The sequence below is a fragment of the Spea bombifrons genome, chromosome 1, assembly GCF_027358695.1.
Source record: "Spea bombifrons isolate aSpeBom1 chromosome 1, aSpeBom1.2.pri, whole genome shotgun sequence".
Taxonomy (NCBI): Eukaryota; Metazoa; Chordata; class Amphibia; order Anura; family Pelobatidae; genus Spea; species Spea bombifrons.
Genome location: NC_071087.1, coordinates 129,541,285 through 129,829,642, shown reverse-complemented (window position 1 = coordinate 129,829,642; position 288,358 = coordinate 129,541,285). Strand labels below are relative to the sequence as shown.

The 288,358-nt window shown below is 38.6% G+C and overlaps 3 protein-coding genes across 3 annotated transcripts in view; all 3 read left to right on the top strand.

Moving 5' to 3' along the window:
• ADAMTS19 (ADAM metallopeptidase with thrombospondin type 1 motif 19) overlaps positions 1 to 41,118 on the top strand; it is an 82,247-nt gene extending 41,129 nt beyond the window's left edge. The window contains exons 8-23 of the mRNA XM_053473656.1: positions 1,071 to 1,176; positions 3,676 to 3,816; positions 6,004 to 6,154; positions 10,751 to 10,852; positions 12,284 to 12,414; positions 12,508 to 12,680; positions 17,378 to 17,505; positions 19,607 to 19,727; positions 22,327 to 22,407; positions 23,988 to 24,145; positions 25,425 to 25,581; positions 27,648 to 27,783; positions 28,812 to 29,016; positions 29,704 to 29,856; positions 36,834 to 37,011; positions 40,907 to 41,118. Of these exons, the coding sequence (XP_053329631.1) occupies positions 1,071 to 1,176; positions 3,676 to 3,816; positions 6,004 to 6,154; positions 10,751 to 10,852; positions 12,284 to 12,414; positions 12,508 to 12,680; positions 17,378 to 17,505; positions 19,607 to 19,727; positions 22,327 to 22,407; positions 23,988 to 24,145; positions 25,425 to 25,581; positions 27,648 to 27,783; positions 28,812 to 29,016; positions 29,704 to 29,856; positions 36,834 to 37,011; positions 40,907 to 41,058 (2,273 nt within the window). The 3' untranslated portion in view covers positions 41,059 to 41,118. The remainder of the gene's footprint in view (positions 1 to 1,070; positions 1,177 to 3,675; positions 3,817 to 6,003; positions 6,155 to 10,750; positions 10,853 to 12,283; positions 12,415 to 12,507; positions 12,681 to 17,377; positions 17,506 to 19,606; positions 19,728 to 22,326; positions 22,408 to 23,987; positions 24,146 to 25,424; positions 25,582 to 27,647; positions 27,784 to 28,811; positions 29,017 to 29,703; positions 29,857 to 36,833; positions 37,012 to 40,906) is intronic.
• A 6,851-nt stretch (positions 41,119 to 47,969) lies between these two features.
• On the top strand, positions 47,970 to 53,819 carry MINAR2 (membrane integral NOTCH2 associated receptor 2). The gene is made up of 3 exons (XM_053454232.1): positions 47,970 to 48,095; positions 51,308 to 51,550; positions 53,394 to 53,819. The coding sequence occupies exons 1-3, from the start codon at positions 47,970 to 47,972 to the stop codon at positions 53,571 to 53,573; spliced, it is 549 nt and encodes a 182-aa protein (XP_053310207.1). The 3' UTR covers positions 53,574 to 53,819.
• Positions 53,820 to 91,243: 37,424 nt separating this feature from the next.
• Positions 91,244 to 241,786, top strand: CHSY3 (chondroitin sulfate synthase 3). Its single transcript, XM_053473644.1, has 3 exons — positions 91,244 to 92,507; positions 104,123 to 104,406; positions 239,773 to 241,786. The coding sequence occupies exons 1-3, from the start codon at positions 91,841 to 91,843 to the stop codon at positions 241,333 to 241,335; spliced, it is 2,514 nt and encodes an 837-aa protein (XP_053329619.1). The 5' UTR covers positions 91,244 to 91,840; the 3' UTR covers positions 241,336 to 241,786.
• Positions 241,787 to 288,358: the final 46,572 nt, after the last annotated feature.

The following is a 288,358-nucleotide window of genomic DNA, read 5'->3' as shown; positions in this document are numbered from 1 at the left end:
TAAACAACATTACAAACTAGTGTTGGAAAATAACAAATAATCATTACAAAGTAGGCTAAGACCCTCAGAGGCATCTGGCAGCTGGAGAGATGTTTTTTATTCTTTTAAGGCTATAATAAAAGCATCTTTAGAAAAGCTTTTGGTGAGCAAATGCCCAAATGGAGATGAAATACTGCAACACAACCTGACACCATACCACACATCATGAAACATTCAAAACATTTAACAAGAAATTAATTTATACGTATGCTTCAATGCCCGGTTTAAACCCTATATAACCCTGTGGGCTACATCCAAGACAAAACTAGGTAAAATGAACTGGTCATTGAGTGAAAGTTAATAAATGTAATTACTTTAATCTGTCCCAATTAATTTGCGCACCACTGAATGCAAAATGTTTCTTTTGCATTACAAATTGAATTTACTGTTTTGACCTGGGTCTATAAAAGCAGTTAAAAACTTGTTGTTTCTTGGATAGGACAACAGAGATTTTCCATGGTTACAATCAAATCTGCTTTATCTCTGTTTACAAAAACACAGAACTTTGTGCTATTGTGAGAAAAATATTTATTCTACAAAATTACTTACACACTAAAAACTTACAAATTATGACTTCAGTAATTTTGACATCATCTTTCCATTCTGGAGGTATTCGTAAATACAATGATTGCGCACTAGACCTCTTTCAAGTGTTACTTTAAACATTGTTTTTGGTTGCTATGACTTTTTATAAGAATCCTACCATCTAGAATGTACAAGAACCAAACTAAAAACCAAAATATTTTAGGCTATTAGCCAGTGGTGCTGTCTTAGTATTTTTTTATCTTGACACCACAAGATATCAGACTGTGTTAGTGATGCATGTATAAGCTCTCTGAGCGACATGATTTCTGAAAAGTCCCACTTTTCTAGGTTTTTTTTCCATAGTACTAATGTTTAAACCTATTCACCATTTTATACTCTTTTTATGCCTTTTAGCTTGCCCAGGCCACCTCTGTTAGCCATTGCTTACCAATGAACTCTATTTAAAATGTATTGTTAATGCTAATTAAATAAAATATGTATTACAGGTATAGCATATCTGAATGGAATGTGCAGCGAAAAAAGGAAATGCATAATCGCAGAAGACAATGGACTGAATCTTGCATTTACTATTGCGCATGAGATGGGTCACAAGTATGTTTTTTAACTTTTTATAAAAATCTGTTTAGTCTCTATTTAGTCTCACAGAGAACTGTTTTGTTGTGTATTGATTCCAATGTACATAACTCTTACTCATGGGAAATTCCATAATCCCAGAGATTAGCAGTTGCATCTCATCTAGCAAGAGATCTAGCCACCAGTTTCTCCTGCAAGAAGGGCTGTGTTGGTCTTTAAAAACTCACCACTTCTGGTTCACCGTCAAACTATTGAACCAATTTACACCTTTTGTGACTCTACCCCTTAGGTGGAAACCTGACAGGTTGGCATTTTTGTGAGCCAAATGGCCACATCTTTTATATGTACCTTATTGGTGAGAATAATATGCCACTGCTTGGCTATTATGATGGTGTTAAACAGGAAATTGTTTTATTAAAAGAAACAAAAAACAATATTGTTTTCCTCTCATCGTTGACTTGGTTTCCCTTCGTTTATTTGTAGCGGGATTCTGTTTTTTAGAACAGTCCAAATTATTAACTTTGTTTAAACAATATAAGGTGATAACTAAAAGGAATTTTAGAATCAGCAAGAACTGCACTGAAAGCACTTTTGGCAGACCGATAGTAGACAGAATGTGAAGAGTTCATCTTTACAAATCCATTTCAATTGGCACCAGTTTTCTGCAAAATGATCACAAACTCATTTGGCAGCCCTATTCCTAGAAAGGTTTTTATAAGATAAAAATATTTTTAGTTGACTTGACAACCATGTGCAGAGCTGGGGAAGAGTATTCTTGCCCAGGGCTATTTTTCAAACTGAGTTTAATAAGACTGTTAAAATTTGTTATGACATAATGTAAGTAATATAGTTTTGTTAAGGTTTTCCTTTGTTATCTTTCACTGATTAAGGTGTGTTAATGTAATGATTCTAAAATGCGCATCTTTTCTTTTAGCTTCTAGAAACACGTTCAATATATTTCTTAATTTCTTAAATAAGGATCAGCTTGCTTAGAGTTATATCAGTTATGGGTGGCTTAAGGCTTTATTGAGTACTATAGAGATTCATCAGGTTCTATATATGTAAAAAAAATAATTGATGTAAAAAGAAACTGTAACCCTCATTGCCTTTGGCCCTCGTTTATTATAACTACCTGTAGTTTGTTCTTGTATAGTATAGATTTTAATATTTTGTTAAATGTAGAGGATTTTTTATATCTGTGGCAACGTGACAGACTGAAGATATTAATTTCTTGTACTATATTTCTCTCAGTTCTCACTAACCATCAGGGGTGTAACTAGAAACAACAGGGCTCAGGTGCAGAAATTGTCCTGGGGCCCCCCAAGTTCACAAAAATAACATGTCCCACAGCGCTCCCTTTGCCCCCAAACAGCTTATCAGTGCCATCCAAAAACTCTGCATGTGCCATCACTGCCCTGAAACAGCATGTATGTGCCATCATTGCCCCCCAAACAGCTGGTGTCTGCACTCTTTGCCCCATGCACTTTGGCACACATAAAGTATGTTAACACACTTACACAAATTTACACAAGCTAACACACATACACATCCTTACACGTACACTTACTCATACTCACTAACAGTCATTCTAACACTCATGCACCCTCTCACGCCACGTATGCATGCTAAAAACTTAACCATACACTTTACACTTACACATACATTATCACACATTATCACACATACATACATACACACCTATGCTCATAGCCTCACACACATCTATGCTTGTACATACAAATGCTTTCATATACACTTATACATAGACATTCATGCTCACATACAATTATACATAGACATTCATGCTCACATGCATTTAATAGAAAAATACACTCATATATAGGGAGACAAGCAGACAACAAGCAATAGCTTAGATAAAAGTAATCAATCCAAAAATAGGTACACTCACAAACTGACATATGACAGCAAGCTCATCTCAAAATTCCTAAATCATTTTCTGGTATTTAGAAAGCCTGAGGTTTCTTCTTCTGAGTTCATGGACTGAACAGGGGTTTTAATGTTCTAAGGCTCCTTAGAACTTTAAAATTGGCAACACTCCAGTGCCCGCCTCAATATACCGGACAAGCACATTAACGCTGGCTTTGGTGAAGTGATTTGGAATCCCTGTTAGCATTAACAAACTGCAGCCTCTCTAGTGGATGAATGGACACAAATTTCCACAGAAACACTGCAAAATCTTATGGAAAGTCTTACCAGAAGAGTGGAAGCTGTTATAGCTGCAAAGGGGGGACAACTACTAATGTCTATGTATTTATAATGCAATGGCATGAAAGTCCCTTTTGGTGTAATTGTCAGGTATCCCAATATTTTTGTCCATATAGTGTAAATATACACACACACCCAACAAATTATATTGAAATTCCCTGGAAAATTAGCGCAAAATCAATAGTTTGTTGTAAGTATGGATACAGAGTTACTTTATGTAGAAACAGGAAATAATACATCATACTGAAGATTTTTAAGGGTTTTCTTTTTCTTTAACATGTCTAAAATCAGCATGGGTATCAATCATGACAATGACCACCCTTCCTGCGCAGATGGCCTCCACATTATGTCAGGAGAATGGATCAAGGGACAAAACCTTGGTGATGTTTCATGGTCCAGATGTAGCCGGGAAGACCTTGAAAGGTTCCTCAGGTAATTTTCAGTACTTTATTATTGTATTCAATGAGGCGTTTGATCAGTCAATCTTGCAATGAATGGGAATTATCACAGACACACACGTAAGGAGAAATGTAATTGGTAGTATATGTCACATCAACAGCTGCAATATCCATTGTATATGTTATGTAAGCTTATATATTGCTTTAGTCATGCATCTACACGTCCTTCAGATGTTATTAAATTGTTAATTTATTGCCCTCCACAATTTGAAGCAGATGGACGATTTATGAATCATCAGAACAACCGTTGTTTACATAAGGTCTGTGTTACATCAGTTTGTTAACCACGTATTCTACCAATGATCTGTTCAAAATGACCAAGAATGTTTATTTTTAAAATGGTTTCATTGTGATATTCTTCATGTGATTTAGCTGTGAAACTATTTGGGTTTGAAAAATAATGTTGCATATGGATATAAGAGTTTATATTTGAAAATATTATTCCCACAGTACCTTTCCATTTAGTGAGCTAATTGTGTCAAGCAAAGTCTTATATTAACCGGTCAATTGATGTAGATGAAATTCAGTAAGATAATTGCTATCATTGGTTTTGTAGAAATATCCAGAAATATAACAGTAGTTATATCTTTTTTTTATGAATACCATTGTCAAGCAGTTCTTTTGTAATTGAATTACTTGTGAAATAGAGAAAACCTTAAATAACAGCTTTATTGACCTATCAATTTCGTAGGCATCCTACCTCTGTCCATGAAATTGATGGGTCAATAATGCTGCCACAGTATTATTTGTTCCATCATAATTGATCTGCCCACTGTAAAATAATACTATTCTAAATTGTTTTTGTATGTCTGGGTAAAAAAAATTCTCAAATATATTCTGACGCCATTCCAGCAAATCCTTTTGCATTTAGCCTCTTATATACTGTATCACAAGATGTTTTTTTCTGTTCACTGTGAGGTCATGTTTGCTTCATATATAAAAACAATATATACATTTTTTACAAAATTTCCCGATTTCGGCAGTTCATACGAATATTCGAAAATGAGGCCACCCCCCCAAAAACAAAATAAAACAAAGCAAAAAGCTACAAATTTTCAGCTGAAGATCACAGGCTCTTTCACACTTTCTCACACTCTCCGAATGTCTCCCTACCTTCTCTGCGCATCTGCGCGGACATAACATTCCTCCAAAATGGCAGAGCTTCTGGTAGGTAGCGTCCTCTCCCGCCAGGTTATGTCTGCAGAGATACGGACAAAGATAGAAGAGGATAGATAGATAGATAGATAGATAGATAGATAGATAGATAGATAGATAGATAGATAGATAGAAGAGGGAAGATAGAAGAGCGAAGATAGAAGAGGGAAGATAGAAGAGGGAAGATGAAAGAGGGAAGATGAAAGAGGGAAGATGAGAGGATAGAAGGGAGAAGATAGATGGACAAGAAGATAAAGAAGCAGAAGCAAAAGTGGTCAGCAGAGAACGTAGGGAAACATTTGGAGAGCTTGAGAGAGTGTGTGAGTGAAAGGGCCCAGGGATTTTAGATGAAAATGTGGAGCTTTTTGCTTTGTTTGTGTCTGCTTTGGGGGGTCTGGCCTTGTTTTCGTGGCTTTGTTCGCCACAATTCTGTACATTCTGAATGCACAATTCTAATAAGCGTGGATTAACATTAGTCCAGCATGTGTCTGGTGTACCATAATGCAGTTAATACTAAGTTTATATTCACATTGTTAATTAATTATTCATGTTAACTTTAGTTACTTAACATTTACCCTCAAACCTTACAAAGGGAATAACTAATTGACAATGTGTTTTCTCAAAACAGGTTATTCTCATGGAATTAAATTTTTCTACTATAAAATCACAGTTCTTTTGGCTTCCCTCCATGCGATACTGTAAACAGTTAGTAAGAGAATATGATGTGATTTCCCAGAGCCTCTACATATAGTTTTCATGCATTTTCATTATGTATCATTAGAAATCCCAAAAATATTCTTACATTAGTGTCAAAAATGGTATAGTTTTTTTTGTTGCACTCAATAGCACATAGAGCAGGAGTTTTTCCCCCAAGAGTAAAACCTAAATAAAATTGTTATAGCCCTCTGTCCTCTTTTAGCTTTAGTGTAAAATAAATATTTATGGCTGTTTAGTCATAACCACCTCTCCTTTCCTCCCCGCTTTCAAACTGTGTTTTTGTTGCCAGGTCAAAAGCCAGTAACTGTTTGCTGCAAACAAATCCACAAAGTTTAAGCTCGGTGATTATTCCCTCCAAGATGCCAGGCATGACATACACAGCAGATGAACAATGTCAGATTCTGTTTGGACCAACAGCTTCATTTTGTCATGAGATGCAGGTACGGTACACATAATAAAATTTATAAACAGAACTGTTCTATAAAAAAAACATATGCTAATAATTATCATAAGGGATAGTAAATCCACAGCGAAAATCATCTTGTATTTTACCATATTTATGTCATGGTGGTTCCCAGGGCCAGCTCCGGATGGATGCCAGAGGTGCATTGCACCTAGCCTCCCAAAATCAGAGCCCCTTCTTTGCTACAACAGCTAAGACAACTGCACTTCTGGGTTGTCTCAGTGTCATACTCTTCTTTTTCAAGTATGTAGAGTGGAGGCCCACCAGCAAAACTCAGATGAAGCACTCACAACTAGCCAATTGATCACGCAACAGTTTTAGAGAGAATATTGCCAGTGGGCTTGCCCTTAATGTCCTAGAGGAGCTGCATATTTTCCAACTGTCCTAATTTAAGTGGGACAATCCTGATTTTTATTGGCCAGTTAGAGAGATATGAAGACCCCGATCCGGTCACCAAGCTGTGAAATTAATTGACAATAACAACTCCCGCATGGCCTCTCTGAGGCTGGCATATGATGCTCTACTTCAATGTGGCACATAAATGTTGTAAGGCATGAAGCTGATTAGATATGATGGCATGGAAAAGGTGAAGGGTGAACGCATGATAAGGGTGAGCTGAACATGCTAGAGGTGTTTGCGAGAGAGAGTATATGTTTGTATGCTTGTGTATATATGAATTAAAACAGTCATGTTTGTGTACAAAGGAGAATACATTTTCAGCTTAAGCTAAGATTTTGTCCTATATTTTCTGAAAATGTTGAAATTTTGATATAATTGTCCATGGAGCTAATTTCATAGGGTTAACTTGGTTTTGTCTAGTAATAAAAATAACCCTCGATGTAATGCTAAAACTGGATAGAATGGGAAACACTGTAAGCACCAGGGTTCTTTACCTTGCAACCACTTCCCCTAGGCAATGGCGTCTCCAGCTTTTATATTTAGGGGGGCACATGGGGGGACAGGGACCAAAGTAGGGGGGGGGCAATTATAAAACGCTACATTATTTTTCATTCTTTAATATTAGCCCCTGCTGCCAATATATACTAATATTAGCCCCTGCTGCCGATATATAAAATATTAGACCCTGCTGCCAATATATATAAATATTGGACCCTGTTGCCAATATATTTTATATTGAAAAAAATTGGACCCTAGGAAAGCATGTCCTTGGGCCTTGCTCCATACTCCCTGGCATGCAATCACTCCCTCCACTGCCGCACCAAAAACAATATTTGCCACACTGGCTGAAGAGTCGGTGCAGTCTTCCCTCTTTCTGGCCCTACCGTGACATTGAGAGCCCCCCCCCATAATCATCCCCAGAGTCCCTTTTTCCCTACATTCACTAAACCATACCTCTCTTTTACTCAATCCCTGTTGTGCAGATATAGATCAAAAAAACAACACATGTAAACAGCACGTGCATGTATAGGTCAACTGAATAACATAAAAACCCTGTAATTGCAGGTATACAATAATAATGTATGGAAACATAGCATAGCAGGTATAGATCAACAGAACACACAAACCCAGCACTGCATGTATAGATCAATTGGAATTCACATAAAAACTTAGCATTAACGGGATAGATAACAACTCCTAAATTAGAGGCATAGATCACAAGCCAGCCCTGGCATCCACACTGCCCAAATAGAACCTGACCAGCACCCAACTTACACGCATAGGATGTGCCATCTTTATCCTGAAACAGCCCCGCATGAGTCAACTTGGTCCCCAAACAGCCCAGCGTACGACATCTTTGTCCCATAAACACACTACCTGTTCCATCTTTGTCCCATAAACATCCTGCCTGTGCCATCTTGGTCCCCAAGGCTTAAACACCCTGATTGTACCATCTTTGATACACACAAACGCTTTTACAGTCACTCAGTAATTCACACTTTCATTCACACAATAATTTATTCTCATTCTTTCACACAAATCATTTACACATTCATTAATATTGCTGAAAATGTATTCCTGAGCGACCGCCTCGCGCCCCTCTCCCTCCTCCCTCGTGGCTGGGGGGCACACGGGGGGCACAGCATGATGTAAAGGGGGGCATGCCCCACCCGCTGACGCCACTGCCCCAGGACTCTAGCAATACGTTTCCACTAATGGAATCACCAACCATGATGATATGAAGTAAAGCAACACAGAATCATTAATGAATATAAATGCTCAACAATGGATAACACAGGTTCATAGGCATTAAGACACACCAAAGTACAGATGGGCACCACAGATTAGCCTATTTAGAGTTTGTATATGAAAGACAACAGCAGACACACACTCAGTCACACTCAACAAAAACAGAACTGACCAAAAAGGCTTTGCTTGCCTCCGTAGTATGTAACATTTAAAAGTACTGGGGAAAAAATGGCTGGGGGGTGGAAGCATCTCTGCAGCATAAAAGTGCTTATTAAATAAAGCCTTTAAAGTCACATTTAACCTTTTAACCGGGAATTAGTTATATATTAGTAATAGAAATTCTATGCAGTAAGTGAAGCACTCCACTTACAACAAAACATGTAGCTTTTCTCATCAGACAGAGGAAAAAACCTCAAGCAGACAACTGATAGTCATTATAAAATTATAAAGTATTACTTGGCGTCAGTTCCATCAAGCATGACATTACTTCATAACCAATTAATTTCTACATAGTGGACCAATTAATTTAAACCGTTCAATTTAATTTCTGTACCTGACATTTTTGTAACTGCCTGGATCAGTTTAAATGAACAATTTTAAGGCCTAACTATTCAATAAATATTTTTTTGGCTTTAACATCAAAATATTATACTGATAATGTTTTGGGCCTGTATTTATAAATACATATAGGAAGCGTTCTTCATTTAATGCTTTTACAAGAAATATGTCTATATTTGCTATATATGAGCATTAATTTAGACGGTGTCTTCCACAAGTTTTAACTGTGGTTGTTGCTTCTGCACTGATCCATTGGGCTTTACGTATAAAGAGTGATATGCCCATTATAATTAATAAATAATTTCAATCTTGAAATCTCTTTGCTTTTCTGTATCAGATTGAATAGCTGTGGCATATTGGCAATGGCACATTACACCTTATGTTCTTTCCTTAATGGGTGAGACAACCTCATTAGCCAGTACACTGCAAGGTTTTGGGGGTTCTTAAGAGTTTCACTAACTCCAGTTGCCCAGTTATCAGATATCGATATATGTTAGATCCATTCTTCACGTTTACTTTAAAAGGAATGTTAAGTAACTGTTAGAAAAGGAGATGTTTTTCACAGTGGTATAATAGCTTATGTAGAACCATTGATGGGTCTACTGCTCTCGTATGACGGTTGCAAATGTTCAAGAAAAAAAGGCTTAAAGTCAAATCCCTGAAGAAATGGACTTTCAGCTGTCAAACCTTGAGCCTTCAGAGACAGTACATTCACATTTGTACAACTCTGTTAGAGAAATTTTCTTAGTGTTTAGAGTAAAAAAAGTCTAAAATGTGTGCAATTCTGCTATGCACCCCTTTATAATATGACATGTGATTTCAAACAGATTCAAAAAATATATATTATGCTCAAGTGTTATTAAGTTTCATGTAGACAGCACTGAACTCGGAGGTTACACACCAAATCAACTCAAGGGGTTCTGGGGAGTATCATAGACTCAAGGTCAAGACACATTAGTAAAGTTATTCCTATATTTGAATCTCCACCAAGTCTAAACAAAATGTTTTCTTAATTCTATGCTGATGACAGGGCTCTGGCGTGCTTTAAAGAACAGCACTTTTATAAGCAATGAGGGACATGCATCAAACTATCACGCTTTCTGTGAGCTGAGCAGCTGGAACCGATAAAAAAAAAGCCTCCATATCAAGAAATATAGATGTGAACATTTTTCCAGCGCTGTTAATACACAAGATCAAGATTCATGATTTCCTCTTAAAGAAAGCTTTATAGTTTCATTTTTAAATGAGTTCAAAACCTTGTCAAATCTAAATATTTTAGGAGAGTCCTATAGAATTATCATATACGAGAAAATAGATATCCATGTAAGATTCTAGACATGAAGAGTAGGTGTTTGTGGCGAATGTACAACTGAAGTATGTGACCATAATAATAATTATTATTATTATTATGAGTATAATCTTTTATTGATATAGTGCCAACAGTTTACGCAGCGCTTAATACAATACATATATTCAAGGGGTATGACAAGACGAGAATTGACAGACTAAGACAAACTGATATATTAGGTGGAGAGAGCCCTGCCCGCAAGCTTACAATCTTGAGGGAATGGGGTGAATGAAAAATGCCACATAATGTGAACTGTATATAAGTGTGTCATTTATTTTTAATGTAGCAATTACTAATGCATACTTTTAATGATCTCATAGATAGATTTGTGCAAATCCATTTCATTATAATACCTGGATGTGTGAAAACATATAGATAAACTCAAAAAGGGACAGAAACATTGACAAATGAATAGAAGCTAATATATAAATATAACATACATACATGTAACTATCACTATGTCTTGCGTGTAATATGTTCCTTATATAATATGCCTGCCATTTTTAATATATTTTTTAGCATGTCATTTGTACAGGACTGTGGTGTAAGTTGGAAGGTGAAAAAGAATGTAGAACAAAACTGGATCCACCAATGGATGGCACAGAATGTGGCGTGGAAAAGGTATGTAAATCATACAATTTCCAGAAAAAGAAATGTAACAAAAATATAATTGGTGTAATTTCTACAGGTCTGGTGTTGTATTTTATTATTGTGAAAGCATATAAAAGTTACACAGTTGAACCCATAAAGTAGCTTTGGAATTAGCAGCAGCACATGTGTATAAATCAAATGAATGGATCAGATGTCTACAGAATAGTAGTGGCAACACAATATAATATAATCGCCCAAACCTCAAAAAGTGGTAATGTTTTCAATACTATTAAATGCCCCATAACGTGCATATTAGGTCAGAAATTGACCATTAGTGGTTATTTTATTACAAACTATATGCTTTTACTACAGAACCTCTTTACAGGGAAAATGTTCTCAGTACCTATTCATGATGGCTTTCAAAGAACGATAATTTATTTTGAAAGTTTTTTTAAAGATCTTTTTTAAGTTATTGTTACTATTTAGTTCTCCTAGTCCCTACCAGTACTTCTGGTAATATTTTATTATTTTTGTCATTTGAGTAGCATAATTGAAAACTTGTATATTTTACAAAGTGTAAAGTGATACACTACTGTAATCCAATGCTTTCTATTGATTTTTGTGAGTTGTTTTATGCTTCCTGAAGCATTCAACTTTACTTAATGTATTTAATTGCATCAATTAATTATAAACCGATGCAATAAAGTCACCTTTAATGAGACTCATGCTTATTGTCAATCAGCAGCTTTAAAAGTACATGTTGCTAACGCTTAATTTGTATAATGCAAAAGTAATCATTCTATTCTATTAATACCGTCTGGTGAGTTTTCTCACATGGAATACATAAGACAGAGCACTTTTCTATTAAAATAAATATTTTTTTCTTTCAAAGTATAGTCTGTTTTTTTTTATAACACAATGTAGCTTTTACACCATGCCGGCAGTTTCCGATATTGTGAACATATTGGGAAAAGAGGCCACAGTTAAGCAAATTAAATTTAAAACTGGGACAAAAACTACAGTGTTTGTGGTTTATTAACTGTTTGCAGTAGAGAACTCACTGTCTTCATTCTGTATTATGAAGGGTCATTGCTGGCAAATTTATTCAATGAAATGCGAGCGTTAGGGTCATTCATACTGTCAAATTGTCAACATATACATATTGTCAAATTTTGTTAAAAATTGTACAAATCGAAATATACACGTCTAGTATATATCATTCTGGAAGTAAGTTACCGCATATCTCATTTCCAAAAAAAACAAACATTTTAGAAACATGGCTTACTTTACCTTGTGGGACAGTGATAATTCCAGGACCATATAATTAGGGCTATAATAACTACTGTAATCGATGTATGGATTGGGAGGAAACTTCAAGAAATATGTCAAAAAGGCCTGGAGAATGAGTATTATGTCTGCCATTTTATATTATTGTTATTAATATAGCTCATTTTATTATAGTGGTGTAGAGTTGGAGAATGCACAAACCTGTCATCTTCTGCCGAACAGTTATCTGGAGAGTGGAGCAGCTGGAGTTCTTGTAGCAGGACCTGCGGCACAGGAGTTAGCAGCAGACAACGTAAATGCCTTGGGTAAAGCTTGATTATATATATATTTTTTAAAGAAGGTGTGCACATTTTGTTTAAAACATGCATTTTTCAGCCTTCTGTTGTGTTTTCATCCAGGCAAGGTCAGGAAGGAAGACATTGCAATGATCCTCAAATGCAGTACAGAATCTGTGAGAATGCCAAGTGCCCACCAGGAATGCCGGACTTCAGAGATTGGCAGTGTCAGGCTTTCAGCTTCCGATCTTCATATCATAAGCACAAGCACCGATGGCATTCTGTCATTAATGAAGGTACGGCTAATAAAGCCCACTAATGCTGTTGCAGTATGTTGATGAAACCACTGGAACTAGTACTGGTGACACTAGTACTCGCGTTATTTTTCCTAACACGGTAGTACATTGTTATTATTAAAAATAGTTAACATTTTTTTTTAAAAACATATAGCATCCTTATAGGTTAGTTGTGACAATGGTCACATTTTGGTGTGTCCTCTGCTGAGAAGATAATGTATCCCAGCATGCAACTGTCCCTCCTCCCCTAATTGGCTGCTCATTAAGCAACTTTTGATGTCCAGTGTGCCTGATGGCCAGTTCAGGTCTACTGGATACTGACAAATGTTAGAATAGACAAGCAGCTGATGATATGAAGATCACTAGTATGTGTAGTATACTCACTGTCACCCTTCTAAAGAATAAGATGGGTTTTTTAAATTATGGGGATAATGTAAAAGAATCCTTCAAAATAAGGTAGATACGTTATTCTTAAAAAAAGATTTATTTTTTATAGCTTATCTTCTAAATTGTTAGTACTCGATTTTTATCTTAACACATTTCATCTGAAAAACTAAGAAGGGAAAAGTTCATAATAATTGTGCGCGTTAGCTATTAGCATCGCATTGTGTATATGTTTAGTCTTGCACTGATATTTCAGAGAGGAAGAGTAAAGTACTGTTAAGTATTAGGGATTTGACTTCCAGATTTTACATGTCATATTAAACACCGTCAATAAAACTCACAGTGCTGCTTGTTATAAAACACGCACAGATTTCCAAAAATTCATTTTTCCATATTGCCATACTAAAATATGGAAAAATCCTTACTTCTGCATCCTGGTAAAATAACTTAAACACATGGGAGAAAATATGCTTTAATGGGATTCAGTAGTTGCACACGACTATCCTGAGATGGTGGAAGGTGTTTACAACTTCAATTTAGGGGCATTTACTGTGCAATACCCGTTTATTCAGGCCGTTATAGTGAAGGTGGTGGATTTCAGGCACTTTTTATGCTACCATAAGTTTATGTTCCCATGTTGGAGCATTGATAAAGAGTGGCAGGTATGCAGCTGCCAGAAAAGATGAATTTTAAAAGGAATTTTAAAAACACAGAGACACAGAGATTGTAGATTGTAGACTCTAGATTGTAAACTTGTTTGAGAAGGACCTTCCTTACCTCTTGCTGGTGTAAGTCAAATTATTATGTTATATACTAAACTTGTGCATTCGGAGTTGTACGAATTGCTAATTTAAAGTATTTTGGTAAATTTGGCAAATCGTACAAAGCCTCCCACGAAGCCAAGGAAACAAAGCAAAAAGCTCATAATTTCTGTCCAAAATGTAAGGGTCCACATTCACTCACACTCTCTCTAAATGTTTCTCTACCTTCCCAGCCAACCACTTCCGTCAACTACTTCTGCTTTCTCATCTTCTTCATCTTCTATCTATCTTCATCTTTTCTTTTCCCTTCTCTATTCTATCTTCAATCCTTAATCTGCTATCTTCTTTCTTCTTCTGTATCTCTGTGGACATAACCTGGCGGCAACTTCTGTCAAAATGGCGGCACTGCGGTGACGTCCTCCAATTGTGAAAGAGGATGTCACCACAAGCGCTGTCGTATTGCCATCAGTCCAGTAGCAGCAGTCACATAGATGAACATCAGTGTTGAGCTAGCATACATGCAATTGGCTGCCCCAAACTACAAGCACTGTATTTTCTCAACTGTGTTGTAGGTTTTAGTCTTAAATTAGAGGATGTTTTACTTTAGTGAGAGGGTGATAGGGAAGTGGAACAGCCTCCCATCAGATGTGTAGAGGCTAATAAAGTAAGTGAAATAAAACATACATCGGATAGGGCATATGGCTACCCTGAACCTAAAATGACACCACAGGCGGATTAAGTTTTCTTACATTAGTAAAAATGTGCCGACTAGATGGGCAAAATGACTCTAATATGCTGTCAAATTATATAATTGTGTGTATAGCCAGGGCAAGCCTTGAATGTTCTCTTAGTTTGCACTACGTATGCATGTAGAGTTGCAGCACAACTCTGTACTAGTGCTGACAGTTCGAACAGTTCACTAGTGAACCATGCCATTTCATAGGAATGTGATTGCATAGCTAACATTCTGTGTAGCCTTTATTCTATTATATTCTGTATAATATTTCACAAATTATCTTAAATATTTTACCTTCCCAACTTTCACTAGCACATGCTCATCAAGGCTCATTTGTGTCTGGATGACTTTAACATTTTGACGTGTCTTTAAATGATCTGTATATGTTCAAATATGACCATTTCAGCCATCTGAGCTGGAAAGGTTGCTGGAAAGTGCTAAACATCTTTAACAAGGAAGTAATATTGCGAGACAGAATGTGTTTGTACATGCCAGACAAATGTGTCCATTCATGCTGGGATTCCGTATCAGTAAAACATTTAAATGCTTTAAACCTAATACTTATATTGGCATCAGTCTATTCAGTACATTAAACTCATAGGTTTTATATTTAGATGAATAAAACATAGATACACTTTGCTTATGGTTCCCTTTAAACAGAAAGGTAGATACAATTTTCTAGAATTTTATTTCATATTTAATAACTACATATTCCGTGCCTGTCTTTAACTAGTCTTGCTCTTGTACTCTAGTCTGTGACGTATTCAGTCTTAGGCCGGTAGGTTTAATGGGGCAGCAGTCCCATTGCTCTATTGCTGGATGGGCCAGTTACAAGGCCCATTTACCCGCCATTTACCCATTGACACTCAACTCGGCACAGCCTCCAATCACTGCATTTAAAAGGAGCTGAGCCCTAAGCTAAGATGACAGGGACAGGGAACTATCCCAACAGTGAGGAGGTGCAGGTAGGTAAAGTCTGGTGCCGAGTGTTGTAGCCAAAGCACGGATGGATCCAAATACCTATATAAGAAACCTGCAGACTGCAGTCACTGATGGGTAATACAGGATGACAAGGGTTCATTCAGAATGGATGGTCAGCCACAGCTGGGTTCTGTATACTAAATGGGCAGTCATGCAAGCAAGTTGTTGGTACACAGAGCATGTAGTCAGACAAGCCAGATATGATACACAGATAGGGCAAACCAGGAACAAAATCACTGGGCAGAAGAGTAGTCAGGCAAGCCAAAGGTCAATAACAGCAAACCCTGATCTCTAACTCAGCAATGGCAATAGCAAGACAACACTGGGGTATCTGTGCTGACCAGCTACGTTTTTTTTAAACCCAGAGCCTCCAGCTGCGCATCACCAGGATAATCACATGTGGGACATGTGGATGATCGGGACCGCAAAGCATACCGGGACCGGGTAAGCAGACGCTGCTCAGGTCCCGGCAGTGTCCCAGGCTGGACGTACTATTACATCCAAAGTGTCATCTTGATAAAAGGATAACAGAAAGCATCCAGTTCAAGTTAAAATATTGCACTTGTTAATTTAGACTATACAGCTATAGGTTCAATTGCAAGCACACCATATGAAAAAACTGCAGGTGGTGGCCCAAAATCTTAAAATCAAAGGAGCATAGATATGAGAAGCCACTCTTGTCCCTGCCAAATTAATCCTGCTAGAGGAACCTTTACGCTGCATAGTTTAGTTATTGAAGCGCCTTTTACAAAATCCGACAGGTTTAACTGCACATTATAAAGGACTAACCACTCTTTACCAGTGGAAGCTCTCTAGGGTTGCCCCTTCATACTGCAAAATCAAGCTGTGCCGACCATTAGAACGCAAGTCCGTGATTCACCACTAAGTTTCCTGAAGCCTACACCAGAATAATATATACTGTGAAGGATGTGAACGTAAGTGTACAACCGCCGTAAGAGCCGTCAGCTTAGCTTCAGGGTGCAACGTTACGAGTTCAATTAATCAAACATACTGTACTACCACATGCTAAACAATACAGTAAAGCTGAAAAATGTGACTGCAAACGTTGAATCCATGTATATTGTAAAAGTCATTATAAAACTTTAACAGCCAAACTAACTACAAAGTCAGAAGCACTTTAGCTGTATTTAATTACCAGTGCTATGGTGTTCTGGTCTTAACAGCGCACAAATGTCTTGTAATCAGCATGTTGCAGCGTTTCCCTACAAAACTTTAAATGTTATTCCTGGATTTAAGTATCTTTTAGAATCAAAAATTTGCTCTAGACAGACTTTTAAGATACGAGCTCTACAACATTTTGTGGGGTAAATTGTATAACTTCTGGAATCTCATCTTGGTGGGCTGGTCAGAATTAGGGAATACAATGAAATCTATTATGTTCTCCAGCTAGAGTGCATATAAAAGCTTTGGAAAGTATTATTAAATATAACAAGAACTTATGCAATGTATCATTTCTATAACTAATGCACATATTCATTGGCATATGTTTGTGTTGGAGACACTTTATTCCCCGAGTCAATGCAGAAGTATACCAGCTAGTTGCTTACTTTTTCCATTCTGTTTCTTAAAGTTTTAGATTTCCAGATTTAGCATTTCAGATATTGTGGTTTTATACATTAGAAGAAGTTAAATATCCCCCTCCTTGGGCTTTTATGTAGATAAAAAACACTCTCAGGATCAGGTGCCAGGGCGTTTTGCCTCAGAAATGAGCTTTTTGCAATGCAGAATACAAGATTACAAAAGATTATATTATGCAGAATTCAACATTTTCTGCCACTATTCCGGTAATGTTTATTTGCTTTATTTCCATATAGAAAAGCTTTGTGCCCTTTTCTGTTCTGCACTTGGAAAAGATCATCCCATTCTTGTGGCAGAAAAAGTACTGGATGGAACGTCTTGTGGTCAAAATGGCTTGGATATTTGTGCAAATGGACAATGCCAGGTACAGTAACAAAGATGAAATATATTTAAGAAAACTATATTCAAATAGATAAAAAATATGTAAACTTAGCATCCTGTGCGCAACTAAATAATGAAAACAACAAAAAGGAAAAAACTACGGAGTCCTAAAGGCCGATCCAATGCTGATAAGCGTTTGATAATGTTCACATAAGGTAGAACAGACCACAGCAGAACAAAAAAAAACAGCTTGTCGAGTAAGTGAACATTATTATCGCTTATCTCGTTGATTGGTGCAGGCGTAGTCCTACTGCAGGAAATTGACGGACCCAATGTTAATTGCTGCCGTCTGCCTATAAGTCGAGACCACCGGGAACTCTACAACGTTGATTTTACACTCGCCTAAACAATATTAGGCAAATGAGGACATTACCAATGCACACACACGACACCCATATAATTCCTTCTAGAAAATCACAAGATCACAGGGCCCTCATAAACCCACAATTCCTTCTAGGAACTGTGTATAAAAGCACCCTATGGCCAGTGGAAGCTCCCTGGCAGTGTCCTTAACTTTTGTATCTGTATGTGTAACTATGCATTTGTTAAGCACTTGTACAAACATTTTAATTGTAGAGTACTGAACAATATCTTGATACTTAACGGATTAATTATAATAATAATAATAAAGAAGATTATTATCAAGACTGATCACACCACAATAACAATCCAGTTTCCTTTCAGGGAGTCATCATATTCCACAGTGCTGTAAAATGGGGAAACAGGGCATACAAAAGACAATCAAAAAGTGAGGAGGCCCGGCTCAAAGTTAGCAACTGAAAGACTGTATTTTCCTGCAGCTTAATTTGAACTTCACTTGTGGATCACAGCATGCACTAAATCAGGGGCCCCCAACCTACTCCTACACTCAGACACACACAGTAGCATACTTACACACACTAACATACTTACACCGCCACACTAACACACACACTAACATATTTACACACACACATACAAAACATGCTTACACACACTAAACACACACATGGCCTCCATTATGCCAAAACCGATCGAACTGATGTCCCGTACTTACCCCTACTGCAGCTTCGGCAGCAGATCTGCAGTGTGCGGATGCCGGCGGTATACACACAAACAGTTTGATATGGCTAAATAAAACACGCAGACATTTATGCATTCCTCAACCCTAGATCCTTTACTATTTACAAAAAAATGTGCTAATAAATAAATACAGAGTGCCGATTCCTGAGTCCACAGACTTGCATGAATGTTCCAGAGGCCCAGCTGGAAAATGTTATTTAAGCAGTATTACGTCAGATTCTGATTGCAATTAGGATAATAATAGCACATTACACTATAGCGAAGGCCTGGAAGTATGCTTGACATTCTCCCCAAAGTGAGATAATTGATTCCGTTAACCAAGCCATTAGCCCAACGTGGATTTGCTGATTAACTAAAATCCAGCAGTAAGGATGTCTGTTAACCATTTAAGTAGTAGATGTCATATTGGCCCTCGAAAGGTTAAGCTATTTATTAATATAATTGTGATAGCTAACTTATAAGATGTCGTTCACAGATCTGCGTTATTTTACTTCCTGACTATAGTTTGGCCAATGTCATTGTATAGCTACCCCGTGAATAAATTACTGTATGAGTCTATTCACTAAAGCTGGAGTTTGGCAGCATGTTTGCGGAGACGTTGCAGTTTAAACTCATGAACCTCACTGTGTACGATGATCAACCCAAACCAGTTTCTTCTGCAAAAATACATTGAACTGATGTTCAATTCGTGAGATAACTTTCAAGACATCTAGCCGATTTAAACCTGCATCACACAATGAGAAGCAATCCCTTCTTGAAGAGCAACCTCTTTGGTGCGTTGGCCCTTCAAGATGCATACTGAGTTAAAACTACAACTCTCCCTAAAAAGTGAGGGTGGGGAGAAGAATTACAGCATAGTGCTGCCACCTGTTGGGGCCTTGGGGTTATGTTCCAACAGGATTACAGGCACCCCTCCTAATACCACCTAGAATTCTGCTGACATCCTTTTATATTTGAAATCAATATGTTTTATTGAGACTATAAAAATATATGCTTTGCCTTTTCATTTTCTTATTAAACAGAAAGTTGGTTGTGATGGAATCTTGGGGTCATTGTCAAGAGAAGATCATTGTGGTGTTTGCAATGGCAACGGAAAGTCGTGTAAAGTAATTAAGGGTGACTTCAATCATACTAGAGGCGCAGGTAAATTATTTATTTTCGAGTTGTTAACCCCTTCAGTCCCAAGAGTTTTCAGAATGTTGCTGTGTGTTGTTAGAGTATATCTATATAAAGTGTTAGGATCAGTGTGTGTATTTTATATATAATACACACACTGACTCTAACATTATATATATATATATATATATATATATATATATATATATATATATATATATATATATATATACACCGGTATGTGTTAGAGTCCGAAAAAATTATAATTGACATACAAAGTTGGAAAATTGCCATTGTAGATTAACACTGGAAGGATAGATGTTTTGGATGAAAAGGATTTAAAGGCTATAGATCAGGCTACTGTATGCAGACTGCTGTGCATATGTATATATACTGATCAGCCATAACATTATGACCACTGACAGTACTATAGTTTGTATAATGTGAAAAAAACATATTCAGTATGAAATTAAACATTTTCAAATTTATTTAACCCCATTGGGACCAAGGCTGTTTTAACACTTTTGCGGTTCTCGTGTTTAGATGTAATTTTCTCCTCATCCATTTAGTGTACCCACACAAGTTATAGATTACCTCAAGGTATTTCAAATGCTGGTATTTTAACCCTTTCCATGCACTAATTTTACTACCACCCTTTGTCAAACTTTGTGGTAGAAATGTATTTTGTTTTTTAACCCCCAAATTGTGCTTCAGGTATGGATTTACAGCTCCTGGTATACGTCACTTTCAAACAAGACCCCAATATGGGAAGTTCGTTTTTTCCCCACATTTTGGTCAGTCTGTGCCTATGTCCTATCTTTGAGCCTGGCCACTCCAATTTACCCCATCAAACCATTCATTTTTTTTTTAAATTGGGTATTTCAAATGCTTTTACTTTAACTCTTTCCATGTAAAGATTTTTGGGAAGATACAGAGCCAATTTTAGCACTTGCTCATAATAATAAACTTTATTATTTTATTATTTTTGGACTTTTTTTTTTACATTTGCTGGAACAGGATGGTTCCTCTGATGAAAATTATTTTTAAATGTTACCACTTTTTAAGCTTTTTTTTCCCCCATATATTTTTTTAAAATTATTTTCTAAATATTTTACTAATCACATTGTGATTAGAAAGCTGGGCCCCATTGGCTTGCATGGTTGAATGCAGTACCTGTATTCAACCTGCAAGTGGAGCCAGAGTTCTCAAGAGGGTCTGGAGACCCTCTAGCGAACTTTTCCCATTTTTTTTTCTTTCCCCATCATATTTTATTATTTTTTTATAGGAAATGAGATAATATGATCAAAAAATATCTGAAGAAAGCACTTCTTGTCCTGAAAATCGATCTAAACACGAGCACCGCAAAAAGTGTTAAAACAGCCTTGGTCCCAAAGGGTACAAAAAGTAAAAAACAGCCTGGTCCTTAAGGGGTTAATTAAGCTCATCATACCACACTAATTAAAGACTGGAAGAGATAGAGATAGCGGTGCATTCCAACTAAAAATACGCACCTTTCTCTTGATTAGAAGCAAATTATGCTGAATAATTGTAAATGAGTTATTAACAATATCCAGAATTATTTTGTAAACAAGAAAAAAAGACAGGAATTGTCATAAAGACTTGATTTATTTGCAACCAGTGAATCTGATAAAGTAAATTTAGTTAACTGGTGAGTCTAAAACTGGCGATGGGTATGTTGTCACTAGACGTGTTCAAACAGGCCAAAAACGAGTCGGACAGATTTTTTGGTTTGTTTTTGGCCCATTTGTTTTCAGACAACAAAGTCCATTTCTACCCGTTCTTTTGGATGAAAATTAGGGCCTACTTTAAATTTGGAAACCAAATTGGTTGTCCGATGGCCACATTTACATAGGCGTACCGCAACTCTGCTTCTCACATCTTCTTGTTCTGCATCTACTTGTTTTCATTTCTCCTCTCTTCTATCTTATATTGGGTTTTCTCTCTTCATTCTTCATCTGCATCTCTGCGCCAAACTTCCACCAAAAAGGTGGAGCTTCCGTAGACGTCCTCTGCTCCAATCGAGGGAGAGGGTGTCACCGGATGTCCCTGCATTTTGGTGGAAGTTTGCCAGCAGGTCATGTCCACTGAGATGCGGACAAAGAAAGAAGAGAGAAGAAACAAGCGATAAAAGAGATAAAAGAGTAGAGAAGATGAAGAACAAGAAGATGCAAGACACAGAAGCAGAGCTGCCAGACACGGAAGCAGAGCTGCCAGACACGGAAGCAGAGCTGCAGACATGAAAGCAGAAGTGTACGGCAGAGAAGGTAGGGAGACATTCAAAGAGTGTGAGAGTGAAAGAGCCTGTGGATTTCAGACAAAAATTCAAAGCTTTTGCTTTGTTTATGTCGATTTAGGTTTGTTTATGTCCATTTATAGGTTTTCTGTGATTTTTGTTCCATAAAATGAAAACTAAATTATATATGGTTCAAAGAAGGTAAAGGCCAATATATTTGTCTTTGCTTTGATTAAAAAAGGAATGGGTTTTTGGAGTGTATCAGAAAAGAAATAAAAACCTAACTAGTCATCTCTATATGAATTCATTAATACAGGATACAAAAATGTATACAGCGTTATTTATTGTGCTCTTCATCATTTATTGATTCAGGTTATGTAGAGGCACTGGTAATACCCGCTGGGGCAAGAAGAATCAAAGTTGTTGAAGAAATGCCGGCTCACAGTTATCTTGGTAAACTGATTTTATTAAACTTCTTTTTATTTAAATCTCTACCACCAACAAAACAGCAGCATTATAACAACGGATGTCATTATGAACGTCTGCTATGTGGTAGAAATATAATATGTGGTAACATTTTGATTCAGTTTCACAAAATGAAATTTGAGGACAGCTCACAACAAGCTTAACCCCTTAAGGGCGCAGGCATTTTATTTTCTCTATTTTCTCCTGAGGACTCAATGATTTTCAGTGTTTTTTCTATGTCTTTGTTCAACTGTAATTTCCCACTATTTCATTTATTGCACCCACACAAGCCATATACTGTTTTTTTTTCCAGTAGAACAAGGGCTTTTTTCTAAAACTCAACATTACTAAACACTGGCATAGCTACAGAGGTCGCATCGGTCGCAGCTGCGACGGGGCCCGTGCTTCTAGAAGGCCCGGTGCAACCTCTGTGACCCCTTCTTCCTGTCTCTTCGTACCGGTTGAAAATTGTTTAGAAAGGGCCCTTCCAACCTGGACCACACCGATCCAGGTCAGAAGGTCCCTTTTTAAACTATTTTTAACTGGCACTGGGAGAGAGGAGCGTATCGGGGGTCATGTGACCCCGCATTGAAACCCAAGGCTGCTCACATAGTGTGCGAGCAGCCAGAAAGCAAGCGGCAGGAGCGGTGAGAGGGAGGTGGGATGTATGTACATGTGTTTGTGTGTGTATATATATATATATATATATATATATATATATATATATATATATATGTGTAAACAAGAATGTGTACTTGTGTGTGTGTGAGAGTATGGATGTGTACTTGTGTTTGAGCATGGATGTGTATGTCAGGACCCGAGGCCAGCAGGTCGGGTAGGAGCCCAATTGCAGGGGATATCTGAGGCTCTGTCTGTACTCCGAGATGCATATTGATAGACAGGTAAGTACAGGTAAGAGAGAACAGTCTCACACCAGGCTGGTATACAAGAATAGATTGTATTGATGAAAACTGGCTGATCAGGAACAAGACTGATATATACAGTAGAATAAAGCATAAACAGGAGCACATGGCTTGGAAGGAAGGTAAGTCTGGGACTTGTTTCATTAGACAGGAATGTTGGCAAGTAGTACATAGCTCCTTGTGTAGACTGTTCCATTCATATCAGGGAAATTTGCAAAAATGTCGAGCACAACATAACATTAGATATACCACAGAACACAGGGATGGAAAAGCTTTGCACATGCTCCTTTAAATTGACCTAGAGTAGCTGTAACCCATTGCACTTCAAGACACTTCTTTGTTGTCTGGGGGCTCCAGTCCTCTAATAGCAGGGCACAACCTCCTACATTCCCTGTAACTGGGCACACAATCCCATGTAACATGGAAGGAAAGAATAGGAACATCGATCAGCCAATCAGAGCACACCCTGTGACCTAAAGTTCCCCCACTCTTCCTTCTATGGGTGCAGATGGACACTGGGAGAGGAGCCGGCTCTGAGTCGGATTAATCAAGAAACATAAATCCTCTGCTGGTGACCAACGATTTGAATGATACCCCCAGGATCTCTTTTGTGAGTTGGGTATTAATCAATACTTTTCTTTACAGCACTTAGAGACACCGGAAAACAATCTATAAATGATGATTGGAAGATCGAGGACCCTGGAACATTCCACATGGCAGGAACTACTGTGCACTACATACGGAGAGGTCTGTGGGAAAAGATTTCTGTGAAAGGACCAACAACATCTCCTCTACATTTATTGGTAAGATGTAATAACATTACTAATAATCGAAATATTTGTATAACGTGTAGGAGGTGTATAATTCTTGAATTAAAACCGACATTTGGTCCAACTTACATGTAAAAAAAATAATTTATTCTAGATAAAGGATAAAACCATAGACTTTGAGGCACAATCGCTGGAAAATATTTCACAAACTAAATTAAATGTCCTTTTTGAAACAAAACATCTTGTTTGCCATTCACAGTTATCTTTAGTCCATGTGCAATGTTTAAAACCTTTAGAAACCAAAAAGGTGAGCAAGGCCTTGCATGGCTAGTCTGCTACTTGCAGTGGAATACAAAGTGCCATTTAATCACAAATACTGAGGTATTAAATGTAATAGAAATATATACATAAAAAGGGCACCTAAGAGCTGAAACCATTTTCCGAGAACAGCCTCCACCAATCTCATTTGTGGATATAGGTCATTTTCCGTATGGGATGGGTCGTATTGCAATATGGATATGAAAAATAGTGTCACACCAAACAAAAACCACAAGTGCACTTCAAACAACATGTGGCATGCATCATGAAGGTGTTTGAGGCCTCTTGTCATCCATATCCTTCCATAATATTCTGAAATTCCAACTTCTAGAAGTTGTATACCCTACATTTGGGGAATGTGATACACGTAGAACTTTCCATCAAGAGAAAGAAACATCTCAGGTTTCAACGTTCTTGAAGATGTTATTTAATAACATGTATAAGGAGTGTTTCATTTCAGTACAAATGCCATAATTTGCTTAAAGCACCAGGAGAACGAACTATACATATGTTTGAAATCAGACATTCAGAATGGGATTTTCAAACGGAGTCATATGCAGGAAACCAAGTTTTATAACGTATGTACACTCCTAACAAAGCGAAGAAACGCTGAATTGCAATGAAGTAACCAAACTATGGGTAAAGGTAGAGAGTTTTAAATGACTCCTTTTAATACCGACCTGTGAACTCTCAGCTAGGGTGATAAGTATTGTTAAGTATTGTTAGGAGTTTTCCTAGAAATGACAGAGATTTACATGAGTCAAGTTGTGCTATGAATTAATAAACCTAGACTGAATCCCAATAAAATGCATGCACACACAATAGCCAAAAAAAAAGGAAAAAGGAGGGTTCATCTGAAATTGTCAGCATAGTTTCCATACATCTTAATACTGCATGTTGGAGGTTGTGCCAATATTCCATTTCCTTTCCTGGTCTAAAGTCTCCTTTTTTCCTATGGATTTGGGCTTAGATCCTGTTCCTGTGTATTTTGCAGGTGCTGCTATTTCATGACCGGAATTACGGGCTCCATTATGAATATACAATCCCACTCGATCCTGTTACAGACAACCGTAGTAATGTTAAAGTGAATGAACCTTTGTACATGTGGACACATTCTGGTTGGGAAGACTGTGACGCTGTATGTGGAGGAGGTAAATCCTTAAATTTATTTACACGTGGTCATATTGATTAAAAGAGAATAAAAGAATAACAAAAGATTGAGAAATGTGTATTACATCACATTTTATTTATAGAGCACAAAAAAATGATATAACATTATTACAAAACTGAAGCAAAAACAACATTAAAATAGACAATATACAATACAGATGATAACATTATCATATTTATAACTACAGGTACATAATACAGCAGTTTTGTCTACTAGGGCTGGATTGGGGATGCAGAGGCCACCCTGGCACTTTAAGGCCAGCCGCTGCCTAGTGACGTACGTGTGCCCGCTTGCTGGATATGTGCACCCATTAGTTGTGTTTTTATGCTCAACAGCATGCGACTTATTCAGCCAGTGACCACACACTACAGCAGGGGTGTCCAAGTTTTTTCTACAGTGGGCCACTTCAACAGAATTGTATACGTGCGCGGGCCTGCACTCATTCTGGACCAAAACATTCACTTAGCCAAAACCGAAAATGACCCCCACCTTTAAAAATAATAATAAAAACTCACATTTTTAATAAAGGTAGGTAACACACCACAATTGGACAAAAAAAATTAGCAATATGACTTGGCATTATAATAGTGTGATTGCTAACAGCAATCACAGTCCCATCATGCCTAGGTTCCAGCACTTACATATCCAACCAGTAAATGCTAACAATCACACTCCTATCATGCCAAGTCAGCCAGTACATGCTGGTACAGGGTGGCTGTAAGTGATGTGCAGACCCCATATTGCTGGCAGCATCAATCCACAAGGGGGGCAGCTAGCTAGGTTTCAGCGTGTACTGGCTGGCTTGGCATGATAGGAGTGTGATTGCTAAGAGCAAATGCAGTCCCATCATGCCTAGGTTCCAGCACTTACACATCCAACCAGTAAATGCTGGAACATAGGCATGATGGCACTGTCATTGCTGTTAGCAATCACACTCCTATCATGCCAAGTCAGCCAGGACATGCTGGCACAGGGTGGCTGTAAGAGATGTGCAGACCCCATACTGCTGGCAGCATCAGTACATAAGGGGGGCAGCTAGCTAGGTTTCAGCATGTACTGGCTGACTTGGCATGATAGGAGTGTGATTGCTAACAGCAATCACAGTCCCATTATGCCTAGGTTCCAGCACTTACACATCCATGCTATCACACACACTCATTCATTCATATACTCATTCATTCATTCACAGATTCATTCCCTCAATCACGCATACTTATTCAAACACCCTCCCCACCCCCTTACCTGCACTGCAGCTCCTCGATGCCGCTCACAGTCTTCAGCAGGGGGCGCTGCCTCCCTCTGCGTTCTCTCGTACTGCACAGAGGAAGCAGGACTGGAGCAGAGTCATGTGATGTCACGTGAACTCTGCTGGTAAGTAGCAGGGCTCTTGTTGTAGCAGGGCTCCAGGTACGGCCCGCGTAAGATCGGTTGCCCTGGCTGCCGATTTTACGCGGGCCGCACCTCGAGGTCTCGCGGGCCGCATTTGGCCCGCGGGCCACATGTTGGATGCCCCTGCACTACAGCATTCAGTCTGCTGCAGCACTGTTGACCAGTGGCCCACCTAGCGTGTGCCTGCCTAGTGTGCCAGATGGGCTTCCTAGAAAGAGACAGAATTTGACGGCAGTTAACCATTCACTCCATTTTTCTTGATGTAAGACTCAGTCTTTAATCAGTCCCCAATCTTGACTTAGATTCAGGATAGCTTTATGCCCATCCCATGCATGTTTAAATTCCCTCATTGTATTAGCCTCTGCTACTTCTGATGGGAGCCTGTTCCATTTACCTATTACCCTAAAGTTGCGTGCCATGGACCATATACACATACACACACTTGGGGTTTTGTTGTATAGAAACATTTTTCTGTGAATCTATGCAGCACAACAATTTAAATAAATAAAAACTAGTATTGTAGGTTAGAAAGGTTTATTAATGTTTAATTTTTATTATTGCCATGTAGAATAAAAAATTATGTCTCTGGGCCACTTTTTTTTGCATTGTTTGTTAATGTGCATGTCTCATTACATTCATTATCTATTTCCTAATTAGGAGAAAGGAAAACAACAGTGTCTTGTACAAAAATTCTGAATAAAAATTTAACTATAGTGGACAATAAACATTGTAAGGACCTGACAAGGCCGGAACCACAGATCAGAAAATGCAATGAACAGCCTTGTCAAACAAGGTAAAAATATGTTCCCAGTACAGATTCCTTAATTTAATGGCCTGTGTTACATTTCTATGCTAGCATAAAAACATTTGTGTGGCAGTAATTTTTTGTAAGTAATGTTTTGTAAGCAGGGAACCTCCACCAAAAAATCCCAAATTATGACAAAATTATAAAAATCATTCTGTCTTGTGTTGGAAGCCGAGTGTCATTGAGGATTAATTAAAAAACTAAAATAAATACAAATATGCATATTATTTGGGGATTTGGGGACCATTGCCAGAATTTGGATACAATATGTTATGCAGCTTTTACAATCAAGTAGTACTTTATCGCCGGAGGGACCAGGGCTCCAGTGATTTTGGTGTAGGATGCAGGTGTTCCATTGAGTTCCCACTGTAAAACGAAAGAGAAGCCACCTCCCTCCAGATGTTCTTCAGTAGTATGCTTCATTGATGGGAAGGATGTGTTTTTTTCAGGGCCCTGCTTAATGTACTTTGGCAGAGCCGGACACAAGTAAAATGTCCATTTTTTCCCCGCTGCACTTTTATTTATGATTCCTAATGGTTTCAGTGTAGATATATATTAATTGAGAGTTATTCATATCCTACAAGGAGCCACTTGGGATGTTCTGTGCAACAGAAACACAAATTAACCACAAAGAAAAAAAAATCAACATATTTCTGGCAAGGGTGATTGTGTTTTCAAGCTCAGTAAAACAAAATTGGCCCAAATCCAAAAAAAATGTAGAAAGTAGAATGTAGAAAGCAATTTCTCTTTGTGGAAACAAGATTACTTTGATGACCATTTGACTTCCCAGCATTGTGGACATTTGCATTTCACTGGCAGTTTTTTTCATTGAAAATGTGAGCTTTCTAGTGTAATTTTGAAGAAAGCATTTTTTCCCTTTTTGCCCAGGCAAGTTTGCACTAATTAAGTAACAACACTCCTTCAGCATACAAAGTTTATTTTTTAGCACCTATCCTATTTACTTAATTAGATATATTTGTTAAATGCTTAACATGTGGTGTAATTGGCTTCTCTAGATGGATGATGACAGAGTGGACACCATGTTCTAAAACATGCGGCAAAGGAACTCAGACTAGACAGACAGCATGTACACAACAGCTGAGAAACGGGACACTGATAACGGCTCGTGAACGAGACTGCCCTGGATATAAACCTGCTTCTTTCCAGCGTTGTGAGGGCCAGGACTGTATGACAGTGTGGGAGGCCGGAGTGTGGTCTGAGGTGTAGTAACACACATGTGCATGAGATGTAGTTTAAATACAATTAATGCATTGTCTTTCATTATATGTATATTGTGTATTCCAAATTATATTAACCACAGTGATCAGAACTCTTATAAGTTGGTGTGGGAGGCCGGAGTGTGGTCTCAGTTGTAGTGACACGCGCATGATGTAGATTAAATGCAATGAATGTATTGTCATTAATTATAAATAGTTTATGATGTATCTCTTGGTATTGATGTATTGTACATACTGGATGTACATGGTTGGTTTTTGGACACCTCCTGCACTGACAAGTCATTGGTGGAATGATTCCCACTGTTCCTTTGGTTAAGTTGCTCTATAATATACCTGATGGACATGAGGTAGATGAGGTCATGAGCCATCCTGGCCACCATCTTCCCTGCTAAGGGCTGGGTTATGACATCATATCCCGGCACTCAAAGTTTTAAATGTGTGGGAGGGAAACGTCTTAACTAGATACATTTTTTGTTTACAAAGAATGTTTAAGCTATCACAGAACCTAATATAGTTAATATTAAGTTAATTATTGTATTTATTTTTTTAATTAGTGTAAATAATATAGAAAAAGCTATACAAGTGGCATCTAAAAAATTGTTTACAGATGCTGGCATTTTTATAACCAAGTACAGTCAGCAATTCTCAGTAATATTATTGGCCTTTTCAGTGCTCCTTGAAATGCGGAAAGGGTGTACGTCATCGTACTGTGAGGTGCACAAATCCTCGCAAGAAGTGTCTTTTGTCTACAAGACCCAAAGAAATGGAAGACTGTGAAGATTATTCTAAATGCTACATATGGAGGACAGGAGACTGGTCTAAGGTACACCTGTAAAAATGTAATCTAACAAACCTGACTCTATGAACCAAGAGGTTTGAACCATGTATTTATTTTACCATAGGAATAACACAGATTTTAAACCCACAGTATTCAAGAAGACATAGACCTAGTGTCAGGGAATGACAGAAAAATAGTAGGCATAGAATAAGTATAAAAAATACAAGATATGGATGATATATAGATATACAGCATGTATATCTATATATAAAAACAACAATTATATGCATAATTTAAGTCATGAAATGTGTATATCAATTAAAGGCTCACAAAGAACATGCCGATTTGGTGAGCTTGATATCACTGGGTATGAGGGCTGAAAGATGGAGCACAGTCAAGTATAATATCAAGAGTTCCACCGTGTTCTGTTGGGTAGCTTGAGGGATTTTAAATAGTGATGGAGATATTAGACATTGTGGACAGAGATGGGGTAATCACCAAACGCTCAGTTTTGGAGATGCTTAGCTTAAGGTAGAAGAATGCCTTCCGGAATACGATTTTAGAGAGACAATGAGGTGAGTTGGAAAAGAAGCAAGAAGTCAGCAGAGGAAAGGTAAATTAGTGTCTGGTCAGTATAGAGGTTATACTGTAATATAAAAGAAGAGATTAGTTGTCTTAGTAAAGGCCCCAGAATTATGGTTTTCATAATAACTGTTATTGGCATCATCCAGCTGCAACCATTAGCAAGTCAATGTAATATAGTCTCTCTATTGCTCGTCTTTTTTCAATTTAGAAAAATTTTGAATTTTGAAGGTCATGCAAAAATAAAAGTGTTTATTTTTTTGCATGATTCCTAAAACCAATTAAAATATAAAAAAAAATGTGGGATCTTGGGAAAAATATTGTTGGAATATAATATGTACCATTCATCTAGCTGTATCTAGATCAGGTACATTACTAGGTTTCAAAAAGACCAGGTGCTAGACTGTGCATTGCATAGGATAATGTAGTATGACAAAGCCCATTAATTACGGGGACTTTGCCCCAGAAATCAGGCCTGACATCGTTTGTTATAACCGCTTAATGTCAACTGAAAGAGGAAACAGAGGACAGCTCCAGCAGCCGCATCACTCTCTCTAGCTCCCCAGCGACCCTCTTAGTGATCAAGTTGCATCCATCACAGCTTTGTCGCAGCTTTTCCCCCCAGCACTGACCTGGCTATAAAGAATACCTGCATTTAGAATACACATACATGTGTCTAGGCCTACTATATAGCCTGTAGAGTTGAGGAAGCATCTCTACATTACGTCACCTTACAAAGACAGCAAGCCGGTAACAAGACCTGCAGCACTGCGATTGATATTTTTGGGCACACTGCACATGTCGGCTTCTGGCCCCAATATGTTTTGTTCAGAACAGGGGCAAACCCTGCATTTTAAAGTATATTTTAAAAACACATTAGTCTTAAATAAGCTAAATAGTTTCTACTATCATTGTGGCCCATGGCATTATGCAATGGGCTGGGACCAACTGAGAGAGCACCTGTATAGTTTGTATAATGTGAAAACACATCTTCAGTATAAAATATAAATAAATAAGGAGTTTGAGGAAGGGAGACGTGTGAGCTGCATGGATTATCAGAGAGAGTGAATGTGTGTATGATTATTTGTATAAGTGTATATTGGCGGTGTGTATATGTAAGTGTAAGGTTTCAGTTGTGTGTGCATGTATGCTTAAGTGCATGGTGTTAGAGTAGCAATGTGTATATACAGTGTATAAGTGTATGGTGTTAGAGGGGATATGTGTATGTATGCGTAAGTGTTTAATGTAAGTGTGTGGTGTTCGAGTGTCTGTGTATGTTGTAAGATTGTATATGCATGTACGTGTAAAGTGTTAGTGGGTATGTGTATATGTATATGTATGTATGTTTATGGTGCACCATAATCATCACCCTATATCATTGCCCCCAAATTGCCTGCCTGCTCCATCTTTGCTAAACAGCTGGTCAGTCCCCCAAAACAGCCTGCATGTGCCGTCTTTGCCCCTAACAACCTGCTTAATACTTACACATCCATGCTCCCACACAAAAACGCCTACACAAGTACACATACACATTTATGTTAACACACACAAAAACAACTACATAAATTCTCATTCTAACTCATTCTTACCCTCCCATTCACTAGGTCACTCCCTCTCGCACTCACTTACCTCACTGGCAGCTTTCTCTCTGGTGCTTGCACACTGTGCAATCAGTCTCTCTTTTACCACGGGGTCACGTCTGCATACACCGCAGTAGGAGTCATTTTATGTTAAATCTAAATAAAAAAAAAAATCTCCTGCAGCCGGGGCCGGAGCCACACTTATAGATAGATAGCCTGCCTCAAGACAGGCCCCAGAGGATGAAGCCAGGTATCCTGGTAGGCCAGTCTGGCCCTGCCTGCCACATTCCAATTACCGTATTTGCTCGATTATAAGACGAGGTTTTTTTCAGAGCAAATGCTCTGAAAAATACCCCTCGTCTTATAATCGGGGTCGTCTTCTAATCAGACCTCAAATAGAGGTCTGATTAGGAGACTAAGATCCAGATCCCCCGCACCGCTGCAGGGGACCTGGATCCTCCTATCGTCGCCCCCCCCCCCCCCCGCACGCACGCACGCACGCACGCACTTACCGGTGCTTCCGGAGGTGAAGTTGGCAGCGGGGGTTTGTATGCGTCCGTCGCAAATACCTTCCCCGACTGTCAGAGATCAGAGTTCCAGAGTTCCTGATCGCTGACAGCCGGGGAAGGTATTTGCGACGGACGCATACAAACCCCCGCTGCCAACTCCACCTCCTCCCGGCTGCCGCGGAATGAGACGTCAACCCGCTGCCCCGGCAATACAGCAGGAAATTGGAAGCACCGGTAAGTAAGTAAGTGTGTGTGTGTGTGTGTGTGTGTGTGTGTAGGGCATTTCTGGAATGCCTTACACCCCTATATGCCACTCTGGCACTTAGGGGGTTAAAAGGCATATTATGGGGCAGAGTGGCATATAGGGAGGTATAAGGCATTTCAGGAGGCAGAGTGGCGTTAAGGGGGCATTTAATAGAGCACTCTGCCTCCTGAAATGCCTTATACCTCCCTATATGCCACTCTGCCCCATAATATGCCTTTTAACCCCCTAAATGCCAGAGTGGCATATAGGGGTATAAGGCATTTCTGGAGGCAGAGTGCTCTATATAATGCCTTTTAACTCCCTTAATGCCACTCTGCCTCCTGGAATGCCTTATACCTCCCTATATGCCACTCTGCCCCATAATATGCATTTTAACCCCCTAAATGCCAGAATGGGATATAGGGGTATAAGGCATTTCTGGAGGCAGAGTGGCACATAGGGGGTCAAAAGGCATACCATGGGGCACAGTGGCATATAGAGGGTTAAAAGGCATATCATGGGCCACAGTGCCATATTGGTGTGGCAAGCCTGGGGGCAGATGTGCGTAACTGGGGGCAGGTTGGAAAATACAAGGAAATAAAAACAAAAAAAATATTTTTCTCAATCATAGCTTTTATTAAAAAAAATAGTTTACATGAATTAACATTTACTGGTAAAACTTTTTTCCTTTAGGGTCGTCTTATATTCAGGCTTTTTCTTTTTTTCCTAAGTTAATATTCAGATTTTGGGGGGTCGTCTTATAATCAGGGTCGTCTTATAATCGAGCAAATACGGTATTTTCATGTAACCCCAGAAACACTAAACCTAAACTGAACTTCTTTCCGTTGTTAAAAGAAGCAGAGAAAATGCTTTAGGTGTAGAAGAATGCCTATGTGTCTGCCTCCGTTCCTGCTGCTCATGTTCTACACACTCGGAGGAGTGAAAAAACACAAGAGAATGCAAAAATCATCAGGACATCTCGTAGTGTTTATAGTTATCCGTGTACATCTGACTTCCCTGAAATGACTGCGTAAAACCAAGCACAGCCAAAAAGAAACAGAGGAATGCTGCATTTGCTTTCTCCGTTAGAAATCAAAAATTATTTTAAAAGGTTATATAAATTTATGTTTTATGGAGCATTTTAGAATGACTATACCATAATATGTAATTTCAATTGATTTTCAACACCGTGTATTCTGCTGGAAATCCTATTTTTTGTCATTATTACAACAAAGGCTATTGTGGTAAATATTCATATTGCCAGTAAGACAAATGGAAAATAGTAAACAGAGTATTTGTTCCATGGATTAATGAGAAGCCCCTAATTGAATTGTTGTGCGCTGAATCCCTCCCACATTATAAAAAAAAAAAAGTTAATCAGTCGCAATAAATGTTTTCATAGTTTGAAAACTATTTAATATTCACTATTTTCCTAATTTGCCTCTTAATTAAGGAATTCTACTTTTCCCTCCTGTCCATCTGGAGTTAGCTCTGACACTTTGCTCTGTTACTGGCCTTAAAAATTTCACTACTTCCAATATGTATGTTTGGCAGCGAACAAAATGAATAAATATGAGTAATATCTCCATATGCCAAGTGTAGGATTGGTTTGTTAAAAAACACAGAAATGTCCTTTTGCATTTTATATACAAACTGTAAAAGCAGGTCATTATTAACACATTTTCTCTGTCTGTGCATTTGTTGAAATGTAGAATTACTCAGTTGGCAAGGGAGTTTTATATGCTGTACGCTAAAATTAATGTTGTTTTTGTCAGTAACATGCAACTTGACTTAATGCCTAAGTTATTTTATAGTACCTCACACACATGTTCCAAAGTAAATCTGTGCTGGTTAATTTAATATTAGAGCCATTTGTGAGGTGTTATTGATTAGGTAAGATGCATTCTTCACACCGGTCACTCTGTAGCCGTATTTAACTTTTTAAATCAGTTAAGAAACAGACATTACAAATCAGGGAGTATTTTGTACATTCATCTGTGACTACCAACGCCTACATTTGAGGGTTCATTATTCTTATTCTATAATGGTGATTATTTACAAAAGCCATGTACAGTATATGTATTATGTGTATACAGTGGGAGCAGTGGTATCAACTTCCTGTTCTTGGGATTTATATGATTATTCTTCTCCAGTGGTTTAAGTTATTCATTACTAGAATTGTTCATATGAATTTTAATGATTTTTGTCAGTTCGGATAAATCTCCGAAAGAGGAGGGACGCCCAACTAAACTAATGAAAACAAAGCAAATTTTTAGTTTGAAACCTCTCTGAAGGTCTCCCTACCTTCTCTGCCAGCCCCTTCCCTGTCTCTTTGCTGCACAGCTCCGCTTCTTCTCTTGCCTTTTCTTGTACTTCTTTCTGTTTTTTCTTCATGTGCTGCTCCAAAAAGGCCTCCCAGTGAACTTCTGCAAAAAGGCAGGGCATCCAGGCATACCTTCTCAACCAGATTGAGGAATGCACCAAACACCTCTAGTGGCAATGGTTTAAATTGTATGAAAGAATTAATAAGACAATTATAGTAATGATACTTAATGGAAAGCCATGTTCACCACCACTGATCACACAATGCAGCAGACTTTCACAAAAGTGCAGAGCCTCCACGTAAAACCTCTCCACCCTTTTGCAGAAGTAACTGGGAGGCCAGAATATTCTGTATTCTGTCTTCTTTCTTTTTCCACTTCTCCCTGCTATCTATCTCCCTCTCTCTCTCTCTGTTAACCTGGCCTCTGGTCTCGTTCTCCTCGAGTCCAACTGCATTTTTGTGGCCTCCTGGAGTACTTCCTCAAAAGGGCAGAGCCACGATGCACCTCTGCGTGGACAGCCTCGCCCTATTACTCCAATCAGTGGAAAGGATGTGCGTAAAGGCTCCCCACTTTTTCAGAAGCATTCTGGGAGCTCTGGATAACGCAGGAGACATCGACAAGAAGCACACTAAGAAAGAAGAATACCAACAATTTTAATTTCCGAATAGAAAAAGCCCTCTGCTTTTCATATGACCTGATCAGACAACTAAATCAGTTGACCGAAATTGAATGGACCAAAAATGAAACAAAAAATCTGCCTGAATCATCTTTGGCCTGTTTGCACAAGTCAAGTCCATAGTGCAAATAAAGTATTTTCTATTTAAGCACCTACTGTTAGGATACTATGTACCCCAAGTAAAACTTGCCTATCCAATTCAATAGAATAATGCAGTTTATGTCTAGACTGGCACATTATCGTACCGGTACCGTCCTTGCGGTTTTAATACTGATTTGCTACTTTCTACTGGAAGTAGAGCTGGACTGCGCAGCCAGTTTCAGTCATGAGGGAACCTCCATATTGGAGCTTGGCAGGAGAATACAGGAGATACTGAGTCATTGGGGAAGCTATATAGTTAACTTTAAAAGTAAACAATATTTTCAATCTACATTACAGCATGTAATAAAAAGATAATAAATCTAGACATTGTAACAGCTGATGCATCTTACTAGATCTTTTTCAAGGAGATGGCTGTGCTTTTATGTATGTGTAGGTTGTCATCTTGGTTTCATACTAACATAAACAGAGAATTCCCCTTATGCAATATTTTGGTAAATATGTAAGTGAGTTGTTTCCTAACAAGAACAAGATAAGATTCTAATTTATTGATGTCACTAAACTGAGGGCAATTGAGGATACTTGGTAAAGCACAGTCTATGCTTTTGTAAGGGGTTTTTGACACCTAGTATAAAAGAATGACCATTTAGAAAATGTCTAAAGAAACAGTGTGTCCCATCTTTTTAGATAATGAAGAAGTAAACACTAGGTTTACTGTACATGCATACATAAACTATTTTAAATATCGATCAGTCTGGTGAATGCTGTGGGTTACAAAGTAATAAAAAAAAAATAATTTAGTCCATATGTATTTTCATGGAACCTTTGGAAAATAGATTTTTATAGCATTTTGGATAGAAGTTGACTAAAATGATTTGGCAGTCTATTTAAGACTGTCTGGTGTTTTATGCAAACCTAACTCTTAACATGTATAGTGCATTAAATCTAATTTATTTATAGTACTCCGCATCTCAGGTATCAAATAAAATGTTTTTTTATTGCACTTAGTGTTCGGTGACTTGTGGAAAAGGAATGCAATCAAGAGTAATTCAATGCATGCACAAGATTACTGGAAGACATGGAAATGAATGCTTTTCATCTGAGAAACCAGCAGCATATCGACCATGTCATCTGCAGGCTTGCAATGAGAAAATAAATGTTAATACAATTACTTCACCTCGACTTGGTAAGCACACAAGAAAATTACCTGATAAATACTTGGAATGTTTCTTTTTTTACTGTATCTTAGTATCCTTAGTTTGTATGTCTAGACGGCGAAGAACGTTTATGAAGTGATTTGTAACTTTTGGACAGCAGCGCGTAATCTAAGATTATTCGGCAAGCATTCATGCCATGCAAATATTTTTCCTGTGGGTACAGACTTGGAGCTTTCAGTGCTGGGAGTTGAATGCTTAATGAGCGTTCTTTCTTGGGCCTTTATCTCCGAATTAAGCTAAGCAATAATCCATCCTTATGCATATTGGGTAGATAGACGATTGTCTTAATAGAAACATAGAATTTCACAGCAGATAAGAACCATTTGGCCCATCTAGTCTGCCTTTTTTCCTCTTGTAAAGGCTCAAACCGTAATCAATCCTTAATCTCATCTAAGATTCAGGATATATTTAAATGTTTACATTTCCTTGCTGTATTAACAATTACCATTTTGTTCTTCCACATATCTACTAACTTCTAAACAAAGTAAACCTTTCTTACATTGCGTTTAAGGCTTTGACTGTCTAGTTTTAGATTATGACGTCTTGTTTTAACATTTGAAATGTATATATTATGTTATCCACAACAGTGGCTATAACAGCAATACAACACCATACCTACTAGCCGAACTCCCCATAAACTGTGAATTAAGTATAAGCACATAGTAATGCCACCCTAAATTGTGAATTAAGAGTAAGGCATGACAATCTCATCCTAGAGGGTGAATTAAGAAGTAAAGATGTAATATTTCACTTAAACTGTGGATTAAGTAAGTGTGTAATAATGTCAGCCTAAACTGTGAACTGAGTCTATAAGTGTAATAATATCTCACAAAACTTGGAGTTAAGTTTAAAGGTATGAATTTAATAATGTCATCAGTGACTGATTCCTCAAAAAGGAATTTGGATGTTCACACAGGAGCCTGTTGTTAGCATATATGTTCATATAAATATGTCTCTGGCTATATATCAAGGATGGGTAATACTTTTTTCACAACAGCTTTATGATTGGTGCAGTATCATAGAATGTGACAGCAGATGTCCATTTAGGCTGCACATTTTGTTTCTGATGTAAAGACTCAAACCCCAATCAGTCCTTGGTCCCATAGTCAGGATAGCTTTATGTCTATGCCCTGCATGTTTAGTTTCCCTCACTGTACCTCTAATAATGGGAATCTGTTCCACTTATCTACTACCCCCTCTTTTTTCCAAACTATAGATAGTAATATCACTTAGTCTTCCCTGATATTTTTTATCTTGCAAACCATTTACCATTTAGTTGCACCCCTAAACCCTCTCCAGTATGTCAATATCCTTCTGGAGATGGCATATGCAGAACTCTACACAATATTCTAGGTGAGGTCTCACTAGAGATCAGTAAAGTGACAAAGCCATGTCTTGCTACTGATGCTTCTCACTATACAACCTATCACCCTGCTTGCTTTTCAGATGCTTTATTGCATTCCCTACTTACCATTAACTCCTCAGAAATAATTACTCCCAAGTCCCTCTCTTCTGTTGTCACTGACAGAACAGTGTGCCCAAGTGCATTATTTTACATTTATCAACATTGAACTGCAGCTGCCATACTATTTTTCTTATTTACTTCAATCATTTGCCATTTGGCTTCTTCCGCCAGGAATTTCTACTGTGTTGCAGACCATTGTATCATCTGTAAACAAATACATACCTTTTATTATTACATTTATTATTACATTTATTATTATTACTTTTTGTAATATTGCTAATAAATATATTAAAAAATCTGGGTTCCAATACTGAGGTACCCCACTGGTAATAATGCCTTCCTCTCAATATACACAATTAACTACAACTTTCTCTCTCCTGTAGTCCAAACATTGCCTTATCCACACAACTTTTTTTTAACATCCAGAGTCAAACACTGCCAAAAAATGCCAAAAAATGGCTTACTGAAAACTTGATCCTCCCTGGTCTATTATTTTAGTTACCCAGTCAAAAAAAAAAAACATGCCGTTTCTGATCTTGCAAACCATTTAAATCAAACCAAACTAGTTAAATCCATCTGTAACTACAATGTAACACCTTTTGCAACTGGACCTGGACCATGGTTTCCATTAATTCCCAACTACTGACATAGGAGTTGCTAGTCTGTAGGTGGCCCATTATCTCCCCTGCTACCATTTTTGTCAAGTGGTACTACAATTGCCAACTTGCTGTCTTTTGGAACCACTCCTGTCAATAGCGACTGGTTAAATAAGTCTGCCAAGACACTCTGAAGCTCTTTTAATAACTTTAGGCGTATCCATTTGAGGAATTGTTTTTACTTTGAAGAGTTTAAGTAGAACCTTTTCCTCTGTAGACACGCATGCTTCACATGTTTCCTTGTTTCTTCTTTGTATATGAGGTGTTTTCACCTTTTTAAAAACGGAACAGTTTCACACCTCTTTAAAAAAGGCACAGAAGTATTTATTTAGGACGTTGGCTAGATCTTTATCTCCTCCTTCAATATTTGTGCCACATCTGTGGAGTACCACAGTGGTTCCCTTTGTTCTTACTAACATATTTAATGCAATGTTCTGCTTCCTTTAGCAGAACATCTCTTAAATAATTCCATTTCTCCTGGACTCCCTCTAAAGATATCAAGACCATCAAAGGCTCAACTACAAATCTCTCCATTTTAGAAAACAAATATGGTGGACGCAACCTGCTGCAGATATTTACCTAGGTTACTGAAAACATCTGTTATCACACTGACCTCCTTAGATAACAAATCATTAGTCCTTAAATGCGCTATTACACCATCTCTCCATCCTATTTTGTTTCATTAACAGTGTTTAAAATGTGTCTTTCATCTCTGTGAGCTTCAGCTCCAGGAAGACACAAGAACTGAGGCTGCATTCTGAAAGGGCAGTAACCAAATTATGAAAATGCACAAACTGTGGGACGTGCTTATTCATCCAGAAACATCCTTATTTTATCTGCTGTTTCTAGATAAAGTCTCTGAGGCAGTGACACCTGCTGATTTTCTATCTAAATGTAAATTGTAAATTGTAAATTTCAGTCTTCAGTTTATGAATCTCCTTGTGTAAAACAAACATTGGACTACAACAAACCTGCCATTTTCTAACGATACTGTATTTTTCAGTAGTTTCTTACTAGATCCTTGCCAGATTACAACCAGAATATCTTAAAAAAAATACACTTTGAAAATGCTGCAGAATCTCACAAATATTATTTTACCAATGACAGAGAAGAGGGAGAGATATCAGTATAACTGGATACAAAAATAGATGTCCACAATATCGCCAAACACACTTAGAAAATGCTAGTGTATTTAGCTGCTAGTCTTCACATATTCCACAGTTTGATTGTTTGATAGATGTGAAAGACGACCGAATAAAATCATATGGTCTTTGTTAACATCCTTGGACTTTAAAATGTGGAGCAGAGTAAACATGTGACATGACTTAAGTTCAGCCTGTTTTTAAAGTTACGGGACCTTGGAGCAGGTAGAGCTATGCTACAGCGCCCATAAGGAGGTGATTATTACCATTATGCTTAAATGTATAGAGGCTTGGGTAACCCTGTTTGTATGTTTTCACATGATAGATGTGAACTTATTTGAGATCCATTGCAAATGATTTGCAAAACAGGCAAGTACAATTGGCTGCATCCACACTCTTGGCCTCTAGTTGCGCTCATCTGCTGTAGTTTGACAGCATAGAAGATTCCAGTTGACCATCAGTGACTTTGTTGAACATCTTGTCAGTAAGACCTGGCAGTTGGACCGAACTCTTCTCTTACTTGTTGTTATTATTGTACCATAACTAATTCACATTGTTACCAAGTCTATGCAATAATCTGTGTTTTATTTTTATTTTTCAGCTGCTCTAACCTTCAAATGTCTTCAAGACCAGTGGCCAGTATATTGCAAAGTTATACGTGAGAAAAATCTCTGCCAGGACATGAGATGGTACCAACGGTGCTGTGAAACATGCAGGGACTTTTATGCTCAAAAAATGCAACTCAGGAGTTGACCTTTGTTAGTTTAAGTCTAAAAGATGTACCTATATAAAAAACACACACACAAACACAAATTTTATCACACTTGCATCAACCAAAATATTTTTTCAGATTACATATAATTTAATCAATTTAATTTATTTTTGCATTTCTGCACCACAGTTGCTTTTTTCTGTAGTCACACAGTCATAAGCGTCTTTCTGCCTTCATTGGGCAGACTGGATGGACGATATGCTCCTTATCTGCCAACAAATTCTATTTGCCATGCTATGTCTTGGAGTTACACATGAGGGATTTGTTGAAACATCATAGATGTTGCCAGCACCTTGGCTTTCCTTCCCCGTTCTCCCTTGTAGCATTCAGCATAATGATTTATGAATTGAGATATTGAATCGTATGACTGTTCACGTCTGAACTTCCTGCTGGTGGCAATTTTTAAGTACTCTAAGAATAAAAGCAGGTGATTATTCTCAATTTTAAATGAGTCATAGGGAAGCAAGGAATACTATGGTCTAGGCCCAAACCCAGCCATTTTGCCAGCCAGAATGTCTGACATGCCTTATAAACTGATCTGTATCTATTTATTTAGCACAAAACTTCTTAAGGCTGGTAGGGTTAAGATGTCTGTATTTAAAAAAAGAAGGAATGAAATGACCAATGACCCTTTACAATTTAGTAGAAAGAGACGCATCATGACTGTATATTCAATTGATAAACATAGCTAAGCTGGTATAGTTTGTAGTAGTCACCACAAAATGTATTATCTCAAAAACTATTTCAAAAGCTTAATGTAGAGATGTTCACTATATATATGTATATTTAAACAGAGGCATTATATGAAGCAGATTTTTTAGCTCATGGGTCAATTCAATCCTTTAGTAATTGTGACTGGCCCCTAAATTCAACGTTAGACTCAGTCTTTTCCAACGTGAAAAGTTCCCTAAGAGAATGTAGACATTTCATTTCAAATGTCATTTCCAAATATCTCTGATGAGGATAAATAGTGAACTATGTGTAATGGCTATGACATATCACAAAGTATCACATAAAACTGACAAAAGTCAATTTTTCTTATAGGTTTAAGAATCTCCTTCATGGATTGATGTCTATAGATTCCTGTTTGTTTTTCATAAAAAAAAGTCTGCCCAGCACTATCACTAAAGAAATGATTGGTACCAAAGAGCTTACGCATGCTGTAACACATGCAGGTACAGCATAAATCTGCACTGAGTACTGTAGGCTTTGAGAACTATGAGAGCAGAAAGTGCTGCTCTTAAAGGTGCTAAACCAGAAACAAAACAATGAATTCTGGAAATAACTTTGAAGCTGAAAACAATGTCATAACAATAATGAATGAAATATATTTTACTTTGTGCTGTAGAATCAATGCGGTGTCTTCACACTTTTCACTCCTTAGTGTGTCTTGTGTTTTGTGTCTCACCATTAACTTTTTAATGTTTTAATCCTCACCTGTTCAAAGTGAACACCTAAAAGGGATCAATCTGTATAAAAAGCAGTATGGCCTGTGCTAAACATGGTATGGGCTTGGATGCAGTTCCAACAATGCATGTGGCCTTCTTTGATCTAGGGGAATGATCAGAAGAGTAGGGTAATCATGAGGTCAAGCACCATTATAAATTTCCTTAAAATAAAGGTTCACTGATGCCTTAGAAGCAGATAGTAACTATGCAATTCACAGTAAAGGCATGCTTTAATGCATTAGCCAGATTAAAAATTACTGAAATGGACAGATTTGTAATGAACCTGTATTCAAAGTTGAGGGTTGTTTGCTTTTTTTGGCATGAAATGTATTGTTGTTTTTGTTTGTTTGTATTAACACCTACTGCAACACATCTAGTGATTGCTGTGTTTGTCGAGTGAGGCACTGCAGACATAGGAACAGTGGTACACTGACCATGTGAGTGTTGTGACCCATAAGTGGTTAATATTGATGACCCAATGTGTCAATGCTCCCACACACTTTCACGACCATATTTCATACCATCCCTAACCCTTAGCCTGGTAAATACATAAGCATATAATATAAATATGTCCTTATCAGGGCCGGCCCAAGACAAAATGCTGCCTGGGGAAGAAGTTTAAAATGCCACCTCCCCCCCCATTATCTACCCTTCCTCTCCCTCCGTCCCTGCCGCCCCCCCCCATTATCTACCCTTCTTCTCCCTCCCTATTATCTACCTTACCCCCCCCCTTGTACTTACCTTTCAGCAGTCTTGCGGCTTGTAATGTTGAGCGCCGGAAATCACGTCATCTTCTGGCGCTCAGCATTAAAAGCCAGCACCGAGATCGAACACGGAGACTAGCCACAGAGGAGAGAGAGAGGGGCGCCGAGCGGGTACTGACAATTTGGTAAGTGAAAACCACTCGTCGCCCCTCTCTCTTCCGCTTTAAAAAATGAAAAAAGGGCTTCAGAAGTGCCGCCTGGACCAGTTGCCCCATTCGGCTCCATTGTCGGGTCGGCCCTGGTCCTTATTATAAACTCATTACATTGGATTAAAGTAGCTCCTCCTCTTTGATATCCAATAAATTGCAGGTTGATAAATCCATTCCGGTATATCACTTGTTCCAAAATTGTTTGTAAATTGGATGGATTGTTTTTATTATGAATAGAAAAGGCATGGGGGGGGGGCAAAAACTGGCATCCTCTAATGCTTAGTAAAAAAAAAAATAAAAAAAAAACCCACACAGAGGCAAAAGTGAGGTTAACAAGGCCAATGTGTTTATTAAAACACAAACATTTTTCTTTATAAAAATTATTACCATACATCTAGAATAACCTCTAGATGATGGAAAAGCATATGGTAATAGCAGAAAACCAAATGCTGAAAAGTACATAAAACCTAGTACAAGATCGTTTAACATTTGGTAAAACATTGGAACATGGATCCTCCCTCTGGGAGCCCTGCGCAGGACGCAAAATCCTTTCCTCCAGGTATTCTCACACGACACCACAGTGTCATACCAGGTATGCCGGCCATTACTAGTTGTTGCAAATGTTCAGCACAAGCAAAATTTGGAACAAGCCAGACCAAACTCTAGCTTGCAGAGCCCATGCAAGAGCCAAGCCAACTTGTTCTAAGCAAACACAGGTCCTTGTGTGTATCAGGAGTAGGATCTTCAGGACCTGCTGGTTCTTGAGGTTTAGCTGGGTCACCATGACTTGTCTTAGTGGCATGTGGTTACATTGACTTACAAAGGACAACAGACAACAGCACAATATCATTAATCATATCTTAAACCCCATGATACAGTTACAAGTTTTGGGTAGTGTGAGTTCTAACAAAGACCAGGACATGCCTAAAATATTACATAAGCCTATGCTCCTGCCCAAAACGGTTTGGGTTTTTTTGTGCTTAGAAATGTTTTCACCTTTGAACAACTGCTTATAACAGTTGCTGGAACTAATGACAGCCTCAGATTCCTAACCTCAGAAATTAAACATAAAAATAGTTTGAAAACTGATAAAATATGCTGCATGACTTAACAGATTTCCGTCACTACAGTATTACTAATGATAGCATTTAATGAAAAATGATCCTAGCGGTTCTCATGAAGTACTATAAATCCTTGTTCAAAAGACATAAATGGCGTCTTCTGAGAGATATTAATGAGACATGTTCAATGGTTGAACAACACAGATAATAGGACCACAATATTCAAAAACCCTTTCTTCCTTTTTTGATAGTTTTCTAAAGAATACACAATGTTTCAAACACAGATATTGCTTCCTTCCAGCCACCCCAAGAGTCTTATTGACTGATGATTGAGTGTTTTTAATAATGCTTTGCATACATAAATACGTGCATACACATTAGGTTTATTCACTAAACCGGGAGATTACAGGTGGATAATTTTTTCCTGCATAACGCTTAATGTTACAGTTTGGTTTAAATGTAATTTTGCATAATATTGGGCCATCTCAGCTAACTGGCTTGCGGAATACATTAGCTGTAGTCGGCCTGTTACCTACAAACTCCCAGTTTAGTCAATACATCCTTCTGGTCACTCATTTGTATAAGGGGACATGGGAAGCAAGATCTGTGCCGTGAAAGGCACACATTGTATTGTTCTCTTCGCAGTAGACACTAGGGGTTCAATAATACTCTCCATCCAGATTAACAGAGAAATGGGCAGTTGGGTGGGATGAAACACTAGCCTGGAAATATTCACACATTAAGCTGTCTTTGCTTTTGGCTACACAGGATTTCAACAATGTGGCTCTTTTCTGTGAATATTATTTGTTTCTTGCCAACTGCTTAATACTCAGGACAGTAAGGAATATTGCACACAACAACTTGAATACCAAATCAATAAGCACTGTATATGTTTACACTGAATCACTGTTGCACTGTTAACTAATTAAATTCAAAGGAGAACATGCCTAGGGTGCTATTTCACTGGACTTCAGCCTGTCCCAATAGATAAACATGCCATCCGCTTTGTTTGCAACTGGTGGTGGTAACCATCTACAGCACACAATTGCAGCTTTTTCTGTTTTTCTTGCCATTGTTACTTTTCTGTTTTGTGTGTTTTAAATAAAAGGTCTATGTAAACATGAAAAAATAGGTGAAATATTTGGGAGTATTAAAGATTCAATTTTATGAAAAGATATTGTTGAAATGTATGTACCTGATTTTCAATAAAAAATAGCTTATTTGAATGATTTGTCTTTGTTTAACGTATGTGTCCTATTGCGTAGCCTCATAACTCAAAACTTAGTTTTTGTTTAATATTTTGTGAAATAGTGTCATGGTTGGGTCAGTGGAGTGTAGCGCAGGAATAACAAAAAGAAAAGCCACAAACTATCCTGGCAGTGGTTTAATGAAGCAAATAACACCAAGGTAGGACAGGTAACGTAGAAAGCAGAGTCCAGGTGGTAGCCGAGGAAGAGTAACACAAAGTCCAGGGACTGTAGCTTTAATTGGACAACTGGTAGGAGTACACAAGGTAAACCACACAGCATGCAACAAGCAAGCACTAAAGGTATGGTGTTTGGGGCTTTTATAGGGGATACAGGAACTACTCCTTCTACTTCCCTAGACTCCTTCCCCTACTGTATGACCATATGGGAAGTGGGGATGGTTCTTCCCACTTTCCTCACTCCCCCTCCCTGCGTTGACCAATAGCACCGCGTAACTGTCCGCAAGACACACCCCCTTCTGGTAGCTGGACGCGCACTCAATATTCGTGAGGTGCGTCTAACTCCAGGCCGGGGATGCGGCCTGCAACGGATCGGAGGGGACGGTGCAATGTGAGGGGTAGCTGGAGGATTCCCTTGGACGGTAGGAGTTGGGCCAGGAGCCTGACAAATAGGCTATTCTGCATGCCATGATCAGATTATTCTCCTGCTGGTAAAAACACTGAAAAACACCAATGTGAACTTGAAATTCACATTAGTGACATCTCCTGGAAATGAGATATTATAAACTGCTTATCTCATCAGTATGACATCTTCTACAGGTTTCCTGCAAACAGAAAAGCAGAAAAGCACCGTGGTAGGCATAAGCATCCATTGTCTACATCTGATTGATCGGAGGTCATACTGTGAAAACTACATTAAGTATTAAGAAACACTCGGTGAATATTCGCACATGGAGTTTTTACTGCAGATGGCAAGCAAGGAAACAACACTATAACATCCTATAGTAAATTTTGTAAACAAGCCTTATGCAGCCCAGTCCTGTCCAATACTAGAGGGGATCTGGTAATGGCTGAAAAAATACTAACTCTTTGCTCCCCATGGTTAGCCGTCTGCTGCCCACTGATCCATCTAATGAAGACCCACCCAGACCTCATATTATCACAAAGCATCCAGATGTTTAGTATTTGGTTTGTATTCTCCAGCTGTTCTGAAGACCCTTAGCTTTTCTTTTCACATAGGCCTTTTTCAGGTTGCACCTAGTCCAGTTTTTTTTACAAGCAAAACCCTTTCACCTTGTTGATAGCTGATCTTAATAATATCTGAAACATCAATGAACAACAAACATTGAAACAGTTAAGAAAACAGGGTGAAAGGGTGGTATATAAACCAAACATAATAGAAAAAAATGTCCCCAATTCTTTACAGTCTAAATGAAACAACTAAGGTACACAAGAAAGAAAAATGAATCTACGGAATTAAGCCTTGTGTATTTTTTAAACACCTTATACATTTTAAAATAATCCTGACAATCATGAAAAAATCTTGTTAACCATAAAGTTTTATCATTTTAACGGGTGAATTTTGGGCACTCATCTACAGTAACATCCTTATGAATTTCATATCTTGGTTATAAAATGTAATGGAATAATATTATAAAATATAAAGAAATGAGAAATGTGTTTTTATCCAAATTAACTTTTTATTTAAGTTATATAAAAATGACAACTAAAAATAAGACCCCTCTAGATTATAGGCATCACCCTTTAATTATTTAATTGATTTAGGTGGTGGTACCAACCCTTTGACAACCACACTGACTTTGTTACTGAATAAAAATACTGTCACCTTTACATATCCAACTCTGGCATTGCTGATTAAGAGCGTTATACAGAGTATCTATACATAGCTGGCGTACTGTATATGGACCTGTAGTGAATTATTAAATGTTAAAATGCTAAGAAGAGTTAAAAACGTATTCTATTAATTATTAGAAGGTTTCATTCATTTCAGTACTATAATACTGAACGCTATAATAGCTATAATTAGCTATAATGGCACCAAAGCCTTCTAACTGGGAACATTGGCAGCTTGAAGGTTTGCATTTTAAACCTCTTCTTAAAAGGATGCAATGTAAGCCAGTGAGCTACAGTTTCATACACCTGTGAGATCATTGTCTCCTCCATGAATAATGTAAAGTGTGCACAGTCACAACCTTGAGAACTGTGAGGCTAGTTTTTTATATATATATAATGACCTAGAATCATGGATCTTTCTGTGTTACCAAATAACAACCATCCAGACAAATTTCTCCGTTTAGATGTAAGAAGTTTAGTTGCTAATTCTGGCCTTCTGCATGGCAGGCAATGGCACAACAAGATATATTTTCAGGTAAGAGCTGACTTCATACTAAACAACGTCTATTCTGTTGATTTTAACGTTATTAGTAATGTTACATTTGCTTATGTGTTTTTAAAGAATGGAGATTTTTATTTCTTATTCAAACAAGAACATTGTTTACAAACATTTTTATGTTGCATGGTTTCTTTCAAACAGCAAAGTAGTAGAGTGTTAATACTAATAATAATATGGAATTATTGATCTGTATGCAGAATGCTTGCATTTGCGTAAACTATACACTTCCTTCACTTTTACAGTTACTTTTACAAAAACTTGGGACCTGCACTCTTTTCTTTTTTCTCTTTGCATAAACTGGATTTGTTGCACACACACAATATATATATTTTCTTTTCTTTTCAATATATATATTACTTTTCTTGTTATTTCCTTTCAAAGTACATTCCACGGTGTGTGTATAAAATACTGTTTTCAAATTCAAGTATACATATTACTTTTAATTTGGTGAATGAAATCATTCCAGGGGTAAGAAGCATCAAGTCTTATAGTGGGCACTCTAACAAATGCTACATGGCCACCTAATTGCCAAGGAGTTAGCTGGGTTAGGGCCTCGCTCAGCCAATACTATCATGTGGCTGACTTACTCACCCGCACACATTTCTTTATTGTCATTGAAGTGCTCCCTCATTTTTGCCATTCACCATGCTTTAATTCAGCCTTAACTATTTTTTATATGCCTTTCCATTTATTTAATACTCCAAATGCCCAGATATCCAGCGAATACAGACCTTAGCAGGAGCAATAATCTAAAGTGGATGAGTGAGCTGTGGTCTCCTTTACCAACACACATGTACAGGCCCGGACTGGGACAAAAAATAGGCCCGGGCATTTAAGCCTGAGCAGCCCATATTTATTTATTTATTTATTGTTAAAGCCCACCCTTCATGTACCATCTTTGCATTTAATCATTCACACAAATCATTGACACATTCATTAATGCAGTCTCACAAATCATTCAAGCAATTCATCCTCACATGAATTCATTAATTGTCATACGCATTCACACAATTCATCCACACATTTATTCATTCATTCTCATACGCATTCACACTACCCCCTCTCATGATCTTATCTGCCCCTTCTCACTATGTTCCCCCTTTTCACTATGTAACCCCCTTCCCCACTTCTCAATATGTACCGCCTCTATCTATCCCCTCTCCCCCTTTCTCACTATCTAACCCCCCTCTGCCCCTTCTCACTGCACCCCCTCCCTCACCCTACTTACCTTGTTGCCGGAGCAAGCAGCAACTGCGACCGCGCCTGTGCCAGGGCAGGATTGACTTAGGGGCTGATGGAGCTGCAGCTCCAGGCCCCCACCTTAAAATAGGTCCAGTCAGGACTGGACTGACTGGTCCTATATGGCCGCATTAACGCAGATCCCCTTAAGCCCGCCGCAACTACCCCCTCCTAACTATCTACCCTCTCCCTCTTTGAAGTTCACTTACCTTTCAGGAGTCCTGTGGTGGGGGTGCAAGGCCTCTGCCTCCCAGCTCTGCCACTGTATGGAACAGTATAGAGTGATGGGAGTTATGATGTACTTTTAGAGCATAATTAGATCATGAAAAAGACATTGGAAATGGTACAGCATAACACCCATCACTCTCACACACTTACCAATCCACACGTATACCAATCCACATTTACCAATCCACATATATATATCAATCCTCACACATATACCAATCCACACATATATACCAATCCACACATATATATCAATCCTCACACATATACCAATCCACACATATATACCAATCCACACGTATACCAATCCACACATATATACCAATCCACACGTATACACCAATCCACACATATACACCAATCCACACATATATACACCAATCCACACGTATATACACCAATCCACACGTATATACACCAATCCACACGTATATACACCAATCCACACATATATACACCAATCCACACATATATACACCAATCCACACATATATACACCAATCCACACATATATACACCAATCCACACACATATATACACCAATCCACACATATATATCAATCCTCACATATATACCAATCCACACATATATACCAATCCACTCTCACTGAATGTTTTCCTACCTTTCCTCTTTTCTCCTTACAGCTCCTTTTCCTCCTCTTCGCTCCTCTTCTTCAGTTCTTCTCTCTTCTTCCGGTTCAGAGGGCACGGACAGCGGTGGGCGCGGCTTCAGTGTTGTGCGCCGGGATCTGACGACAAACCCCGGCGCACAGCAGCTGTTGCCGCGCGGATCACAAGGGAGCGGTATCGGAGGTCTTTAACAGAGCTCCGGCTCCCTTGAGGGATTTTAAGCCGGGTTGAACCCGGCTTAAAATCACTCAAGGGAACCGGAGGTCTGTTAAAGACCTCCGATACCGCTCCCTTGCGAGCCTGCTCCTCCAGCGGCGGACATTACGGTCCGTCTCTGGAGGGGTGCCGGGTGCCGCAAGTTGGCACCCCCTGATGAGCGGCACCCGGTGCGGACCGCCCCCCATCGCGCCCCCTGGAGTGTGGCGCCCTGCTCTAAGAGGCCGGGAAACCCCCACCAGGGCCGGCCTTAGGGGTCTGCGGCCGCACAGGGTTTAAATTAAAACATCGGGGTTTTTTTTTTCAACTTTATTTAACACCCGCCATGTTAAATAAAGTAAAAAAAAAACTTTATTTAACATGGAGGATGTTAAATAAAGTTTAAAAAAACCCCCCGATGTTTTAATTTAAACCCTGTGCGGCCGCAGACCCGTAAGGCCGGCCTTGGTGGGGACTTCCCGGCCCCTTAGAGTGGCGGACCCGGTCGCAGTTGCGGCGGGCTTAAGGGGCAGGTGCCCCTTATGCCCTGCGTTAATGCGGCCGTAGGTAGGGTAGGGGCCTGGAGCTGCAGCTCCATCAGCCCCTAAGTCAATGCGGCCCTGCCGTGGCCCGGCCCACCGGGCAAATGCCCGGTGTGCCCGATGGCCAGTCCGGGCCTGCACATGTATATTGAGGAGAGAGGATATTCAATGGATATAAAAAACAATCCTAGATGAAGGGCACTATGGTTAATAGTGTAACAACTCAGCAGTTGTAATAAAATAAACCTAATAATGTGTGAGTTGTAACATTCTTGTGTCATACTGCAGAGTAAAGGTTATGATGGCACATGATTTTACATATCCAAACACAACCTTTTTTTATTATTCTAACAGAATGGCCAAAATAGCGCTGAGCCTATACAGCCAATGCCAAAAGCGGACAGTCCGGTGCTAGTTGACAAAGAACTGCGGGGACACATAACTCCAGAAATCCTAAGGTCTACAATTAAAAGCAACCCATTGTTCCAGGATACAGGATGGGAAGTAAAACCTGAGACAAGGAAGAAGGGGCCAGCATGGACCATCAAGGATTATGACAATCAATCTCCCACTCTAAAACTGTCTATGTACCTCAAGGTACTGGTCTTCTGTTTGCAATATAAATTTATGCTTGCACAAAATGTTAAGTAACAACAATGCACAATATTGAAGCATGTAAATGTGCAGTCAGTTAAGAGTATAATTGAGATACAAAACAAACCCAAATAATGTAATTATTAAGAGTTAAAGGTACTTACGAGCGACTCTATTGGTCACCGACAGGAAGCTCCTCTGCCATCAACCAATGAAGTGCAGTTGCACTTCATTCGTTGATGGCAGACGAACCCCCTGCTGGCGGCCAATAGAGTTGCTTGTACAGACTTTTAACTCGTGACGTGGACCTTAGCCTGGGGAGACCATTGGTCTCCCCGCTCCAAGAGTTAAAGGTCCTTACGAGCGACTTTTTTGGTCGCTGGCAGGGAGCTCATCTGGCAGACCAGCACCCTTCCGGCTACCAATAGAGTCGCTCGTACAGACCTTTACATCATATGCACCGAGATGCGTTTGGCCAAATGCATCTCCTGTGGGGCATTTAGCTGGGGGTGGGGAAAGGGGTATGTCCACTTATTATACGCATTAAAGTACATATGATGGCTGAAGTTCCCCCTTAAGAGATGTTCTGCTAAAAGGCAGGGCAGCAGAACATTCCATTTGGTAAAAAAAATTGAATTTACTGTGGTACTCTGCAGATGTGGTACAGATCTTGAAAGAGAAGATAGTGTTTACAAACTATACGAAGACTCAGAATGAGGAAGATGATATAAAGCTAAGCTTAAGGAGGCAAAATTAATTTAAGACAAAAACTTTTTCAGATATAAAAGGGGAAGGAAAAAGTATGGAAAAATGAATAATTAATGGCAAATGAAGGGACTTGTATAAAATAGGATAACAATCTAGCTGACTGCCTAAATAAATACTTTTGTTCAGTTGTTAAAGAGGAAGGTGAGGGGAAGGGACCTTCAGTTAAGAAGGAGAAACAGGAAAACATGTAAAGCAAAAGTTCTAGTGGAACTCTCCAAAATAAAAACAGACAAATCCATGAGACCCAATAAGATACGTCCTAAACAAAAACAGAATTTTCAGTTGACTTAAATTTCATTCTGTCAAGCGCTCTCTCTCTCTCTCTCTCAATGTTCTCCACACCTTCTCTGTCTCCTTTTCCACAGCACCACTTCTTGTTCTCCACTTCTCCTTCATGTTCTGCATGTTTTCATTCTTCTCTGGTGATCTGCTTCTCCTGGTCTACTACATTACCGTGGCCTCCTGGAGAATTTCTGCATCAGGGTCTCAGCATGCTCCACGAGGACAACCTCTCCCTCAAAAGGAGGAATCAGGGGAGAGGTTGTCCGCATGGTGCACACTGAGGCCTCGTCATGATGTGGAAGTGATCCATGAGGCTCGGGTATTGCAGCTGATCACCAGGACATAAAGGAGAAGAGAGGCTGTGGAAACATGGAGGGAAGGTAGAGAAAGACTGTGAGAAACAGCATGACAGAGAGTGAGAGTCGGTGATGGAGAGTCGAACAAAAAAAGCCATCCTAAGTTTGTTCAAAGGGCAGGAAACAAGAATCGTTATCTGAAAACAAATGGTTCAAAAACAAAACAAAAAATGTGTCCGAATCGTTTTTGTCCATACTCTCAAGTCTAACGGAAACCATGCTAAAGGAAGAAGCAAAACTAAACCCTGACAGTTAGCTAGTAACCTCACACAAACGATATTTGATTTTTTGATTTTTTTTCACGGCTCATATAATTAATCTTCCCTTCTGCTTGAATTTTATTTTTGTTTTTTAAGTATGCTATGCCTGAAAGGATATCCTTAGCTTAATCAAATACTGTACTTTGTCAGGTTACTGATTTCAATACTACCTTTCAACAGGAAAATCCAAATGATCTAAAATATTGGCTGGAAGACATTTACACACCTGGGTATGACTCTCTGCTGAGGAAGAATGAGAAAAAGAGGAAGAATTCCAAATACTGTAAAATTTTCATGTACGTGGCACTAGCTGTGTGCATCTTAGTTGCCATAGTAACTGTTACTGTTTTGTTTACATGAAACCCAATGTTTTGATTCATACTTTAGCAATAATTTTCTATATTCATAAGAAAGAACCATATTAATTTAACATATACCAGCTACTGTTTTTGTAGTAATAAAACAAAATTTCAACGTCTTGTTGGGTGTGCTTTGTACGTAATATGGAACGCTAAAGTTCCTAGCCAAGGTGTCAGACCGTTCATTACCATAAGCCTCTGTGACAGTTACATATAAAGTAAGGAATAAAAGCTGGGTGAAGTAATTCCTTCCATCCGTGTGGTATATTACTCCAAACATGGAGAAGTTTGCCGTATCTTGGATCAGTGGCGCATTTTATTGACTTGAAACCCACAGTCGACACTACGCTTAATGTACCCCCAGTAAAATAAACCTTGCTTTAAAAAATACAAATAAAAAAAGCTAAAATAAACTCAAAGCCTGCTCTAACACCTTGAGTTGCATCTCTGAGTAAATGAAATTATTGTTAACTACCTTTCCAAATACAGAAGATATTTATGTATGTACTAATTTCCAGCGTTATTTAGTTTACAATTGATCTATTTGGCATTTTAAATGTAATTATGCATTTTCACCCTAAGCCTAACTAAATCATAGTTCTGAGAATATTGTAGTCCTTCTTTGTTGGCTTCTTTGTGCCTTAAGGAATAAGGAGCTTATATTGCATTCTTTCTGATGAAACCTGTAATATTTCATAGCATATTGTATGGTATGCAAAGAGAGATTTTTAACAAACACTAATTATGCCCGAACATGTTTCACACACTTGTTTCTGATGCCTTGAACCCATAGAGATAATCCACTTGCCCAAAGTCATAAGAAGCTGACTGTGGAATTTTTAACCTGTCAAACTTAAAGCGGATCAGTCACTTATCACAAATGTGATATTTTACAGTTGGAAAGACTACGTAAACCTATAGATAAAGAATTCTTAGGACAGTGCTTCATTTTGAATAAAATAATATTTATTAATATACAAAAAAATACATACAAAAAACTTTACACAAAACCAAAAATATATACAATATATATATATATATATATATATATATATATATATATATATATATATATATATATATATATACACACAATATATATATACAATATATATATATATATATATATATATATATATATATATATATATATAAAATAAAACCATATAATGAAACTGCAATAAAGAGTATACAAATCCCATAAAACCAATACATATAAAATCTAAATAGATCAGTAGAAAAGATACTTTACCCACAGAGAGTATTTTTGACTGGTCAACCTAGCACCACATGAAAAACCCTTTTCTTCAGCTTTATAAGGTGATTTCTTTGATATTTATGATTACAAATGCATGCTATTTTAAATCTGTCCTCACCTAAAACTCACACTTTCACAACATAGAAATATATTTAAAAAGTAAAATAAATCCAATTAAGTGAAGGTACCCACGACCTCCTACTAACCAAGGGATTACACACTACAGCAGGATCAGTGGGCATCTGAAAAGTTGCTACGTGGATTGACAGTACTTTTTACTTATTTATGGAGTGAAATGTTTTTATGTTTAAAGTCTCAGTGATGGCCCCTTTCCCAAAGATGAGCATTTAAGGGCAAACCCCTCTATCTCCATAATATGGAGTGAAGGCATTTGATTGTACAGGGTATATTTATATCCCTTAAATTTTTAACATATGTTTTAAACTCTCATCCCACTGATCAGTGAATAGGTGGTCCTGGGTATTTATAGGTTCTATAAGGGTGTAAAGTAGAAGTATTATTAAACACTCATCTACAGCCACCAGACAAGCCAGAAGGCTTGTTTTTTCCCTCAGAAATCTCATGGTGCTTTCGCAACCACAAGGGATTCTGGGTAGGCGCACGCAAATAAGGTTAACAATTATCACCTTTGCCTCTATATCCACTTTTTCTGAGGGAAAAAACAAGCCTTCTGGCTTGTCTGGTGGCTGTAGATGAGTGTTTAATAATACTTCTACTACCCCTTAAATTTAAAGTGGAAGGGTTTCCATCACCTTTTACCCACCATAACTTATGGAATGGAATTTCTTAGCTACCCCAAGCCTCAACTATTAAGCCAGTATCACAACCTCATGCTGACGAGTCCCATGAAGGACGAAACAGCTGTCCATGAGTGGTGATCTGGCTATTGTACCTCTTCCTGAGTTTTCTCTAAAGGCTGTCTTGTACAGCGGGCAATTACTTTCAAGGGATCCATGTATAAAGTGGATATAGAGGCAAAGGTGATAATTGTTAACCTTATTTGCATGTGCCCACCCAGAATCCCTTGTGGTTGCGAAAGCACCATGAGATTTCTGAGGCAAAAAACAAGCCTTCTGGCTTGTCTGGTGGCTGTAGATGAGTGTTTAATAATACTTCTACTACCCCTTACATTTAAGTGGAAGGGTTTCCATCACCTTTTACCCACCATAACTTATGTAATGGTATAAGGGTGTAAACAAATCTGATTGCTATATTTTTATTTTAAAGTGCTACAGTTTTTTTTTTATAAAACCATAAAGATTATATCAGATACAACAGTGATAATACCCCTTTCAGTAAAGAATTTAAGATTATTAAAATTGAGACACTTTCTAAAAGAGAATACCCTCACTCCTATTAACTCCTTAGATGATTTTATAAATAATCATTATCAATGAAATTGGTATTTAGTTCCTACAAGGCTTCATAAAATGTGCCGGATATGTAAAAAAACAAGAGGGTAATATGTACCACATCTGGTGGGAGTGTGAAGCTCTTAAAGAAATGAAACATAAGTTGCAGTTGCTGCTGATCGATTTGTTTGGTCTCGGTTTGACGATAACTCCGCAAATGTTTCTTTTTCATGTTGATATTCCAAAATTGAGCACATTTAATTGTCCTCTTATGATAAATTTCCTTCTGGTGTGCAAGATCGCTATAGCACAATATTGATGGAGATCGGACATCCCAGATTGGGACGAAATTAAGCGTGAGATCAATTATCAGTATAGTATGGAGAATTTTTTTTTTCCTTCTTAATGATATGATAAGTAGATACCTGGAGGAATTATAGCAACAGGTTCTCCAAGAGGAGCTATATTCCAGGAATATTGATCCCCTCCTTTCCTCGGCCAAATAGTAGAAACCAGTAACCTTAAAATTTCACTATACTTAATTGGACAAAACATTCAGGATATAGATCAAAAAGACATAATTTAATTAGATGGGATCGCCCCTTCAGTATAGTGAAACATAGTAAAAGGTGGAACAAAAACAAATACATAACCTATATAACTAAATGTAATCTCCACATCTAACTATAGATCTGCCCTGTATCCAGCATCCAATATGGGTTCCTTCTTTTCCCATCTTCTTTCTGACCAGTCTAGAATGTTTGTGCAGGTATAATTGAATGTATGCTATCATATATGTTGAGTGTATTACTAAATATATGTCCTTACATACCTCGATCATTATTGTATGGCAGGCATGTCCAAAGTCCGGCCCGCGGGCCAATTGCGGCCCGCGTTCCGGACTGATACGGCCCCCAAGTGAGCCACGGGACTTGGCGTCATCAGCCGGCGCAGGGAGAAGGAAAGCGCGAGATTTGGGCTTTCCTTCTCCCTGCGCCGGCACACAGCCCTCAGTAGCGTACCGAGTGGGGGGCGGTCCGCACCGGGTGCCGCTCATCAGAGGGGTGGCAACTTGCCGGCACCCCTCCAGAGACGGACAGTAATGTCCGCCGCTGGAGGAGCAGGCTCGCAAGGGAGCGGTATCGGAGGTCTTTAACAGACCACCGGCTCCCTTGAGTGATTTTAAGCCGGTTCAAGGATCTCCCTTGAACCCGGCTTAAAATCACTCAAGGGAGCCGGAGGTCTGTTAATGACCTCCGATACCGCTCCCTTGCGATCCGCGCGGCAACAGCTGTTGTGCGCCGGGGTTTGTTGTCAGATCCCGGCGCACAACACTGAAGCCGCGCCCACCGCTGTCCGTGCCCTCTGAACCCCGTGCCCTCAGAAGAAGACAGAAGAACTGAAGAAGAAGAGGAGCGAAGAGCAGGAAAAGGAGCTGTAACAGAAAAGAGGAAAGGTAAGAAAGCATACAGTGAGAGTGGATTGGTGTATGTGTGTGGATTGGTATGTGTGTGGATTGGTGTATGTGTGTGGATTGGTGTATGTGTGTGGATTAGTATATGTGTGTGGATTAGTATATGTGTGGATTGGTATGTGTGTGGATTAGTATATGTGTGGATTGGTGTATGTGTGTGGATTGGTATATGTGTGGATTGGTATATGTGTGGATTGGTATGTGTGTGTGGATTGGTATGTGTGTGTGGATTGGTATGTGTGTGTGGATTGGTATGCGTGTGGATTGGTAAGTGTGTGAGAGTGATGGGTGTTATGCTGTACCATTTCCAATGTATTTTTCATTATATAATTATGCTCTAAAGTACATCATAACTCCCATCACTCTATACTGTTCCATACAGTGGCAGAGCTGGGAGACAGAGGCCTTGCACCCCCACCGCAGGACTCCTGAAAGGTAAGTGAACTTCAAAGAGGGAGAGGGTAGATAGTTAGGAGGGGTAGATAGGGCAGAAGGAAGCGAGAAGGGGTAGATAGGGCAGAAGGGAGCGAGAAGGGGTAGATAGGCCAATCATACTCCTATCATGCCAAGTCTGCGAGTGCCTCCTGGAATCTGGGTATGCCTGGGCATGATAGGAATGTGATTGCTGTTAACAATTATATATATATATTGTTATTTAATTGTTTTGTCCTATTTTGGTGTGTTACTTACTTTAAATAAGTGTTAGATTTTTTTTATGGTGTGTGTGGGGGGGGTCATATTCAGTTTCGGCCAGGTAGTTTTGAAGTGTGTGTGTGGGGGGGTGCCACATACAGGATCCGCCCCGGGTGCCAAATACTCTAGGTACGCCCCTGCCCTCCCCTACACAATTTCTTCATCAGATGCCCTTGTGGCTGTGTGTGCCGGCGCAGGGAGAAGGAAAGCCCAAATCTTGCGATCTCGGACGTCGCTAGATTTGGGCTTTCCTTCTCCCTGCGCCGGCACACACAGCCACAAGGGCATCTGATGAAGAAATTTGTAGGCAGTGGCGGAACTACCGGGGTCGCGACTGCGACCGGGCCCTGGAGTTCTGCCAGTCAGTGGGGCCCAAGGGGTGCCGAGCGGTTGCTGAAAACGACCGCTCGGCACCTCTTGGGCCCCCCTGACTGACAGAAATCCAGGACTCCTCTGCTCGCCGCCGCCGCCTGCCTCTGCGCTGCCCAGAGTGCCGTGTTGGAAGTGTGAGGTGTTTGTCTCGGGTGCCGGCGCTTCACGATGAGCGCTGGCATATGACGGCACTCAGCAGTGAAGCGCCGGCACCCGAGACAAACGCCTCACGCTCCCAACACAGGAGTTGACGGTAAGTGACCTACAAAGGGGAGTAGGGAGGGAGTGGGTAGATCGTGAGAAGGGGGGTAGGGAGGGAGGGAGAGGGTAGATCGTGAGAAGGGGGTAGGGAGGGAGAGGGTAGATCGTTAGAAGGGGGTAGGGAGGGAGAGGGTAGATCGTGAGAAGGGTAGGGAGGGAGAGGGGAAATTGTGAGAAGGGGGGTAGGGAGGAATAGGGGAGATTGTGAGAAGGAGGGGTAGGGAGGAAGAGGGGAGATTGTGAGAAGGAGGGGTAGGGAGGAAGAGGGGAGATTGTGAGAAGGAGGGGTAGGGAGGAAGAGGGGAGATTGTGAGAAGGGGGGGTAGGGAGGGAGAGGGGAGATTGTGAGAAGGGGGGTAGGGAGGGGAGATAGTGAGAAAGGGATAGATGTGGTATGCCGTTTTCAATAAACTTTGCATAAAATAGTTAATTTGCATTTAATTTTAATGGTTCAGAAAATGTCAGGCAAAATGGTCGGCCCTCGCACATGTTCACTTCATCAAATCTGGCACTCTTCGAAAAAAGTTTGGACATGCCTGGTGTAGGTGAAGCTATTCTTCTTTTTTTTTAACATTGATGCCCTCTTGTGGACATATTTTATTATTACACATTCCAAATATTCCCATGAGCTTGTTGAACCATTTTGTGCAATTTACTTACATTCGTCTTTGTAAATGACCTCTGCAATGAAATGCAATCTGTAGTGGACATTATCCAGGCAATAGGCAATTATCCAGGCATTGTTAGAATGCTATGTTTAGTGAGAAGTAACATAGTTCATAACATAGTAACATAGTTCATAAGGTTGAAAAAAGACCAAAGTCCATCAAGTTCAACCTATATACATATTGTGTCCCTACCGTGTTGATCCAGAGGAAGGCAAAAAACCCTTATGAAGCAGATGCCAATTGCCCCATACCAGGGGGAAAATTCCTTCCCGACTCCAAATATGGCAATCAGAATAAATCCCTGGATCAACGTTCTGTCCCTATTAATCTACTATCCATAACTTGTGATATTATTGCTTTCAAGAAACACGTCCAGGCTCCTTTTAAACTCTTTTATTGAGTTTACCATTACCACTTCCTCTGGCAGAGAGTTCCATAGTCTCACCGCTCTTACTGTAAAGAACCCCCGTCTGTGCTGGTGTAGAAACCTTCTTTCCTCCAGCCGTAGAGGATGTCCCCTTGTTATAGATACAGTCCTGGGTATAAATAGGTCCTGGGAGTGATCTCTGTACTGCCCCCTTATATATTTATACATAGTTATTAAGTCCCCCCTAAGCCGTCTTTTTTCCAAACTAAATAACCCTAATTCTGATAATCTTTCTGGGTACTGTAGTCCTTCCATTCCCCTTATTACTCTGGTTGCCCGTCTTTGAACCCTCTCCAGCTCCACTATATCTTTCTTGTACACTGGTGCCCAGTACTGTACACAGTATTCCATGTGTGGTCTGACTAGTGACTTGTACAGTGGTAGAATTATTTCCTTGTCATGGGCATCCATGCCCCTTTTGATGCACCCCATGATTTTATTTGCCTTAGCAGCAGCTGCCCGACACTGGTCGCTACAGGTAAATTTACTGTTAACCAAGACTCCTAAGTCCTTTTCCATGTCAGTCGTCCCCAGTGTTTTCCCCAGTGTTTTCCCAAGTATATGTGCTTGGATGGGGCTGTCAAGAGACAAGTAATCCGCAGGGTGATCTATAATGCAAAAATAAAGTATCAGATCCTTTCAGGTATGTCTGTTTTAGTATGTTATTATTTATGTCCTTGGCTTGTCTACTACATATAGGTATATTTTATTGAGAGTAATCTGTTTCATCATGGCTCTCCTGCAGCTATGAACCAGTCAAGTGCAAGGTGATTATTCACTTATAAACTACTATCTGCCTCCAACAAATCTCTGAATATTTATTGCATTTGGTATGATACATGGTAATGATTGTGCCTAATAATGAATAAACACATATTGTATAAGATTTACTAAATAAACAAGGTACGTTTTCTAATTTTTTCTTTACACTTTGCACCACTGTTCCCCATTGCATGCTTCTCAGAAATGTTTCTTGTGAATTTTCCTTTTCTTTTTCATACCATAGTAAAATACTAACTGTGTTAGTATAACACACTCAAAATAAAATAAACAATCGGATGCATAGTGTTTCATCTGTATACCTAGTATTGTTACTAATTAAATAGTAGCAATATGTGAGTTAAATATAATTATTATTATTGTTTTTGGTTAGGGGCCTTAAAAATCTAGAACTACCCTATAGTACAGATATGCTTCCAGCACACCCCTCAAAGTCTTTTCTATTTGTGAAGTTCTAGAATATGATATCATACCCCAGCACATCCACTGAACCAATAGATGACTCAAGGGCAGTGCTATGATTGACTGCATGCAGATCCTTAATGAGGGCGAACTTGTCAGGGAATTTCCAGATGCAGAGCAAGGGCTCTCCTGTAGTTGCCCACAGACATGTCTGAATTATGGTTATGGGCCAAATAAAAAGAACTGTGAGAGGTGCATGGCCCAAGATGGCATAGGACATCAAAACAACTAATGGAAAAGTAACAGAATGGTAACCAACACTTACTGCAATACAATATCTGCTTCTTCCCTCAGTGGCATTGTGTGAATAATTTTAAATTAATATATTGTCCCATAGTTTAATGGTTGGAGGCGAGGGTATATTTTATGACTGTTTTTAAATCATGTAAACATGATATCAGTGAGTTATTGGTTTATATGTCATTCACATTTACAAAGTGTGTAGTATATGTGTTATGTGAGGGTAAGGTACATAGCTATTGAAATCCATTGGATTTCCATTTTTTTCCTGGCCTGGGATGTGGTAGTGTATTTTATTGTCCAACAGCTTTGTTATGTGAGCACACAGCGTACTTTTACTGTCATGTTACACATTGGACTGGAGTCATATAATAAAAAGTTTTGAGGACTGCAGTCTCTGGGGTTCAGACTCATGCGGCTTTTCTCAATATTCTCTGCTACTTAATATCTCATCTATAAATCCACAATAGTGAATGTAAAATATTTCTTAATTTGGTAAATAGTAATACTATAAAATACAATAAAATAGTGTTTATTTGTTGAAGGAGCTAAAAAAATGACAGTATATGCACATACTACAGACAGCCACTAGATGGTAGCATAGCTGCACAGATTTTTAGTTTTTTCTTTATTGATCATTTTAACCCAGTTTAAACAATTACCGTATTTGCTTGATTATAAGACGACACCCCACAATTTGAATATTAATTTAGGGGGGAAAGCCTGAATATAAGACTATCCTATAAGAAAAAAGTTTTACTAGTAAATATTAACTCACATGTAAACTCATTTTTCATATTTAATAAAAACTGTGATTGAGAAAAATGCATTTTTTGTTTTTATTTCCTTTTATTTGCCAACCTGCCCCAGTTATGCACATCTGCCCCCCAGATATGCCTTATACCCCCTTATATGTCACTCTGCTCCACAGAAATGCCTTATACCCTCCTATATGCCACTCTGCCCCCCAGATATGCCTTATACCCCCTAAATGCCACTCTGCCTCCCAGATAGGCTTTTTAACCCCCTATATGCCACTCTGCCTCCCTGATATTCCTTTTAACCCCCTATATGCCACTCTGCCTCCAGAAAGCCCTTATACCACCATATTACCCTCCCCTGACTTACCAGTGCATCCCTAGACTTCTCCCCGTGCTTCAGATTCCTTGGTGTCTAGTGAGGCAGCCGGAGGAGGTCTGCGTGATACGCGCAGGCAACCTCCGCTGCTGCTCCAAGTGCTGGATCGATCCTTTTGTTTTTTTTTCTGATTAGAAGACTATCTCGAATATAAGACAATGGTTATTTTTCAGAGCATTTGCTCTGAAAAAAAACCTTGTCTTATAATCGAGCAAACACGGTGATATAATTTATATATAAAGTATTTCTCATACACCATACAACAGGCATGTCCAAACTTTTTTCGAAGAGTGCCAGATTTGATGAAGTGAACATGTGCGAGGGCCGACCATTTTGCCTGACATTTTCTGAACCATTAAAATTAAATGCAAATTAACTATTTTATGCAAAGTTTATTGAAAACGGCATACCACATCTATCCCTTTCTCACTATCTCCCCTCCCTACCCCCCTTCTCACAATCTCCCCTCTCCCTCCCTACCCCCCCTTCTCACAATCTCCCCTCTTCCTCCCTACCCCTCCTTCTCACAATCTCCCCTCTTCCTCCCTACCCCTCCTTCTCACAATCTCCCCTCTTCCTCCCTACCCCTCCTTCTCACAATCTCCCCTATTCCTCCCTACCCCCCTTCTCACAATTTCCCCTCTCCCTCCCTACCCTTCTCACGATCTACCCTCTCCCTCCCTACCCCCTTCTAACGATCTACCCTCTCCCTCCCTACCCCCTTCTCACGATCTACCCTCTCCCTCCCTCCCTACCCCCCCTTCTCACGATCTACCCACTCCCTCCCTACTCCCCTTTGTAGGTCACTTACCGTCAACTCCTGTGTTGGGAGCGTGAGGCGTTTGTCTCGGGTGCCGGCGCTTCACTGCTGAGTGCCGTCATATGCCAGCGCTCATCGTGAAGCGCCGGCACCCGAGACAAACACCTCACACTTCCAACACGGCACTCTGGGCAGCGCAGAGGCAGGCGGCGGCGGCGAGCAGAGGAGTCCTGGATTTCTGTCAGTCAGGGGGGCCCAAGAGGTGCCGAGCGGTCGTTTTCAGCAACCGCTCGGCACCCCTTGGGCCCCACTGACTGGCAGAACTCCAGGGCCCGGTCGCAGTCGCGACCCCGGTAGTTCCGCCACTGCCTACAAATTTCTTCATCAGATGCCCTTGTGGCTGTGTGTGCCGGCGCAGGGAGAAGGAAAGCCCAAATCTAGCGACGTCCGAGATCGCAAGATTTGGGCTTTCCTTCTCCCTGCGCCGGCACACACAGCCACAAGGGCATCTGATGAAGAAATTGTGTAGGGGAGGGCAGGGGCGTACCTAGAGTATTTGGCACCCGGGGCGGATCCTGTATGTGGCACCCCCCCACACACACACTTCAAAACTACCTGGCCGAAACTGAATATGACCCCCCCCACACACACCATAAAAAAAATCTAACACTTATTTAAAGTAAGTAACACACCAAAATAGGACAAAACAATTAAATAACAATATATATATATAATTGTTAACAGCAATCACATTCCTATCATGCCCAGGCATACCCAGATTCCAGGAGGCACTCGCAGACTTGGCATGATAGGAGTATGATTGGCCTATCTACCCCTTCTCGCTCCCTTCTGCCCTATCTACCCCTTCTCGCTTCCTTCTGCCCTATCTACCCCTCCTAACTATCTACCCTCTCCCTCTTTGAAGTTCACTTACCTTTCAGGAGTCCTGCGGTGGGGGTGCAAGGCCTCTGTCTCCCAGCTCTGCCACTGTATGGAACAGTATAGAGTGATGGGAGTTATGATGTACTTTAGAGCATAATTATATAATGAAAAATACATTGGAAATGGTACAGCATAACACCCATCACTCTCACACACTTACCAATCCACACGCATACCAATCCACACACACATACCAATCCACACACACATACCAATCCACACACACATACCAATCCACACATATACCAATCCACACATATACCAATCCACACACATACACCAATCCACACATATACTAATCCACACACATACCAATCCACACATATACTAATCCACACACATATACTAATCCACACACATACACCAATCCACACACATACACCAATCCACACACATACCAATCCACACACATACACCAATCCACTCTCACTGTATGCTTTCTTACCTTTCCTCTTTTCTGTTACAGCTCCTTTTCCTGCTCTTCGCTCCTCTTCTTCTTCAGTTCTTCTGTCTTCTTCTGAGGGCACGGGGTTCAGAGGGCACGGACAGCGGTGGGCGCGGCTTCAGTGTTGTGCGCCGGGATCTGACAACAAACCCCGGCGCACAACAGCTGTTGCCGCGCGGATCGCAAGGGAGCGGTATCGGAGGTCATTAACAGACCTCCGGCTCCCTTGAGTGATTTTAAGCCGGGTTCAAGGGAGATCCTTGAACCGGCTTAAAATCACTCAAGGGAGCCGGTGGTCTGTTAAAGACCTCCGATACCGCTCCCTTGCGAGCCTGCTCCTCCAGCGGCGGACATTACTGTCCGTCTCTGGAGGGGTGCCGGCAAGTTGCCACCCCTCTGATGAGCGGCACCCGGTGCGGACCGCCCCCCACTCGGTACGCTACTGAGGGCTGTGTGCCGGCGCAGGGAGAAGGAAAGCCCAAATCTCGCGCTTTCCTTCTCCCTGCGCCGGCTGATGACGCCAAGTCCCGTGGCTCACTTGGGGGCCGTATCAGTCCGGAACGCGGGCCGCAATTGGCCCGCGGGCCGGACTTTGGACATGCCTGACCTACACTCTACAAAATGCATAAATGCATGTGTGTCCTCAAGAAGCAGTATAGCAAGTAAAGAGAACATATGCCTGGACAAATTATATATTAATTGTATTGTTAATTAGGGATAGGCACAGGCTTAGTTCATCAGAGATGGGACTCAGCTACTGGACTGTTATTTTGTTTTTTTTCTTTTTAATTTAAAATAATGATAAATAGTTCACTCGGGGTAAAAATGTGTTAGAACTAGTCAAACAATACGTTTAAAAATTGCTAAAAAACATAAAAATGATTAATAAAGACCTCAGGGCATATAATGGACATGCCTACTCTGTCATCAGCTGCAGTGAGAATTAAAGTGAAAGGGAGTATTCTTCCTTCTTAACAAGAAAAGGAAGATCAAATATTCAAAAAATATGAAAAATAACAAACAGTACAATTAAAAGTAAATCTATGGACCTCAGAGTGATATTAAAGTGGCATCATAAGGGATACCATCTGGTTACAAGAGAAATCCCTGAGGTCTATAAACATCCAAAGGGGATACAAAAAAAAACCCATAAAAAATGTAAACAAATTTTAAAAAAAGTTTTAAATACCTTGTATCCCTCTACTAGAAATATAAAATAAATAACCTTCCTGCCCTCCAACCTAAGGTTTTTGTGAACTAAAAACTAATGGATGTATGGAAGTATTTTGCTAAATACAAAACATAAAAAAGTAATATAGGGTATTATTTTACTCAATTGCTTTTTCTTTAGCACTGGCCCCATGACATTTTTTGTCTTTTGTGCATACTAAATGATGGGCTATAATTTTTGAAAATGGTACCAAGGCGAAAGCCCTGTCTGTCCAAAAACAATATACATATTATGTGGGTGCATTCAACAAAATAAAGGGGAGCCAAGGTTGATGAATATATAGTTAACAAATAGGGGGGGGGGACCCAGGGAGAAAATGCTGTAACTTGCATGCATCAATTTCATTTTGTTTGGTATTTCATTACATATCATGATTTAACACCTTAAGTTACTGGACTGTTACTTTAACACCTTTAACACCTTAAGGACAATGGATTGTCCTTAAACCCATTAAAAACAAGGCATTGTGAGCCCGCTTTGTAATGAAGGGGTTAAATTCTTGCATTATGATGAAACACCAGATGAAACCCAGTTTGATTTAATTTTACAAACACAAAACATATATGTAATTAAGCCACTGTAACACATTTTTCCAAGGAGAAAGAAAATACATTGGTATAATGATCATCCATACGGTTTGCTAGTGAGGCGGATGTAAAAACATAGGGAAAGGATTGCATATGCTATTGTAAATTCCTAAATGCGTGACCCTAAGGGTACACAAGATATAAATTCAACTGGCTGTTTTTTAAAAGGTTGAATGCACTAATGATCTGCCAGAGGGTGTTAGCAAACATATTAGTGCATCTTGTTCTATTAGTGTATCATATTTACAAGATGAATTCAAAACCACATTTGTACTCCCGTCAGTGGCCTTGCTAGGGGGGCTACGTGGGCTAAAGCCTCGAATCTCAACGTCATAGCCTCAAATGGAGACTCTAGGGCTAAATAATGCTATTATGTAGCATTTGGAGCATTATAGTCCCCCTACTTTTGTATGTGGTCTTCTTTCTGTCCCTATAAATAAGATTACTGTTGACACGGACCAACTGTGGTATACTAGTGAGAATGTATATTATTTTTTAGTGTTAAACATAATGTTGTTTTTTTTTTTTTTTTTAATCCGGTGAAAAGTATTCTAGCCATCACACCAGCCACATTGACAGCCTTCCACTAGAATTGCTCTTTAAATGCATAATCCCAGTGTTCATTACCGGGGTATACATAGTATTTTATAAAGACCAGGACATGCTTTCTCAAGTTAAGACCTTCATTTTATTCACTTTATTTGAAGAAGGGAACTGAGATAGGCCCCTTACATAATAAACTATGGAAACTATGCAACTGCTTCTTGATATGTGGATGGATCAAGGGAATGGATACACGTGGTTGTCAGGTGCTCCAATTGTACTTAAAATTAATTCATTCTCAGAATTTGCATGGAATTTACAGATCAGCAGATTGCTTGATGAAATAACTACCCCCCCATGCAAAACTGAAAAAAACAGAAAAGTGGTTTTATAAGCATAGGTCTACCTGATGGGGACATATAAATACCAAGTACCAAATAGCAAAGTAATGACTTTTCACCTATCCATACACTATCTATCTATCTATCTATCTATCTATCTATCTATCTATCTATCTATCTATCTATCTATCTATCTAGTGAACACAATGTTTCTGTCTATCCATCCAACCAATACAATACCCCATGTGCTCCTTTTATATAGATGTTATAACATCCATAAGAGAGGAGATCCCGTCACTGGATGTGTTGTTACGCTTAGTTTTATTCATTACAGTGCCTGGCAACTAATACAGCCTTACACATCTAAACTAATCAGAAACTATCTCAAACAGAGTGCTGTACCCAGGAGTCTACTGCAAGCAGCTTTCTTTGCAAATTCCCTAAAATGCCCCATAAATTTGTGTATTGAACAAGTATTAACAGCTTCCTTTCACTGTTACTGATTTAAACATTAAAACCCTATTTAAAATAGAGTATCAAACAATACAAGAAGAAGATATAATAAAATGAAAATGCAATGCGAGTTACACAAGGAATCAAAGGGAGCGCAACAAAACAGACTTAAATCAGATTGTAATGCGTTCATTGCTTCATTTAATTAAAGGCATTGCAGAGAGAGACTTCACTGCTGAAACTAGACACAGCAGTATGCAGAAGAGCAGACGGTATGTCACTTCACTGCAGCTGTTTTCTTACCCTTAATACAAATTGGCATATGTTCTTCAAATCAGCCATATTTATAGGACAAGGTTGTAAACTGAGTTGCCGTCTCAGCCATTTGTACCTGTAGTATGCATAATTCATAGGCAGAGGTCTCAACGTGGTTGTCTCTCCTGCCTCCCTGACGCAAGCTCTCTCTCAGGTCTTCCTACCTTCCACCGACTGCTTCTGTTTCCCCATCTCTTTTTCTGCAGTGAACAAAGAGAAGTGTTTCTGCACCTCTCTTTCTCCACAAATTGGTCTGCATTATTCTGTCTTCTTGGAGTACTTCCTGCTGATTAACACTTATTAACCAATATACCCCAGAGAAATAGGACTAGTGCGTTCTAGTTAAGTTGCAACATCAAGTTCTTTGCCATGCAACACGTCACTATATTGTAGGCCTTTAATATCTATAAACAGGCCTGGGGAAGTAATTAATATTGTTCTGCTGATGGTTGCATATATATGTCATTAAAGTATTCCCCTCGGTGTAAAACAACTTTAAATGAAGCAATAAACCAAGTTCAATATTTCCTTACTTTCTTAAAAGTTCGTTTCAGGAGGATCATATTGATTCCTTTATCTACTTTCTAATTCATGTGGGGTATTTCTTCACCTTCTCCCCCTGGTGGTTATGACTATGCATGAAGCATACAATGTTCTAGGAATCTTTAATTCTTTACAATTTCTAATTCCACATATTAGGCCAGACATTGTGCTTGAAGCTTGATAGTACTATGCATAAAAGTTAAATGAGATTTAATATTTAATACAGCCTTACGGATTAAATGAGTAGTACATTTTAAAGTGTACCTGCAAGTATTACACAGGCAGTATATATAAAAAGTATGCCCCACACATACCCTAAACTGCTCCATATAAGTTACATACTGCAATTGTATTAGCAAAAGTACTATACCATTTACCAATTTTTAGAAAATAATTTGATAATTTATAATGTGCCTGTTAATTCAAGCTATAGTTTTGTTAACCATTAATTATATTTAAGTAGAATTATAGCATTTAAAATATGTTAATCATTTAGTAGCATAATTGTCACGAACTGGGTCCATGCTGATGACTGAAAGGACCCAGCGTGCCCAAAGATTGTGTGCAGGAGTCACAGTGCAGTAGTGGAGTTGGACAGGGCCTGGTTGCAGGGCGACCACACTCACCCAGGTGTTGAGCACCTAGGGTTGAGCAGCCACATACCAGCACCCTGACATAGCAGCAGATGTAGTCCAAAAGGAAACGAAGTGATATCCTGCAGGCACCCTGGAGCAGGCATGAAACATATCACTGGAATCACAGGCAGGATGCTGCAGGCTGGGAGTATGGAAGCTAAGCAAAGGATATAGCAGAAACATAACAAGCAAGGGATAGGGAGACCAGGCAAGAAACATGAAGGACAATATATACATGTTACAGGGCACAACAGCGAACAAGACAAGGAATAAACATAACCAGTCAAGATATACATAATACAGGGCACAACAGGGAACAAGACAAGACACCCCGCTGCCAGGGATACAGGACAGGACACCCCGCTGCCAGGGATACAGGACAGGACACACATAAATACAGGAACTAGCCTAGGACTGTTTGATAACTATTGGAGATTCCGTCACATCTTATGGCCATAGTATGCTTAGCCCACCACTACGCCAAAGTACTCCAATGACGGTGGGTCCTAACGCTAATCCCTGCTGACAAAGATACAAACCAAACCAAACATGTAAACCAAACACATAGCACTGAGACATACCTTTAGACTGCAGACTGAGACAAACAGAACACACGGGAGGAGCACACCTTATAAAGGAAACAGAGATGAAGCAAAGAGCTGAAGCAGAAGCAAGGAATGGAAGATCAGAACAGAGCAAAAGGAAATCCAGGAATGGATCAAAGCAAAACAGAGAAACTAAAGCAAGACAGATATGCAGCTCCGCAGCCTGGGTAGGACGTGACAGTATCCCCCTCCGAATGAGCGGCCTCCGGACGCGAACAGGAACATCAACAGAAGGAAGGCCCGCTCTCTAATGGAAGAACTTCGTTAACAAGGCAGCCCAGGAACCTGCATACTCAGGCATCGGAAATCACGAAAGAGTCCTTCGGTAACCAGCACTGCCGCTTAGCAGATCCATCTCCTCCAAAACAGGAATCAGCATATCTGATCAGGAACGAGGAAGCCGCTTCTTGCACACTCTCCTCCGAAACAGGAATCAGCATATCTGAACAGGAACGAGGAAGTTGTCTCTAGCGGACTTTTAGGTCCAGGCGAAGGCAAGATAGATCAGGTAACCCACTTGCTGGGCAGACGACAGGAAACCCCTTTGGTGGGGTGCACACGACAGGAAACCCCTTTGGTGGGGTGCACACGACAGGAAACCCCTTTGGTGGGGTGCACACGACAGGAAACCCCTTTGGTGGGGTGCACACGACAGGAAACCCCTTTGGTGGGGTGCACACGACAGGAAACCCCTTTGGTGGGGTGCACACGACAGGAAACCCCTTTGGTGGGGTGCACACGACAGGAAACCCCTTTGGTGGGGTGCACACGACAGGAAACCCCTTTGGTGGGGTGCACACGACAGGAAACCCCTTTGGTGGGGTGCACACGACAGGAAACCCCTTTGGTGGGGTGCAATGCTGCAGACTCCACTCCGCGAACTCCTGGCCGTTTGCCTGCGGCCATGTGTCACGAACTGGGGCCATGCTGATGACTGAAAGGACCCAGCGCGCCCAAAGATTGTGTGCAGGAGTCACAGTGCAGTAGTGGAGTTGGACGGGGCCTGGTTGCAGGGCGACCACACTCACCCAGGTGTTGAGCACCTAGGGTTGAGCAGCCACATACCAGCAACCTGACATAGCAGCAGATGTAGTCCAAAAGAAAACGAAGTGATATCCTGCAGGCACCCTGGAGCAGGCATGAAACATATCACTGGAATCACGGGCAGGATGCTGCAGGCTGGGAGTATGGAAGCTAAGCAAAGGATATAGCAGAAACATAACAAGCAAGGGATAGGGAGACCAGGCAAGAAACATGAAGGACAATATATACATGTTACAGGGCACAACAGTGAACAAGACAAGGAATAAACATAACCAGTCAAGATATACATAATACAGGGCACAACAGGGAACAAGACAGGATACCCCGCTGCCGGGGATACAGGACAGGACACCCCGCTGCCGGGGATACAGGACAGGACACACATAAATACAGGAACTAGCCTAGGACTGTTTGATAACTATTGGAGATTCCGTCACATCTTATGGCCATAGTATGCTTAGCCCACCACTATGCCAAAGTACACCATTGACGGTGGGTCCTAACGCTAATCCCTGCTGACAAAGATACAAAACAAACCAAACATGTAAACCAAACACATAGCACTGAGACATACCTTTAGACTGCAGACTGAGACAAACAGAACACACGGGAGGAGCACACCTTATAAAGGAAACAGAGATGAAGCAAAGAGCTGAAGCAGAAGCAGAAGCAAGGAATGGAAGATCAGAACAGAGCAAAAGGAAATCCAGGAATGGATCGAAGCAAAACAGAGAAACTAAAGCAAGACAGATACGCAGCTCCGCAGCCTGGGTAGGACGTGACAATAATCTAATAGATCACCTCTTTATTTTTTAAATATATTCTTACAAAATTCAGACATGGAAAAAAAAAATAGGAAATGCGTCAAGCAGGAGGCTTGATAAATACAGATAGAAAGAAAGCAGTATAGCTGCGTTAAGCTGAAAAAGGAAAATAATATATAACATGCAGACACTGACACAGACACATGAATAGTTAAAGTTAAACTAGCTTAAACTGCTTATCACACATTAAGTATGTTGGCCAAAATCTTTCAGGTATTGATAAAGAAACGCAAGGATACAGATACTGCAATGACATAAAGCTACAAAGCAACAAGCACCATAAGGAAATAATAAAGGAAACTCTCCTGATTATAGAAGGGCACTAGAAATATGTGAAGGAATAGTAAAAATTATATATTAGCATACATTGTGTAATAAAGCGACTATTATTCAAGAAAAACAGAGTGCAGGAATTGTGTTTCAAATATTATCTCAATGCTGTTTAAAAGAAAAGGCCTAAAACCAATGGCAGCTATAATATGGTTGCTTTCATCACAACCAAAACAAAAAAAATGTTTGCCAAAAATGCATACACAAAAATGTTCCTGTGCAACAAAACATGGTGGATTTAAGCTTTCCTTTTAATAGCAAACCAATTTCAACTATGTAATCAGAGCCGGCCTTAGGTGTTCTGGCGCCCTGTGCGGACTACTCGTCTGGCGACCCCCCTATCCCAAAAAAAAGAAAGGAATAAAAACTTGTAACAAAACCCCAATCACTATATACTACGCCAAACATTGATGTGGTGTAGGCCTACCACTTCATTGTCTGGCTTAGTAGTAGGGATGCACTGAAACGAATTCTGGACTGAAACCGAAAGTGCAGCATTTACCTGGCCAAAACCGAATATGACCCCCCCACACACACCATAAAAACATCTAACACTTTTACCAATCCACACACATACCAATCCACACACACACCAATCCACTCTCACTGAATGCTTTCCTCTTTTCTCCTTACAGCTCCTTTTCCTTCTCTTCGCTCCTCTTCTTCAGTTCTTCTATCTTCTTCCAGGTCAGAGGGCACGGACAGCGGTGGGCGCGGCTTCAGTGTTGTGCGCCAGAATCTGACAACAAACCCCGGCGCACAGCAGCTGTTGCCGCACGGATCACAAGGGAGCGGTATCGGAGGTCTTTAACAGACCTCCGGCTCCCTTGAGTGATTTTAAGCCGGGTTCAAGGGAGATCCTTGAACCGGCTTAAAATCGCTCAAGGGAGCCGGAGGTCTGTTAAAGACCTCCAATACCGCTCCCTTGGGAGCCTGCTCCTCCAGCGGCAGACATTACTGTCCGTCTATGGAGGGGTGCCCGGTGCCCCCCTGATGAGCGGCACCCGGTGCGGACCGCCCCCCCCGCTAGGTACGCTGCTGGCGGCAGCGGTACGCTACGGTGGCGTCGGACCCCGCAGCGGCGCCCCCTGGAGTGTGGCGCCCAGGTAGCACAGGTAGCACACCCCAAAGGCCGGCCCTGTAATATATGATGTATTTGCATGAGTGATTAGTGATTATATATATATATACACAAGGCTCTCTCTCATATATATATATATATATATATATATATATATATATATATATATATATATATATATATATATATATATATATATATATATATATATACACATACATACATACATACATACATACATACATACACATATATATACCGTATTGGCTCGATTAAAAAAGCACCTAACTTTTAGGGTGCGGCCTATAAAGAAAAAATTCTTAGTAAAAAAAACACTTAGTGGAACAGATATGCTGCCATTCTGCCCGCCCCAGATATGCTGCCACTCTGCCCACCCCAGATATGCTGCCACTCTTCCCCCCACTGAGATATGCTGCCACAGACTTACCAGTGCAGACTCCCCGGGGTCTTGGGGGGCCGGTGGGGGGAATCTACGCAGTACGCGTATACAACTTCCAGCGCCGGCACTTCCACCGTGGGAAGTGCAGGCAAGGAAGATTGTTAAAGTACATTGCACAGACGTTCACTAGCTGCGGCGATGCGAGCATAAACAACCTCTGCTGCCAGCACGTCTGTACAATGTGCTTTAACAATCTCCCTTGCTGGGACTCCTGCAAGCACACCGAGCAGACGTGCCGGCAGCGGAGGCTGTTAGCGCACATCACCACTGCCGGTGAACGTCTGCACGATGCGCTTAGACAACCTCCCGTGCCGGCACTCCCCCCGTGGAAACTGCTGGCAGGGGAGGCTGTCTCAGCGTATCGGAGAGTAGGATGCAGGTCCCCTGCACCGCTGCGGTGGATCTGTATCCTAACCCTGCTGCCTGCCCGGCACGGCGATACGAATTGTGCATTACTGCATTACTGAAAAAGTGCAGCCTATATTCGGGCAAATACGGTATATACAATACTCATTTGAATTATCAGTCTAAGCTTTAATTGGCTTTAGCAGAGGTGAAAAATGTGTGCTTCACGATTCAATGACCTGCCTATAAGCAAATTATCAGGTAGAATCTAGACAATAATGGCTAAGACGTTCTACAATCAAAGCTAATGGAAACATCTGTGGTTCAGCAATTAAGCAGAGTCCATAGAAAATGAGCACATTTTAAATTGATACATTTTTAGTTGGATTCAGTGGCGTCTCCAGGAATCATATTTAGGGGCCACATGTGGAACAGGGACAAAAGTAGGTGTGCAATCATACATACATACACACATGTTGCAAAGCATTTATAAATTAACTAAAATATGCAACCAAGTCTATCTGCTTTAGACATCCCATTATAATACACCCAGCACCCAGACTACACTAAAAGGACTTACCCAGTGCCTAGATTGTACCCACAGTAGTCTCCTCTCAGAGTCTCAAGGCTCCTCTCAGCAAGGTTCACGTGCACCCTTTGTTTATTCTATACCTGTCACGGGCCGGGTGAGCAGGTCTAATAAGAGCCCAGGTGCAGGGGATACAAGGGGCTCTGTCTGTACCCCACGATGCATGATGGCTTGGGGTTGTTACAGACAGGCGCAGGAAATAAACCACAGACAGAAGATGCTGATAATAGTTGTATTGCAGATGATGGTACAACAACATATAAACAAGGAAATTCTCTTGGCTGGAAGCCCTCTGGATGGGGCACACACACACACGACTGGTAGCCCTCTGGATGGGGCGCGCACACACACACACACGACTGGAAGCCCTCTGGATGGGGCGCGCACACACAAAACTGGAAGCCCTCTGGATGGGGCGCACACACACGACTGGAAGCCCTCTGGATGGGGGGCACACACACACGACTGGAAGCCCTCTGGATGGGGCGTACACACACACACACACACAACTGGAAGCCCTCTGGATGGGGCACACACACACACACACACGACTGGAAGCCCTCTGGATGGGGCGCACAGACACGACTGGAAGCCCTCTGGATGGGGCGCACAGACACGACTGGAAGCCCTCTGGATGGGGCGCACACACACACACGACTGGAAGCCCTCTGGATGGGGCGCACACACACATGACTGGAAGCCCTCTGGATGGGGCACACACACACACACACGACTGGAAGCCCTCTGGATGGGGAGCACACACACACACGACTGGAAGCCCTCTGGATGGGGCGCACACACACACGACTGAAAGCCCTCTGGATGGGGCGCACACACACACGACTGAAAGCCCTCTGGATGGGGCGCACACACACACGACTGGAAGCCCTTTGGATGGGGCGCACGCACACACGACTGGAAGCCCTCTGGATGGGGCGCACACACACAACTGGAAGCCCTCTGGATGGGGCGCACACACACAACTGGAAGCCCTCTGGATGGGGCGCACACACACAACTGGAAGCCCTCTGGACGGGGCGCACACACACACGACTGGAAGCCCTCTGAATGGGGCGCACACACACGACTGGAAGCCCTCTGGATGGGGTGCACACACACGACTGGAAGCCCTCTGAATGGGGTGCACACACACGACTGGAAGCCCTCTGGATGGGGCGCACACACACACGACTGGAAGCCCTCTGGATGGGGCGCACACACACGATTGGAAGCCCTCTGGATGGGGCGCACACACACGATTGGAAGCCCTCTGGATGGGGCTCACACACACGACTGGAAGCCCTCTGGATGGGGCTCACACACACACACGACTGGAAGCCCTCTGGATGGGGCACACACACACACACACACACGCGACTGGAAGCCCTCTGGATGGGGCACACACACGACTGGAAGCCCTCTGGATGGGGCACACACACGACTGGAAGCCCTCTGGATGGGGCACAAACACGACTGGAAGCCCTCTGGATGGGGCACACACACGACTGGAAGCCCTCTGGATGGGGCACACACACGACTGGAAGCCCTCTGGATGGGGCACACACACGACTGGAAGCCCTCTGGATGGGGCACACACACAACTGGAAGCCCTCTGGATGGGGCACACACACAACTGGAAGCCCTCTGGATGGGGCACACACACATGACTGGAAGCCCTCTGGATGGGGCGCACACACACACACCTGACTGGAAGCCCTCTGGATGGGGCGCACACACACACGACTGGAAGCCCTTTGGATGGGGCGCACACACACACACGACTGAAAGCCCTCTAAATGGGGCGCGCACACACATACACACGACTGGAAGCCCTCTGGATGTGGCGTACACACACCACTGGAAGCCCTCTGGATGGGGCACATACACGACTGGAAGCCCTCTGGATGGGGCACATACACGACTGGAAGCCCTCTGGATGGAGCACACACACGACTGGAAGCCCTCTCGATGGGACACACACACGACTGGAAGCCCTCTGGATGGGGCACACACACGACTGGAAGCCCTCTGGATGGGGCACACACACGACTGGAAGCCCTCTGGATGGGGCACACACACGACTGGAAGCCCTCTGGATGGGGCACACACACATGACTGGAAGCCCTCTGGATGGGGCGCACACACACACACACATGACTGGAAGCCCTCTGGATGGGGCACACACACACGACTGGAAGCCCTCTGGATGGGGCGCACACACACACACGACTGGAAGCCCTCTGGATGGGGCGCACACACACACACACGACTGGAAGCCCTCTGGATGGGGCACACACACGACTGGAAGCCCTCTGGATAGGGCACACACATGACTGGAAGCCCTTTGGATGGGGCACACACACGACTGGAAGCCCTCTGGATGGGGCACACACACAACTGGAAGCCCTCTGGATGGGGCGCACACACACGACTGGAAGTCCTCAGGATGGGGCGCACACACACACGACTGGAAGCCCTCTGGATGGGGCGCACACACACGACTGGAAGCCCTCTGGATGGGGCACATACACGACTGGAAGCCCTCTGGATGGGGCACATACATGACTGGAAGCCCTCTGGATGGGGGGCACACACGACTGGAAGCCCTCTGGATGGGGGGCACACACGACTGGAAGCCCTCTGGATGGGCACACACACACGACTGGAAGCCCTCTGGATGGGGCACACACACGACTGGAAGCCCTCTGGATGGGGCACACACACGACTGGAAGCCCTCTGGATGGGGCACACACACGACTGGAAGCCCTCTGGATGGGGCACACACACATGACTGGAAGCCCTCTGGATGGGGCGCACACACACACACACACACACACGACTAGAAGCCCTCTGGATGAGGCCCACACACACACGACTGGAAGCCCTCTGGATGGGGCGCACACATGACTGGAAGCCCTCTGGATGGGGCGCACACACGACTGGAAGCCCTCTGGATGGGGCGCACACACACACACGACTGGAAGCCCTCTAAATGGTGCGTGCACACACACACACACACACACACACACAACTGGAAGCCCTCTGGATGGGGCGCACACACACGACTGGAAGCCCTCTGGATGGGGCACACACATGACTGGAAGCCCTCTGGATGGGGAACATACACGACTGGAAGCCCTCTGGATGGGGCACATACACGACTGGAAGCCCTCTGGATGGGGCACATACACGACTGGAAGCCCTCTGGATGGGGCACATACATGACTGGAAGCCCTCTGGATGGGGCACATACACGACTGGAAGCCCCCTGGATGGGGCACATACACGACTGGAAGCCCTCTGGATGGGGCACATACACGACTGGAAGCCCTCTGGATGGGGCACATACACGACTGGAAGCCCTCTGGATGGGGCACATACACGACTGGAAGCCCTCTGGATGGGGCACATACACGACTGGAAGCCCTCTGGATGGGGCACATACACGACTGGAAGCCCTCTGGATGGGCCACATACACGACTGGAAGCCCTCTGGATGGGCCACATACATGACTGGAAGCCCTCTGGATGGGGCACACACACGACTGGAAGCCCTCTGGATGGGGCACACACACGACTGGAAGCCCTCTGGATGGGGCGCACACACGACTGGAAGCCCTCTGGATGGGGCGCACACACGACTGGAAGCCCTCTGGATGGGGCACACACACGACAGGTAAGCCCTCTCGATGGGGCACACACACGACAGGTAAGCCCACTTGCAGGGCACACAGCAGATATCCGACTTGTGGGTCGCTGGCCGTAACTCAGGAGCAGATCAGGAACCAAACAGGAGCAGATCAGGAACCAAACAGGAGCAGATCAGGAACCAAACAGGAGCAGATCAGGAACCAAACAGGAGCAGATCAGGAACCAAACAGGAGCAGATCAGGAACCAAACAGGAGCAGATCAGGAACCAAACAGGAGCAGATCAGGAACCAAACAGGCAGTCCTAAAACGTCAACGTCAAGGCCCAGAGTGAAGAGCTGGGCAGGTTTATATAGGTTGTGATAACCAGGAAACAAGGTCCACCTGGACATGGCAATCAGGTCTGAGTGCAGCTGGACTTGATAATCAGAGTGGCAAGGGCGGCCACTAGTGGCTGGAAACGTGAAACGAGTAGCACAAAGTTTAAACAAGTCCAGACAGCGAAGGGTGAAATGTTACAATACCCTGTACACACAAAACAGTAATAGTAATGGATAGACTGTAAGAATTCCCATATATACTCTACCTCTACAAATGCCTGTCCATAAACACACACCTGCCCATACACACATACATATGCATGCACATTTACACCTCCCTTTACACATAAACATCCTGGCTTAGACTTGCCTTGCATCTTGACACTTTCTTGCCCTTAGACATGCTTGCTTTAACACTTTCAAAACACAAACACATTCTAGACCCGGCCTTAAGTGTTCTGGTGCCCTGTGCGGACTACTCCTCTGGCACCCCCTTCTCACTACCCCCCGCCCCTTCTCACTACCTCCCCCCTCTGCCCCTTCTCACTCCCCCCTTCTGTCCCTTCTCACTACCCCCCTCTGCCCCTTCTCACTACCTCCCCCCTCTGCCTCTTCTCACTATCCCCCCTCTGCCCCTTCTCACTATTCCCCCCCTCTGGGGAATATTGAATTTTCAGTTTCGGTCCAGAATTTTCATTTCTACTAAGCCACTAAGACACTGAAATGGTAGGCCTACACCACATCAATGTTTGGCTTAGTATATAGTGATAGAGGTTATGCTGCATTATTGTCAATGTCTGGCTCAATGTTTAGTGATAGGGATTATGCTGTACCACCGTCAGTGTCTGCCTCAGTATATAATGATAACAGTTATGCTGTACCACCATCAATGTCTGGCTCAGTATATAATGATAACAGTTATGCTGTACCACCGTCAATGTGTGCCTGTAACGATTGGATGAGGAGGACCCCGGATGGCGGAGTGAGCCAGGCAAACAGGAACCAGGAGTAGCCAGGAGAGCTGGAACCAAGAATCAGGTCTGGTAACCGGTAAAGCAGGAAGCCGAATCAAATCCAGAAGAGTAATCAAACAAGCCAAGTCAATACCAACAATCAGAGAACAGGAGCCAAATCAGAAAACAGGAGCAAAGTCAGCAAGCCGGGTCAAATGAAGAAATAGTCACAGCAAGTCGCACAGGAAAACCACAGAATACACCAACCAAGGGTGACCCAGAAGAGGAAGTCCAGGTTTAAATAGGGACAGGTGGAGGTGTGTCCTGCATTAAGGAGGTCACCCGAGGTTATAAGAACACGTTACAGATGTAACGTGTAATATTATATTTTGACCACACAGTGGCGCTGTGCTACCTGTTTGCCGCGTGGTCGGTCACGGGAAGCCAGCCGAGGAGGAAGCGTCGAGGGACCGGCCACGGCGCGGGACCGAAGAGGCAGGTAAGTCCTTACAGTGCCTCAGTATATAATGATACCAGTTATGCTGTACCACTGTCAATGTGTGCCTTAGTATATAATGATAACAGTAATGCTGTACCACCATCAGTGTCTGCCTCAGTATATAATAATAACAGTTATGCTGTACCACCATCAATGTCTGTACCAGTATGTAATGATAGAAGCTATGCAGTTTTAAAGTGTGTGTGGGGGGGTGCCACATACAGGATCTCCCCCAGGTGCCAAATACTCTAGGTACGCCCCTGGGGTCAAGAGGCATCTCGGAGGCATATAGGGGTATAAGGCATATCTGGTGGCAGAGTGGCATATCTGGGAGGCAGAGTGGCATATAGTGGGGTATAAGGCATTTCTGGGGGGCACAGTGGCATATAAGGGGGTATAAGGCATATCTGGGGGGGCAGATGTGCATAACTGGGGGCATGTTGGCAAATAAAATGAAATAAAAAAATGCATTTTTCTCAATCATAGTTTTTATGAAAAATGAAAAAATAGTTTACATTAATTAATATTTAATAGTAAAACTTGGGTAGTCTTATATTCAGGCTTTTTCTTTTTTTCCTTAAAAAATATTCAGATTTGGGGGGGTTGTCTTATAATCGGGGTCATCCTATAATAGAGCAAATGCGGTTTATATATATATATATATATATATATATATATATATATATATATATATATATATATATATATTTATATACCTATATATACCATATTGTCTCGATTGTAGGCCACACCCTTAAAGTTTGGTGCCATTTTAAAGGGGAAAAAAATTTACACGAGTGGAACGGTAAAACAGTATTTTATCTCATGAACAAGAATGCATGTATTTTAAGATGTTTGGTATCTATTATACATTTAGTCAGCATATGTTATACACAGACATTTTGAAAACCAATAGCCATTTTAATGTCCCTCCCCTTAATTCATAATGCACCTTACTTATAGATATGCCACTCTGTCCCGTGATATGCCGCTCGGCTCTGCTGATATGCTTTATGCCCCCCAGATATACCACTCTGCCCCCTTGATATGATTTATGCTCTCCTGATATGCCACTCTGCCTCCTCATATGCTTTATACCCCCAGATATGCCACTCTGCCCCCTGATATGTCACCCTGCTCCCTAGATATGCCACTCTGCCCCCCCTCGAGTTACCAATGCATTGAAGGAGGGCACTCCCCCTTAGAATAACCCGAAAAAAACTGATTTTCAGGAGTCACTTGGCTTGTAACAGCTCTTGGAATGTAAACTGCCGCACTACCAGTACTAGCCGAGAACTATAGGCTAATGCCAATAAGCCTTAACACGTGTCCTGAAAAACATGGCCGATGTGGTCACCCTACTTGTCATGTGTTTACTCATTGTACAGCATTGCAGACAACAATGGCAATATATAAATAAATAAATGATACTACTAGTACTACTAACAGCAATAATATAGTGTAAAGTCATAGTCATATTCATACCTGGGAACCTTGGTGAAATAGAGTAAGTTCCCAGATATCATCAGTCACTTTAAGTATTTACATTCTGTGTCCTTTAGTACATTGTTCCTTTATGTTTTACTATCTAAATGTGGATATGTGATAAGGGGTGTATTCACAAATGCAAGGGAGAGACATGTGAGCTACATACAAGATTTTAATTATGGGTTTTGCCCTTTTCAATATATATTTATATGTAAATGCCTTTGCCTTCTTGTTTTCTGTTGAGGTTTCTGTAAAAGCTGCCAACGTGCTGCTGAATCTCTTTATAATTGCTATCTCACACTAAATTTATGTAAAATTAATGACTATAACGTCACAGGGAAGCTGCATGTTTGTAAACAACCGCAGGTTCTAATCTAGAGGCACAGTTCCCAAAACAATTGTGCATGAACTTTGGGCTGACAGCAGGATTCCAATGCAGTTCTTAGTGAGGGTTCATGAGAAATGAAGGAAACTTTGCAAGGAAAAAATGCCCTGGCTATTCTATGCTAGGTCAGTGAGATGTCAGAACAAATATGAACGTAACATTGATATAACAACACGTGTGATCACTTTCCGTGCTGTATTCTCACATGGATTTATCTCAGACGTAACGGTTTTACTTTAAAGCCAATAATGAAATATGAAAACAATTAAAAAACGCAAAATACAAAAACCAATGATAAGCTAACTTAGTGCAATATATCAGAGGCAGTATGTGTGTATGGGGCTAAGGCAAGTATGGGGGTCTGGCCTCTCTGATCTGTCACAGACCTCTTCATTAGCCATCATGGCCCTCAACATAGAACTGGACCATTGTGGGCTTTATGGACCAGAAGGGATTGGTGGCCCCATTGCAAGGAATGGTCGGAGCAGTGGAAGGAGCATGGAGCATAAGGTTTGCACTGGGCCGCAAGATTTCTGATGGAGGCCGTAAACCAGGTCCGCACTGGCCATCGGGCACACTGGGCATTTTCCCGGTGGGCCGGGCCGCGGCAGGGACGGATTGACTTGGGGGCTGATGGAGCTGCAGCTCCAGGCTCCTACCTTAAAATAGGCCCAGTCAAGACCGGACTGACTGGGCCTATGTGGCCTCTACGGCCGCATTAATGCAGGGCATAAGGGGCACCAGTCCTGACTGGGCCTATTTTAAGGTAGGGGCCTGGAGCTGCAGCTCCATCAGCCCCTAAGTCAATCCGGCCCTGCTGTGGGCCCGGTCGCAGTTGCTGCTTGCTCCGGCAACAAGGTAAGTAGGGTGAGGGAGGGGGGCGCAGTGAGAAGGGGCAGAGGGGGGTTAGATAGTGAGAAATGGGGAGAGGGGATACATATTGAGAAGTGGGGAAGGGGGTACATAGTAAAAAGGGGGAACATAGAAGGGGCAGATAAGATGGGGAGAAGGGGTAGTGTGAATGCGTATGAGAATGAATGAATGAATAAATGTGTGGATGAATTGTGTGAATGCGTATGACAATTAATGAATTCATGTGTGGATGAATTGCTTGAATGATTTGTGAGACTGCATTAATGAATGTGTTAATGATTTGTGTGATTGAGTGAGTAAACGCAAAGATGGTACATGAAGGGTGGGCTTTAACAATAAATAAATAAATAAATAAAAATGGGCTGCTCTGGCTTAAATGCCTGGGCCTATTTTTTGTCCCAGTCCGGGCCTGCCCTAAACTATTAAAATGCTACTAAAACTAATTGATTGGATCATGCCGGCAAACACAGGAATATCCTTCTAAAATGTTCTTATTCATGGGCCTTTATGTCCATAGATCAAAAACAGCGATCATCACCACCAAAAATGTGTCTTTTATCTACAGGATACACTCTCTTATCCTTTATGTACAGTTCTGTTTTTACCAATGAATCAAAGTGATGTATTTTTTTAAATTGTAGCTTCTTGTTGTTTCCAGTGCAATCTCATACTTAATAAAGCCTGGGGAAATCTACATTTGGCAAGGATAATACTCCATTTTAGCTTATTCCAGGCAGCTCAGTGCTTTGAAGCTTATTCACATGCTGCAAAAGATGTACAAAGACATATCAAACCTTTTCACTCGAATATGCCTATATATCAGTCCATTGGGAATTAAGGTGCATAATCTCAGGGGAAATCAGGTCTATGGAGATGGCATTTACATTTCATACACCTGTTAGCAATAAGTGTGGCTAACACAGCTGAACCCAATAAGTGACTTTAGGTGAAGCACTGAACAAACATAATAAGTGCTGCTGAATCACTGAGGGTAAAACTCCACAGTTACCCTAAAAGTAATGTGAAATAACAAAAGTAATTAGTGGCAGCTCTCCAAAAAAAATAAGTTTTGGAAAAACAAATCAAATCAATTTTATTTATTGATTTGTTTTGTTTTGGGTCCCCCCCCACAACTTTATTTTTTTCGAGCACTGTCACAACTGAACCCAATATTTAGGAGGGTTGTCTACAAACCTTTATTCGTATAGTGTACTTACTTCCATGCACTAGATTTCAAGGCCAATAAGGTATTTTTCCCCCAAGTTTTTTGCACCTCTAAAAGTCATAATATGTGTAAGATTTGAAAAGACGGTGTGGACTATACTGATTAAAACAAATAAAAAAAACAATGAATGAAAAACATATAAGAGGCATCCTTAAGAGTTTTTCACACTTTACACTTCTTAATTGATTTCTGAAAATGTTCTAGATTAATGTAACATACTGCTATGAGGGCCACAATTATAGACTTTTTACAGTAGTTAATTTAGTAGATTTTTTATATAGTGCATTGTGAGTTACAGTAACCTGATGTTCTTTTGTTTTTGAAAATCAATAAGCCAACAAAATTGTTCATGGTTATTTTGGTTGTGAATCACTTATTTCTTCCTTAGTTTTCCCCAAGGATTGTAAGCTCTCATCAGTAACCATAGCTTATTCGTACTGGACAGAACTATGGCAGGAATTGGCTTTTGTGTTTTAACTTTTTTCATATGCTTATTTTTCTCATATATGTAATTTAATTTGAAAACAAGCACTACTGTATTTTGTACAAAAATAACCTCAAATATAGCTCTAAATACAATAGAGTCTAAAAAACATTCTTACTTACATCATTAAAAAGAGAGAATATCTGAGTAATCTTGCTTGTAACGGCTGTCTAGAACTAGGCAAATTTACTCTACACAAGGGAACGACCAGGTTTAAGTCTTCACATTCACGGGCCTCATCAGCGAAGTGAAATTGGTATCCATCTTGGCAACGCAAGCAAAGAAGTCTCTTTGGGCGACCCCCTAGAGATTTCCTAAGGAAAAAATAAGACGTAGAACGTCTGTTGTTTCCCCTGTGCACAGCTAATTGTTTGTGATCATTTTTTTACATGACATTTTGGCCTAGTAGTAGCTGAAATAACAGAAATATGCTTTCTACAAAAGAAGTAATAAAAATTGCACTTTTTGGAAATCTGGTGTAGGGCTGCGAACACATTTAATGAAGTGGATCCATCACTTAAAATCCTACAATTTAGAATATAGATAAATACATAATTTTAAAATTAAATGTGTGTGTTTTCTCATAATAGAGATACCACATAGCAAAAAAAAAAATTAAAAATGTGAGTAAAACCCCATACAAAAAGTGTGGACTAATTTACCAATATTCCTTTTGAAACTCCTATCACAACTGAATTTCCCCATAAAGCACATGTTTGCACTACCGGACCAGAGCAATTTCTTTTTTACCCCCCTTCAGTTGTGAATTCCCAGTAACTTATTTAGTGTAGCCCCACTTATTTAATGTAGCCCTTTGAAACTATTCCCTATTAAAACTATTTGTCCTAATTTTGGAAACACGAGCGTAGCCTCAATAGCGGCCAGAAGATACTTAAATTGCTAAACAAAATTATATATTTTTTGAAAGTTGCTAAGTATTTTTCTAGGGATATTTTAGCACTTTTTACTTTAATATTTAAGTGACAATATGTGCCAAGCATTGCAGTTAAAAAAAATTCATATTTTATAAACAAACAAATTGATACATTTGTAGCAAGCAGTTCAATTTAACAATGTTGACGTGCGTAAAGTTTAAGAAGCGATGGTTTTCTAGCTTGTCAAACAACTTTATTTATAAACCATATTGAGAAACAACATAAAAATAATTGTAAAAAACAATAAAAAATGTTTTAAAATGTAACTTTTAATGCAAAGTTTAGACATTAAATGATTAAATACTTGTAAACTATGGTATATTTGAACGATGGAAACCCTACTAATCATTATAATTATACTCTAATTTGGAATTTAGAATTGCTTTTTAGAATAGGCTTTGAATGGTTAGTGATCTTGTTTAGAATTTGTGCCCTTAGAGTTAACCTGCTTTATGGTGAGTATATCTGTATTGTAATCTGATTATGAAATCAAGCCCAATGTCTTTTTCAAAACCTAGATTTACTAAAATACTTTGGAAACAGGACAAACAATTGACCATATTGGAAAGTCGAGTACATTTTGGGGGTATAATGCCTGTATGGTTTAATACAGAGGAGCACAACTACAGTACTTGAGGACAGGAAACAGGTACAATTTTTGGATATTATCACAGGAATATCGAAAAAGAGAAAAAGGGAGTATGGAAGCTTGGCCCTTGTCAAGCTTATACCTGGAGTATAATTCTAACATTGATTGGAGAAGAAGCAAGGGGCAGGCTGGAAAAGTTCATCACCTATGGATGTGGCAGAGTTTACAAGTTATGTTCTGTAAGAAAACCCCATGGGTTTTACTGTATTGCATGAATCCAGCCTCCGAATTATGTTTCATGAAATATGGCCAACTTTATTTAAAAGGTGGACACAGCTGCTCTCGGGAACCATGGAATGCTGGTCAGGACAGAGCCTATGACGTTGTGATATATAAACAATCAATAAGTCATCTGTAGCAGCATGAGAATGCTTCCATAATGAACAGAGCAAAACATATCCACTGGAAAAAAAAAAAAAAAAAAAGAGAAAATTAACAAATATGCAAGAAATGCACCACAAAAGGGCTGATGTTTTAAAGAAATACTGCAAACTGGAGTTTATTTCATAATATATCTATCTCTCTCTCTCTCTCTCTATATATATATATATATATATATATATATATATATATATATATATTATATATATATATTATATATACACATATACACTCATGGTCCATGTGTGTATAGATAATTAAATTTACATATGTACAAAAAACATAAATGGAACAATCAATCCCCTTAAGATTTTACATGGATTATAGCACATGGTGCACCATCAGGGTTTTCTCCCAGTGCAGTGCAGCTGCCAGAAAGCGCACAGAAAAAAAATATTTTAAGAAATCACCATACACTCATACATTTCCTCATAGAAGGCTTTTTCACTATCCATAACATCACTTTCCATAATGAAGGGTCAACCACAGTGACCTTCTGTTGTACAAATTGCTTGGATAGTGCTGTATGAAGTATATTTAAATCAGTGCACTGCATTTACAGCCATCCCTCTGATTGGACTATACTGTATCCAGGGCCAGATCAGCCCTTCTTGCAGATAAATTTGCTATATGATGTCCCTTTATGACGTATAGTGAATTCAACTCTCCCACAAACCCTGCTGCCAACTCCCACATCAGTAAATAAACAAAGGCGTAATTTGGGTACAGAGAAGACTAAGATTTCCTGTGCAACACATTTCTACTAAATGTGAGTGTCCCTAATAGATAAAATGTATACTATTCCAATTTTTTTTATTTCAATTATTGTCTGTGACCCTTTTCATTTTCCCAAACAAAGGAAAGTATGAGATATAGGCTGTTTTGCATTTTCATGCTTTATCTTCAAAATTTAAACCTCATTAATGGTTTATAATTCTAGACAAGATTGGAAGGGAATCAATTCAAATATGTATAACATAGTAGAACATAGTTATACAGAGTGAAATGTCTATCTTTGGAAAAATGGCTGATGTGGTCGGTTAAGGGTTAATAAATACTATACTTGTTGTAAAAATACCTTTTACCTATACAGAATTGAATCGATGGTTAGTTGAATCGAAGAAATTAGTCAAAATTAAAAAAATTGTACCTGTACATTTGTGTTGCCGCTCTTGCAAATACATTGGGAAATTCTCTTTCCCCGCTCCCGTGCTAAATGCTGTACGGCAGGGCCAAACTCAGGAAAAAGTTGCGGACCTGTCACTTTTATGATGTCTGTGACCTTTTTCTGCTGGAGTGGCAGATCGGAGTATAGAGCAATGTTGGCCAGCGCCATTTGCCACGGTGTGCCAAATGGCCAATCTGGGCCTGCTTTGCAGGAGATGCATTCTACCAATCTTATATCCCTGTATTGCAAGTACGGATTGCAAATCTACCGTATTTTCTCCTAAATACGTGGGCCCACATTCAATCACACTCACTCACACTCTCACTCTAGTTCTCTCTCTCACGTCTTTCATTTTTTCTAATTAATATTAAAGCACTGGAAAAGTACATAAATATACATTCTTCTATAATGGGAGTGTCAAGAGGCATTAAACACTGACCTAATATTATGTCCCTCCTAATCCAAGGTCTGGCCACTGCGCATGTGCTAATCTATTGTGATACTGAACAGGACTGTTGGCAAGAGGAACAAAAATCCTGGACAAAGCATTCCCATTCATATCAAGACAATTTGCAAAAAAATATAAAGTGGGGTGCAACATAACATTAGATATACCACACAACACAGGCGTAGAAAAAAAAAAAGCTACATAAACTCCTCTAAACTGAGCTAGAGAAGCTGTGAGCCATTGCACTTCAAGACACTTCTTTGTTGTCTGGGGGCTGTAGTCCTCAAATAGCAGTGTACAACCTCCTGCATTCCCTGTAACTGCGCACACAACCTTATGTAACATGGAAGGAAAGAAAAGGAACATCGGTGAAGCGAGGAAGAGACTGAACAGCCAATCAGAGCACACCCTGTGACCTAAAGTTCCCCCACTCTTCCTGCCCTGGGGCTGATGGACACTGGGAGAGGAGCCGGCTACTCTGCTTGTGTCAGTGATGGAGCAGCTCAGGCTACTACAGAAAAAGTGAGTCTACTACAGGATCCCTACACCTCTGTGGACATGAAGCAATAGGTCCATGTGCTACTTGGTCAATCCAGTTCTAGTTGTATAGCCCTCTCTCATTATACATTGCAATACCAAAACACTGTTCAGGATAGGAGCCAGAATAATAAACTGCAATTATTAAATTATGCAGACATGAAGTAGCAATTAACATTTTGACTTTCTGTGACCTGGGGAACGATGGAGAAATTTTTAGTGGATATTTCAACCCCTGCTAAAAAAAAAAACTAAGCATGAAAAAAAATAGTAAATTTCATAATTTACTTGCACATAGAGTGATTAATGAGGAATGAATAGTCTAAGCGGTACCCACCCATACATGTAGCCTCCAGCTATAAAGTGATACTTCACCAGGGAAGAGCTCCCAGCAGTTAACACATTCTGGAATATAATTTAGAGGGAAGATTACAAACTGCTGGAAGGAGGCTAAATATTCCAAAACTATCATCAACCATCAACAGCTTCTGTAGGCATCGGCATGAGAATAAATCAGCCTTTTATTACCATTCTTAAAGCTGTCTTTCTGTCTTGTGGGCAGGTTAGAGTTCGTAGGATTTGTATTCCAGAGCAGACTGAGCACAAGAGGCCTGTCCTCATCATATCTTAAACAGCCAATGAAGAATACAACTCCCATCACAATCAACCACATACTCCTAATAGGAGTTGTACTTCCAGAGAAGCTATGATGATAAGGGCAATTGGGGTCTTGCTGAGGTTGAGAAACATGGTTTCATGCAGACCGAATCCTGACCCTTTCCTAGCTGTATATGGATATCCTCTATGCACAAACACATGTAACTGCAACATCATAAACCTAAAATGTTTGGTCTGTAAAGTTGGTCACACTGGTTGACTTGTACCAGAACACATATTTTTGGTGAAATGTTCCATCTAAATGATTTTCCATAATGGGGCTTTTGGATAACTTTTTTCTGGAACTGTTAGGTTAACACTGAGTATTTTGTTACCATGTATTCCATATGGCTAAACAAACAGCGTCTGATAATGTGTTTTTTTTGCTATCTTGTGGGTAGTTTTGTCTACACCAGAGAGAACTCTTGTTATTTTGTAAAATAGGGTCCTTCTACAAGTCATGCATTTATTTTAAAATATTTAATATTAAATCCATATAACGTGAGCAGTTTTATAAGAAGTAAAATTCATCATTCACCATTGTGTAATTTTCGATCCCTTGCTTGTTTGCATGTCCTTGCACACTAAGGTGAGGAGCACCTACAGTATACTGCATTACATACATTTATTTATATAGCACCAGCAGATTCTGAAGTGCTGTTAAAATAAGTGGAATAATTTAAAATAATACACTGTATGGACAAAAATACCTGATCATTACACCAACAGGAACTTTTAAGTCATTGCTTTCTAAATACATAGACTTTAATCTGACCGTATCTTTATGCCCCTTGCTTTGTGCCCTGGGGCACAATCATGCTGGAATAGAAAAGGGCCTTCTCCAAACTGTTCCCACAAAGCATTAAGATTTCCCTTCACTGGAAGTAAGCCGCCCAACCCCTAAAAAACAGCTCAATACCATGATCCCTCTTCCACCAAACTTTACAGTTGGCATAATGCAGTCAGGCAGGTAACGTTCCCCTGGCATCCACCAAACTCAGACACGGCCATCAGGCTAACAGAGAAGCGTGATCCGTTACTGCACAGAACATGTTTCCACTGCTCCAGAGGCTGCGTCCTTTACACCACCCGTTCAGATGCTTGGCATTGTATTTGGTGATGTGAGGCTTGCATGCAGCTGCTCTGCCATTGAAACCCATTCCACGAAGCTCCCGCCGCACAGTTTTTGCTTTGATATTAATGCCAGAGGAAGTTTGGAACTCTTCAGCTATGGCGACTTTTACGCATCATGCGCCTCAGCACTCGGCGTCCCCGCTCTGTGACTTTCCATGATGTTCCGCTTCGTGGCTAAATTACTGCTGTTCCTAAACGCTTCCACTTTCCAATAATACCACTTACAGCTGGCCATGCAATATCTAGCAGAGACGAAAGTCCACAAACTGTGCCAGGGGGTCTGATTGAAACACCTGACTCCAATAATTAAGAGGTGTGTCCCATTATGTTTGCCCTACAGTGTATAGATATATATAGAGAGAGAGAGAGATATATAGACATGTGCAATTAGTTCAGTTTCGGAAGGGTGGCATGCTGGTGGCAGAGAAGGTGATTAATAGATAGATGCATGCAGTGATGGAATCTAGAGGATTGATCATTCTTCTCATAAACAGTGCTCTGTATTCTTACACATGCAGAATGGGGAGGGGACCTACTGTAAGCACATGGACCGCTCCCCCTCCCAGCCCTTAGACTGTCACAGACACTGCTGACAGCCAGGAAAAGGCTCCCAGTAAATGCTGGTAGGGTTTAAAGCCAGTCCCCCTCCCCACAGTTCCTATGGAAATACAAACGCTGAAGCTTCTTGGGGGGGCGTGACGACAAAGGGCCTCACTGCAGGAAGAGTTAGAGTGCTGAGAAAAGGTAGGAGGGAGCAGATCCTGGACTGTCCACTCTCCCAGAGCCCATATGGACTATATATCTCCTCTATGGGAGAGTATCTGAAAACGGGCAGCTAAGTCTCTGTCAGGGTGTTGGTGGCATGGACACTTTGGGGTGTGGGAGAGCTTCTGGCTGGGTTGATGGGAGCAGAGGGAGGAGGTGGAGCAGGAGGAGGAGGATGAGCATCCGCAGCTCCTTGCACAGGGTTTGGAGGAGGTGCTAGCAGTGACAAGCTGGCAACCCAGACGCTGCCGCTGCTGCTGAACGGGCTCCTTCAGGATCTCTCACCCCGGCAACTTTTACTCCTCCTAACAAAGCAGGAGACACCGGTGCCCTCAGCTTCAAGAACACTCCGCTTGAGGGGCTGCTTGGGGCAAAAGCACCCTCTCTCGTTGGGTTCTTCTCCAGTTCTGGGATTGCTCCTGCTGGAGTGGAGCGTCTTACATGTTCCTGTGAAATTACTGAACAAAGCATCAGTGTAGTACTGTTGAGAAGTAGAAGGATGGCTGTGAGGTCCAGGAGACCGTGGATGAGTGTGGTGGTGGGCTTAATCCTAGGATTTACAGCGGCTTCTTGGCTGATCGCCCCTAAAGTAGCAGAGATGAGCGACAAGAAAAGAAGGTCCAGTGTATGCTCTTATTACAGCCGGGGAGGAGAGAGAGCCCAGGGGCATCCTGGAGGCATGAGGGTACCAGAGAGGAGCGACCCTTGGCACGGGAAGGGCATGGTGCCGAACAGCAGCCCAGCTACTGTGTTTGAGGATGACGATGATGAGGTAAAGAAAAAGAAGGAGATTAAGGGCAGCAAGAACAACACAAACAGGCACAGGAGCAATCACAATGGCAGCGGGGACTGGGATCCCCCAGAAGACTCCCAAAGAAATTTTCTCTATGTTGGGGTGATGACAGCCAAGAAATACCTAGATACCCGAGCTGTGGCTGCCTTTCGAACCTGGGCTCCTAACATCCCTGGCAAAGTGGAATTCTTCTCCAGCGAAGGTTCTGAAGAGGTGCTGCTACCAGAACCAATGCCAGTAATCTCTCTGCCCGGCGTGGATGACACTTACCCTCCTCAGAAGAAATCTTTCATGATGATCAAGCACATGCACGACAAATACCTGGACAAGTACGAGTGGTTCATGAGAGCTGACGACGATGTGTACATCAAAGGCAAGTACAAGGCTACACTGCGAGCCAACCAGTTCAAACCATCAACCCTTCCTACATGAGATTGGGAAATGTCTTAGCAAGTATAATAACATTTGTTATGTGTTGACAAATATAGACTCAATCAAACTCAACCCAATGAAGAAGTTGAGGTTTTCTCAAATGTGGTCCTCTGCAGACTATTCACATTTAGTGATTGTAGTTAGTCCCATGTGTGATGATTGGAAGGTTAAGCTGCATCCTTGTGTTAACATGTATATATAATTTATGAAAATAGCTGCATCTTAACCCTTTGCTGACTAGCTAAGAAGCATCATTACAAGACTGCTGAGCAAACACTGGAGACTGGAATTCTTTCAGTATTTTAAATTTAACAGAATTTTATAAGAATGGCTTTGTGCCAACTAAGTCATTTCCTCCATTTAGTGGTAAAAATGTATGTATCTTATATCACATTTTTACCTTATATCATTACTGAAATGTAAATTGTACAAAGTGTTACTAAACTAAGAAGCCCTTGCCCAAGGATTTGTCTGTAACACATACTGAAGCAGTGTGATCATAGTTCTACAGTACACTGAAAGTACTGTTATACTTTAAATCCATCCATTGAATGAGGATCTAATGTAATATATTTTCGTAGGTCACTCGCTTGCGATTTGACTTTTGAAAGGTTAATATGAACATAGAAGACGTGTAGAATTTGACAGCAGATAAGAACCATTTGGCCCATCTAGTCTGCCAGTTTTTCCTGTTTTGAAGCCTCAGATCTCAATCAGTCCTTGGTCTTGTGTTCAGGATAGTTTTATGTCTATCCAATTCATGTTTTAATTCCCTCACTGTATTAGCTGCTACCAGAGCCGGCCTTAGGTGTTGTGGCGCCCTGTGCGGACTACTCCTCTGGCGCCCCCCCCTCACTACCCCCCCTCAAACTACCCGCCCTCTCTGCCCCTTTAAACTACCCCCCCTCAAACTACCCCTCCCCTCTGCCCCTTCAAACTACCCCTCCCCTCTGCCCCTTCAAACTACCCCCCCCTCTGCCCCTTCAAACTACCCCCCCCTCTGCCCCTTCAAACTACCCCCCCCTCTGCCCCTTCAAACTACCCCCCCCCTCTGCCCCTTCAAACTACCCCCCCCCTCTGCCCCTTCAAACTACCCCCCCACTTACCTTGTTGCCGGAGTCCTGCGGTAAGAGCGGGAGGCACCGCGACGGAGTCACGGAGAGTAAGGGGCGCCGAGCGGTTGCCGAGAACTTCACGAGCAACCGCTCGGCGCCCCTGACCGGGACTTAGATTAAAGCATCGTTTTTTTTTTTTAAACTTTATTTAACATCAATGATGTTAAATAAAGTTTAAAAAAAAACAAAAAAAAAAACGATGCTTTAATCTAAGTCCCGGTCAGGCGCCCCTGCAACCATGGCGCCCTGTGCGGTCGCACAGGTCGCACACCCCTAAGGCCGGCCCTGGCTGCTACCACTTCTGATGGGTGACCGTTCCAGTAATCTATCACCCTCTCAGTAAAGTAAAACTTCCTTAGGGTGCATCAAAAACTCTCACCCTCTAGATTCAGATTATGACCCCTGATTCTAACACGCCCCCCCTTTCAAATAAACTTCCCCTTGTACTTTAGTTTTCTTTAAGTATTTAGTAATTACTTGCACATGGCTTATATCAGTTACCTGTTTGTCAAATACTTTATTTGCCCATGGAAACCCGGGCATTCCTTATATTACAATTTGATGCTATTATTAGCATTACGTTAGCAAATACCTATTAACTGCCATACCTAGTGACATGTCATTGAACCTCATTAGCAGGCAATTGACAATACAAATAGGAAGACAGTCTTTCTGCTAAAGCACATTCTTAGGCTTTTTAACACACTTTATTATGCATGGGTGGGAGCTGTTCTATAAAGGAAGGTATAAGGAAGGCATATTCTTTTCTTTGAAGCAATCACTATGCCATGTGCATAGTATAACACAACACTTCGATATCTTATAAATGCAAGGCATGTTTTATCATAGGATGCAGTAGGATGACCGACTACAACATTTTTTTAATTTTCTAATTTTAATTTTAAACACTGTGCAAACCCTATTTTTTGCAGTATATATGTCTGCCGTCAATCAACCTGGCATTGAAATCGCATAATAAAAGAGAATGCGCATTTTAAGACATATACATTATAAGAAAAAAAAAAGACGTGTATTTGGATTGTCTACTGTTTGTCACAAGGTTAATGCTCAGTGTGAATAAAAGTGTCCAATCGTACCAGACAGATAAGAGATCTGAAGAATGGTTCTGTTTGTTTAAGAGTAACTGTCTTAGAAATCTGCTTCGACTGGATTTATTGAGCTAATATAGAGCATACCAATGACTTAAGTACAGCCAAGAAATAAGGTTACAGCTAAATCACTGTGTAGGTAGTGTAATCTTTCACAACGTGAACAAGGTTAAAAGGATCCGCAATGATGTTTTGTAATCTACACTTACAAATGTTTTTTATCAGAGAATGCTTCCATAAACATCATTATTCAGTATTGTTCCATTGTGTACTCTATTAACAGGAGATATACAGTCTCATAAGGGCATATGGTATGGTACATATATGCTATATATTGGAACACATGTTTTGTCATCAGGGCCTTCTTATCCATCAGTACCAGTGTGTCGTAATATGTATTAGTATTAGTCATTCAGTAAAGTATACATTTTTATGTTATTGTTATAATTTTCACTGCCCCACTATTGTAATAGGCTAGCACATTTTACAAAACATACTCAATTTGAACAATTATATGAAGACATGAAAGACATACTGGAAAAGAGGGAAATGGATGCCTTGGTCCGGCAATTTTACCATTTATAAGGAGGTTGAGTGGTAAAAGATAGAAGTTAAGTGACTACTTTGGTGTTTGTGATTTGACTTTGGTGAAGTCAAGTGGAAAAATAAGTGACCTGAAGATAAGATGCAAAGCAGGGTTAGTTTAGGTTTAAAGAGGCTGAAAAGAGAAAGTAGGACATGGGGTGAAGTGGACAAGAGAGACATCAATAACCTTGTTATGGGTGCCAGGACTGAAACAGTTGAGAGTAGCGGCTGGCAAAGCTTGGGGTTGCAGCAGGGCTGCAGGAGCAAAATATAATATAATAACACATAAAATAAAACATATAATCACACCCACTGCACATATGCCAGTCAACACTGACTGGCAGATGTGACCCCCCCCAGATGTAAGCTGCTGGCTCATGGCGTGCAGGGAGAGCAACTCTAAACTTTGTGTGTGTGAGTGAGCATGGATGTGTGAGTGTTTAAGGGGCGAATATGGCATGTTATTTTGGGGACTGACCAGCTGTTTAGCAAAAATGGCACAGGCAGGCTCTTGGTTTTAAAAACAGCACCTGCAAGCTGTTTTCTTGTTTAATACCATACACTTAAACATACATGCACACATAATTTAAAACATATACTTACATACACACACACACACACGCACTTATATACACTTACATATATGGACGTACACACATTCACTCTCTATGAGAGAAACTTAAGATGTTTTTTGCACATTATGCAAGCCATACTGACGCTCTCTCAGTTGGTCCCATTAGATGATTGGGAACCCTCTGTGTTTAACCCACACACAGAGAGCTCCACTCCCTCCATGTTCCCTTCCAACAATGGTGTGCATCCCCTCCATCAATGGTGTATCTCAGCGAGACCACCCACCAACATTAGCTGGACCTCCTACCCGCATCTCGCAAGGGGGCTTCGGGTAGCAGAAGTCAGGAAGTTCCCAGGTATTTTCACGTATTTGGGGCCACAGCCCAACGTGTACAGTGTGCCCAAAAAGCCCCATGGAATATGTAGCTGGTATTCAATTATTTCCAGGCTGGTTTTAATTCCCAGTCCAGTCCTGTGTTGGAATGCACTAAAGGCATCATGAGGGAGGATGTATTCTTATTGATGTGTTAGAGGCTAAAACAGTGGGGGTGCTTAAAAATACAAGGGATAGGCATAAAACTATCCTGAATCTAAGACAAGACCAAAGGACTCATTAATAGAGTCTCTACATCGGGAAAAATGGGCAGACTAAATGGTTCCTACCTACCGTCAAATTCTATGTTCCTATCTATTTGTGGTTGTGGGGTTAGCAGCAGAGAGGCTGTAGGGGTCGGGTGGTTCTGGGGAACAGAGTAGGGTATTACACATGGGGTTTAGAGAGAAGGAAGGCATTGTAGATACAAACTGAGTTGTTTTGATATATATCCTACTGGTGAAATAGTGCCAAACACTGAGGACAATAAGTGTAGTTAGTTTCCTTAAATAAGGTTTTATTAGGCAAACCAGTAGAGCGTGTTTACCTGAATTTAAACAAGAATACTCACTGATGCTTTTTTTTATAGTGAAACAATATTTTAAAAGGTTAAGTTATTGGTTCTGAGATGGTATGTTTTCTCAAAGTACACATTGAAAATAATTATAAAAGCACTTTTAGGATTATTTTAACACTATTTCTATAATCACATATAGCTATGTTTTCAATACTGAAAAATAAATATAATGCTTGTTTTATAGTTTAAATGAAAGACCAGTGATATAAAAATGTGGGTCTTCCTGCCAGGAACTGTCCTTTTAAATTGCTGCGTTTACCTTTCCATCTTAATTCTATGATATTTTCTCAAACACCCAATTTTGATGCAGGTAATTGCAATTTTTTAAACATTATGACTATTTAATGTAACTTAAATAATATACTTATACTTGCTGTGGGCAGCCGTATTCTTAAGCCACAGTAGTAATTCATTCCAAGACCCATCATCCTTGGCTAGGTACTTGCATGATGAAATAAATTTAGTTTCAGAAGCAGCTTGAGGGCTGAAGCGTTACCACCCGAAATACATGAGAAGCTGCAGTAATAGTTAGAGGTAATTTATTATTTACCAATATGTACAACATACTTACTAAACATACGTATTGATAAACTATACAGTACAATTGCCGATTGACATTTTTAATCCTGGCACTGTGATAAATGAACAGAATCGGTCGTCATATTCTAGTAGCTCACAATACGTATTAATTTAAAAGTTCTCACCCTGTCATGTTACGAGTTCTGAAACATGATGCTAAATAACTGAACAGAAAGGGAACTGCCACAACAAATACATCATATTTCTATTTTATGACTCAAAAAAAACTACACTGGCATTTTAAATCTTTTTTTAAAACCTTAGTTAAATAGTACCGTAAAAGAAAAAGATTGGAATGGATTCTCAGTTCACTATACATTATGAAGACCCGGTGGCAGTGAGCCTCTGCTACAAAAATACCTTTGTTGGCTATGTATAAAACATGCTTAAACCAAAGTCACTTTGACAAAAGTCACTCCACTGATTGAACTATGAATTTGCAGAGATATTTGCCAAGACTGGCCCTGCATTCAACTCCTCCTTTAGTGAATAAATCCCAAGGAAGTGATCATCAGATCTGTTATACCAGTACACATAAATTATTTTAGATGCTGATTGTGTAGTGCATCACACTAGCCCAACTGGCTATGGCGTCTTTGCTCCTAACAAGGTTACCACTGATGTAATTTTATGGGTATTAAATAAAAAAAGTCTACAGATGCTCGTGGTTTCATGTCATACTATTTCGTTATGGCTCTGGCCATCTACAAATCTACACAGATCTATCAAGGCTGTTGTAAGATAGTTGCTAGAGAAGTATATTTTAGGTCCAGCAGATGGAGGTGATCTTACCCTCCATCTGTAGACTTATCTGTTGTCTTACCAGGTTGAATTAGTCAATGTTTTGTGCTGCAACATTCAGTATGTACTGTATACATTTAATAAGTGTATATCAATCATCTTATTGGTGACAGAAACTGGAAATACTTCCTTGGATAGTTCGAATGAGCTGACACAATTGTCCTATAATATGCAAGAGTCTGAAATATTAATTTATAGATACAATTCTTCCACGCAGTGACACATGGGCACATGATAGCTGCTGCAGGCTCAGTGCTTTTTCAGTCATCATTTTAAAAAGTTTTATTAAAAAAGGCAGTAAACAAATTGTTTCCTTGTTATCCAGCTTTACTGATAGTTAGTAATAGTTTTTTTTTTATTGAAATTGATCACTCAATAGTTGGAAGCAATGACTAGTTTTGTACAAGCAGCAGAGAAAGTATTAAATGTGCAATAAGTTGAATTAAGGATTTTCTAAAGAAAGAGAATTGGTACAGAATATTAAAGGTTTTAACATTTTGTGCTATAGGTGTATATATTGTTATAAATAAGGGATATATTTTGACAATTTACTACCAACTAAGTTTATGCTTTCCATAAGCATTATACTTGTGCATCTCTGCCTGGGTACTTTGTGTGTGTCTGCATGTTAGCGTCGGCCTGGGTATGCATGTTAGCATCGGCCTGGGTATGCGTGTGTGTGTCTTTGTTTTGGTATGTTACTGTGCATGTCTGGTTGTGTTAGTTTCTGGTTGTGTATGTTAGTGTGTGTGAGTGTTGGTGTCAGGTGTTTGTGTGTAGTGTGAGTGTCTCTGTGGCTGTGTTAGTGCGAGCGTCTGGCTGTGTGTGTGTCTGGTTGTGTGTTAGTGTGAGTGCCCCTTCGGAGGTCAGGTTCTGGATTCGCCCCCTGGAGAATCCACACAGACTGTGACAGGGCAGTGAGATAGAGGCCTCGCACTCCACCACAAAACCTCAGCAAAATAAGTGATGGGGAGAAAAGAGAGAGATATATAGTGAGAAAGAAAGGAGGGAGAGAAGGGTGGGAAATGAGGAGGAGAGATGTGGACAAAGGGGAGCAATAAACTGAAAGGAGGTAGAGGAGAGGAAGGAGAGATACAGAGATTAAGGACATATGCGATAATGAGAGATTCGGAGAAGGGGTTAATGAGGAAAAAAAGGGATAGAAAGAGGTGGGAGGAAAGATAAAGAGAAATGGGAGAGATGAGATAAAGAAAAAGAGGAGAGCTAATGAGAAACATGGGATAAAAGAAAGGGAGGAGGTATGGAGAAAAGAGAGAAAGAGAAGGAGACATAAAGAGAATGAGCAGCAGAGATAAAGACAAAGAGGAGCGATAAAGTGAAAGGTGAGAGATAGGGAAAAGGGAAGATAAAAAGAAAGTGGAGAAGAGATAAAGAGAAAGTGGAGGCATCGATGACCTAAAGAGAAGGAGAGTTGAGATAAAGAGAGATGGGATGAGATCTGGGAGCTGGGGCGCAGTCAGTGTGCTGAGCCAGACCTACTGTATGGGTGCTGAGTGGTTCTGTGGAGCCAATGTAATGGCAGATGTTGCTGGTTTTCCCTGGTGGCATCACTGATTCTGTGATCAGCAAATAAGGGCAGTAGAGGGCCCTGTTCATGATCATTGTGTGATCAGTACACACTAGGATCAAAGTGAGAATGGGAGGAAACAAAATGTCTTCTGCTTAAAAAAGCAAAAACAAATAATGTAACTGATAAATAAATAAAAAACAGCGATGCCCTTAGTCTGATAGGCAGTGTAACTGCAGAGGTCTGCAATGCCAGTGGATTACTTGGATACACGGACTATTGTAACATAGAGGTTAGAAAACACTGATCTTCAATAGTGTCACCATGCTTGGTACTAGTGCTGACGTTGTCTTATTTTATATATATTAGCAGTCAGGAAATGGCCCATAGACTGCACTGAGCAGTGTCCTTATAGAGACAAATTGTTGCTACATGCTGGGATCAGTAAAACGTTTTAGAAGTAATAAACCTGACACTTACTTCTATAGCCCAGAACTGTTATACGACTCATGCTACCTTACATTTTCCTTTACAATACAAACCACAAAAGCGGTTATTTCTATCTGATGGCCTTTAAGATTTCTTTAAATTTAAGAAACTCGTAACACAGCACAAAACATTTTAATATGAAGATTTAATGGCCTATAAACCATGCAGGGTATAACTGCTGAATATTTTAAATATACAGAAAACATACTCAAACTCATGGAATCTCAAATTATCAGCTGAACAGTGGGGTCTAAGTGCTGAAGCATCAGACCATAGCCTATAAATTCAAACAATAAAAAACACATAATTACTTTTGTGCTTTTTAACGCATTAATATTTTGTTGTCTGAATTAAGAGCACTTGGCTAGATTACTAGATGTCTATGATATGTATCATCAGTTACAGCTGAGCAAAGGGAGTGTGAAAAAAACTGAAGAAATTATCATAATTCTTTTATGGCCTAAAACATGACTTTTGTTTATTAACTAACTTGATTTATCCTATACATATTATTAATGGATATTATTTAGCTTAGTAATACAAATGTATTACTTCTCGTCCAACATCGGTGCCTGACCTTACTAATGCTCTACTGGATCAATGGGCATAAACACTTGTTCCACACATTCCGAAATCTTGTGGAAAGCCTTCCCAAAGGAATGGAAGCTTTTATAGCCAACTAGATATGTACATCTATGTTTTTAGAATGCAATAAATGTCATAAATGTCCCTGATGTTGTAATGCTCAGGTGTCCCAATATTTTTGTCCATGTAGTGTGTATATACAAGTAAGCAGATTTTGTTTTGATTTAACAAAGAAGACGCATTAAAGACATAAATATGTCTATATTGTTCTATGCTTAGGACCAGCACTCCAGGGGTGTAATCATACTAGACGGTCAAAAAGCAGTTTGCTTTAAACTGAAGTCATACTGTGATTGTACATTACCTTTCATTATTAGAAAACAAAAACAGTGGAAGCTACTTCCAGAAATGTACCCAACACAATGTTAGTGGCTCTTTAATGTTTTGGGGTTGTTTTTCTGCCATAGGACCTGGACATTTTGTTAGAATACATAGCGTCATGGACTCTCCATCTAATATCAACAGATATTAAATGAACCCTTGACTGCCTCTGCCAGAAAGCTTAAAATGGGCCGTGATTGGATCTTCCAGCAGGACAATGGTCCAAAATATACATCACAATAAACACAAAAAAGGTTTACTGACCATAAAATCAAGGGCCTACCATGGTCATCCCTGTCCCCTCCCTTGAACCCCATAGAAAACTTGTGGGTTGAACTAAAGAAGATACATATCCCTTGAATATATGTATTGTATTAAGCGCTGCGTAAACTGTTGGCGCTATATAAATAAAAGATAATAATAAGAAGAAGAGTCCACCAACATCAACATTGAACTTTATATTGGCAAAGGGAGGTAGCACAAAGTATTGACTAAAAGGGTGCCAATAATTGTGCCACACATAACTTTTGTTTTTTTAGGATAAACCTGTGTTGTGAGTGCAATTGTTTGATATCCATGAGAGCAGAGTATTTTATACATTTTTTTAGAAAAGATTGAACAATAATTTAAGATTACTATAAATCAACTTTTATGCATCCAATCACAGAGCTAAGAATGTGAATTTTGTGAAAACTCTAAATGAGATTTCTTGTTTGCAAGACAATATTTAAAGACAACTGTGTTCTGATAATGGAACCTATTTTCCATTTGCCAGGTCATTGCACACAAAGAAATCTATTTTCCTTTGTCTCCCTCTGTCCTTTTACAGCATAAAATAGATTTACATATGCTTTTGCAAAAGTACTTTTCATAAATTAAAAAGTCAAGAGGACATTTGTAACATTGCACTCTTTCCTTTGCAGAGATAATCACCTACTAATTGTAAAGGTGTCTACCTAAAAATACATGCGTTGCAAAGTATACACTATGATATACTATGACAACTAATAATTTCATTCATTTTTTAGAACCTAGAGATCCCTTGTTTCTTACAGCTTCCTTTAGATGCATGTTTGATAAATAATTAAACTATAGATTAGTTCTTGTATTCATGTGGAGTACAAAGAAATAGTGTACGTTATTTTTGTGGTATGTAAGTCTTAATCTGCATTTTGGACTGCTGTATACTGTTTATGCAGCCTTCTAGAGATTCATTTTGGCCACAATACTCTTGTGATTCGTTGTGACTGTTTCCCACAACTTCTCTGTTAAATTCTGAACACACACACCCTGTAGCATGAGCACCATAAAATGTCACAGTTAGGGGTCTTAAGCACAGTCCTCTAAGGCAATTAGAGTCAGAAACACCAGCTCGTAGAAAAACAGTGCTGTTTAACAAAACACCCCAAACAAAAATCATAAAAAGAAACAACCTAGCTCCCAATTGGAGCCCTCTCTAACTAAACTAGACTGGCCCAGACTGGCCAGCCTAATCACCCACTAATCACCCCCAGACAGCACAGAAAAGGTCCAGGCAGGTAATGCCTAACTTGGCTCAGGGATGGTCGTCTTCAGGACCTCTCCTTGCCCTTGGAGCCATAGGGAAACTTCTTCTTCCTCAGTCTCTCTGACTATCAGGCTCCAGGGGGTTTTAATGCTCAGCACCTGTGCCTGATGCAAGCCCCATGGGAATCCTGGACTGGATCCTGCAGACCTCTAATCTCTTGGAAAAGCCAGCATGGATGGAGGAACTGAGATCCTCAGATGTATGAGTTTGCAGGACTGTGGCCGAATCCTGACACTTGCCAAAATTAGTCTTCCACAGTGAGATGAAACGCAACTCACCTGCCTATCCAAAAATCCTCGTTTGTTTTCTGTGTGTATAACATTGCACTATAAAGAGGTTAAAGTACAGATATGCCCTTTGGTTTACTAACATACAAGTACTTAGAACTTTCTTTCCTTATGGAAAGAATCCAACTTTTGCTTTTTATCAAGATTTCTTATTTCAAAGTAAACTTATGTTTACTCTGCTTTGTATCAGTGCCAAAAGACAGTCAGTGACAGCAAGTATAAGTTAAAAAAATGGTTGGTAGGTAACCAAAATCCCCTTGTGTTCTCCCAAGAACTTATAAATATGACAAAAGGAAAACATTGTTATGAATTAAATATATAAAAGCAATTTTATTTTTCTTTAAAATGTAACATTTGTGATTAGATTAACAATAAATTTGCAGATCAACAGGTTTGGCAACTGCCACTGGAAGCTAATACTTTTCTAGAAATTAACTAGAAATATTTTTTTGGGGGGGGGGTTAATCACATGAGATAACTGGAATTAATACATACCAATCAAAGTGTGAGCTTGCTTCAGGCTTCAAACTCTGAGACATATAATTCATATGTTCCTCATTCTATGGTCCCCAAACTTTTATCTTTATAGTTACAGAAGGCATGGATGCACCAATAAATCTTTGCTATGCAAGATAAACATATACTTATACAGAAATGGACTAGACTGGGAAGCTGGACAGGGCTTAGGGCAAAGTTTATTATGATTGGACCTTTGTTGTATGCCTCAGCTAATATGACTATGAGTTTTGCATACAGTGAGAAGTGAGGGAGGTTTCCTGGATAATGTTGTAGCAGATTGGGGTTGCCAGATAGTGTTGTGTGCATTGTGGCAGAAGGGGTTTGGATCATGTTGTGTGTGGTGGTAGGGAAAGAAAGCTGCGCATGTCATTTTAATGACATACACTTATGTTAGCACTTGTATAATTATGTAAAGATATATTTTATAACTTCTAATAATGGCAAGTGTCTGTGTATATAGTAATCACATTGTATGTTGTCATCAACAGGTGAAAAACTTGAGGCCTTTTTGAGATCATTGAACAGCAGCAAACCCCTTTACTTGGGACAAACTGGCCTTGGGAACATTGAGGAACTTGGGAAATTGGGACTTGCGCCAGGAGAGAACTTCTGCATGGGAGGACCAGGAATGATCTTTAGCCGAGAAGTGTTAAAAAGAATGGTACCACACTTTGGCGAATGCCTTCGTGAGATGTATACGACACATGAGGATGTCGAAGTGGGTCGATGTGTCCGGCGATTTGGTGGAACCCAGTGTGTATGGTCCTATGAGGTAAGTCCTCTTATATTGGAGTTAATTTTATTTTTTAGGGAATTCAACAAGTGCCATTATCAAGCAAAGTTTATTTATTTTTATATACTTGATTATTTATATGGCTATACCTAAAGTTTGTATTTATGCATCCTTTGCACTATTTATTTGTTTGCAAGTACTGCTCTGGTATCATCATTGATCAAATGGCCATTGTTTTGTTTAATGCACTCTTACAAATACAATGTAATCCTCCATCAAGCAGGTGTTTCTACACCCTTGACCTAGAGGAGTAGCTGGTAACAAAAGGTTATTCAAATGTTCGCAAACAAAAGTTAACTTTTTTAATGTAACTTTTTCATGTAATAGTGTAACAACTTTAATATAAAAAGCAATATCCAGATCATAGACTTGTAAGCAAGGCCCTCTATATCTACTGTATCGGGTTGTGTTAGTCTGTCTATTCTATTCTCCTCATTCCCCTAGAATATATGTAGTGTGTGAAGTGCAATAGACTTCCAGAGTTCCCCCAAACAATCATGCTTAGGTTTTGTAACATGTACTCAATGGTTTCAGCTAGCAACCCATGTGATGTCATTGCTATAATAACATATTCTTATTGCTTATCAATAGGTGTCATTTTATGTCACATACAGTGAGATTATAGCTAGTGCTACACTACCCTCCCATACCACTTTTATCATTTTGGGGGAGAGTGTTGTTTTTGTAGTAAAATAACAAGAGCTTTTATGTAATAAGTTGTGTTTTTACATTTTTTCACATGTTGAATGCAGACCATTTAAGGATGCCATTTAAAACATGATACTATAATAATGATCTGACAATGGTGGGTATTTGTAGCAAAGCACCTCATTTGCTCTTATGTGCTATTTCTGTTTAACCATATTCCATTAGGCTGAGCAGGTCCATGGGGTAAAAATTTTAAAGGTAAAACCTGTCCTAGAAAAGAACATTGTTTCTTTGTTGTGTCAGTATTAAACCTGTGGGTGATTTTGATCAATGATGTCAAGCCGGTTTAATTTTTAAAGCATGCGTTCACAGGTGAATTGAAACATTTATTCATTTTCACTTTACATTATAAAGAGCAGAGTTCTTTTCCTGCAAGAAAGATTGAGCTGTCTTGGCAGAATGCATAGATCAGTAAGATTACTTGAAAACAGTATCATATACTTTACAATGCAGAAGTTACCTTGGTTCTAAAATATGCATAATATACCTGCTATGGCTAGGGACTAAAGTTTCAGGAAAACATTAAAAACAACCGCATGTTACATTGGACAGGTTACAGGTGATATCATCTCAGTGTTTAAATGTTGAAATAAAGAAAAAAAATATGTTATGGGAGACTCTACAACAGCTATCACACTGATTATTTGTCAGCAGCTACTGAAACGCAGCCTGCATATCATAACTTCTTTATCTGCCTAATTATCTGCGGATTTATGTCAGAGCTAAAGTTATGCTCCACAGTTTTTGCTTACTTCTACATAATTTTATTTCTGCTTGTCAAATATTTTACTAGTAGTGTATGGCAAATGTCTTTAAACACAAATATATATATACAGTATAGGAATAGTTGTAAAGTACATAGTTAATACATTATATGTTCTTATATAAAGCTAGAATGTACGGTATTTGGAACAAATATAAGAAGCTATCTTGTACTCATTGTTTTAGGTTGTTTTATATTGAGACCTTCACCATTCTACCTACATTGCCTTCTTCTTAGAGCATCATCACCTATATCCTTACTGTCCCCCTTCTGTCCTCTGAGGTTCTCTTAAAGAATCCAGCCATACTGAATTATTAACTGTTTATTTTTCCCACAGGGTGGCCTAATGGGTCTTTTCATTTTTCTTAATTCATGTAAAACTCATAGATTGCCTTAAAAAGGGCTCATCTTACATTGAGATAAATGTTAGTAAGTTAAAAGCCCTGTTTCCAAGAGCTTACTCTATAACAAAGTCGCCAAGCCTTGATTTATAGCTTGATTTATGGGTAATTCCAACTAAGAAGAATTAAAAGACCCTCGTATTACAGCCTATATGACGTTTTGTAGGCAAACTGTTTTACAGGAGTCCTATATGTGGTCAAAGTTCAGGCCTTCTTCCCTGATACGGATGTATGTATGGTACACTCCATAGACACTAAATGTAAAGACATCTTGCCTGTTTTTTGTATTAAATAGCAATACAACAAAGTTTACATTAAAAACAACAAAAACATGGAGTACGTCATTTCTACATTAGTACTCCTTATCAAGCATCATATTTCAGAATTTGAAGTGTGCCTTTACTTCTGACAATGCTGTCTAGATAAGCCCAGATCGCTAAAGAGCCCTCTATATCCTCGGTTTCTAGGCTATAAAACAGACTTCCTGTGTTTTTTTTATGATCATACACAAACATCTGACCAGCTTGCAAAAACCGTTTTACATTGTAACACTAGAAATAAAAAAGCATATTCCTCAGACTACTAATATAAAACCCTGCTTGTTGCCTATACTATCTCCTTACGGGTGTATGGGCACATACTGGTTTCATTGGGGCACCAAGTACACTGACTCGGTTGTTTTAGAAACCTGTACGTTTCGGTATGTTGTGTTTATTTTCCAGAGGTTGTACCGTTAATATTTTTAATTCCAAAGGTATTGCCATCCAGTCTTTTTTTTTGATGTTTTAAAGTTAGACCATGTCATTAAAAACAATAAAAATGTAGATTGGTTTCATAAGGTGATTTTTAGAACCTGTTTATGCATCTCTCCTTTTGAGTTTTAGTCCATTTTCTTCCGTTTTCTTGAATTAGATTTTGGCATCATGTTGCTTTTCTTGTGCTGAACACTAAAACACATCTGCAGATTAGCTAATGTATTGTGTCCTTACTGTGAACATATTACTCATTATGCATTAAAAAGAGGTAGCATGGTGTCTCGATCATTATAATACTCAGTTTAAAGGTTACCTAATAGACCATAGCATGTGTTGCCCATTAAGTTCACTGCTGGAAACAAAAGCGTTAGCCCCGCGCGCAACTGGCAGATTGGACAATAGAATTAAAATAATAGTTATAAGCTACATAAAGAAGACAGCGAATGCCCTGGAATCACACCTAACCCTTCTCTTTACTTCTTTTCTCTGTATTGGAAAAGTAGACATCTAAGCACTTAGAAAAAACTAAAGCTGCTAACTATAAGAAGGTGATCCCTGTTTATACATGATGGAAATATAATTATTTTTTATAAGCTAAGTACAGCTCTTTTACTGATTTTTCCTACCTATTGCTTATTACACAGCCTTTACACGGCAAACCTCTATGCTGTGCATGTGACAGAAAATCCAATTTGCTAATTGCTTGAAGGACTTTATTAGTTGTATACATGACTGTATGTGAAAATGTAATAACTCTGTACACTCTTATCGCATATTCAATACTTCAGAACCTCCTTTTTATGTCTTCTCTGTCTGGCGATAAACAAATAGGAGGATTGTCTCCTTCACAGTCTCATCTCTCCGTCTCAGGTTAACCCATTAAAGACTATCACACCAGTAACAATCCTTTGAGACAATAAGCCGATTTGAAATGGGACCTACTAACATTTTGTTCCTGTAAGTCCAATTTTAAACATGATGTACAGTTGTACAGCGCTGCAGAACTTGACAGTTATATATATAAATCAATATAAAACAACTAATCAATCAATAATTAAGGACATTTATTACATTTTAATTACTGTCTAAACAGTCAATGAACTGCCTGGAGTTAGTTTATTGGAGTCAGTAGGGGTACATTCAAAATGTATTGTCTAGGGGTAAAAGGAAGAAGAAAAATGGCAGGTTTTGCCTATTGTATACAAATAAAAGTAATTTTTGTTAAAAAATTAAATATACAAAAAACAATGTATTTATATCGTCTTGGATTTTTTTATCTGCTTTCTACTACTGTGTGTCCAGTGCTGTTTAAATTATTCCTGCTTTTGGGGAGACTGAGTTTACAGTACAACAGAACCTGGTAGCGCCAGCTAGCACCTGATATGGAATATTATGCACATTTACCATGGTTTAGTATTTCTTTATTGCTGGTTTAATACGTTGCCCTGTTTAATTGCAAGAAAAATAACCGTCACATAAACGGATCATAAATTATTAGAATAAAGGAGTCAGATTCTATGGGAGTGATTGTGTTTGTGTACATCCTTTGCACTAGCTTGGCTTGTGTTGTATAATGTGACACTGCATCTCCTGTTTAGTACTTCCAGAGGGAGCTGCTGGAAAGGCATCACTCATTGTATAGAGCAGATGGTGGGTAATTGAGATTGAAGAGGTGCACTGAATAACCATCCGCACATTCACATCTGCATACACTTCTATTTTGGCCTTTAATTGGCTTTAAAAGGTTCTCGATCTGCTTGTAGTCAGATAGTGTAGATTAGGAGGCTAATATGATTAAAAGGACCATTTGGTCATTTTTTTGTAGATCATTTCTTCTTCAAATACAATGCAGAGCCACATAAATCTGCCACTTTTGACTTGATGGTGTCTTCAGTTGTCTAGTCTTCAATGAATGGAAGCCATCAGGGTAAAATCCTGAAATCTGCCTCTAGGGAACATACATAGTGTTGCCTGCCTATAAGTGGGTAACATTCCTTCATTTAGAAAATAAAAAAAAAGGTAAAAAAATATATATATATTTATCACATATATATTACTGTCCCTTTAAAGGAATCTGTCACTGAATGACTTTCTCTCATTTGTGATTATATCTCCATTAATGTAATGTATATGGCATTGGTCTGCACATAACTTTCTGAGCCGTATCCTTGTGCATACTGTATGGGCACATAAGAGCGACTCTGCCAAAATGCTCAGTGGCTTGTGTGGCAAAGGGGTTTTTCATAGGTTTGGTGGAAGGGTACTGAATTCAGTTTGTTTTCCTCATACAAAATATCTGCTCTTGATAATTTCCTTCGTTGCTGCAATATGGCGATCCTGAATTTTAAATAATAAGGTTGAGCTTTTACATTGTGAGGAATAAGGAACACTGTAGACATTTTCAAGGTTCTCACTTCTGCATTAATTTCCACTTTCCACTAAATATGCCTTAAGTGACAACGCATTTTATTGAGGTCAAATGAAGTAATATGTCTGTGTAGGATTTCAAGTAAATTATGACAAACCTGTCTCTTTAAATCATGATGCCAGTTGTCCGTATCCAGTATGCTATTTTATTGTCAGTGTTTGTTTTTTTAAATACAGACTTTCTGCCAAGTTTAATTTCCCAACAATTGACTGTATCTTCATACATTATAATGAAACAGTTGTTGAAGAGGAGGCTTCTTATGGACACTGTAGGTTGGTGTAATCATCACTTATGTAGTACATATAACACAAGTCCATTGGCAATCTAAACATCTTTTCACCCTGCCTATGCTATGAGGCTGTACGAATGTAGGTATATGCCCCAAAAACAACCAGCTATGGATGGGTTCCAGGCACGCTGGCAAAAATGTAAGAAGTGGACGACTATGTGGTGTACAGGCCAGGGCTGATATTCTGCACACTGGGCAAATGCCTAGTGGGCTGATGGCCTATGGGGCTTTATACTTACCCATAATGCAACTTCAGCAGTAGATTGGGCCCTGCAATATGTGGCTGCTGACTGGATACACATGGTAGACATGGAGTAAAAAATGTGTATCCAGAGGACACGTGCATTATTGGCAGATGCTGGCCTTTAGGTGCCAGGACCTATTAGTCACCCCCACTGTAGCCCTAGAGAAGTAGAAACGATGATGGGCAATGACTTCCATTCTTCTTGTGTCATACACAGGGGCCAGTTGATGCGTGCATTGCCACATTGCTTGTATACTAGGGCAAAACACTGCTACCACTGGAAGCACTGCATATAATCTTAGACAAAGACTATTTGAGTTAATATTCAAAAATTTGTCAGCATCAATTTATTCTGAAAGTACTGAAGTATGACTAAATATTTAAATAAAAATCAAATTGAAACCATGCGCTGGCCTGTTAGTTAACCAATGAAGAAATCAGTACACAGGTCTCAGTGAAAGGTTTAAATAATGTCTTTGTGTTTCATGAAAAGGGCTTGTAAACGTAAACTGCGTCGGAGTTTTAACCTTAAATCTGCAATGTGAAGGTAAGGCCAAAATGGTTTCTGAAGCAAGTCATTAACATATGATTACTGTAACAAAAGATGCGACAATGGTGAATCCATCCCTTTCTGGGATCATTACAGAAACAAAGAGAATGCATTAGGAAAAGAAATCGCTTTCATAATATGAACATACAGTAAACATACTCTTTAATCCAGCTTTTAACTTTATAGCCTACTTAATATACAATTTAGACAGAAATGTGGTTTTTCAGACTATAAAACATATTGATGTATTTATAACTTGAAGTGATCTTGCCAAGCTAAGTAAATGTATATTGTTTGCAATTCTTCAGATCTGGGTGCAATTAAGAACAGATGAGGTCCTGGTAGGAACAGTTATAAGGGTCCATTGCCAAGACTTGTTTACCCAATAAAACAGAACATTAATGCTGGTATAACTGTTCATTCTTTTGCATGCATGTTAGACATCCTGGAGGTCCTGTCTTGGCAGCCTTTTTTTAGCATGACTGCTATAAACCCTTTTTTTAAGTTTAGTCTAGAACCCTGTATTTAAACATACAATCAAATCATATTAGTATATGAATTACACATAGCAATGAGCAGCCATTTCCAAATACTACACTACAACTTGCCAAATGTAGTGCTGACTGTTACATTTGGTGGGTTCCTCCAGCAGTTGGCACCAGGACAACCGTCTCTAGCCGTGACCTCGCTTCTATAATCAAATACTTTGAGATCAATGTTATAAAGCTTTAAACTGCAGACCCAAATATATTATGTAATTTGAGAAGATCCGTAAAAAGGTATGCAGTGAACCTAAAATTACCACCGATCAGGTCCATCGGAAAATGTAAGCACTAAATTCAACTTCATCAATCCTGGCTGACTAAAGTAGCTCATACATGTTTAATATTTCATTTGCATGTTATTTTAGAAGCTTGCAGAAACATCTGAGAACATTAAAATCATCACATGGGACCTAAAGGAAAGATTTAAAATAACACGGTGAAGGTTAATGGAATGTGAAATATTGTTCATGTTAAGATACCAAAATCTGCTTCTGACAAGGCAGTTATAGAGCGTAATGCACATTGTTTACATCGCATTGTTTACTCATGTGTAAGAAATTCTTAAAACGGCCATTACCCTCTCTGTTTCTTATAGGAGGCAATAAGCAAGAGTTTACATTTAAAGGAGATGGGCTAACCTCATGTTGGGTGGCTAGTGTCCAGAATCATTTCAAATAGATTGTATTAGTGCAGGGCCATAAGTAAAGACTTTGTTGACCCAAAAGTGGCCGCATGTGACGCCCTGAGACTCTACAAAGAAGGATCAGTAATATAACTGAATTTATAGCCCCCTTTTAAGGTATAGGCATTGTGTTCACTGTGATGACAGGCAGGTTGTTAAAGTAATGTCCATGAATTGTTGAAGTTAAGGAATGAAAAATATGGAAAACAAGTCATTCTAGACCAGTGTAAACATGCATTTATATTCACTGCTTTGGTAACTATATTTTTTGTAAATAAGAGGAGTCTTAGGCAGACACATTAACTCTTTGAAGCTGGATGTTTAGATTATTTTTGTTAAGTGTATTGTTGGCTCCTCTTATTACCCCTACTTCTTAGGATGAGCCTAGCCATCCTGCCTCTGGACCTCATTTTCTGAAAACCCCTTGAGCATAAGACGCCAGCATTATTTTAAGTTTAATGGCCATTTAAAAAAATATGCTGTAATAAGACATGCAGAACGAATGACTGTAAAGAAAAGCTCGTTTGCAATTTTCAGACATTGGTATAATTAGCAAAGAATGAAAGTTTGATTTTGAAGTGTATATTATTATGTTGCCGATTCATGGTTAAATGAAATTGTATTTAAAGCTCTTTGGTCGTAGTATAAAACAGTTGCATGCTACAGTATGCTGACCTTACCTAATGATCAGTGCAGATTTTATGTCAGAGAATTAAGAAAACCCCAAATGTATACTCCCAGTGATACCATCTGGTGAATTTGTTCTTTGGAAAATAGACAGAAAAACGGTAATGCTGAGCAAGAAGCCTCGATGGAAATGCTAGTTACAGTAGTCTGGAGAGCTTTAGAAAATACAAAGTTAATTTTAGTTGCAAACTGACAATGAGATGAGCTTAGTTTGCGTCCTTGTTCCATCTGTAGTTGTAATTATAATAAACACAGCTCTCAGCATGGGAAATATCATTGAGAGTTATAATCTTTACTTAATGTGAGGCTTTATAGCGGAAGATGATGGAATGTAAAAGTCTTATTGAATTTAATTGCAATGGTGTATATTCCTATATAGCACCCAAATGTCTGAGTTTTGATGATCTATCTGTTTTTGGGGACACGAGTCCTTTGTGTATCATGTAGACTGCTGGTTGTTCTGTTACTCTAATAGAAAAGGGAAAATAATCAAAACTGGTGAGAGATATAAATTAGCGTATGTGCTGATCTTCAAGGTCTCAAGTCTTTTCATATTAAAGAGTGTTCTTGCCTCAGTGTAAATGTTGTTAGTATGATCCAATGTGCAACAAATAAGGGTAATAAATAGTATAACATCATTTTCGTCCTCAAGCAATACTGTAGAATAATAAAGTAAATTTTGGGATGGAAATAAAAAACCTTGTGTTTATCAGAATGCAACATTTCTAGCAAATGTTCAGCTAAAATGACGTTATGTGATGTTTCACTTATGTCTGTGCGTACCCAAATGGGGTAGATCACACAGCACAAATAGTGCATTGTAATATTGAATCATATATATATATATATATATATATATATATATATATATCATGGTAGGAGATGGCAGGTCTGTAAATGTGATGGCTGTGTCTTATACCTGCAATTCTATGACATAAAAGTATACTGCCGTGTTTCTCACTAGTTTGAGGATAAATCTTACTTTTTGGAACATTTCGAGCATATGGCTGAAAGTTATTTGTCTGTAAAGCTGCATCTACAAAACTGATATTAGATATTCCTGTGGCTGGTCAGCCAGTGCAAGCCTGAATGGAGCTGTAGTGAGATGTCTGGTATTTACCTTCTGGGGTCAAGGCACTCCTATTCCAAAAGAACAGCTGCTGCTGGGCTTTAGTGAGTTAATTAATTATTGCCTATCAATAACTGGTTATTGATAGGCAGTGAAGTACAGTATTTACCTTAGGCACTGCCATAGACCTGGCCCAGGGCACCCCTGTGTCTCATCTCTGAACCTATCGTCCTTACTGCTTACTCCTCTTAAATACGCAGAGCACCAGATACTGAGTTTGTCATTCCATCTGAAACAGAGACCTCTGAGGTCCAGAAAGCTCGTGTAACTTTACATCTTTTTCTATGTTGGCCCAATAAAAGTTATCAACTTCAACTAAAGACTGGTAATAACATCTTACATGATTAAATAATTATACGTGAAGGGTTTAGGCATTCATCGGTACTAGGGATGATGTTATAATGCTGCAATTAGTTTAAAAAACAAATCAACTGTCCAATGTAATGCGTCATATTTTAAAATCTGTGTGGTAATTCTTTTAAAACAATAAAATCCAAATTTTGATCCTTTGGTGCATCACTCATATTTACTTCACAGCAGAGTGAGAATTATTGTCTTTTCTGCAAGACCTTTGATTTTAATTTTATTTATTTATTTTCTTTTTTTGGCTAAATTAATATATTACATCCTCTATATAAAACAGTAAAATTGACCTAAAATTATGCAGCAATGTATATATATTTATTAAATTATCTTTTGTGCAGAAAGCTACTGTATGTGTTAGACTTGACACCAGGTATGACAAAACAAATATTTGACCAGCATATTTTATGTATGTGTCACTGTCTATGTTTTCTTTTCAAAATTCCTACATTTTACTCTGGACACGACCACCCTATGGAGAGGTTGCTGAATGGTTTAATTTCCTCCAGATGTTGAAGTTTCTTTTGGCACTTTTCCATGTACTACATCACTAATATCAATGCCATATAGGGGCTTATAGAAGTTGTAAAGTTTTTTTTTTCTTTCTGGTTTTATACTCAGTGCCTTCTTAATGCTGGATTGTATTGCAATGCAAACATTTTAAAAATTTAAATATATATATATATATAATATTTAAATTTTTCTATATATATATAGAAGGAACTACTTCTAGTGGCCGCTACCACTACAAATTTTAATAGTATACCATCAGGGAGAAGAGGTGTTAATTCAGTTAGGGCTTATTGTGTCTCGGCAATGACAGTTACTGATCACTGACCATTGAGGGAGGTGGAGAAAATAAATTAAACTCAGTAACTCTATGGAAAAACCAAAAATGTACTATTTATACACAAAATAAGCATCCAGTTATCAATATCTATCTATCTATCTATCTATCTATCTATCTATCTATCTATCTATCTATCTATCTATCTATCTATCCACCCATCCATCCAGTGCAGGGCTTGTTAAACTACTAGCACAAAAAGCAGGAGCCATATCTCTGCTCTGCGTGGACGTGGGACATTGCGTCATGTGACCCTTTTGAGCATAAGAAAGTATATTCCAGCAGCTTTTTCTGTGTTATTATTTATCAGTACAGAGAAAACCAAAATGTTCTAAGGAGTTTGGCAACATTTTTCCATGGACGCTCTGTCAAGCCTCAATCTGTCACGCTGCTAGAACACTGACATATCAACTGAATTGAAAAGGACATTGACTTGTCATGCCAGCCAGTGAAATGTAATGACTGCACAAACAGTTCTTTTATATCTAAATTTTTACATTGGTATGCCATCCAATACTGGCTGTGACTTTGACACCTGAATGGGTACAGTATATGCTGTACATTATAATAACCTTATAACCTTAAAAAAAGAATAGAAAGCAACACAAAACTTTAATTGATAGACTATAACAATCTGTGCACATATTGTGTTATTTTTCCAGTAGTTAGGATATTTTGATAACATGCTGACAGCATTTGTTTTGTAATACATATTATTCAAACGCCTACACTTTCACTATTAACACTTGTGTTGTAAGCAATTAATTATACAGTAAAAATATAATAAAAACAACTCAACGCTTTGAAACAGATTTACAATCCAGGAATGTATCTCTTTGTGTACAACCTTCTGATTATTTTAAAAGAAACACAGATGACTTTTGTAAAACGTATTCATTAGCAGTGTGAGACAGGAAAAAAAAAGTGTGTTTTCATAGCTCCTGGTAATATTTGCTGAATTCGGCACTTTATTTGCACTTAGAAAGAAAATATTAGGTGCCAGTTTGAGAAAAAAAAATAGCAAAATGTAAAAGAGACAGATGAATGATATCTCAAAAAGGTGAGAGATTAAAAATACAGCTTTTCTGCTTTAACTAGTTTTGTTTAAAGTGGACCTGTTTCAACATATAGGGAAAATAACATGACAGCTGGTATTATGTACACAGAATGTATATTATACTTTATAAAGGACAACATATTTAGTGCAGAGATGTTGACAGCTCCCCAACTTCCTCATTGGCTGACATCTTTAATTCTGAGCCCTGAAATATGATGTCATATAAAAGGATGCCCATGCTGGATAACCTTCCCATTGAGCAGTGATCTGCCACAATATACTATGGTGATTTATGGGGGGGGGTCAAATGCTACAAGCAGCCAATCAGTGGTAAGAATTGTCAGATCACAAAAGAGGAGAAGAGCTACAGAGCTGCAGCTTCTCCCTAAGTTAAGTGATTTTTTTGGAAACAATAATTTACTCATACAGCATTCTTTTTTACTTCAGCTGTCAGGGACAACAAACTGTTTTTCCACTTTAAATATTTAGCTTCACATATACAGTTAGGCCCTTCCAATTAGTTTAATACATTTTGAGCTAATGCTTAGCCTCTGGATTGCATTAAAATGTACTTTTTAAGGAAACATACAGTAAATTATCTAAAAACAATAAAGATGCTGATTCCTTAAGGAAAAAAGAGATATTGCGCAAGGGAATTTGTAAAGAGTCAGAAATGAAGTCGTGGCCGGTTTATCCCTCTTACTACATCCATTCCGCACAATTTCACAGTCAGATCATGCTGCTAAGGCAAAATGGAAAATCCTAAGGATCAAATGTTATGCTAAAATTTTCAGATACCCCATAAACATGGACCAGGCAGCTGTTTTACACATTACTAGTTTGGGGTTAATACATTATTATGTAGCATGAAATCTTGTATTATACAGGTCATGGTGTTGCTGCCTGTCAAATGAGCTTTTATATATTTGGTTGGTTTTTTTTTTACAAAACTTAAGAAGAGACCTGGGCAGATGTACAAAACTTTGTAATTTATATTTATGAAACTTTGTAATTTATATTTTAATAATTTGTAGATTCCTTAAGAATGTGAGTCTCAAGAGCTACAGTCATCAGGCTTAATCTTGCCTGGCTTCAGGATTTTTGTACTATAATATATAACAAGAGAATTACCATCGTGTTGGACTTGGAGAACTGCAGTTCAACACTTCCTGATTGTAATCATTTTGAGTTGTTTTTTTTGCTTTGTAACCTTTGTAAGTTAGAATATTTAGTGCATATTTTAACCTTTTAAACTATCGCTTTCTAATGTCTCAGAAGATAGCCTTAATGCAGCAGCCCTAGATGTGTTCTCACAAAGAGATCAGAACATTCATTTGAACCATGTCAGTTCTGTAACTCGAAATGTTTGCAAAGGTTCAGGGGGTCCAAGAGCATGCCCACTTATTACCAAGAGAAGGAGTGGACCGGTTCTTTATGTGCACTTTAATATAAAACTGTCACTCAATAAATCCTTACAATCATTGAGGGTAACCTCCATTGTTCCGTTCCACTCCATCTACTGTGACAGCACCGAATTACTAATCAAATAAAACTATGGTGAAATAGATCATATGTGCTGCGAGAGACAGTTCTTCTTTATTTTTATTATTGTGTTACTGGATACAATTTCGTGATTTCAGGAGGTTCTTGAGATGACTTTGAGCTCTAGCCATTTAGGAGTTCAGACAAGGTCGCTCGGGAGAGACGTGTGTGTGTGTGTGTGATGTGCTTTTACTTACAGATTTTTGCTAGGTAGCACAGCAAGCCTATTCTGTGATTTCTTCTTTTCCAGCTATTCTTGGCTCTCGCAATGTAAACTGGCAATGCTCCAGGCTGTGTGATGCGAGTCTGGGTTAAGCCAGGGATAACTAGAAAAAGTAAAAAAAAAAAAAAAAAAAAAAAAAAAAAAAAAAGAGGATTTGTAAGCTTAAGTAATGTGAGCAGAATTCAAGCAAGGCTTAAGATGTAATTATTATGATCTTTAGTCTTTAGATGTCTGATGTTAAATCTATACAGAAAGGGTATTTTAACTTATATTTAGATGGGTGAAATAAATGTGTTTGGGTTGTCTTGTTTTTGGGGGGGTTTTGTTACCGCTGTTGGGTCAGTATGTTTTATCAAAACATTTGTGGCCAAACACAAAAGATAAATAACCAGGATGTTTTATGTGTTTATTAAAAAATAATCTTTGTTTCATTTCTAACCTTATCCTGGGAACGTGAAACAACAAGAGACATTTCTTGGGGAGGCACTTTACTAAAAAATAGAAACCATGACAATAGTGTTTGTAAATCTACATCAGAAGGCTGAGTATTATCCCGATGGCATTTATATACAGCACATAATACCTGTGTGACACATATACAAATTAAGAACATAATGAATTGAATTTTGGGTAGCAAGTAGCAATTACTGATGTTGCTTGGGAACCCATTTAGGCCAGCTCAAGCCAGTTCTCTATTCACTTTTACAGTGACTCCCGTGCGCTAAGTGTCAGATGGAAATTACAATGTTTAACGGCCATTGCAGAGAGACACAGACAGCACTACACAATGTTCCAAAACTGTATGAACAAATAAAAATGTCATTAGGTTTTTTCCTCTCTGATGACTGTTTGTTTTTTATAGTGATCAAATTATACATTTGTTTTGGACCCTTAGGGTATATACATATATAATGTGGGTGAGTAGTACTGTAAATGAGAAATGAGAGGAAATTATTGTTGAACAAAGATATAATAAACCAACGCTCACCACTACGTAATTTAAATTTGTATTTGTTTTTATTTTAATCTACATTCAAAGTAAGACATGGTCAGTGTCCAGGGACTCCTACAGCCTCAAGCACCCTATGGTACTTAATCATAGTTGTCTTTTGCCCTTAGCCAACATCTGGCCTCCTGACTATTTCCACAAATTGGTCTACTGTCACTAATTCACCTATTTTATGCAATCAGTAGCATCATACCAGTGGATCTAATTGAGTTCCAAAACATTGAGGGACTATATAGCCGCCTGGGTGGATACAGGATTACCACAATGCGACAAAAATATCCGTAAATTCACAGAAGAATTCTTAAGATGTGTTCTGTTCTCAATGGGAGACGATGGATTGTAACAAACTGGGGGGGGCAGCAATTTTGTGTTTTAGAAAGATAAGATGCATCAGGTGTGTTGAGAACACTTCACAACTTTTATTAAAGAATTGTTGCTGTAAAGTAAAAATAAACCTTTAATTAAAAAAAAACACTGAGTGAAATTCAAATTGGTAAGTAAAAGTTATGATATTTGATTATTCTGCTATTTATTGCTCTGAGAAAGCATTGGATTTTAGAGAGAGAGAGGTTAAAATTGTCCCTCACAGACATAGTAAGAAAGCTCATGACAGTAACTATGCCCACTTTCTAGGAAACTGCTTAATTTCCATATAAGATGAGAGTCGGTACCGTGTTAGCCGTAGAATTACAGGAGACAAGTGGAGTTTGAATGATACCTTTATTGGCTAACTGAGTAAATATAGATTGCAATCTTTCAAGACCTCTCAGGTCCTTTCATCAGATAACATGCCTGATGAAGGGACCTGAGCGGTCTTGAAAGCTTGCAATCTATATGTACTTAGTTAGCCAATAAAGGTATCATTCAAACTCCACTTGTCTCCTGTAATTTCCATATGTAGTATTGTTTGTCTGCCTGCCACTCAAGGGAGTGGAGAACTCTGGAGAACTTCTTAAGCATATATCTCTGGGATTTCCTCCCTCTCATAACTGCGCAGAATACCAGGATACAACACTACCTCCTGGCATAGTCGCAAGCGTGCAAGTCCTTGTCATGTGTCAGAGAAGTACTTCAACAATTCTATCTGTGTGGGTTTAAAGATAAAATATAATTCCAAAGCTTTCCATCTAATACTTTTCAGCATACATAAGTACTACTTAATAACGATGTCTTTTTTGTCTGGACAAACCGGCCATTGGCTGACCTTTTTCCAGAAATGTCTGATGGATAGCTGTCTTCATTTTCCAGTAAGTGCTCCGCATATTACAGGAGCAGTGATGTTTCCTTGGATGTATTGAGACATTTTTCATAAAACGCTGTCTTCATTTTGCTTTAATTTAAACAGAAATGATAACCGAAACTCAATGAGTGGTTTTAAGGAGAAAGAGTCTTCAAAGCTTGCACTCCTACAAAGTGTATTTGGCCAGCAGTGAAAATATCAGTAGTTCTGGTTGCTTTGTGTTGTTGAGCAGAAAATAATTAAATTGTTTATACAGTTTTTTTTTTTTATACTGGTTTACTTTTCTTTCATTTGTTGTATTAGTTTTGGTGTTGATTACCTTGGAAGACCTGATTGGTGGCATTAGAAATTATTCTGTATACGGCATATAATCATTGGCAAAGGTATCCAGCTGCATTTAGATCAAAGATGTCCATTGGAACGCAAATATAGGGAATACTCTCTTATCATTATCATAAAATGACATAGCCAAGTCATAAAAGCTGGAAAACTGGAACCACACACAATTTTGAGAGGAAAGACAGTTTTGTGCACGTAACAACTTTGTAAATGTGGAATTTTTATTTTAATGGTTTCCATAGATAAAGCAAAGTGTTTACACATTACCATACATGAATTTACAACGTTCTGCTTATGTACTTGGATTTACATTCGAGGCCCTGTTAATCCTTTCCCTGGGATATTAGGTTATCTACATCTGCACAGATGTGAAACCAGAGATGGTCATGAGATTTATCAGTCAGAGTTTACAGCCTGGCAGAAATGCGTAGCTTACTTTATGATAGCCACTGGGAAAAAAATATTCATTTAAATATATAAGATATGCACGCTGCTTGCTACAATGTATAGAAATATCCGGCACTGTGTAATGAGGTGTGACAAGTGCATATGAAAGCAGGCAACATTTTAGTATCAGTTTTGACTGTTAAGAGATAAAGGCGACTGGTAGTTGTTGTTAGTTAACATAATGACAATATTGTTTGCGCCTTTCAGCTAGCAGTGTTTAGCTTTATACATGTAACGTAATGCGATGCCTCATTGCTTAAAGGAATATTAATGCTTAAAAATGAAAGCCACCCTTTTACCTGAGTTTCATTTTTAAAGAGGGTATTGTCTACAACCAGTGGTGTATTTTTTGGTTTGTTTTTATATATATATATATATAATTGTATTTTTTTCTTTCATTTGATTTCTTCCTTTTTCCTTTAAGGAAATATTACAAGGTGTCACATTTTGCTAGTCCAGTGAATTTAAAGTTATATTAAGGTTGTCTCTTACCGCACAGAAAGTTGGTGATAAATATGGCTATTTTGCTATCACAACATATAATGTTCATTTTATTTGTCTGTGTTTATGGTTGTTCATGATGTAGGTAAACTAGTGGCAACAGTACATGTACAAATGGTGGAAACTTCTGCTGTTTAACCCTTAGAAGGACACATTCTTAAAGGATTTAAAGCCCTTTAGTAACTTACTTGCATTACTAATAATGCAAACCAAGTTCAATGAGAATTGTTTAACTCTTGCCTTCAAAAAAAATAATGATATAATTTTGTATCCGGTAATTTCCACAGTACGCTAATTTCATTACTATTTTGCATCTACAAATAGTCAATGCAGCAAACACATAAAAATAATGAAAAAAAAATGTTTTTGCATCTTAACAGGCTCTGTGTAATATTCACCTTTAGACTCAAAAATTTGGGACCCTTTTATATATATATATATATATATATATATATATATATATATATATATATATATTCTGATTCTGTTAGGACTAACACTTGTAAACAGTCCCAGCTCTGGAGATTCTTACTGTGGATGATCACGGTAAGAATGGTAAGAGGACATATTACCAAAAGTGATCACAAGTCAAAGGGTTTAATTACAGCCTGTGGAAGGCTCTGTTTTCACTGTTTAATTAAATGTACCATTTTAATGGGAACCACAGCATATGGGAAATACACTTGTGTTCATCAATAGTTTATTATACAGCTATTAACCAACATGACAACAATACGGTGTAATTTTATTCCAAAGGTAATCGGTCATGCTCCCCCAAAGGATATCTGTTTTGCTGATCCGTCTTTCCTTGCAATCCAAGCAGCATATCACATAAAAATTGGTGTATGGCCCTTTCTACCATCCCTACGCATATCACATAATTTTAGTCTTTATGTAATCCTATGTTTACATATTATGTGTACAGTAGAGGTCTCCATATGGCAAAATTTAAGTCACGTGTCAACCTTGATCTTAGTCTAGCTTTGGGGTAGTCAGCATTTTTTGTTAGTTTTCTTCAAAGTGGACATGTTTTGTTAAAAAAGAGATTAGGGAATTTAGGATGTGTTAATTACATTTGCTGTTCTAAGCATTAATTTCTTTATATGTGCTCTGTTGTGCCCCAGCATCACATTAAATAAATACTATTTGTAATCAATGCACTTTATCCCTTCAATGGTAGTTTATTTGATTTCAGCATTAAATATGAACTTGTGATCCTTGATGGTACCTGTAGGGTGGTCTTCTGCTCTATTGCTTTACACTAGTAATAATTAAAATATTGTCTAGTAAGGATAATGTTATCATACTGTTGTATCTAAAAAGAAAAAAACCCCAAATGATTTCTTGAATGAATTTTAGCCTTACGACAACTCCACCGACAACAGTAATCCGGGACAGAGGTAAGTATGGTCTTCCTACTATACTACAAGGTATCGCTGGACTATGTTCCTTGAGACCAAGACAGCAATATCAGTTTTTAACTTCATTTAGAAATATGTCTGCATGTACAGTAGGAATTCTACTTTTTTTTTAATGATTCTATGATTTAGCCAGCTTCAGCACATAGGATACATCAGGGTTCGAGTGGATAGCTCTGATTAAATCAAAATGGAAAACACTAGTCTAATAGTTCCATCTCCAGAATGATTTTGAGAGCATGGTACTTGTATTCATTAGCGTTCCACTGAGTGGAAAGAAAACAGCACAATCACATTTGTTACATGTATAAATGCCAGAGAAGTGAGTAATACATTGAAAGGGTCGCTTGTCCTTCCATTCCTCACTGTTTTCTTTTCAACATCTGATAAAACACAGGGGACTGTTCATTAGAGGCCAAGGTTACCCAAGAATGCAAGTAAGTTGCCTTTTCACCGTATTTAAAGATATACAATTATCTTCCATATTGCTTGAAAGTCATTAGGGAAGTGGAAAAAATAGAATTCTGCCAATACATCGTATTAATGGAAATGTATTATGGGTAAAAAAAATAAGAATACTACCATGTAGCACTTTGGCCACTGGATACTTTTTCCATTAGATTATTTAACAGTTGCTTTTTATCAGACATTGCATACTTTCTAAACAAGATAATTTATACAAGTGGCCTTTACTCTCTCCACAAGCTAAGATTCTTGAGAAATCACGCTACTCACATTAGGCTCATTAACTTTTTACAGCAGAGACATTTTTTGTCCATAGGGTTCTGGGAAATCATTTTTCTGTTGGGTAATAGTATTAGGTTCTTAAGTGTTTTATCTAAGAATGCTAATACTGAATGGTTTTAATCCTAGCCCAGAACCTGCCAATTAAAGCCTCTAGATTTCGAAAATGTTTTAACTGAAAAAATGTGTATTTTTTCATTAGAGGCTGTTATCTAAAAAGCTAAAGAACACAGCATATTTTAGTAGTCTAGCAAATATTTGCCAATGGCATTTGTGGCTACTGGTTTTAAATAATATATAATAATCACAGCTTTGGTCGTTAGGCTGCAGGGTACTGCTCAACTGATATGTCCTTGTATATAAATAATTATATGCATATTTAAATTACAGTTTAAAATTGATTCTTCATCTGGGAATGTCTCAGGAATGCTGTCAGGACATCTTCTCTTTCTTCTCCGAATAAGATCTTGAGTAGACGAGGGTGAGCATTGAAGGCAAGTCAACCCTCAGCAAGGCATAGATAAGAGTTTTCAGGAGCGGACATGTAATATAGTAATGCTATACTCCCAAGTAGCTGTCCTGGAGTCTTAGAAATTGTTTGTCGTGCCCCAAGTCTACAGGGAATTCAACCAAAGTTCCTAAATATGAATGTATTTATTTTTATTTAGGAATGAAACAGTTGCCTAGACCAAAAGGTTCAGCAGCTCCCTCCTGGTATTCCTGGTTGCTGAAGTGAAGGAAGGTTGTGCTCCCAATCTTGCTTGACCATGGTTTTTTTCACTGGTCAAAGCTCCCAGGCATGTTCTTGCCACCAGTATAGAGTGAATTGTCCATTCAAGTCAAGCGTAGAAGACTGTGACCAGCGGTGGTGCAAAATATTTCTTATAAGTCCAAAACACACTCCATTTCAATACAAAGTTAAGTTTTCCTTAAATATATTGCCCCACCACCACCAGGTGTTTGTGTAAATAATCTTGACAATAAAATCGTATGGTCTGCTGGGAACTACAGACCCAAATCTTTGAAAACAAATACTCTTTGAGAATAACAAATAGTGTATTCCTTTATTAAGGGTGTTTGTGTAGATGCTTAGTATAGTGCTGTTGTGCAAATATTTTTAGAGTAAAAACTGTTTGGGTAATTCAATGTTATACTAATATGTAGAGCCCTATAAGGATTATATTATTGCACAGCGCTTGCAATGTTTACCATTTATTTTATAACTCAAAGGAAAAGTTTAACAGTTTTAATATGCCATTGGAAGGTTGTAATACTGATTTAGAATATTCTCTATCTCTGTGTTTCTTGTCCAAAATTGATTTTTTATAGCAGAAGTAGAACATATGGATTGTTTCAAGATACAGAGCTGAACAATAATGCTTAGCATTTGTTTTACATTAAGAATTAATTGATAGAAAAGATAGGAAAATGAAACATCTTCTATTTCAAGATAAAACTGAAAGGGCCTGTAATTATGAGTGTAATAAAATATCAGCATTGTGGTGTAGATTAACAAATAACTATAATGTGACGTTTAAAAACATTACTATTTATTTATTAATACACTTTTACATAGAAACGTTAACACTTTTTTAAAATGTGGTAAACATTTGCAATTGATTCTACTCACCAAAAAAACTTTTATTCAGGGCAAAGTAAGGTGGTACACGTAGCTATACCCCTCCCCCCCTCCTATAATTTCCATTATATATATATATATATATATATATATATATATATATATATATATATATATTATTTTTTATTTTATTTTTGAAAGATGCCGTATAGAATGACATACAGCAATTCTGGCAAGACATATGCAATGAAACCCTTGTCACTGATCAGTTGTTTTCCCTACATTGTCTTAAAAGAATATGCTAAAAATACTTTCAACACAATTACTGTATATGCCATAGGATTTGTAACCATTCATTTTGCCAAATCACGTATATACTGCCGTGCAGGGTAATACTTACAAAGCAACGGCAACCCATCAAATCCAACTCTGTCATCATTTTCTGTCGTAGAGTTTGGAAAAAAAGTTATGTTGTAGCGTACTTATCAAACCAAACACAAAAGGGGAAAAAGAAAACCATAACCACAAAAAAGAAAAAAGGGGTAGATTCCAAAGACTGCAGTTTACCCAAGCAATGTGTGCCCTCCATCATCATTATAAGGAATAACCCATAAGGGCTTTGTCACCTCTGCTCTGAATAACAACCCCATGTGAACACTTTCTGCGTTTAAGATTTACCCCTTGCCATAAGGTCCGTAAACTGCGCGTTATGTGCGTGGTGCCTGTATTGCTTCAACCGCCCCTCTTTGTCCTCCATTAGTGGCCCCTGCTTTCCATTATATTTTTTAACTCTTTAAAGCTCTTAACCTTATCTCTAGCCCGCTAGGGTTTTAACTGTCCCTTGATTATTTTAAAAGATTTAAAGTTTTCATTTTTAAATGGACATGTATATAAGGTATACATTTTAATAGCATTACAAAGTAGGACTGCTACATATTCTTACTTTTAGTGTATAGTACCTATATTGAGAATTTAGGCCTTAGTTATTATTTTGTCCCTTGAAGACATCAAACCCACATTTAAAGAATATTACAGAATGAACCTGAAATATTTCTTTAAAAGGTTTAATCTATGGCATTAGAAAAAAAGCCTGACATTTTTTTTTTTTACCTTTTCACTTTAAATAATGGTTTAGTTAAGCAGAATTAAAAAAAAATAATAATATTTTAGCCGACCTGCCCACTATTCCAGTTTGAATAAGCAATATTGGCACTTCTTATCCACATGTCTGCATTTGTTTGTCCCTGGATTTAAGCCTAGTCAGCCTAGTTTTATAATTAATTTAATAATTGATGGCTTTTGATATGCAATTACTTACCTATAGAAGTATTGTAATATATCATTACGAAAATGATTTGTTGTTGGCTGATGGCAGACAATATTCAAACTTACACTGGCTGGTTTCACTAAGAAATTGCTCAATTGTGCTGAATCTCGATCATTTTAGGTCTTGCATGTAATGTTTTGCTTTCCTAATGAGTAGACTACTATATACTATCAGGGCCGGACTGGGACTGAAAAGCAGCCCTGGAAAAATTTGGAGACCAGCCCCATATAGTTTATCTCACGGTGAAGCTCTTATACCCACACGTACCCCTTATACACACCCGAGTCACACTATGTGCCATTCTTTTTATCTCATTATTTGTATTAAAATGCCAGAAAGCAAAAGTGTTAAAAGGCCCTAATAAATGAAATACATTACACATAATGGGATCAAAACATTTACTACTGCGAACATTTTTAGATGAAAGAGTTCCATTTTATTCAGTGGAACAAAACACTGATCACATTATTCTTCACGATATTCTGTTAAGAAACTTTTATTTCTTTATTAATTCATGTAGACTATTTTTTTCCATATTTAATAAAAGCTATGATTGAGACATGTTTGGTTTTTATTTCCTTTCATTTGACAACCTACCCCCGAGTTATGCACCTCTGCCCCCAGGCTTGCCACTCTGCCCCCTGATATGCCGTCTAACCCCCTATATGCCACTCTGCCTCCAGAAATGCCTTATACCCCCTATATGCCACTCTGTCCCATGATATGCCTTCTAACCCCCTATATGCCACTCTGCCATATAGGGGGTTAAAAGGCATATCATGGGACAGAGTGGCATATAGTGGGTATAAGGCATTCCTGGAGGCAGAGTGGCATGAAGGGGGTTAAAAGGCATATCATGGGGCACTCTGCCTCCAGAAAAGCCTTATGCCCCCCCTATATGCCACTCTGCCTCCCTGATATGCTTTATACCCTCCTATATGCCACTCTGCCCCATAATATGCCTTTTAATCCCCTATATGCCACTCTGCCATATAGGGGGTTAAAAGGCATATCATGGGACATTTTTGTTTACTTTATATGGCAAGCCGATCCAGCTTGCCATATTAAATAAAAAATAATATATGCCACTCTGTCCCATGATATGCCTTCTGACCCCCTATATGCCACTCTGACATATAGGGGGTTAAAAGGCATATCATGGGACAGAGTGGCATATAGGGGGTATAAGGCATTTCTGGAGGCAGAGTGGCATGAAGGGGGTTAAAAGGGATATCATGGGGAACGCTGCCTGCAGAAAAGCCTTATTTTTTAACAAATACAAAAAAACATTATACAGTACAAAAAATACATTATTTTACTCACCTTCTACTTCTCTTGACTTCCTGGTAGCTGCACAGTGCACACTGTTCTCCTCTATGCTGACAGGATGCCACTGACCTGACATCCGGTGCTGCAGCGAGGGGGCGGAGCTTCCACCTCACACTGCTCACATCAGCACGCACCGGCCGTTCAGATTACATTCCCAGCAATCTGATGGCCGCATAGTGATGGGAGCAGCGTGAGGGGTGAAAGGTCAGTGCGAGGGGGCGGAGCTTTCACCCCTCACACTGCTCCCATCACTAGACGGCCATCGCAAACGGCTGCTGGGTGCTGATGCCGGCTGGCCGCATCAGCACCCAGCGGCCGCTTTGATTAGATTTCGGGCAGCCTGGGGGGCAGCTCAGCGGCTGTCTTCATGGCCGCCCAGCCCACGGGCCTTCCGGCCCACCGGGAAATTTCCCGGTATCCCGGTGGGCCAGTCCGGCCCTGTATACTATAAAAGGGAAGCATTCACCTGAACTAGTATTAATTATAAGGGGGTGCTACTAAAGACCATAGTTATACACAATCCATAGATCAGCGCACTCACATCAAATAGGTTAGAAACTATAGCTTTTATTACGGCAATAGTTAAAAACAACTATTTAAGATTCGCATCATATGGCCATATTATGCTTAGCCTACCACTTTGCCAAAGTACTCCAACGTGGATGGGTCCTAACACTAAATACTGTTGCTTAAATGGAGCTAAACCTCATGCAATTTCTAGGACCCCATTAATGGAGCATCTGTGGATTTTTCTATATCAAATTGCTCTTGGAAAGGAGTACCTCTGCTATCATCGTCTAATGAGGTTCAATTAGTGGCTTTCCTGCCACTAATCAGCTGCTTTTATAGAATAGTTTCCATTTTTTATCAGGTTTGATGGATACATATGCAAGAACATATTTTTTACATGCGTTCTTTGTTGGTGATGATTCATAGGGCATTAGATTGTCCCGTTAAATGTGAAATTTGTCTAAAATATTATCTGGAAATATTCCTCATAGAGTTTGATGTAATCGTAAACTAGTTCTAAGAGGGATAAGATCTGTTAGATTTGTTTTTGTTTAGATGAGTAATTATGAGAAATTTTCCCCAAACTAGAGAGCGTAATCTTAGTTTGTAACCTGTAAAATATTACAGAGAGGTCACAGGGGAGAGATGTGGGAAAGGCACTCTCTCTTGATCATATTTCTGTGGTATTTGTATGCATTGCTCCTGCCGTAAATTATCCTCCTTGTCTTTTAATATATGTTGAGCCTTCTTCAGGTTGTATTTCATGGTTTAAAAAGAAATTGTATTAAAAAGTGTATTTTATTTATATATATATATATATGCATGATATTTCTGATGATAAATGAACAGCAGTAATAATATTCAATATTTACAAAAAAACACATGAAAGGGCTATAATAAATAAAATAATCTGAAGGCTTTGTTATATTACATTTATTTCTATAGAGCCAGCAGATTCCATAGCGATGTTACAATAGAGGGCAGTAAAATATTTAAAAGACAATTTAAAATGTCAATAGCATAACACATGTTAACATACTGGTGCAGAAAGAGAATAGCTCCCTTCTCATGTGAGCTTACAGTCTATCGGATGATTGGGGGGTGAAACAGAGGACTGCTTGGGTGCGGATGAGTTGATTGTAGTGAGAATGGAGAAGGAGAATTCTGCGTTGATCTTGCATGGTTGATGGCTTTAGGAGCACACTTTTTAAAATAAGTTTGGAACTTCTAACCAATTTAAAATAAAAATAAAAAACAAACTGTTTATGTTCTCCTGTAATGTAGCTAAGGGAATGTAACCTCTTTGTTTGTGATTCATATTTTGATTGATTATTTTTTGTAAGTGCCTTGTCAACATAAAAAGTTTAAAAAAAAAAATAACATGCCACAGTAATTGTATTATGTGCAGTCATTTTCAAATCACATAATATTGATTTGTTTGTGTGTGTATGGGCCTTGCTAGACTGCTTGAGTACAAATCTTTAAGAAAAAAAATTAAAATACTGCAACACCTTCAAGAGTCTTTTATATAAAAACACTCTTTAGGATACTTCAGGAAGGCTGGAGAGTCTTCAATGTTTAAGAACAAGGAGAAGGCATCTAAAACATGACATCACTGCTCTTTTATGTATAGGGTTGTACATATCATACATACTGTACCAAATGACATTGACAGAGCAAAAACTGTCCTTGACACTATGAAGAATTGTAAAATATTTAAAAGATTGGATCATCTGAACTCAAATTAAAAATATGTTTATGTATAATCCATTTTTTGAAAATGGAAGTTGGCAACGTTGAATACTTTTAATATAAAGTCTTTTTTAATACTAAAAGAAGGGTTTGCTTAATTGTTCTCTGAAGAGTAAAGCAAGAACCTTTTGCTTAGTATTTTTTACATTTTGTGAAGTTATGTTATTTAAAATAAAAAACTTCACATTATATACACGGAGAAAGATTTGTTATATGTATTGTATAATATATATATAAAAAAAATGAAAAATCACAATATTTCAAAAGGAAGTTTATTGCAAAGGTAATTTTTTTGACATGAATGCTTGCTTGGTCTATTGATTAAAATGCAGCTTTAACATATCCTTTTTTAAATTGTAATGTTTTTGGTAACCTTGGTGACAAGCTGAAAAGGAATAAAGAATGTATCATTTACATAACCCCTTTATACACAGACGTGTGTTTCACTTTTCTATTCATATGATTAAACAAAAGGTACTTGCAGTGTTAATTAATTGAAAATCTAAAAGCAAAAAATGAGGATGATTTAGGATAATTGGGTTTTCTGTATCAAAGGTGGAACTAATACCAGGAAAGTGTGGTGACACTGGATGCATTCATATTAAATATACAGTAAATGAGTATGTTCTGTATATCTGAATAAGTATGAACTTAACAAACTAAAGTTACTCTGTGGATCACTTTTCCAAAGACAAATAAGAATTCTTAGCCGGTATTTATAAAGTCTCAAAATGCCAGATTTTGAGAAAAAATGTTTTTTTTATATTTTCTTTAGGAGACTGAAACCTTTCATATTCATTTTATTTACAGTAGATGTAAAGACTTATAAGCTTTCAGCATCTTAGAGATGCATTCACATATACATAACGGTCTATTCACTAAAGAGAGAGTTGACAGGCTTCAACTCTTTGACTTCACTATTGATTATGAAGGTCCAATCCCAGTGAATGTCTCCTGCAGTAAGAGCTTGGCTGAACATGTATAATGTATAGATTTCAATCAATGAGAAGTTTACATAACTAGAATATATATTCAATGTTCAGATCTGTAGGTACCGAGATAACAGCAAGAAATAATAACACCCAATCTCGAAGATTTCTGCGTCCACTCCATATACATACTAATGGTTTATTGCTTATTTTAGTACCACAACATGACTTATTATTTATTGTTTTATATAGCGCCATCAAATTCCATAGCGCTGTAGAACATAACTATAAAGTGTAGGATTTGGAAAAAATAATAGATTGGCTGTATGGAACCACTTAAACCCCATGAGCTCTAGATGATTGTATTCAAAAGGCAAAGAATACGACTATTTCATATTGATCTAGTTTAAACTGATCAGTTATATACCAAATATTACTACAGTCATCTTGTAATTAAAGCATATGTTTTATTTTGTGTAATTTGGTATTTAGAAAATATTTCATACCATGTTTTAATGGGGTCATGAATGTTTAAGTAACAGAAGCATTTCTCTTGAATTTACATTGATTTCCTTCTGACAAAGAATAGAGTTTCTGATGATGATGATATTAGGGAACAGAAAATTGTTTGAAATTGTTTTTGCTGCATCCTGCAGAGAGCATTTGAAACACTTCTTGTGAAAGTAACACATGCATACACATTTAACCCTATCTGCCCCAATTCAGTTTCTGTGTAATGTTCCAATATATACTATAAAACAATGTCAATGGAGTTCCTCTGATAACATCTATGCATCGACAATATATGTGCAAGCATCACTGAGCCCTTTTATATTAATCCTCAGATAATTTATTGACTTCACTGCTGGGCAAGATATTCACTTATCTTTCTACAAATATATTGTCTTAAAGAGCATATATGAAAAGAATATGAATGTACATTATGATTACGAAAATGCTAAAAAACACTTTTCTCTACCCCATAGGAATGATTGGTCTTATCCTAGGCTCTTGATTAGCCTCTGATGAGTGATGGGTAGCAAAAACATAAGAACGTCATGTTTTTTTTTTATTATTAAAAAAAGATCTTTGTCAGCATCCCATGCTGGAGAAAAATTACAATGAACTAAATAGATTTTTTTGCAAAGATTGCAATGGAAGGAAATGAAAAGGACATTTTATCTCGGTAATGATCCTGGGCCAATACATCTGTTATTATCTATTTTTATTATTGCAGGCAATTCAGTTACTTGATCCCTGACATTATATCCAGCCCATTAATTACCTTCGATAGCCTGCACTGCTCTGAAGGGGGACATTAATCCTCTTATAAGTGATGATTGGTGAGCAATGCTTTATATTTTCTCTTTGCCCTAATGGATAGTACATTCTACTTAGTACAGAACATTCATGTACCTATATTTTCAGGTGTGTGAATACATTTTACCATCCGCTTTGGGTGTTGAGGGTGTAATTTATGAAAGAGAAACTCAGGTCTGCTAGATGAGACATTAGCAGGAAGAATATTATGGTAGTTTCATTATACCTAATGGACACCTTTACGTGTTCATTAAAGAATACAGACCTTTTCTTTTAAAAAATACAAATTCACCTTATTTTCCAAATTTATTCCCTCCATCGAAAAGGAATATTCTATTCATAAACTCTATTTTCAACAGAAACTCCCTTATAATTCACAATATCCATATCTACCATTACCATAAACATCCAATGTTTCAGTCAACCAGATTAATGTATATTGTAAGGCATGGATTGCTTTCACCTAAGCACCTAATGAAATTTGGACCCAAGATCGTACGACCAAGGGTCGTATCTTTTTCATCTACATGACTTATGTACATAGCATTAGAAATAACAGGTATTCCTGTTATAAATCAGAAAAAAATGTGTATGTCATTTTTTTGCTTGTAGCTTGTCAGGCAGCACTAGATTTACATGGAAAGTAAATTGCGCACTCTTTTCTAAAGCTTTAGACGCCTAACGTGATGTTATACCGCCAATGTAAATTTGTTTCAGTAGATAACAATGGGTGGTTATTCATAGTGCATAAAAAATGCATATATCAAATACATCCATTTTATTGATATGAAGGTTTTTTATTAAAAGGTACTTTTAATGATATTATTTTTAATATATTTTTAATATTAAAAATAATTGAGCATGCTGTTAAAGCCATTCATTTTCATACTGTATGATTGTGGGGGTAATTTATCAGATCTTGTGTATGGTGTGTCACCTAGATTTACTGAAATTGAGTACAATTGCAATATTTCCATATTCATTAAACAGGCTAGTAAGATCTCAGATGTGGGACAATAGGAAATCCAGCCAGGAATGTTTCCTTATCGGTGTCCTTTTGGTGTACCTAAATATGGCACATTAATAAATCCTACTGGCCATACTGGAGCTGAAGATTGTATGTAACATGTATTTTATCAGTACCCTGCTCCAACACACATGTTCTTGGTGCCCTGGGTGAATTCTGATAAGGCTACATGGATTCATATTTAACAGGTACAGGCTGACTGGCAACTGCAGCTGTTAAATATGAATCCATGTAGCCTTATCAGAATTCACCCAGGGCACCAAGAACATGTGTGTTGGAGCAGGGTACTGATAAAATACATGTTACATACAGTCTTCAGCTCCAGTATGGCCAGTAGGATTTATTAATGTGCCATATTTAATAGCGCACCTAGATTTCATAGTACTTCCAGAGTATTGAACACGACACATGTCTGTTGTCGCATTGTTCACTGCATACCTGTATTCCTTCATATCGCATAAGCAATCCAGGAGGTGTGGACCAAGGTTGGGTAGTTGGGGCTAGTCACAAATATTGAGTTGTGGCTAGCTATATTATACCAGAATTAGAGCAGCTAGACAGGGTATCATATAAGTAGAGTAAAATCCCAAAGGTTAGTGATACATCAAGAAGAGTTTGCATTGACAAGGGCTCTGAAAATGTGTCTATATGTGAGTACCCAGGGCTGGTGCAAGGATTCTTGCCACCCTAGGCAAAATATAATTTTTCCGCCCCCCTGGCTCCACCCCCACAAGCCCCTCCCCTGTTACCACTTACTGAATGACCGCAGCCAGCGGCTCGCTGCTGCAGCCTGCACTGCCTGCTTGGCTGCCTGCCTCCCATCAAGTGACGGCAAGACGCGGGCGCCTACTTTGCCTATAGGTGGCGCCGGCCCTGTGAGTACCTAAGCTCATAAAATGTGGTAGACCTAAACAAAGATTTCAGACCTATGCAGATGTATTATAGTTTATTGTATGAGACATATGTTAGTGGAGAGTACAAGGTAGAAAGTAAGAAATTCATTTTAACACAAGTATGCATGCTAATGAAACATGGTAATTAAATATAATTTACATCATCCTGGAGGAAGGAGTAGATTTCTCAATGAAATAGTCATGCAATCACTTGTTCAACTCTTATTCTAGGAACGACTCTTTAAATAATTATGAGGCTTCTGTAGTTCCAACTACTTAGGAAACAAATGCTTAAAAAGAAAACAGAGTAGTGAAAGCAACACCTTTTCTTACATACTTCTAAGTCTTCAAACATGTATGAGTATAGACAGCTTCAGAAGCCCAGTTCCATTCTAATTTGCAAGTTGATTAATGTTTTTTTTTCTTATATAAGAGTTCACATCTTGTCAAGCACGGCACTTAATAATGTGCAAATAATGTGAAGTAATGAAGGCCAATAATGACATGTATTTTTTACAATACAATATTGTTAGTGATTCGCTTGTGGAGCAGACAACCTACAATGCACATTCTGCATAGCAGACAAACTATCTCCTTGTTTGGTAATTATTAGGAAGCCTTCTCCACTCCTCCACCTCATTAGTAACTACTTAAGGAGAAATAAATGCATATTCTATATTTATCATTATCTGGCTGACATTGCCAGGAAACTCTGTCAATTATTTCTTTTCTAAAACACTAACCCCACCGAGCAAGAGTGATCCTCAACGCAAAAAGGTTTCTAATGCTTCAGTAAGTTGCGCATTCCTAAAATAGCTGCGGACTGGAAGAAACAGCTTCACTGTTTCATGGTTTTAAGTTAGGAATATTTATTTGCTTTCAGCTAGCAGTAATGAGTGGAATATGCCAAAGCAATTTGTGTTTTGATTTGCAATATAGACTCTGGCCATCAGTACAGGGGAAAAAAGTTGACCAAACTTTTTAATTTGAAAAATAATTTTCATAATACAACAAAAACAAAAAAATATCAGTTTATAAAACAATACCTGGACATGGCTGTTTACAACTTTTTGTTTCCATAGATACAACAGTTTTAAGATCGAGTGGGTCCTTGGGGCAACATTGTTACATATAAACAATAATGAGTTGCTTAACCAGGAATCAGATTTAAAGGACAGACAGGGGGCCACAGATAGCTATGGGATCATTGTGCAAAGCAGGTTTTTACACCCGCAAAGCTGTTATAACAAGTAACTGAATGTACACCAAGCATCCATCAGACAAGACAAATCTTTACATATGTTTTGTTCCATAAAGCAGATTTTTTCAAATCCATGAGATCACAATCCATTATGAAGAACAAACCCCAATGAGCTTCTACGACCTGGGTATTAAGAAATCACACACACTATCTATGCATCATTCAGGGCCAGCTCCGACCTTCTTGGAGAGGAAGCCCGGTGTGTGTGCGCTATATAGTGCAGTGACATCAGGGATTTTAAATATTCATAGCTTTACACATGCACGCACACACACGCATTTAGATATGCAACAATGCCAAGCACAAGCTTTCACACAGAGGCATCCTCACATAAATACATATGTATACACACTGGTTTGCATACAAATGAATCTAAACTCCTACATGCACAAAGCATCTCTGCTCCTGTGACTGCTGTTGGTTGGGGATCCTGACACAGTGAATTTAAGCATGTGTCTACAAAAGGAGCTTCTTACTGACTGATACCTTCATTGGCTAGAAGTTCCTTCTGTCATCACTGCTCATATTCCAGAAATGGAGATTTTTTCTGCAAATATCCCTGCTACAAAACATAGACTCTATACCCCACTACCTTCTTTGACCCATTGTTAAAAAAGGAAGTATATTTTAGGAAGCCTTAAATTTTAACAGGATATCCAAAATATCTATGTTGTTTTGTCATATTTAGTGCTTCTTATTCATAATAGTATTTAAATCGTTCCATATTTCCATATTCTGTTCCTGTGGTGCAAGTGCTGAAGTACTTGCTGTTCTAGAATAAAACAGTAATAAAATTGCTTGCGATTTTATGAGCTTCATCTGTTGATTAGATATCTAAAAGCTCTTCAGACAAACAATTTCTGATTTTGTATTTTTCTGCTAATTTGGAGCAGAACAGAATACTGACTGCAGCGCTTGCCTTGGCTGCAAACATACCTTGTGTCTTAGCCATCAAGATGCTTCTGTTCTTTCCTCTCCCACTTTTCTGGTGAGATAGTACCTTCATGTAATTAATCTATATTATTTTTAATTCATATGTTTAATTGTAGAGTGCAACTATAATGCTTGTATTTTCTAGAACGTATTGGTAATGAGAATGAGACTCTATTTTAATTCAAATGGCGTTGAAGCCACCTGGGAAAATTAGGTGACATTAAGACCAGACATGGATCTTGGGATGCAGGTAGGCAGTCCTGCTGACATTGCAGGAAAACTGGTGTGGTTGCAGGAGGACGTAGACAGTTTGTGGGGTGTGTTGAAACACCGCTTCTGTGACCCAGAGTTTCTTGTTGAAGACCCAGAGACACAGAAAAGCAGCTCTTCGCCCCGAGTTCCCAGGTTTGGTATGGTAGGGTAATGACCTATTTAAGGCAGTAGTATCCTCCATTTAGCTGAATGAGCTACCCATTTGTGCCTGAAAAACAAATTTGCTACAAAGAGGTTGAGCTCGCTACTTTATGGATACTGAAAGAGACATACAGGCCTGACATTAGACCATGGTCTTATGAGCCTGATTTTGCAGCACCTATGCCCAAAGCTAAATTACGTTTTACAACACAATGTCTATAAAGCACCCAGAGCCAGCTCAGCCCTCGTTGTAGAAGAAACTCGCTGGGATTCTGGTGAGTCTCACTGAAGCTCTGCAATAACTAGCACTGCTGCTGAATTTACAAGATACATCTTCCTAGAAGGTAGGAAGATAACACGTTGAGCTGTTGCATGGCAATTAAGTTTTAAATTAAGTTATAAAACAGAGATATACTGGCCCAGATTCTTAAAGTGAAAGAAAATGTCCCGCTATTTTTTTCTCTCTGTTATTATCTGTTAATTGAACAAAGCTAACTAATTTACTCAGCTGGAGGAAGCAGGGAGCGCTGAATTTGGTTGCATTGTATTGCTTTTCCTCACTCAATCTTACTCTCTCACACTCTTTCTCACTCCTCTCTCTCAATGTCTCCCTTCCTTCTCCACCGACCACTTCTGTGTCCCTGTCTCCTCTTCACAGTGTAACGGCCGAAGATAGTCAGGGTCAGTAGCCGAGGATCCACAGTGCAGAACCCGTGCACGAACCAGAGGCAGGCGAAATGGTACTGGAGAAGTTCGGATAAACGTGAGACAAAGCCGAGGTCAAGGATTGGAGAAGTCAGGATAGCCGAGAGACGAAGCCGAAGTCAAGGGTTGGAGAAGTCAGGATAACCGTGGTACAAAGCCGGAGTCAGAACTGGAGCAAACACAAAACCGCAACTGAGCCCAGAGAAACAAAGCATGAAACTCTTTGACAGGCAGTGAGTGGACAGCTAAGGAGCCCTCAAATAGCCCCAGGCAGATAACCCCGCCTACAAACTATTAGCATAAATAAACAGAGAAAATGTCCGGCTATCTTAGTTGTGGCGTGCGCATGCGTGAGGGTCTCGTCCGGCAGTGTCTGCGGGAGGCTGCTATGGCTGTAGCAGCTGCAGGTAAGTTGTTAGCTGTTACACCATCCCCCGCCACAAGGGCGCGCTCCGAGCGCCCAGGACCAGGCTTGGAAGGCCAGCGCAAATGAAAGTCACGAATCCTGGCCGGGGCATGGATATTCGAGACAGGCTCCCAGGATCTCTCCTCTGGACCATAACCTTTCCAATCAATGAGATATTGTAACTGACCCCTCCGAATGCGAGAATCAACGATCCGACGAACCACATACTACTCCTGGCTCTGAATCGCCACGGCCTTGGGAATACAAAACGGATCTGAGAATCTATTGGTAACTGCCGGCTTAAGCTGGGAAACATGAAAAGAATCAGATATCTTCATGGACACAGGTAGGTCCAGCTTGTACGATACTGCATTGATCCTAGAGCGAACCGTGTAGGGACCTATGTATTTGGGACCTAGAGTTCTGGAATTCTGGCGTAAATGTAAATTCTTGGTAGAAAGCCATACTTTATCACCAGGCTGGAGACATGGAGCAGGAGAGCGATGCAGATTAGCAGCCTTCTGTTGTTTCTGTTTGGCAGCCGCGAGAAGTTGTCGAGTAGTCTGCCATCTAGTGACAATGTCTCGTGCAAAAGTGTCTGCTTCAGGTAAATCAGACGGTGTCTGAGCAGAGGGCCACATGGAAGGGTTAAATCCATATGAGACAAAGAACGGAGAATTCTGTAGGGATTTATGAAATGAATTGTTATGAGAATTCGGCCAAATGAAGCAACTGGGACCAATTGGAGTGATCTTCGGAGACATAGGAACGAAGGTAGTGTTTGAGCACCTGGTTGGTTCTTTCGGTTTGACCATTGGATTGAGGATGATACGCAGAGGAGAGGTGCGCAGCTATGCCGAGTGCATAAGCTCCTCCAGAAACGAGATATAAATTGAGGACCACGGTCAGAGATAATTCTTTGTGGCACGCCGTGGAGTCGAACAATATCCCGCAGAAAAACGTTGGAGAGTTCCCTGGCGGAGGGCAACTTGGGCAACGCGGTAAAGTGAGCCATTTTGGAAAAGAAATCGACTACCACTAAAATTGGGGTATTGCCCTGGGATTTAGGTAAGTCTGTAATAAGGTCCATAGCTATGTGGCTCCACGGTCTGTCAGGAATAGGCAGGGGGCACAACCCAGACTTCTTGGAACGTGGAACTTTGTGGCGAGCACATACGGAGCAAGCCCGGATGAAATCTTTGATGTCTTGGCGCATGTTGGGCCACCAATAAGTCCGTCGCAGAAGGAACAGGGTGTTGCGAATTCCACGATGACCTGCCACAGGAGAAGCATGGAACCGGATGAGCAATGGTTTAATAAATCGAGGCTGGACGAACAGACGTTGGCTAGGAACTTGGAGAGAAATGGGTCGCGGATATTGAGAGCTGGCAATCAGTTGAGTAAGATCGGTGCTGATGGTGCTAATAACGAGATTCCCGGGGATGATGGGATCATAGGTGGTCTCTGCATCTGAGTCCTCAAATTGTCGAGAAAGGGCATCGGCCTTTATATTTTTTGACCCAGGACGGTACGTGATACGGAAGTTAAATCGAGTGAAGAATAATGCCCACCGAGCTTGTCTAGGATTAAGGCGCTTGGCGTTCTCGAGATAAGTGAGGTTCTTATGATCGGTGTAGACCAGGATCGGAGTTTCGGAGCCTTCCAAGAGGTGACGTCATTCTTCGAATGCCAATTTGATGGCTAACAGTTCCCTGTTGCCGATGTCGTAATTGCGTTCTGCAGGAGTGAAACGTCTGGAGAAAAAGGCGCAGGGGTGGATCTTATTGGAAGATGGGTGTCTCTGAGAAATCACAGCTCCAACACCTAGTTCAGAAGCGTCCACTTCTAAGATAAATGGTTTAGTAGGATCCGGACGTTTCACGATAGGAGCAGACGCAAATGCGGCTTTGAGACGGTGGAAAGCTGCGAGAGCTTCTGGAGACCATTTCCGGGGATTAGAGCCTTTCTAAGTCCCTGATAAATCGCCGGTAGTAGTTGGCGAACCCAATGAATCTCTGGATCCCTTTAAGGTCAGCAGGAAGAGGCCATTGAGTAACTGCGGCCAGCTTATTGGGGTCCATCTCCAGATGACCTTCAGAAATGACATAACCCAAGAAGGTGGTGCGAGATTTTTCAAATTCACACTTCTCTGCTTTGGCAAATAAGCTGTTCTCTCTGAGCCGTTGGAGCACTGACCGGACATGAGCACGATGTTCCTGTAAAGTCTTGGAGTAAATCAATATGTCGTCAAGATAGACTATAACAGGGGTGTCCAAGTTTTTTCTGCAGTGGGCCACTTCATCAGAATTGTATACGTGCGCGGGCCGCACTCATTTTTCACTGTGACAAAAAATATGGCCTTTAATAAAATATGCAGATTAAAATAAAGTAAAATGACACAAAACCTTTACTCTTCCTCTCACTGATTTCTGGGCCTAGAAAGTTTTGCGACTACAAATTCAGGATTCCCTAGATTTATTCTAGGGATGAAATAAAATGAAAATTCTGGACCAAAACATTCAGGGTTCACTTAGCCAAAACCGAAAATGGCCCCCACCTTTAAAAATAATAATAAAAACTCACATTTTTAATAAAAGTAGGTTACACACAACTGGACAAAATTAGCAATATGACTTGGCAACCAGTAAATGCTGGCAACCCAGGCAACCAGTAAATGCTGGTACCTAGGCATGATGGGACTGTGCTCGCTGTGATTGCTGTTAGCAATCACACTCCTATCATGCCAAGTCAGCCAGTACATGCTGGTACATGGTGGCTGTAAGTGATGTGCAGACCCCATACTGCTGGCAGCATCACTACACAAGGGGGGCAGCTAGCTAGGTTTCAGCATGTACTGGCTGACTTGGCATGATAGGAGTGTGATTGCTTACAGTAGTCACAGTCCCATCATGCCTAGGTTCCAGCACTTACACATCCATCCAGTAAATGCTGGAACCTAGGCATGATGGGACTGTGATTGCTGTTAGCAATCACACTCCTATCATGCCAAGTCAGCCAATACACGCTGGTACAGGGTGGCTGTAAGTGATGTGCAGACCCCATACTGCTGGCAGCATCAATACACAAGGGGGGCAGTTAGCCAGGTTTCAGCATGTACTGGCTGACTTGGCATGATAGGAGTGTGATTGCTAACTGCAATCACAGTCCCATCATGCCTAGGTTCCAGCACCTACACATCCATCCAGTAAATGCTGGAACCTAGGCATTATGGGACTGTGATTGCTGTTAGCAATCACACTCCTATCATGCCAAGTCAGCCAGTACATGCTGGTACAGGGTGGCTGTAAGTGCAGACCCCATACTGCTGGCAGCATCAATACACAAGGGGGGCAGCTGGACAGGTTTTTAGCATGTACTGGCTGACTTGGCATGATAGCAGTGTGATTGCTAACAGCAATCACAGTCCCATCATGCCTAGGTTCCAGCACTTACACATCCATGCTATCACACACACACACACACACACACACACACACTCATTTATTCATATAATCATTCATTCACAGATTCATTCCCTCAATCACACACACTCATTCAAACTCCCTCCCCACCCCCTTACTTGCACTGCAGCTCCTCGATGCCGCTTACAGACTTCAGCAGGGGGCGCGGCCTCCCTCTCCCTTCTCTGCTAAAGCACAGAGGAAGTAGGATGTCACGTGAACCCCCCTTCCTCTGTGCAGTCCAGAAGACCCTCCCACAAGTAAGTAGCAGGGCTTGAGGTGCGGCTCACGTAAGATCGGTTGCCCTGGCTGCCGATCTTACGCGGGCCGCACCTCGAGGTCTCGCGGGCCGCATTTGGCCCGCGGGCCGCATGTTGGACGCCCCTGGACTATAACATGAGACAACAGCATATCACGAAATATATCGTTAATAAAGCTCTGGAATACAGCGGGAGCGTTACATAGCCCGAACGGCATCACAAGGTATTCATAGTGGCCGTAACGGGTATTAAACGCAGTCATCCATTCGTCTCCCTGGCAAATGCGGATTAAATTGTAGGCCCCACGGAGGTCTAATTTGGAGAATATGGTGGAGTCTTTGAGTTGATCATATAATTCAGAAATCAGAGGTATAGGATATTTATTCTTTATTGTGATGTTATTCAGGCCTCTGTAGTCAATGCATGGGCGGAGGGAACCGTCCTTCTTTTTAACAAAAAAAAATCCTGCACCAGCTGGAGAACTAGACGCCCGAATAAATCCCTTGTTGAGGTTCTCCTCGATATACTGAGAGAGGGCGCGATTTTCAGGTTCTGAGAGAGGATAAGTTCTTCCAGAAGGTGGCGCCGTTCCCGGGAGTAGTTGAATGGTGCAGTCATAAGGACCGTGGGGAGGAAGTTTCTCTGCTCTCTGTTTAGAGAAGACATCTAGAAACTCATGATACTGTGGCGGGACAAGAGCACAAGGGTCCTCTACAGGATGTTCGAGTACTGCGTGAATTGTAGGATTATTCTGCAGACAGGAGACTTGGCAAGAGGCACTCCAAGCAGAAATCTGTCTTGCTTCCCAATCAATAGTGGGGTTATGAAGAGATAGCCAAGGTAATCCTAAAATCAATGGTATGTGGGGACTGTGAAGGACATCGAGGGAAATGGACTCCACATGAAGAACTCCTATAGTCATCTGGATGTGTATAGTGGAGTGAGACACAACTCCAGTTCCGAGAGGAGAGCCATCCAGTGCAGAAATAGCGTTAGAGTGGGTACAGGGAATTAGCGGAATACCCATGCTCTTAGCCCAGGCGGAGTCAATAAAGTTCCCGGCAGCACCCGAATCTATGAAAGCTTGTGTGGCCACTTTGTGGCCTGTCCACTGGAGAGTAGCTGGAACTAAAAGTCTGTTTTGGACAGGAGGTGTGATAGAAGAAATGCTCAGTGGACCACCTCCGAATTCCACTAAGCCCTGGCGTTTCCCTGCTTCCGGGGGCAGGATACTACTCTGTGACCCTTTTGACCACAGTATAGACAAAGTCCTAGAACTCTGCGGCGTCTTTTCTCCTCTTCAGACAGATGCAGAATGGGGCCAATCTCCATGGGTTCCTCTGCTGAAGTGACAGCGTAATCAGGACAGGGTGAAGAATATGTAGAAGGCAGAAAAGGACGAGGTCTTCTATCTCTGTCTCTCTCTTGCTTGCGTTCCTGACCTCGGGCATCCAATTTAAGGCAAAGAGCAATGAGATCCTCTAAATTCTGAGGAAGGTCACGATAAGTCAGGGCATCCTTCAGGTGGTCATTAAGCCCTCTCCGAAACGCCGCCCTCAGCGCCTCATTTTTCCACTTAGTCTCATAGGCTAAGGTACGGAATTCAACCGCATATTGAGCTACAGTTCTTTTGCCTTGCTGTAAGTCCATAATTGTTACCTCAGCCTTATCGCGACGACCCGGAGCGTCAAAAACAGCCCGAAAGGCAGAAATAAAGGAGTCGGCATGTCCAATAAGGGAGAATTCTCCTCCAACAACGGTGAGGCCCAAGCCAGAGCCTCCCCTCGTAATAGATTAATGATGAAGGCCACCTTGGTGGCATGAGAGGAGAAGGTCTGTGGCTGGGTTCTGAAGTGCAGCTGGCATTGATTGAGGAATCCTCTGCATTCCAGGGGATTACCAGAAAATTTATCTGGCACAGGCATCTTTGGAGGGTTCACTAGAGGACTGGATGCTGCGGGCGCCTCTGCAGAGGTGCCAGGAACCGGAGCGGGAGCTGACGGAGAAGTTAATGCCCGCAGAAGATCGGTCATGGTATCCAACTTCTGTTCCAGGGTTAACAGGTGCGAGGCATGGGAGGCCAAGATCTGGTCGTGTCTTTCCTGTCGGGATGATAAACGACTGAGGTCCGCGGGATCCATGTGGGCCTGTCAAACTGTAACGGCCGAAGATAGTCAGGGTCAGTAGCCGAGGATCCACAGTGCAGAACCCGTGCACGAACCAGAGGCAGGCAAAATGGTACTGGAGAAGTTCGGATAAACGTGAGACAAAGCCGAGGTCAAGGATTGGAGAAGTCAGGATAGCCGAGAGACGAAGCTGAAGTCAAGGGTTGGAGAAGTCAGGATAACCGTGGTACAAAGCCGGAGTCAGAACTGGAGCAAACACAAAACCGCAACTGAGCCCAGAGAAACAAAGCATGAAACTCTTTGACAGGCAGTGAGTGGACAGCTAAGGAGCCCTCAAATAGCCCCAGGCAGATAACCCCACCTACAAACTATTAGCATAAATAAACAGAGAAAATGTCCAGCTATCTTAGTTGTGGCGTGCGCATGCGTGAGGGTCTCGTCCAGCAGTGTCTGCGGGAGGCTGCTATGGCTGTAGCAGCTGCAGGTAAGTTGTTAGCTGTTACACACAGCTGTGCTTAGTTTTATTGTCTCAATAAGAAAAGTGAGATCTGCTAGTCCCTAAACAAGTGTGCATTACATGTAAAGTTGTGTATTTGATGTACAAACCATGACGAACCACCTTTTTGCTTCTAAGTGCTTAAAAGATCCTTTATTTCTGCACACCCACCAGCCAATAAGGTGGTATTTTTACTGAAACATTTACCAAGCTACTATGATCTGTTTATTGTTATCTCCATTTATCAGGAAAAAATGCCAGCTTGTGTAGGCCTTATTCTGTCATATCCATGTCCTAAACATATCCCATTACAGTTCTACTTCAGGAATTATCATATGCAAATCAAATGGAGGACATCCAAATGTCTGTACCAATGTGTAAGAGCCTGGGGCCTCTTCTGAACTTAAAATGCAGCTAGCTTTCTTGGAGGGAGAGTCAGTAACAGGAGGCAGTGTTTGAGTCGAGTTGTTTGTAAAATTACTGATATATTGATTCCAAGGCAGTTAGCAGTTTTTAATTAGTTACTTGCCTATTAGAATTACTCCAACTATTCTTCGAGTGCTATTTCCCTCATTCTTTTACGCCTTAATATCCCGATGGCAGCGTGGAAGCTGCAGTCAACGCCACACAATTTAATGCCATTTTATTTCCTATCGTTCCCCAGACCCTGAGGAATCTCATGTTCTGGAGTGATAATTAGGTTTAAGTAGCAGAGGGGAAGAGAGCATATCTCGTGGACATGAAATGGCCCACAGGCCAGATGAAGTGAAAAGAGGCCGCCCAAAATTTGATATGAATATTCCACTGTTGTTTTGAAAGTGAGAATCATAAAATAACCTGCCGGTTTGTACTTATGAGAAAGTGCTAGTACAAAACTATCGTTAAACTCATATGGTTAAAAGATGTGTTGATAGCTATCCCTGTGCATTGATTCATATGCACACCAGTTTCTTTCCTGATGTGCATAAAAACTCAGTGACTAAGTGCGACAAGTGCTTTAGTGATGTGTGCTGCCACCTAACAATCCTCTACTGTGAATGAGCTCAATCAGGCATTGGTCTCAAGCTTGCATGAACTTGCAGAGCTTTATACAGGAATACTGTTCTGCGTCTGCTTTCGTTTTAATTTTTTCAACAGTCCATGATATACGTCTCAGTTTGCCGTCACACCTGATAGAAAGGACCTCTGAGCTTAAAAGAACAGTTCTACAAATACGTTTACACGCATTTGATTATTGGTTTATTATTTCCTCTCATTTAAGATTTAACCAACCTAAAAAAAGGCACAGAAAATGTATGTATTAAGACAACAAACAAATCAGAGCCTGCTTTTAGGTAGTAAAATAATGAATTGCCTGCACCAAAAAAAATGTGAATGTGGCAAAGTTTTACATTATTATCAAAAAATTCTGGCAAGGATTTGTGCATTCAACAGTACTGTGGATGATGCATTTTGTTACAAAAAAACATTTACATTCAGTAGTATAGCTAGAACAGTACCTGTGTCTCTCTACATAATACTTAATGAACCTAAATCTTCCCCTGTCTTCTTTAGACTGTCAGTATCTGTTAATATTGAACATAATACTGCCGGCTACACCGCATTATCTGATTACCAGTCCTTGCAGGCCAACGTCCATGAAATGTAACCTCCATAAGGTCTGTGACATTGGGTGTCGCACATATCTAATTTATGTAGTGTCTGACATCATATGACCATTTTCCTTGCAGTTTCATTGGTTGATGTTGTGGAGGTATCATAAATATATAAAATGCATATCAATGTTTACTAACTATCCTAAAATGTGTTATCTCTACCTAAACTTCATAAATTACATTCAGTATGGGGACTATGAAGAACAAATGTATCACCACTTAAATCTAAACCTGCAAATATATAGTGAGTAAACACGAGACTCACAAGCTCACCTGCCACGTCACCCCATCAGAGGTGTGCGGAAAAAATGTTACATAAAATGGATGAATTCACCAACGATAGGAAGAAAATGAGTATGTTTAATATGTCTCAACAAATTAACCCTTAATGGGGAGCTCAAAAAGTATGAAAACTATATAATGTCAAAATCCTCATATTACTGGCCAACCAACTGAAATCTTAGTAATGGTGAAAGACATTTTTTTTCAACCTTTTAGTGAAGACTGGCATGAAACAATTACAAATAATTAGACTTTGTTTTGTGGATTGGTGTTTGCTTAAAAAAAAAGAATTAAAGAAGGAAATACATTTTTGATAGTCTTTCACTGAACTAAACAGCGGTCTTATTTTGACTTGGTTTAAGGCCTGTCAACATGTATGGGACAAACTTCAGTAATTAGCTGCCAAGTGTCCAATAGTGTTAACATTTTTCCAGTACTGTTGCACAATGTCAGATACTGCCAGATTTTAAGCACATTTTGTCTTTGAATTATCCTTTCTGTTCTGTTGTATAATTAATAGCCACTCTACAAAATCATAATACAGCAAATGAGATTCAAGGTAATACTGTAAGGTCTCTGTCGGAGGAGGACAGTTAATATTCTGTCACATGGAAAGTCTAGATTCTCCTTCCTTGTCTAGTAGAGTCTGCACAGAAGCAACCCTTTAATGACAGCAGACTTAGAAAGTGTTTGCTATGCATTCCACGTTATGTTGTTCATATTACCATGCCCTGTGTCATAGTGTGACATATTTGCAACTAAGATGTTAGTAAAAATACCCTGCAGTTTTCAGTAATTTAAAAACAGCATTTTATTTTGTTTGATCAAATGGGAAAGGTGAAGACTAGAAGAAAGGAAGGGATGGTCCGACGCTCCCTCGTTGGCCATTGGACCTGTAACTGATGAAACCATGACTGAGGTACCATCAATTACGGCCTCCCCATGCCCCAGAAAGAATACTTACACACAATTTGGTGATCAAGTAAATTTACTTTATTAACATTTATTGGCCACGGTTCTTCCCCCAACCGTGACACAAATAACATCACAATAAATAATGCAAATAATGAATTAATTACAGATAATTACCTTAAGACAGATTCACAATAACTATAACATAATTAAACCACATATCCACATAAACTGTAGAGGCTGGTATGGGTGTATCTCTGCTCCACATGTAAAGACTACCAGCATCCAAAAGCACATCAGTTAAACCGCACCATCAACATCACCGGGATGTAGACCCAGTGAGTGTTTGCACTTCTGCCCTTAGACTTGTGCACCACGAGTGCAAACATACCTCAGACAGTGGACTCCTGCACCGTACCAGCCCAAATCACCCCTATATACAGTATATTATCCCCAGTGAATGTTCCTTCTAAATTGTCCCTAAGAATGAGTCAAAAGTTCACACAACCCTGATAGGACACAGAGTCACTATGGGGCAAATTCTGCCCAGTTCCAAGTTGTTGCCAGGCCACGGGGAAGTGATCCTATTCCTGACCTCTGTCATGGAGCCCCTCCACCTGATTACTCTTTTTAAAGCATTAATTTCCTGAACCCTGCATCCAGCTCTGTACCACTGTTATTTGGTCTGAACTTGTATCAGCAAATGGGACATGAAATAAACCACCTGGTTGTTCATTGAAAATGAATGGTCTTGTATTCCAGTGAGTCATATTTGTGTAAATTACAAAATAGTTTGCTCAGCTCCCAATATATTGTTTAGTCTAAGGTGGCGCTAGAATTTGGCATTCTTTAACACAGGGATTAATTCTTGGATTTCCTAAAAAGGTTTAGTCACTTTCCCATAGCCAAAACTTTTTTATAGCACATCCATTCTTGATATATATATATATCATGCGTAAGAATCCCTTTTATTATTTAATAAAAAAATCCCTTTGAGTTATTCTTTTGGTATTTCCATAAATCAACATTATTTATCTGATGTAACTGGGAACGTGTCAGGTTACTACTGGAGCCTCCAGATGAAGGTCTGCGATCCACAGACCCTGTGGTCATACCCACTTCTGTCCATACAAAGTCTAACTAGAACTAGCCACTATCAAGGTGCAATATTTGAATCTCACAAATAACTAAGTGCATATAGAGGAAAATACAGCCAACGTATGCACTTCAACACATATGAGTTGCGTTGTCGCTTCCAGTCCATTCCAGCTTTGGCTTGGGGAACACTGCAAACAGGAGTTTGTTCAGATTCCTGTGCGTATGTGTAGAAAGTGCTTCTATTGATTGCAATGGAAGCATTATCTTGCCACTGATTGGCTGCTTCAAGCAGCCAGTCAGTGGCAAGAGTAGTTGGACCATGGAGGAAGAGGGCACCTGCTGCCTCTTTGTGTCGAGTACTGTAAGTGTTTTATTTTGTTTTTGTTTTGGAAAAATGCATATACGAACCAAGTAGTTTATTATGTAGTAGTAACTTGTTTGGTTAGTTTCGCAGTTTAGGAACTCATTGACTTTAGTAACAATTTGATCATGATTCTGTAGATAATGACATGGTTTTCTGAAAACAGAAGGCAAAGCCATTCCGCTTTTACAAAAAAGTACCTTTCATAAAGGAGACCATCACTACACTAATAATCATAACTTTGTAACATACAAAAGAAGGGTTAATGTGAAGAAAATGTTAATTGTATAATGGTGATCAAGTTGATGAATATATAACAGTTGCTTAAATAAAGGCATACAAATAACAAGTAAAGCATATGCTATTGTAATGCATTAATGAATAGCATCAAATATTTTGCTTTTAAGATGAATTGGATTAATAGTTGCATTGTAAATGCAGTCAAGTTTTATCTGTATATGAATATTTTTAAGAGAGTTTATCTAGATTCACTAGTCAAGATACAGAAATGTCATATGTTTTGCTGCATGATTCTATAAATTATTCTTTGACGTAACCATGCACTTAACAAAGCCAGAAAATATTTTTAGGAAGGCCTAAATCAGGAGTATGGCCCTTTAAGGTTGACAGTTTGTAAATGGGTTATCATAGATTTAAGGACCTACTGCTATTATAGCTTTTAAAGGCTATTAGAGGTTCTCATCAATTTACACATTAGTGCATTTAAGAGTAATGTAGCTGGATTCAGATATCTAGGAAACAATATATGACCATGTTGGTTTTGTATATGGCCAGGGGATATGCAGAAACCTAATATATTAGTAGCTGCAGCGCTGAAGCTGCAACTGCCCTCCTCTACTATGGTCCTAGAATTATTGCTACTAATTGGCTGCTCAAAGCAAACTGCCTATGGCAGGAAAGCACTCCCATTGAAATCATTGCGCACTGAGGGTGAGCACAGACCCCTGTCTACAGTGTTCTGCGAGCCACTTCTGGAGCTGATTGGCAGCAAGTATATCACATGCATGGCAGCTAGTTGGGATGGGGAAAGCAGCAAATGTATATGTCCCCATGCATGTACAAAATGGACACCACGCAGGTATTGTATACATTAAAGTGCATATGATGACCGAATATCCCTTTAAAATTTTTGGCTTTAAACTATTGATGATAGCTCTATATAGAAAATATGTTGTTGCAAAGAATCTCTTGTACTGAGGGCTCATGAGCAGTTTGCAAATGCAATGCATTTGGAGTCCAGAAAGCATGTTACAACCTAAGCTTGGTCTAACACAGACTAAAGGAAAGGAAAATTTACATGAAAAACCATAACCCATTCATTTTAAAATGGGACATTAAAAATATAATAAGACAAGAGACAGATGGTGTTCAGTTCTAGATTGAATTGTGATTTTGTGTTAGAGATGATACTTAACACCATAAAACATAGTTTAACATTTATTTTGTAGTTGCTTACAATAATTTGCTTATGTTTTAACCAATCATTTTCAAGTGGCCAAGGTGAAATTTGCTGTCAGCCAAAAATGTTATATTCGGAAATACTTAAAATGTTATCTATTATATTGAAAACAGACATGTGTTGAAATGTTTGCAGTGTTTCACCTCATAGTCAGTTTCCAATGTTGACATGAGACTGGGGGTTCTGCAAACAATTTCTCTCCGAGGACTAGCATTTGCATCACTTTCTTTATGCCAGTGGCTACCTACACCGGAACCGCCAAAAGCAAACCAAATCCAACTGTACATAATGCAAAAATAGCCACGTGTGGGATTTTTGTCCCATTCTCTTCTTTCTCTTTGTAAAAGTAGAATGATTATGTGCATTTTCTATGCACATAATCTTTTTATGGAATTTTATTATTAAAAGTTATGATTTGAATAAGATGATAGTATAACCTCTGGTTTCTTTCAGTTCATTTTTGCATTACCCCCATTCATGCGTTCTACCTTTCTCTTTGAATATATCTACTGGGGCTATTTCAAGTACGTTGTGTAGATAAGGCAACATTAATTTAAGGTGGTCTAGTGATAACCCATCAGCCGCAGAATCTGATGATGGGAATACAGAACATTCCAGTATCAGCTTAAAAAAAAAGAGAGGAAAGCCAGTGATGTGCTTACACCACAGCATGGTGCCTCCACTTTAGGAAGTTTTATACCCTATAATTTTGAAAAACACTATCTGACGCCGTTTGCTACAATTCAGGGCCATGTTACGCGTTTTAAATGTCAGAATAATTCAACTACAATTGTCCCGTGAAAGGCTGTTTTCTGACAATGCTTGTAATTTAAAGAGGCTTAAACTATCATGACCTGTTGATTATTCTAGAATCTGTCTTTAGGACACATTAGCAATTTGAATTATCTTCGCACTGGCAGCGCACTAACTACTGTGCTTCAGCGCTGAAAAACAAGATTAGCTAGAAGGTTTATAAGCCATATGGATATTAGCATAAAAAGATGTCAGCATCCCTAAATACGCATCGTTAAAATCTATTTTTAATATGTTACGTAAAGTCTTCATGAATGTGAATGTTGTGTGGCCATGTGCCCTGCGTTTGTTTAGGTAAAAATAACATTCTTTACTGTAGTGAACGATATCTCTTAAAGGGGACGCCTAATATAGTATTGGACTCTTTCATATTGTCCAGATGTGCAGACTTGTAGGTTAGTTTTGTAGGCAGGTTTTGGTTAACAGTCCAAAACCAGCTTTTGCTTATCCTAATTAAGTTCCCTGTTGAGCATATAGACCTCCGTTAATCACTCTGAGTGACTCAGTGTAACCAAGACATTATCCTTTTTCCCACAGTCCAGTCTGATAAGAACATAATATGTTTGTCTAGTAGATTGGGCTAAAATAACAGTTAGCTTACATGCAGACATCAAAATGTGCAGCTATTAAACCCAACGTTTTAAAACAGAGACAATTATATTGCTATTTTTAATAACAGTAATGAAAGTGCTGTTGGTATTGAAGGTTTATTTGAAAACTCTTGTCCCTACAAGTTGTAACTAGCATAGTCCTCTCCTCAACATGATCACTATCCCCCACATTTGTGCGGCCATCAGGTCTTGGAACAGCACTGTTTGGTTAAGTAATAAACAAAATGAGACAGACCAGGTGTTTGCAGATGCAAAGGAGAAAGTTTAATATGCTTGTCGATTCGATTATATAAATAAATTACGGTACTTTATTCTCATTCTAAGTGTCTTACTCAAGTAGGTCACGTATAAAGTCAGTAAAACCACACGGCCTCTGTGTTCCAACTTTGGTAAAGTTGGTAGCTATAAATCAACTAGCATCCAGACAAAGGTATACTGTAACAAAAAAAATCTAGACAAACAGAAAACCCTCAGTGAGTAGAACAGCGCAAGTCTAAATATGTGGGTAATATCTGGCTAAATCAGATGAGCTTAACATTTAAAACCTGTGGTCAGCCTCTAATTCTTCGACAACAGCTGCTCCTAGATTTGGCATTCCCTTTCCTCTGTTTGATCTGCCATCAGTTTTATATTTTGTCTACAACCTTTATCTCTGTAGAACCTACTGTTTTGCTGTATTTAATTGGAACATTTCTTCTTATTATGATGGGCTTAAATGTCTGTGTATAATTCTGTTATCTGGAAAGAAACATGCTTTTGATTATTTTACAACCTATCCCATGACAATAAGGGTGCAAATAAGCTCTGCCTTGAGATTCTTTAAGCGCTTTTTACAATCATTTTGTCTACAATTGCATTTCTTGTGTGATTTACTGCATTGCAGATGTTAATGGTGCATACTTCCAGGCTTTTATGTTAAAGCGTTCGAAAAAAAGAAAAAAATAAATTGAATGCCGACTTCCTTTTCTTGTAATATATCCATTAATAGTTTCCCTTTTGTTCCAGCAAACTCCACCCTTATGTCTTTTTAAAGTCCTGGAATTTCATCTCCAGATGCTGAGGTCTGGTAGACTATTAAGCCGTGGAATAAAGTATTTTAGGGTTATGACTTAACCGTTGCAAATGGTGCTTGGAAAAGTTATAGATAAAAAAAAGAGAAGAAAAAGCTGCATTTTTGCAAAAAGTCTATTTAGGGATGCATATATCTCACTTGAATGCTGGTTTACATAGACAATCACTATGTTGTTTGGAGCTGCTTATTGTAGAAGCAAGCGATACATCAGTCCAATGTATGCTTTAGCCAAGATGCTTCTACATAACCTACAAGATGACTGACAGGTTTGGGTAATTAAATACTGATACAAGGTTTTTTCTTCCTTTAAGTAACTCACGGCACTATTATTATTCCCTGAGAGAATCTATAAAATCTTGATTCATATAAGACTAAATGAAACTAGTGACATAAAGAAAGATTGAAACGAGCAATAAGATAACAATATGGACTGATCTGATGTGACAGGATATTTTAAAGTAATAGTAATAATGTAATAGACTGGAAATCCTTGCCACATTTTAAAGATCCAGTCCAAGACTTTGATGAAACCTGCAACAGGTACAGGAGATTGTCATTTACATTCTCTCAAGCCACATAAGGGGAGAGACTATTGAGGGGAGAGGAAGTTCTCCTGTGCTTCTAGGGCAAGGGAAGGCCCTGAGCCAGGTGAGATATTTCATGGCTGTGTCTGAGCTTGTCTTAGCTGGGTCTGAAGGAGAAGGGTCAGGGTATTTAGGCTGGTCTTACTAGGCCAGGAAAGTGTTGGGCAAAGAGGGCTTAAGAGCTAGACTTTTATTTTATTATTATGCTTTTTTGATATTTGTTTTCTAATTAAAGTCACAGTTTGTCAAAAAAATTACATTTGTGCAAATGGACCAGAAACATTTTAAATGGTCATCTTTTTCCGAAGCAATGAGTAGCACAATGGATATCAACAGAGGGTCATGTTAATCTGAGTATTTCTACTGCAGTCACTGAGTGATGGCTCATGTGAGATATAGTTCATCAGCATCCAGAAAGCTACTGGCTTGCTAGCCCCGGTCAGAAGCTTCTGAGATATTGATATGTTAATTACTTCCACCTTGTGGTCTTCAATGACAAATTTACATTACAATAGGGTGCACTGACTTGTATTTAATGACATTGTTTGTTGCTTTAAATATTAAATAATATCTATTGATTTTAACAAAACTAAAACCGTTAACAATGTCATGACTTCCTGCCCTAGCAGCTGTTCTTGCTGCATTGAATTGAATCATCCCCCTTGTCTGGAGAAGGCCTAAATGGCCAATTTGTACTTTAATTAAGAAGCTCCATTATGAGTCACACCAACGCTTATTTTCTGTCTTATTCCAGAATAACCACACTCTAAAATGTCCTAACCCTGAACGTATAGTACAAAAGCTAGCCTTATGTTCAGATTTAAACATTAAAATATGTGGAGCTCTAGACTAAGGACATATAACTCAGCAAATATATGTCTTGTGAATTCTGGATTTTAAAACAATGGTGGACCTTAAAAGGACCATAATCCAAGCTTGCCTCATGTTTATGTGATTGTGCTAGTGTGAGTGTGTATGTGTGTGAGTAAATTAGAATTGAGTGTATAACTTTGTGTGGGTGTTAGAGTGAGTGTTAGTATGAGTGTGTGCTTATGTTTATATTAGTTAACAGGAGGTTCGGGGCCAGAATGTGCTGGCTCTTCCCTATAGTATACCCACATAAAAAAGGAGCACAAAGCTTGCCTTATATTAAACAGCATAAAATCTACTCAGGGAGACATATATATAAAAAAATATTTGAATACATTTAACAAGAATTGGGACCCCCAAAGCAAAAGTAAAAAAAAAAATACAAAAAAATGGAATGCACACACCTAGCGAGCATATTAATACAAATTTAAAAGGCATTGTATATATTATTTCTCATCATTTTGAGTTTCTAGTTTGAGCAGGGCCCTCCTCACCTGTTATCTCTGTAAGTCAAATTGTTATATTATATACTACTTGTTGTGTCCTGTCCACCCATTGTAGAGCGCTATGGAATTTAATTGCGCTATATAAAACAATAAATAATAATAATAATAGTTGCAGCAGTAATGTTAGTTATATAATGATGAAATGAAAGTAACAAAGAAAGACCACCAGTGCATCCAGTTAAGGTTAATGCACTTTAACCTCTGTATATATGCAGGTAGTGTGTGTGTATATATATAATAAGATACTTAATCAATCATGACATACATTTAAATGTTCCTACCAGTACATCAAAGTGAGATGACTATTAGAAATACATTTAATCTACTTAGTTAAAAGAAAATAAATTATCAGAGTTTGAGATTTCTGTACCAGAAGACTGCCTTTCACATATCAGTCGTGTAATTGCTTCCAGATTCAGGGATTAAATCTGCAAACTATCAATGTCTTGTTTAATTCCCCTTTACAAACTTAGAAATGTCAATTAAAAAGAATGGCTCTTATCCAGCTACTGCTGGTGATGCATTCTTTTTAACTTTACCATAAGAGTAGAATGTTAGAAGGAAAACGCAATAAGACACAGTTTTAGTGTTAGTGTCTAGTGTTTCCATAGCCGTTACATCACAACGCATGCATTGTTTCAGGATGTATATAGTGGAGTCGCTTGTCGTGAGATCAGTAAGAGAATATTTAAGGTTGCGACACTACTTATGCAGATGTCAGCGATTCCATGGACAGTTTTACAAAAAGTAGAAAAGCAACAAGATATTCACAATATCTTACTATACTATGCTTGAGGACATTTCTAGTTCATCTACAGCTAAAGAGCTACCCATTGACCATTGCCCATATTATGATACAACTAGATGTAGTTTAACATATAAGTTTTATCCTGGGCCGGGCCAGACTGGGGATGACACCAAATGATGTAAGTGTGGCCAACGGCTTACGCAGCGTGTAGGCCGCAGCATTTGGGCATTCGTCCAGTTTGCCAGATGGCCAGTCTAGTCTTGAAATAACAGGTAGCATCGTGTTTTTTATTTAATAATGTTTCATAGTTTAAAGACCATTATCTAAAATGTCGGCTTGTATTGCTTCCTCTCATTACGCCTATCAAAGCTTGGCATGGTAGCAAGTTCTGCGACACTTGGTTTCAGCAATGAAGGGGAAGTGATTGGCAGTTATTTTAGTCTGTGACCTTTTTACAATGAATAAACACAGGAAAGTTATCAGCTTGAGCCCTGTATATACCTGCGGTGCTTAATTTGCTTTAATTTGGTAAATACCCAAAATGTGCAATCTTGAGGCACAAAGCTATGATAGATTACTTATTTTTCTGCTATGCAAGCCCATTACAACTCAGTAGTGTACCCTTGAATACAAGGCATCCAGAATGAAATGCTGCAGTTTTCAGAGCTGTGTTTGAAATAATATAAGTTTTTCATATAATATGATAGTTGTTAATAATTAGCTTTTGAATCATGACATTTTATGGTATAAAGTATCGATATTCTGAATTTGATAATTAATTATTGATTTAGGGTTTTATTCTGATAACTGCCTGGACTTGCAATGTGTTTCCATGGTTACCGAGTCGGAAATAGAGTTTGTGTAAAACATTACTGATTTGTGTTAAAACCACATTTGTTCTTTTATTTAGCATGGTGGCTCTTTCGTTACATACCCTTTGTAACAGACTTAACTGTCATTTATGTTATAATTTGTTGTATGCCGGTTCTGATAATTTTTGTAAGTTTTAAATGTGGATAAGGTTTACATTGTCCATGTTGCGGGGGGAAGGTGTTTGGGGTAGGACTGTTACTCAGAAGGAAATGGCCTTGGGATGTGCTGAGTCATACTGGTCACAACAGTAATACAAGAGAGCCAGCATATTAACAAGAGTTATCAGAGTCAATCCTCGTATATAAGGTTGATTAGTTTGTTTAGCAAACCCCCTGAAAAGGCATAAGGTCTGTATATTTTTCACTATGTATTAATAATAAAGCAAAAGATAGATAGAGTTTATGGATAAGTCCTTAATGCATATTATTTGTATTTTGTTCAGCTCTTACGATGAATTTGAGTTAAAACGGATAGTGTACAATAAAGCGTCTTAAAAATCATCAGTAAAGTTTTGGCCATCGTTCAGACGGGGTCTGCTACACCCTTCCATCATCATCATCATGCATGCCTGCATTTAACATTATCAAGGGCAGAATTTACTAACTTTACATTTTAAGCAAATGGAGCCTCTTTGAAACTCACTCTTGGGAATCCCTTGAACAAAGTTCTTATATTGCATGCACCCCAACATTCCCCAGCAAACGCAAAACACATTTGTTGGAGTTGTGTGTTTAGAGGTAGGATGGGGTGCAGTTAGAGACAGGACCAGTGTTGAATAATCCACCTTCCCTACCCATCCAACCACCTTGAGAATTATAATATTGGTATAAAACGTCATATCAAGGGCTGTGCTTCAGTGCATCACAACTATGATTGTTAGCAAGATGTAGCAAATACATTCTGCTAACGTGTTTTTTTTTTTAATGCAAAAACAGATGTAATTCTAAAAAACAGATGTTCTGTTATTGGCAATATCACAGATTGGGTACAGGATATATATACCAGGAGGTAGAAAGCTGGTGAAAATATGTTAACGTTGGCCTGGCTTGCTTCCCTTCATGTTACCCACGTGTCTGGTATAAAAAAATGATGATAGAAAGATAATAGATTTGTGTCTTGAATTTAAGAAAATATTTCATAAATGAAAATTAAATCAATGAAAACTGAGATACGAGATAAGGAATCCCTGTGAAGTAAAAGTGCAGCGTTTATTAATAAGGTCCTGTCCGGAAAGGGAATGCAGTCAGTTTCCTATATGCTATATAGCATTCCCTTTGAAAAAGGAGCAGATCTCAGTAGCCCACATCATTTGCCAGATTCATCATTCATTGACATTTTATTTAAATTAAAGGCATGTATTATACTGCTTTGATAGCCAGGCATCCAAAAAAATGTATGGTGCAAATATCTCCCATTTTGCAGATTTGTAATAAAAGGGATATAATTTAATCTCACTTATCAAAGTTATTTCATATTTAGTTCCACACAGATGTATATCTCATAGGAGTAGTAAAACAAAATAATAGTGGTGCTGTGCAACTCAAACGTAATTACTGAAAATAAAAATAGGATTATGCAAATTGTTGATAAAATTACTTATTTTAGTCTTTTTTCAAGTCTGTGCTCTCTTTTTTTTGCTTGCTATCCTGCCTGATACACATTATGATCTGCTGACCAACTGTGCTTATACAGTATATTAATTTAGTTCTAGATAAGGGGAAGATAGGGCTACACATGATTTTATTAAGTTTTTGATTGCTTTAATTAATTTTTATGATCGCATTTTTGGACATGAATTAGAGCATCGATTATCATTTTGAATGAAATATGCCTTGTTTATGAATAAATCATTAATTCTCTGTATTACAGTTACATTTTTAGTCCATCTATACTTGAGATTACACCATAATTTATAGTGTATAGAGTGAGCTAGAGGTTAATATTTGATTGTGAGGTTGCTCTTTATTTGTCTCACACATTGAGTGTTTGTTCCAATAATCTTACTGCCATTGTTGGCTGCCATTGTGGGCAACTTTCCCAGGTCAAACACCATACTGAATTGATTTTTATGGCTGTACTACGGTAGTAGCCTCCATAGAATTCCATTAGCCACAGTGTCTGGCTTGGTGTTGAAGACTAAGCCATTCTATTGTTTACCACATGTCAGTATGATAAGGAGTCAGGGTGGTTGTCTAGTAGATTTGTTAACTACTAACAGAACTAGAACACATACAAATGGCTAACATGCAGTTAAAAACAGCACAATATGTTTCAATAATATTCATTTAAAAAATGTTAGTGTGAGTTTGCACATTCTAATCATAACTTGGTGTATTTCTAGGATGCCCTCATTGATAACCCTGTGTTTGTCAGCAATAAAGTGGAAAAAAAAACACTAGACACTTTATCTATATCAATTGTATCTTGTTATCTGGATATACCAGATCTAACTAAAACCCAACTAAACGAATCTGGAATTTATATTGCTTTTGTAAAAGCAGATATTATTACACAAATAACTGTATTTGTTTCTTTTACCGTGCTCATAAAGCATTTAGCATATTCAGTTCATTTTTTTAAGTAATTCATCTCACTGTATTAGTATTTCAAGTTAAAGACCTATAGTTGTGAAAGTATTACTGAGAATGTGCTCTAACTAAGCCCTGTACAGGGACAGTTTAAGCATGCAAATCCCACAACATAGCTTAGATGTAAACAGTGAACGCTGGCAAGTGATCATTCAAGCTTAGAGCTTGTTCTTCATACTCCTGTTCTGTGAGCAGTAATCTGTAATACAAAACTGAAAATGCATGCCAGCATAGACTTGGACCATACCACTTATTATTAAACTGTTGGGTTACATAAAACAAGGCACATAGCATTTCTTTTCTAAATTTCATAAAAGTAGGTCAAATTCAGTTTTATAGCAATGCCTTGGTTTTAATAATCCAGGGTCGTAATATAGAAATGAATTGAATGTTACTGCTTCCTTAATTTGAGCATTCAGTCAATTTCATAATGAAAAGAGTGCTGTATGTATGTAGAGCAAAGCATTAACATGATAAAAGTTCCCAAGTATTTTATTTAGAGTATGTTTCTGGTGCTGTTAGCAAATTCTTATGTAATTTTTCTGCAGCATCTTGGACATTGTGTATAATGAGGAAGACTGGTGCAAAGTGGCAAAAGAAGCCAGCAACAGGAATGGATAGATTTTATACTAACTGGACCACTTGTAACACTTACCACCAGACTTTGTGTTGTTTTGTTTTTTTGCAGACTTTCTGTATGTTTAAAATATAAACAATTATGCAATGTCCCTGTCTCCTTTCTCATAGATTTGTATCTTCTCTTGCCTCTTGTTCTTGTGTCTTCTTTCTTCAGCTTCTTCTCTTCAGTATCAGATCCATTATCCAGGTTCTTTCGTAAAAGGACGGCCCCTCCCCACACTCCTTCTCCCCCTATTGGAATAATGGGGAGAGGCTGTTTCTATGGTGCGCCTCATGGCTCTGCCCTTTTGCAGAAGTACTCCAAGAGGCCAGAATAACAAACAGTAGAGTGTAATTGTGTGAGCCAATGGCAAAACAGTGGGATTTTCTTATATTTGTTTTTTCCAGTAAGTCTTAAAATCAGGCCCATGAATCTTTAACATATAATTGTTAAAATCTGAATGATCATAGTTTCAGCACTCTAATCAAGGACTTTTCACAATGTAATAGTATGTTGATAAAACACACTCCAAATGTGCATTTGTACCTACAAACAAAAACATAGTCATCATCTTATCTGCTTATTCGGTTATTTGTTTTTACCATTGCAGTACTGTAGGAGTAATTCCTCTTGTCCTCAATCACACGTGTCACCCAAGCATAGCCTGTTCATATTACGTGCATTTTCGTGGCTCCTTTCCAGGAAAGTTACAGTGTATTCCAGGAAGCTGAGGAACACTTTTTTTTCACAATTTTTACAGAGTCTACAGACCTTTCTCATATTTTTTTCAGAACACATTTTTTTCATTAAAGAGTAAATTTTTTTATGGCAGCACTTGCATAGCACTGTCCAGGACTGAATAAAACTATTAATTATCACCACCATTTAATGTATTTACTGGACTACAGTTAGCATAAGAGCATAATATATGGATTTATCTTCAGTATTGACTGGTTAAGCAATATATGTCATAAATCACAAGATGTTTCTCTGCCACCTGATGACTTGCTAGAGATAAATCTATCACTAGCACGGCCTGTCCTTAACATGGGGCAAAAGTGGAAGCTGCCCCTCGAGCCTGCAGCAACCATGGTTGCAATCACTTCTGTACAGGCCTGCTGTTTACCTCTGCATTGCTTGCACACTGTGCAAGCAATGCAACCACTCTTGTACTGTCCATGGGAAGCAGCAACACATAAGTGTCACGTTACGTAACCCTGCTGCGTACCTGCTTCCCATAGTCGGTAAAAGAGAAGTTTTCGGACAATTGCTTATGAACAATAAATTTAATTTGGTGCCCAAGTCTACTTTGCACACATGTAGATGAAGGTCTTGTTACACCCTTATCTGAGGTATATGCCGAGTCAGAACAGTTGCTGATTTAAGTATATCTCATGGCAGGAAATTTGTTAAGCTGTATAGCAAAAAGCTGGCAGTGGGAAAAAGGGGGAAATGAATTTTGGTGGATTCTGAAGACACACCCCTTAGACACACCTGCCCATATGCACTGCCTTTATACACACCTGCCCATTAACATGCATATACACATACACTGCCCTTACAGACACACCTGCCCATACACACGGCTTTTACACACACCTGCCTATAAACACTCATATACACATACACTGCACTTACACACACCTGCCCATACGCGCTGCCTTTACGTGCTGCCTTTACACACACCTGCCCATTAACACGCATATACACATTTGCTGCCCTTACTCACCCTTGCCTTTACACACATATGAACATACACATACACACACCAGCTTACAAACAGCTTACACAAATACCTACACTGCTCTTACACACACCTGCCCATATACATACACAAGCTTACAAACACACACACGCATATACACGTACATTGCCTATACACCCTTTTCTTCTCATCTCTGTCCTTTCTCATCTTCCATCCTCCACCTTCCATCTTCCATTCTGAAGTGACAGACCTCGCACTCCCTAATGTTGGGCCGGTTACAGTAAGATTGTGATCTCCCCAACCAGTCCTACAGCTGCTGATAGGGCGGATGTGCGCCCCCTCGCAGCTAAGCCCGAGGTGAGTGCCTCTCTCGCCTCACCCTTCCTACGGCCCTGATTGCATGTCAAAATGTCTAACAGTAAGTCATACTTCAACTTATTGAGTCACAAACAAGTGATTTTCTTTACATTGTCATTTCAAAGGCATAGGTTTTGTGATTACCATCAAACTTGATGAGTTCCAGTTTTTCTTCCCAAGAACAAATACATTTACATGGTGCCAAATGGACCATGTGTTTTTACAGGAGAGCATCAATGAGGCTTTTTTGTTTTATCAAAATGGAAAAAATATGCCTTTTAAATTATAGTCTATTTGCAAAAATTCAAATGAATAATTTAAGAATTGTATGCGTGCTCCCCACACGTCTATATTTCAGAGACCAAAAGCATGCTAAATGACCCACAAAAGTAATGATTAGAATATGGAAAATATGAATGAATGTAATGTGTTTAAAACATAAGAAGTTTATGTACAGTACTTCATCATTTGGTAAAAAACGAAAAGAACAAGAGGGTATTGTTCAGCTATTTGGCAGGAAATATTTTTTCCTAATAAAATAAATACCGCTGATTTTGTTTTGAACAAACAATAGCTATATTTAAATACCATTCTGTTACATTGGATGGTAAATGCAAATCCTTCCAAATAATACATACATTATTGATACATACACATGATTATTACTCATATGCCTTTTGATACTGTGAAATTAACAAAAATGACAACTCATCATACCTGGGAAACTTCCGGGTAAAGCGTTGGCGTTGGAGTGGCTGTGTGTGTGAATGTATGTATGTGTAAGGTGTTAGATTTTTTGTATGTGTAGAGCTGCCCCTGTCCATCATTACACCCACCCACATCATAATTCATATAAGTAGTGTCCCCAGCTACCATATTCATATCTCCCACCATCACCATCTTCATCGTATTCCTCTCCACCATCATTTTTATCCCTTATCATCACCCTGTATTGCACCAAAATTATCATCTTCCATCTCTATATCCAGCATTATTTCCCCTTCACACCCTCCTCCAGCATACCCCGATTCATATTTTTGTGTGTGTTACCTCGCTGTCCCCAGCCGAGTCTGTCAGTCTGCTTGCCTGTAGATCTGCATTGCGGTCTTGCTCTGCATTTATGCCTTTCAGCGGTGCGCCGGTTATGCTGTCCAGACTGGCCAGGTGAGGCACCTTACCAGAAAATTTTACAGTATCCAGGTAGGCTATTCCGGCCTGGCCAAGTTGCTGTAGGACGGATAAAAACTTGTGGCGTCAGGATGTGGTACACAGGCCGTAGTTTGAAGAACCCTGGTGTAGGCTGTAGATTTTTTAAATGATTGAGGAGACAGAGTAAATAAGATAGAGATGGTAGATATGTTGGATAAACCAAATATACAAAGACAGAAAAAGGCAAAGCAGTCAGTAGTATAAAATTAAATGAATGAGTGTATAAGGAAATGGTGCAACGCTCAAACCACCAGGTATAATCATATACAAATATGTATATATAGAGGTACACTCAAACAGAGTAAAGGAGCAAAAAAAACTATATATGCCACAAAACAAGTAATTTATTAGTGCTTTAATAGCATAAAGTAATGACAACAAAGTGATACATGCATGGCAGAAGAGTGGAGAATGCGGAAGCGATCCCCAACGTTTTGATACAGAGGCCTTAGGATAGACCTTGCCCTACTTTCCCTTTTACAATGTCAGTTAGAGTTATTACCTTCTATAACAATCTCTGCAAGGATAGATGTATATAGTACATATACCATTTTATTTTTTATTTTTTCAGGGAGACCCTCTGCTAGTTCTGTCACAAAGGAAACATGTTTATTCCATTACAGACACGCATATGTTTATTACATATGTACCACCAGAATACCAAGAAGTTTACTACCCCTTTTTTTTTTTATTACAAAGAAGAGCTTATTATTTGCACAGTATAAAAACAGGTTTAAATAGAACATTTGACAGCAGGCTGTCAACTTTTTTCACATCTGCTTGAAGTTCGGATGCTCTCATCTTAAAGCAAATATTTGTGTATCTTAATAATATGCTGACATTAAGACAAAAAACTGCTTATGTTAAGCTGTTGTACTGCTAGCTCTTCTCGTATTATCACAAAACTAGTGGATTAAAATGGCAGCCCTATGGATTATGGCTGTAGACCGAGATAAATCTACATTTATCCATAAGACGTCTCAGACAAATAATTATTACTGTCACTTGTAAGCATTATTAAATATGTAATTCCTTTTTTCAAGAAATTAGGATAAATGTGACTTGAGACATTTGCATGCCAGAGGGTGGAATCAAATCAACTCTGGCCACTCATTCAGAAAATGGAAATACGTTTCACTAATAAATGCTTGAGATGTCACAGAGCAGCCAGTGCTGGACTACTGGGAAATTTACCCTCCCGAGTTGCAGGTACAAAAAAAGGACCAGGCCACTCACAGGGGCACGTTACATGACGCAGCAGTGAAAGTTCAGCTGCTGCTGAAAGGAGCAGTTAAAACCTCCGGGAGGTGAGTCTGTATATTCGAGTGAATGTGTATGTATTAGCATGAGCGTGTAGGTGAGAGTGTGTGTTAGCATAAGAGTGTGTGTTAGCATGAGTGTGTATGTGTAATGCATGTGTATAAGAGGGAATGTGTGGGTGTTTATGTTAGCATTAGTGTAAATGTGTATATATATGTGTTTGCATGAGTGTGTAACTATAAGTGTGTCTCTTAGCATGAGAGTGAAATTATGTGCTAGAGGGAGTGTGCAATAACTTAGGTATGTATGTGTAAATGTTTGTGTAAGCATGAATGTGTATGCATGTGTTAGCATAAGTGTGTTTTAGAGGGAGTATGTGTGTAATTGTTGACACGAGAGTATAAGTGCATGTGTGTTAGAATGAGTATGTAAGTGTGTTAGTGTGTGTAGCATGAGTATGTATATGTGTGTGTACGTATGTGTAAGTGTGAGATTGTGTGTGTAATATGTGGTACAATGTGGGGTGAAAATGGTAAGGAATTGAAATTAAGGTGGGGATGAATGATGAATATGGTGGTTGGGGCATAATTATTGCAGTGCAGGATAGAAATTAATCATGATGTGGGTAGGTATGGTGATGGTCAGGGACAGTTCTACACTTATACATACATACATAAATACATACATACACACACACGCATCCTCTCTAAAACCTTTCACATACATACAAACATACACACACATCCACTATACACTTACACACACATAGTCACTCTAACGCCACACACTTACGAATACATAAATACACATACTCACTCTCTGTGATCATCCATGCAGCTCAAAAATTTCTCCAACCCTTTTACAATTTTTGCTCTTGATTATTTTAAAAAAACAAGAAGTTTATTTTCCAGTTTATTATCCATGTTTTAATGAACTTTCTTTTCAGTACTAAAACGTTAAAATTGTTAATTTCATATTTAAAATAGTTTTAATTTGTACTATACCGTGTCCTCCCAGTTGGTCCCAACCCTTCTACATGATGTCATGGGCCACAGTGATATTAGGTCTATGTGTTTTTAAATGTATCCTATGCATCTTCAAATATATTTGTGCCTATTCCGAACAAAAAGAAAAATATTGGGGCTGGGATCCCACATATGTGCCATGTGTACAATAATGGCGCCATGAAATATGGGGTTGATATTAGATGATTTCCTGGGTTGGTATTCAATTAATTCCAGGGCTGGTTTTTATTCCCAGCCAGCACTAGGTGTATGTGAATGCATGCAAGCCGCTAATAAATGAAGGTACAAAATTTTACTGTTCCTTTAAGTTGTTTTATCATCTGTGCAAATGGCACACCAGTTTTGGCTCTGATGAAAATCGTACATATGGTGTAACCATATCACTACTTATATTGCTGTTTAGTTGATCAGAAAAAAGGGAATGTTAAACAGATTTTACAAATTCTTTGGGGGCTTTGAACAGCATGTTAGGGCTTGTACTTTACTGCAGAGGACAAAACTGGAATTTTAATACAATAAAACAAGTAGTAGAATTATGTGACTAGCCTGCAATATTTTTTTCCAGCATAATATGTACATGAAATTTCAGGTTCTCGCTAGGGTGTTTGGCTGAATGTGAACTATTGGTAAATCCCCAACTCTAAGCTAACTTTCTACAAATTGGTGGTTTGGTGATACAACAAAAAGTGCATCCAAGCAGGACATACAGGTTAAGTATAAGAAATAATATATCTACTTAATTTAATATATACATACAAATACACACAGGTATTGTAGATATGGGTTGTTTTTTGTCAAGACGTTTTACTTGCTGTCATGACCTGTTGATATCTGTTTGTAAGGCATTTCTACAAAAAATACCACACTTACGCATTTTAATCTACAAACATATTGTTGTTTATATACAAATTATTTTTTGTTATAGGGCTACAGAACACCATGATAGCCTTATATCTAGAAAGTATTCTGAGCTCCTAGAAAAGAAGGACATCAGGGAAGGGATTTGGGTCTGAAAGAGGGACTGCGTGCGTCAGCAGAATTTACAGAGCTTCAGCTTGTAAGCTGTTCATACAGTTAATACATTATACATCTGGCTAAAAGTTTCAACAGAGTAAACATTGTTCATTTGGTAAATATTGCAGTGTTGTCTGTGTGCCATGCATTTCTTAAAACACTGTGCAGTTTTATAGACAAATCCTGAGGGATCCCAAGGCTAAGCTTCCAGGAGCTACTGTTAAAATAAAGTAATTACAATGAATGGTACCATTCATTTTTTTAAAAAAAACTTTTTATTAGGCGTTATTTTAAAATATGACTTAATAATAATAAATGTAATTTTCTCTATTGCTCTACCCTCGATTGTGTGAGCAATGCATTATGTTTTTTTTTTGATCTCATGTAAATTTCAAATAAACTGAGCAGAACTCTAAGGTTCTAAGGAAGCCATACTTACCAAAACCTACAGTACTTCTCAACATTCTACAGTGATGTAGACTAAAGAAACAAATGTATTTGTGTTCATATATAAAACAAACATTTTATTAGTTAACTGCACCTTATATGGATACTGTAAGGAAATGTCTTTGTAAATATCTCAGGTTTCCAAATACAGACTCCATGCATCAACATGGCTCACCATCTTGGTCTTCACATTCCTGTGTTCCTGTTGTGAAGTGCCATCAAATGTATACATGACTTAGGAGTAGGTAAACAGGCGTCCTGGGGCTCCATTGCTAACTTGCCCCTGCCTTAAAGACAACTACATTCATTATTTTGTATGAAGCCATGGATTCCAGGGTCTTTCTGCATCTGTAGAGCAATTTCTAATATTTTTAGGTATGTTAAATCTGAAGCATCATGGCTTAATGTTTTTTTGGTTCTTATTAAGACAATATATTAAACTCCACTTGGGTTCAAAAATAAACCTGCATTGATTTATGTAGCTGTGTCCTAGTTGTAACTCAAAGACATGTACATGATTCTGTCTCCATATGAGATCTCATTTTCTTTGCATTGTCTTTTGTTCATTACCATAATTCATGTTATTTTTGGAGCCCAAACATGACCACACATTTGTCGTGGTGACACAGTTCATGCATGAAACATGAATGCCAACAGGAAAAGATTCATATTTATTCATAGACTTTAATGTGTTCAATGACAGATTAATGACATGTTGCACATGTAATATAAAGGGATATAAGATGTATTATATGTGCTTATATACATAGTTCTGCTGAAATTGCATTGCTAACACAATTATATTTAGAAATGCGTACATCAACAAAAAAAAGTAAAGTTTTAAAGACATATTTATTTGTGTTTTTATGCATGTGCTTTTATGTGGCTCTGACTAATAAATGTTTGGCAGCATTTTTACATTGTTAGTTTTAACTGTACCAGATTTCTAACTTCCAGACTTTCTGAAACATATAATAACTTGCTTCTTAATACAAATTGTGTATACTATTACGTACATTTTCCATTTGCTCTGCTTTCTTACTTAATTCCCTTGCATCCCTGCATATGTTTTAGCCGGGTTTACTGTTTTGCAACACAATAGCTGTTTCTAATAATGCTAGCATATGGCTGGATCGGCTGAACTTTGTATTGAAAGAATGTTCAAAAACAAAACAAAAAGTTCTGACATGTCTGCATCTTTATAGTCCATCAGTTCCCCAACCTTGTTTTTGCAAGAAATGGTCCAGGCAGGATTGTACTGGTCCTAACCAGTACAATGGACCAGTGGAAAGGTGCAAAAATGTTTTCCCAAAGACTGTGCACATTGTTGAGTCGGTGTCAGCCACCAGAAAGTAAAATAAAGGTGTCTCCTTCTGTAAAAGTTTACCAGAACTCAGTTTACGTGTTAGGTAAATCTATTGATTATGTCTGGATGTCCCTTCTGTGCCTGCCGGTGTGTAGCTCTGAGTACTGCATATACATGTGCTACTCAGCAAAGATTTAAAGGGCAATGCTTGACATACACTGCCCTTCACACATATTGGCACCCTTGATAAATATGATCAAAGAAGGCTGTTAAAAATTGTCTTTATGGTTTAACCTTTTGATATTTTCTTCAAAAAACACAAAAGTACAATCATAGATATCAGACAATTGCAAACAGAACACATGTTTAGCCAAAAAAACACAAAAATTGTGAAATATGTGTGGTACAATTATTGGTACCCTTTAAGTCAATACTTTGTGCTGCCTCCCTGTGCCAAGATAACAACTCTGAATTGAATACAAGGCAATGGGATCTGAGACCATTCCTCCGTAGAGAATTTCTCCAGATCCTTTAAATTTTGAGGTTGACGCTGGTAGACTTTCCCCTTTTCAGTTCAACCCACAGGTTTTCTATGGGGTTCAAGTCAGGAGATTGGGATAGCCGTAGTAGGAACTTGATTTTATGGTCTGTAAACCATTTTTGTCTTGATTTTGATGTATGATCCAACCACTGCCCATTTCAAGCTTTCTGGCAGAGGCAGTCAGATGTTAATTTAATATCCCATTTGAAGTTCCAGTAGTGTCTGGCTGACTGAAGACGGTTGAGTTTGTTTTTGGATGAGAGCAGAGGCTTTTTTCTTGAAACCCTTCCAAACAACTTGTGGTGATGTAGGTGACGTTGGATTGTTGTGTTGGAGACTTTCTGACCCCAAGACACAACTAGCTTCCGTAATTCTACAGCTGTGATCCTTAGAGTCTTTTGGCCACTCAAACCATACTCTCTGCGTTAAGACAATATAGACATACGTCAACCTCCAGGTTGATTTATAACATTTCCAGTTGACTGGAACTTCTTAATTATTGTCCTGATGGAGGAAATTGGCATTTTCAATGCTTTAGCTATTTTCTTGTAGCCACTTCCCATTTTGTGAGGCCCAACAACCTTTTGACACACAACAGGTATATTCCTTGGACTAAGGGAATTTGGCCTATGTAGCAGACTTCTGCCTTGCCTTGATTTCTTTCCTGCCTTATTCCTTTTTAACGACATCTCGAATCCCTGCTCTGGTTTACCTGATCTTGGCCTGCCTTGACAAAGATTCGGTGTTGTCCATCTGCAATACATTTCAGAACCATGGACTAATTCTCAGCCTGTTTTGACTACTCTCCTGAGCCACTCAGTTCTACCTGTAGTTCTGCTCTGGTTGTTACCACCTGTTTGTGTTCCTGCTGTTTCTGTGCTGTTTTTTGCCCATCAGGTAAACATCGGACCTTCCACAGGGACAACAAGCTCTGCATTGCGGATCCGTACCTTGACACCTATACCTGGCATAACACTTGAGTTTCCCACTTGCTGATTTTCTTACTCATACCCACAGTTTAAATTAATGATTAGATGCACATGATTTAATAAAAAATATTTTGCAGTCTTGAGAAGATACTTCTTTAATACTATTGCTTTAAAACAATTTTGATTGCCACAGTTACCAAGTCATTAGATCTTTGTGATTTAGGTAACGATTATGGTTAACTATAACTAAGTTAATATGATGAGAATGGTGATGCCCTATCACTATCCCTGCCATTAATGTAGATACTATATATAGATAATTTAGGTTGATCCCATTGTACATTGTGTTATAAAATTACACTTTAAATATTTTGATCAATTAAAATGACACCTTACCTTATCTAAGGGTAAGCAAGTTTAGTTACTCTATATGACAATCTGATGTGAACCGGACAGAGAGGAAAAGCAGCATTCTTTTATTGGTGATTCCTCAGTTAATTTGCTTTGTTTCCTATGTATATGTGGCTGGTCAACCAAAAAAGGTAATCTGGTCTTAATGTCAGCCTGGTAAATTATTGGTCATATAACTGCATAGGTGATATGGTGTTGCATTGTAAGCCAAATACAACATAATTAAATTGTTGACTTTTAGATGACTAAATATATATTAGATATGGAAAGGGTTCATATGGATTTTCTCATTGGTATGCCACATGTTCTGATTTCAAAATATTAGGATATCTTGTCTGCATTATTTGAATATATTTATACAGCTTCGGTGAAATTAATCTAAGTAATGTAAAGAATTATTGTAAGACGTGTATGCAAACATTTACAGATTGCATTCTGGAACTGTTTGATAACATGAATAATTTCTTGTACTGGTCTCTGTGCTTTTGTTAATGAATAAAAGTGCATAGATAACAACTACAAAGGCCACTTTCTTTACTAAATAAAACTGGGCATGTTCCATTACTGGAGCGTTTTAAAGAGCACTCTGGATGTTCTCCAAAAAAAAAATATTATTTTTACTCAGAAGCTGACATTTTCTGATTAGCAGGCCATGACATCAACAGGATGTTCACAAATCACATTTATTCCTAAATGTTGGATGAATGTTAGGTCCTTCATAAAAAAAAAAAAAAATACAAGAAAGAAGTACCAAATGATACAGATAGAAAGTGATGGTCACTAAATTGATGGGTAAGTTGAACTATATTAGGAATACTTTCATGGACATTAGTGAGAGATCCACAACCTTAAAAAATATCAAGATAATCTATAACAGGCATTACTGTTGCCATTTGAATTATTAGGATAGGATAACCGGGTATATAAGACATTTATATATATAAAGATGGAGGCAAAAACACACAGGTACTCCTTGCTTCTGTGTCTTTATTGAAACATATTAACTGCTTCTCTTCCTGTTCAGGAGGAAGGGGGAGATAACAACATAAACTTTATTTATACATATCTTAACTATACAGTGTATCACATAGGCTATAGCACTGTGAGAGCACTTTCAGATTATATCTCAACACCCCCACTTGCTCTCAAGTGTTTAATCCTTTTTTTTTTCTTGTAATCAATTCCCTTTACTTGACAATAACCTTTAACAACATTTCTGGCTTTGTACGTTTCTAATCCGTCAACATTATTTTTCACTGCATACACCCATCGTCCCCCCACTGAACATTTACCTACTGGTAAGGTTGAAAAGGTGAAGGTGTCATTTTCTTTCAATGAATCAATTTCCTCTGTCATAGCATTAAGCCAATTCTGTGACTGAGGTGAGCTTATAGCTTCTTTAAAGTTTTGTGGTACATCAAACACCTTGTAGCAATAATCAATGTTTGTTAGTATTTGATCATCACATTCCACTTCTAAAATATAGTCCTCCAAATACTGAGGAGTTTTTCTGTCTCTTTTAGGATAATGTGTACTATGGTCATTCCCTGCTTGACCATTGTCCTTGCTCTTCAAACTTTCTTTGAGATGATTATTTCTGGCAGGATTTCGGCAAAGCTTTTCTGATCTTCTCCATTAACCTTCTGACAACCTTCCATCGGTATAACCAGCGAGGAACGTTTTGAGATAAGTGTGGAGTTCTGACTGCAGCAATGCTGGTCTCCGGCAACGGCCGAGGTGCTTCTGGATCTCCGTACGCTATTTGTATGGTGCAAAGGACTAGTTTCTGGGTCCACGCATTGTGACGTCCTCTCCAAAAACCCCAACCCTTTTGTCTTCACCTTACAAGGATGCTCGAAACAGGAACCTGGTATCATCCACCGGTACGGGAGCAGGGCAGTAAACTGGTTGCAACAGGCAAAAGAGGAGTCGTTACACGGAGCCGAGGTCAGGAGTAGGCGAGGACAGGATAATCAACAACAAGCCGGGTCAAACACAGGAGATAGACAGGAACGTCAAAAACAAGCCAGGGTCAGAAGCCAAAATCACAAAGTAAGGTATTTAATTAGCACAGCCAACATGCACAAGGCACTATCACAGGCAATGAGCTAGTGCAACATCCAGGTTTAAATACACATACTAATTGCATTTCCCGCCCAGCATGAAACGGAGGCTTGGAAGGCACAAGGTAAGTGCCTATAAGAGGGCACACGGTGGCGCGCGAGTACACAGGGCGCGAGTCCATGCAGACTGTGTTCAGGAAACCTTCCAGCGGCTACAGGCGTCGAGGGGTTCCAGAAGAACGGCGGTTCATGCGGACGGAAGGTAAGTACCCCGCAGTTACACTACCCCCCCTTAAAAGGGAGCCGTGGTGGCGACCAGGAGCTGGTTTGGTAGGATGACGGCGATGAAAAGCACGAATCAGACGGGGTGCATGGACATCTGCAGCATCAATCCAAGATCGTTCTTCTGGTCCATATCCCAACCAGTGGACAAGATATTGTAGTCTGCGTCTGAATATTCTCGAATCGATGATAGCCTCCAGCTCATACTCATCAGGACCTTGGACCAACACGGGTTTCGGAGTGGACAATCGTCGAGAGAATCGATTACGGACAACAGGTTTCAAAAGCGATATGTGGAAGACGTTGTGTATTCGCATGTTGGATGGAAGTTCCAGGGCGTAAGAGACGTCATTTATTTTAGCCAGGACTTTGAAAGGACCAACGTACTTGGGACCTAAGGTCTTTGCGTTCTGTTTGAGATGTAAATGCTGTGCAGAAAGCCAGACCAGGTCCCCAGGTGATATTGGTGGTCCTACGGAACGACGTTTATCCGCAGCCCGTTTTTGAAGTAGCTTGGCTTTAGAGATAGCCTCCGAAACTTCTTTCCAATGTTGTTGTAGAGATCTGTGATGGGAGTCGGCAGCTGGAACGTCAGAAGGGAAACTGTTGGGTGGCCATAAATTAGGTTCAAATCCCAAGGCAGCACAGAAGGGAGAGGTCTTGAGGACTTCATGGTATGAGGAATTGTACAACTGTTCAGCCAGGTGAAGTAATGATGCCCAATTGGACTGATCCTTAGTGACGTAGACACGAAGGTATTGTTTTAACACTTGATTAGTCCGTTCGGCTTGCCCATTAGTTTCAGGATGATAGGCAGATGAAAATTGTAAACGAATGCCCAGGTGGGAACACACAGCTCTCCAAAATCTAGAGATAAATTGCGAACCTCTATCAGAGGTGATGCTTTGAGGAATCCCATGAAGTCGAAAGATCTCTTTTAAAATTATTGTTGCTAGTTCCGCAGCAGTGGGTAACTTGGCTAGCGCGATAAAATGGGCTTGCTTAGAGAACAGATCAACAACTACTAGGATCGTAGTCTTTCCTTCGGAAGGTGGTAAATCAGTAACGAAGTCCATAGCTAGTTGTGTCCAAGGTCGAGTGGGGGTTGGCAATGGTTGGAGAAGGCCAGCGGGCCTCTTTCTGGGTACTTTGTATCTTGCACAAACGTCACAGGACTGTACGAATTCCTCAATGTCCGTGAGCATAGAGGGCCACCAAAAACGTGGTTGTAGGAGAAAACGCACATTACGGATTCCGTGATGCCCAGCTATAGGGGAATTGTGGGCCCATGACAAGACTTTGCTGCGATGTATAGGGGGTACGTACCAGGAGGAACTGTCAGATCTTTGGGTCGGTAGCGTTGAGAGCGAGAGATGCTTTGGAGAACGGCAGTCGAGATGTTGGCAACAATACGATGGGATGGAATGATGGTCTCATCTTTTACAACAGTATTAGGACCCTCAAATTGTCTAGATAAAGCATCAGCCGTGATATTCTTTGATCCAGGGCGATAGGTAATTATAAAATTAAAGCGAGTAAAGAATAAGGCCCAGCGTGCTTGGCGAGGATTGAGTCTTTTAGCCTTTTCCAGGTAAAGTAAATTTTTATGGTCAGTAATTATAGTGATCGGTGTCTCCGTCCCTTCCAGGAGATGTCTCCACTCTTCTAGAGCCATCTTGATGGCCAACAATTCTCTATTTCCCACATCATAATTAGTCTCTGCATCAGAGAATTTTTTAGAAAAAAATGAACAAGGATGTATTCTGTTGGTCCTGCAGTCTCTTTGAGACAGAATAGCACCGGCACCTGTCTCCGACGCATCCACTTCGAGAATAAAGGGCAAGGAAGTGTCAGGTCTGTGAAGAACTGGAGCAGATAGGAAGACCCTCTTTAGTTTTTCAAAAGCCACAACAGCCTCGGTAGACCAATTGTTGGGAGTGGCCCCCTTACAGGTTAAAGCGGTAATGGAAGACACTATACGAGAGAAATTACGAATGAAGCGGCGATAATAATTGGCAAAACCTAAAAAAACGTTGAATTCCTTTGAGATAAGTGGGCCTCTTCCACTCCTTGATGGCTGTGACCTTCTCCGGATCCATCTCTAATCCGGTATCGGATATTATATATCCTAGAAACTTGATATGACTGTGTTCAAACTCACATTTCTCAGCTTTGGCATACAGGAAATTTTCTCTTAAACCTTGCAACCCCTGCCGAACATGTCTCCTATGGTCTTCTAGGGTGGCCGAGAAAATCAGGATATCGTCTAAATAAACCATGACATGAGACAGAAGCATATCACGAAAAATGTCGTTGATGAAATTTTGGAATACCGCGGGAGCATTACAAAGTCCAAAAAGCCTTAACCAGATACTCATAATGACCGAATCGGGTGTTAAAAGCAGTTTTCCACTCATGTCCCTCTCTGATCCTGATTAAATTGTATGCACGCCGAAGATCTAGTTTAGTGAAGATCTTAGCGTCCTTTAGGAGGTCATAAAATTCTGTGATGAGGGGCAATGGGTATTTTATTCTTCACGGTTATTTTATTCAGCCCTCTGTAGTCTATGCAGGGTCTGAGAGATCCATCTTTCTTCTTAACAAAGAAGAACCCCGCACCCGCCGGGGAGGAGGAAGGGCGAATAAACCCCTTTTCCAGACAGTCTTTTATATATATATCGACAAGGCCTGATTCTCAGGTCCATAAAGTGTATATGCCCGACCTGAAGGGGGAGATGTCCCTGGAAGGAGTTCGATGACACAATCATGAGTGCGATGAGGGGGCAAGGTATCGGCCCTCTGTTTCGAGAATACATCCAGATAGTCCCAATACTGTGTAGGAACAATCCCTTCCGGGTCGACTGAGGGACTTTCTAGAATAGAGTTCACCTTTAAGGGACGTAAACCGCAAGTTCGAAAACAGCAAGAACCCCAAGCCGTAATTTGTCCCTCACTCCAGTTGATCGTAGGATTATGTCTCTTCAACCATGGCAATCCCAAGATAACCGGAAGGTGCGGACTGGAGAGAACATCAAAGCAAATTTATTCACAATGAAGGGGACCCACAATCAGACGAAGACTTGGTGTTTCATGAGTTATAAGGCCAGGACCGAGAGGTGTCCCATCCACTGCTGCCACGGTACTGCTCTGGGATTTAGAAACCAGCGGAATACCCTGGAGTTGAGCCCAGGTCTGGTCAATGAAGTTCCCTGCGGCACCAGAGTCAATGAAAGCTTGTGTGGCCACTTGGTGACCTTTCCACTGTAGCGTGATGGGTACGAGAAATCGGGTATCAGAAGAAGCAGTTGAGGCTTTTACATTGCTTAGTGGAATGCCTCGGTCGTCCACTAAGCTTGGCCGTTTCCCGACTTCTTGGGACAATTAATTGCCATATGACCCTTCTGTCCACAATACAAACAGAGTCCCAAGACACGTCTCCGTTGTTTCTCAGCATCAGATAGCCGGAGAAGAGGACCAATCTCCATGGGTTCAGGAGCCGGGGTAGAAGATTACACCATGGTGGGTGCAGGATGAGGACGTGGAGTCGGGCGATAGGGGCGATATTTTCTTTCGCTCTCCTTCTCTAGACGTCTCTCCTGGCCCCGTGCGTCTAATTTGAGACACAAGGCGATAAAGTCCTCCAAATTCTCGGGCAGATCTCGATAGGTAAGGGCGTCTTTGATTGAGTCGTTTAACCCCCTGCGGAAAGCTGCTTTCAAGGCTTGGGTGTTCCAATCAGTCTCATAGGCAAGAGTACGAAACTCTATAGCATACTGGGCCACAGACCTGTTGCCCTGCTGCAGTTCCATAATGTTTGCCTCGGCGGATTCAACCCTTCCAGGAGCATCAAATACAGCACGAATAGCCGCGAGAAAGGCATCCGCGTCGTCCAATAGTGGAGACTGATGTTCCATAAGGGGAGAAGCCCAAGCAAGGGCCTCACCTCGGAGTAAGTTAATAATGAATGCCACACGATTGGCATGAGAGGAAAAAGTCTCTGGTTGGGTTCTGAAATGAAGTTGGCATTGATTCAAAAACGGTTCATAATTCTTTTCATCTCCATCAAAGCAAAGTCTGCTCCATCGGTTTCCTGGGTCCATAACCTGTTGCCATTTGAATTATTAGGATAGGATAACCGGGTATATAAGAAATTTATATATATAAAGATGGAGGCAAACACACACAGGTACTCCTTGCTTCTGTGTCTTTATTGAAACATGTTAACTGCTTCTCTTCCTGTTCAGGAGGCGGAGGAGATAACAACATAAACTTTATTTATACATATCTTAACTATACAGTGTATCACATAGGCTATAGCACTGTGAGAGCACTTTCAGATTATATCTCAACAATTACTATTTGCAGATCTATTTCAGTTCTAGACGGCTCCATAACTAATGCAGAGAACTGATGCTTCCAAAAAAAATAAAAAAAGGAACACAATAAATATTTCAGGTTCTAGCTAGTATTTTCTCTTTCGGAGAAGCTGAAATTTACAGGTTTACAAATAACTATTAAACTGTTCAGTTTTTAGCACCTAGTAAATTTGGCTAATAAGCTTTGTATTGTAGGATGGAAACAATCGAACAATTTATATAAATTGAATGCAATCTAATCAGTAAGTAGAAATTGGTAGTTTTCCTGCCTTGGATGGAGCTACAAAAATACTATTTCTACATTATTAGTTGACGTATATTCAGATCCCACGATCTTCTGCCAATGTTCTCTTGGGCATCTCTGTAAGACCACAATGCAACTTTAGTGCTTATTTTTATCGCTCTTTAGACATAAAGATATTACATGTAGATAGGTAATATGGATTGTTTTCATATAGCACCTTATACTATGTTATCTCTTTTCCACTATCTCACTTGACAGCGACTAAAATCATTAATTTATAAGTTAATATTGGTGCCATAAAACAAAATAATGGTATCAAGTTAAACCAAAGTGTTGCTCTGTGCTGGTGCAGCAGAATTATTTATTAACCTTTTCCCACAATAATGGCACATCGACTATCCCATTCATAACCAGCAATAAAATAAGTGCTAACTGGTTGAAAACCACCCTGACTTTTATTGCGCAATGTCCTTGTTATTTTGTTTTTTCAAACGGAAAGAAAGAATCCATTGAAATAACATTCATGAAATATTGATATTAAAATCTAAATAAATTTAAGGACTCCACCATCCAAACAAAATGACTTTTTATCTTATCTTTCAACAATATAGTCTCAAAATATTATAGCGCTCTTCCCCTGTCGCAAACAAATAAGGAAAAAGGAACACATTTTGTAAGTGGTATATGTGGAAAGTTTCTAAAACTGGATAAAAAGCCATGCTGACTTCTGCACATATGAAAATTAGACATGAGCAATCTGGATGTTGTTTGCTCATTAGGGATGGCTTATTGTATGGCTAAGATAAGTATCCCGAATCTAGGAGTTTTAAATTTTTTAAGTATTGCTATATTGCATGTTAAGCCTCTTCTGTTTAAGGCTTCTGTGTATTTGAATTAATATATCTTTAATTTGGTATTTAAAATGTAGTGCCCAGGGTGATATAATTCCCTTATTCACACACACACACATATATATATATATATATATATATATATATATATATATATATATATATATATATATATATATATATATATATATATATTATATATTCTCCACTTAAATAACTAAAAGGGAATTTGTCATCTGTGTCACCAAGTCCATATTCTACATTCAGACATTTATCGCCTTGTTAATATTCTGAAACCTTGTAATATTCTAATATAAAATGTGAATGTGATCAAAATCTTTTGATTGAGGACACTCTCAAAGTCTCTTGTTTGATAGTTTCCTTTGATCCCTTAATACTTGTAAAAATAATCCGCAGCCTATTTTTTGTGTTGCTAGGATGTCAGTTTTCAAAGCTGAAGGTTCAGGATATGACATCTGAACAAAGCATCTCAAAAAACGCATCACATGGCTTCGAAGATTCTGTCAAGTACGGAATCTAAACCCACAGCTGTAACTTTGATGTGTTCTCTGTGTCTCTCATGGAATGTTAGAAATTATATTAAAATAATATTTCCATTCTTCTATAAAGTTCTAATGAAATATAAGGATCTTGATTAATTTCTACGTTATCATAATAGTAATTATTTTTTTCAAATGAAACTATATATATATATAATGTTTTTATACTACATTAAAAAGTACAACATAAATTATGAGTAACTAATTGGAGGCAAAAGTTAACAACCTTTCCAGAACATGTCATCATCAAGTTTTTTCATGAGTGCATATACATATCACAAACTTTCAACCAGCATATGATAAATGATGTCCATGTACACTATCTATCCATCTATCTATCATCTAATCCGTTACTTAGTTATGTACTCCACATACTGCAGGCCAGTTATCCTATCAGTGCTTGCTAGCAATGTGAAATATATATGTCTTGGACAAAATGGCCAATATGGAAACACTAGATGCCACTTTTAGCTATTTTCTTCGCTTTTAAAGACATGCTAGTATTCAGAACATTCAGTAGAAATAGGATTAGAAATATCAATAAAAATATTGGGTGGTAATATAAAAATACAATGAATGGAAATACAATTTCTGGAAAGTAGACCACCGAATTTCCTTCTTGGATGCTGGCTCTGATTTAATAATGTACTGTCCTGCATGTATATTCTATATTCTATTCATTAGTGAATATACGGTAATATATATATATATATATATATATATATATATATATATATATATATATATATATATATATATATATATATATAGTAAATATATATGCAGGTCAGTTCTACATTATTTGTTTAATCATTTAACACCGAGAAACATACATTTCAAATGTATATTTTGTAAGTTATGCAGTGTAGCAAACTAACCTTCTAAAGACCTTCATTTGTACCTGTACAACCTACTGCAGTGTCTATTTTTAGTGTAAAATAAATCCATCTTATCACCATGTCTATGTCCTTCTTTCTTTGAAAATAACACATTTAAATACTATTTGTTTCTCCAAGATTTCGCTTTCACTGTAACATAAAACAATAATAGCTTTAGATTCCCAGCTACACTGCGACCACTAATGAAAACTTACCTTAAAATCAATACAAAAAACTTAATTTAGGCCATTCAATGGGATGCGCCAATTTTGCTTTGTTTAAAATACATTTTAAGTGTACATTCTAGACCATTAAAATATAGTCTAGAAATGTTTAGCCACATCCAAATAATAATATACAATAGAAAGCTGAGAGAAACATGTAGCACATATACATAGAAGCATAACATGGCATAATACAGTATATAGAATTACAATTTTGAATCAGTACCAAAAGTGTTAACATTTAAACATATTCAATTGTATTTGTACCATTTTTTCTCTGTCTGTCTGTTTATCTATCTATCTATCTATCTATCTATCTATCTATCTATCTATCTATCTATCTATCATCACTTTGTTATGTTAAATCGGTTGGGTTTTTTGTTTTAAAGTACAGAAAATAAAAGCCTGTTATTATGAAAGAAAAAAAGCCATTCAAATTGCCATTTAGCATCAGAACATTTATTATTGCGCCTCATTGTCAATGTGCATCTTATAACTTGAGCTCAATGCATGGTACCTAATACTGTATCACTCACTAATCTGCAATTATTATACATTCTCTGTGAAAATGTATGAATTCTAAAACAGAATTTAGACCTGCGTATTTTAGTGTGCCTTTATGTTATCTATTTTAAACATCAGTTTTTCGCTGTATCCTGATTTTACCCATAAACATTGTTAAGCACCTGCCACCAATAACAAATTAGCCAGTGCAATAGTAGAACATTATAGTCTTAAATTGGAACTTACCATGTATTGTCTATGGTTTGGTGCATCAGCTACGTGTACTGATTATAATTAGGATTAAGCTGTTAACTGAATATATTAAGATGTAGTCCAACAAAATCATGCATCACTTTGCTTCTTCCAAAGATTTTCAGTATTATATATGCAAAGAGACTATGTGGCTATTTGATAAAATAAATAACTATATAGGAGTGGACCCTGTATGACCTTCAAATTCTATCTTAGTGCATTGGTCCTGTCTTTGTGCATGCCCGCAGGTGCTCCAAGGCACATCTGTAGCAAAGAAGGAAAGACAAATGGTGGCATTCTCAGAGGCAGCTGCAGTGACATGAAAAATATCAAATACCAAGCGTCATTGTTCCATTGATGTACAATGTATAAGGGAGTGGAAGACAGAGACCACGCGTGATGCATTTAGCACCCAATGGAGCTCAATCGTAGGCATCAAGATTAAGTTCCATTTCACAACGCAAAGTGTGTGGTCTCTGTCTACTTCCTATGGAACAATAAAGCACTGTTTTCTACATTAATCATGTGACTGGAAATTTGCCTGTTCTCTACCATTCTTTGCAGTTTTGTGAAAGCGCGACTATGGTCCAAATACTTTAAATTGTCTTATGAACCTAGCAGCTCATGGCATGTTCCTGCAGAATTATTTTTGTGAATGCAGATTCAATAAAACCATGTTTATAACTTTGTACTTGAACTGCCCTACATATAAACAACCCAATCTCTCCCTTATCTGGCTTTGTGAAGAGACAGGGCTACACACATGTTAAAACATAGAATTTGATGTCAGGTATGCACCATTCGGCCTATCTAGTCTTCCCATTTTTCCTGGTCTGTTGCAAAACATGCTCCCCAGCCTGAGAAAGAAGAAACTGACTCGGAGACCTAGGTCTTTGTCAGAAGACTCCTGGTCAAGTTTTTTTTTTTTTTTACATCTCATTAAACGACTCAACTAGATAAGTAGGATAAAATCTCAAGTATCCAAGGACCTTAATTCTTCTACATTTTTAAAACATATGATGGAAATTACATATTTTGTGATTTATGATTGATTTTCTCACCAAGGTTGCAACAGGCTTTCCTATGTTTCCTAGCCAGATAATTCCCAAATGTGGCTTTGATGGTAAAGTTAAGTGACATAATGCCATAGGTGACAGCTATGCTAGATAAATAGTATTTGAAAAGCCTAATAAAGTATTCTCGTTTTAGATTTTTTCTAGTACTGATACGCCAAACTTCTGTGTCAGTTTTTGTTTTGTTCTTATCCATGCAAAACGAACGGAAGTGGAAGATAGTCTGAGCAGGAGATGGGTATAGGAATCGAAAATTTGAATCGTATTGTACAAGTGCCTTTCATTGAGGTTTCCACATTGGGCAAAGATAAAACTGGTATCTTAGATAATGAATGGGGGAATCCATGAGAAACAATTATAGAAAAATAGACAATATTTTTTAGATTTTTATAGCAAAAGATTTCTTGATAAATTAGAGCTTTCTTACTTTTTTAATGTATAAGCCCACTGCATCTATTAATGATTTATTTCTAACTCTCATGGGAAATCATCTGCAAACATTTTGGTTGGTACCACAAGGTTTCTTAAACGAAAATGAAAAACCTTTGTGAAATGTACCCTTTTGGTGACCTTTCAAACCAATGCAAATTTGTATACAGTCTTTAAAAAGAAATATGAATAAGTGCATAGGCAGAGCTGGCATCAGGCAGGTACAACCATTACATTACAATGTCCCCAAAATAACGGTACAGGAAAAATTGCATAATAAGACAAAATATGAATTAATAACGGGGCTTGCAGATCTGACAAAGTAGTTCAAATGTGGTTTAATACCTATTTGAATCCCGCAAGGAGCCTGGCTCAAGGTGGTGGCTTTCAGGGGACTTTAAGGAAAGCTATAATGTCAGTGAAACTATTGCCACACTGGCAACCCACCCAGCACCATACCTGGGGATTCTACACGTCAACACCAGAAATATCCAGGTTGCGGGAGCAGTGCCCCATTCCCCGCCTATTTCCCAGTTAAACCACTATGTGTCCCTAGATGTCAGCGACACCATCCACAGGAGTCAACAGGACCTCCTGCCCACCTCCTGCAAAGAAGGCTTCAGGTATCCGAAGGCAAACTCCCAGTTTTGCCCAGCACTGGTTTGGGTAATCTAAGTTAAATATATATCGTATTATTATACAGTGCATTTACTTAATGCTTTAGATGGTTTACTGACCCTGAAGTTTACTGATCCTGTTTTTTTTTGCATCATAAAACTATAAAGAAATGCTTAACAGGAAAACAGGTGTTGTTCCATAACAAGTAGGTTGTTACATTTTATGCACCATCCAATGACATCTCTATTGTTATTAAACAAACCGAATGTCATGGGCAGTGAAAATATTTGTTTGCCTCCGGAAATGTCTCCTATAAAGCAAGCTGAAGTATTGAAGGCTGTATAAAAATATTATATATATGGCCATTATGGTTACCTAGATTAGAGGACCTCTTTCAGTTTCTGAAAAATGAAATGTCCAAAATAATATCACTAGCATACCATGTGCGGTTTAATTATAAGATGTGAGTTTCTTCACAGAGGTGATAGATTGAAGTAATTCTTTATATGGAGCCTTCTGTTGTACTAGAAGGCGAATGTGGTTCCAGCTGGCATTTCTTGATATAGAATCACTTTCCTAGGCTTTGAGCCAGGCAAGGCATTGCCTTTTACAAACTCCCATCCTCTTAAATGGATCTGGTGAATGTCATTGTTAAATGCAAAGGTTCTTAATTCAAGCATGCCAACCATCTTGATTTAAGCACAGCAGTCTAGATTTTCTGGCACTGGCCCACAGATATGTAGAATCCTAATCTCACTTAGATGTCACTTTGTAGATACTAAAACTCACTGGTTTTGTATTAGATGCTTAGATTTCAACACCCAAATTGATAACTACCAACAATCCTGTGTTTTTGAGACGGATTGCAGTTAAAAATACACAGTCAGAAACAGCGTACACCGAAAAACAGGAAAAGACTGGCTGCAATGTAAATTTTTCACCGTTTTCCTGGCATGGGATTTTGGGATCTTTGGTAAATACGGTAAACTTTAGATTTTTTTTTTTTTTTTTTTTAAATAGCACAGTGTGGTTTGAATTTATTTTAATGCCAGCGTACACTGCAGAAAATGTTTGGCTAGCTCCTTAAATACCAAAAGATATCAGCCTCTTTGTCTAGTCAGTCATGAATCTGTTCTCTCTGTGATATATTTATGTCTACATATAAAAGTATACATTTTGCATGTACACTGCTTGCTTTGAGTAAAATTAAATCGTCATATTATTGTGATTTCCTTTCCACACATCTGACGTCTCTGGGGTGAGATTTATTCATTGACCCTGAAGCAACTTTATGGGAGTTATTGGGCACTGAAAGGATGCTGTCTGGGCTGCACATGCTAAAACTGTTACACCAGGGATGAAGTGAAATAAATCAATGACAGCTTAACCAGATAAAGCTCTTAAAAATTGGACTGATCACTTCCTGTGATATTATTGGTAGCCAATGAAATGGCAGTGAAGATATATATATATTATCTTGATAAAAAATATTCTTCTAACTATTTTAGCTTTTAAATCTTAAAAAAACATGATGAGATTTTTGGTGTATTCATATCTACAAAACAAGGGTGTCCTTTTATGATGTGACATTTAGGTCTCACAACCATATGCAACGTCTTGTTATATTTTGCCCTACTATTAGAAATGTAATATTCTGCTCTTGAGATATCTATATTGCCACACAGTCGATAAATCTTTGATCAGGACAGTTTCCAAAGCCCTTGTGGTGCTCGTATAAATAACCCACATGGATAAGTTCTAAATCCCATATGTTTTACTGCTCTTCTGCTTCATCTAAACATTTTTTATTTTGTTTCAAAGCAACAATTTTGTTTTTTTCTCCAAACTATTTGGAGAAATATGTTACCCCATAAATTCCAAGTAACTGGAAAATACAAGACAGGATATTGTAAATGACTGGTGGTACTGATGCAACTGTTTCATACATATGCGCATAAACCTGCCCAAGTGTTCTTTAAGGATAACATATTTTACTAAAACAAAGGCTGGCTAAAATATGTAAAAGGTAAATTTTGTGCACAAATAAAACCAGAGCTGTGATCATTTTCACCCCCCCCCCCCAATTTGTAAATCAACAAGTCAATATTTAGATTGTTAGCTCTGTAATATACCATATTGGCCTGAATATAGGCCAAATTTTCCCCCTCTTTAAAGTAGGGGTGCGGCCTAAATTCAGTTTGTGTCACCCGATGCCCGGGACATGCAGTTCCGGGTGCCGGGCGGGTGTTTTTGTTCCGTTTTCATTCATCCAAACCCGCAGCAGGGTTAGGATCCAGATCCCCTGCAGCACTGCAGGGGACCTGGATCCTTTTCTCTGGCAGCCGTGGACGTTTGCGCGATGACCTCTGCTGCCAGAACTTCCGCCTATGGTGGAGCACCGGAAGGTTATGTCACGTCGGTGCTCCACCATAGGCGGAAGTTCCGTCAGTGGAGGTCATCGCGCAGACGTCCATGGCTGCCGGAGAGAAGGAGGTTGCCTAAGCTTATTTCTTTAAAATAGCACCAAACTTTAAGGGTGCGGCCTATATTTGGGCACGGCCTATATTCGGGCCAATACGGTAAAATGCCTATGACTACAGTTTTTACTATTCCTCTTCATTCATCGAAGATCAACTGCATTACGCACTATATACGTATATTTATATGCATATATGGAAATATCAGGCAATATACACAGTGATGGTGGTAACAGAATGTTTGTTGAATGCAAGGTGCCGAGGGAAGGCTTGTTTTGACTTTCTTTTAAGATAATTTGTTAATATCAATGAGATTACTTTGAGTGAAATGGAGGCTGTAGAGCAGTACTGTTCAACAGGCAAAAGATTACCACATTTGTCATGAGTTTGGGTTTTCGGGTATGATTTTTCAAGTGTACGTTGATTGTAGTTGAATATATAATTATGAAGATAAGGGTATATTTCAGTACAGTAATTTGGTTTTGTTTTTTGGTGGCTGGCCCAGATTAACCAAAGCATCGCCAAAATCTCTAGAATGATATAGAAATAATATTTCAAATTAACCAGACATTTTTGTTTAAAGTGTTCAAATAATAAACAGCATTGTAAAAGGTTATATACCGTATTGGCTCGGATATAGGCCACCCCCGTATATAAACAGCGGAGGCTGTTTACCCGCATCGCCGCTGCCGGTGAACGTCTGCACGATGCGCTTAGACAACCTCTCGTGCCGGCACTCCCCCTGCACTGCTGCGGGGATCTGTATCCTAACCCCGCTGCCTGCCCGGCGCCCTGGACTGCATGTCCCAGGCGTCGGGTGCTAGACCCCAAATATAGGCCGCACCCCCACTTTAAAGACTTAAAGTGGGGGAAAGAAGTGCGGCCTAAATTCGGGCCAATACGATATATATATATATATAGTGTATGTGCGAGAAGAGTGTAATACCATCCATATAGCCATATACTAACAATACTTATGACATATCTTATAACTTATAACATATCTCAAGATATGCTTAAATGGGAACGCCTACCAATGATAATTCATTATTATCATCATATTCAAAATAGTTTTTCAAAATATTTTTCATGTTTTTGCATAATATAATGTTTTCAGGCAGTTGCATATTAGCAATTTGTATGTTGTCTAGCTCTGTTATCTACTAGACAAACACCTGGACTCTTCGTCATACTGCATGTGGTAATCAATAGAATGGCTCAGACTAATTAAAGATGATGGAAAAATAGGATTCATTACCATATTGTATGATATGAATGTGTTCCATTAGAATTGCCATAAAGAATCAGCTCGGTGTGGTGTTTAAACAGGAAATGTAACCAAGCATGTCACATGACTGATAGCAATGGCAGCCTTCAGGCCTGCAGATAACTTTATTGAAACAAAATGAAATAAAACCAGGTTTTTGGCAATACTTAGCTACATTTCTGTAGGAGAAAATGACGCATAATAAACATGCATATACAGCTTATTACACGTGTCAAAAATTGTTTGACACTTTTGGTGTTTTACTGTACCATTAACAACATCTGAGAAAATAATAACAAAAACATATAATGGCTTTCTTTTTTGCAACAGTAATGCCTTTGCAAACAAAAATAAAGCAGTGATATAAAATGCTGTGAAAAGTATTTGCCCTCTTTCCCGATTTTTTGGATATTTGTCACACTTAAATGTTTCAGATCATCAAACTAATTTTAATATAACACAAAATGCAGCTTTTAATGGTGATTTCATCTAAAAATTTAATTGCCCCCTTAGTTAGTAAATCAAGCAATTAACCACATTTAATTGATAATTGGGTTGAATTTCACTAGACACACTAAGGCATAATTGCTGCCAGCCCTGTTTAATGTAAACATAAATTAAATAGAACCTGTCTTGCAAAGTGAAGCAGGCTAAAAGGTTTCAAAAAGCAGCACAGGATGTCATGATATAACAAAAAAAAATTAAAGAACAGATGAGAAACAAAGTCATTGATATCTATCAATCCAGAAAGGGTTACAAAGACATCTCTAAGGCTCTGGGTGAGAGCCATTCACCTACAAATGAAGAAAACTTGGAACAGAGGTAAACTTTCTAAATTTCTCTAACAGCAAACCGGCATCTCATTCCAGAAGGTCACAAAAGAACCCAGATTAACATATAAAGCAGGTCTTGCTTGCCTCAGTTATGGTCAAACAAAGAAAGAGACTGTGCAAAAATGGCATCCATGGGAGAGTCGCAAGGCAAATACCACTGCTCACCAAAAAAACATCTTGATGACCCCTCAAGACTTCTGGGATAATATTCTGTGGACTGATGAGTCAAAAGTGGAATGTTTTAGAAGGCATGGTGGCGCAACCAATTATTAGATTTAGGGGGGGCAATTACTTTTTACATTGGTGACAGCTTTTGATTAACTTTTTACCTTCAATAAATGAAATGATCATTTAAAAGCTGCATTTTGTGTTTACACACGTTGTCTTTGTCTTGTAATAAAATTAATTGGATGATATGAAACATTGTGACAAATAAGCAATAAGAAATCGGAAAAGGGGCAAATACATTTTCACTGCACTGTACTTCTAGGGATTTTATGGGGAAAAAAAACATCAGCCGTCTACTTGAGAGGGATTTCTCTATAAACATGTATTTAGACTTACAAGAGACATACATGTTTGCCCATAAGTGTCTGTTTAATGAGAGCTTTGCTGAAAGTCAGAAAATATTCTTACCATTCTACAATGTAACATGTTATTTACTTTCTAACAGAAAGCACACTAGTGAAGGGATGTCGGATTTCTTTTATGTTATGTTGAAATTACATGCGTCTGCTGAGAACCACCAGGGAACACCTTTGTTTTAAGACACATCTATATTTTCTTTCTTTTCTTTGCTTTACAAAATAGTTTATACTTGGCAGAAGCTTAATTAAATTGCATTTTGTAGCTGATAAGCCTTGCATTGAGGGATAAGTGTTAATGTCAGACCACCCAGACAAGAAGATTATTTACTTCCAGGAAGCATGGTACTGATGTTACTGTAGCTTCTGGCTTTCAAGATTCTCACGCTAGCTTTATGCAAAGTCCAATGTTTTCCTGTGGCACAGCTGCTGTCATTTGTCTTACACTCCATGTCTTCTCTTTAAAATTAAATATACTTTTATTTGATATATAAACATGCTATTGTGATCCAGTGCTGTGTACTTAACCAGGCTGTCTTTAACAAGTGGTAATTACTCTAAGCCTAGGCTTACCTTAGATACCCATGGCACGTGACCCTGTGTGGCATCGTTACCTGCTGACATTTTATGTCAACACCGAGCAACAGGTGGCATCCATTGTGGCGAGGTCAGTGCCAACGGCTGAACAGACTGACACTGTACGCTCAGATACAAGAGGGAGTTACATGTGAAGCGTGACCCAGGACCATTAGCCATAAAGATGGTGGAGGTACTTAATGTTCATTGCATACGCACAAGCGCATGCGCATACAGTATGTCAGACCTTGATTTACACACGTAATTAAAAATGTACTAAAAAAATAATTATAAAAAAAATAACTATACATGTGTATATATATAAATATAAATGTGTATATATATAAATATAAATGTGTGTATATATATATATATATATATATATATATATATATATATATATATATATATATACACACTGGTGTATATATATGTATGTGTGTGAGAGCGTGTACAGAATGTTCAGGCCTTTGGTTTCACATTCAGTGTTGTTCCACATACATAAAACATTCAGGCTCTCATAACACTGCAAAATGTAAGCCTTTTTAGCTATATAAGTGACAACATATGGGTACCTTTTTTTGTCACATGACAATTAAGTGTTCCCAGCAAATTTGAGAATCTGGCAAAGTTGTATATAATTAATGAGCCATTGAGGTAAAATGTTTGGGTATTCAGCAGGACTAGTGTTTATTGTCTTAAGGATTCAACAGTTATGATGATCAGTTTATACACACAGTGCCAGCCCGTCCATACAGGTGAATTAGCCAAACCTCTAATTACCAGGAAATAATCACCCCAACCAGCCCTTCCGCATATGGTACCCAGAAGTGGCATCACTTTGGCTTAATGTCTGGGGCACCAGAAAGCCTGGAGCCAGCCGAGTGAACTGAAATTGAGCGGACTTTTTTCATCTCAACTCACTGTTTATTTACCAGCCTGGTAGGCTTATTAGCAAAGGTTAGTTTGATAGAAAATGGAGAAAAAAAAGTATTTTGGTAATAGGTAGTGAAAAACCGCATCTGTAAAGAAGAAAAAACATGTAATAGCTTGAAGTACTGCCTGGTTTTAACAATTCCATGTCAATGACCACTGTGTAGCAAAACACACTAAATAAGAGAAGGAGAAAATGGAGATTTACTTGTCTTTCTTGAAACTGTGATAACATTCAGATTGTATAAAATATTTACCTAAAAGGCTTTTGGTAAGAGAGATATTGGATGGCAGTTGTATCTAAGGGATTGTTTCTCACTGCGTAAATGCAAGGCTTCTCTTACATTATTACTCTATTTAGGTAGGTAATATAGTAATGACAAATGCATTCTTAATAAGGGTCATTATCTTTGTCATCATGTTATTTCAGGATTAAAATGTAACCAGGGTTGAGCAACCTGTGGTCATCCATCTGGTGTTTTGACCTCAACGCTTATAAACTGTGAGGCTCAAATTTATTTATTTATTTAGAAAAGTGCTTTACCAGGAAGAATAGAATGAGATTACTCACGTTTTCAAGTATATCCTGGAGAACTAAGTCCAGAAACGGTTTTACATACAGAGTATACTGATTAAATAAAAGTAAACAATTGAAAAAATGAACAATAGATATGAACAGAACAAATAGGAATTATTAATCTAATAAGAGGTACATTCAGTTCTTAGATGTTGGGAGATGCTCATTTTCAGGGATTTTAGGCTATTTAATGATTTGATGGAATCTGGAAGGCTATTTCACATATGAGGAGCTCTGAAGGACAATTGAACGCCACCTGCTTTGGTCCTTTTTGAAATGAGTGATGGATTATAAGGGTCTGGTGCTGGATCTGACATTGAGTGCTGCTCAGGTAGCAGAGGAGCCTTCCAGTGAAGTGGTTATGCTAGGTGGTCAGTGTGCCTGGAGTCAGCCAGTTTATCTCTTTTAACATTTTGCAATGATGCCCATTATAATCACAGTGGAGGACAAGTACAGCGTGTTGAGTTTACGGACATGGGTCTGCAGTGCAGAGTCATCAACCACGTCCACACAGGCATTAACATCTGCTGCACAAAACATTACCTTAGATGGTGATCCATGTTACATTTGTAGAGAACCAGTCCTAGGTTAAAGCTTTGAGGATATCTTGTCAATATGAAGACCAAAAGACAAGCCAGAATTTAGCGACACACCAAGATACTTGTGGGAATTGACCTGGGTCAGGTTATAACTTGATTTGGTTTTGAGGTATATTGGAGGACTGTTTAATTTATGCAATTTAGCTTTGGTCCCAACCAACATGGACACAGTTTTTTCACTGTTGAGGATTAATTTGTTGCTAGTTTTCAACCTAGCACAGATTTCACAATAGTTTTGTGCTGCTTGTGTAAATAATGGTATCATCAGCATTTGCACATTAGCTAGCATACCGAAACTAGATCATTTATAAATAGCGAGAACCATAAAGCATTCCTAAAATACATTTAGGAGGTCATCTGAGATCCAGGGCAGGTGGGTAGAAAGGGAGAGCTGGCCAACAAAACGAATAAGAAAGCTCAGAATTTTAATTTAAAATTGTTTATTTCTTCCCACTCTTTCATTCTCTCACCACTTTCTTTTCAACCTCTTCAGTGTCTCCACTTCCCCATCCCCACTTCTCTTCTGCTTCTTCTGCATTATTTTTTCCTCTTCAGTGTACTTCGGTAACAGGGTAGAGCCTCTGCGTACAGCACAGGCATCACCTCCAAAAAGGAATGGACCAAAAACAAAATGGAAAATTTGGGCAAAAGTCTAATAATCCTACATAGGTAATCAAAGCCTCTTCCAACACACAATGAAAGTATTTGAAGTATTATTATTATTATTATTACTACTAACTAAAGGCCTATTGATTGAGACCCAATTAAAAAGAGGTAAGCAACAGGTAGGGTTCTTTGTCTACTAGACAAATTAAGTATTATTTTAAAGCAAATTTGAAATTAAATGTTAGCTACTGGATATCCATTGGTATACGCATACCATTCTATAGGTACAGTATATTGCATCAATGAGAACACTTATCAGTCTTATTACTGAACGTGCAGCAGTTATTGGAGAGGTGTAATGAAATATCCATAATCTGTGAATTTACATAGACTACATTTAGGAATGATTCTACATTTTGTCATGAATTGCTTCCTTCCTGCATATGGTGTGAACAAAACTTAAATTCTGTAAGTCATTTGCTTGGCAGCAGTTCATTCTTGTATTGCTGTCAAGGGAACAGATGTTACTGCCCCTGAACAAATGTCCTTGTTTGTAAATCTGTTTCTCAACTTTACTTTGAGTTTAAATTTTAATTATTTTTAATAATAATGGAAACAAAACGATAAAAATCAAGTGTGGCATACGAACATTAAAAACCAGAATGTGCGAAGTAAACATTTGTCATATGTTGGTTTGCAAGCCACTATTACTGTAACTATTTTTGACGCTTTAATATGCACATAGCTAATTTACCTGGACACATTGCACAAAGCAAAGTGGAAAATAAATGCATTCATTATGCAGCGAATGCTATGACACATCTGTTTGCAGCAATTGCTTTTTGTCAATTCACTTTTTATTAGTAAAGCCCCTACCTAATTTATCAAAGTATTCTAAAATACAGCTGATTAAGCTGGTCAATGCTATATAACACACTATAAAAATAGTATATGGACAAAAGTATTGGGACACCAGGACCATGACACCAACAGATACTTTTATGACATTGAATTCTAAATACATAGACGTTAATATGTAGTTAGTTCCTCCTTTGCAGCTTCCACCCTTCTGGGAAGGCTTTCCACAAGATTTTGGAGTGTTTCTGTGGGGTTTTTTGCCCATTCATCCAGTTGAGTATTTGTGATGTCTTTGTGTTGGAAGAGAAGGCCTGGCTCGCAGTCTCCATTCCAGTTCATCCCAAAGGTGTTCAATGGGTTTGAGGTCAGGGCTCTGTGCGGACCAGTCAAGTTCTTCCACACCAAACTCATCCAACCATGTCTTTATGGATCTTGTTTGTAAACTGGGGTGCAGTCATGCTGGAATAGAAAATTACCTTCCCCGAACTGTTTCCACAAAGTTGGAAGCATAGCATTGTCCAAAATGTTTTGGTATGCTGAAGCATTAAGACTTCGCTTCACTGGAAGAAAGGGGCCTAGAGCAAACCCTGATTTCAGTAATTAAGAGGTGTGTCCCAATACTTTTGTCCATATGGTGGTGCCCAAAGCAAGGTCCATAAAGAGATGGTTGGATAAGTTTGGTGTGGAAGAACTTGACTGGCCCGCACAGAGCCCTGACCATAACCCCATTGAACACCATTGGGGTGAACTGGAACGAAGATTAGACTACAGTCTAGTCTCTGGTCTAGACATCAATATAAGTATAGTCTGTAAAATAAATCAAGGCAGAAAGGGGAAAAATTACACTCAAAGAGTGCCTCATAAAATTTCCCCACATAAGTGCTGCTTCCTGTTGTGATGTCAAAATTGTCAGACAGAGCAGAGCAGTGCAGAGGGAACAGTTGAGTATGAAGTCAGTCAGCGATTGTGAGAGGGAAAGAATTAAGACACCCCAGTCAAAATGGTACAGGAATATGCTTATCCACGGTGCATACAAGAGTAGTAAATAATAATAATAAGTATTTAGGAAAGCTGGGAAAAAAATCTACGAATTGCATCGCACAACAATAAAATAAAATTAATATCTCACTCATTTCATTGGGCCAAATGAGACAAGAAAGCAACATTTTATCATTTGGATTGGTACTTCATACAAATATATTTTATGCATAAAGGCCATTTCTTTAAATAGGCTACAGTACTGCAACATTTAAAATCTTTCACACAAATTTACGCCAAATGCAGAGATTATGACTTAACTGAAGAAATGTGAACTATAGCTGCCTTTAATGAATATAGTATAATATATATATATATATATATATATATATATTTAATTTCTTTGTACTTGATGCAGATACCGTAGCTTTTGGGAAGCTTTGAATTTAAACATCTATTACTTGGAATCTTCTCTTTCTAAATGCCTCAACGTGCCACACTGAGACAAAAACAAAACCTCGTCTGGACTGGAAAATCCGCAATCATTCGTTATTATTTGGGCTGATTTTTATTTGCTACGCATGTGCACATTAATACAAAAGCCCCTTATTCGTAATGGCAAATTTATGAAGCACCAATGCCTCAGATATTTTTACTTTGAAACGGTTCCTTGCATGAGAAGAATTACGATATATATTTGCAGCCAAGGACTTGCAGTTATTGGGCTCTCCTGTAAATGTCACTCGCATCATCCAAAAGGGGGTGTTGTAATAGTGTCTTTCTGCTAACATACAAACCTGGCTGTACCTGAATATAGCCGAGACTGCTGTTATATATTAATAAACTATATTAATATATCAAAGGTGTTCAATGTTGTGTCTAACAACGCCAGTAATATTTTCACCCCGTGATACAAAGCTTTGAAGAATATTAGTGTACTAGATGGACACACCCTAGGCACGAAATATTAGATAAGTAATCATCCCAAAGGATGTGAAACTAATCTAGCTCAGCACTGCAACAATAGATGTATATTAGCACTCAGTTTCCTGGACATAATGGAATCGTGTTAAGCATAGCAAGAAGTACTGCAGAAATTCATTTGTGCGTTCACACTATATTAACCCCTTAATGACAAAGCCTGTACGTGTACGGGCTCAAAATGCATTGCTTTCAATGGGTTTAGGGACCGCCCATTGTCCTTAAGGGGTTAATAGTCACAAATCACCTACTCAAGGAGAACACTTGCTCTTCAATGATTTTGGTGCAAGAAAAGTACACAAAATATCATAGTTTATGATGTTACTACCAGTCAATTATAGAGCAGGAGTGTAGTACCAATACATTACGCACCGTATCGTACTGGGAATTCAAGGTCATGCGGCTAATCTGTGGCGTCCCTTTGGATCTTGGACAGCTGTGTTCCTGTGATTTGTCAGAATGAGGTCTTTCTCACCCTATGGTTCTTGCAGAATGGAGACAATAGTGAACACATTGTCATCCTCTGATGTTGGTGTTTAGTATTAAGAACTAGAGCTATAATGCCTTGTTGTATGTAAATTAGTGTCTTAAGTAAGCCCACAGTTGACTCATATCACTTTTTATTTGCTATTGTATTTATAAATAAATGAAAAATATATCCTTTTTGATAACCTCAGCAAAAGATTTATGATTGGGTCACAAAACATACAAAAGCATTTTAGGGAACCTGTTGACTAATGGAATGAATGTGCCTGTGTGTACATCTGCCAAGTGTATAATGTGAAATATGCGATATTAGAACATTGTGTATAATAATAAAGTGTTAAGGAACACTTATTCACTTAGGTCGACTGATGTGAAAGTCTGTGCTTCCAAAGACGTTTCTGTACAGATGACACAATATACACTCTACCCCTAGGTGTCACCAGCACAAACATTATGTACTTGTATATTCTGTGGCTTCTTGGAAAACGGGAATCTTGAATGCAGGAAAAGGCAGCAGACAGACACATGGCTGTTAATGGAAGTAAGATACCTAGATAGAGCAGAAGCGAACCAGCTGGCCATCTAGTATGCACTTCACCTCATCCAGCATACCACACCTGCCACCCCAAAACACGCTCCCCGGCCACTGCCCTCCATGACAATGGCACTCCCTTTTTTTAAGGATGTGCAGGACCAGTAAGGTTGATATTAAGACTAGTGTAACTAGATCTCTGATCTTCTCAACCAGCCAATGGAGCAGCAGCGCACCATGGTTCTTGATTGCCCACCAGAACTACATTATATGCCCCTGGTTATGCAGCAGATGAGTTGCCAGCCCCCAGGTCCTGCTGCCCTAGGCCAGAATATGCCTGTGGATAGGGACAATTTTGTGTACATAAACAAAACACTCAGATATGCTGTAAACTTGTCTTTAGAAAGATTATTTTTATTTATCTGTCACCCGTTGCCGGCACAGAGGCCCAGAACGTACCCGGATCTGGACAGCTGTGCAGTCACAGTGTTCCGTGCTTCCCTGCTGGCTGGTTACAGCGGAAGGTGTACCAGTGATGCGCGGCAGAAGGCACGCCAGTGACAGGCAACAGGAAGCAGGGCTTGTTGGGTGCCGGATTTAAAAATCCGGAACTGCTCTGCGCAGGTGCCCTGTTCTGTATTTTGGAATTGGATTCCTTGTTTGCTGTTATTGACCATTGGCTTATATTACTAGTCATATTGCCTAGTGATTTTCTTCGTGCATTGACCTACCTATGTACTGTACCTGCACTGATTCCAGCCTGTAGGTTACATATACAGGTCTCTGGACCTGTCCATGCATTACACTCAGTACCAAACTTAACCTGCCTACACCTGAGTCTCCTCACTGTTGGGATCATCTAAGTCCCTATCCTCTTAGCTTGGGGTCCCCACTCCTTGCTACGCGACTCAGAGCTGAAGAACATCTGCGGTGAGTGCTCATTCGGTGACGGCGGACGTGTTAGTATCTGTATTCCAAATGCATAGACTGTAGCAAAATGTCTTCAAAGCAAAGGGAGGCATGCCTTTCATGAAGGACACAAAGATCTGCATTAGGCTGTGGAGGGTGGTAAACAGTTTAATTAGCAATTTATTATGGCAACAACACATTTAAAAAAGTGCAAGGGAATGCACTTGGGTAAAATAGATCGAAAGTCAGAATATTAATGGCTCTGTAAACAGAGACAACGATACTTTAAATTCTCATTTCAGGTGACTTAAACCGAGCTCAAAATGAATGCACAAAAGAACTGGGAAATCCAGCCAGATTTTTTCTTTTCTGCGTGTGGAAAGGGTGTTGTCAGCAGAAAGAGGAACTGGCTTGACTTCATAGCAGAGATACTGTATCTCACACCTTTAACACACACACATATATTATATATATATATATATATATATATATATCACCAATAAGACCTGCAGCTCTAAACAACTGTCCTTAAAGTTCAATAAGACCTCTAATTTATAGGATGTTAGAAGATCTCCATTGAAAACCCTTACACAGCATTGTATGCAATGCTATAAATAATGATTTAAACAATAGCCAAATAAAGTTCCTACGATGTGGCTCCTTAGGCACGGCAAGTTATTAGTTATCTTTTTCCTTTTTTTATTATTTTACCTATAACACGCACCTAGGGGACAGCTATAGTTTCCGTTCAGGGTGTAGTTAGGTAGGAAGTTATAGAGGAGCATAGCTTGCCCTACTTGAATCTATCCATTATATCATGTAGAAGGAGAAAAACAAGGCACCAGCTCCTTAACCTTATATTACTCAGTAATAGGGGCTATATGTTTAACTGGTCTCACATTTCTACTGAACCTGGGTTGTTTGGGGGCTATATCTATTTCACCACTAGGACTTTTTAACTTGATTAATAAAATTATAGTTTAAGATCTTTAGTTTTGTCTAGTATAGGATATAGGGACATGATTACCATGATTTGTTCCCCCTCGGGGGAGGTGATCTTTGTATATAGATTCCTCAGTTTGGGGGCTTATGTCGTGCAGCGCAGTTCCACAGTCTGTTACATTATAGAGGCCACCTAACCTAACTTTCATTAGACTTCAAATTTTGCTTTTGCTCAGTGACCCCAAAACCACTTTCCGGATTCTGGTTGACTGCATTCAACTGAACATTTTAAATAAAAAAAAATACTGCTGTAACCATTTGGAAACTATGGTTATCTTATTTTTCTGTTTCTGCACAGTAAAAGATTATAAAAAAAATGTTTAAACCTGTGATAAATGAGCAAACAGGTGATTTTTGTGACACAGACCCAACAAAATGTGCAAACAGTCATTAAAAAAAATAGAACAGTTAATAAAAAGTTTATGCTATAACAATTGGTGCTTCTTTTGCATAAATATTTGTAGGCTTTTTGCATAAAAAAGGCAGCAAAATTAATAAACACAGCCTAGGCTTTGTTATTGAGTCTGCAACACACATATGTCTAAAGGCTGCTAATTCCATTTGTTCCATGTACTTGTGGTATATCAGCCCCATTGTCTTGTCAAGCAAAATAAACCACATGATGTGTTAAAAGTCTTAACACGACAGAGAAGCAATATTGATACTGCAATGGTTGATATTTGTTATTTATTTTTGTTAGTGACAGAGTTGCCTTAATAAATGGTATCAGTTCTGGTGTTGGCTTCCATAGCAAACAGCAATTTTATTATCCAAGAAATCACTAATATTCACTCCCAGAGATCACTTAAATGGTTTAATGCATCACATGGCATTCCTCCAGAAGTTCATGCATAAATCATGGAAAGGAAGAAGGGTTTCTAATATGCTTTACATGATATGAGTATAAATTATAATACAAAAGAAAAGCTGATCGTTTGGACTACTTGGGGAACATTTCAAGAAGAATACTCAGACCATGGCATATGGTCAAAAGTTTCAAAAAGATAGTATGACCCATTGTCTTCAAGGGTTTTGGTTATATTCCTGTTTTATGTGTAAGTCACACAAAGCAACTCCATATAGAAACAATTTGTCTGCCTAGCAAACTATTTCTGTACAGTGAGCACAGCTCGGAGTAAGGGTCATGTGGCATTTTGTTCTGACTCCTGAATTTTGCAGCTACATGTGGAGCAAAATTGTTGAGTCCTGACATAGGCTGTTACAAGATTGCTCTGCAGCATCTGCAATTTACAGTCGGGTACTAACTATGACTTAATATCAGAAAATCTAAGTTAGATATTGAAATTATCACGTAATAAGCATTGTTGGTTGTGAATTGACACTGCTGCCAAGATATGTTTTGTGCGCTAGGTGCATCCATTCATAAAATGTTTGGAGTGTAGGTTCCAGATTGACATTGTTAATTGCTGAGATACCAGAGTGTGTGTCCGACAGGTATGGTTGCACCCACAGTCCCTTTTTCTACAAGCGCAATTCAATAAACGGGATATTTGCTGAGACTTGAGCCTGGTTGTCCAAGCTGTCCCAGCCAATGTGCTTTGTGTGCCGCTATGTTAGCCTCTAACAGCCACTGTTTCCTCTTTTAGTCTGGTATTATGGTTATCTACCATTATACCATCCCTAAAGCCTTATAGCATTTGCTTTTATTTCTGGAGTCTCAAAATTAAACAATTTGCTCAAGAAGCCTAGATCATCTAGTAGTCAAGTTGGTCATCATTGTGCTTTCTTGGGGTTCTCTGTGAATTACACATAATAGCACAAAAATGTATGGCATGGAGTATAAAAGCATATAGCTAATGAACAATAATGCAACTATACTCTTATTAGTATAATAGTAGAATTGAAAACCATAATTAGAACAAAATAGGTACAGTAGTGAGGTTAAACTATTAAATACGTTGGCGTATCCTGGTTTGTGGTTAATGAATTAAGTTTTCTGATTCAGCGCACATAGACGGCAGTTTAATAATACGAGACACTCTATTTGATCAGTATGTAATTAGCTTTCTTTTGTCAAGACCAGTAACACTGTATGTAAAACACTTTCAGGAAGGCAATCTCAAGATGTCATGGCAACAACTCCAAAATCATTACTTTGCGGTCAAGTAGGACATTTTACATCTGCTTCTGACAGACTTATTAGAGGACTTGTCAATCCACTTAAAACTGAAATGGATGCCAGGGATATACTACAATTAGGCCTGAATATCCTGTTATATGTAAATTACGATTGTTAACATATGGCATAAAGTAACATAAATTACGTTATGATCTCATTATTATTTTAATGACCCTACACATATATACATTCTTTAACTGTTTGTGAACAATATATATCATGCCAATATATATCATTGTCAGGTTCAATTACACCTTATCCAAGTTTCTCTGTGGAGAAGAGTCTCACTCCACTAGTCTCCTCAGACTAATATACCAAAGGGATAGGAAACGTATATTTTCCAAGACAAATTGTCACTTTATCATTCCAGATTTTTTCTTTCCTAAATGGTTTATGAGTATTGTCTAGATATGGCGTATTAAAACTATCTAGGTAACTCTTGAGTGCTCAGCTGAACATAAAAAAAAAATACTTTTAATTTAGCCTCAGAGTCTCCTTCTAAATGTCTTAATTTACTTTATGGCCTCCATTTTTGTTTAAAAAAGAAGAAATTGTTCCAACAATGATGTCTCTTTCTAGACTTTCTCTTCTCTTTCTGTGTGTTTAGTATAATTATATACCCATGACTTATTTTGCTTCATCCTTGAAATGCAAACTAGCTTCATTAATTTTGGATGGTTGACAACTAAGCAGTCATCTGTCTTGTAAATGTAATCCAATACTGCTGTAGAACTACATATCCCATGATGCCCACTGTGCCAGAGGTTAAATAAGCATAAAGGATTTGTAGTTCAGCTGGAAGGCTGTATGTAAGGCTAAGCTCTGGACAATGTACGTTTTCATGCTATCAGGCTTTCAGTTTCATTGTTATGAAACAATTGCCAATGTAAAATAATTAATGAAAAAACAGTTATTTGTATAATATTATGATTTAAATACATTTTTGCATATAACATAACTTTTTCTATTCATGTACATGTTTTAACGGGAGTATATATATCATTCCTGCACATTTTTTCTTCTTCATGCACACACACAGTATATATTCTAAGTAGGGCTGCAACTAACGATTATATTAATAATCGATTAATCGGCCGATTATTTTGTCGATTAATCGATTAATCGGATTAAAAAAAAAGCAATTCTCTCTCTCTCTCTCTCTCTCTCTCTCTCTCTCTCTCTCTCTCTCTCCCTCCCTCCCTCCCTCCCTCCCCAGAAGCGGAGGTAAGTAAAAGGAGCCTAGTGCTCCAACGACGAATCGATCACTCGATTAATCGATAACGGAAATCGTTGTCGACGATTTCCGTTATCGATTCGTTGTTTCAGCTCTAATTCTAAGTACTTTAAACTACATTTTCACTATAGGAAACCAACTCATTAATCCACTATCTTTTTCCTTGTAGGGATATTTTTGATATAATGATATTACATTTTGTAAGCATATCATGCTAACCCTATCACACCTGCAGCAATTTTAGATATCTTTGAAATTGCTCCCAGAACATTCCCTCCAACTGTACAATAATATTTTACAATTTTCTGTGGATTTCAGCATGAAATCTGTGAACTGTGATAGCAGAAAAGTTAATGTTGGTAATAACACGCTGTTAACCTGATAAACGCCAGGAAGATCTAGGACTGAATGCCATCTTTGATTTAAACTGTATGATAAACTAAGATAAAAGGCTACAGAATAATTGGCAGCACATGCAACCATTTTCAAAAGTAGGTATAAAGCTTCAGGTTTAAACAGAAGTTCTGATCATACCCATACTTGATATGGTATATCTCAAAGGGCCAGACGTTAACTAAGAACCTATGTTGTTTGAATAATGTATGGTATTTGGTAAGGAACATTTTAAATTGTGGGTATTTAATAGACAAATTATATTTGGGGTACATTTTTGGAAGTATGGATTCTTGACAGGCACAAGTTTGGGAACCCCTGATTTCTATATTTCTGAATCTATATCACATGGATTTGTCCATGAAAAATATAGATTTAATGAATAATGCTAATATACTTTTTATTTATAATAGTATTTTATCATTAGTCTAATGCAAAGTGACTTCTGTTGTATTTACTTCCTAATACATTCTGGTAAAGACCTTAAAGTTTCACTACTACCAAAATAAGGAAGAAGCCATCTTGCTGTTCTATCAGTGCTTAGAAAAGGCTATTTTTTCACAACCCTATTACTAGTGATATAGCTTTTAAAAACGTTGTAGCATCATTAAGTTAAATTACCTACAAAACTACCTATAGCTTGTTGTTGGGATATTTAATTAGGTTCCTTTCGTGACCCCCGTTTTGAAAGGTCCACAGGAATTAACTCATTGGAAAAAACTCAGGGAATAAAGATGGCTGCTCCTGTGGCAGTACCTTAAGATAGGTTCTAAATGATTCCCACCACTTAGTTACTCTATGAACATTTATTTAATGTTACAGTGCTATTATTAAACCATCAGCCATCAGATTCTCAAAAATATTAAGAATTATCAGACTACCTGACCTTGCAAATCTGACCATTGACCTTGCGATGTAGTAGGGTGACCAGATGGACACATATGGAAAGGATACATTATAGGGTTAGATTTAAACCCTAAGCTAAAACTCTTGTATGTGTCAAGGTCAAAGCAGTGACCTCCAAGTTTGTTTAATATTAAACACTGGTTTCTAAACACTTAGTTTCCAAATTGTATAATAAAAAAGATTTTATTTTTTTTAGAAAGAATATCTGCAGGGTGAAGTTAAAGTTCTACTTTGGAAACCAACACAGTCTATTCTTCCCAGTGCTGGGGGCAGGAATGAGAAAAAATGATAGATTGAGCAGATGAAATGCAGGAACACAGCAGACGCTAAAAGCATACAGAATGTCAGTGTTTATAACAGATCGATATTATCTGTAAAAGGTCATCAGTGTGTTCACATCCAGCATTGGATTTTGCTTTTAAGGATGTACCGAAGCTAATAGGGAGAAATAGCTCTTTATTCAACTGTTTTAATGTTGCAGCATCTGCATAGTTAGGAAAAGCTCTGTGTCCTGTGGGGGTGCACGTGGGAAGAAAGCATTCATGTGTGGTGTGTTCTAAAAAGTAGTCATGCACCAATATCACAGATGGGTAACTGGTCTGAATTGGCTCGCTATGCTCTCTTAACTACACACATCTGGGGAAAGCAGGTGCTTAGAACAGCAGTAGAGTGTTGGAGAGGAATGAACCAGAACCAGGCTTTTCTGCTGTAAGAGTTACAATAAAAAATCATTTCCAGATGTGTTATGGAAGAAATATATAGGAAGCTAATATTCATCTGATTGAACATTCGACAGTGTCTGCTTAGTAGCTAATAAAACATGTAATTATGCTGTTTGGTTTGGATTGTTTTCATATGTCTGTTAATTTATTGTAGTCGTCATTGCATCTTTATTTTTCAAACGCACAGATTCATAAAACAGCCCAAGTATCAGTAGGGAATGTTAATAACTTAGGGAACTTACAATTTTTTGACAACTCAAATATCTTAAGTATCTTGAATGGGGTCTGTTTCTTGAGTCTACATCAGGAATTACCATATCGCTTTATGCTATATTCTTGATTATTAGTAATTTTTGAGTATTTGATTTAGACTTGATTTGTTTGATTTAGACTTAAAAAGGCTGAATGTTTTTTTCTTTTTAATGGGACCCTAAATGATATAGGAAACAAGACACATCATTTTAGTGTGCTATTTAAAATGTGAAACAAAACCCCATATTTATTTGTGGAATAATGTCATTATTTTTATTTCAACTGAATAGAAATGAACATTTAGAATCTGTGACAGATAGTTCTACACATTTTTTTGTATAGCAAAAGTTTAGAATTACCATATCTCAGGATTTATATCAATGGGTCACTGCTGGCAGTCATTTAACATTTATACCACTAATATATTAGTGGATAATGATGTGAAACAATACATAATGTATTCTTTCTTGTGTTTTCTATATTCCACAGGCTTTTTAGCTGTGGTTCATGACTAAACCCAAAATAGCAATTAAAGATTCTAGACTGTGACTGCTAAAAAAAGCTATATTCAAATAAATACAAAATAAAATTCATTAGCAAGTTAATGGAAATGTTTTCAACCTACATTCCAGATCCAGACCAAAAAAATGTCTAGCATTCACTAGACACCTGAAAATACGATAATAATAAAATACAGAAAGCTGAAATGAATGTCCTATTCGCATGCAGAGAGGATGAAACATAGTATGTCAGTGACAAGTTCATGTTTTAATGCAAACACAGTGGCATTAAATAGGAAGCTACTATGCTACTGCTGGTATAAATTATATACCACTTAATTGAGAGTTTCATACACTTATTTATTGCCATACTACTTATACAGTAACTTCCATAGGGATGGCATCCAATTCAATTATGTATTCCTACTTCTTAAAAATCTAAAGAGGGGGCTCAAAAACCGTTAAAGAAAAATATAAAAGAAACAACAGTTTAATATTTAAACATACCACCAACATCGGATATACCTTATTATTACACAGAAACCTAATAAAATTTGAGTATGTACTACTAGATCCAAATCAGATATGGTAATCCTTAGACCTTCTTACAAGAGTATACAAATCATAAAATAGAAAGCCAAATGATATGTGACATTGTGTTAAACCATAAATACATGTTTATTACCAAGAGTAACATCGCTTTTAACTGTCTCAGGCAGATTTTGTTCTTTTCTTGCCTCTTCTTTCTTAGTCCACTTTTTCTTAATATCAGCTCCGCTGACCAAGCCCCATGGAGCACTTCTTCAAAAGGTTGGAGCCTCCACGCAACCCTCTCCCACAATTAAAGGAAAGGGGAGAGGCTGTCCACATGGTGCACGCTCTTTGGCGCAACTATTCTGGGAGGCCCGGTCAGAGTTGAGAACCTAGGAAAAGTGGACAAAGGAAGAAGGAAGAAGAAGAATAGGCAAGAAATGAAGCAGAGCTGCAGAAAAGGAGGCAGGGAGATGGAAGCTGAAGTTCTGAGAGACGCATATGCTTTCTAATTGCTGCACTTAACTTTGGAGGGCTACTTCTACCACCACTACCACATTAAAACACATTGCATCAGCTGGAAAGAAGAGTGCTCTTTCAAATACATCTGAGTTGATAATTTATGTTGGTTCTCCTTAAAGAAAACGTATGTTAAACTAGTTTCCTTTGCTTGAACGGATCCAATAAAGTATGTAGGTCACTGTGTGCAAAGTTTAATATAATTGCATAAAAACATACATATTGACCTAAATTGCCACCATTGATACTCTAGTTCAAGCAAAACAAACATGTATTTAAGCATAAAATGCCACCTATGAAAAGTGTAGGCTAAGTACATTTAATTTTGTATATTCATTAAACATTGTGCTTGAAATCTTGAAGGATTGTGTTGAAAATTCAGTAAACTATTTGTAAAGTGCTTAGGATAACTGCAGGGAGCCCTATGAAGCCATACAGGAAAATAAACGCTCTACTTAAACAATCTCAATTTTTGTAATGCATTTATTTATTATAGATTTGCATTATCCTCAAAATTCAATAATTAAGCCACGAAAGTGTCTATTTGCCGGTGTCTCAACTACATGTTATTTCTGTTTGCTGCTAAATGTATTAGCACCCAATGATGCATATCAAATATATTGTATATTGTATGACATCTGTAACAACATAAATTATATTTTATAGGCATCATTGGTGTGCTGGCTTCTCTAAGAGTGGTACAATGTTAATAGAATATTAGATGTATGATGCACAGCGCTAGTTTTACAATGGATATTGTAAAATAAAAGAAATCTTTTAAGTGCTGGAATGAGTAAAGTTTCATTGCTGCTTCATGAAATCTTTTCAATGATTCCTACAAACTCTATTCCCTGAGCTTCATTTCATTTACGCGAATGGCTCTTCATGGTGCATTAGTGCTTGTTCACTTCACCCTAACATCTGCCTGGCTACATAAAGTTCGGCTCTGCCTTCTTCCCTACAGTTATCTTCTAGCTTGGTGAATATACACATGAAAATAATGCATCCTGGGAGAACGTAAAACTTGAAAAATTCACATTTGCAGAAAATTGTTTGTTCGTAGTAAACATATAGTGATACTCAACCTTAAGGTTGTATGGCCAATCGTAAAGGGAAAGAGTTCTAATGTTGCTGTTATGACAATATTTTATGTAACAGTTTTCTGTAGCGTATCGCTCCAACATTTCCAGTGGCCAAGGTGCTACACCTTTGTTGAAAGGGTACGGTTAGAGGCGTGGCTTGAAGCAGCCAATCGGTTGGCAGAAGAGTGCTCCCATTGAAATCAATAGCAGCACTTTCCACACATGTGCACAGGGGTCCCCTTAAAAACCTGTATGAAGAACAATATGGTTTGTATGGGCATTTATAAATAGAAACATTTGTAAGACAGTTTTATCGGCAAAGCTCCTTACGTTTTGCAGTAGTTAAAAAGACTGCAGTCTGGTATACTTAATGAGTTGTCCTCAAATACAATATAGTGATACAAGATAGTGTTCTATGTACTGGTTTATAAACAGAAATCACACAATTGGAAAGAACACAAAGAAGAGCAACAAACCAATAAAGGGAATGGAAAAATTTAATTATGGAAAGCGACCAGCCAAGCTTGCTCTGTTTACTTTGGAAAATAGACACTTAAGAGGTGATCTCATTACTATGTACAAGAATATTCAAGGTCAGTACAAGGACCTCTCTTGGGAGATGTTCATCCCTCAGGCATTTATTTCATGGTTGTAATTTTCCTTGTAAATAAAATATTTATTTATGATTTTGTGATTTCTAAACTACACAATCTGCCTCCAAATAAATATCATCTATATTGTAAACAAATATTTAAACATAAATATTTATTTTTATCTCCAATAACAGATGAACACAAAATCATGATCTTATGGGATTTAACTGGTTGTGCCATTGAGATGACATTGTAAGCATCTTTGAGCATACTGGTACATACTGGGAGTAGCGCCGGATATGACATTATATTCCGGCGCTCAGCATGAAATGCCGGCACCGCGTCCAAAGCAGAGGCCTCTCGGAGGAGAGAGAGGGGTGTCGGGTGGTTGCTGAAAACGTATTCCTGAGACACCGATTGGCGCCCCTCTCTATCCTACCTCGTGGCTGCAAAAAAAAATATGGCTTTTCAATTGGGGGGCACACGGGGCACAGCATGATAGGGGGGTCTTGGCCCCCTCTGGCCCTTCCTGCCGACGCCACTGCAGGGAGGGCCAGGACAGGGTCACCTTACCTGTCCGTTCTCACCACAGTGCTCAGTTTCAATAAGTCACGAGCTGTAATAGATAAATAGATAGATATAGCTACAGACACAGTTCGCTGGGATAGTCAGAGGAGATCAGGGGATTTGCAGGACAGTGCCTAAAATCAGGACTGTCCATATATACTTTCTGACTGCAGAAAACCTGTAAAAAAGCAGATGAAGCAAAGAAGGAGGACTGAGGAAGGCAAGGGTTAATTAAGCCATATAAATAATAAAGAAACTCTGGGGCACTGTTTTTTTTTTTTTTTTTTTTTTTTTTTTTACAAAAGGATAGATGATAAGTGACAAAACCCCAGTCTAAAATGTTGTTCGCCATGCTAGCTATTCAGTATAAAAAATATGAGATGAATGGACTCCAGACATTATGGTGCAGTAATGTTTAAATGCCATATCCATATGTATCGACCATGTATTGTCTTTATAGACAATACAACAAGATAGAAAGGCAAGCCTGTAATAAATAAATAAATGACATATTTTTACTACTAAACATTAAAGCGTATTCAATAAACCAGGAATACTTCAGCTGATTGACCAGTATGCTGTATGCACTCATGTAAGCTTCTCCTGCAAGAAGGAGAAAGCTGCTCGTGCATATTGTGTAGTTTGTGAGATGACATTAGTTGGTACGATTTTTACATTTTACAACTGTCTTCTGCATTTATCTTCTAATAATATTAACAAAATGCACATGCCAAGACAAATTGTGACAATTTATTATTGGTAAAGTGAAGTAGAATTGTCTAAATGTTGCAACATAGAATATAAAGTGAACACATGTCTTAGCAATTATAGCTCAGTCCTTATCACTATCCCATCTGCTGCAGGATCTCCCCTGTAGCTGGGAGCACAAATAAGCTGAGTGCATCACAAGCAAAAGCACCACATTTTATTAAAAAAGATAAAACGTTATAGGCTGTTACACTTACAAAATGGGAATGCTATCTAGAATGTAATCTAACTTTATAGTGAAAGTCGTTGTAAGTCAGATGCTGTCTTTATTTCCTATACCTACCCAGTTATTTAAGTGCCACATTTATGACCACATCCATAGTTTTTTGTGATTTCGTTTTTCCCCCAATACAGTGTGCAATTTTACAATTAATGCCCTTTATAATGCACATCTTGAAAAGCCTGCCACATACTGATTTCCAGCAGTGACTTAATCTCTTCTATTTTATAAGTGTGTCTGTGGTTTTCACACCTTTACCCACTAATACTGCTGTGTCCTTAATTAAGCAGCAAGAATAAAAAAATAAGTAGGGTGCATAAAGATTATTTGTTTAATTATATTTATAGTGCCTGTAAACATATATAATTATTTGGAGAATATTATTTTTTTAAATCTCTGGTATCATTTTGGCTAGTAATATGTAAAATCATGTTATAAACTCGAACCTAGACACATGCACTTCAGCATCTCTGCTAAACACAGAATCTGTTACTAAAATGATCCATGTAGAGCCCTGCGCGGGACGACTTTTTTAATCCCGCTCCCGCTGATTTTTTTGCCCGCTCCCGCAATGTGGGTGTTCTACTCCCGCCCGCTCCCGCCACATTTGTGGACAATCCCGCCCGCTCCCGCCACATTTGTGGCCAATCACGCCCACCTCCTTATCTGAACTGCAGAATTCCCGCGCAATCCCGCAAGGATGCCTTCTCGCTGCTCCCTCACAGCGTCTCTTCTCTTGCTCCGCCCAGGAACAAGGCGGAGTTGCGGGAAGTGAGGTCACATCACGTGACTCCGTTTTGTTCCTGGGCGGAGCAAGAGAGGAGACACTGTAAGGGAGCAGCGAGAAGGCAGCTTTGCGGGACTGCGCGGGATTACCGGGACCCGCAGGTACAGTGCCTGCTCCCGCCCGCAGCACCAGCAAAACCACCCGCGCCCTCAAGTTTTTTGGCGGGTTCCGTGGGACCCGCCTCCCAATGTAATCCTCTAGATCCATGGTTCTTTGGATACATTTTCACTATGTCTACTGTAAACTTAATCTTTGTCTTGATACGTACTTTCTAAGCAGCCCATGCCTCTTCATATGTAGGATTTGGCTTTGAATTTAGTTCAGTTTTGTGCCAAAAATGGTTGGTCCTTTAGAGGGATTTGCTGTGTACTGCCCTTAAATTACCAATAATGGCAGCTTTGGATAACAGAGGTCAAAAGTATTCTTTCTTTATACATGTTAATACTTTTTCAATGCAACTAATCTACTTAATATTGTCTTTATGTGCAGACTCTAACGGTTAAAAAATCTGTTAAAATTATTTTAGTTTTACGCTATAACTGACCAATAAATGACTTTATATAAAGCCCCTAGTTCCTTTGTATAATGTAAAAAAACATTGCATCCCGTGAGTTTAGCTTTTCGTTTGAAGTGATTTCCACAGAGGATTGTATGGAAGGGACACATTTTCGAGTTTAAGTCCCATTGGAGAGCTATGCTTTTTAATAATGCAAAACCTGAAATAATGAGTTTTCATTATAACACTGAGATTTGATTTGCAAAGAATTGCATTTGATTAAAGTTCATATGGCAGTAAAAGAACATCAATTTTAGTAGAAGATCTTGAGCGTGCATGGAGAGAGGTTCAGTGTGAATGTGCAGACATGAAACAACTCACTTTTAAAAACACTGTCCTACTAAATCTTAAGAACGTGTTATAAAATGAATGGTAAAATTCAGGACCGCCTGGCACTTTAAGACCAGCTGCCGTCTGACGATGCAAATGCAGCCAATGGTTGGATTTGCACGGCCGCACATAGTGTTCAGCTGGGCATACCCAGCGGCTTACAATAAACACCAGGTGACTGCACTTTTCACACCTAGCGATTATCTAGCAATGCCCAGCTGCTGGCTGCACAATGGAGCTGGAGTGGCAGATCGAGTGAATGTGTGGCACGGTTGGCCAGCGACCCACTGGCCATTTGACCAGTGTCCCGGATGGCCAGTCAAGGCTTGGTAAAATTAGGTTGGGATCGTTCAGTTTTAAATGTTTTTGATGTCTCTGAGATTATATATATATATAATTTTTGTTGCCCTCCACAGTCCATTATTTCTGCATTCAAAATATATTTTTAATAGGTCTATAAACAATACTTATGCACTTATTTTTCAGTGTTTCTTCCTTTCTTAATTAATTATCTGTTTTATATATATTCAAATCGTCTTATATTATTGTGTGCATTTTGTAAAACTCTACATTGCTACATGCATAGAGATTTCCATAACTTTCTTCCTCCGATTTAGTATTGAGCAAAATAGGTCCATCATCTTCCCAGCCAGATTTTGAGCAGCCATTTATTTAATACTTCCTAATTTAAATGGACTCATTGGATATATTATCATGTATTTAAGACACTTAATGTATTTCAATATTTTGCTCATAATTCCTAGATATTAGCAGATATTCAGAGATATTTCATCTCTGCTTTTCACTTTTTTTTATATTTGGACTTTATATAGCACCCACGAGTCTTCATAAAGCTACAGTTTAGGCCTTATTAAGTGAAGTATTCTGCGGTTTGGAACATAGAAATAACTGTCATCACCATCAAAGGCAGTCGGAGCCAAGATTATGAATCATGTTGGCAAAAGAGAAAAATCACTAGGAAAAGAACAGCAGGATATTTCCAACAAGACACTGTATAACTCATTTAAGTACCTGGTGTGTTCCTGGATACTCTAAATTGGTTCTATCTAATAACTCGTAGAATTTTCATATCTATAGATGGATATTTTTTCCTTATTTCCATAGCTACAGCTACAAGGGTTGGAAAAAGACAACAGTTGAATAGCAAAAAAAAAAAACATATAAATTTGACCTAGAAAAAGGGTGAAAGAAATCATAGACATTCAAAATAATACATGTATCCTCTTTTAAATCACAATGCCTACCTATGAATTCTTGCCAATAGCAGTCCAGTTTTTTTATTTTTTAGAAGCATTTATACTTTTTACCTGCATCCACCACCTCCACATTATTATAGGGCCATACGTTTCTTGGGAAGAAGAAAGAGGGTCAGCTGCCGCAAGGCCTGCAAGGCGAAGTGTGTTTTTCAAACTGCTCATCATAATTAATACATTCACTCTGTTATATTCTCTCACTCACGCTCTCGCACAATGTCTTCCTGCCTTCTTCACCGACAGCTTCCTTGTCCCTGTCTCTTTTACCGCAGCTCCGCTTCTTCTCTTGCCTCTTCTTGTTTTTGTTTTTGTTTTTTTTGTCTTCTTTCTACTTCTATATAATTTAAAATGTCTTTCTTTAAAGAGGCACTTCAGCAATCATATGGACTTAAATCCATATGATAGCCTGAGGGTCCCCATTGAATATAAACGGTGAGATTCTACAGAATTCCCCCATATGTATTTATCTTTTTCCCTGACCCGTCCCCAGCTTGACAGACAGCATTATCTCTTTTTCTTCTATAACAATATGGAGCTTTTATAGATGCTATAAATTAATTGTGTGTCTTTTCTGTAGCAATGATATATACTTCAGGCTCCCAGATGAACTACTTTGGTGTAGTTAATACGTTTTCCTTCATGTTGGTTTCATTTTGTATAGTGTAGCTAAATGCAAATTAAAAAGACAGGCAAGTATGTAATTAACTTTGCTGGACCTAGAAACAAGAGCAGGAATCCAGAAATCCTTAGCTGATTTGCAAATTAGGAGCTCAAAGTGGAATTGAAAGCTTTTTTGAGACTAACATAATCACTTCAACATCAGTTACGGCTTGTGTTCATTTGAAAAAGGCTACATGTGTAGTAAAACCATTTTGAAATTGAATTGGGAGTAAAAAAAATAAAACCAATGAAATGCCTTCAGTTCTTTGGAATCTAAACACTGTATGCTGAAACCTGGAATGTACTTCTACCGGAAACAATAGTAAGTACCTTCACTCAAATAAATCTTTTCTAGTTTCCACAATATATTCTCTATAATAGCTTAGCTCTTTTTTTTTTTCAAAAAGTGAACTGTGAACTCATTTTAAAATGCAGTGACATCATTACGACTGAATGCATTGCAAACATTATTTATGTAAATTCCTTGGGTAATGAACTCAGCATATTATTATAATATAGAGTACTTCGTAACTAGAATAGTAACCACTTATGACTGTAGAAGGCTGGATAGTGATCTCATATCTTGGTGGAATGCCTGGTTTGACATTCCCAGACAATGAACTCTATCATGGTGACTCCATAGGTTGGTTACTGAACAGATTGCATATGTACCAAAATTTGGAATAGCCAGAAAGGAACACTTTTTGTTTTGGGTGGGTATAGTCATGGTCAACGGGCAAGGTTTGAACAATACTTTTCATATGACTTTATTATGACCCCTTGTCATATACATTATTGTGACTCTAAGGGCTACAGAACAACATGATACACTCAAAAAGGCAAAACACTTGGAGCTGCTGGGATATTGGGGAGAAAAGAGGGATATAGTAATCTGGATCCCAAGGAGTGCTTGTCTCTTTTGAAGAAGGACACTTACATATATACATATATATATATTGATAGAAAATGTGGAATTGGACAGTGATCTTTATCTTAGCCGAATGCCTGGGTTGAGAAATACTGACATTATGGACTGCCTTATTTTTAGTACAGCAACATCTTTTCTGCTGGGTTGAAAAATGTCTATACGAAGTAATGTTTTTTTTTTTTATCTAAACATCATTCTTGCATTGATATACATAACATGATTTACCTTATAAAATATCTCAATATCGCCTTATTCCATAAGCCATATTTTCTGGATGTCATTACCATATTTCGCTGTATATTTTTTTTTGTATAATTTTTTTGGAAGTAATAATATGTTCAGTTTTTAGTACTCATCTTTTTAAAAAAGTACAGTTTCTTAGGGTTTGCATTAAATATGTTTTTGTGAAAACACAAATCTGTAAATACTTTGAATCTTTATATATATAGCTAAAAGACAGAGAAATGATTTGCATTTTTTTTCTAAGCAGCATAATTGATTAAAATGTTCAAACGATAATTACATAAAAATGTAGACTATGATGACAGATAAGCACCATTCAGCTCATCTAGTACGAATAATCAATAATGACATTTATTGAGAAGTTCGTGAACTGTAGGGTCTCGAACTGTATATCAGGGAAGATGTGTGAAATATGAAATCATACAGTTTTGTTTATGACTTTTTATTATTTATTGTGTTTTTCTACCAACCACAAAACTATTCCACAATGAAAAATACATACATGGTATCAGCCATCCGGGGTTACTTTTCCTGTGTATTTTATGTTTAGTTTACATGTTACTGATTTTGTTTGTGTTGATGATGATGATTGACAGTTCTGTGTTAATTTTTGCTTCATACGTTTTGTCAAGAGACAAAACAGTTCAATATTTAATATCGCTATACATAGAAAATATTGGCACTGAATTTGCCATTTGTTCTAAAACTAATGGCCGAACAATTAGTTTAACTAATTTAAACCTGTACTGGTACTAGGAGTACAAAAGGAATCCATTTCTTTTTATGTATGATGCTTTATTTATTACACTTTTCAATTCACACTATAATGAAGGAGAGGTACGCTAAGTGCAGTTTTATAGTGTGTGGTAAAATAGACATCAATACATTAGAGGTGTCCTGCCCTTTAGAGCTTACAGTTTAATGGTGCATATTACAAATGTGTAAAGCCGTACATTTGGTTTTCTAATTATTTTGTAAGTATATTAGTCACTGTAACTGATTTGTGTTGCTCGTAGCCTTTATCTGTATTTAGGTCACAATTTGTTAGCAAATATTAACATCCAGACTTTGCTTCTTCTTACAGCTTGCTAGTCTGTTACTTTAGCATTTGACTCCGAACTGTGTCTCACTCAGCTGTAAGTTTTTCTTGAATGAATCGAGCGCTATTAAACTGCCTCTGAAATGCGTGAAGAAACTTTTTTTATTTTGTTTTATCAAATGTTTGTTTTTCATGATCAAGTTACCATCCTATTGTAGGCTTTTTCCCTGATCTGAAAAAAGGTCAACCTCAAATGTAAAGAATGATCATTACAAAACTCCTGCAATAGCTAAGATTCTACCATTTTTGGTACAGACTTAATATGTAGAGTATATTTGTTCTTTAGACAGCCTTTACTGCAGACATGATTTCCACAACAAATCGTATAAGTGATTAATCAAACTAGGGTACTTGCTAACACCAATCAAATCAATAAGAGTTACAACTCAAATATCAGTGCTAACAGGCAGCACATTTAATGAATCAGTCCTATAGTTCCCTTGGTGAAGCATTGCCAATGATTTATTAAGTAGCTACTCAACCTCTTTGTGCAGAATTTGTCTCTGCAATCTGTTGCTATCAATACAGGTCCTAAAATAAATATGCATATAAGTCTGTTTCTCCGGAAGTGGAAAGTGTTAATCTGCTTTAGTATTAAGTATTAAGCCCAAAGAATTCTAACTGGTGCATTAAAAATACCAAAATCAGGTCATCGCTCCATCAAGAAACTGAGAATGTAACATAAATAAACACGTTTAAGAAGGTTTCATTTCGATCATTTTTTGTTTATTATTGTAAAACGGATATTATAATAATACATGTCAAGTATATGCTTCCTTTATTACGTTTAAAGGTATTTCTGTCATACCTACCTGTCCGGCTGGGGTCCCTCGGCGTTCCTCGCGCACGTCCTCCTCGTGTGTTGCCGTGCGTGCGGCGCGCACACGAGGGGGCGTGCGTGTTGAACAGGCACGCCTCCCTGCCACTGACAGTCCTGATCGGGCTGCCGCAGCCTGTCAGCGGCGATCTAAAAGACGATCCGCCGCTGCAGGCTCGCGGCACCCGACCAGTACCTCTTCTGCCTGTGTGGCGCCGCCGCGTCGCTCGCGGCGGCAGCACAGGCAGAGAGGACTTTGTGGTTAGCCGCCGCGGACATGTCGGCGGCGATCGAGTGTCCGATCGCCGCTGCCTGTCTGCAGTGGCTGTCACTTTCCCCTCTTGCCTGTGTGCGCTGCCGCGTTGCTCGCGGCGGCAGCACAGGCAGAGAGGGCTTTTTGGTTAGCCGCCGCGGGCATGTCGGCGGCGATCGGGTGTCCGATCGCCGCTGCACGTCCACGGTGGCTGTCTTCTTTCTTCTCCTGCCTTGTGGCGCCTCCACGTCATTCGCGGAGGTACCACAGGCAGGAGGGTTTGTTTTTGCTCGTTGCCATCGCGACGACGCACGTCTTGCGTCGGTCGCGATGACGTCATCTTACCTTCTTTCCCGCCATTGGTCCTATTTAAACTTCCTGCTCCTGTGTTTCCTTGCCCGTTCAACGAGTCCATGTTAATGTTCTCTGGGTGCTCTTGTTTATTGATTGATCTCCACGTGTACCAGACCTCGGCTTTGTTATTTGATCTTGATCCTGTGCTGCCCGTCCCGACCTCGGCTTTGTTATTTGACCTTGATCCTGTGCTGCCCGTCCCGACCTCGGCTTTGTCATTTGACCCTGATCCTGTGCTGCCTGCCCCGACCTTGGCTATTGTATACCACGCTCCTGTGCTGCCTGTCTCGATCCCGGCTTGTTTTTCGGAGATATTTCTGCATAGTGGGTCCACCACCTGTGACGCCTGATCCGGCGTAACACATTGAACGGGCCATACCATGGACCCCGCGGAAATGGCTAACGTCCTCTCCCGCCAGGACCTGCAGGAACAGCTGCTTACGTCTCACTCCACTCAACTTCAGTCCTTATCCAGCAAAATGGACACTATGACTGACTTGCTTCGGTCTATGGCTGTCGCTCCCCCTGCCAGACCGTCTTTTGTACCTAGGGATCCCAGCCCAGAGGACGGAGGCGCTACCGCTCGCTTGCCTCTCCCGGACAAATATGCTGGGGATCCCAAAGAATGCAGGGGATTCCTGAATCAATGCTTGCTGCATTTCCGTAACCATCCACGGGCGTTTTGTACCTCTTCCAGACGGGTGTCCTTCATCATTTCGTTGTTGAAGGGTGAGGCACTGCTGTGGGCCTCTCCCCTTATCGAGCAAGGATCCGACCTGATGGAGGACTGTCCAGCTTTCATGGAGGCCTTACGGTCGGTCTTCGATATGCCAGGCCGCAAAGAAACAGCGGAAAACTCCTTGTTGGAGTTACAACAGGGACATAAGACTCTAGCCCAATATACTGTGGAATTCCGCACTCTGGCATGTGAACTCCAGTGGGATCAGGGTGCCCTCCGAGCCGCTTATCGGAAGGGTCTCAATGAGAAGATCAAGGACGTGCTGTTGTTCCACGATCCTCCATCTGACCTAGAGGACTTTATCACCTTATGTTTGCGCGTGGACAAGCGCATTCAGGAGAGAAACGCAGAGAAAGACAAAGGCAAGCGACAGCGACCGCTTCCCTCACATAGCGGTTCTCATTCTCCACCTACAGCGCCCAGCCAATCCTCCGAAGAACCCATGGAGATTGGCACCATTCGTCACCTCACTGAAGCAGAGAAAACTCGAAGGAGGACTCAAGGTCTCTGTTTCTACTGCGGACAAGCAGATCACCTCCTACGTAAATGTCCGTTACGTCCGGGAAACGACAAAGCTTAGGGACCAAAGGAGGAGGACCCCTAAGCATTAAGAACAAGTCTCCTCCCCAACGCATGTTAATACCCGTCTCGCTTAGGTGGCTAGACCACTCTGTGGTCACCCACGCTTTCATAGACTCTGGGGCGGCTGGAGTATTCCTGGATGAACGATGGGCCATACAACATGGGCTACCACTACGTTCCAAACAGACTCCTTCTGTGGTGACTGCTGTTGACGGTAGCCTCTTAGGCCGGGGAGTGGTCACCCGAGAGACCAGTCCACTCTCTATGTTCATTGGGGCAACCCATAAAGAAACCATCACGTTTGAACTGATTCAATCACCTCATGCCCCCTTGATACTGGGGTTCACCTGGCTACGACTACATAACCCACGCATTGACTGGGACAAAGGCGAAATACTTGCATGGAGTCCTTCTTGTCACCGCCTTTGTTCGTTACCCTGCACAAGGGTGAATCTCGTCCTGGAAATCAAGCCTACAGACCCCAAGCTTCTAGTGCCTAAACATTATTGGGACTTTTTGGATGTATTTTCCAAGAGACAGGCAGAACGCCTACCCCCTCATAGACCCTATGACTGTGCCATAGACTTGTTGCCGGGTACCACGCCACCTCGTGGGCGCACATATCCTCTGTCTGAACCAGAGAATGAGGCTCTGGAATTATACATTAAAGAGAGCCTGGAGAAGGGCTTCATCCGACCCTCCTCCTCACCTGCAGGGGCTGGATTCTTTTTCGTCTCCAAAAAGGAGGGCTCCCTTCGACCATGCATAGACTATAGGGGACTAAATCGTATAACCGTGAAAAACCGGTATCCTCTTCCGTTAATCACGGAGATCTATGACAGACTGAAGGGGGCTACGGTTTTCACCAAGCTCGACCTAAGAGGGGCATACAACCTAGTACGCATTAAAGAAAATGATGAATGGAAGACCGCCTTTAATACGAGATTTGGTCACTATGAGTACCGGGTGATGCCCTTCGGCTTATGTAATGCACCTGCCGTGTTTCAAGCCTTCATCAATGATGTGTTCCGAGACATGTTGCTTTCCCACGTGGTCGTCTATCTCGACGATATCCTTGTCTATTCACCGGATATCATAACTCATCGTATGCATCTACGTTCAGTTCTGCAGAGACTGCGTGAGAACGGTCTCTATGCCAAAGCCGAAAAGTGCGACTTCGAAAAGAACAGCCTCCCGTTCCTCGGGTACATCATTTCCGCTAACGGCCTCGAAATGGACCCCAGCAAGTTGAAGGCTATCCTCGATTGGCCTATCCCCCATACTGTAAAGGCAGTACAACGCTTTTTGGGATTCGCCAATTATTATCGGCGCTTCATACGCAATTACGCTTCCATCGCAGCGCCTATCATCGCCTTTACTAAAAAAGGGGCTAATCCCAAGTACTGGTCTGTGGAGGCTGTAAAAGCCTTCGAACGCCTAAAACACGCCTTTTGTTCAGCTCCCGTTTTGCAACGACCAGATCCTGCTTTGCAATACCTGCTTGAAGTAGACGCTTCAGAGACCGGTGCGGGGGCTGTACTTTCTCAACGGAATCCGACAACCTCCAAGTACCATCCCTGTGCGTTCTTTTCCAAGGGCTTCTCATCCGCCGAACGTAACTATGACGTGGGAAACAGAGAACTCCTCGCAGTCAAACTGGCCTTCGAGGAGTGGCGTCACCTACTCGAAGGTACCAAACTGCCTGTTGTGGTCTTGACTGACCACAAGAATCTACAATATATAGAATCTGCTCGACGTCTGAACCCTCGACAGGCCAGATGGGCCTTGTTCTTCACCCGTTTTAATTACGTCATGACCTATCAGCCCGGAAGCAAAAACATCAAAGCAGATGCTCTCTCCCGTCAATTCGACAGTCATCGGGACTTCTCCCAAGATGAACCCATCATTCCTCAAGCACGCATCATCTCGTCCTTGTCGTCTTCCGTGATGCACCGGATTCGTATGCATCAGGCACACATCACAGCGTCCCAACGACCTCCTTCGGGACGACTCTATGTCCCCCAGCAGTTTCGTGCTGCTGTTCTTCACTGGGGTCATAACCCACCACTAGCCGGTCATCCTGGAGCCCGCAAGACCGAGTACCACATTCGGAAAACCTTCTGGTGGCCGTCCTTAACACGTGACGTCAGCGCCTTCATCGCCACCTGTCCTCAATGTTCTCGCCACAAATCCTTGCACACCCGGCCTTCTGGTTTATTATTGCCTCTTCCAGTCCCTAGAACTCCATGGACTCACATCGCTATGGACTTCATCGTCGACCTTCCTGTCTCTCAAGGGTTCACTACCATCCTCGTGGTGGTGGACAGGTTCACTAAACAGGCTCACTTCATTGCCCTACGCAAGCTACCCACGGCGTCCCAGTTGGCAGATGTGTTCATCAGAGACGTGGTTCGTCTGCATGGTCTGCCACTTCACGTGGTGTCGGATAGGGGTCCCCAGTTTATATCCAGGTACTGGAGAACCCTTTGCTGCAGGTTGGGTATCCGGACACATCTGTCCTCGGCTTATCACCCGCAATCTAACGGCCAGACAGAGCGCACTAACCAGACCTTGAAACAATTCCTGCGCTTACACGTCAATGAACGCCACGACAACTGGTCTTCCCTGTTACCCTTGGCCGAACTGTCCTACAACAACGCTGTCCATGAATCCTTGCGTTGCACGCCGTTTTTTGCTGCATTGGGATACCATCCCATTGTCCTGCCACTTCCTGCCGCCTCTCGCAGTGCCACCATCCCTGCCGTCGAGGAACGGGTCGCTGACATGCGTGCCCATTGGAAAGCTCTCGGTGACCAGCTGGTCAAGGCCCAAGCTCGCAGCAAGGCTGCTGCTGACAAGCATCGTGCTGCACCTCCCCGCTACAGGGTTGGTGACTATGTATGGCTGTCCGCACGGCATATCGCGCTTCGTCAACCCAGTAAGACGCTGGGTCCCCGATTTCTCGGTCCCTTCCGCATCGTCCGTCGTATCAACGAGGTTGCCGTGTCCCTTGCTCTGCCTCCTTCCATGCGTATCCCCAACTCGTTTCACGTATCTCTCCTTAAACCCTGCGTACGTAACCGCTATTCTGTGGCCCTTCGTCCTCCTGCCCCTGTCCTTGTCCGCGGCCACGAGGAGCACGTCGTCCGTCGCGTGCTCGACTCCCGTTGGCACCGAGGCTCCTTACAGTATCTTATCGACTGGCGTGGGTACGGTCCGGAGGAGCGGACCTGGATTCCTGCCCGTGCTGTGCACGCGCCTCTCTGTGTCTCCCGTTACCATGCCCGCTTCCCTCTCCGTCCCGGTCCTTCGCGCCCGGAGCGCGCTCCTGGGAGAGGGGGTTGTGTCATACCTACCTGTCCGGCTGGGGTCCCTCGGCGTTCCTCGCGCACGTCCTCCTCGTGTGTTGCCGTGCGTGCGGCGCGCACACGAGGGGGCGTGCGTGTTGAACAGGCACGCCTCCCTGCCACTGACAGTCCTGATCGGGCTGCCGCAGCCTGTCAGCGGCGATCTAAAAGACGATCCGCCGCTGCAGGCTCGCGGCACCCGACCAGTACCTCTTCTGCCTGTGTGGCGCCGCCGCGTCGCTCGCGGCGGCAGCACAGGCAGAGAGGACTTTGTGGTTAGCCGCCGCGGACATGTCGGCGGCGATCGAGTGTCCGATCGCCGCTGCCTGTCCGCAGTGGCTGTCACTTTCCCCTCTTGCCTGTGTGCGCTGCCGCGTTGCTCGCGGCGGCAGCACAGGCAGAGAGGGCTTTTTGGTTAGCCGCCGCGGGCATGTCGGCGGCGATCGGGTGTCCGATCGCCGCTGCACGTCCACGGTGGCTGTCTTCTTTCTTCTCCTGCCTTGTGGCGCCTCCACGTCATTCGCGGAGGTACCACAGGCAGGAGGGTTTGTTTTTGCTCGTTGCCATCGCGACGACGCACATCTTGCGTCGGTCGCGATGACGTCATCTTACCTTCTTTCCCGCCATTGGTCCTATTTAAACTTCCTGCTCCTGTGTTTCCTTGCCCGTTCAACGAGTCCATGTTAATGTTCTCTGGGTGCTCTTGTTTATTGATTGATCTCCACGTGTACCAGACCTCGGCTTTGTTATTTGATCTTGATCCTGTGCTGCCCGTCCCGACCTCGGCTTTGTTATTTGACCTTGATCCTGTGCTGCCCGTCCCGACCTCGGCTTTGTCATTTGACCCTGATCCTGTGCTGCCTGCCCCGACCTTGGCTATTGTATACCACGCTCCTGTGCTGCCTGTCTCGATCCCGGCTTGTTTTTCGGAGATATTTCTGCATAGTGGGTCCACCACCTGTGACGCCTGATCCGGCGTAACAATTTCTACCTTTAACAAATAGTGGAGGGAAGTCATGCACGGTTTTCTTCATATAAGATGAAAAATTGTTTGCTATTATTCATTAATTAATGGGACTGACCTTTCAAAGTAATTCAAAAGAAACTCTCTAATATCTATGTCGAACAATTTATAATCCACGTGCCACTGTAGGGCATACAAAATACATGTAAAAAAGGGCCCAAAATGATTTGGACACCTTTTTCAGTTAATTTTTGACCCAATCGTTTTCGTGTAACGGATTATGTTCCTTGCCCAACCTGTTCAGACAAAAATTGGGGGCATTTTTAATTTGGGAGTGAAATTTGTTGCCCTGTGCCCACACTCATTCGCTCACACTCTTCTGGTGATGTCTTTCCCCCGATTCTCCAATTGTAAAAGAGGACTTAATAAAAACGACACCATTTTGGTGAAAGATCCCCTTAGGGCAAAATGGTGGCGCAGTAAGAGGAAGTCACTAAAAGCACAATGATTGTGGAGATGTTTTTGGTGATTCCCTCCCCCCTAACTGGAGGATGGGTGGAGACAACATCACAGGAAGCACCATTTTGGTAGAAATTCACACCAGGTTATGTCCGGGAAGATGTGGACGAAGAAAGAAGATAAAGAGAGAGAGGCTAGAAGGGAGAAGTTAAAGAGCAAGAAGATGCAGAGGTGGAAGCAGAAGAGGTTAAGGTAGGGAAGCATTTAGAGAGCGTGAGAGAGAGTAAACGAGAATGAACCTAAGATGCTGCCAAAATTGTGGCACTTTCTGTGACGTCCTCTTCCCTGCTTGGAGGATATGAAAGGGGACGCCATTGGAAGTGTCACCATTTTGGAAGGAATTCACTCCAGGTTATGTCCACAGAGATGTAGACAAATATAAAGGATGGAAGAGAGAAAATAAAATTGAGAAGATGAAAGTAAGAGTATAAAGGAGAGAAGATAAAGAACAAGAAGATGCAGAAGTGGTCAGCAGAGAAGGTAGAGGACGATTTAGAGAAAGTGAGAAAGTGAACCAGAATAAGAGTATGAGAGAGTGTGAGTGAAAGGGCCAGTGAATTTAGGATGAAAATTCTAAGTTTTTTTGCTTCCTTTTCGTGGCTTTGTACGAATCGCCGAATTTGCCAAAGTTCTGTTTTTGCCAAAATTTGTAATTTGCATGAATCCGAATGCACTAGTCTGATATACAATATATTGTACTATTATGATACAGTATGAAAAAATGGCATATTCGCCATTTGTGAACCACATATAATAGTTTAATATAATCCCAGGTAAATATGGAGAAAGGTGAGGGAGCCTATTATAAAAAAAAAAAGTCCTGTAGAATTTTCTTTACTGTTTATTTAAGTTGTTATATTCAGAACAGAGACCATTTTTATTATTTTATTTTTAGTTAATAAACAAATGCCCACTTTGTTGATGTGGCTCAATGGATCATAAAAAATACATCCTGTATTGATTTTACAAATAACTAATAAATACTCATTCAGTCTTCTTGTATGACATTTTAAGACCACAAGCGAAAAAAAGATTAGGTTTCTGCAATAAGAAGTCATAAATTCACACACTTAATTGCTTAGATCAGGAGTGTCAGATACAGTCCTTTGGGTTGGGAGCTACCCTAGGCCTGACCAAGGGCCATTTACCAATATGCCACTGTCCTCTATGCCGAGTTCTAGAATGCTATTAAGGCTGTATTGGCTTGTTATAGACCTCCAGTATAAATGGTTCAGTTACAAAGGAACGTTTCAGTTACAAAGCAATGTTTCGGCCCAACAGGGCTTTTGTCAAGCTCTGACAAAGGCGCTGTTTGGCCAAAACGTTGCTTTTTTTTTGTTTTGCTTTCTCTGAATAAAGTAACCTAAGGATTGGAAGCTGATTGGCGTGCTGGGATTCTTTTCTGTGTTCGTATACTTCAAGAGGGTTTATGCTGTCCCTTTTTTCCTGCTAGCACCCAGCTTCCTGGGAGTTGAGTGCTGAAGCATTTTTTCTTTTTTAAACAATTTTTTAAACAAGTTAGGCAGACAGCTCTGGGGTGGTTGTTATCTCCTTTCTTTATAGCGTTAAACAGACCAAGGATTGATTAAGGTTTCCAAAGTAGGAAAAAAACAGGCAGACAAGATGGGATGAATGGTTCTTTTCATTAGATAATACATTTCTATGAATACCAATAATGTATTAAATGCAAAATAGAGGACACGGTGTTATTCTCTTTACCTGTTTGTTTAAAGTCACTGCTAAACCCCTCCCAGGTGTTTGTCAAGTACTCTAATCTTTTTTTCTCCCAACAGACAGCGGCTAGACTCTTGCAAATAGTATTTCCCTGCATTGCCCTGTCTAAGTGTAAAGTGCCTTAAGGCTTTGCACAGGGCAACCTCTCCAGCTACCTTTTGGAAGCTGAATTCTGCTGACAATGTAGAATCTGTTCTTTTACAGTATAAAAAGCTAATATTTAGTAGCTGGTAGGACTATTTCCCTATATTTCTTTTCTATTTTGGTGTATGCAGTACAATGGCAAATATCAGCTTCTGAAAAATGTCAGCTCGGTTCATATGCATTAACACAATGCTCACGATTTCCAAATGAAGCAATATGTTATAGTGGCACTTGGCAGATGAAGGGATTTATGAAACTGAAGCTACAGAATTGCCATGAGATCAAGGGCCAGACATGGTACATTTCTTCTAGAAGATGATCTAAAATGATCCTTTACCCAAAAGCTCTAGCTACGACACACCTGGATAAACCCCAACATACCCTCCAGATCCTCACTGATGTTATATATTTATAAATAAATTTTATAGTTTTGGATGAGCCACCTTGCTGTGAAATAGAATGATGTTAAGCTACTTTTGTGTAGTTATAGGAAACTTGATATACCAGCATCCATGGTATTCTCTTTTTATGCCTCCATTCTCATTTTTCTGCGCAAAATATAACGAGTTTGGTGACTAAAGACAAGGACCAAGGGACAACTCCTGACAAAAGATTGTCACCTGCAAAGCTGACTCTTGCACACTTGCCTAATTAGGACCATGCTTCACTACATGGTGGTAGCTTGTGGTGTGGTTTTTATTCATTGTCCCCTTATAACCATTCCTGTGTCACCTTTGACCTTCTGTAAAGACACGTATATTAATGGGGATCTGCAAATGTTTTATTTAGGTAGATACTATGACATACACAATTTATTATGGATACATTATTATAATGAATTTTATATGGTGTGCATAGGCTTCTATTAAAACAGCCAACAATTTCAGGTAATTGATGTAGGCGATTTTGTAAGATGAGAATAGGGCTTTTTATTTATTAGTTAGTTAGTAAGGATAATTTATTTATATTAAATTACAGTATTAATCCACAGATTAACCTCATGTGTGAAATTACCATTTAATTTACAGCAGCAGCGAGCATATAAATCTAATTAGAATACAATATGATCTGAATCATATTTTAGATCTATTCACAAAATGCCTTCAGTTTAAATATAGAGATCTAAAAACAAATTCAATGCCAACAATGGAATAATAAATATTTTAAATTGTTGAAATGAAAATAGTTGAAAATCATGGTAGTAAAAAACAATATTTATATTTAGTTTCATAAATAAATTCTCTCTTTGTATTGTAATAATTAAAAAGTAAAAAAGAACGCTCCGAGTATATCTTACTCAATTAATTATATTGATTTTAACATAATGAAAGACATATGACTTTCCTGGAATAGCTTACTGAAAATTTATTAGTTCCTTATGGATTGTAAAAATGCCAAAGTTGTGTACCTACAGTCTTCACAATCTCTGGGTTAGGTTCCAGAGAAAATGCATGTAAGCAGCTGAAATAAATTGGGTCTTGTTCACAACCTAAGGTTTTAAATCCAATATTTTTATAGAGATGACGACGCATGCAGGTTTAAATCGTTTGGAGCGTTTTCTGTATATGCACATGTAGAGGCTCATTAGATCCTCTCCTTTCCTCCGCTACCTTTCTGAGCCAGTACTGGAGCTGACTGAAGAGCATAATGCATGGGTGCAGATCATACCTGGGAACTTCTGAGCTCTGGCAACCCGCTGATGTTGGGGGCATCCCCGCTAACATCGCAGCAAACACCCCCATTTAAAGGGGAAACGGGCGGGGAATGGGGCGTGTCAAGACTCCACTCCCGCGACCTGGAGGATTCGGTTGTTGAACCGGTGAAGCGATGACAGGAGCTATGTTTGGTCGAACACATTTTCTGCAAGCTAAGTAGCTTTCGGCCAGGGAAAAGGGCAAATGTATCCCTCCATTAATTTGCAAGAGGACCACACAAAAATGTAAAAGGATCACTCAGCAGTCATATGAATTAAAGTTCATTGGGATTATAGCTCTGTAAGGAGGTAGGCAATAGCCACCATTGTAATTAATGCTTTAATCTGGATTTTACTATTTTTTAACAGAAATCCTAGTCCATTTAAGTACAGCAAAGTATATTCTTTTTTTCATGCGAACAAGAGGCATACATTGTTAACTTTTTATGCCTAACTATAGTCTGGAAGGTTCTGATTAAGGGAATTTATGATACTTTAAGGTTCCATTCAGTGAAACTAAATGGGAAATTTATCTGTAACAATATTCTATCTTAATACATTTTACAGAACGTGCCTATAATAGATTGTGGTGAGGTTGTTCAAATGGAATGGAACATGGGCTAGCACAATTTAACACAGACATTTCCATTTCACAGTCCAGACCAGAAGCTCTCCACCAACTTAAAAAAATCCCTATTTATAAGACATGATGAATGTACATCATTCTATTACGTATGTATCTTGTGTCATTAAACATCGTTAGTATTGGCTAGCAGAATCACATTGAAATAAGAGTAAACATATCTGTACTACACTTCCAGTAGTTTGAATATAGCTAGAGGGATTAGATAAATCCTTAAAATCCCTCGGTAATAAATTCTTAAAGTTTGTACCTAGCCAAGCTAAAAAAGTTTTGCAGACAGTAGAAAAATACTGCGCTAATGGGAAGGATGTTGGAAAATATGTAAGGTTAGATGAGACCTTATTTTTAATGTTAGTAGCTTTCCATTAAGAAACTACTTAATAAAATAGTTTCCCTAACAAACAGTTATTCCTGAAAATGAAGTGTTGATTGCTTATAAACTTGAAAGATATAACTGTATTAAAGATACAGTGTTGCCACTCGTAACAACTTATTAAGAACATATTCTAGCGCTCTTCACTGTATCAGTAGATACTGCACACATGAAATAGGCATATAAGCAACAATTGTATTGAGTATGGCATGTACGTGTGCATGGAAAAGCCTTGCCATAGTACTTATTCCTAAAAGTGAAAATCAGTTATCAGTTAGAGACTTGAAGAGACCTAGATAGCCTTGAAAGCTTGTAATCCATTTTCAATCAATAAAGATATCATCTTTACCAAATTTTCTTACCAGTTAGGGAATTGAAAAACCTTGTGGTAACATTTGTCAGCGTTACAAGCACCTTGATCCTTACTGTCTATTGAGACATGAGGTTGCTGAGCACTGAGAGAAAAGTTGCACTTCTATGATTTGTGAGCATTGTATGGAAAATATGAGAATGTAAATTCTATAAAAGAAAGTATCTGGAGTATAGGATGGATTTCTGTCAATATAATGTAATCAAGACTGCTTGGACACTGTTCATCCATAATAGAGGAAGAATCGTTCATGGTACGAATGACCCATGACTACTGACTGAACCCATGTTGCAGCTCATGTGAGAAATGTCACCTGTCCTTGGGTGTCTTGGGAAAGGGACAGTTGAGTGTTGGTCATTATGTTGGATATACACTACTGTCTTTTTATTTTCCACTATTTATACATAACATGAAGGATAAATTACACATGCAAAATTAAAGTGTTTATATTTAGCTTATAGTTTGTATTGTATATTTCTAAAGCAAAGACGTAGAAAACCTAAGTGACTGTAATCATTCATTCATTCTAGTCCTGCAGTGTCATTCATTTTCATTTTCAAGCTGAAAGGTTTTAACAGCATAAAAAAAATATTCTTGTCCTTTGCCAAAGGAATTTAGATTCCTTTAAAACTAGAGAACATTTAAAATACTATAAAATCATAATAATAATAGAAGTCCAGAATTCTCTCATCTTCTGTTACATCCTTTCAACATATAAAACAATGCATCTTAACCAGAATATATAAACTCATTGATTCTAGAACCTAACAGCCTAAATTCCATTCCATTCCATAGCATGCTCTTGTTCTAATTTCTTAGTTGTATTTTAATATTCTGATTCATATGTATATTGGAGCAAAATGCAATGCTCCTGACTAAAAGCAAATGAATGACCGTTCACAGCCTAAATCCGTGTAAGCCGGAAACAACAGTATCGCCTAATAATATCATAATGTATGATGTGAGGAAGCTCAAACCACTTAACCACCAATTAGATCAATGGAAAAATATGAAACAACTTTGAAGCGTGCTGACAGCCCGTGGAAATGCTGATTACAGCCGGATGGGAAACTTGCAACAACCTTTCCAGATTTCCTAGAGAAACACCTACAAAACTTTAAGATAATGACCTGTGTATGGATGCTGGTTTAACTACAACACAGGGCTAAGGAGCGAAGGGTGTTTGGAGAGAGACAGAGAGAGTTGAAACTGTATGCATATGTAAGTGGGTACAAGAGTAGAGCATAGCACATAATACATCTCAGCACACATCACAAACACTGCTTCCATACACCACAGCTGAAACTTTTATTTGAACAGTATGATTGGAGACCGACAGGGCATTTTGTAAAATAGGGGTGATATGGGTGCATTTGAAAGTTGTGATGGAAATTGTAAGCGGTGTTAAAACACGCTTAGTATTGTGTAAGTAGTGCAGGAGTAGCGGTGTGGCTGATATGTTATTGAAAGGGTTAATGTTTGATTGTCCTATGAGGTTTAGTCAGTCCATTGAATTACTTACTGTGTATTTTGTTACACTGTTCAGGCCAACTAAGGTTAAGTCACTGAATGAAGGCCATTATGTTTTTTTTTTTTTTTTTTTTACATTAATTGGACTATTAAACCTATGACCCTGCAAGATTTCTGATCTCTTTATTAACTAGTTGTTTAATAATCATTGGTTGTGTTTCTTCTTGCAGCAAACATAAATATAAAAGATACCCATATTCTACAGACTTTATAATACCTGAAACACACTGCATTTATTAATTATAAGAATAAACATATGATGACTAAAAGGATAATTATATTGAATATTAAAATGTGGTAATATAATTATAGAGCATTCCAGTAGCTCTTCATTTTCTGTGCATTCAGTCCTTCACTCTCCACTTTAATGCTTCCCCACTCCTTGTGTTTATTATATTTTGGACAGTGAGTATGAAAAGTGGACTAAATCTAGTATAGAGAACATGTGTGTCCTAATATTTTGAACATCCATATGAAAGGCATATGTGTATCCTGAATGTAAAACAAGTGTTATTTTATAATGTTGTAAATGACTATTGTAGCTGGAAATGGCTGATTTGAATGGAATATCTTCATAGGCGTACAGAGGCCGTTTATTAGTAGCCATCATTCATGTGCTCCGCTGGAATTGGGGAATAGGAATGTTGTTCGCTAATTAGAAAACCCTTTTGCAATTATGTTAGAACTGTTGTGTGTGTGTGTGTGTGTGTGTGTGTGTGTGTGTGTGTGTATATATATATATATATATATATATATATATATAGTACTGTGCAACAGTGACCAGGAGAAAAATCGAAATCAAATCAGTATTTGATGTGACCACCGTTTGCCTTCAAAACAGCATCAATTCTAGGTATGCTTGTCAGGGATTTTGTAGCACTGTATATATAGATAATTTTTTTTAATTTTAACTCATGAATGAAGAAAAAAACATTTTTTTGTAATAGAGAAGCAGAAAAATCAGAGAAGCAGAAAGAGGTAGACACCTAATTCCCCTAACTGGGAACTTCCTACCGTGAGACCCACTCCTCCAGTATGGTATAATACGTACCTGAATATGTACCACCAGCAAATAAAATATGTACAAAATGTGATTCTACTGCAAAAAAGTTGTCCATAGTAAAGAGAGGAATGGTCTTTGTGATTAGAGCTTTCCACTTGTTCCTTTAATAAATCCATGTTTTGCCAGATTCAATTTCTATATACATAACCCCAATAGTGTTGGTGGCTTTGCGGGTATTTGAAAGATATGGCCACACGAAGATATGGTAATTATGGCTGTTCAATTTGAGAAGAAATTAACACAGATGATCATAAAATGATTTACCAAATACTCATTGGATATGTTTCACTTTAAAATCATATATCACACATCAACCTGTTTGTATACAGTTCATAGAAATGTGGAAAAATAACAATATTTTTGGTTCTTCTGTTTTTGTCAAGATGCAAACAGATATATATTATAATATGTGTGTATGTGTATTAGAAATGCATAAACCATGGCTACTTGGTAAGAAATGGATCCAATTCACAAGTTCCCAGTAGAAGATGTAAAATAGCTAGATGTACAGTACAATCTAGAGGAAAGGTTGATATTGAATTCAACAGAGCAAAAGTTCAATCATAAATGATTCCATTGCAGCACAGAGCTCTCAAGCTTTTAACTAAATTGCCAGAGATAAAATATGCCTTAGTCCTTTTTATGACTTTGACTTCAGAGTTATATATCTTGTTCAGTATTAGCCAATGTTATATCACTACTACAGAATATATATATAGATACTGAAACATTATCGTTATTAACTGAAAAGATCAGATAGAATAGAATGACTATATGCACACTCTTAGTGTGTGTATTTTTACAAAGAAAATAGAAAAAAAAGTGTTTTTTGTTTTCATTTGTACTATTTTGTGTACATTTGTTTCTCTTATTATTTTTATCAGGTATACTTCAAAGCAGAAGGCTGTATCTCCCATTATATCTAGCCAGCAGCTGGGTTATAGTGTTTATTGTGTAAAGATTGGCTCGCACAGCATGCATTGCAAAATAAATACAATTATGTACCATTTTTATGTCAAAAAGGAATTCCAAAAAAGATCTAGTTCTAAAATCCAAAATTGAATGTTAGATGCCTATAATATTAAATATTTAATATTATTTAATAAATGCATGAAACCACAGCTTCTTAATTATTTCAAATCTGAAATTATGAAATGTTCATATAACAAGAGCACACCCGAGTGATGCCCATGACAAGTAGGTACAAAAGCAACTCATGTGGCTGGGGGCTTCAGATATTTTATGTGCGATTCCGATGATTGCTAAAGCCCTAAACACCTTTACCCAGCTGTGCTTCAGTTTACCAACACTCCAGTGAGTGCTGCTTTAGTGGTGCATCTAGGCCTAGTGCAGCAATCAAAGAGGAATGGCTTGAGGAAAATTTGTCACTACTAATTGATTTACATGTTAGTAGTCTAAGCCAATATATCGTTTTATCTATCTTTTTTTTTTTCATTAGATAATAAAACATGAATACAAAACAGTAATACAGATAATAAAAATTCTTTAAATAACATATAAGTACATCTATATTCTATCTGTAATGTAGATTGGCATCTTAGCATTGATAATACAAAATTTAGCTAGATCGAGATACTTCACATATTATCTCATGGTCTAGCATAACATAACATAAATATATCATTCATACCTCATCCACACATACTAAAGAGCTCAAGTCTTAATTAATTTATTATAAGTTACCATAGCTGATTGGATATTTATCTGTCCAGGGTTTCCAAATTGAATTAAATTTATGTAAACTCTGATGCGCTTGATAGTATCCATGTTCCATTAAGCATTGGAGTTTTAATTGATTAACCACCTTCTCTATGTTAATATTTATTGTTTGTTGCCAATTTCTAGCTATTTTTTTACATTTTAATCTGTGCAATGATGGTCACTGAATGACTTAGCAGAAGCTCATTTAGTACTTTTCACTTTTATGCTGATAAGTCATTCTCTTAATGTTACAAAGTTCACAGTACTATAAGGTTTTTTTTATGTATGTTTTTGTATATGATAGGTTCCATGTTAATTTCAGTTGGAGGTATTGATTATGTTTCTGCAGTATGTTCTCCTGAATGGCTGGAATCTTTGACAGCAGTCTAATTGAATAAACTATGACAAATCGCCAATTCTCATACATTATAATCAATTTTCCACTACATACAAGCCTATAGGAGTGTGTCCTCATATAAATGGTAAATTCTGTTTTGCAAGTCACTCTGTGATTGATGTGAAACAGGGTTACCAATGTGCGTAGCAACTAGCTGTGCAGCCCTCTTGTGTTATGGCCACAACTCACAACAGTGACACAGATCATTAACATCACTTTCTTACGGGTTCACAGGCTTCAGAAACTTAGGATACCACCAGCTTAATGTGTATTCTATTATAATCTAGTACAAATGGCAAGGAACATTTTATATCAAATCATTTATAAAATATCACATTTAAGAATAATATCAAAAAAAATGTTATTTGGTATGCCTATAATCAAGGTAGGGAATTTCTAAAGGTACCTCTTGCACAAAAAACTGCTGCTTGTGCAGCGGTTAATTAATAGTATACATTACCATCAGTGTTATTTTACATGAATCCTTTAAGTTCAACCCCACTGTTTATTAATAAGAAAGCTAATCATAAAAAACTAATCATGTCCATATAAGCAGTTACATCCCTGTTTGTTCATCTATGCTGAAAAAATCACCCAGCCTGTATTTAAAACAATCTATTGAATGTGATAAAACAGCCTCTGTAGATAGTGAATTCCACATCTTTATTGTTCTAACTGTAAAAAAAAAAAAAAAAAAATTCTTCAGGTCTGAATGGAGGACCTCATGTTCTTTGTGCAGTCCTATTAATGACAAAGTCATTATAACATTTTTTGTATTGCTCCATATGTGTTTGTATTATATCATATTATCATATAACCTATAAAATGCTTATTTTCTTGTGTAAACAAATGCAACTCTTCCAGCCTTTCTTCATAACTATGGCGTTCCTAGTTATGTCCCACCTAGTTCCTATGTCCCACCTCTGCACTGGAAAGTTAAGAATAGGTGCCCAGACTTACACTGCATATTCAAGGTGGGGGTCTTACCATTGACTCGTACAGCGGTATAAATATATTTTCTTCCATGAGTCTTACTGGCCCTTGCAGCAGAGGACATTGTGCACTGTTCCTCAAGTTCATTGTGTAAAATTATTCCCAAACTCTTCTTATTTGATGATTTTCTTAGAACAACCCCATTTGAAGAATTCCATTTACTATGTGATACTAGTAAATGAAAATACAATAGATTAGTCATGAATTGGTACATCTGGTGGTCGAAATCCTAAAGAATTATTTTCCGCTACAGTTGGAAGAAACCAGATGAACTATTGTTGCTCAAGATCTGGAAGACTTCAGAACAAGGCTTCAAGCAGACTCTCACAAGCTTAGCTTTCAACATTCTGCAACAAATTATAAACAGAAGGTATTAGCTTTTACTAATTAAAATGGTTACATTCAAACATAGCTGTAGGCGCATGCAGATTGCCTTTAATTTTACAATAAAGCATAGATCATGGGAACAGTTTAGATATAATCTGGATATTTGTAAAGCAGTTGAAATACTGAATATGCACACAAACAGTAAAACAGTGAAGAAGGTTATAGAAATTTGAGGTATATTGGGTAATTTCCATAATTTCAGAATGGATGTAAATATGTATTATTGCATGACAGGAAGGTCATCAAATTACCTGTAACAACTATATTGTATGGGTTGATTAAAAATAATCTTGCTAAAAGGTGCTCTACCACCTACCCATCTGAATTTAACACTATAATAGCTAATTGCAACATTCCCTACTACTGCTGATTGCCCAAGTCCCCAATTTTTATATTCAACTTTTTGCCTCCACAGTTTTTGCTGGAAACACTTAATAGTCCCATGACAAAAAAGCAAATTTAATTAATGCAATTAACATGTTTGCTATTAGGTGCCTGCAGTTTAAATGCATGATGTGCAAAAGTATACTGTACATCTCATTGTGATTATGTGTTCACTCAAGGCAATGATCTGGCAGCAGAGAAGAAGTCATAGTTAGAGGTCAGTTAGACTCCAGATTATTTTAGGCTGGAGAAATGCCATTTAAAATTACAGCTTTTAATAAGTAATGAAAGGGGATGGGAAGAGAGGGAGTGCTTGATTTATTCTTATTAATGGTCAGGTTAGGTAATGCTTCACATAACTATAAATATAATAAAGGTTAGCGGAAAGAATCATCACACCATCACATTATTCAATGCATGCATAAAAACCCAAATTCATTAAATTGCTGTTGCAGGTTAGTTTCCAATTAAATTATCATTGCTTCAAAGGGCAATGTAAATAGAAGTGGGCATGGTGGCCATCCATTCCTTGCATATTTTGTATTTGACGTACTAGTGCTAAGTTGAATCTTTTTATATGAATATGATTTACTTAGGATCATCATACATCTGTATTATTCTTTTGCTGGGATCTCCTCGACGTATTGTAATTCCGCCTGAAAGATTAATGAGCCTCTAAGTTTTTATATATCCCTTATGTTAGCCCCTATTTAATGATAAGGTTTACGTGTGTAAAGCTGTGTAAATTCACCAGCTTTTGCCATCCTCTTTTTCATATCTGTATCTCTTGTCAATTAGGTGAGCACAAAACACCAACTTGCTGTGATAGCCTCATGGCCGTTTGCATGATGTCACTTTCCAAAACACATTTACATCATGCTTTGATGGTTGGTTAGAGCCTGCTTCCATGTATTGATGGTTGAAACTTTCTATTTTGAAAGCAAGAATGCTAACGATGGAGCGGAATTCATGGGGAAGATATACCTGTGTGTGCATATATGACATTATTGTACGTGTAGCTTAAAAATCATTGCAATTAGGGATATCTTGGAGAGTTTGATGTGGATGGAATTTTTCAGCTGCTGTGGCTATATGTGTGGCCATTACAGAAGTAGCTGCTCAATCATGTAGTAACATTATTCATCATCTTGTTTTCAGCAGAAATATCTTCTGTCAAGGTCAATTTGCTACTTTCGGGAGATACTCATTCAGAACTAAATGAACTTTTCACCCATCTGTACACTCTTATAGGCAAGTTATTGTCTGACCGCTAATTGCTGTTGGGGATGGATTATCCAGTGCATTGCACAGTTCTTCTGACATTACTGTCAATCAAAGCGCAAGCCTGCAGATGATAATGTGACACACTAGGGGACAGGAACAAAATAAGATGAAAGTAACACTTTAATGATAATGAGTTTCATATCCCTCCGGGGGTGGCAGGATTTTAAAAAACCTAGTTATTAGAAATAAAGAACGTATAAGCTATTAAATTATACCTTCTAGAAACTATGAAAATAAATATTGTACCATATTTTAAACCATATTAAGATATTAATAATCTTCTTTAAATTGTTGAAAATGGGTTAACGCATTATAGATTTTAAGATTTTTGCCTTCATCATTTTAAAATTTAAACATTTATGGGAAACCAAAAGTAACACATCAAAAGTTTATATAAACTCAAATCTTCTTTAAGTGGTTAGGAAGAAACATGAGAAATTGTAATGGCGCATGACTTCATACCTTATATTTTCTGAGAATGTACATATTTTGTAAAACGTAATTGAACACTGATGCATTCAACAAGAGTGAGGACATTTACGATGATGTGAGATGCATTTGCTATAGGAATACAATGGCCTCCATTCCGCAAATGGCATGTTCTCCTTTCCTGCTGCGCTTGGTCCTGGCTTCTATCTGAGTACATTACTGGCATGGAAAGGGAAATATTACTTCAGACTTCTGATTCCTTTCCAGATTACTCATTCCAACCCACAAAATCTAATTGTTTTGATATTGATTTTCATCATGATTATAGTGCACATGATAATCTTAAAAAAATACATTTTCTAAAAAACTAAGAAGCTACTTAATTTTTGTAGTTTCTGACTTAAAGCTGGTTGCACTAGTCAACTGAGATCAGGGGCTAATGGAGCAATATTTACTCCCAGTTTTTGCAGTTAAGATCACTTGCTTTAGCTTACAAATGATGGAGGGGATCTAGTTGAAATAGCATTCTCATTGTCTGCAAGCAAGCAATGTAAGGTGCCCAGAGAAAGCAGCCTATAGATTTTACAGTCTGTTGAAAAAAGCACATTGAAAAAAGATATTTTTAACGTTTACTGGCACTTTAAGGTTTTAGGAACATTTTTGGTTTTCAACTATGCAACAGATTAAACGTATCAAAAATGTATTTGAGAGTTGTACGATGCAATAACTGTTAGGCATATTTATTTCTGTGGGTTCAAATGAAACCACTGGCTTTGTAGGAGGAAAAATATATGCTATGAATATTCGCACACGTATTTATTCTTTTAAAAACACTGCAGTAACAACGTTTGTTCAATTTACAAGCAAAGACACTAATTAAATGCATTTCGAGTTTCTATAAAGAAAGCAACAAATAAGCATTTAAAATGCACAGATGGATGTTTTCAATATTTTTCTTATAGTTTATAAGCTCTAAAAATAACTCCAGCTGATTGAATAAAGAAATCTTTAAAAAAAAAAACATAAAATAAACTCAATTTAAATTTTCTTTTAATCTGTGAACATCTGTTCTCAGCTGATTTTAAACTGCATTTTGTTTTCTTTTAAACCTTGAACAAACATTCTGGGTTAGTAGTCTTGTGTCTGTTTCTATTTTTATCACCAAAACTTTGCTGAATTATTTTCATGATAAATATGTTTGTTCATATTGGTTCTGTGTCACTCTGCTAAAAACTGGAATGCCAGGACGTTCAATAATAATAGGAATAAACTTTTTAAGTGCTCCCTCTTCCATTTCCATTCAGGGCTTCATTCAGGACTTCAATATTAAAAAATAATAAATAAAATAATTGACAATCCCTGAGCAAGAAAGGAGATTGAGGAGCAGCAACAGAGTAGGGCATGTGTCCTTGTCGGGTACTGGCAGATAGACACACGAAGCCCTTTGGTGCAGGACTGAATTTCCCCTATATTCGAAAAAGTAAAATAATTACATGGTAACATAGTTTGTAAGGTTGAAAAAAGACCTAAGTCCATCAAGTTCAACCCTTCTACCTAACCTTCCTATTTTTGATCCAAAAGAAGGCAAAAAAAAACCTAATTAAGCTACTTCGAATTCTGCCATCAGGGGGAAAAAATTCCTTCTTGACTCCAAGAGGCAATCGGATTTCTCCTTGGATCAAGAAGCTCTTAAATATTAATGTTATTCTATTTATATCCCTGTATGCCATGCCTTTCTAAGAAAATATCGAGGCCCCCTATTAGATTAACGAAGGAGATAGAGGTGCAGAAGCTGTAGGGCACTGGGTCGGGGCACATCCAGCCACTCGTTACAGAACTGAAGTTCCACAATATACAGAAAATTTAAAGAACTGATTCCCCTGATTCAAGAAGGAAACCAAGAAGCAGAAGGACACTGGACCTGGGCAGGCACAGGCAAATAGACACATCCAGCTACTTGATGCAGGACTGAATTTTACCAATATGCACAAAAATAAAATAATTGATTACCCCAAAGTAAGGAAGGAGGCAGACGAGCAGCAGTAGTAGGGCACCGGGCCCAGTGCAGACACTAGTAGACAGACACATGTAGCTACCTAGTACAGGATTACATTTTCACAAAAGAAATGGGGAAAAACAGCTCAATGCCTAATTTTGTCACCAATATCTATCAATGAATCTGCTGGTTTGCGTTGTCCTCAAACTAGAGGTTTTTCTGGCAGCGTAAATGTATAAATGTTTAACTCTACTCAGGAACTGCATTTCAACAACTAAAACACAATCACACTGTGCGCTAGCACAGTCAAAAGCGTCATTTAGTCACCAATATGTATCAATGAATTTAAGAATTGTTTTGTGTTGTCCACAAACTAGAGGTTTTGCTAGGAGCATAAATGTGCAACCGTCTTAATAAACTCTACTCGAGAACAGTATTTTAAGAACTAAAACACAATGTGTACAAGCACAGTAGAATGCCTAATTTTGTCACCAATATTTTTAATGATTATACCTCATCAAAGAGTGCTAAAACGTGGCAAATGAATTAACAAATCTTAACGAATGTTTTGTGATTTTGCCATTCGTTTTCCTTTGTTTCGTTGATGATCCTCCTCATAATTGGAGATTCGTACAAAATTTCCATTAAAATTCCGCAAATTCCATTAAAATTCTGCAGATTCTGTTAAAAATAAAGTTTGTACAAATCTTACTGCACAAGTTTATTATATATATAAACTTATATAACATAAGGACTTTAAGTATTTATGGGGCAGAGCAAACCCCTTTTTTATGGTTACTACCAATCACACCACAAGGTTCCATATTTTCAATGACATATTTATTATTCTAGAGCATTTTTAACCAATTTCCACGATTGTGATTGCCTATATATTTCTATATAGCAATTTGTAGGCTTCAGAAGTAAAACTTGTATGAAAAGTTATAGTGTAACTGTGTTGTATCCTATATAAATATTTAAGTGCAGAACCTGCTGTGCTTATATTATTTTAATTTGATGTCAGCTCGAGGGATGATAAAAATTTATGATAAAATTTATGCTAATAATGTCAGTTAGAGAAAAGATGATCTTAATCCCCTTTGCGTCTAATCATCAGGAAAATAAAATCTGCCTGAAATGATGCGAGTAAGAAACAACTTTAGAAAATGACTCCTTATGCTGGCAGGAATTATTTAAACACTCCACCAAATGCTGTGGCAATGGAAATAATCTTTATTATTTTATAGGTACTGTTGATTCAGTGGAGATTTCTGTCTCAAACCACATAATTTATTAAATGTACTGTACAAGCATGAAAGAACGAAATAGAAATTTTATGGAAGCATTTGAAAGAACATTCTACAATATACAGGATCCATAAAAGTTTTAATCCGTAAAGGTCGAGCAATATTGTCGGAAAACCATGGTGAATCAACATACGCCTAAAAATTATATTTCTATCCGGTTTCCCCAACATTATCTAACACTCTAAATTTTTGTAATACATGGACTAAGTTTTTAGTCAATTCTATACATTGTGATCAGTAGAGTTTGAGCAAAGCCCACTAGAGATGCATACTGTCAAGTCCTCCAAGTCATTGTTCCTTCTCGCTTATTTAAAATGTTGGCGCCTGGTACCAAGTAGCACACAGACTGTGAGCAGAAATTTCTGGTGGGTAGCTATCCTATTAAATTTGCAAGGATACATAGAACATTAGCATTTCCATAGTTTAGTAATCAAACATTATATGGTTTGTATTTATAACTCAAGTACCAAGTATTTCAGTTTTCAATAAAATCCAGAATACCATATTGAGAGGTTTGGTGTCCTGGACCCTATTAATGAGTAATTTAGTCATTTTATTATGTATTGTTTCATGGCATTCCCATGGCCTGTACATTTTTCATAAATAGCACTGCATTTTAAAACACCCAAAGTTTGTAAAATAAATTAGGAGAAACAAAAACTGTTTTAATGGCGGCGTTGTCAGTGGAAAAATACGCCTAGTCTCAATAAAATGTATTGTCTCTGTTACAGTGATCCATGTAGCTTTCCCCACAGAAAACCATGATACATATTTTCTTTAAATTGTTCTTGCTAAAGCACTGCAGTAAGAAAATGTACCAGTGTTGTTTAGCCCTTAGAGTAATTAGGTTTAAAATGTCATTAGGAGGATTTGTATCCTATTAAGGAGTCAATCTCTACCCAAGGAAATCATGTTGGAGGAATCTGTCACGCCATTCATTTTGTGGATGATAATAAAGTTGTTAGACAATATATGTATGTAAAATTAGATTGATAAATGTGTATATAATATTACAGTTTCCTATTTTTAAACATAATAATAATAATAATAATTATAATAATAATACATTTCCAAGTCAGAGTTGGGATATGCAAGTTTTGAATTTACGGCCAATTTGAGGACACTGGCAGTAGACCTAGCTACAGTATATGGGCAAACGTATTGGGACACCTGACCATTACACCCACAGGGACTTTTATAACATTGCATTCTAAATACATAGACATTAATATGTAGTTTATCCCCCTTTGCAGCTGTAACAGCGTCCACTCTTCTGGGAGGGATTTAGGTCTATGAGAATAGAATACCTGGGAAATCTCTGGGTTTGACCAGCACCGCTTCTCTGGTTGTCTAGGTCAACACCCGACTCCTCCGGGTCCCGCTCATTTCCCCTTTAAATGGGGAACGCACCCAACATCAGTGGGACCACCCACGGACGTCACGGGACCGCCTGCTGACATCGCGGGACTGCCCGCTGACATCAGTGGGCAGTCCTGGCCGTGTCCTGCAAGGGAAGGCTCCGGGTAGCCGGAGCCCAGACGTTTCCAGGTATGTCAGGCACTGATGTTGGATGAGAAGGCCTGGTTTGCAATCCCTCTTCCAGTTCATCCCAAAGGTGTTTGAAGGGGTTGAGGAGACACAGTCATGCTGGAATAGAAAAGGGCCTTCCCCAAACTGTTCCCACGAAGTTGGGAGCATAGCATTGCCCAAAATGTCTTGATGTGTACTCTTCAGCATAAAGTCCCTGTTGATATAATGGTCAGGTGTCTTTCATTAGCGTTTTGTGATTAAAATGGGTTGCATTGATTTGTTCTTCTATAAAAAATATATTTATGGAAAAAATGAATTGTTGTCACTGTTTAGATCACTTTCTGTTGTTGCATAACAGTAAGGATTTATAGGAACTTAATGGAAGTGCTGGCACAAATCTTCTGGTAAATGGGTACATGGTTGTCAGTACATAAACTGAGCAGATGTGCACTGAGCAGTCAGAACTGTGTATTATTCATACGTGTGTACTGAGCAGTTGGATCATATTCCTGATTGTATATAAAGATGCTTCACATTGTAGATTTATAGCATTTTGGAATATTTTTCCTGATTCATCTTCTCCAATGGAGCAAATTTTATTTTCACAGATTAACACATGGGATTTTAACATCAGCTCTCTCGTAAACTATACAATTTAAAAAGTATTGTGGTAAAATAATCCAAATGCAACATTTAATAATGGTTCAGAATGCAGACAGTTTAAAAAAAAACATTTCTCGATAATTTTAGTCTTTACTAAAGGAAAATGTGAATATTAAAGTATTTTATTTTGATCACGGTGGATTATTTCCGTGTATATTTATATAGGAAATAAGTCCTCTTTTATCATGACTTGTTTAACATAATGATCATGTATTTTTTATATTTAATTTATGTAACAAATATCCAAAACAAAACGTGTTTTGTCAACCTCCCTGTGCCTGTTGGTGCTTGGATATGACATTATATCACAGAGCTCTGCATAATGGAGTGTTATTGAAGAGATCTCTTCCAGCAATTCCACAAACCGATAAACCAAGATAGGCCACAATCACCCCCTTTCCCCGCATCAAGTGGGGCAGATTGTAATTAAACCAGCCTTGGGGCATAGGCAGGATTAAGCTTTATAAAAATATCACATAGGAAGCACAAAGCCCATGCCCTGTCTTCCCCTTACCCCATCCTGATTTCATTATTTTTGAAAAAGCATCTGGAGCGGCATGGGCCTCATCCTCTTCTATGAGAAGGAACCATTCTCCTCCAGTTGATTTAATTATACCCTGTTCCACCACTTATATGGTGGGGGAAGACTGATGTAATTGTTGGCCTCCTTTGGTTAATAATGAGTACTAAGGACTGTTTTATTTATTTATATTACTATTTATATTACTATTGTTATATTAAATATATTGTGCAAATCAACCAGACTGACCACTTCACCTTTCAGTGAATGGACCCCCAATGAGTAGACTTTTTTAAAAAATATCTTTAAATTGCACCTAAAACACAACGTAAAAGTTTCTGGATCTTATTGTCTGCAATAAGTGTCTATATGGTGGTAATAAACCTCCATGCTTACACCACTTACCTGCTGATGTGTCTCTCTTCCTCTGTGCAACCCCTATGACAATGAGTGTTTCTCCCCTTGCTGGAGGTCTCTGTTATAGATCTGCAAACACCATTAACAGTATAAAGGGTGTTTCTATCTATCTATACTTTTTTAGCTTTTTGATTTAGTTTTTTCTTTTTCCAATTTTTCTTTCCTTTTTTCCATTTTTTTCTTTTGTTTATTTATGCAAAGAGGTAATAAGAAAGCATGATCACCAAGCAATACAATTTAATTTAATATCTTTCTTCTACTTTTTATTTTTTTGAGCACACACCTTATATGATTATTGGTGTTTGTAGGAGGATTATTTAACCCTGGTGTATTTTATATTTAAAGCTTTATTTTTGAATTTGATGTGTTTTGTGCTTTATACATATAGATCCTCATTATCTTCTTCTATCTTATTCTCAGATGCAACAATTGTTCCATGAAAATTATGAACACAACAGAAAAGGATACATTCAAGATCTGCACAACAGCAAAATCCATAAAGCTATAACTTTGCACCCTAATAAAAGACCAGCCTATCAGTATCGACTGCATAATTACATACTGAGCCGCAAAATATCAGAATTACGATTTCACACCATTCAGCTTCATAGAGAAAGTGTTCTTATGAGCAAGCTTAGTAACACTGAAATAAGCAAGGAAGATCTACAACTTGGAATGCTGCCTTCTTTTAATAGATTTCAGCCACGGGGACGTAATGAAGTCATTGAGTGGGAGTTTCTAACTGGAAAACATCTTTATTCTATGTCTGCAAATGTTCCACCTTGTCAGAGTCTAAACAACCACCTAAAGGTGTCTTTAGATGACACTATAATGCAAGTGATGGAAATGATCAATGAGAATTCCAAGTCCAGGGGAAGGCTGATTGATTTTAAAGAAATCCAGTATGGATATCGCAGAGTGCACCCAATGTATGGAGTTGAATATGTATTAGATTTGCTGCTTTTGTATAAAAGGCATAAGGGTAGGAAATTAACTGTGCCCATTAGGCGACATGCCTACCTTCAACAGTCTTTTAGCAAGCTTTTTTTCAAAGAAGAAGAAGAGCTGGATGTTGAAAGTGTTTTGAAAAATATAAATACAGATTCACAATCGTTTTCCTTCTTTTCTAACTCACTAAAAATGTTTTCTTCACTTCATGTTACCAAGGAAATGAAAGACAACAATGAAAAGAAAATACATATTCTTGTCCCGCTTACGGCAAGGTATGATATCTTTGTGAGATTTATGGAGAACTTTGAAAATGTCTGCTTGATCCCAAAGCAGAATGTAAAACTAGTTGTTATTTTATCCAATCCTGATACAGGTTCAGATTCCAACAAGCACATGGAGCTTTTGGCCTCATACCAAAACAAGTATCCACAGGCTGAAATAACGATTATTACCATGTCAGGACAATTTTCCAGGGGTCTGAGTCTTGATAAAGGATCTTCCCAATTTGATAATGACACACTGCTGCTCTTTTGTGATGTTGACCTGCTGTTCACATCAGACTTCCTACAAAGGTGTAGAGATAATACTATTCAGGGACAACAAGTCTACTATCCAATTGTGTTCAGCCAATATGACCAGAAAGTAACTTATGGAGGAAATCCCCCACCAGACAGTAACTTTGTCTTCACAAAGAAAACTGGGTTCTGGAGAGACTATGGATTTGGTATCACATGTATATATAAAAGCGATCTCTTGAATGTAGGTGGTTTTGATACATCTATCCAAGGCTGGGGATTAGAAGATGTTGACCTCTTTACTAAAGTAATAGCTTCAGGTCTAAAGGCCTTTCGGAGTCAAGAAACTGGGGTAGTTCATGTTTTTCATCCAGTGCAATGTGACCCAAATTTAAATCCTAAGCAGTACAAGATGTGCTTAGGTTCCAAAGCTAGTACATTTGCATCTGCAGCTCAGTTAGCTGAAATTTGGTTAGAAAAACATTTAGGTGTTGGATACAACCGAACTCACTCTTGACATGTCAACCAATTCTGCCTTCAAGGGGAGTTTACCTCATGTTTTTTTTCTACCATCGTCCATAAACTCCTCGATGTCTTCCAAAGCATATTTGTTGATCACATAAACAAAGAATCTCTACTGATGTTTTTTCTACTGAAGATGGAGTGTTTCCAGTTCCAGTATCTCTATTTGGAAAACATATAAAAGAGGCTAAGGCACTCTTTAGGAGCACATTTCTAATGCCTGTCCCACAAGAATGTTCTTTAAAGGTAGTAGGACACCATATTGGCAATTCTTACATTTGTTAATGTGACACAAATATTTGCTGGAAAGGTACCACAAAAGTGCATTATGCTTCTCATTAGGGAAGAGACTTGAGTTTTATAATTTATATGAAGAATTACGTACATAAACAATGACTTTTTCTTCATCATTAGGATTTTTAAAATAAATAAAAATAACTATAATTGTATCTTTATTTTTTAAAACTAATTTGAAGATTTTTTTCATGAGCAAGAGGTACTGGTTACCAAGGTTCTAAACGTTTTAATACTTGTGCAGTTTTCAGTGTTTTGGTCTGAATGCATATGAGCGGTCCAATCTTCTGGAAACATAATTATTTCAAAAGTCAAGTACTGTACATTGTAGATGCTTTTTTTGTGAATCGTTGTCCTTTATTTGCTGGCAAGACGATAAACTAAATGAACAGTAATATTTATACGGACAGTGATGACTGTTCTTTTTCAGAAATATGCAAAATGTGTGGTTTTTTTTTTAATAATACCTGTATTTCCATTGACTTGCCCTCATGTTGTGAGAGTTAATAGTTTTTTAAGGTGCAAAGCTACTTAGTGTCACCAAAGAAAATGTGTTTTGTGGTTTTTATTAAGTAATCTTAAAAAAACAGGAAGATTTGGCCTTAATAACATAATAGACAAGGGTTTAGGATATAAAAGATATATTTTAGCATTCCCAAAACAAGGACAGGATGAACTTGAGGATTAAATACAATTTAACCTGCCTTGTGACAACGTACAATAATTCTTAATAACAATCCGAGTCATTGCAGACCTAAAGCAACATTTTCTGTAGGAAGAATTCCTAAATGAATTAATTAAGCAGTGGTCAAAATAAAATCTGAAATATATGAAACATGATAAAATTTAGACTGTATGTCAAGTGTGTGCTCAGGATAACTGCTCCCAGGGCGCAGTATTTGTTTGGCACCCCCTGAAACTTAACACATTCACATGCTAACAATCAAACTTGCTTTAACACCCACTCACTCTACCACCATACACACATTTATCCTAACACCATTACCAAGCACCTTGGTTCCATGCATCTGCGGCTCCCTGCTGGATGTGAATACTGCAAAGGCATGTGATAAAAAAGCACACAAAAATAAAAAGCAATATTTTGCAGTTTGAGATCCAAAGAATCCCCACATTTTCAGGCTTAAATGGAGAATACCCCAAATATTTGCTAATGTAGAGGGCTTTATATTTAAAGAACTCCTCTGAGGCAGAGTTCATTAAAGGGTAGTCTGTCAATAGGAAGTTTCCCTTGGTTGGTATGGTGATCACTCCACATAAAGCAATAGCATTGGTCTCTATCACACATCTAAATGTTAATTAACATAGGTCTATCCACCAGGATGCCTGCAGGCTGTGTAGAATTTCAACTGCTTACAACCTAACATTGTATTACACTACAAGTCCCGTGATGCTTGAGTGAACAACAGCTGGAGAGTTGCTTATTGCCTACTGCTGCTATTAATCTACATATAAAATTAAAAAGGCTAAACATGTTCTCATACTGCTCACCAGAAGGCATATGAAAACCTGATTGAGTTTAGTGTTTTGATCTTCAACAACAAAAGATAGAAATTCCACTTTTTATATATTTTAAGTCAAAGATCATTTACAATTTGCATTTCTCAAGTTCCATTAACCAGTACTTTTTACGCAGCTGGAAAAATAAAGCCAAATATACAGGGAGAAACGAGTTCCTTGCAGATAATGAATGCCAATTTCTATCCCACCTACATAATAGAGAGTTTAAAAGAGTGCTCATTGATGTAATTATATAGTGATCAGTGTAACAATAGGAGTACCCAGTTCCTAATATAGCCAATAAAATCAGTTCTGTGAGAAAATACTTTGTAGATTATTCATGTCAGCAAATATTTATAAAACAGTATTGGTTGGTAAAGGTACTAAATTGTACTTATGTTACTTATGTCATTGTTCCTGATTTGATATGTTTGAACATGTTGACTGATTGGGATGTGTATTATTTAAAGTATTATTGGTTACTTGCTGGTCTGGTAACTTATGCAAAAGTATACATTTTTTTCTGTTAATTTTATAAAATATTGCATTTCCTTAAAATTGCTATTTGTTTTGGCATATTTATTTAGTCCAATAAAACATATATATATAGGCAACAATGTTTAATACTAGAGTTGGGTAGTTTCTGTATAAAAATATATGTACAAGTAACATTATCTGGAAGAAATAGTGCGTAGACCGCAGGGTCTTTCACTCCCACTCTTACACAATCTCATCCACACTCTCTCACACTCTTGTCCACATTTACTCACTCTCATACTCTCTGAATGTCTCCCTACTTTCTCTGTTTACCACTTCTGCTTTTTTGTGTCACAGCTCCGCCTCCGTGCCTTACATCTTCTTGTTTATCCTTTTTTTCTCCTCTCTTCTCTTTGCTCTCTTATTTCTTCACTCTTTATCTCCATCTCCACAGACATAACTTCCCGGTGAACATCGGCCAAAATGGTGGTCGGGGTAGAGGAAGCTCCACCGTTTTGCCCTAAGATAATGTTGTGTGAATGTCTGTGACGTCCTCTTCACCAATTGGATGACCAGGGGAGAGGATGTCACCAGAAACTCTGCCATTTTGCTGTAAGATAACGTTGTATGAACTTTCGCCAAAATGTCAGAGCTTTTGGTGGTGATCTCCCCACTGGTTGGAGGACATCATCAGAAGCTCTACCATTTTGGTGGAATTTCGCATGGAGTTTATGTCCTCGGAGATGCAGATGAAAAAAAAAGAAGAGAGGAGAAAAAGAAGATGCGAGACATGGAAGTGCAGCTGTGAGACACAGAAGTGGTCAGCAGAGAAGGTAGGGAAACATTGTATGTATGAGAGTGTGAACGAAAATGAGAGTGAATAAATACGGGCTTTGGACAAGAATTTTGTTAAGAATTTAAAATACCCTGAATCTCCAAAATGAATAGGCAAGAAACAAAATTCTTTGTCCAAAAAGAAACTGGCCAAAAACTAACCAAAACTTTTTTCCCAAATAGTTTTTGGCCCATTTGCACGTCTAATAGCTAGAGATATAAATTTCTTTATATAAATACTTTATATTCAGTCATGTGAAAAAGAAAGTACACCCTCTTTGAATTCTATGGTTTTACATATCAGGACCTAATAACAATCATCTGTTCCTTAGCAGGTCTAATAATTAGGTAAATAAAACTTCAGATGAACAACAACACATCACATATTACACCGTGTCATGATTTATTCAACAAAAATAAAGCCAAAACAAAGAAGTCATCTGTAAAAAACTGGTTCCATAGAAATTAAGATGCTAAGTAGCGGACAAGTCCTGCTAATCAAATGACCTTGATTAATTGATCAATTCATCATAATTGGTGGTAATAAATGATAAAGTAATGTACATGAAACAATAGATATATGGCAGATAAGTGATTGTGTTTGAGTATTGCACCATATCTTTATATATTTGCTTGCTTGTTGTTTATTGTTACTTGGTGTGCCTTTTTCTGTATATGTATTTGGTTCATCAGCAAGTTTGACCACCAAAAGTTTTTGTAGTTTGCTGGTCTGGAGCATTCAAGTGTGTGTTAACACAATGCCAAGGAGGAAAGACATCAGAAATGATCTTAGAGAAGCAATTGTTGCTGCCCATGAATCTAGGAAGGGATATGAGGCCATTTCCATTTTATGCATGTTAAATGTTAAATTCAAGAACAAGTATAGTTTATTTGGAATGGTTGCCAGGAGAAAGCCTCTTCTCTTAAATGTGAGGCCATATGTCTGACAGCTAAAGCTTGACCAAAATTGGATCATGCAACAGGACAAAGATCCCAAGCACCCCAGCAATGGCTAAAAAAGATAAGATTAAATATGTAGCAATGGTCCAGTCAAAGTCCACACCTCACCCCAAATGAAATGCTGTGGTGGAACCTTAAGAGAGCTGTGCATAAACAAATGCCTGCAAATCTCAATGAACCGAAACAACACTGTAAGGAAGAGTGAGCCAAAATTTCTCCACAACCGTGTGAGAGACTGATTAAAGTCATACAGAAAATGATTACTTCTAAACGTATATTGCTGCTAAAGGTGGTTCTAGAAGCTATTAATTCATAAGGTGTGGTTTTTCACATATGGTTTCTCCATTTTGTTAGCCAATCATAATGGGATAATAAAATAGATAAAATGTTTATTTTTATGAGCAAGTCCTAAAATGAGCTCTATATCTTATATATAACTTGCCAAAAAGGCAAAAAAAAACCCATAAAAGCATAAGCATTGGGTATTTGTAAACTCAGGATAAATATTAGAATCTATTTAGTAGCTTTATTCATTAGCTTTTGTAGATGAGTAAAATAATTTAATCCGAAAAAGACCCTTTTCTCAATTTTACACCATATTTTTTTGGGGGTAAATCAAAGTTTATTGGTTTTTGTAACAAGAGGAATGGAAAAACGGGACACGGTAACAAAAGAAGATAATGGAGGGGGGGTCAGCAATTGTCAAGATCCTGGCGCAGTTATGTATAAGCACATAACTGGAAAATCCAATGGAAAGTCGCATATCCCATCACACACCACAAAGCTAGACTAAAAGTGTTGCGCCACATAACGGGACCAGTAAAACCAGGTCCTCCCATTTTTCTCCTCGAGACCGTTTGATCCAGCCACTAATTCCTTCAGAGCACGCACCCCTTCCACTCTCCCAATCCTCTCCCGGAAGGAAGGCGGAGAGGTTTCACCCCAATGCAATGGAATCAAGCCTCGTTTAGTAAATGCCTGAGCACCAATTTTTTTTATACGCAGCCACCGATAGGGGTGTATGACGCAACAAATAGTACACAGGGCAGAAAGGGGGTGGAGAATCAGTAAAATGGTGAAGAGTAGCATGTATCGCCTTCTAGAATGGGACAATGAGGGGGAACTCCCACCATATATGGATAACAGAACCCCCCGACATCCCACACCTCGAACACACTTCGGGATGGTCTGGAAATATGGCATGAAGACGTGAAGACGTGAGGACGTGCGGTACCACTGTGAGAGTAGTTTATAGGAGAGCTCCTGAGTTCTGGTACTGATGGAGCTGTTAGCTGAAAGATCTTCCCCCACTCTGATCTAGAAAGGGATACATTGAGTGCTTGCTCCCACTTACCCACAAATGGAGACAGAGGGTCATCGTCCCCCTGAATAAGTGTCTTATACAAAAGAGAAACGCCATGTGGAGGGAGGGCATCTCTCGTATGCAAAAACTCAAAAGGGGTGAACTCTTGCATAAGATTGTGTTTTTGCGAGATGGACCCGATGTAATGTCGCAATTGGAAGTACTGAAGGGTTTGCAGCACAGTTGGGGCAGTGTCTGTAAAAATGGCTGACAAAGGTCGGATATGATTACTACACCATATTTCATACTTTTTTTATAGTACATTATATGATACGATTAAAATAATTAATAACAAGTTGTCACCTCCCTCACATCTGCCTGAACGGGATCCAGATCTCATTCCAAGAACCAGGTAGACCATACCTTCCAGTCTGCTCCATAAGCAATCCATTACATTTTAACATTATGACCACTGACGGGATATATTAGACAACAAGTGAACATTTCATCCTCAAAATTGATGTGTTAGAAGCAGGGAAAATGGGCAAGTGTCAAGATCTGATCAACTTTGATGACTAGACAACTGAGTCATAGCATCTCCTAAACTGAAGCTTTTGTGGGGTGTTCCCGCTCTTCATTGGTCAATACCTATGAAAAGAGGTCCAAGGAAGGAAAAGTGGTGAACTAGTGACTGGTAATGGGCAGCCAAAGCTCATTGATGCACGTGGGGGAACGAAGGCTGGCCCTTCTCAAATCCAACAGACAAGCTACTGTAGGTCAGATTGCTGAAAATGTAATGCTGGTTCTGATAGAAAGGTGTCAGAACACACAGTGCATTGCAGTTTGTTGCATTGGGGGCTGCGTAGCCACCCATGCTGACCCCTGTCCGCTGTTGAAAGCTACTACAATGGGCACATGAGCATAAGAAATGGACCACCTAGCAATAGAAGAAGGTGGCCTGGTCTCATGAATTGCGTTTTCTTTTACATCATGTTGAGATAACATAGTTGAGTTTGGTAAAATGGAGTTATGAGGACCAACCTTACTTCCTGAGTTCTGACCACGGAAACAACTCTGGGAATTATGAAGAATGGCGGGAAGGTGTAGTTTATTTCTTGAGACCAATCTTGGAGAAAAGCATTCACTGCTAGAGCTTCTGGATCGGGCCTGTGGCTAAAGAACCTGTGCCTGTGAATTCAGTCAGGCCAGGTTTATATTTTGTGGGATCCAAACAGAAATATCAGACATTTTTAACCAAATCCACTTATGATTTTGATTTAATACAGCTCAAATGATTTATTTATTGAACTACTGAAACATTAGCATTTTCAGAAAATGCAACAATTCACCCTGCCTTTGGCGAAAGATTTAAGTAGTTCCAGACAAATGATGTGAAGGTTCCCGAAAAGGACCATTTTCCTCCCATTGTTTGTGTACAACTAAACAACTGGCTTCTGACTATTTGGTTTCCATTCTGAGGAACGGAGATGCCTGAGTCCATCCGCATCAAACATGGGTGTTTTTCATACAAGCATGGTAGGGTTGGTTTGGTGTGAAAGAACGTGACTGGCCCTCACAGAGCCCTGACCTCAACCCCATTGAACACCTTTGGAATGAACTTGAATGGAGATTGCAAGATAGGACTTCTCGTCCAATATCAGTGCCTGACCTCACTAATGCTCTACCGCAGGGGTGTCCAACATGCGGCCCGCGGCACCTCGGCAGCCAGGACAACCGGGATCACAAGATCCAGCGTCCCTGCTACTTACCTGTGGGAGGGTCTTTTGTACTGCACAGAGGAAGCGGAACCCAGCAGAGTTCACATGACATCACATGACTCTGCTTCCTCAGTACAAGAGAACGCAGAGGGAGGCCGCACCCCCTGCTGAAGTCTGTGAGCGGAATCGAGAGAGCTGCAGTGCAGGTAAGGGGGTGGGGAGGGTGTTTGAATGAGTATGCGTGATTGAGGGAATGCATTTGTGAATGAATGAGTATATGAATGAATGAGTGTGTGTGTGATCGCATTGATGTGTAAGTGCTGGAATCTAGGCATGATGGGACTGTGATTGCTGTTAGCAATCACACTCCTATCATGCCAAGTCAGCCAGTAAATGTGAAACCTGGCTAGCTGCCCCCTTTGTATATTGACGCTACCAGCAGTATGGGGTCTGCACATCACTTACAGCCACCCTGTACCAGCATGTACTGGTTGACTTGGCATGATAGGAGTGTGATTGCTAACAGCAATCACAGTCCCATCATGCCTAGGTTTCAGCATTTACTGGTGGCCTGGGTATAAAAGGAGTGTGATTGCTGTTAACACACCAAAATTGGACAAAAAAATACAATAACAATATCAATTTATATATGATTGTTGACAGCAATCACACTCCTATCATGCCCAGCCAACCACTACATGCTGGAGTCTGGGTATGCCTGAGATTGATGTTAACAATCATAATATATACATATATATATATATTATATATATATATATATATATATATATATATATGTATATATAAATATATTAACATTGTTATTAAATTTTTGTGTGGAACTTACTTTTATTAAAAGTGTGGGATTTTTTATTATTTTTTAAAGTGGGGGGCTCGTTTTCAGCTAAGTGAACCCTGAATTTTTCGGTTTTGGTCCAGAATTTTCATTTCGGTGTATCCCTAGGATAAATAGAACTATTTCATTTTTACTTATCCAGAATCCTGAATTTGTAGTCACAAAACTTTCTAGGCCCAGAAATCAGTGAGAGGAAAAGTAAAGGTTTTGTGTCATTTACTTTATTTTAATCTGCATATCTTATTAAAGTGAAAATGAGTGTGGCCCTCGCACGTATACAATTCTGATGAAGTGGCCCACTACGGAAAAAACTTGGACACCCCTGCTCTACTGGATGAATGGTCAAAAATTCAGTAGAGATTGTGAGTCTTAAGGCTCTCTCATTTTACAATTTTCATTGTGAGAGGCCTACACTGGCAGGTTTTTCCAGTAATAATGCATGAGCTGGCCCAGTATAATGTATAGTTAAATGTATAAGGAGATGTTAAACAAACCTTGCTGATTTACTACGCATTATACAATCTCAGCCAAGCTCTTTCTGCAGCTGAAGATCAATGGGGTTGATCTTTCATACTGTATAGTGAGGTTGGTAGCTGAAATATAACAATACCTGGGAACTATATTGTTCTGCCTACCTGGTGCCACCCTGATGATGTTTGATCAAAGTGAAAAACCCCAAAAGCTCATGTTTGTGACACCATAGCCCCCTATTGGTGGCCAACTAATATGATCTCTTTCAACTAATGCACTTGATGTTATCAGTTAATTAGACATTCTAGGTCATGCCGTGGTAAAAATCTAATTACGTTTTTTTATCAGTTACTCTAGCCACACATTAACATTGTTAATTTTCTAGAAACAGGATTTTATTCTTGTCTGATTAACTATATAGTGCCAAAGGCCAGGTGATTACTTTGAAGAATATACTTTTAAGCGTCTCTTGCATCCTCTTGTATCTTTTGTAAGTCGCATTAAAGCTCTACCCAAGTTTTAAATCTCAAGAAAAACTTGCTACTGTGCAAGTATATTCCATAACTCAGTGTCTTATAACTTCATCCCTCCGGGTTTACAGAATTTTAATTACTTGTCCCAGTGAATGCAGTATTTATGACTTTCATATGTTTTAATGAGTTGAATATGAACAAAAACATTCTGTGTTAATACATTGCCTGGAAGTCACAGAACGCTAGCAGACCAATTTATTATTCTTTAAAAGTGCCACACAAATAGAATTATTTACAGCATGCATAGTAATCTCGTGAATCATTCATTAAAAAGATTTAGAAAAGGGCTACACAAATCGACTTTCTCTAGTAGCGTTTGAGTAGAGTGCATAATTGTAAAAAGATTATTGTTAAAAGGATGGCAAACTATACTTTGCCATCCAGCTAAGTGTAAACCATAGGTTTTAACCAGTGTGTCAGGTGACAGAAGCCTAACCAATAGCTACTGCATTCATTTTAAAGGAACTGTCTAGTGCTGGGCTGGACCAGGATCAAAATTGACCACGGCACTTTAAGGCAAGTAGACACAACTTTCAACTCTCTTAAACTTACAGCTGGTGTCTGCAGATTGAAGGCAATAAAGGTAAATTATTGTGATGCTCCCTGGTCCAAATGCACATTTGTCCGATGTGCCAGATGCCCAGACTGCATCTGGTCTTGTGTCCCATACGGCCTCACCCTTTGTAAGTACTTTAATATGCATTGTTTAACTTGTACTAAAAAAATATTAAATCCTTTAGAAGATCCAACTCTAAACCTACAGCGCATAGCTTCCTCCTTGGCCCTGTTTTTATGCCACTTTTGGTAGGAAAGCACTTTCACTGATATAAGGATATAAGTGCTTTCACGCATACTGTCTTGTTAGACCTTTGAAACTCTTGCTTGAGCCAGTGCTGATGCTGGCTATGAGTATACCGTGCATGCACTGGTGCCAGAAGGTGTTTTGGAATATATTTTACAAATAATGTAATGTAATAATAATGCAATATATTTCTATTCAAGCATTTTTGAGGATATCACAGGGGTTCGTTTATAAGGTGCAAGAAGTCCCCTTTCTTCTTTCATGTATTTATTGATGGCATGCTCAGTTCTTGTAGAATTCAGATTGTCATACACACACATATCATATCAGCTTCTTACATCTAAGTGTCTGGTCTTCTATATCATCTGAAACGTTTAGGTACCAATCCCATGTAACTTGAAAGTAACTACATCTAATTTATCATTAAAGTCTTTCCTCCTTCCTAATATCTTCTATTTTTGCTTGTCACATTTAAATGTTCCAGATTGTTCAACTAATTTTAATATAAAACAAAGACAAAGTGAGTAAACACAAAATGTTTTAGATCATTTTGTTTATTGAAGGTAAAAAGTTAGTCAAAACCTATATCACCCCATGCCACAGCATCTCAGTCCGATGAAAGTCAGGATTTTGACTAGGCTACTCCAAAACCTTAATTTTGTTTCTTTTGAGCCCTTCGGGGATTGACTTGCTTGTATGCCTCAAATAATTTGCCTGCTGCATAATCCAACTGATGGTATAAAGCAGAAATTATGGTTCTACCAATTATTTTGTGACCTGTGTTGTTGATGTGCTCTTGGAGCTGGTTTGGTAGGCTGGCCATTCCTGGGAAGCTTCATCACTGTTCCAAATTTTTTCCATTTGTAGATAGATATCAATGGCTTTGTTTCTTATCTGTTCTTGAATTGCAGGATCGTGTGCTGCTTTTTGAGACCTTTTAGCCTACTTCACTTTACTAGAGTTTCTTTTTAAGTGATATTTGGATTCAACAGGGCTGGCAGTAATCATGCCTGTTTATGTCTAGTGAAATCAAAACCAATTATTAATTAAATGTGGTTGAATAAGTAATTAGGGGACAATTACTTTTTCACATTGGGTCAAGTAGAGTTTGTAAGCTTTTTTTCTTTCTATACATGAAATCAGTAGTAAAATTGAATTTTTTGAATTGAATTATCTTTGTAATCTATTAAAATTAGTTTGATGATCTAAAACATTGGTATGATAAATATGCAAAAATCAAAGAAATTGGGAAGGGAGCAAATACTTTTTCACAGCACTCTATATAACAATTTGTCCTGATAAATAGCCACCATTTTTCAGAAGGATTGATATCAGTCATAATCAGTGGCTGGAAAACACTCCTATTGAAATGAACACTTGCTGAGCCAGACATAGACCTGGAACACATCTACTGCTAGTTAAGTAACTGGACGACTATTTTTCTGAGAAAAAAACCAAAACGTGTTTTTGACTAGCCAACGTGGAACCCACTAAACACCACCAAAGACCAATGCTACCGAAACCATCCGAGAGAAAAGTGGAAACATATCTAGTGTTTGAGTAGATTGACTTAAGTTATACCTGTTGTGATTACTGTGATTGGTCTTTAAAAAAATCACATGACTTCTCTACCCGCCAAATTGGGTCTACAGTGGGACCTAGAAGCAAAGAGTATGCACAGAGGTGAGTTTTATGTGATAATACAAAGGACCATTGTTTACATAATGGCATAGGAACACAGACACATATAATTTGACGTCAGATAAGATTCTGTAGCTGAAAGGGATGGTTAGCCACCCGAAAGTGTTGTGACAGACAGTGCCAGATTAGCAGGTATCGAAATAAATGTTCCTTAGGAATCAAAAGTCTGTCACAACACCTCCTCAAATGACAGAAAAGTGTTGGTTGGAAAAAAGTCCCCAACCTTGGGCACCCTCTATGTATACCATGTATTTAGATATATGCATGTGATTAAATGTTCCAGGATACTTAGTGAAGTTACTTTTTATGGGGCTTTAGAGATTTAATCACCTTGCTAACTTTTGTTTCCACAATGGGGCTGCTGAGTTGCTCCTGAATCTCTATCTAAACATCTATTGTAAGGAACACAGAGACACCCCCTTTTTTTGCATTGTAGAGGAAATGGCATAAGGGTAATTTCTTGTGTGAACACTAGGAAACCTGTTGCAAAGTGAGTTTCTTGGAATAGTAGGATGTGGGCCACTACTTGGGAAACTGGTTTGGGCAGTAAACAAAATGGAAGACTCATCTTGTCTAAACTATGAATTGCCCCTCATCTCCCACGTATGGGATGGGTGTCAACAATTGTCAACTTTAGCTGTCCGGGTATGCTTACTGAGATACAATAACTGGTTCTTGCACAAATATATGAAACACAACCAAAACTTATGTATACTTGACCTACCCAATCCCTTCAAGATTCAGAACAGAAATAACAACACTCCTTTCACTTCCTCTGCTCTCAAAAAGTGGACACCACCCCAAAAAAATATTTTGAAGTCTAAACATAAGGCATAACATTTCCAGCACAGGGCCAGAGCTATTTATAGGCAAGGAAGGCGCAGGCCTAGAGTGCAGATCTGTGGCAGACTGGACTGCCCATTGATGGAGCACGGCCTGTTGGGGAGATCTTCCTGTAACCAGATAAAAACAAAGGGAGTGCAAGGTCTGCTCATACAGAGCTTGCATTTCATTGCTTTCTCATGATGCAGTAGAACTGAGCAGAACAGATGTTGTGTCTCACCACAGGACAAATGTTAGATATGGGGAGAAAGCGGAGAGATGGGTAGTATAGAATAGATAGAAAAAAAAAAGATAAAGATGTAGGGGATAGATAATGAGGAGGGGACAGATAGAGAGAAAGGGAAGATAATGAGAATAATGTATCTTAGGGCACTTATGTCTATGTTTATGCATAGAGGCAAGCATGAATGTATGTGTATGTACACTATATGGACAAAAGTATTGGGACACTTGACCATTACACCAACCGAACAGGGGTTTTATGACATTACATTCTAAATACATAGACATTAATATGTAGTTGCAACCCTCCACTGTTCTGTGAAGGCTTTCTACAAGATTTTGGAGTGTTTCTGTCAGTGGGCTTGGCTGTCAGAAGACAGCCAAGGGCTGGAAAAGATAACGAGGCACATAAATTATAACTTAAATGTTTATTCTTTAAATATTATTCTTTAAACTAAATTGTGAAATATGTAACTGAAAAGAAATTGAATTTAGGAAACTAAGTTGGTGAAGCACAAAAGTCAATACATTTCAGCAGGCCATAAAAAAAACCATATATAAATCACAAACACTAAAGCATGTTATAAACAATCTAATAAATAAGAGCATGAAAAAACAATCTCAGAACCTAAGGGTACAAAATAACTCCCAAACTAATATTCCAAATGGGCAAGAATCTAAACCTGTGCATCAAAGCGATGGTTAATGACCAATGAAGTTCAGTGCCAAATAGAGCAGTCAATGTAAAATCCAGATGTGGCAACAAAGTAATAAAGATAATAATGATACAAAGTTGCTCTGATGTATTCAGAGATCAGGTATTTGTATATCTGCCCAAAACAGACTGCTTAATGTTCAGTAGCAGACACAGCGAAGCTTATTAATAATGTGGACTTGTAGCAGGAGGGAAAATAATAATAATAATAAGCAGCCAGGAGATCAAGTTGTTGGCCACACACAGTGAGCACACCAGAATGGCAAAAATAGTGCAGACTGTAAACAGCAGAGTAAAGAGTCACCCAGAGTGATAGTAGTAAACAAGAGGATCTGTCCAAACTGTTGAGAAGAAAGTCCTTACCTGTGGAGACTTTATCAAAGGCATTCTTTCTTCTCCTTACCTCCACTGGCCTAACAGCCACAGCTGCATGGGTCAAAACCGGGCAACCTGTGCAACCACTTCCACCCCTTTAAAGTTGCACTCCATGCATGGCAAGGGCCCAGTTCTGGCACTCACATCACTGTGCATTCCTGCTTCCATTGGGCTAGTCCAAAATTGTTCACAAAGGGCTGATCCATAAGATAAATTAGAGGGTGCAATTTTCAGGCCCATGATTTTCAAATATTTGGGATCTCTATTATGTACATCACTAAAATGCTTTACAAGACTCACATTAAGTTTGCGCTTAACAATATTATTTTATGTTCTCTGAAGCAGGCCTTCAAAGTCCTACATAATAGTGAAAGGGAAATGTTCCACTTTACCCAATAACTCTATTCAAATATGTTTTGTTCTCTTTATCAAGAACCTTTAGTGTGCCAAAACATTTTTTTTTTAAATTGGCACAGTAGAATAAACAATAATAGGTCTTAAAGGCAAACTCAGTTGTAAATAATTGCACAATAGTGTTTTTTTAGGAGATGGAAAAGAGGTGATAAACAGTGGATCTTCTTTAAAAGGATCATTACATTTTTGTGTTTTTAAAATTTCACTTTTAGCTCCCTTCTTAGTTTTCTCTGATGCCATAATGTTGTATTATACACTTTATCATGAAATTTCTGGCAAAGCAAATTAGATTAAACCACAAAATGTGCAATTTCTTTTTCACCAAAGAGGATTTCATTAACCGACGAGGGCATTTAAATATCGATTTATGGCTACCATTTGAAGAAATACAGAGATAATAATATTACCCAGTTTAATACAGCTTTTTTAGGTCTAAAGTTTCAATAGTCTCCATTTGCACATTAAAAGTTATTTCAAACCATACATATTTGAATCCACAAACATATTACTTTGTAGTTACTTTTCAAATACCGTAATTTGTTTCTTTTTTTTTTAAATGCATACCATATCTTACATCTTTATTTTTCTCTGAGGATTCTTATACATTTTCCCTGAATGTACGTTAATAGCATTTTACAGTTCCTGATTCCTTATCCATTCGTTGATTTGTATGATCGATTTGGCACCAATATGATCCCTTCACTCCTCCCCTTGTATCTCTCTGTTTAGTTTCTTTTCCTCATCTCCTTCTATTTCTCTTTGCCTCCTTTGTTTTCTCACTTCATCCCTACCCTCTCTTCCCCCCTCTCCCTCTTCATCTCTCCCCTCCTCCCTCCTTCCCTCCCCTCTCTCCCATCATCAGTTCATCAAAATCATTTTAATTATTTTTAGCATCTTATCTGTAACTTAATTACTTGCAGAGGCTGTCTGGCCCACGGTGAAGAGGGACAACTGCCCCTACGCATGTCAAAACTTCCTCAAAATGGGCCAGGCTGACTAGGACCAGCCCACTTGTGAAGGAGGAAACAAAGTAGGGTCATGTAATCCGTTGTTATGTCACGCTACAGTATAAGTGTGGCTGAGTAAGTGTGTATATGTTAGCATGAGTTTTTCAGTATAAGTGTGTGTTACAGAGTGTGTATCAGTAGTGAGTGTATGTGTGTCAGTGTGTGTGTTTTAGCATGAGTGTCTATGCATGTGTTAGTGTGAGTGTTTGTGTGTGTTTTAGCATGAGTGTGCATGTGTGTGATCAATGATAATCAGTGGGGTCATGCAATGCAAATTCAGTCTGGATCTCTTACTAAGCCTTAAGATGCTAATGCTTGAAGTAAATTTGCAAACACGCTCTATTCCTCCTGGAAGGAAGGAAGGAAAGAGAAAGAAAGAAAGAAAGAAAGAAAGAAAAGGACTAAAAAGAGAACAAAAATGGGAAGAGAAAAGAAAAATGGAGTGTATGCACCACACAACATATATGCTAGTTAGCATATCACATTTTTGCACATGATCAGCAGACTCTTATTGAAGTCACTCAGACAGCCAATTGCATGTATGCCAGCTAAACATCAGTGGTCAAAAGGAAGGTTTCTGAAGGAGCCCAGCTGCCATTGACCAAAATGGGAGTTCTACTGATTATGTGCAAGAAACATACTGAAATGGTACCCCAGTATGTATCTAACTTCAATTTAAGGTTGTAGAAATATATTCCCCATTATAAATACAGGATACACACTACCACAACATCCTTATCTCATGACTCAGTTGATTACATTTTTAATTTAAAATAATCTAAATATTTTTACTTGAATATAATAATGCATTTTACCTAGTTCCACCTTAAATACACATCTGATAATTAGACAATTTTATTAAAGCAAATTTTACAACTGAGTTACCATACCCAAATAATCCCATCTGGACACACAATATGCTTCTGAATCTTATTCCCAAGTATACATTTGTCAAAATGTATTGATGTGAGTGTTCTGATTTTTGTTGCTGTGCTCCTCCGTTTAAATGTCCTTCCCTGGATCGATATGTCATTCAGTTGACGTGCCATCTGAGACAGCTATTGCCATCTGTTTTTTTCTACTTTTTTGGAGAAAATGCTATACCCATCTGCAAATAAATTGCATATATATATATATATTTATATATGACAAAATGTTACTGTGAATATTTACAAAAAATAATAATAATGAGCTAAATGTTTATTTCTACATTACTTCTATTCCAAAATAAAATTGTCAGTTTAAGCTACTTTTGGTAATTAGTATTTGTTTTATAAACATGTTGTTTTGGGCATTAATAGGCAATAAGCAATTGGCTGAAGCACTTTACTGACCTTACATCACTTTGAAAATATAGCAGGCAGCTATCTAAATTTTTCCTGAGGAAAAGCTTTTTGACAGTGGCCTGAAGTCTTGGAAGAAGATTAGCCCAGGATGTTAGTAGCCCCATGCCCTTGTTGTCAGCCCTGTCATGTAAAATATATGTCTTAAATCACCTTGGCCAAGCAAAGCTTTCATGTCCTCCTTCAGCTGCTTTCTCCTTGACCCGTCGCAACAGTGATCAACCTTGTAAATGGCATGTTCTCTGTCATATTTTTAAAATTGATTATTAATATTAACAATAGTTACCATAAATTAGTAAGATCACTATAAATTTACCGTAATAAATAATATTGCTAAATAACCTAGTTGGCAGATTTAAGCTGGAAACTTTCACATGGTTTTAGACTAGAAACATTTTTGGGAAAAGGGAGATCATGAATTTTAGTGAAGATAATAATTTAAAATGCATTAATTAATACTGTAGCTCCTTCAAATAAGGCTTATTAAAACCGAAATCCTAGATGACCTTTCATGAAGTATGATTATCACATATGTAATTTTGTATTGTTCTCAAACATGAACCAAAACCTTTTAATATGTATGCATCTGTGTAAGCTCAAGGTAAAATAAAAATAATATAATGTGGTACGGTAAGTCTTTACTTATATTTTCAGATTTATAACTATTTTATGTAAGGGAGTTATAATAGTTATACATGTTGTTAGTTTCTGACTAAGATTATTTTGCTTTAGGGGGCGTCAGAGAAAATATAATTTACTTTAGGGAAGCTAATAAAAAAAAAAGCAACCCATAAAATTATTTGTACATTTTTTTTCTCATCAGTAAGCACCCACAGTGCACCAAGAGCAAATGACATTAAATTAATGTTTTCTACGTACACATGCGCACTAACATTCATTGCCACATGTTCCCACGTGGCAATTTTCCACAGTGATTAAATAATTACTGTAACAGATACTGTGAATACATCCAAGAATAAAACTTTTTGATGTTCACTGGAATAATTGATGTAAAATTTCAGGGAAATTATGCAATAATGTGAACAACCTTTTTTTGTAAGAATAACCTTTTTCAGCAGTATAACCTTCTGATATAGTTGGCTTAACAAATAGAGAAATGTATTTCAGGAGATAGCATTTGTTTCATTGTTGAGTTTTCACCTCGATTAAGAATCACTCAACTGCTTTCTAACTTATTTAATATAAGCAAATTTAAAAAAATAAGCAATTCGTTCGGTAATAGCCTGTCCTGTAAAATATGTTTTCAAAATACAAATCTATGAGTCTTTTTAAACTGATTTTTATTATTATTTTTTTATTCCAGTATATTCAATTTTGTCTAACGTCTGCAAATATTTTATTACCCACTGTCTAACTTATAATGACTTTCATCATATGACTTCAATCCCAACCTGGCAGAATTCACATGGGAGTTTCCTTACTTTCCTGGCGATTACTCAGAGCTTGGAGGGGAAATACAAGACTTTGCCACCTTCCTGTCTACTAACCGATGAACAGATTCTGTATTTTCATGATGTCTTGGAAAAAAAGGCTTAAAAGGTAAATTATCATTCACTTTTTTTAGAGCTTTCTTTGTACAGTTATGTGCAGCTTTTTAGTAAGTCTGGCTCTTGGGTCACTGCAATTAAAAATGTCTGTTGTCTTTTTTATGATTAATAGATTTATATAGCACCATCATATTCTTTAGCACTGTGCTATTAACTAAAATGTTAATCACAAGGGACATATGATCATTAATATATTCTAAATCTATTTAGGAGGTGTTCCTTAAAGTTTGATTCCAGTTCCAAACATATGGAAAAACATAAGTAGGGCCTATCGAATGAATGAATAATATGAATAGAATCACTTTTCACAACACCTTCATTTATTTTTCCAAGGGTACCTTCAATTGATAAAAATAAGAACAATTACCTCATCAGGCAAGACTAATCAATGCAGCAGCTACCACAACAAAACAGTGTCTAGATTATTCTGTAACATTAGAAGCAGACAGTACTAAACAATCTGCAAGCCCACACAATCTTTTTCAGTTGACTGTATAATTTAGAAGTAGATACCAGGGTTTTTTTTTGTGTTTTATCTAAACACAACTTACATGCTATATGGTTTAGTAAACTGTTATACAAATCCATCTAAGAAATCAGGAAAAAATACTTTTGTCTTTTCTTAATTAATAAAATGTGTTATATATATAGATTTTGTATGTGTAAGCATGTTTGCACTGTCAAGAAACTGATATTTTATAAGCTTAGTGCTTAAATTAAAGATTTTCAAACGACTGTCTTCTAGTACTTATCGTGGTGCTGATTACTTTTCCTGCTTGTTTCAGCAGAATATCTTCAGACTAGTATTCCACATGTACTTGTAGAAATGGTCTGGGGATAGAAAACTGAACCTGAAGACCAGATTAAACACGGATACATCCGCCAACTGGATTCTCATGGCTGCACGTAAGTCTTATCTCTCCCAGCCAAGCATTGCAGCTTGTCTACAGCTGGAAGGCGCACGCTAGAGCATTAAATTGGTCACATGAGCAGTCCTTACGGCAAGTAGGATGCATGAAGGGTACTGGCTCACAAACTACAAATGTGGGTTTAAACAGAAATATTGGGTTTGATTCAATGAGCTGGCTAACATTTAATTGGCCTCAATCAAGAATGACCGTTTATTCAGCAGTACGAACGCACAGAAAATTCTACTCTTAAACCACAGAAAACCTTCCTTTTAAATCCAAGCACCAGGGACTCAGAAGTACCGGTAAGTTGGGGGGGGGGGACAGGAGGATCCAGGTCCCCTGCATCGCTACGGGGGATCTGGATCTTAGTCTCATAGTCAGACCTAGTTGAGGTCTGATTATAAGACGACCCCGATTATAAGACGAGGGGTATTTTTCAGAGCAAATACGGTATTTAATCAGATTTTGCTTTGGCAATCTGCACGCTGTTGTGGTGTGACAAGGTAATACAGTCTTTGGCTGGGAACCATTCTGTATTTTCTGATTACGATTAGATTTAGTCATGTACGTTAAATCAAGCTCATTATTCAGATCAGTTCAGATTCAGTTGTGGAACATCAACATCCTTATTCTGTATAATACCTAGAATAACATCCAGTCACGCGTCCATATGTTAGCATAGAATATTCATTTCCTGACCTGATGTTATCTCTAATCTCCTTTTTAAGCTGCCAAGAGAGGGTTACTAACTTGACAACAGAGAAGAAGTAACTTAATGCTGTGTTAGTATAATGAAGATTCTTTCACTGGAATTTGAGATGGCTGCTCCCATGATATACACATAAGGTGGGATTCAACCACATATATACTGCTAATTTTATCTTTAAACACAATTTATTCATTTATTTATTTATATATCATTGATTAGTATATAGAACTGTACGATGTAGAGTTTGGGGAAAGCAACAGTTTTGGAGAAAAAATTTGGAAGATTCAGCAACATTTATGGTATTGTTTAGCATCTTCTTCCCCTTATCCCTTATTCTAACAGATTATAAATAAAATAATTTGTTCATAAGACTGTTAAATAAGGCATTCCTGGTGCAACTTGCATTTAGGAAAACATTTTGCTTAAATCCATTAGTTAAACAAATTAACTAATATTAAGAAATGCCTAAGTGTATGTAATCTATAACCTTGGGAACATCAAATGTCAATTTAACATGAAATTGAATTTATTAAATAAAAATGGGATGCTATTGTTGCATAATGCATTGTAAACATTACAGAATTCTTAAGAGTATTAAGTATGACATTTCTTGGTTCCTACAATTGCTCAATTTTTATTTATGGAAAATATTGCACACCATTAATAATTTCCGATATGATATTAATATTTATAATTTATTAATAATTGTTTTATGTGTATTAAATGTATATTTCAGTATTTATAATTTATATGTATAAATATATTCTGCATAGAATTTCAATCTTTCTATATAACTTATATACATATTTTAACTGAAAATCTGTGTATAGCAAGACATTCTATCATATTTATTGCACTCTTACATACAATATAAACCACCTTGGTTACATATTAAAGTCACAAAAAGATGTAGCTCCATCAACCTAATCAATACATACCTAATTGTGTTGGCAAACAGTTCATTTCTGAAATTTCCACAGTGCCTGTTAAATTCTGTTATTTGTCCATTTGGGCAAGCACGTCTAATAGTGTTATTGAGGTGTATTGTTTCATTTTTAGTATTGCCATTATTATAAATAAATTTGATATTGCTTTGTTTATCTACATGTAATGTATTAAGTACGGTAAGTTTTGATATTGTTATATCGTTTTGGATCTGCTAGTTGACACAGATTAAAGAAACAGGGTCTTAATATTCTGCCTTCTTGTTTTGAATACTAATACCTTCATGACAGTCAACACCAATATTGTATAAATCGAACAAACATTGAGCATGTCTTAAATAATATTTAATACTGCATTGCTAGTGAGTACTTCTTGAAATTAATATATATAATCCCTTTGGGTGTCAGGAGGCGAAGCCAATTTTAGCAGGGATCATGTCTTTTTTCTTGTATACTAGCCGGGTGATCTCTTAATAGACCTCAATCTGTGACTGCAGCATTCTCTTCAGAGGAAATCCTGTGTATAACTATAGCATGAGGCTTTTCTCTTTAACCGCTTTGACACCCCTATAGATATACAGACATATCCATACAAAAGTTGGAAAGATGTCCCTTACCTATACCCAGTAGTGTATATAGGTTTTGTGCTTCCCTAGGCCTGACTAAACCCACAGGCCCCTTAGTTTTAAAATGCCCTACCTGCCCAAATCACACCTCTTCCAGTATAAACTCCACCCCTCCTCTTAAGCCTCCACCTCTTCCTCTCTGTATATTAAACATGAATACAGAGTACCTACTTGTATATTTTGTTCTTATGTGCTAATTTAGAAACATAGAAAGTGATGGCAGATAAGAACCATTAGGCCCATCCAGCCTGCCCAACCGCTGAGTATTTTCCTTAGTACCTGGCCTTTTCCTATATCTAGTTTAGCGTTATGCCTATCCCATGCTTTAAGTATTTAAATGTTTCTCTTATATCCCCCCTGTCACGTCTTTCTTCCAGGCTTTATATATATTAAGATCCTTTAACCTTTACTGGTAAGTTTTACTGCGCCCCCCTACCCCCTACCCACTGACTTCTTTTCCCCTCACTACACTAACTAATTTCTCTGCTGTCACTGAAGAGGATGTACATGCTCTTCTTCTTTCCTCTTGTCCAACCACATGCCCCCTTGACCCCATCCCTTCCCATCTCACCCTGTCTCTTTCACTACTGGATCTGTCCCATCGCCCTTCAAGCATGCTATCATTACTCCTATCTTGAAAAAGTCCTCCCTTGACCTTCCCATCTCTCTGCTTCCTTTCACCTCCAAGCTCTCTGATCGAACCTTCAGCATCTTTATCTCCAGTAATACTTCCCCTCCCTCTCTCAGTTTGGGCACCCCAAGGCTCAGTTTTAGGACCCCTTCTGTTCTCTCTTTACACTTCCTCCCTTGGCAAACTGATCTCATCCTTTGGCTTTCAATACCACCTGTACACTGATGACACCCAGATCTATCTATCCTCCCCTGATCTCTCTCCCTCTGTCTTAGATTGTCTATCTAACTGCCTTGCATCTGTCTCTACCTGGATATCTGCACGTTTCTTGAAACTTAACCTCTCCAAAACTGAACTCCTCATCTTCCCTCCCTCCAATGCTATGATTCCCCCATCTATCTCCCTCAATGTTAATGGTGCTATCATCTCCCTGTCATGCATGTTGTCTTGGTGTCACCCTTGACTCGGGCCTTTCGTTCACACCCCATATTCAGTCTATCTCTAAAAACTGTCGTCTCCATCTTAAAAACATTGCCCGTATCCGTCCTTTCCTAACACAGCATGCCACTAAGGCTCTTGTCCATGCCCTGATTATCTCCTGTCTTGATTACTGTAACTTTGTCTTAGCTGGTCTCCCTCTTAACCATCTCACCCCTCTACAATCCACCATGAATGCTGCTGTCAGATATTCCTCTCACATCGCTTTACTAACGTCTCTCCCCTCTGTCAGTCTCTTCAAGGACTGCCTGTGCGCTTCAGGATTCATTTCAAAATCCTCACTCTTACTTTCAAAGCCCTTCACAGCGGTTCCCCTCCCTACATCTCCTCTCTCATCTCTAAACACACTCCTAACCTGTTTCTCCGCTCATCCAATGATCTCCTTCTATCCTCTCCTCTGATTTCTAGCTCTCATGCCCGCTTACAAGATTTCTCAAGGGCTGCCCCTATCCTCTGGAATGCCCTCCCCCAGTCTATCCTCCTCTCCCCCTGCCTGTATTAATTCAAAAAATCCCTCAAGACCCACTTCTTTAAGGATGCTTACAATATTTCACATTAACACCCTCCCATATTCCTTTAGATCACCTTTCCTAGTCCCTCTCCTGCAATACTTTTACTAATGTGGCTGGTCTATCCCTAACAACGCCACTTTTACCTGTTGTGTAATACACCCTAAATCCCTCTAGACTGTTTGAGCAGGGCCCTCCTCACCTGTTGTCTCTGTTAGTCAATTTGTTACATATTAATTGTTATGTCTTGTCTACCCATTGTACAGCGCTACAGAATTTGATGGTGCTATATAAAACAATAAATAATAATAATTTATCCCTCCTGGCCCTTGATGCACTTATACACTTTCTCACTCACACTCTATATTGTTTACTCACTTACTCATTCACACACTCACATTTACTTTGGAGCCTTACTGGTGCCCTGCTTACATGCTGCTAATATGGGGTCACATAGCAAGGTGTGAACTTGCGGCACTCCCTTATTAAATACCTGACCTTGTTTTAAGAATTTGGTCCAGCCTGTGAGCAATTGCCCCTTGCCTACCCAGGCCAACCAACCCCTGCTTATATGGCAGAATGTATTTCTCCTACAGATGCAACACACTCCTGCAGTATAGTGAATAAATGAGATTAAAAATAATTGGTTTGTAAAACACTAAAAGATTCTGTAGCCTTGTTTAGAAATGCAATGACAAAAATGATAAATGTCGAGCCTAAATATATTGGCCAGCTAGCTATGTGATTTATATATCGTGTTTTTATTGAAATTCCGAGTGATTGAAAACACCTGCCAAGTTCTGTGATGTCTGCAGCTTTTGAATGAGTATAAGAGAAGGGTAAATTAATTTAAACTGCCTCAATGATCCAGGGTTTCCTGTCCAACTATATTTTATTCTATCTACAGAAAACATGGGCCTTGCTATTGTGACACAATGAAATAATTTCATTTTATTTTATCACTTAATTTCTTCTTGTTTAATTTGTATTTAAATATTATTATTGTTTGCTAATATTAGTATTTACAAATGATAAATTCCAGAGAATTCAAAAATCATCGAAATTACAGATATATATTACACATTAATACATTTCATACTTGTATGTAGTGGTATGTGGGTCACACTGAAAGTGTCCTTGTCTGATTTCTGTGACCATTTTGCTTTAATTTATTTATTGGGAAAGTTAGGTATAGTTACTAGCAGGGAACAGGTTAATATAATGGTGCCAACATGTCTGGGAGAGGAAATAAGTATGAGTATGTGAGTATGTGAGTGAGTGTTTAGGGGCAAAAGTGGGACAGTTAGGCTGTTATGTGGACAGAGGTGGCACGGGCAGGCTCCTTCAGGGGCAGAGGTGGCACAGGCGGGCTGCTTCATGGGCAGAGGTGGCATGGGCAGGCTCCTTCAGGGGCAGAGGTGGCACAGGCAGGCTATTTTTAGGGACAGAGGTGGCACATGCAGGCAGCTTCAAAGGAAGTACCACAGGCAGGCTACCGGCTACCTGGTGCTCCCCTTGCAGGATGCGGGTAGGAGGTCCCGTTGACATTGTGGTAATATAATATATGTAATCGCTGAGCATCCAAAGGGAAAGTGGAAGAGAAGTGTCACAGATTAAGAGGAGACTTCATGATCCAGCGATCCTCAGTCATAATACTACATACATGTATATTGAACAGTATATATTATGCTCTAACCCAAGTGAGTACATTTTTTTACCGAGTTGTGGGGCTGTTTTGATAACAGTGTATTTCTCTGTTTCCTATAAATGTTACATTGAAATAGCAGAAGTCCAGGAGAAAAAAAAAGCTTTCAATAAAGACTCTGGGGTTTTTTTTGCAACATATTTAGCATAAGGTGCATATGTTACACATATATTATTAGTATATTTTGAGTCCTCCAACTCTTATTTTTGTTCTTTTACAACTGACAGAATTGATGTAGTATGTTTTTGGGAGAACCAAAGTAGTTTGATCATTTACAAGTTAAAGTTTAGAAACAAATCACTCATTTCAAATCACTTCAGCTGCATTCAGTCTCATCAGGTAAAAGTAAAATTTTCAGCTGTTTGAGGACCAAAAGAAGAAGGTCTGCACGACTGAATTAAAAGATTTCAAATCTCAGTAAGTCTGACAGCTTTTGTAGATAACTGTTATAGTAAAAAAGTTTTATGACTAATTGAGGAACTTGAAATGTAAGTACTTAATTAATGGGCGGTTATCACGTGTTAAAAATGCTGATGACTATGTGGAGAAGACTCATTTAATGTGTAAATATTTACCATTTAGTTGATGAACATAGCCCATATATAAAATGCCATAGATATTTTATTGATGATATGTCCTTTTATCTAGATCATAAAAACAACTTGTAGAGAACATTAAACAGAATATAAAACTGTGATGGCTGTAAAGAGTGAGCATTCAGTAGGGAAGTATAAGTTATAGTATAATATAGTATACATTTACATATGAAAGGTATCATACCCACCAACGAGTTGGAACTACTTGCAGATTTCAAGTTGCAGCCCCATAGAGATGAGAGATGACGTGTGAGCGCAACCCACTTCATTTGCCCAATAATAATAATAATGAATAACTGAATGAAACAGGGGGTCTCTGGGACCTCTTTTTTAACAAGGGGGGGTGCAACCCCCCCTGTTCCCCACCCCAAGCCAACAGAGTATGAAGTAATTAAATAAACTTGAATTGAATTTCTAAAATCTCCTATGTGGAAAGGGGTGCCATTCCAAAGTACACCACCAATTGAATTTACCAAAATACCTCATAGGAGGCACAGATCTCATCTTGTGCCCACTCGTCATCTCTTATGCGCCTTTAAAATAGACTAACTGTCCACTTGAGGTACCTGTGCCCCCCCTTCCACGCTCAGGGTGGACAGTGGAGTGAAGCCACTCAAGGGTTAGCTTCATTGAGTCAGGCCCTTTATCTTATAATTATGAATAATGTTGTCAATAAAGAAAAACATTTATCGTACAACAATATTTTCATATTGACTTGCATGCCATTTTTATTTATAAGTGCAGATGCAGACAAATATGATTGATGTAACAATTAAGAAACTGACGAAGTAGAATAAATTGCCCTGATATATGCTATATGGATCTTTCTGAGGCTAGAAGCAATCCATTGTTGGTTTTTCTTGTACTAAAGGATTTTAAAACCCAGTTGTCTAGAAATATAACACTTTCAAAACTAGATTAGCATCCATGAGTACTGACAACACAACCAATATAATAACATTTTTGGTTTTCTAATTAAGCCTCTTGAGAAAAATGTCAGGACTGATTGTTCTTCAGATGTATGGCACACCTTAAGTAGATAGAAGTGTCACCTGCGCAGCTGCACAGTGAGCAGACTGCTCAGTCCTACAGTAACACTACAGATGTGAATGTTTATGCTAATGAAAACTATAAATACACTGAATTAATGATAAATGCTTAAGATGCCACAGAGTGCAGTGTATAGCCACCTGCTGACTTTTAATATAATAAACCAAATTGTACTAATACACAGCAAATTATACATATTATAACACTAATACAATAATAGTGAAACTCCCCTCCCCTCAACAGTCTGTCTAAAATCTCGTTGAGGGAGATTTAATGTCCATCATCTGTGCCTTGAGCAGACAGCGACGTGATACCTCGTCTGCATGTGTGCATCTGGCGGCAAACACAGTGAGTTTTTTGCCGCCCCCCTGAAATGTGCTTCCCAAGGCAGTTGCCTTGTCTGCCTCGCGGCAGATACAGCACTGGGTACATTGAAAATATCTAAACCCTGATTAAAGGCTGCACCCCTAATTTAAAGATTAAAATTAAGGGGGAAAAGTGCATCCTATAATCGGACCAATAAGGTATGTATAAACACATTCCAGGAAATAGTTACAGCACTGGATGTGCAAGTGAAAAGAGGTAATAAGTGCAGAAGAGATATGCAAGTTGTGGGAACTACAAAGTCAGTAGTAAGTGGGTACTTGGAGATAGAAGCAAAGATATAGGGCGTGCAGCATTGTAATGGGTTTTGCAGGTCAGGGAGAATTTAATTCCTGAGGCCAATGGAATGACTGGCAAAGTGGTGCAGCAGAAGACAAGTGGTGTAGTGTTCAGGAAGGAGTACAATGGTGAAAGGTGGGTGAGGGATATATATATATATTTATATATAAATATATATGTATATATATATATATATATATATATATCACCAATAATTTATGGAGCGCTTATGCAGGGTGTTTTATGCAATAATTTACTGTATAGTTAGCATCTGGACTTAAAACTGTATGCTGTAATTGCTGCGTGAGATGACATCAAGTATGATATTTATAAGAATGAATAGAACTTTTATTTGGCAAGATTTTATCACTCTGAAGCAGGGAAGCTGAAAGCTTTTGAAAGTTGCAAGGATATTTTGGATAGTACGCAGACTTCTTTTTATATCAAAATTAGCATAGTTTATTTCAGAGAAATACAAATACACTCGAGGCTCTACAACTGCAGGACATGAGATAATTATATATTGTTATCCTGTTTGTCGGAAACTGGTATCTAAAAATATTGCGTAGATAGTTTTCTACAGGTTAACCAGGCTGGCATGAATCATCACTGTGCTACAATGTGCTCCAAATAGGACTTGCGTATGACTAGCATCATTCCTAAACATAGGTACAATGCCTTAAAAAGAACATTATGCTAAAAGTACAGTTATACTTCAACGTCATTGTAATGTGATTGGCATATCCAGTTTTTTTTACAATTATATCTAGCTATGTGAGTTTGAATTGGAAAATAAAAACGAATAAACAAATCATGTAAATAAATGTTTGAGAAACAGAAAACACTGTGTTTGCATAAACCTTTTATTCAATATTTCATGAATCATACTCTGAAATGTCTAACACATGGGCATCTGTGCCCAGGTAGTCATTCCATTATTTGTCTATGCCTATATTACCTTGGATCCAAAAAATAGAGGTTCTTAGTCTCTAATAGATGATTATTATTACAATGCAAATAAATTAATAAAGTCAGAGAATATGTAGACCAAGTCCCGGGGTAGTGCTTGATTGGTGCGACACGGTAGTGGGTGGAGATCTGTTCCTCCTTTGCAAATTATTGTTTTCTGCTCCTTGGCACTAGTGCTTACTGAAAAGAGTGTGTCATGATGTCATATCCTGGCTCTATGCAGCATGTGCCCACTACAGTCACATATTTTCACTTATTAGGCTAAACACATTTTATGTTTGGGCAGGGTGTGTGGCTTCAACAGAGCATGTCAGTCAAGCCCTGCTTATATAAAAGTAAACCCCCTCACATATACTGTCCTACATACATATGATAATATTGACCCCAAGTACTTTTTTGTATGTCCTTCCTACATCAATGAATTGTAATCATATCATCTTGTATTTTATAACATATGAAGCTGCTAGCCATCTCAGCACATAGAGCTTGGCTTGCAATTGTATGAAGCAGGCTGTTATGGTGTTATAAAGCTACAAGAGAAGAAAGAGAGAGATAATTAAGAAAGAGAGAGAAAGTTTAAAGTTAAAAAGAAGAGGAATTATGGCTGTAGGAGGCCAGAGGGGGGGATGTTACGCATACAAACTGCATATTTTTAACACCAAATTTGGAAGACGTTGGTGTGAAAACAGATGTATAAAAATGTCCATTTACCCCCAGACAAATACCCTATGTTTTTAAAAAGTACACCATTTTCTTGGGATAAATTGAAAAATGGACCTACCATACTGTAATATTGTCATAAACTGCAGACACTCAGAGATGACTTTTAACAGCAACTTTCTTTATTTTTTTTTCTTAACATCACCATATTCCTCCTTCCATGTCCCAGCTCCCAGCAAGCCAATCCCTCACTTCCTGTTTCCTGTCCAGAGTCCTCTTCGCTTAAAGGGAGAGAGATGCTTACATCCTTGGGCCAGTTCTTTTAAGCATGCGACATATGTGTCCATGGATTCTACTGGAAGTTGCTTAGTAATCCTAAATTTGTATCTCTCATATCTGATGTTCTGTCTAGGGTTGAAATAATCTGTTAAGGCTTTGGAACAGCCACAGTATGTATCAGTAGTGTGCTGAATATGTCATATACCTCTGTGCCAGCATAGTGTAGTAATAGAGCTCTTTTTCTTTTATCATCTTTTATGTCCATAGCATCCACAAAGTTATGAGCGAGGTTATTAACATCAGTTGTATCAAACTTTGGGAACATGTGCAGGGAATCTGCCATCTTAGCTGTGCTCACCAGTGTGCAGCAGAATAGTGTCTGTGTGCAGCAGGTCTCCAATTCTTCTCCTTGTCGCCAATTGTAATATTGTCATAAACTGCAGACACTCAGAAATGACTTGTAACAGCAACTTTCTTTATTTTTTTTCTTAACATCACCATATTCCTCCTTCCATGTCCCAGCTCCCAGCAAGCCAATCCCTCACTTCCTGTTTCCTGTCCAGAGTCCTCTTCCCTTAAAGGGAGAGAGATGCTTACTGTATGTTACACATACTACTGCAAATGAGACATGGGCCCACTAAATCCATCAGTAAAGAAATCAAGTCTGAAAAAAAATATGTGCATGTTCCAATTAACTTTTGTATTTGCACATATTCTTTTTATGAAATCATCTGCAATACTGTGAAGAATGATTTTTTGCCAATTTTTTTGGGTTTCCTTTTATACTACATTATATTTATATTATACGATATATATATATATATATATATATATATATATATATATATATATATATATATAGATGATTTTAGAAGGAAGTCCTTGTTGTGGAGCAGAGATGACGGTTAAACAAAGACAAAAATTCTGAAAACCCTTATGTGCGCTAGAGTAAAATAGTGTAAAATGGCTTTGTCCTTAAGGGGTTAAAATTTGACCACTTAAGAATACTTCATCGTTGGAAAAAAGCTCTAAAAAATAACCCAATTAAAATAACAATCTCATTGAATCTGCCTCCTCCTGTTATTATGTTGGTTGTCAGATCTGTCAGAATATGCAAGGGATGCTGTTCACTCACCAACATTATGTTAACAAAACCAAAGAAACAGCAAGAAGATTTATCATCCTTTGATACATATTTTTGTACAATCTGTGTGATTGAATTTTTGAACCATGCGGTTGTGTTTCCTTTTGTGTCATCTGAGTTAAACATTACCTTGATTGAAACCTTCTCTTTGACTTGCATGATCAATCTTCACATTTAAGTCAGGAATGTACAAACAGTATAGGACTAGTAATCAGTGTGGACCAGAATCATAGTAATAAACAACAGTGAAAAGTATGCCAGATAGAGATAGCAAACACACAAACAATGCATCATCAAAGTACCCAGATCATCTCCTTCCAGAGCTTTCAAATTAAATACCAACATTTTTTACTGCCAGCAAGTTGTCCCTGTCAGTAATAAATTGATATGGCTTAATAGAGTCCTCTACATCCAAATTATAATATAACAGCTTGACCTTCATATAGATGATTAAGTACTCTTAATATCTTTTGTTTTTACTGGCAACAATCATTGTTTAAAACTGTAGTAGCAATGCATAGTACTCAAATACAGAGATCGGTGTCTTTTGTAATTATGTTATTACCAAAAGGCAATTTACTAAAATAAAGAGGAACAATCACAAATATGTACTCTACACAAGGGACATGCAGGGAATGGACCTTCAATGTGGCACTTTTTAGTAGCTCCTCCCATCAGCAAACTAATAATGGTAGTTAATTATCACCTTTGCACCTCCTCTGACCACCTAGTATGTGAGAACATACCAACATGGTCAAAAGACCACATGGCCTGGTGCAATATATGCATGTCAATTCCTTTATCCTGAAGTCCATGTCCAGGATCACTGGATCACTTACCCAAATTCCAGTGGGGGTCCACTGAATTCACCACAAATCTGATTGATGACCAGAGGGCGAGAACACCTATGCAAAAGCTTGCTACCTAGTACCTAGAGGTATTCTTTTATCCATGTGATGTACTATACTATCAGTTACAGTGGGTAGGCCAAAAATCTTCTGGGGTATAGATCCTATTAAACCTGGAAGACCAGGGATCATAATTCAATAGAGAACTTGAACAATGTAACAGAGTTAGGGTGTATTATTATAATAATTATTATCACTGTATCCAAAAAGGAGATCAAAGAGCTCTTGGTATTGTCTAGGTGCTCCCTAGAGCCACTGGCTATACCATTAACAATCATCCAGTAAGCGACTTCATTTCACTTTTGTTATAAATACTCTGACCCAAATAGCTGATCAAGGCCAAAGAATTACTATCCCAGAGGGTCCCATTAATTTGATCACAGGATGGCCTCCCTAACAACTGGCACTCCAACCTCACAACCATATGCTTTCAGTGGAAAGATCCCATTGAAACAGACCAGAATCTCAGTGTTCTCCATCCAGACCCAGAGTTGTTATTTTTAAAGTATCTCATTATGCTGATAAACTAAGACTATTAGAGGCATACAGCAAAATTAGATGGTTTGCATACTAAAAACATACGTTACTTTTTCAAGATTTCTCCCCTCCTGTGACAGCCAAATGCAGACAATAATCCAAAAGCTGAGATGAATTTGAGAAACATTCGGGCAATTTACAGGAAGCATTAAAACCAGGAATGAGAAGGGACGTAATGTGGCTCTGTTACGTTTGCCATGGAAACCTATCTGAAAAAACTAGAATAGTGTGCAGAACTGATTTGATGCCCCACATGTACCAACGACTTCCACAAATCTTGCCATATATGCACAGATTTGCCTTTACCTGTTTGTAAGGTAAGTTCTGAGTATGGTAACTTGGTTATTGAGTAAACATTACATATGCATATATTATATGTTTGTTGTTTTTGACAGCACTGCAACTGTATGGTATTTTTACTTGCTTTCCTTTCCAAAGGATGACATCATCTTCTTTGCATATTACTTTCGTCGATAGTTGTATGTAATAGCAAAGAATATATTTGTAAAAACGTTTCATATCCCCTAATTCACTCCTTTCTAGTGTATACATACTTTACGCTCCAAATTGCTTTCGTTGCCCCATTTGTGGCCCATCTCTGGACTTTCTCTAACTCCACAATTTATTTTTGCAAATTGCAAGTAAAAAATCCAAATAACACTTCAGTCCTTAAGTGTAGAAAACCAGTATTAGTCATTTTGGGGTTAAGTGAGAGGGTAGATTAAGGAGAAAAATATGACAGGTTCCTTTAACTTCTCTCTACAATGATGCATCACTTATCTGGTGATAGATTTATTTATGGCATTGAATCCTGCCTGGTGTATGCATGGTTTGGAGATTCAGGTATATAGATGAATAATTGGATGTGTAAAGCAATTGCAAGAGTATACATTAGAGAGTGTTAATGGGAATGTGTGCATTAGTCCACTCAATCATCTAATGCACAATAACAAAGGTAAACCGTGGTGTGTTTCTTATAGATCTTGCAGTGTTCAATGAAATAAGTATAAAATGCACTTTATCTTGTAATTCCTACTGCGTGAAATTTTTTTTTTTTTTTTCGAAAGAAGAGAATTAAATGAAAACTACTAAAATAATTTTAATTAACTATGTGTCTTCTAAGGATACCTGCAGTGGAATCTGTAAGACAAGACACATCTTCCTGGCATAAAATTCTTTTTTTCTAAAGAAGCAAATTATGTATCATATAATTGTGCTTGCTAGCCTGACTATTATTATAGGCATTTTGAAATTTAAAATCTTATTAAAGAAATAAAGAAGTGCCTTTGACGACTTTCAATTAGAATCAATTCCCACTCCATTACCTCTAAAAGCCTGAAATGATAGAACGTTTATACCCTTCTCAAAGCAATACTTAAAATATGTTGAAGAAGTTTTGAGTCTATATTTTAATTTAATGTTTTACTACACTGATTTTTTTTTTCATTTTAAAACTAAGATGATCCCTAAGAAAAAAACGATTCCACATTTGAAACAATGATCTTGATTTTATTGCATTTTATAAGTACAAAATCATTTATTCTAAATTAATCTTCAGTAATTAACAGGAGTTTTATTATTGCTGGAATTTTTAATTTATGGCTGCAAATATCACATTGGGTATGCTGAATTTTAGTTAAGAGACCTCAAAATCATTTTAATTATATCTGATACTTTTTAAAAGTAAAAATAATTAGATAACAAAAAATATTGAATCTCAAATAAGGGTATTTTGGCTTCCTTTTGAATATGACAACTCTGGAAGCTGTTAAGGACATCAAACCAAATTATACATGAGAAGTAAAACATTCATACATTCTGCCAATCCAAGCCACTCTATACTCTCCTTAATGAGGTGTTAATAATTGGAAATGTAGTTTTCAAAACAGAATAGTAGAAGCTATTCAATTTTCCCATACACACTTTGAATATATTCAGCCCCCTGCACTTCACCTAGTTACCTCTTTACTCGTTATAACGCCATTTCCATAACCATCATTTCTTTGTCATAACCACTCCTCTTCTAATTTGTGACATTGCTGCAGTAATGCAGTAAGTTGCGTGACCCATTGTACACCGCTATGGGATATGATCGAGCTGTATAAAACAATAAATAGTAATAATAATGTGATCAAAAAGTTCTAAAACATAATAGTTAAATAGTTTAAGTGTACCCTCCCAGAGGCTACATCCTACAATGCTCATGGATTAGCTGGCAAATGACTGGAATCTTTAATAAGCTTTATGGGAGAAAGCCAGCCTTCATTTGAATAAGGCTGCTTTTCTATGAGCTGGAATAGAGGGGAAGGGGTGAGTGAGAACTTTGGGGAGTGAGCAGATCCTTGGAGGTTCTGTTTTGATGAAACCAGGCTCTGAACTCTGGAGCAAAGCCTGCCTGGAAGCCCTTGCGAGAAAAAGGATTTGTAGAGACTGGGGAGAAAACAGAAGAAACGATATATTATACATATTACATTGGTGACAATATAATACTATATAATATTGGGGAAATCCAGTCTTGTTCCATGTGGCTGCATGTACCTATCATCTGCCAGTGTCTGTCTGCCCAGACCCAGTGCTCTACTACTACTACTGCTGCTGCTGCTGCTACTGCTGTGCCTCTATGACCATCCTTATTGTCTGGGAACATTTTTTCCCCATGGTTAGTACTTGGATGGAAGACTGCTTGGGAATACCAGGTGTTGTAGCCTTTTTCTTCACTGTGTCAGACTTACTCAGCTGATGTTTAATTAACCGTCTTTCCATCTCTGTTACCACAGTTACCATATCTGGGAACTTCTGGGTTTTGGCTACCTGGAGCCTACCCTTGCAGGACTGATGTCGGTGGGTGGTCCTCCTGAGGTCAAGGGTGTTCCTGCTGATGTTGGGAGCATTCCTGCAGATGCCAGGGGGGCGTTTCCACTTATGTCAGGGGGTGGTTCCTATGATGTCAGCATCATATAAAGGGGAAATGGGTAGGGACTGGGGCCTGTCAAGACCCTGCTTACACAACCCGGAGCACTCGGGTGTTGACCAGGAGAACCGGTACTTCTCTCAAACCCGGAGAGTTCCCAGGTATGACAGTTACCCAGCCCTTTTCAGGCTATTTAACAGCTAAGGTCATCCTTGCCCTTGTGTTTTGTTCCGGCTACCAAGTGCATTCCTTAGTACCCTGTGTATAACCTGGCTTTGTCTGACTTCCCTCCTGGCTCGTGTTCCCTGGCATCCATACCCTGACTTTGCTGATCTCTGTACTCCTGACCCCAGCTTGTCTGATTACCCACTTTGGTTACTGACGCTGGCTTGTTTTTTACATCTTTTGGATCACAATTTTGTTACCTTTCTTTTACCTTAATAAAGAGGTCTTTATATTTTACATGTTCTGTGGCTGTCTGGTTCCTGGTCCCTTACAGGTATATCCCTACACTGTATTTCTTTTTTGATCAAGCTTTTATCTCAAAAACCATACTGTAAGGTCTCTCCATATTTTTTCATACACAAGTAAGCATTTTTTCCTCAAGTTAGTTAGACAAGGTTTATGCCACTTTAAGTTATGCAACTTTAAAGTTGCTGGATGACTTGAATGAATGGCTAAGGGCCAAATTGTAACCTCATGCATTCATGTATATTCCATACTTACTCTTGTATGTTTGCCACATGAGCAATTTGTAAATATGTCAACTTATTTGTTCTAAACATTTTCTAACTTTTATACTGTCTGCAAAGCCCTTAAAATATTTTTTAAGCATTAGTAGAATCAAAGTGTACAAGTGCCTAAAAATCATTTTGGCTATTCATTTGTAACTAGGAACTACAGACTATTGTGATAAACATCTTTTCTACAGTATAATGTATGTTTATATCAATCAAAGGATGGGGAAGATATTCATTGCAGTGTATATACATCAAGATTGTATTACTATGGCATTTATTTTAGTGGTCCAATAGTTAACACCAAACATGATACTTAAATATGTTAGAAAGTATGATTTAGGGTGATTTGGTTCCATCTGACTTTTTGTTACTGGATGTTGGGGTTGTAATAATCAAGATGAATGTACAAGACAGTAATACAGTAATGGAAACTAAGAAGAGTAGTATAAATATTTGGGAGGTATTTAGAGATAAGATCACAGATGAAGATAGTTTTCATAGTGAGGGCTCTGTATGTAAATATTTAAAAATGAATGTACCATCCTAATTGCAATGCTCCTGTACTCTGCATCCAGATTGGGAGCAACCTAAACATAACCACACAAAAAACATGCAGGAGGTGGGTTGGATTAGTTAAGTGCAAAATGCGTCTGAAGTTTCATCCGGCCACTTTGGAGGTGTGCTCTCTCCTCTTTTGATGGATGTCTGCTTTACATGTTATATGAGTCGAAGGATTGATCAATAAATGATTTCTCTCTGCAGTTGCTCCTTTTTTCCATGTTTCCTTCAGTAAGTAGTCCAACCCACCTCCTATGGGTTTTGTATGTGAATGGTAGGGTTTTCCAATGAATTTATTGGGATTAATGGAAACCAGAAATAAAAGATTATAACATTACACTGCATATGAAACCTTGGGGCTGGCAGCACCACCGCTATGAAGTAGATGTGAGGGTGTATTTGTTCCAACAATCATGCAGTCATTCTTAATTCACCTGTTTTATGCTTTTGACCTTGAAGTTCTCATTTTTAGAAAGGTTGTTAATCTCTCTTCAGAGTCATTTTATTTTCAAAGAATATTGTCTTTTCAGTCTTTAAATAAGATCTTGTATCAGGTGCACCTATGAACACTGTGGATAATTTCTGCATCTTTACTTGAATTAGGGACATATGGGACATTGCATCACAAAAGGTTTGTTTGCTCTCTGGTTTTCCTTCTGGCATTTTAGAATAAATTTTATTAAACCATAACTAGCTATAACTATTATTGTAATACATTGTAATATTACAAAAAACAAAAACTGTCTGTGCTTCTTACCCTAATAAAGTTGGCAACAAATATATAAACATAATATAAATGAGAGGTTTTGGTTATATGAATTGGCCAAAGCATAATTAAGCTCACCCGCCACATCAAGGCACACTCTCAATAGGGTGAGAACCTACTCTCACCTCCTACGTAGTGGACACACAAAGCAGTTTATACTGCTACCAAAACCTTATTAATGTGTTGGGGGAGGTGCAATTAAACCTCCTCCCTATTAACCCCTGGACAGCAAGCTGCAACCAGACTGATGAGGAGCCAACAACCTCAAATATGTGCAAACAGGGAAAAGAAAAAATGTCGGTGCGCTAAGCTAGTCACAGGCTCAAATAATACAAATGTATAATACGAGGCCTACCAAACAGGTGTAAGCATGCTGCAAAAACAGTGTATTGGCTGTACAATGTATACAAAAAACAAAAACTGTCTGCGCTTCTTACCCTAATAAAGTTGGCAACAAATATATAAACATAATATAAATGAGAGGTTTTGGTTATATGAATTGGCCAAAGCATAATTAAGCTCACCCGCCACGTCAAGGCACACTCTCAATAGGGTGAGAACCTACTCTCACCTCCTACGTAGTGGACACACAAAGCAGTTTATACTGCTACCAAAACCTTATTAAAACACATTAATAAGGTTTTGGTAGCAGTATAAACTGCTTTGTGTGTCCACTATGTAGGAGGTGAGAGTAGGTTCTCACCCTATTGAGAGTATGCCTTGACGTGGCGGGTGAGCTTAATTATGCTTTGGCCAATTCATATAACCAAAACCTCTCATTTATATTATGTTTATATATTTGTTGCCAACTTTATTAGGGTAAGAAGCGCAGACAGTTTTTGTTTTTTGTATACATTGTACAGCCAATACACTGTTTTTGCAGCATGCTTACATCTGTTTGGTGGGCCTCGTATTATACATTGTAATATTAGTTTACTAAATGTAATTAATATTAACTTACTGCATGCTTTACAAATATATTTTAAATCTATTTTACCTTGAAAAAAAACTATTACTGTAAGAAAAAAAATTGCTTATACATAACAACTAAATTATGTACGAAGCCAAAGAAAACATAAAATATCTTTCAGTAAAACATAACTACAAAAAAATAATTACATTCAAAATTTCCATTGCCCGGAGTATATCCACAGATCTGTCATAAAGTGGGAGAGTGTGCTCGATCCATGGGTAAACCATAACTTTTATGTCGCAAGCGAAGTCATGGAAATGCCAAATAATAACTGTGCCGTTCAAGAGATCACCTGATCTGTTTCGTCTGTCTTACACAGATTAATTGTAGGTCTGATCTACAACTTTTTTTTTAGAAGTGCTCTATGCCGCATGTACAGAGATGTATTGAATTGATGATAATTTTAGAAAGTATAGATAGAACAGCTTGAGCATATCATGTGCTTGTGAAATATTTGACCAGTTAATTTTATCAATTAAAGCAATTGTTATCAGGTAGATTGTGGTTGTAATGTAGTTTAGCCAAATATTGAGAAATAGTTCTACACAAAAGCGAAACCTTAGTTATAAATTTATTTTTAAGACTTCGTCATTCGTTGAGCCTAAATAAAACAGTGTGGGTTGGGAGTAAACTAATCTGTAGATATGTATGCTCCATCAGATACCCTTATAGACCTGATTGTACAGGGAAGACATGAAATCCATTTCTGAAAAAGACCTTGTCTACAAATTCTCATCCAGAATTAGTACACAGAGCTTAATCTATACTGTACTCAGCTCCCCTTTGGCTTTACAGAACAACCTGTGTTTTCAGCTCATGTTCACGTAAACCATCCTACAAAGAGAGCCATACATTTCAGGAGTGTCTCGGTGGGTTGAAAAGTAATTAAATAGTGCGGATTCAACTCCATGGATAAGCAATACAGCCATGTTAGGATTTAATAGGACTCAGGGTACTTTGAGGTAGGGGCAGCTAAGCAATATATGACCATATAGTGTGGAATTCAGATAATTATATCACAGATGAGTGTGTTAAAAAGCATTTATGGTATCTCTCTGCTGGGTGCGTGCTTATTAGTTGAGTTTTAGTTTCTACTATATCAGAAAACAACAGGCATGAGCTTATAAATTAGATCTCTCTCATTCATTTTTAGGTGGGGATCTGTCTTGCTAACATTTATGAACTAGATTAAGCTGTATCTCTCAGACGAGTTGTTTATTTAGGTTCATGTTTGTGGTAGTTTCAATGTATTTTTGAGGAGATTAATAATTTTATTCGTTCTGATAAAGAAGAGGTTTTATTTGGAACTGAAAAGTAGACAAGAACTGTTCAAATATTACCACACTTTAGGGGCTTGATTCAAAGGTCAGTCTGAAGTTCAACCTTTTGCTGAAAATAAAGAATGCACATATTCATGAGTAAGAAATTGAACCTTAACTCCCAGGGTATCCAGAGAATCCAGAAAACAACTGCAAATTGCTAAAACTGTAACATTTAGCAAGTGGATTTCATAATCACAGCACAGGGAATTATATATATATGTCACACTAAAAGTATGTACATCCCAACAAATTGTTTATTAGGAGCTGTCTTATATTGCTTTTAATGTAGCGGTTTTTAGCACAACCTAGAATCAGCGACTGCAATATTAGGTATGGATCCCAGATCCCATTCGCAATAAATCGTTGACAATACATTGTACACATTAGATGCTTACTGACTCACTGGGGACACGGTTATAAAAGTGGAGCAATTAACAGGAACATTTTGTTAGGGGAATCTTGATTGCAAGACCTCCTTCAGTACTCTACACAAGAACAGATTTTCATAAATAACACTTTAGAAACTGCTGCAAGAATTAACCCATAAAGCTGCATCTCATCTGTAGGTTTTAACAGAGAAGATCCAAGTCAGAGCTATGCGCATAAATACAAGCGCAAACATGCCTGCAAACCCTTGGTCCCTCACATAGATTATTAACAGTTTTTTATGTCATATATATACACATACAGTATCTCACAAAAGTGAGTACACCCCAGACATTTTTGTAAATATTTTATTATATATTTTTATGTGACAACACTGAAGAAATGATACTCTGCTGCAATGTAAGATAGTGAGTGTACAGCCCATATAACAGTGTAAATTTGGATTTCCCATCAAAATAACTCAACACACAGCCATTCATGTCTAAACCTTGGCAACAAAAGTGAGTACACCCCTAAGTGGAAATGTAGCAGAGTGTCATTATTATTGAATATTCATAAACACGTCTGGGGTTTGGAAACTAAGTTAAGCTTGACAACTATTGCATATTGCAAAACTTTACAGAACCAAGTGTTTGACGATTGTTATTACACCTGTTTCAATGCAAACATTTTCCACTTTTATATGTAATTCTGCAGCGTTTCTTCCACTCAACGCTATGCTGTCTACAAAAGTTGCTGTATTGTGCTGCTTTCATATTTATACACCTTAAACTAAATATGTTTGTTTTTATGCAGCCATATCCATGTCTGCTTCATTTAACTTGTGTTATATGTGTAAGAAAAATACTTTATATGCTCCATGCCAGGTTTTTGTCAGTTTCCCTAATTTGATCATAATTGAACATTACAGAAACTCTTCTGAAGGAAACCAAATACAAACAAGTTTTTATATAAAAGAAAGTTGTTTTGTTGCAGAATAAATATTTGGTCCACGTGGGGCCAGCCACCAAGCAACAAATGGTGAGTGGCAGCATTCTAGGTACACTCTACCATGTAAGCACATGGCTAAACTAAAAGACATGTGATCAGGTTCCTTGCTACAGGGTAAGAGGTAAGCTGGAGTTCAGAATGACATTTGTTAAAAAGGATGATTTGGTTCTCAGGAGCCACAGAGATGATGTCCCAGATACCCAAACTTTGCTAGCAGAAGTAGGCCCAGCCTTACAGTTCTATTACAGCTGATACAAAGTGCACAGACAACATGAATCAGGAATATTATGTTTAAGGTGGCATGTGGCATAATGCTTGGTTATCTTTCTACAAAACAACCTGAAGTTTGTCTTAAAAGGTCAAAAAAAAGATATTTCAGTGTATAAGCTGGGTGTCATCCTGGATACACTGTTAATGGCACTAGCAATCCCCCAGGCAAATTGGAGGATATTCAGAGAAATCTCAGAACATAGTGGGTACATTTAACCATTTCAGGATTGGGTTTTTTGTACCCCAATGACTGGAGTTTTTGTCATTTTGATCACGTTTGTTACATCATGAGAAGTGGCGCTTGGCTCGGAGTTCTTCGGGTCAAACCTGGAGAGTTCCCAGGCATGGAAATTATACATCATTTTGTTCAGGACAGGTTAGGCCTACTTTTAAAATAATATAAATCAATAAGCAATATGTAAGGTGTCACAAAATGATTATCCCAAGAGAAACCATGAGAGGAACTCAAGGAAACGCAAATTAATAAAAAGCATCAGGGATAGTTGTGCAGGCATATGCAGCAGCTAGATGGTTGTGTAGCAAAGTTGTATGAAGCCGAGGTCAGTGAAAGGGTGTCCACCTTACAAAATCAAGAAATTTTATTGAAATCATAAAAATCACGGTGGTTTGAAAATATAGAATATAGACTGTTATTATCAAGCAACTATTTTAAGGAGAGTGGTGGACTGGACATCATGGAAGCTGATATGGGATATAAACAGCTGGACCCAGGGATTTTGGCAAGGCACTTTTGATTGCCACATAATGCTTAATAGCTACTTTTTATCAAGAACTCTCCTTTAAGCTTTTTACATGTTGGCGCTATCAATGTTGAGAAGGTGTTTTTCTGGGTACTCACTAGATTGTTGGAGGTGTTAACAGGGAAATGGTTTTATATGTTTGGTGGTCATGTACCAGAACCTCCCCTTTCCTGGTGACTGTTGCACATGTCATAAAGCACATAACAAATTGCAAGATACCCTTTACACCAGACACTTTGGTTATCCGTTAAGATATATAGTTGGTGACTTCTGGGTTATGGCAGCAGTGTCTATGATACCACTGAATTGGAAAAAAAAACTTATACCCCTCCTATTAGTAGCTGATTCAAGAAAATCGATGATCATAACATGGAAGAGAAGGTCTTTTCGCAAGCAGAGAGACACACCAGCATTTGATATTGTACATTTTACACCTTGGAAGATCCGACCAGATATTCTAAGACTACTCTAAGACTCAGGATTCCACCCTGCCAGCCTGGACTATGTAATATTGATACATTGTCATGTCTACCTGCAGCCACTAGTGGCCACCTTTCCCTCTCAGGAACACCTGTTTCTAATTACTTCGGACAGCTGAGCCACATTACCTGGGTGTAGCACTGCCCTTATATACCTACTCTGCCCTTTAGTCTGGGCCTTTGCATCAAAGTATATTTTCTCTGCTTCCTGGGCCTGTGCTGTTCCTAGCAATTCTCTGGCAGTATCCAGTTAGCATACCGATTTCCAGGAAGGAAGGTGCCATTGAAAATAGGTGCATGATGATTCCTGATTATGTAAAGGCAGTCTCTCAGAAAAGGTAAATTTTTTTTTAAAAAAAAAGTTTTTTAAGGTGCATAGGGAATGTAAATCGTATTAAAGTTCCGGTAGAAGATAGATAAAACTACAATATAACTTCACAGATCATTTTATAGTAGCACCTCAGATGTTTACATTATCACATTATCCCTCAAGGCTGTAATTAATTGATTTATATTCTACAGTACAATAGAATGCATAAAGTGGACATAGCAAATTAAGTATCACTTAACCATCTGGGTCCTGCTCTAACAGGAAATTTACAATCATATCTTTTGTGCAGCCATGCAAGATTTTTTTTTAAATGAAGCACCATGCAACTGCAGCACAACACATACATATTATTGTAAGGCTCTTCAAACTGGTCCTATAATATACAGGTATATTAACTTGGTAAAGTGGATTAGGTTGACACACTTTCTGTTAGATGTCTGTCTTTCATTTTCTGTAATTTACAATCAATTGAAGAGGCAGCTTGGTTATGCTTCACTAATGAAACATGTATAACTTGACCCTCTGATATATCTTTACCTCTAATAACAGGCATTATGATTAAAATGTAAAGTACTGTAACTAACAGCTTTGTTAGCATTATGGTTACTGTTTCTGCCTGGCTCAAAATTCACAGTAGGAGAACCACTCAAAGTAAGGACTATTGTTCTGATGAAAAAGCTATATACATATCTGGGAACTTCTCGGCTCCGGCTACCCGGAGCCTTCCCTTGTGGGACGCCGCCAGGACTGCACACTGACTGCAGCGGGAAACACCCCCATTTCAAGAAAAAATGAGAGGGACGTGTCAACACCCTGCTCCCGCGACCTGGAGGATTCAGGTCCTGACCCAGAGATTGCCGGGTGAGCGCTGCTCCTCCGGTTCTCTGGGTCAAGACCCGAAATTGCTACTCGCTTCTAAATTGTAGCCTACTTTATGCTAGACGGATGAAAAAAAATTCCAAGCCATTCGATTGGGACAAAATTCAAGGGTATTTTTTTATTTGGACATTACCCCCTGACAATGACACCCCTTTCCCATACATATAACACCACAATTAACCCTAACAACAAAACCAACCAGGAAAGAGCATACCGAGATACACTTTTCACACACTGGGTTCTGAGCCACAGACCACAGCTCAAAACCACCAACACCAACAAAACCAAAAAACACACTATTTCATATTAACATATTATTCTACCCCCAACTTACACTGACCAGCCCCACTTCTGAGACACTGATGAAAAACGGATTAAAAGTTACCAAATGGAGGGACCTATTTCTACAGGACTTCCCAAAGACACTTAACCAACGTCCTCATTATCCTAAGCCCACCTCCTCACCCAGTCAAGGCCCCTTTCACTTAGCTACGCTGTTCCATGGGCTACAATTCTTCTGGTAGATCAAAAAACTAAAATACTTTTTTTAAACAAATCTGTTTTAATGTATTTTATTTGTTGCTAGAAATCAATATAAATATAGAAACAAATAATAAAATATGTATGGCAATGTGAAAACACATTTGTTCTTCATAATATATATATATATCTATATCTCAGTAAAGATTAATCCAGTAAAACTCAACCCACTCATATTTCAACACTGACTTTAGAATATAAAATTATAGAAAATAGTCACATGTCTTTCCACACTGCTGTACAGCTCATAGACCATGTAATTGGTAATTATGATATATGTTGTATATTATTCTACCCCAGTAATTGTTTGATAAATGATGATAGCATGCACACCAAATTTCAGTGGATTGAAGAATTTAGATAAACATATATCACAAACGATATGCAGGCAAAATAACAATTTATCTGCAACAAATTTGCAATACAAAAGGACTATGCCATTTTGATTACAGCTACCCAATCACACTAATGGCCAATTTTGCCATTAAACCACTCACTGTTTATTTTAACATCCTTACTCAAGCCAGCAATCAGGGAGATACTTTCCATTGCATTGAACAACAATTCACCAAACCAAAGGTGCAAGACTGAGATTAGAGGGTCTAATAGAGAAGGTGAATGAGCTTGTGGGCCTTGATTAGCTATTTGATTAATCTGCTTTACATATTTTTGTGTATGAATGTCCTCATATATGTGACTGTAGACATTTTTGCCTTTCTGTTCTTATTTTTATGAAAACATTATTTTATGGTACAACCTTTCTGATATATAAATACTGAGTACCACTCTATAAACTAGATAGCTTCAGGGCATCCTGGATTTCAGTACATTGTAAATCAACATACTATCTAGGAGAAAGTACTTCTTTTTTCCTAATGTCCTAGAAAAACTATACTATTAGTATTAGTATTAGGAGGAACATAATATGCAAAAAATAGTATCTGTTAATGAAAAAAAATATAAGAATAAAAAGAGGTGCCATTAAGATCTTTACATGACGATCCTATTTCTCATCATAGAACGCCTTTAATAGATTAGTGCCGGTGATAGATATACAGACTCTTTGCCAGACCTCTCATATAGGTCAAATTCTAAAACATACACAAATGCATGCTTGAAAAATGAAATTAAACAATACCCTGAGAAAAACCTTTAAAAAACACAGAATATACCTAACACATAATTAATATGACAGAGGTACATGTTAATGGTATCCAAAGAGGGCTATACATTTCAAGATAATACCAACAATAGCCTCTTTTAGCCTAGTGTTTTTACCATTTTTAATGTATATTCAATCATGATTCCCCTGTCTAGGCTAGGCAGTATAATTTGACTAAATCCTATACATATACCTGTATATCCAATTGACATCATGAAGTAGCTATAAATAGTATTTACTTTTTTATATATCAAATAATTAATATACTTGTTAGCTTGTTTTACAGCAGATTAGATCCACATGTAATATTTAGATACAACCTTACCATGTTTATATTAAATATATCAATGATGCCATACCTATGATTCTTATGGTCAATTGATGATGTCACTGGACCAATCATCTTATTGGTCCTATAAGATCTGGCAAGCTGACCATGGCTACAGAATACATAATAGATTTTCATAGTACAACACTATACTGAGAAAAACAGGAAAAATATCAATTTGACTTTACATAGGCAATGAAAATGGAGATAGCTGGTAGCAGGCAGTAAAGTGGATTCATGCTTCACTCATAATCTCTCATAATATTAAATCTAATCCAACTCTACTGAAAGTATACTAGTATACTAATCCACAATTTCCAATCTCTTGTAGCAACATCTCTGGTCATTTGATTCCATTACTAACAAGCCTTGAAGTTATGGGAAAGAACCAATTTATTGAATCCAAAAGTCAATGTTTCTATCACTTCAATATATTTTTTTCTACATAGCCGAAGGGAACAAATACTGATTTCAATAGACAATTTATTTCTTACATACTTTGGGCTGTTTTCACCTCTGCTAGTAAACTTCATTAATTTTTTCATGTTTTTTTTTCCCTCCATTATGTATTTCCATAAATATTACAATAAATAAGTCAAAATACAAAACTAGTTAAATCATATAAAGTAAATTAAAGTGAAAACACAAAAAAGCAGGGTAAGAGAGGGAGTAAGTCTGCCTAGTGTCTACATATGTTTACATTACACCAATCAGTATTTTATCACTTATTGCTGCAGTCTTTACCCCATTTATCTCATGCATTCAAAAGACGAGCTTTTTAGTGAACCTATTTATCCCCGTTTCCGTCTTAATATTTAACGTCATCTGATCTCTAATTTGAGTCCAGTGTAACATCAATGTCGATCTCTACTTTCTTGGTATGTCCGGCCTATAACCGAATAGGAGGACAATTCCACCACATATGTATAAAATCGCTTTTCTGTGCACCATATCTCCAGTATACATCTGATAAGCTGGAATATATCTTTGAATATAACCTTTAATTCTGAAAAAAAGTATTTGACAAGACTATACTCTCTTTACGGACATTTCAAAGGATGTCAGTATTGGACTTTGACAGAATCAATTTATAGTATTAAATCCAGCTTCAACCAATTATTTAATTTTCGATATATTATATTGTACTTTAAGATGGAGGTCGATAAAAAAAGAGAGAACCTTATTATTAGTAAACCTTTGAAACATAACTTTACAACAGTATGAATTACTATTTTGATGAAAAAGTCACTGGTGATATGACACAAAAGATGGCATTTACAAGAAAAGGAAATAAAAACAAATCCATTTTTTCCAACTCCTGGAGGTCATGCATTTAAGGTTGAAAGTCCAATCTTTAAAAGAGCCAACAAATAGAAAAACACGTTCTTTATGAACAATACTCATTGCAAACACATTCATTTAAATAATGGCAAAATATTAAGGTGCATAAGACTACTTCTAGAAAAAGTCCATTTGCTGTAAAAAAATGCAAAACACTACTTTAATACCATATATACAAGAAATAACGTTCTTCAAAATTGCCAATACCAAGGTGAGGCAGTTTATTTGAGATTTGCAAAGTTTAAGATAAAATAAGACTATGTAAAAGAAAAAGTAAAAAAAGAAATATCTATCTATATATATATATATATATATATATATATATATATATATATATATATACATACAATATCACATACAATAGTATATAGGAATGTGTACAGGCACTACAAATTATTACATATATTTACATATTCATAACATCAGTATCCACACTAGGACTATAGCATTTGCAGTTAAACTGATATTATATATGAGTGGGATCGTGCGGGAGCACTGATCCTTTTTGCATGTATGGCAATAGTTATGTCTTTCACGAAAGAGAATATAATCAACATATGGAGAGCTGGCAATTTAAATGTGAGTACAGTATTCATACTGTTCACTGATTGAATTGAATTATATTTAAGCAGCGTGTGCTACCTATGCCCCCACACAGCTTATCAGTGCCATCCTAACCCCCAAACACTCTGCATGGCAAATATTAATTTTTAGATGGATTTTGTTCTTCTATGTGAAAAGCATTATAATAACTGTCTTGGATTCTATAAACCAAAGTAACATTGACAGTAATGTTTACTTCAATCCATTATGGGCTTTTTTCCTTGGTGCCTCATTAAAAAGAATGGGTATGAGATAATAATGGGCCTAGAAACATACATCATGTTAATCGGATTCAGGATTTTTTCCAAAATCAATTATTGTTTTGATATTCATTATTCCTTTTTATAGGTATATGATGGATTTATATCCTCACTTTTTTTTGTT

Bases quoted from the DNA above. Each gene is read 5' to 3' on its own strand.
- MINAR2 (XM_053454232.1), top strand. From the start codon at position 47,970: ATGGATCTTTCTGTGTTACCAAATAACAACCATCCAGACAAATTTCTC. The intron at 48,096-51,307 runs GTAAGAGCTGAC...TTATTCTAACAG, and splicing joins ACAACAAGATATATTTTCAG to AATGGCCAAAATAGCGCTGA. The intron at 51,551-53,393 runs GTACTGGTCTTC...ACCTTTCAACAG, and splicing joins AACTGTCTATGTACCTCAAG to GAAAATCCAAATGATCTAAA.
- CHSY3 (XM_053473644.1), top strand. From the start codon at position 91,841: ATGGCTGTGAGGTCCAGGAGACCGTGGATGAGTGTGGTGGTGGGCTTA. The intron at 92,508-104,122 runs GCAAGTACAAGG...TGTCATCAACAG, and splicing joins CGACGATGTGTACATCAAAG to GTGAAAAACTTGAGGCCTTT. The intron at 104,407-239,772 runs GTAAGTCCTCTT...TCTTATTCTCAG, and splicing joins AGTGTGTATGGTCCTATGAG to ATGCAACAATTGTTCCATGA.